Raw genomic sequence first — 281,873 nt, 5'->3', positions numbered from 1 at the left:
TAAAAATAAAAAATAAAACCCTAACCAGTCCATCATCTCCATGGAGCAAAGCCTCTTATCTCTCTCTTTAAAAAATCCTTCCATCTCCCATGGTTGCCATTCTACACCCTCATCTATTCCTTTGTGGTCATCCAAACCTTTTCCTCTTCCTTTTCTTCATCATTTGACATTTCTAAATTTCTAGAGCACTAATTAGCTTAATAATTGGTATGTGTTCAATCGATTGGTTCAATTTTTACGTATTGATTCCTTTTTCTTTTCAATTAAATAAGCTTCTAGTTAAAATGTTTATGAGTTTGGTAGGTTTCAATTAAATGAGAATCTTCTAGACTCTATATTCCTATCTGTGGTAGAAAAATTGGTACGTCCATGAGATAGATCAATGAATATTTTTAACTGTGGATATTTTTTTTTGTCAAAACTGTGGATATTTATTACATACAAAAGTTGCGGACAACAATTCACATTACATTGAACTGTGGCTAAAAAGTATATCGCATTTGCACATTTTAAAGGCAAACTCATAGTTAAGCAGTTTTTATTGTGGAGCAAAACTTGGGGAATTGATCTAACCTGGATGTGTAATTGAGTTTATGTATTTTAATGATTAAACTGATAAATATTTCAACCACATATGGATTTAATATCGTAGTATCTTTTAGCCTCTATATGCCACAAAAGTTGCAGACAAAAATTCACAATACATAGAATAGTGGTAAAATAGTATATCGTATTTGCCCATTTTATAGGTGAACTCATCGGTAAACGGTTTTTATTGTTGATCAAAACTTCGGAAATTGATCTAACTTGAATGTATAATTGAGCTTATGCATTTTAATGATTAAATTCATAAATATCTTGACCGCATATGAATTTTGTTTGTACCATACTTGACCAATCCCGAAACTACTGAGTATCGGTCAACGTTATACCGTCAAGGACCCAGAAGAGTTTCCCTCCAACCAGGAGGCCAATCACAATGTGACACGTGTTGACATCAGAAGCCAATCACAGCGCAACACGTGTCAACATCAGAAGCCAATCACAACACGACACGTGTCAATGTCAGAACAAAGCTAGAAACTCTTCTATAAAAGGAGATCATTCTCCCACAATATTTCTTAATGTCATTTGTACTAAATCATTCACTTGTACTCACTAAAGGAGAGCTTGAATCTATGTACTTGTGTAAACCCTTCACAATTAATGAGAACTCCTCTACTCTGTGGACGTAGCCAATCTGGGTGAACCACGTACATCTTGTGTTTGATTCCCTGTCCCTATCGATTTACATACTTATCCACACTACTGACCGGAGCAATCTAGCGAAGGTCACAAACTTAACACTTTTTGTTGTACCAAAGTCATCACTGATTTTGTGCATCAACAAATTTAATATCGTAGTGTTTGTTAGCCTCTATATTGGTATATGTGGCAAAAAAATGGGTACCTCCATGAGAAAATTTTGTAGATCGATGAATATTTTCAATCTGAATATTTATTAGATACCAAAAATTATAAGTCTATTCGCGAAAGTCTAAGTCAATGTCACGTATAATATTTGTTAAGATATATTTAGGGAACTGTTATTAGCACTCCAAAAATCTCATTCTACACTTTGCACAAGTATATTTTTCTTTCTAATTATAGAAAGTTTAGAGTGCCAAATGAGATTTTTTGAGTGCTAATAACAATTTTTTATATTTATATACATTTTATTTTAGTTTGGAAGTCGACTTCCTTTTCTTTTTTCTTTCTTTATCAAATTGGGAGTATCACTGACTGTGACCCTGTGCAACTTGTTGTTGATTCGTTTTGAATAATCAACATTATTTCTTACAATGTCTTGGGTGTATGAATAACAGAAAGAAAACGATCATGATACAAGCTGAATAAGAATAGTACTAATTAGTTAACAACTGGTGCATGATGTTTGTTTATAACCAAGTGGCATGAAGGGACAAATGTGTATGTTTCATGCATGACTTGGAATAGTATTAATAAAGTCACACAGGCCAATCAACTTGTTAGAAAGTGACAATTTACCACAGTGGTGAAAAAGTGTTGTGCTCTTGTATGACGGCGTGAGTTCGAATTCTGTCGGTGACTATTCTAACATCTAACTTACTCATGCTATCGCTTGACTATAAAAAATAAAAAAATTCGAAATGTATTTAGTGGATGAACACAATCTCAAAATTTAATTAAACTCACATAACAACGATAAATAAAGGCATTATCACAACTTAGGGATGGTGAGCAATCCCATTAAATAGAACTTAATATATACATATTAAAAACGAAAACAAATTGATGCAAAATCTCCCAATGACTAATACTATTCCAAGTCATGCATGAAACATACAAATTTGTCCCTTCATGCAAACATCATGCATTTACTAAATAGTATTCCAAGTCATGCATGAAACCTACACAGATAAATAAAGGCATTATCACAACTTAGGGGTGGTGAGCAATCCCATTAAAATAGAACTTAATATATACATATTAAAAACAAAAACAAATTGATGCAAAATCTCCTGATGACTAATACTATTCCAAGTTATGCATGAAACATACACATTTGTCCCTTCATGCAAACATCATGCATTTACTAAATACTATTCCAAGTCATGCATGAAACCTACACATTTGTCCCTTCATGCCACTTGGTTATAAACAAACATCATGAGCCCAAGACATTGTAAGAAATAATGTTGATTATTCAAAACAAAACAACAATTAGTTCCACAGGGTCACAGTAAGTGATACTCCCAACTTGATAAAGAAAGAAAAAAAAAAGGAAGTCGACTCCCAAACTAAAATAAAATGTATATAAATATAGAAAATTGTTATTAGCACTCAAAAAATCTCATTTGGCACTCCAAACTTTCTAATTAGAAAGAAAAATACACTTGTGCGGAGTGTAGAATGAGATTTTTGGAGTGCTAATAACAGTTTCCTAAATATGTCTTAACAAATATTGTACGTGGCATTGACTTAGACTTTCACGAATAGACTTATAATTTCTGGTATCTAATAAATATCTATATTGAAAATATTCATCGATCTACAAAATTTTCTCATGGAGGTACCTATTTTTTTGCCACATATACCAATATAGAGGCTAAAAGATGATACGATATTAAATTCATATGTGGTCGATATCTTTATGAATTTAATCATTAAAATGCATAAGCTCAATTATACATTCAAGTTAGATCAATTCCCGAAGTTTTGGTCAACAATAAAAACTGCTTACCTATGCGTTCATCTATAAAACGTGCAAATGCGATATACTTTTTAACCACTGTTTTATGTATTGTGAATTTTTATTCGCAACTTTTGTGGCATATAGAGGCTAAAAAATACTACGATATTAAATTCATATATGGTTGAAATATCTATCAGTTTAATCATTAAAATGCATAAATTCAATTACACATCCAGATTAGATCAATTCCCGAAGTTTTGCTCGACAATAAAAACTGCTTAACTATGAGTTCACCTATAAAATGTGCAAAGACGATATACATTTTAGCCACATTTCAATGTAATGTGAATTGTTGTCCGCTACTTTGGTATCTAATAAATATTCACGGTTAAAAATATTCATTGATCTACCAAAAGTTATCATGGACGTACCCATTTTTCTACCACATATAGGAATATAGAGGCTAGAAGATTCTCATTTGATTGAAACATACCAAACTCATTAAACACTCTAACCAGAAGCTCATACCGATTATTAAGCTAATTAGTGCCCTAGAAATTTAGAGATGTCAAATGATGAAGAAAAGGAAGAGGAAGAGGTTTGGATGGATTTTTTTAAAGAGAGAGAAGGGGATTTGCTCCATGGAGATGATGGACTGGTTAGGGTTTTATTTTTTATATTTAAGTAGATTGAGTTGGGTGTAAAAAGAAGTTTAATTGAGTTGAGTTTTGATAAGTAAGGGCGGTTTCAGAAATAATGTTGGGTGTAAATAGATAACGATAGATAAATCAAATACAATGTAGATACAAAAAGTAAGCTTGATGTTGATATACAAAATATGAGTTCAAATAAAATTTCTCATTCATAATTGAGAAAAAGACTTGTCTCTTAGGTGGATCTTCATAAATACAACCAAAAAAATCCTCTGGCTAATTGGTCCATGCAACACAATAATTTGCATTATACTTCGAATTATTTTATACTGATTTTTTTATCTTTACATCTTATATCGTTGTATCAAAAAAAAAAATTTATACAGTATATAATGTTTCGGAGCATTGCTAAATTTTTTTCACATTTTCCAATTCAATGTCCGATCCATGGGACTACATAAATGAGTCATTTTCATTTTTTTTTAGGAAAACTAATGAAAAATGCTTGAAACCTTTGAGTTTTAACGATAAGGACAAAATAAAGTGTAAAGTGAATAGTACCATGATTGACTTTTTAGTGTAAAAATGTGGTTTTTCGTTAAAGTGAATAGTACCATGAGTTTTTCGTTAAATTTCTTTTTTTTTTCGTTTGTTATTTTCTCTGAGATTCGATTGCCATGATGATATCTTGAAATAGAAGAACGGGTGTTGAACGTTTTGAAATTATCAATCTGCTTTGTTTTCTGTACTGGACAGAGGATATTGAATCTTCTTTTTTATATCTGAATACAATAAAAAACTTGGTCATAAAGTATCTGACCACGTCATCTATAAGGCATCTGTGATAAAAACAGAAAAACTTTGTAGTTCCAACTCTTTTGACCTCACGTTCGTCTCACTAGAGAGCTAACCTAATCAGGCAGCCCTACCGAGTAACGAAATTTTCTTGTACGTATTTTGACTTTTGAGAGAGAGAGAGAGAGAGAGAGAGAGAGATCAAAATAGTGATGTTCCATTTCGATGGAGTTTATTCATTTGAGCAAAATCCAACCAAAAAAATGGAAAACTTAAAGGATCAAAGAAAAATCTGAGAGTTACAAGCAATCTCCATACAAAAGATGTTCTCTGATTGGGGTCACAGAACCCTTTGAGTTACCTAAAAGCCATTTCTTCCTTCTGTGTTGCATTCCCATAACAACAATCTGTAAAATGTAATTTCCTTACTTTTCTTGACTATTCACAAGAGAACTAATTTTTTCGAGTCGCCTCGAAATCTTATGCTGTACCTAAAAAATTGGCCATCATTTTCCCGCTTCTTGTTGGTCTCTCTCTTTACTAGCGCGCTGGTATTCTTCGAAGAAGAGAATGATTTCGTAGTGTTTCTGCAGCAGCCGCGTTAAGAGTTGGGAACGAATGTCCCAACATACCCGAAACCAATGATAAAGAAGGCAGTTGCTTGGATGTAAAGGAACAGGTAGAAGTAGTTCTTCCCAAAGATGAAATCGTAACAGCCACAGAAGAAGAGGTACAATCCAACAGCTAGCTCTAACAAATGAAGCCTGTTAACAAGTAAAAAAAAACACACACAAATGGCAAAACCACAATCAGGTATTCTGATTTCAGCAAGTGATACATGACTAATTGAAAAGAGGAGTCCTATCGCGAGAATGCTTACCTTTCTCCGATCCTGAATCTAGGTTTTCGGGGTAATTTTGTGGCCACTTTCAAAGTCTTGAGCGCATCTCCAAGTTTCTCAGTGACGATCCATTCATTCACTCGACTAGCCTCTAGCAGACCAATAATTGTAGCCTTCGTACGGTGTAGTGACATGATGTTCTCAAATAGGATCCAGAACACCAACAAGTGGATTGACCTGCGAAATCGTAGAACATGAATTCCTAATTTAAAGGCCAACTGAATACAAGAGAAATACAAATCGAAATGGCAAAAAAAGCAGAAGTTCAAAAGGAAATCAGACCTTGGAGTGCCAACTGCATTGAGAAGGGTAATCAAGGAAGGAATATAAATTCCTCCCCACTTTGGCACCACAACCTCAGGAACCAGGACAGTTGCGGGCAAGACAATGCAGTAAAATACAAACGCGTTGATATGCGCTATGATCTTCCTGACGAAGAAGAAGCTGTAAATCACATGTACCTTCTTCCAGAATGTTACTTTCTGCAGTAAACATACGAAGGTATGTAGAGGGTTAGTTATTTACTCATTTACACTTCATCTCCTCCCGTTGGTTAAACTTGATACCAATTACGAAAACCGCTCACCTTGTTCCTTATAATTTCCATGACCATTTTCCTGAAAAGATTAGCTGGACCGCAAGACCACCTGTGCTGTTGGTAGCGGTAGGCTTTGAAAGTGCTTGGCAATTCACTCTTCACCTATGGAGCAAACAAATAAGGATAAGATATTTCACTCAAAATGTGTCATGTATCTGAAGTTTACGGTACATTTGAAGTCCAAATCTACTAATTTGGGAACAAAGTGCAGGCATACTCAAAAGTTGATGAAATGGAACTTCAAAATGCATTAAAACAATGCTATATAGAATCGAAAGACAACTAGATCATCAACACTAGTACACAAGCAAATGCTAAAAGATCTCTCACTCTCTACAAGTTTGGTTTCACGTCCAAATGTCTTTGTCAAAAGAACTAACTTTTTCCGGCTTTCCTAAACCCTAAACCCTAATCCTTACCACAGAGCAAAACACAACATTTGGATCGATCGGTTAAACACTACAAAATACGTTAATGCAGAAAAAGATACAAGCATAGGACAGCAATGGTACCTGTATACTACCAAGATATACAAATTTCCAGCCTTGGAGACTCGCTCGAACAGCCAGATCCATATCTTCCACTGTCGTCCGGTCCTTCCATCCTCCGGCTTCATTGATCGCAGCAATTCTCCATACACCAGCAGTCCCTATATCATCATACCAACAAAACTCAGCAAATACATACTAAAAGTATTACCTCAACCCCTTTTAGCTTATAGTAAATACCATTTTCTTCCATTTTATAAACAAACAACTGTTAAAAATACATATATGAAGACGAGTAAGGGTAATTAGACGCACTCTCTAATATAAATAGGTCTTGCATACAGTGATAGGTCCCACCATTGTTAGCGAGCGTGTCAGTTTTCTCCCTAAGTGTTAAAAGTACTTATAGTTTGAAGAGCATGCTACTTAGACAGACAAAAATGACACATTTGTTGACATAACCTTGTCTAATACAGGTATATCACGCATACAAAGGTAGTATAGCATGGCCACTTTTATCAGACAATGTATCAATTTTAAGTATCTAAGTAAAATTATTATATTTCGAAACAGAATTAGCCCTCATTCTAAGCACTTGACTGCTCAAAATATGCAGAAATTACCATTGAATCCAAAGAAGGCATGAGTGGAGGAGCCCACTTCTTGTTCAACAGTAAAATGATAATCCAGTGACATTTCTTGCATTCTTGTCATCAAGCACTCGTTTGAATTCACTGCAAAACAAGTAAAATTAATTAATTTTTTTTTTAAAAAAAGAAAAAAAGAAGAAGAAGAAGATCATAAAACACAGCTGCTGCAAATTCTGCATGAGTTTTCAAATAATAATGAGATAGCAGAGGATTAGGTCAAGTGTGTATAAAAGTATAGAGAGTAGAGTGTGACCAGGTCTATAGGGAATTGAGGTCTACCATTAAAGATGGCCACATGCTATTGCCTGGTTATCGAGAGATTTTTCAGTGTAGTTGATTACACTTTGACAAAGAAAGTGTAGTCACTATATTTGGCAGAGTTAAATTAAATGAAAGTGTAGTCGACTATATTTGACAGAGAAAATTAAAGGTACTCATGGGTCATAAAATGTGTTATGAAGAAGTTCCTACAAAATACTTTTCAAAAAGCACTTTCAAGTGTTTTTTCAAAAAAAAAAAATCAGATTTTATATAAAACTTTCGATGTGTTTCTAGTAAAAACACTTCTAGCCAAGATGATTTATAAGCAAAAATAGTTCTTATGTAAGCAATTTTAAACGAGCTCTAAAATTAGTAAAATCCCAAATGCTTTTTAAAGAAGCATTAAAACGTTTGTCAAATCCAGAAGCACTTTTATTTATTACTTTCAACCTATCAACATCTAATTAATTTGCACCTAATTGTGTCAAATAATTTGATAAAATTTAAAATCTTCGGGATTGTGTATCAAGCCAGCTAGAGCTTTGCCATTTCTCCATCTGTGACCACTGATGCCCACAATCCACCAACAAAAATAAATAAATTATTAATAGCAATAGAAAATGCATGAGACAGATTAAAACAGACAAAGTGCTGAAAATAACGTCTGGGGTTTCTGGTCCTCAAAATTGCATCCATTAATGGAAATAGCACCAATTTCATGTGCTTTGCTTTGGACTCTGGGTCCCAAGGAAAAAATTTGGACAATTAGCAACGTATTGGTGCGATTCACACATCTATTTTTACTTTTCACATGCTTGTATTAATTTCTAGCTGTTATATCGAATAAATTGAATAAGATTAGTAAACAAAAATTAACAATGTTGTATGGGAAGTAGAAATAGATATGTGAATAACAATATCCTTAGCTAAAATGATTCACTTTTGGATGTTTAATTGTTGAGATGATCGAAATCAAATATCGATGACATATCATGTAGATGAAACAACCATGATATGACAACGAAATGCTAAAAAGGCATTGTTTTAGCACCCAATGGTCAACAGAAACACCCTGCTATAAAATGTTCGTGTTATAATTTAAGTGTTATAATTTGATCACATTGAACTCCAAGCAAAGAGAACAGAGAGAAAGGAGAGACACGTGGCAAGCAAAACCAGGCAACCCAAGGAGGGGCCCACGTACTTCCTAGAAATCTTCTCAAACAAGCACAGACTCACCGACAGTTTTAAAGTAAAGGCCGTCCTGTTTTTAGAAGTTTGACCAAAAAACTTAAAACTGCTAAAGGTTGTAAAAGTGCTTGTCGGAAAAGCACTTCCAAATGTTATTCTGCGACACAGTCGAAATTTATAAATTTCAACGCGTCTCTATATGAACACTCACAATAAAAGCGCTGAGTAAAAGTGCTTTGTACAGAAAGCAGTTCCAAACAGTCACTAAAACTAATCAAAGAAGTGTGATTAATGGGGATTAAGCAACTAACCGAACTTCCAGCGAGTCTGGACGAGTGCGAGCTCAGGGTTGTGGAGGAGGAAGGGGATCGTCCGCCACAGAAAGTCGGGCTCCGGCTGGAAATCCGCGTCAAAAATGGCCACAAAATCGCAGCTTTTGACGTAGCTGCGCTTCATGCCTTCTTTGAGAGCCCCAGCTTTGTAGCCATTTCTGTTGTCTCTTATTTCGTACTTAATGTTTATCCCCTTGCTTGCCCACCTTTGGCACTCCAACTCCACCATGTCCTGCATTCCCATTTAACAATTAGCCCAAAACATACCAAAATTTAATATGGTAATTAAAATTTTGAGCATTTGGGTTGTTTTATATTAAGGAAGTTGATTGACAACAATCATTTTGCGAATTCCGATTGATGAAGTGATCAAAATCAAATAAAGATGACATATCGTCAAATATTTACAACATATTGAAAAATAATAGTTTTAGGAATTGAGATTTGTAAATTAATCATTTAGCTAATTTTTTTTTTTGTATGAACAATATTCTAAACTATTCTTAACGGCTCTAATTTATGAAAAAGGAGATACAAATGGACCGTCACACTGACTTAGCCAACTAATTTTTTTTATTTTTAGAATTATCCCAAATTATATGAATACCCTTTCAAATATTTAGGTAATTTAGACACATAAAAGAAAAGATTTTTGCTAGTGACCTTGATGGTTGGGTCAGTTGAATCATCAAGGACTTGGATGATGATCCTATCGGAGGGCCATGAAAGCCCACATGCAGCTCCAATTGAAAGCTGATAAACCTGCAACGATAATGAAATCACCAAAACACAAAATCAACGGTGTGAATTTAACAAATTAAGAAATAAATAAAGCCGTTTCGTTTAAAAAATAATTAAGGGGTATTAAGGATGAGGACCTCTCTTTCATTGTACATTGGGATTTGAACCAGAACCATTGGATAAGCCGAGTTTCCGAGCTCCACGTCATCTTTCATGGGCTCCCATTTGTACCTTTTCTCCGGCTTCCGCCCGAACAACTTGATCAGAACGATGACGACCGCCATGTACAGCCGCTCGACGAAGAGCATCACCGACATGATCAGACACAGAACGACGGCGAGCCGCAGCAAAGGAACGATCAGTGGGGCTTTGATCTGGCTCCAAATCAACCCCATTTGCATGGAAATGTCGTCTCTGCCGCCAAAAAATGAATCCGGGAGCTTCGCCGCCGTCGACAGCCGCTCCATTTGGGATTTTTTCTGTGATTTTTCGTCGCAGAAAACAGAGGAGCAAACGGGAGAAGAAAGAAGTGTAAAGATTGAAACTTTTTGGATTCTGAGAGAAACCCAGATGATAAAAGTGGGGGTTTTTATGAAAAAATAAGAAACATGAAAGGATGGAAATGGAAGAAGAGCTGAAGTTTCAGTGGCTCAACCTCCACCACATTTGAGATTTCAAGCTCAGATGCACAGAAAAACACAGAAACAATTGACCGCCTGAATATTTATTTGCATGGAAAAAAAAAAGACTCCTTTTATTTTCTTTTATTTTTTCTGGAAATATACAGACCTTTCTGCTTCAGAAAACAAGGAAAAAACAGAGGAAGAACAGCGCATATATATGTGTACATACACACACAGTGTGGAAACGGAAAAAACCAGAAACAGAAAGATGTATAAGTTGAGAGAAATCTCGCAAACCAAAGAGAGAAGAACTCCAAACTGCTAGTTGTAAAATGCAACGGAAACAGAAGCTCTCTAATTTCTTTTGAGTTTTTACCCCCCCCCTCTCTCTCTATCTCTCTCTCTTTTATAAGCTTCCAGTCCCAACTGTCCACCAAGTGCAGTGTTGTTGCGGGTTTTTGGTTATAAAGCTAACAACCATAAAAGGTTCAAGTGATAAATTTTGGGATGTGCCATCCACACACCCTATTTTACTTCTCACACACCCTTGATAATTTTTATCCATTGAACTTCTTCAATTCATCCGATCCGACGGTCGAAAATTAAAAATGTATATGAGAAGTAAAACGGGTTGTGTGGATATCACATCTCTAAAATTTTCTATTATATTAAGAAGAGAGGGCTTGTCAACTTTTTGTCCCATTTTCTTCTAATTTTGCCCTCACTTTTGAATACATAATGTAGACATGATGAGGGGAAAATAATAATTTTGTATCTTTTGAACTTTTTTCTTTTTTTCCTATTTTGCCCTCATTTTTTATACACAATATTTACATAAGGAAGGCAAAATAGTAATTTTGTATCGAAATATTTACATAAGATAAAAAATATGTACTTATTAAGAGAAATTGTTCTACTATCATTTTTTCATACGGGTAAGTGAAATTATAATATTTTTTGGATAATTTGAATTAACTGAAGCCATTGCGCTGGAAGAGAACGTAGGAGGAGATAAGCAGTTGTTCACACACACAAAGTGTGTGCTCATCTTCTAGTGTGTTCTAAAAAAAGAATAGGAAAATTGCAAATGTGTCGGCGGTGGGATTTACCGGCGGCTGATGTCGTATCACGGCAATAACCTTTTACCAATTTTGTCACCTACCACCACTAATAATCATTCGATTTTTTTGGAGAAATTCCTATCCATCAAAGGTAAGGATTAATCTCTGAGGTATCTTACACTCAAATTACACACATTCTCTCAACATTTTGCCGACTTCGTGCTTCAAACCCAAAGCCATGAAGCAAGACTTGAAATTTACTACATTTTAATTGAACCACTTGTCGTGGCTAGTAAAAGAAAAAATTATTTTGAGTAATATGTTAACACAGGGTCATTTGAGACCCATTAAGAGCACTATCGCAACACTGAAGAAGACGATCACTATCCAACTACCGCTTTTTATCTTTGATTGTCTACTGACAAGAAGGAACGAGCATAGAACCTAAAGTACTTTCCGACCACTCAAGACAATTGGCAAGTCTGGTAACTTTTTGGCACGGAATTCCAAGGACAAATCTACCCAAACATCAATTATAGGTCACACCTTGGCCATCAACGAGAATCTATGAAGAAACGTAAATATTGGCAAGCCTAACTAAAGTATTTTCCAACCACTTACGAACAAGTGTAGTGCTTGGTACATGTCGACCCGATAAACCATGTAAATACCCTATCCATATGTCAAATGGATATTGGAGAAAGGAACCGGATCCCCTCCTAAGCTTAGGAGGTTGAGCCTCCTGAGCAAAGGATCTGGGCGATTGAAATTTGATCCAACGGCTAAAAACAGGGGCCCCTCTAAAAGTTATAATAATTGTAGCCGTTTGATCAAATTTCAACTGCCCGTGTGATTTGCTCAGGAGGCTGAGCCTCCTAAGCTCAGGAAGGGATCCAGTTTCTTTGAGAAATAGCTTATAGGTCGTTTTTACGTGTTTGTTCCATTAAATAATAAGTTCGTGAGAGAATGAAGGGCATATGACTTTGCTGGGGGGATGGGGTGCACTGAGCAACTATATAAACAGCCTGAATACCCTTTACAAGCGGTCGGATCCACGAGAAAAATATTGCATTACATTCCTTAAAGCTCTCTTGTAGTCCACGTCAAGTATTTACTAGATCATTACAATAGACGTGACCGATTTTCAGGGTGAACCACTTAAATCCTTTTGTTCACAATCTAGCTTTATATTACGAGTCCACCAAGGGTTGACTGTATTGAGTTTTGTTGACCTCCTAATTTTAAAGCTCTATGTAATCCACGTCTAATATATGTCAGATCATTACAGTTTGCGCAACCCATTTTTAGGGTTGGAACTACTCAAATCCTTTTGTTCAAAATTTAACTTTCTATCCCGAATCCACGAAGGATTAACCATACTGATTTTTGGTGAAGGTGGGATGTTTCCAACTATATTTCCATATTTCCTAATTAAGATCGATGGGTTTTTTTTTTTGTTTTGAGATAAACATATGGCTAAACACAATGTAATTAATGTAATTGAGTTTTAAGTTTTTTTGGACAACTAGGGAGAGCCATAGACGCAATGTTGTTACGTAATATATAGAGCAATTTCAGGGGTCGGTGGATCTTGCTCTTTGCTCGGGTGCTCTATTTTTGGGAAAGAGCTAAATAAGCCGCTTACGAGTTCCCAAAATTGCATCATGTCCTCCCTAAAGTGCGTGCAAGTATATAGGGTAGTCGTTGTCATACTCCCATTCATCTAGTTACACTTATTTTCTTTTTTCGTCGAGGTATGTGGTATTTTACACTCCGAAAAATAGGACTAATCTCTAGAGGAGTTCGAAAATACTAAAAGTATTTCAGCCTACTTTTGGACACAGTCAAATAACACACGTTCTCTCAAAACTTTTAACCAAAAAATCATTCGCGCATTTGCTAACTTCGTTCGTCGAACCCAAGAACAATGAGCATACCTGTCTCGAAGTTTTATCACCAATTTTACTGGACAACTTATGTTTGTCACACTCATTTTTCTAAATTTTATGTTTTGAGAGATAAATAAGTAAATCATAATAATAAGTAAAACACTGTAAATAAATAAAACGAAAATGTGAAATCACTGGATATACAAAACTCAGAAGAGAGGACAAGTGTAATTCTCTTTATACTATTTGTTCCCTTTTTATCTTTTTCCTTCTTAAATAGTATTGAGGCATTTACAAAAAGGCAAATAAAAAGTAAAAAGAAGAAAAAAAAGGGCAGAAATGTAGTAGGTCCAAAAATCACGTAAAAGCATTGGTGTCGGTGTAGTCCATGTCGATGGAACAGCTCAGATGGTTGAAGGTTCTCGTGTGGCACTACTACTACTTTAAGGAAAAGGATCCGGCGCAGGTCTTTTTCTTTAGATAGTAAGTATTTCGTAATCGTCATCATTCATTGTATATTGTCCGGTCAAAAACTATTTCAAAATTTAAAATTTAAAATTAAAATATAAATAGTATATAATGAAAACTGACCGTATAATGTACGATGAACTGTTACGATCATGGAATCCCTAGGATTCCTAGAAAAAGAATCTGACGAAAATCATTTTCCCTACTTTATGGTGTAAAATCAACCATGTCTAAGAGTACGTACGGTCTTTCATTTGTTTTATCGATGTCAAAACCTTACTTCTAAGCTTAAATATTGTGTATAAAGTATTATATTATTGGATGTGTGCGTGTCATGTGTAATTTGAGACAACTATGTTAAAACTCAAAATTAAGAGGTTAACCCTAGATGGGTGTGGGTTGACGCTCATCAATATAAAGTTTGGGGGACACAATTAGGATTAATAGCATAATTAATAAACATAAAGATGTAAAGTGGTTCACTCGTAAACTGGGTTACATTCATTGTAGTCTCTATATATATTGACTGCAGTGGCAGATCCATGATATAATATTAGGGGGTCAGTAAAAATAGCGCGTGGAGCGTGCAATTTTTTTATACCAAAAATAGCATGCATATCGTCATTTCATCGAGTCTTGGTAGGCCTGAAGTCATTTGAAAATGCATACTACAAATATGTTAATGTATGCAAGAGGCAGCACCTAAGGTATCCATGGACATTCATCAGGTTTTGGTAGGCCTGAAGTCGGTTGGAGGGGAAGTATGAAGCCAACTATAATCTTCAAAAGAGCAACACTCAAGGTATCCATGGACATTCACCGAAATTGGAAGGGTCAGCACCTAAGGTATCTATGGACGTTCATCGAAGTTCCGGAGGGGGGGGTCAGGACCCCCCTTGCCCCTTAATGGATCCGCCAGTGATTGACTCGGAGCAATCTAGTCTATTTTTCTCCTTTTTGCCAACCCGTTCTAAGAGGCACTCATCCTTCTTATATAAGTACTTAGTGAGCCCCAAGTCTTATGAGCTCAAGTTTTCCAAGCATCGGTTTTGCATTTAATGCACCGAATATGTAGACATGACCTGCTAGTTGTCTCTCTGTTCTTTAGTCGACACGTGTTGGCAAAATGACATTCGTTCAGGTCCACTTGCTTGACTAACATAGAGTAAAATTAACGAGTTGGTCAGTCGTCTTCACTCGCCCTGCAACATGGATCCCCCATTGATACCACTCGTTATAGTATAATGAATAGAAAGCTTGAAGGCAAGCTTGCTTGACTAACATAGAGTATAAGCCTGCCTAACTGTGAGACCTACTAGTCGAATAGATATGAAAGTCTGCAAAAAACAAAAAAAAAAAAGGAAGAAGAAAGAAATGCCGCTTAAAGGAGAAATGCTGCCAAAAGAAGAGGAAATAAGACTTGAGTGTGCAGTGTTCAGTTTCAAAATAGCAGTTTTATCGTTTATACATCTAGAAACTTGAACATAATTAATCATATGGTTCAAAATAACATTAATTTATAGAATAGAACAAATCTAATTTTATATTGCATACTTAAACATAAAAGTTACAAAAGATTATTGCAAGTAGCATCATTCCTTTGGTATCATGTCTCACGTGTACCCAAAAAAAAAAAAAACAACATTTTACAGAATGTGTCACCAACTATTATGGGCCCAGCTGCCATTGTTGTGTTGAATCATCATATACTAGTTTCAATTTCTACCTTTTTTTTTGTCTGCTATTTTGATATCACATTTTAGTGTGCTCAGCCATACTTGAAGGGGCACTTGAAATTTTTTTTTATCTACTTATATAATGACATATAGCATATCGTCTTGTGTTTCGATCATATTGAAAAATTTCTTCATTTTTTAAACACATGTTCTTTTTCTTCATTAGGATCGGGTAGCATTATTAGCACATCGAATGAAAAAATTAACCCTGCTGAAACACAATTTTTGTCTCACATTATCCTTTATCGTCAAAGAATGTTAACAAATTCGTTAAAATTGTCTACTTGGCACAAATAAGACTTACTATTGATGAAATGTTTGTCACACGTTCCCAAAATGTTGTAGTTAGAGTTTTGTTTTTCTTTTTGGAAAATAAAATTTGTTTTAAATATCTTATTTTATTAATATTCAGCCATATGTGGCACACATTTGAGCAACAATTGGTCATATTTTTTGTCACATAAACAATTTTGATGGATTTATCAATGGATTTTGAGAGCAGAAGCAATGTGATAAACGAGTTGAGTTTCAAAGAGTTAAGTCGCTAAATTGAATTTTAAGAAGTTAAGCAAGATTAAGTTGAGTTTTTAAGTGTGTAAATGTTATTAGAACTAAAATACAAAAGAATCGATCTCAACTAAAATCATGAAATCTTTATATTTACATAATGTTACAAATTCATGTATAATTTTTTGAAAGTCGTTCGATCTTCACCAATGACAATATGTATCACACTGAGCTTCAGTTTTAGTCGGCAGGGGCCTTTACTTCTTTTATTTCACAACTAAACGCTCATTATTTTACAAATATTACAAAATCGTCCATTTGTTTGTCTCTTTGAAAAAAAAGTCTCAATTAATAGTCACATGTCTATCTTTTTCATCACCTAAAACCATATGTTATTTAAAGCATATCTATTCTGCAATCAATGCCTTTAGCATCTTAGTAGAACCATTGGACTTAACTTTCAATTTTGAAATGATCTCCCTTCACATTACAATATTATGTATTAGAGTTTAGGGTACGTTTGGTGGGCTGATATGAATATGACTTGTAGTACTAAACTAGATTGGATGGGACTTTACTGGATTCATGTTCATGGTTTGCTACTCGCTAGGCCAACAGAAATAGAATGGCTTTGGTTGTTTTTTAATAATTAAACTTTTTAAAAAATGGACAAGATATTGCCGGAATTTTCTTAGAAGAAGTGAGAAGACGCCGTAATTTGAAGCAGAGCCGAACTTGAGATTTCAGGAGCCATGTGCGAAAGTGAATTGGAGGCCCTAAAAAGTATTAAGAATTTTATTTTTTTATTTTTTTGTTCAAAATAATAATTTTAATTTTCAATTGAGCTTCTATAAATTCTAATAGCACAAACAAATTTAACAAATAAACAAATGGAAAGGTGGTGTATTGTTTTTCCTTAATTATTTAGAGGGTCAGGGTTCGAATTTTTATGTTATTGTGGGGAATTTTTATATTATTTTCTGGAAGCTTATGCATTTAATAAAAATATAAACTGGAAAAACAAATGAAGGAGATGAGTTTCGAACTGATCCCCTAAGCTAATGTAAAGAAGCAATAATTCTACTTGCGCTAAAACTCAAGTTTGTAATATTATACACATACTACTATATATATGTAAATGCATGCAAAATTGAAAAATCAGGGGCCTTCTGATTTGGGGATTTTGTACGGTAGCACCACTTGCACCCCCTCAGCGCCGGCCTTGATTTGAAGAGTTTCAGGTTTTTGAGACAGAGAGAGACAAGTTGGACTTTGTGACTGGCCTTTTCATAGGTCGGATGTTGAGAAGAAGCAGCAGCAACTTGCTTCAACAGAGAAGAAGCTCGCCATGTCGGTGGGATTCATAACCCGTTTGTCGAGTCGGGATTCAAATCAATTGGATTCTGGACTCTTGTCCAAGATGGGTAACCAATTCGAGGAACACTTTACATTAACCATACAAAGGTTGTGATTCCTATCCATTTTAATTGTCCATATCATATCCCCAATTGGCCCACCAAACGGGGGTGTATATCATATATGTGCTAAAGAATAAATTCAACGTGGTTATTTTCGTATGTCTAAATAATATTATTATTTTAAATTTGGAGGAGATGATACAAAAAACTAGTCAAGGTTTCTTTTAGTAATTGTTCTTATAGCAAAACCAATGAAGTATTCGATTTTGATACTTTAAATCTTTTCTTTTCAAAGAGATATCATATATTCTCTATTTTGTGGGTTTCACATTATTTATGACACACCCCGTCCCGAAGGAGGGCATGCTGGCCGTCACGTGAGAGTGACGTAACCATTTGCACAGTACGGAAGCTTTAAGATACAATTTATAAGTTGATACACCCGAAGGTGAGTCCTAATTTTGTCCAATCTGTCAGAACATCGTCGAATTCCTCGTAGCCACCACACCTCAGCTATTCTTTAACCTGGAGGGGCGCAAAACCAAAATTGAGTGGGTCAGTAAAACAATTCTTTTCCAAATCCAAACATTTCTCAAAACGTTGTAACCCCTCTCCGTAAAACCTGTATACTTTCCCAGAATGTAAAATATAAATATACATATATATTCTCAAAACTTCATTTTTTACTATCTCAACATTTTTCTTTATCAATCATGCCATGCCATGTCTAATTCAACAGTTAAATATGGATGCATCAACAATAATCATATCAGGTGCAAGAAAGTAATCAACCAGAGGCCCTCTAATAGCCTGTACGGTTGAACCTAGAGCTCAAAATCTATCACTATCACTCTACCGGAGTCACCTCTGTGACCCGTCCGGCCTTCTGCACACAAGTTACGCTCTAGTGCTTTCTCATTAATCATCTGTGCACATAATCTAAGGTCACCCACCAGTCGAAATCTCACTAACACTCTTCGACTGGCCCGTCGCACCCACTCCGCGTGGACTGTGCGACCAGCATCTACTTGGATCCAAGGCGAGCGTGCGATGCGGTGAATACTATAAGCACTAAACCAAGGTGCAGGATTTGAGCTCAATATACATCAACATCATCATAACAGTAATTAAATACTCACCTGATACTCACCTGTGCGTCCGCCGCAACATTCATTCATATGCATCATATATCTCAAATCATACTTTTCATATCATTTCATGCATGGCAATTCAATTTACATTTCCATATATATTTCATATACTTCTATGCATGATCTTTCAATTCACGTTTTCATATCATTCTATATACCTTTCATTTAAAACATAATTTCATTCTAATTCAATTTCTGGGAAAGCGTCAAGTATATATATATACGGAAAACAAAACTGCCCACTCACATATTACATCGACGTCTCGTAAGTCCCTGAGCATCCCTTGGCCATGCCCGATGCCCGCATAAACCTCACCTATACAAAAGTAACCATTTTGACGTTATTTAACGCCTAACCCAAATCTTAGTTAATAACTCCTCATAAATTGCTCAAATTGGGTATATGAATATACCATCGTGACCTACACAACCTCAGGATCATCCCCATATTTTTAAAATAATTTTTCGAGGTCTCACGCGCCCCCACGCGCCTGACGTGTCACGGACCTACGCGCCCCCACGCGCGGCCACGTGACATGCACACAGACGGCTACAGTGAACGGCGTTAGGGAATATTCCGTTAAATCCTAGCATTTTCCGTTAAATATCCAACGGTAACGGTAACGGCGTTGGCATATTCCGTCAGTTTTGACGGAATATTCCCTGTCTTCTCCGGCGAGTCGCCGGTCGCCGGCGACTGTTCGCCGGTTTCTGGAAAATTTTCAAATCCACTATTCTCCTTCGTTTTTCAACCAATTTCTTCGAATTTTATACCAAAATGAAGCATTTAACATGTACTATCACGTTGGAAAGGTTTTAGGGCCTAAAAACAACTAGATCATACCTTCCAAAATTCCTCAAATTCGGCCAAACTCGAACCCAACGATCCCGACGTCCATTTTGTTCAAACGAGGCACTCCAAGCCTCCTTGTGACCTCCTTAAGCTCACTGTGAGCTTTGTTTAACCTAAAACACGGCCAACTTAAAGTTTGTGAACAGTGCAAATCCACGGGGTGATTTGAAACTAGGGTTTTTGAAATAGAACTCACCTGAAACTTGTACCCCCGTGCTCGTGAAGTTCCCAAGATCACGATGGTGATCTTAGATTGGACGTTCGTGTAGAATTGTGGTTGTTCTTGGTGTTTGCCGTGAGTTCGAGAGTAAGAGAGAGAGTGAGAGAGTGTTTCTGAAATGAAGAAAGAGAGAGAGAGTGACTAGGGAGAGCTGAGGAAGAGAGAGACAACCTACGGGTTTTGGGGAAGAAATTCAGGAGGTGGGGATCCCACGTGATAAATTCCAAAACCAACATTAAAACTTTAGTATGTAATTGTAACCCTAAGTCTAAGTTTATGTTTCTGACACTAAATAATATTCCAATTAATATAGATTAGGGGATTTAGGTAAAAACCAATAGATAAATGACGCACCTTAATCCCGTTTAAGGGCGTTTCTGTAATTTCACGTCATCGGAATTAAAATTCCGGGACGGGCTGTGACAATTTAGGCATGTTTTATTTATTTATTCAATTTATTTATATTTTCTCTTTTTCGGGTCTGAAAATATTTATTTATTTAAAAAAAAAGTTTGTGAGCCTGGAAGCCCATATAAAATATTATAGAAGTGATATCCCATCTACCATGTCTAGCAAACTTGTTATGAAATTCACTTTGATGTTGTTCACTCTTATGTTATTATCCAATGTGAAATGTGTCTTTGTTGAACTAGACACCATACCATATTCCACTCATCTCACACCCTTTTTGAATTGGAGGCAGATTCTCTGCCCTCCCATTTCCTGTGTCCTTCCATACCCTCCTGTTTTGTGTGGTCACGGTTAAGCCACGTCAACATTTTATATTTTGTTATAGAGATAGTAAGACAAAAATGAATAGTAATATAAAATGTTGACGTGATTTAATCATGACCACACAAACAGGAGGGCACGGGAAGTGGGAGGGCAGAGAATCTGCCTCCTTTTGAATTTGACTATTAAGTATGTCTATAATTCCCTTTCACTATATGGTGTATATTTAGAAAGAAGAGAGAAAGAATGAACGAAAGGCGGAAAAAAAAAATCAGCATTTGGACATTTTAACCTAAAACGAAATTAAAAGATTTAGCCTAGGAGCCTACGTGTTAAGAAAGGATTAAGTTAGATGAATAATTCGATTTCTATTTTTCACCTTAATCACAACGAGGCTAGTGTTTATTCTTTTTCATGGCTAATTACTTATTTGGTATGAAGCTAATGAATTTGTTGAACTTTGAAATTAAGCAACCAAAATGTGTACATTTTACAAGCAAAATTCCCTCTTTTTATTATGAGCAATATTCTACACTAAGGAGAGGGGAAAAGTTTGAATTTTGTATTCTTCTTTGTACAAAACTTATTATTTAAGTTGCATTTTGAATTTTCGTTTCATTAAGAAATAATTTCAGCACACATTATATATATATATATATTACTTTTATCCTTTGATTTTAGTTTGATTGATTCAATTTAAACGTCAAAAATAAATATGGTTAACCAGAAAAAATTGGTCATGGTAGATAGTGGCTTAAATATTAAATTAGCGCATAACTTTTTGAGTTGATTAAATTTGAGATCTGCATTTTGGATCCCTTTAATAATTTTTTATGGCTAATCATTTCAAATATAATTTCTAAGCCAGCTGAGACTCCATGGACGAATGGAATGCATGCTAATCATTTCCGCCATAATAGGAGATTAAGGGACATATATCCCACTTGAGTAATAAATCATTTTTATAGTTCGACAAATTATGTTATTACATGAGGAGGAACATTATTTTTACACCATTTTTATCTCATGTTGTAATGGGGCCACTCGTATTTCAGCGATCCAAACTGTATATGTTTTAGGTCTTCTTCAAATATTATGCCTACGAAAAATCACCCATATGTGAAATATGGCTATTGGATTAAAGGTTTAGGGTTTCTTTGTAGAGATGTATCTGTTTATTTTCTTCATTACAAATGAATGTCTTAATAATTTTAGTCTTTTAGATGTGTCTAATTTTTTACAAAAATGCTCTATGAAGAATGTTCTAAAAGATAGATGAATCAAATTGTTAAAATACATTAGTGAATTTTGTAAAAACATGTATAAAAATTTGTGTAAAAAACATAATGTCATAAATTTGTCCCCATTTTATAATATTATATTTAAATTGATAGTTTGACCATATACATATTGTTTAATAAATAACAATACTTTATGTTTATGGTATGATTAAAAATTATATTGATGACTCGAGTTACATAACCCTAAGTAGTACGACATTAGACGAATACAAACACGTAATTAACACATCTAACCTAGTTTAGTTTGTCAATTGTCATTAAAAGAGATAATTGGACAAAGGTCCCTCAACTTTAGTTCAATTGGAGCTTTGGTCCCTTAACTAAAAATTTAATTCCTAAACTTGTAATAATGTAGAGCAATGATCATTTTGACTAACTTTATTAAAACTTCTATCTATCTTTTGCCCCTTTAAACTATTCATTTAGGATGGAAATCCTAACGGAGTAATGAAAAAGTCATTGTTCCACATTATAACAAGTTCAACAGTTAATACTCACGAATTTTTAATTTAAAGACCAAACCTGCAATTAAGCCAAAATTCAAACACAATTGCTCCAATTTTCTCTCAGTTAAAAGGTTGGAACTCCCCTTTTGCTAGCAGAATAAGCTTCATATATGCAGAGCATAATTCTTTTTATCAAAGGCATGATTCGTTTCGGCAATCAGCCATCAAATCATTCTTTCTTTAACCTAAGTTTGTGCTGTCATCCATTTTGTTCTTGTGTGGAACAAAACCTTGCTTCTGGCTTTCCTAATCTTCAATAATAAGTTCCAAAAATTGTACATTTTTGGTGAGACATCCACAACGTCTCTAACACGTGTCAGTTAACGAGTAATTAAAATATCATTATACTACTTGAATCATTTTAAACTTTTTTAGAAGATCGAAAATTCAAGAGCACAACAATGTAAAGTACGTTACTAAATGTTTGCCAAAGAATTCTAGAAAAGTCAACAAGTGAATTCGAACAACATAAAAGGTAATGTATACTATGCATCACTCTTTAACAATTTGTTTGGATGAAGAAATTTAAGATTACTAAAGAATTTCAAAATGACGTAAATTGAAATGACGGGATTTTAGTTTCTATAATTTGTGATTTTTTTTGTTTGGTTAACCTAAAAGAATAATGGAATTGAATACATAATTTGTTATTTTCAAACTCTCAATAATAGAAATTGGGAAATGACACATATTTACATAGAATTTAAACTTGGGAATTGGAAGTCCCAAATTTCAAGTTTTTTTTTTCACGCGGAAATTCTAAATTTCTATGTTTATGAATCCAAACAAGGGAATTCGTGCTTGTCAATTTATAAATTCTGACTTTTATCCAAATTCAAGTTTATTTCTCTCATCCAAATATAGTGTAACTTTCATGTCAGACAAGTTAACGCTACACAACCAATGAACTCTTTATGAACTTTCTGCCAGCACATGTTTTTGGTACAATATTTTATAATATTGACACAGAAATTGGCGTCAAAATGTGAGGTGGAAGTAGGTCTATGAAGAGTCATACTCTCTTGAGAGTCTCCTTAGCATTTCTCTTAAGAATGTTAGGATAATCCAACGTGCATGGGAGTGATGCGATGAGTTGGGTTACCATTTGGGGCAGGTAGTTAATTTAATCAATTAATAACTAAACCTAATTAATTAGAGTTTTCATATTTTGCTAGTTAATCTGCTTCATGTCATCATGTGTCATAAGGATTAAGGCCTCGGCTATTGACCATGACCTGTGTTAATAAAAAATTTGGGCTCAACATAGGATTTGCAGGAGTTTAATAATGATAGTAGACTTGGGTTGGGCTAAAATTGGACTCTTATTCTGAGTTCATATTCATAGGGTAGGGATGGTTTGATCCGATGCAGTTTCGATTGAAGCCAAAATTGAAATCATTTTTTTTTTAGTGCAGGTCAGTAGGGTTTTCAAGCTTGAACCGAAATGGAACCAAACCATTTGGTTGCGGATTGGTTCGGTTTTCAATCGGTTTTGGTTTCAGTTTCAAACCATTTGCAAACTAAATGCTTTATGTCTTTAATACAACCCAATTGAAAAAAGAATTCATCATCACCACACTAAAATTCAACTTGAAATAAAGTTGAACGTCAGAATCCCTTATGACATTACTTTAATACAACCCAATTAAAATAGTTACGTTTACCATACTAAAAATGAAGTTCAAACAAACTTCAACATCAAAGGTTTTGGACATGCCATTCAACAAAAAGGTTTTTCGCTTCAGTCTTCAAATTACTTACTATTTTGCATCATTTAACACTTTGTCTTTCCTTTTCCTTTTGGACACTTACTCTTCGAAGGTTTAGAAGGCCTTTGAGTTTGTAGATGAGCTTGAGAAGACGATACTTGGTAAGACCTTAAACCTTGTGAAAGTGAAACCGATGGATGAGAAGCTGTTGAATCTTGTAAATTAGAAGCTTGAGGTTGATTTGGACAATTTTACACAATACAAATACATAAATAATATAATTACACTTGTTGTTATAAACTTTAAAAAACCTACAAAATGTAACAAAACAAACTTACGAGCAAATTCAGGGGTCAGTAGATCTTGCTCTTTGCTCGGGTGCTCTATTTTTTGGAAAGAGCTAAATAAGCCACTTACGAGTTCTCAAAATTGCATCATGTCTTCCCTAAAGTGCGTGCATGTATATAGGGTGGTGGTTGTCATAGTTCCATTCATCTAGTTACACTTACTTTCATTTTTAGCCGAGGTACATGGCATTTCACACTCCAAAATCAAGAGGTCAACCCTAAATGGGGGCGGGTTTCGCATTTAGTGTGCTAAATACGTAGACATGACCTGCTAGCTATCCCTCCGTTCTTTAGTCAACACATGATGGCAAAATGACATCCATTTAGGTCCACTTGCTTGACTAACATAGAGTAAAATTAACGAGTTGAACAGTAGCCTTCACTCGCCTTGCAGCATGGATCCCCCATTGATACCACTCATTAGTATAATGAATAAATAGCTTGAAGGCAAGCTTGCTTGACTAACATAGAGTATAAGTCTACCTAACTGTGAGACCTACTAGTTAAATAGAGATGAAAGTCGGCCAAAAAAAGGAGAAAATGCCACTCAAAGGAGAAATACTGCTGGAAGAAGACGTAATAAGACTTGAGTGTGCAGTGTTCAATTTCAGATTAGCAGTTTTATAGTTTATACATCTAGAAACTTGAACATAATTAATCATATGGTTCAAAATAACATTTATAAAAAGAACAAATCTAATTTTATATTGCATGCTCAAACATAAAAGTTACAAAAGATTATTGTAAGTAGCCTCATTCCTTTGGTATCATGCCTCACATGTTCAAAAAATAAAAAATAAAAATAAAAATTCCAGAATGTGTCACCAACTAGTATGGGCCTAGGCTGCCATTGTTGTGTTGAATCATTATGTACCAATTTAAATTTCTGCCTTATCTTATTGTCCGTCTATTTTGATATTACTTTTAGTGTGCTCAGAATATTAGTATATATGTTATATATTATATAATTTGAGGAACATTTGAAAAAAAAAATTCTCCATTTATATAATTACATATGGCGTACCACCTTGTATTTCGGTCACATTGAAAAACCTCTTCACTTTTTAAACATATGTTCTTTTTCTTCATTAGGGTTTAGTAGCAATTTTAGCACACCGAACGAAAAAATTAACCCTACTGAAACACAATTTTTATCTCACTTTATTGTTTATCATCAAAGTTTATTAACAAATTTGTTAAAATTGTCTACGTGGCACAAATAAGACTTACTATTGGTGAAATGTGTCACACGTTTCCAACAAATTTTTGTTAGAGTTTTATTTTTCTTATTTGGAAAATAAATTATGTTTTGAATATCTTATTTTATTAATTTTAAGCCATATGACACTTATGTCTCACACATTTGAGCAACAATTGGTCATATTTTAAACAATTTTGACGGATTTATCAATGAATTTTGAAAACAGGAGCAATGTGATAAATGAATTGAGTTTCAAAGAATTAAGTCGTTAAATTTGAATTTTAAGAAGTTAAGTGAAACTCGAGTTGAGTTTTTAAGTGTGTAAATATTGTTTGTTAGGACTAAAATTTATAAAAATTAAACTAAAATACAAAAGCATCGATCGTAGCTAAAATCATGAAATCTTTCCAAAGAAAAAACCTAAATCATGGATTAAATAATACTTACATAATGTTATAAATTGATGTATAATTTTGTGAAAGTCGTTGCCGTCCGATTCTCACCCATGACAGTTTGTATCACACTGAGCTTCAGTTTGAGTTGGCAGGGGCCTTTTACTTCTCTTATTTCATAACTAAACGCTCATTATTTTACAAATATTACAAAATCATCCATTTTGTTTATATCACTTTGAAAAGAAAGTCTCAATTAATTGTCACATGTCTCTCTTTTTCATCACCTAAAACTATATGTTATTTAAAGCATATCTGTTCTGCAATCAATGTCCTCCCTTCACATTACAATCAAAGTATTATATATTAGAGTTTATGGTACGTTTGATGGGTTGCTATGAATATGACTTGTAGTATTGGACCAGATTGGATGAGACTTGACTGGGAGTCATGTTCGTTGTTTTGTACTCACTCAGGCAGCAGTGCTGGATTGAATGTGGGTTTTTTTTTAATAATTAAACTTAAAAAAAAATTGGACAAGAGATCATCAGAATTTTCTCAGAAAAGGTAAGAAAATGCCATAATTTGAAGAGTTCCAAATTTTTTAAAGAAAGACGAGTTGGATTTTGTGATTGGCCTTTTCATAGGTCGGATGTTGAGAATAAGCAGCAGCAGCTTGCTTCAACAAATAAGAAGCTCGCCGAGTTGGTGGGATTCATAACCCGTTTGTTAAGTCGGGATTCAAATCCCATTGGATTCTGGACTCATGTCCAAGATGGGTAACCAATTCGAAATACACTATACACTAACCAAACAAGGGTTGGGATTCATATCCATTTTAATTGTCCATATCCTATCCCCAACCGAACCACCAACCGGGGCCTATATATGCAGAAGAATAAATTATCAACGTGATTATTTTTGTGTCTAAATAATATTATTGTCTTGTCATTGAAAATCATAAATTTTCTTAATTTGGAGGAGATGATACTAAAAACTAGTCAAGGTTTCTTTTAGGAATTGTTCTTAGAGCAAAACCATTCAAGTGAAGTATTCGATTTTGGAATATTTTATACATCTTGTGGTTAGTGCACTTTAAATCTTTTCTTTTCAAAGAGATATATTCTCTATTTTGTGGGTTTCATATTATTTAGGCACCTTTTATTTTATTTTTTAAATTTATTTATACTCTCTTTTTGGGTCTAAATTTTTTTTAGAGAGGTTGGTAGGCTTGGATGTAACATCCCACATCTCTCAGGGGATTGGATCCTCTAAGCCTTATATGTATATTCTCATCTCTACTTAGCACGAAGCCTTTTGGGAGCTCACTGGCTTCGGGTTCCATCAGAACTCTGAAGTTAAGCAAGTTCGCGCGAGAGCAATCCTAGGATGGGTGAGTCACTGGGAAGTTCTCGTATGAGTTCCTAGAAACAAAACCGTGAGGGCGTGGTCGGGGCACAAAGCGGACAATATCGTGCTACGGCGGAGTCGAGCTCGGGATGTGGTGGGGGTCTGGGCAGGGATGTGACATTGGAAGTCCATAGGAAATATAATAGAAATGATATCCCATCTACCATGTCCTAGCAAACTTGTTATAAAATTCTCTTTGATGTTGTTCACTCTATGTTCGTGGCAGGAATTTCTGTCGGGGATGCTTCCTGGCCGACGAGCACACAGCTCCCCGAGATGTCGGCACCGGTTGATGCTTTCTGTCGGGCTTTTGCTTTACTGGCGGGTTTGTCGGGCAAAGCCTGTCGGGCAAGGCTGAAAGAGAATGACAGAGTTAACTTTGAAAGGTGTCTTTGTGGGGCCTTAGGTGTAGGCTTTGAGGCTCACAATCAAGATTAACTTTTAAGTGCTCAGGTGTGCCACTGCCATCTTCAACATGGTAGATGTAAAACGGATGTTGAGTTTTAATTATATATATTCAAGAGACTATGTTAGTTATTGACAGGTGCCTTTGTGGGGCCTTAGGTGTAGGCCTTGAGTTTTCCCGTTAATAACTAACTTAGTACTCGAATACATAAGGTTCATTTTCTTGGTTATATGAGTCTTATAACCATTATACTTCTGATTACCTGAGCCCGAAGAGCAGAATGAATCCAAATAGGTGCCTTTGTAGGGCCTTAGATAGGCCTTGAGGCTTCCCATCAGAACTCATTCTATACTCAATGTTTTAGCCCGAGAAACATGATGAATCCAAATAGGTGCCTTTGTAGGGCCTTGAATAGGCCTTGAGGCTTCCTATCAGAATTCATTCAGTACTTGAACGTTCTATGGTAATCATAATATAATAGAAATAAAACTAAGTGACAGGTCGATTACTTGCGCCTCAAGTAACTTCGGACTTCTTGTTATCAAAGCTTGTTGTGGATGGGTTAAGTCCACATCAGGTTCTTTTTTATGCCTTGAGGCCAAGGACTTTTAGAGTGATCAAATCTTATATGCCCGAGGGCTTAGAACTTAGATCTGGCTTGAACTGTGAAGACATATTCAAATCAGATTCAAGCGCTGAGAGAGTCTTTTAATAGCCATATTACTAGAAATAACTTGGATACAACTTGTAGTATACAACATATTGCTAGGCTAATGAATGAAAAGACAAAAACAAAGAGGGTCGGGCAAGGTTTAACCTTGTCGGGCAAGGCTGATCGTCTTACAACTTCCTATCTTTGTGGTTTATCAGGAGGTTTGAAAGCTTAGAAAAGGGGTTGGGAAGTGAGTTTACAGAAAGAAATCAATACTACAGCAAGAGTTGAACAGGGTAGCAGAGCTATTACAAAGGGTTTATCCCGAAATGGATGAATGCTTGGGCTGACTACAGCTTCGTTTTGAAGGCAAATCTGGCTTTGAGCAGAGTTTGTGCTTGTATTTGTTGGTTTGTTTGAGTGTCCTCGACTTTGATTTCTCTTTCTCCTTTTATAGACACTTTGGCTTGGCCTCCTGTAGCAATAATCTTGCCCGAATGCAGTTTGAAGGATAGTGACTCATCAGCTATTTACTTGTATTGCCACCATAAAGTACTTTTGGGCTGATTAGCTGGCTGGTCTATACCACTTGGCCCTTGGGTAGGTGAGCAAGTGGTGCAAATGATCTGCACCTAGTCGGAAAAGGCATTTTCTGCCTTCTGGGCTTGGGTTGTGCTTCGGGCTTTTCTCCTCTTTTTGGGCCAACTCCCTTCTAAGCCCAAAGTTTAAGTTTTGACCCAAACACTCTATATGTTATTATCCAATGTGAAATGTGTCTTTGTTGAACTAGACACCATACCATATTCCACTCATCTCACACCCTTTTTGAATTCGACTCCTAATTAGTATGTCCATGATTCCCCTTCAATATAGTACGCATATTAGACAGAAGAGAGAAAGAATGAACCAATGGCGGAAAAAAAAAAAAAATTCAGCATTATGACATTTAAAAACTATATGTTGGCCTAAAATGAAATTAAAAATTTTCGCCTTGGAGTTACCTACGTGTTGAGAAAGGATAGGTTTAGGTCAATAATTTGATTCCTTATTTTTCACCTTAATCACAACAAACTCGGTGAAAAACTTGAAGCTAGTGTTCACAAAATGTAGCAATCTCAACAAGCTAAATTTTATTCTTTTTCGTGGCTAATTACTTGTTCGGTAAAGCTAATAAAGTGGATGAATTTTGAAATTAAGCAATCAAAATGTGTACATTTTACAAGCAAAATTCTCTCTTTTTTTTTATTTGTATTATAAGCAATATTATACACTAAGGAGCAGAGGAAAGTTTGAACCTAATAAGCAATGAGTCGAAGAGGAAGACCCTAACCATCAGGGCTATCCATCACTTGTAGCAAACATCGTATTCTTCTTGTACAAAACTTGTTATTTAAGTTTCATTTTGAATTTTTGTTTTATTAAGAAGTAATTTTAGTAGACATTTTTTATATCATTAATTATTTTTATCTTTCGATTTTAGTTAAATTAATTCAATCCAAACTTAAAAAACAATAACAGACAAGAAGATCGTGGCTTAAATATTAAACTAAAAGATGAGCGCACACACTTTGTGTGTGAACAATTTCATTTTCTTTTTTGTCTTTGATTAATGAGTGTGATTAGCTTTTAAAATTTTTAAAAAGAGTATGAAACAATGATGATGAGATCTCTTAATAAGGGCATATTTTTCTTAATATTACATAATTACCATTTTGCCATCTTTATGTAAATATTGTATATTAAAAGTGAGGGAAAAATAGGAAAAATGAGGATATGATTGTCATTTTCTCAACAGATACAAAATTATTATTTTACCCTCCTTATGTATATCAAAAGTAAGAATAAAATTGGAAAAAAAAGTGACAAAAAGTTGACAAGGAGGAGGGTTCTAGAATAGATTAGTGCATAACCTTTTTGAGTTGATTAAATTTGAGATCTGCACTTTGGATCCCTTTAGCAGCTTTTTTTTATTTATTTTTTTCATTTTTTACGTCTAATAATTTCAAATATCATTTTCAAGCCAGCTGATATTCCATTGACAAATGGAAGCATGCTAATCATTTCTGCCATAACAGGAGATTAAGGGACATAGAGACTAAATTTCTATGTAAATTTTGTAAACTAAATAATATAGATGTTGTTGATGATTGAATTATTACTTCAGTGTAAATTAACGTGCTTATTTTTTATTGGTGACACATTATTTGGAGTATGATTCTCTCTCATTCTATTATCATCCCCATCCATTCCCTCCTCTGTCCTCTCACTTTTCTTTTTGTCTTATTCTCTATATAAAAAATTCAAAACAAGATGTATACGTGGCGTAATCGCAACCGTTTAAATAGGAGGGGATGAAAGGGGAGAGAGATTAGGAGGGGAGAGAATTCTACTTCATATTATTTAGTTTGCAAATTTAGTTTAGAAATTTAGTCTCTCTATCATTACCCAAGTAATAAATCATATTTCTAGTTCGACAAATTATATTTTATGTAAGGAGCGAATCCTTGACACTACTTTTTTCACACAATTTTTAGCACATGTTTTAATGGAGCTCATTCTATAATGTATTTAACGATTTGAACCGTTTATCTTTGAAAACATTATTTATGGATCATCCTTGCAAAAAAATTGGATAGATCCAAAATCATTGATACATTCATTTATAGTGAAGAAAATAGACGAATATGATTTTACAAAGAAAATCTAAACCCTTAATCCAACGGTCATATTATTATAGATTTGAGTGATTTTTGGTAAACATAATCTTTGATGAAAAACCTAAAAAATAGATGGTTCAGATAATTAAATTAATTACGAAGTGATCCTTACAAAAACATATGTAAGAAAAATGATACCACAAATCTGTCACCATTATATAATATTATATTTAAATTGCTAGTTTGACAACCTATCATACTTATGGTATGATTAAAAATTATGTTGGCGACTCATCATGAATAAACCCAAGTAGTACGACATTAGACGAATACAAACACATAATTAACACATCTAACCTAATTGTTAGTTTGTCAATTATCTTTTAAAATGTAAGCACTATGTGGTTCAATGGTTGGGGAATAATTTCAAACCCATATTCTGCAAGGTCTATTTTAGGTTCGATTCATAACGCTGATGAAGCATACGATGATGATAAGATAAAAGCTAAAATGTTTCTGTGAGACTTTCCGATCTCCAGAAGAGGAACAACGTGTCAAAGTCACCGACGGAAAAAATTATCATTAAAAAGGTTGGAACTCCCCTTTTGCTAGCAGAATAAGCTTCATATATACAGAGAATAAATCATTTAACCAAATACGTGATTCGTTTGAGCAACCAGCCATAAAATCATTCTCTTTAAACTTGATTCCTGTGCCGTCATCCATTTCTTGTGTGGAACAAAACCTAGCATCTGTCTTTCTTAATCTTCAATAATAATAAGTTCAAATGATTGTACATTTTTTGTGAGACAGCCACAACGTCTCTAACACGTGTTAGCTCATGAGTGGTCGAAAAATCATTATACTACTTCAATCATTTAAAATTTTTCTAGAATATTGAAAATTCATGAAAACAACTACGTACCATACATTGTTGAATGTTTACAGAAGAATTCTAGAAAAATCAACAAGTGAATTCGAACATCACAAAAGGTTATGCATGCTATACATTGATTGATTTCTTGTAGGAATCCTGTATTTGTGTAGCAAAGTTGGTTTGCTAGTGTTTAATTGAGATAATAAAAAATAAAATAAAAAATTATTTCCGGATTAGAACTTTCAGATTAATGTGCAAGAAATTTGGCTTTTTAATGAGATCTGGTGTTTGAACAAGAAGGCCAGTGACTATTCACTAAGTTTGGCATCATTTAGTCTCCATTTTATTGAAGGATTATGAGTTCAATTATCACAAAAACAAAATGCCGAGACGATGATGTGTGAAAACACTTAATCCATAAGTTTAGTAGATGGAAAATAATGTATAAAAAGAATATAATAGTGTGACATCACTCTTTAACTTTCATGTTGAACAAGTTAATGTTACACCAACAACCTACTAAATTAATCCATAAGTTGATGGTGACAAGTTAATCCCTGAGTTCATGGGGAGTGAATCGGACTGGTAATTTCTTGCATAATTTGTTAACCTGACATGAATATAATAGATTTCAAATTAACCTGTTAACGAGTCAGGTCGTTATTGGATCACTCATTAAGAACCTGATATGATATCATTTGCTAGATCTAAATGTTAGGCCTACCAATTTCTTACATAAAAGAAGGGAACCATGTTCGTGGACAGACCAATTAACTTGACACGAAATGACACCATAGGTTAACCAATTAGGTCTTGAGTTACTTGTTAAGAATCTATTAAGATAATAGGTTTGACATGACACGATATGACCTGTTAAGATAACAGGTATAACACGAAAACGACACAAATATGACAAATACTACCAAATTCCTAGGCCTTGGAATGACGTGATGATCTATGTCACCATTTGGGTAGGTAGTTAATATAATCAATTAATAAGTTAAACTAATTAATTGGAGTATTCAAGTTTTGCTAGGTAGTTTGCCTCATGTGATTGTTGGTGCACTTGGCTTATAATAATATTACTCATCAAACTTTAGCTTCATATATTACTTATTAGAAATTAGTTTGCTTCACATCATGTTGCATGACTGATCAGGATAAAGGCCTCAGCTATTTTAAATGATCTATGTTGATCATCAATTTGGGCTCAACGATAGGATTTGTACGAGTTCAATTATGATATTAGCCTTGGGTTGGGCTCAAATTGGACTGTTCCTCCCACTTTGATAAAAAAAAAAAAAAAGAGTTTTAACGAAAAAGTCCGATGTACTATTCATTTTAACGAAAAATCACATTTTTACACTAAAAAGTCAAACATAGTACCATTTACTTTACTCTTTATTTTGTCCTTATCGTTAAAACTCAAAATTTTCAAACCATTTTCATTAATTTTCCTAAAAAAAAAATCGTTTTTGTTCGTATTTTTTATTATTTAATTTTGTGAAAATTTCCGTCAAAATTAAGACGCATAGTTGAAAGGGTTGAAGAGCAGCTAGACAAGTCACAACATTACGTTACAAAGCCACAACCAAATAATTACACACAAGTCACAACATTTTAATTTTAGTAAGCTCTCTAGTACAACGTTAGGTTACAAAGATCAACAACTTAAGTTTTGAGGTGACGAGGATTAACCACCTCAACTCTACTAAACCCCTCCTTGTCCTCCGCCGCCTTCGCCACCTCCACCTCCCCCACAACCAGCCCCGCCACGTCATCATCCTCCCCCTTCACGATCATTTCCTCCTTCTCCTCATCCACGTAGTTCGGATCCCTCTCGTCGATCGCCACCGGGACCGGGTCCGTCACATCATCCGCCACGCCACCAGGCCCCTCCCACGTGTACTTGCCACCATGGCCAGACTTGGGCGGAGGCCTCCCGATCCCAGTCCCGTCTTTCGGGTGGCGGTCCAGTCGCTGCACGCCTTTGTCTATGAGCTTCTTCTCGACGTACTTGACGGTGTCGATGTTGTGGGTGTGGAGCTTCATCTTCTCCACCCTCTTCCGGCCATCCTCGTCGTGGCTCACCGCCCGGATCGTCACCGTGTCCTTCTTGCCGTCGATGGGCTTCATTTTTTTATGCACTCTCCCGAGTCTCTTTGTCTCGACTCTTGGGTGTATATAAGGAGAGAGAGAGAGAGGACTAGAAGGTGCTGGGAAGAAGGTAGCATTGTACAAGCTGTTGCTGCAACCTTCTGCCGTGTGGTGGCCTAACAGATTCCCACGTTTTGTTGTATGAATGTTTATCCTTTTTCTGGTAACTCTGAGAAGCTTCTGCACAGAATTTAAGGGAGTAAATTTTGGATCAGAGTGCATGAATCATATCTTTACAAGCCCCGTCATTCGATAGTTCAAAGCTTTGATGGAACCTCTCTTTGATAAGTTTGTTCATTTTATTTTTAATTCAGCAATGTATGTATATATTATTTGGTTTTCAACAAAATTGATATTTGTTTTTCATTTTTGATTTTAGAATAATGAGACAGAGAAACAATAATTTAGGTAAGGTGTGAATTCTCTCTTGTAAATTTATTAAAAAAGAGAGTTGTTATTAGCAAAAACTTTCGTATTACAAATTTTCGATATTTAAAAAGAAATATACACTTTTGAGAACTGCACAATGAAATTCTTAAAATGTATATAATAATTCTCAAAAAAATTGAGAAATTACAATGAAATTTTTTAATAGAATGACCTGTGAAAATAGAGGCGTCGTCCACAAAATTAGCTTGCCTGAAAATGAGCCTGAAGAATATATTCAATAATTGGGGAGCAACTTCTTCAATGAACAGCCCTTCAACCTGCAGTGGGAGACCTTCTATGTGATAGCCCGTCCCGAAATATATTTTATCGATGGTGAAATGACTAAAGTGCTCTTGAACGTTTTGTGGTGTTGTGGGGTCTAAGCTTAGGATTTGGACCCATTTCTTTTATTCCTAAGTGTTTGAACTTAAGTTATTTTCTTGTTTTTGGTTGGGGACCAATCCGGACCACACATACACCCACACACACATGTTGACTATCTCTCTCTCTTTCTCTCTCGACTTCTATCCATTTTCCGTACAACCGTACGGACCACTTCGAACCTAGCTCACTAATCGTGGATCGAGGCTTTGAAGGTTGGTTTTGTGTTCTTTGCCAGCTCCAGAGTTCATTCATGTTCCTAGTTCAACGTGAATACCTCGTTTTCCCGAGAACTAGAGAACCTAGTTTTGGAGCACTGTTCATTCAATCGTAATCGTGGACCTTTCAGTGAGTTTTAAGACCCTAGGAAGCTTTAGAACATCTTCACGAAGCTCGGGGAAGAAATTTGAAGTGATTTAGACGTCGAGAAGCCCTGTTTTGGTGAGTTGCAGAGGTGGCCGGATTATCGTGTCTTTTCCGGCGAAATTTCATGGATTTTAGGACCTAAAAATGGTAAGGTTTTGTTCATCTCATCCTAAGCTTCATTTTGGTGAATAATTCATGAATTTTGGTTGAGAATCGAAGAAGATATGAACTTTTAAAGATTTTTCCAATTTCCAACGATAACAGCGGCATCGGTGCCGAACTCCGGCTAACCAAGGTTGAAGGAGGAGAACATTCTGTCAAAATTGATGGAATATGCTAACACCGTCAGGTAATTATAACAGTATATGCTGATTTTTAACGGAATATTCCCTAATGCCGTTAGGGAATCCGTTTGGTGTGCCAGGCACGTGCTTGAACGTGGGCCGCACGTCTGGCCGTGCCTTGGCCATCACATAAGGGTGCATAGGTGCTCGGAAATTTTTTCTAAAAATATGGGGGTGTTCATGAGGTTGAGTAGGTCTTGGTTGTAAGATCCTACATTGCTTAGGGGTGAGGATCATCTAAGCCTTACATGTACATGCCCACCTCTATATAGCACGAGGCATTTTGGAAGCTCAATAGCTTCAGATTCTGTAGGAACTTCGAAGTTAAGCGAGAAAAGGGCCAGAGCATTCCCAGGATAGGTGACCCATTAGGAAGTTCTGCTTGCGGGAGCTCCCAGAAACAAAACTGTGAGGGCGTGGTCGGGGCCCAAAGCGGACAATATCGTGTTACGGTGGAGTCGAGCATGGGATGTGGTGGGGGCCCAGGCCGGGATGTGACAATTTGGTATCAGAGCCAATCCATGGCTGGAAGTGTGCCGACGAGGACGTCGGGCCCCTAAGAGGGGTGGATTGTAAGATCCACATCGCCCAGGGGTGAGGATCCTCTAAGCCTTATATGTACATGCCTACCTCTATATAGCACGAGGCATTTTGGGAGCTCACTAGCTTCGGGCTCCATCGGAATTCGAAGTTAAGCGATTTTGCGCGAGAGCAATCCCATGATGGGTGACCCATTGGGAAGTTCTCGTATGAGTTCCCAGAAACAAAACCGTAAGGGCGTGGTCGAGGCCCAAAGCGGACAATATCGTGCTACGGTGGAGTCGAGCCCGGGATATGGTGGAGGCCCGGGCCGGGATGTGACATTGGTGGTATATTCAAATACCCCATTTGAGCAATGTGTGAGAATTTCCTAATTTTGTGTATGTGCTTTAAATAACGTTTATATAGTTGTTTCGCATATATGTGAGACCTATCCTGAGGACGAGCGCAGTCAAGCAAGGTTCGGGGGTTACGACCCTTCCACATATCAGTGAGTGGGTTTTTGGTTTTCAGTATATACTTATATAATTGGTATTTTTCCCAGAAAATGTGTTTAAATGAAATTATGTTTTGAATTGCCATGCCTATTGAATTATGCTTATAGTATGAATTAGTATAGTATGCATAAATGTGGTTTGACGTTGTGGACACTCAGGTACCAGGTATGTTGTTGGCTATTTATATGTGATTTGATGATGATGTGAGATATGTTGAGAATTTATAACATGCACCCCAGTGTTAGTGCTCCCGCCCGTGGCCAGGGCACAGGCCTTCACGTGATGTTCACCTCCCGCACTATACGCTCACCTTGGATCCAAGTTAGGTGCACAGTCCTGTCGTACAAACCACTATAGGTGGTTCCGACTCGTAGGTGACCCGCGATTATTCGCACAGTCTTCACGTGATCGTAGCACTAGATCGTATTTATTTATTTACACCCAGTCCTGCCGTACAGACCACTTTAAGTGTTTCCGACTCGTGTGCAGACATACTTGTTGAGCTATAGATTCAATTGTACATTTGTGGATCCGGTTGATATGTTTTTCACCTGAGTTACTTATTCTGTTATTTTGAGATATTTGACGTGGCATACTTATGAATATCGTTTCTGAGCATGGTTTTGAGATATGTATATGTATATATGTATTCTATTTTCTGGGAAATTATACAGGTTTTACGGCGAGGGGTTAGAACTTTTGTTAAATGAAATAGTTTTGAAAAGCTTTGTTTTTGCCCACTTACACTTTCTGTTTTGCGCCCCTCCAGGTTCTAGTTAGGAGTGCTTGCTGGTAGCTTATAAGGAATTCACGGCAGCTCTGACAGATTATCACCAATGTAAGATTATCATTGATGTTGTATGTTTGTACCATACTTAACCAATCCCGAAACTACTGAGCACCGATCAACGTTATACTGTCAAGGACCCAGAAGAGTTTCCCTCCAACAAGAGGCCAATCACAGCACGACATGTGTCGACATCAGAAACCAATCATAGCACGACACGTGTCAACATCAGAAGCCAATCATAACACGACACGTGTCAATGTCAGAATGAAACTAGAAACTCTTTTCTATAAATAGAGATCATTCTCTCACAATATTTCCTAATGTCATTTGTACTCAATCATTCACTTGTACTCACTAAAGGAGAGCTTGAACCTATGTACTTGTTTAAACCTTTCACAATTAATGAGAACTCCTATACTCCGTAGATGTAGCCAATCTGGGTAAACCATGTACATCTTGTGTTTGCTTCCCTATCTCTATCCATTTACATACTTATCCATACTAGTGACCAAAGAAATCTAGCGAAGGTCACAAACTTAACACTTTCTGTTGTACCAAAGTCTTCACTGATTTTGTGTATCAATATTTGGCGCCGTCTGTGGGAACGACACTTATTCCCACTTTCTTTAGCTTTGCCAAGCTGGTTTCCACCATTCGTACACTCTCTTTTGACCAGGCATCCCTCTCCAACATGGGGAGCAAAGGAAGTCACATCACACAAAATGACACACTTCTTGATCCTAGTACGAAGCAACGAAAGAATGAAGGAAAAATTGTTGCTCTTCAAGCTAAAGTCGATGAGTTAGAAGCTCAAAACAACAAGATAGCAATGAAGAATGAGGTCCTCCAGGAGCAGTATGAGAAGCTTTTTGAGACGTTCCACGAAACTAGACGTACTCAAACATGCGAGCTCGTTGCCTATGTGGACATCAACCATCATCTGGGTACCTCCCAACACGGAGGGTCATCTCCCTTTGACATGGGTATCCCTGATGAAGAGCGAGCTAATCATCAAAACATTGATCAACATGAGACTTCTCCCAATCCAGATGCTTCGACCTGATGCAGGAGAAGTGGAGGAAGACACCTCATTGCAGAAGGGTTGGAAGGATCGAAAGCTGTTTATCGTGACTGCCGAGACTTCCTAAAGCAACGTCGAGGGAATCCCCTCCACATATGCTCGAAGATCAATGACCCAAGGGTTTCTGAAAGACTCAGTCCCCTTCCACGATCTAGGCCTGCTGCCAATCTAGGGAAGGAACAACAAGTCCCAGATGAACATGAAGGTATAGGGGACTCTGAGGTATTCCGACAGACTCGCCCTAGAAGTTAGTACGACAAGTCAAAGAAAAAACCACACGCCCTTGCTTAAACTTTCCTATTTCCAAGAGGCGATGGAGACTTACGAAAGAAAATTCCAGTAGTACACGGCTCCACTCAGGACCCCCTTGTCCTACAGCTCCTTGAAGAAGTAAACAAGTTGAAGGCCAAACTGCAGGCTGAGATACATGATTGGAACCAACCCAGGCCTGTCCCTCTCACAAGGAGGATCCTCGACACCCTCTTCAAGCGAAGACAAAACGAAAGCTTGGTTTACAACTATATACTAGAAGGGAGGATCCAATTGAACACCTTAACCTCTTTGAGTCCACCATGACATATCGGATGTACACCAACGAAGAACGATGTCTTCTCTTCCCCTCCACCTTATCTGGCGGAGCTCTAAACTGGTATTGCCGTCTTCCACCTGAGACAGTAGACTCATTTGAGGAGCTGAGGAAACTGTTTGTTTCTCAACACATCTTCCAAACTGATCGCTTACATTCTACAGATGACTTGTACACTATTCGCCAGAAGCCGGATGAGTCATTACGAGAGTATGCCGATCGCTTCAGCCATGAGTATTCTCGTTGCGCTAAGGCAGATGACAAGACCGCCCTCAAGGCCTTCAAGGCAGGCCTACGTGATTGTTTTTTCAAGTACATGATCAATGCCAACACTTGGAAGACTTACTCTGAGGTGATGGCACATGCTTACAACCATGCATCGGCCAAAGCAAGGATATACCAAGGGAACCCCCATATGGTTAACCCCTATCAACAAGTGGGAAATGGAAGTCAAGTTCTACCAAGTGAGGAGATCTTGGCCATTCAGACACCCATTGCATCATCTCCTACCTCATTTAGTTACTCGCTAAGTCACCAAACGTATTTGTCTCTTGGTAAGAGGAAGGATTTTTACTCTCAGCAAGCCCATTACAACAAGAGGGATAAAAGTTCGTATCAAGGCAACCAGGGGTGAACGTACCGTCGACTATTATGACTACAGGGCCAAGCCTCACTCTTTCAAAGTGGAATACTAGGTACTGAAGGAAATGCTATTATAAAAAGGCATACACATTACAAATGTTTTAACTCTCAACCGCTTGAGATCTTTTGTCACACAAGCCATTCGGCAAATATTTAAAGAAGAGGGAATTCAGACAACTTCTTCTTAGTCTTTTGCATTCCTAGCACTAGAACACTTGGTCTACGTTGACCTACCCTTATACTCCAACTCAGAGCTTCAACATGCATACTTTGACACAAAGTATGTGATACTAAGTGTTACAACCAACATGGTTCACATATCAAAAGCATGGATCCCTTTATGCATAGCAAAACATTCATAAGTATCACTCATATCAATCAACATAAACATCATACATTCCAACACATTCATACATAAACATCATACATTCCAACACATCCATACATAAGCCAACTGTGCTTCGAAAGGGTTTAACATACTTTGTGTCTTCGACACTTGCTACAATATGCCTCGACACCTTACCCTTATTCTCACCAACCAGGTGATGAAATGTGAAGAAGGAACTCATCTTCATGCCACCAATCAGGTGATGAAATGTACAACCCATACTCTCCTTCATGCCACCAACCAGGTGATAAAATGTAAAACCCGTACTCTAATATCATTTGGCAACTTGCCATTCATGCCACCAACTAGGTGAAGAAGGAACTTATCTTCATGCCACCAACCAGGTGATGAAATGTACAACCCGTACTCTCCTTCATGCCACCAACCAGGTGATGAAATGTACAACCCGTACTCTAATATCATTTGGCAACTTACCACTCATGCCACCAACCAGGTGAAGAAGGAACTCATCTTCGTGCCACCAACCAGGTGATTAAATGTACAACCCATACTCTAATATCATTTGGTAACTTGCCACTCATGCCACCAACCAGGTGAAAAAGGAGATCATCTTCATGCCACCAACCAGGTGATGAAATGTACAACCCGTACTCTAATATCATTTGGAAACTTACCACTCATGCCACCAACCAGGTGAAGAAGGAACTCATCTTCGTGCCATTAACCAGGTGATAAAATGTACAACCCGTACTCTCCTTCATGCCACCAATCAGGTGATGAAATGTACAACCCGTACTCTAATATCATTTGGCAACTTGCCACTTATGCCACCAACCAGGTGAAGAAGGAACTCATCTTTGTACCACCAACCAAGTGATGAAATCAACTCACCATTCATTCCATCTACCAGAAGACAAGTGGTACAACTTGTACATGTGAACTCCTAGCATTCACAAATAATCAAAAACCCTCAAGCTTGACAACTCAACTAGGGGAGCACTTATGCCCAACAAGAGTTATAGTCACCAACAAAGTCTTATTGCAAGCCAACACAACTTCAGTGCATGGCATACAAAGATCAAGCTATTCAACCCTCTTGCATTTGCTTCAGACATTTCCCCTCTGTAACAATGCAAACACTACAACTCGTAGAAAGCTTCACACACTATTGATCAAGATAATGTGAAACAAAACCAATTTATGGTGCCAACAAGAGCTTCATCAAATGAGTTCAACCACAATTCTCAAAAGCTTCACACACTCTTGATCAAGACAGTGTGAAGCAAAACCAATTTATGGTGCCAACAAAAGCTTCATCAATGGAGGACAACTACAATTCTCAAACCTTCGAAGCAAATTCAATTTATATGGTTCATCCAAACCTTTGACTACTACAAGGTGTGGCTTGCATCACAATCTCTTGCTCAACAGTGTGGAAGCAAAATTTGTATATGTTGTCTCTCCCACATTTTCAAATTTCTAGTTTCCCAAAAAAAAAAAAAAAAAAAAAAAAGGAAATTCAACAAAGCTTCATCAATGGAGGACAACTACAAATTCTCAAAAGCTTCACACTATCTTGATCAAGATAGTGTGAAGCAAATCAATTCATGGTACCCAACAAAAGCTTCAACTCCAAAGCTTCACCTACAAAGCTTCAACACAAAAGCTTCACCAACAAAAGCTTCATCAATGGAGGACAACTACAAATTCTCAAAAGCTTCACACTATCTTGATCAAGATAGTGTGAAGCAAAATCAATTCATGGTACCCAACAAAAACTTCAACTCCAAAGCTTTACCTACAAAGCTTCACCTACAAAGCTTCAACTCCAAAGCTTCACCTACAAAAGCTTCAACACAAAAGCTTCACCCACAAAAGCTTTAACACAAAAGTTTCACCCACAAAAGCTTCATCCACAAAAGCTTGACCCACAAAAGCTTGATGCACAAAAGCTTCACCCACAAAAGCTTCACCCACAAAAACTTGACCCACAAGCTTGACCCACACCTACAAAAGCTTCACCCACAAAAACTTGACCCACAAAAACTTGACCCACAAAAACTTGACCCACAAAAGCTTCACCTACAAAAACTTCACCCACAAAAACTTCACCCACAAAAGCTTGACCCACAAAAGCTTCACTTACAAAGTTTCAACATAAAAGCTTCACCTACAAAAGCTTCACGCTATCTTGATCAAGATAATGTGAAGCAAAATCAATTCATGGTGCCCAACAAAGCTTCAACATTAAAGCTTCACCTACAAAGTTTCAACACCAAAGTTGATATATATATATATATATATTTTTTTTGTTTTTTTTCTTCTGAAATTCGAAAATTCAAAAATTCAAAAATTCAAAAATTCAAAAATTCAAAAATTCAAAAATTCAAAAATTCAAAAATTCAAAAATTCGAAAAAAAATAAAATCGAAAAAAAAAATTTTGAAAAAAAAAAAACCTTGGCCTCCTATTCTTTGGGCCTAACAACTTTCATAACAAATACATATGAATAATGAGTTTTGGGCTACCACTTAGAAAGTAAATGCCTCATTCGTCAACTCCCTCGACCGGAGACTTGGGGGACTCCTACCATATGCTACTGCACCTTGATACTCGAAAATCTCACGGCCACTCAGTGACTTGGATTTTTCAAGTCTCCAAACGAGAAGTTTTCCTCAATCGGGAAATTAAGGGAGCACTACCTCAACCTACATGCTTCACTCACAAAGCTTCAACATAAAAGCTTCAACAAAAGGAAAAATTTAAAGAACTTAGTCAAGAAGGCCTTGGTCTATTTAACACAATACGTTGAAATGAAGCAAAGCTTGTTTATTGATATCTCCGATAAGTTACAAATATGGACATGTACATGAATCAAAATAAACAAACAAGAGGGAGCCTTCACAAAGGTTGCTCAGAAGAAGTCTCAGCAGTCGGCAAAGCCCCACAAAGAGCAGGAACCAGAGGGTGATTATTTGGAGCCTCAGTACTAGGTAGAACCTCAGAAGGAGGAGGCACCGAAGGTTAATTATTTGGAGCTTCATTACGCGGTACAACCCCAGAAGATGAAGGCAATAAATGCCTTTGGAACAAACCCACAAACCTCTGATGATCAAGTAAAATCTGACCATCAGATTCTTGCAGCTGGTCAAGCTTCCTCTTCATGTTTGTAGCATAGTTATGTGCGAGCATGTGCAACTGTTTATTTTCATGCTTGAGCCCTCTGATCTCCTGTTGAGACTTATCACTTCAGCCGCCAATGATTCAACTTGGCGGGTTCGAGCAAATAGGCGTTGGGCCATATTAGACACAGAACATGCACACTGAAAATAACACTACTACTTGTTAGGAAGACTCCTATATATGTCGACTTCCATCCTCCACAGCCAGGCAAACCTGAAAATAAAAAAAAATGCTCAATTTTTCTTCACATCCGAGAGGGCACTCTCAGCAGAGTCTCTCGAAATACTCAGCTTCTTTTCCTCCCGATAATACCTCTGCAAACAAGCCACACCAGAGCAAGAGTATCTCATATCATCAGGGTTAAAAGCAAGAGTATCTCATATCATGCTTTTTCCCTATCTTTTCCTTTGGCCTTGTTCTTACCTACAAGACAAAGAGAATGAGAGCAATCAGTCAGCACTTGGAATCAAGCTTCCAGTTAGAAACTGACTACCTGGAACCCCTTGCCTGATTACTTACCTGGCATTACTCTCGAGTACTCATCTTCAACATCTTATGGTTCCAGAGAAGATACCATATCTGCCTGAGGAACAGATAGGGCAAGTGAGAATGATACAAGGAAGCATGTGGAGACAAGCGTAACAGAACACGTGCCGATACATCCACTACTTTGTCAACAGCAAAAGTAACAGAACACGTGCCGATACATCCACTACTTTGACCCTCAAATTCTTGAGTCGGCCTTATACTTTGGAGGAAACCAGAAAACCCTCCAGCCCAGTTCAAGAATAAGTCTGTGGAAAGTTACTTCTTCAAAAGCAAAAGTATCTCATATCATATCTTCTCCATTTTCTTCTCTTTATCCTTGTTGCTGTTTACAACACAATGAGAATGAGAACAATCAACCGAAAACCGAAGTCGAACATCCGATCCAGGTTGCTTGCTTGGAAGTTTGATTGCTTACCTTGTCTATTACCTCTTTTGGCAAATCTCCTAGCTCAGCGACTTGGGGGACTCCTACTATAGGGTTTTGTATCGCACTGGACCAAGCCCGAAACTACAAATAAGCTTCAAGTGAAATTGATACATTACCTTGTGCATCTTCATCGGTTAAAAATATCACCCCTGGATGGAGGAAAAGTACTTCCAGAGAAGATGTCATATCTACATATGAGACAGATAAGGCAAGTTAAAATGATACCACACTTCGGTACTTAGAAGTTTCATGATTACTCAATGGCTTGGATCTTGCAAGTCCCCAACCGAAGAGTTTCCCTCACTCGGGAACTTAGGGGAGCACTGTTTGTACCATACTTGACTAATCCCGAAACTACTGAGCATCAGTCAACGTTATACCGTCAAGGACCCAGAAAAGTTTCCCTCCAACCAGGAAGCCAATCACAGCGCGACACGTGTCGATATAAAAAACCAATCATAGCGCGACACATGTCAACATCAGAAGCCAATCATAACACGACACGTGTCAATGTCAAAATGAAACTAGAAACTCTCTTCTATAAATAGATATCATTCTCTCACAATATTTCCTAATGTCATTTGTACTAAATCATTCACTTGTACTCACTAAAGGAGAGCTTGAACCTATGTACTTGTGTAAACCCTTCACAATTAATGAGAGCTCCTCTACTCCGTGGACGTAGCCAATCTGGGTGAACCACGTACATCTTGTATTTGCTTCCCTATCTCTATCCATTTACATACTTATTCATACTAGTGACCAGAGCAATCTAGCGAATGTCACAAACTTAACATTTTCTGTTATACCAAAGTCCTCACTGATTTTGTGCATCAACATTGTATAATTAGTATTCGTCATGCTGGACTGCACTTAGGCTATTTATGCTCTGATTGTGAACTCACACTTATTCTCGTCTTGCACCTTACCTTATCTAGTGCTCTAGTTAGTTGGTTTTTATTTATTCGCATTTCCTTATCTTTATTGCTTCCGCACTATGCACATGGCTACGTCACCCTCACGTGACGGCCAGCATGCCTCGATTTAGGTCGGGGTGTGTCATTCTATCCCAGCTAGAAAAGGCAAAGGGCCGGGCCGACTAAATAATAGAATTTTAAAATAGAAATTTTAACAAAAAATCATATTTTTGTATTAGGTTATTCTTTATTTTTTTAATTTTTAAAATTAGGTTATTCTTGATATAAAAAAAAGCTGGAGTTTCACTGTAAATTTGATTAATATATAAAAGGGTTTTTATTCTGATTGGTACTTGACTTGACATTGGATATTTCAATTAAAATGATCTTTATAATAGAAAATTGCTCGATTTGGTCCATTAAAATGAGTCTCGCAAGTCAACTTGGTTTTTTAGTTAGCTTTCTATTAAATTTTATGTTAGTGTGATGATGTGGACACACTCATCCAATCATATAGCGTCACGTGAATCAGTCTTAAAACTATTTCTTTAAGATTTTGAAATTAAAATTGACAAACTAAATCAATAAAAAAACTAAAACAAAAAAGAATAATTGCAAAAGTTAGGAAATGAATGAGGGTGAGAGAGAGACCAAATTAGGCAATAACGTCGACAGCGATGGACGATGGGCTGGCGATGGCTGTTGTGGATGGGGATGCTCTCAAGATTTAAGATCTGGGCAATGATGGTTGTCGATCGCCTTCAGACGCGTCCACAATTGCTATGATGGTGATTGACGAGGAATTTTTTTTCCCTGTTTTATTTGTTTATAGTTTTTTTTTTCAATTTTAGTTTTTTAATTCTTAAAAAGCTTTTTCTAATTCACATGGTGCTACAGATTGGATAAGTGGCACCTACTCGTGCGTCACATTAGCACATTAACAATAATTTAATAGAATAATTAAATTGATTTATGAGACTCATTTTCGAAGACCAAGTCGAGGGTTTAGGACCATTTTGATTAGAATGTCCAATTTCAGGAACCAACCATGATAAAATTCCTATAAAGAGCAGTTCAACATTTTCAAAGAAAGTTGATAATATACAAAGTAGCCAAATTACTTATCAACAACAAGTGGCCCTTTATCAGAATTGTGGAAATGTGTTGAGCCTTTGCATAACGGCTTGAGTTCAAATTTCTTCGATGACTGATCTAATATACATATATATATATATATTTATAAATTACTTATGAGCATATACAAGGTCGTGTAACTTTTTCGTGTACAATATTCTCACCGGATTTTTGTTTCAATCCCTGCCGTAGCCGGGCGATATGAAAATAAAATCGAAAAATATAAAAATATTCTTCTCCAACCCGTTAAAACGGCAAAATTAAAAATAAAATAAAATAAAATAAAATACATGTATATGGTGCGGGCCCGGAGGGTTCGAATAATCGGAGACTCGGCTCGGCCGGCGAAAAGAAGACATTCTCCAAACTAAAAAAAAATCCCAAAAAGCAAACCCCTTATATTCGGATACCCGATAAAAAAATAAAACCAAAAAATAAAGAAAATAACAGAGAAAATTACCGCAGCGTGCGATTGATCGGCGGAGGTGTAGAAGGAGTAGGTGGAGGCGCAGACATGGTTGATGAATGAGCTGTTGCGTTGGACCGGACTGCGTTGGACGGGTTTGCGTTGGATTGGACTGTTAGCCCAAACCGCAATGGAAGGTCAGCCTTTCATCTCCCCCACTTTCTCTCTGTACTCGTCAAATTTGACTGTTTCGTTGCCTCTTTGTCAACTCTAGGTTTTGTGTGTTAGATTTTCTTATTAATTCAGTGTTTTTTGTGCTCAATTTTGAATTTTGATTAAATTCAAGAGCTCAAGTTTGTATTTTTAAAGTGAATTCAAGAGCTTGTTCCCCTAAAGGAAGTAAAATTAATGTGCCCAGCTGAGTGTTTGGTGGATAAGTTATGGGTTTCATTGCACAATGACCCTAATTCTGTGACTGTAAAATTTATGATATAAATTGAATGCCTAAAGGCATTGGGTGATGGGTTCACATTGTCATTGTTGCAACTGCACTGCTCTAGAAGTTGGTGGAATTACGACGGCGCTGCCAGTAGGGACTAGTATGGTTTCCATTTCAAGATTGTATTTTTCTAAAATTTTCCGTATCTCTAATTTTTTTGTGGAGTATATTGGATGGGTGAAGGGGCACAAATGGGTGATGAGAATTTTTTTCATGTGAAATGTTTAGATTAATGAATTCGCATGTTTGATCATTTGATTGGTGTCTTCTAATCTGAATTAGTGGTGATCATGTTTATGATTCTCTTGTTTAAACAATTGGTTCATATTGTATCTAATTTGTTATGGAAAAAAATGATCCAAATGAATACGTGGATGGGATGTACGTGGCACCTTATTGTCGCCGCAATTGGTTGCAAAAGAGCCAATAGCTTAGATGCATAATAGAGAGACAATTATTTGTTTGGCAGATTTGGAACCATGCAAGTATGATGTTGGAGGAGGAGGACATGGCTAAGTGAGGAAAGGTATTGCTTTTGGTGGAACTTGGGGATTGAATAGTGGAAGAAGATTAAATGTAAAACTAGGTGGAAAATGAAATACAGCATACTCGATAAAGGAAGCAAGGATAAAAATTAGGAGAGTGGTGTGAGAGTAGGGCCCAAGGAATCACAACCATGAGGGAATGCATTACGTATATCATATAAGGATGACCAAGAATGAAAAACTGAAACAAAGAATAATATATATAAGGTACAGCATTTGACCAGAAAAAGCTATGGAGTGCAAACACGGATTTTAATAGTCTACAAAAACTCTTATTAGTTTTTTATTTGTTGGATTTATGTTCAATTTTATTTCTATTGTTCTCCGCTCATCATTAATAAAGCTTTTGTGATTCTTATAAAAGTGATAGAAAAAGGTAGAGAAGCACGGATTGCCAAATTTTGATAACTGCACAGCTTTTCTATCATTTTTTAAAGTCGATCAGTAACAATTGTGTCAGTTTATTGGTATATATCAACTGTGTGGATGCCCTTGTGAAGAAATAGTACACAAACACACATGTAGATTCATGTGCATATTCTTGTTTGGAATCCCATTTAGCTGATCAACATTATTATACTTTATTTGGCAGGTGTGTCCCCAGACCAGGAATCCGTTGGGTCTGGGACAAAGAGGTCTAGTGCATCATCTGGCAGTAGGTCTCGTAACTGCAAGGAGTTTCTTCATAGATTTGTAGACAGTGGCATGCTTACTGCACAACTGGAAGACTGGTTTGAATCTATATCCAGTGAATCAGAACCAAAGAAACCGGCCTTTGATGTGCCTTTTGAGATGATAGAACTTCAAAAGTTTGACTATGCATTGGAAGGGATTTCATTTCAGCAGGTGATTAGGATGCCCAATTCCGTTTATGCTTCAACATCTGATGCTGTTGAAGCAACTGCTTATCTTGCCATTGAAGATTTTTTACATGCTGGTGCGAAGGGATTGTGGGAAGCATTCTGGAATCAGGATGGACCCATGCCTTTTTCTGTTGCTTGTCTATACAATGAAAACTTAAAATTCTACCAGGCTGAGAAGGCAGTTGCGGATGGTAAGCTTGGAGGTCTTTGCGCTACTGGTTTATTGCTTACAAACCCTAGACATCCCCGTGGGAGGTGGGATCATATTCTTGAACTGTCTCTTTTAAGGCCTGATATCAGAAACTTTTCCATGGATAGTGACGGGCAGCTTTCTCTATCTGTTTTAGGCGAGGCCCTTTTCTATGCTATTCGTGTACTATTATCAAGAAGCTTGAGCAGAATGAACTACTCTCAGAGTTCAAACTCTGTGTTTATTCTTCTTGTTGATTCTCAGTATGGCGGAGTAGTAAAGGTTGAAGGAGATGTAAATAAGATGGTGTTTGATGCCAATAATGTTTACGAATGTGCTGCTGAATGGATTACAAATCATTCTAGGATTGCAGTCTCGTCAATTGATAGGATCTGGAACAAGGTTGGAAATGCCAACTGGGGAGACGTTGGTGCCTTACAGGTACTTTTTGCTACCTTCCATTGTATCGTGCAATTTGCTGGATTTCCCAAGCACTCGGTAGAGGATTTAGCTGCTGATCATGGTCCTCGCCTCCAAGCAAGAAGGACTGAGAGGCAGTTGGGGAATTCCCGGGCGAATGGAAATGGTCTTTATCGGTTCCAGCAGCGTAGTGTGTCCCCTGAAATTGTTGAAGTTCAGGATGATTCTGCAAAAATTGAGACCGAACAGTTAATGAAGCTAGAAGTAGGATCTGTATTATGGTTGGAGGATTCTAACTGGCAAAAGGGTTACCATATCAGTCAAGTCTTGAATAATAATGAACATCCATATTACATTGCATCTCCCGTTGAAGAACCTCAGAAAAGTTTCTTTCTATATGTTGGTTCTCATCCTTCCCAGCTGGAGCCTGCATGGGAGGATATGAATCTGTGGTATCAAGTTCAGAGGCAGACGAAAATATTGACTATTATGAAACAGAAAGGTCTATCTAGCAAGTATCTACCTCAGTTAAGTGCTTCTGGCAGGATTATTCACCCTGGTCAGTGTCAGAAACCCAGCTCGGGTGGAAACTGTGATCACCCCTGGTGTGGCACCCCGATTCTTGTGACCAGCCCAGTTGGCGAAACAGTGGCTCATATGATAAGCGAGGCCAGATTTGGTATGGAGGACGCGATCAGGTGTTGCCATGATTGCTTATCTGCACTTTCAACTGCTACTTCTGCAGGAATTCGCCATGGAGACATCAGGCCTGAGAATGTGATTTGTGTCAGGTCTGCCGAGAAGCAACCTTATTTTGTTCTTATTGGTTGGGGACGTGCTATTCTTGATGATAGGGACCGCCCTTCAATGAACCTTCATTTCTCTTCAACTTATGCTCTCCAGGAGGGAAAGCTATGCTCAGCTTCAGATGCAGAGAGCCTTGTTTACATGCTTTATATTTCCTGTGGTGGGGTTTTACCTGATCTTGATTCGGTTGAGGGGGCACTGCAGTGGAGAGAGACTTATTGGTCCAGGAGATTAATTCAGCAGAAGTTAGGTGAGGCCTCAACCGTTTTGAAAGCGTTTGCCGATTATGTTGATAGTCTATGTGGGACACCATATCCCATGGACTATGATATATGGCTAAGAAGGTTGAGGAGAAACATAAATGAGGATGATTCTGGGAAGGAAATTGATACATCGGGGTAAGACATTTTTTCAAGGGCCACTGCATTAGGAGTGATACCTTGTCATCTGGATCATAAACCGTTCCTGGCTGCAATGACATGAAATTTTGTAAGAAGTTTTTTTATACATGATGTCGATTGTCCAATGTGATAATCATCTGGAGTCTATTGCTTGGAAGTTGGAACAGAATATTCGTGTAAAAGGACGGAGATATACGTTGGAACAGAATGTGATGTTTGCACTGTTCCTTGCTCTGGAAACTATTTTGGGACTGCTTCACGGATTCTGCGCAGGTGAGCATCGTTTTTCACAAAATTTCTGAGCTTTTAGGGTTAAGTCTGTTGGTGGCGGACCTCAGGATTTAAAAATTATATGGATATGTTTGCATACAGCTCCCTAGTAACAGTAGGGGATCGAAAAAATCATTGATTTCTCGACTCCTGACGAATTTTTGTTAAAGAATATTTTGCTGTATTTATTACCATTCCTTTGTAAAGAGATAGATTCAAGGTTGCCTGGAATATTTTCGAATGCTAAGGTGCCAGTGGACTGAAGTATTCCATTGTGTCCAGAGCATCACCCTTTTGTGTAAATGTATTAGTCTTTTTAAGTGTGTATTGAAAAGTCATTTTAATGCAATTATCTGGTCTTTTGGTCTTCCTCTAGTTTCCACCATTGGCTTCGGTCCAGGGCATCAAAATTATTGGTCTAGCGGTACTTCTTTTTTCAATGTTGGAAGATGTCTCAAGTTCGAATTGACCCATCCGCTGATAAAAAAAATGGTGGATGGGTGGAGATTCAAGGGAGCTTGTGATCCCAAACACGAGATGAAGGTAAAGAGAGGCCAAAGCGTCGGGTGTGAAGTTTGTTTCTCAATAAATATGGTGGATGTCTCATATAATTGTGCGGGTTCACTTGGGTAGTTGAAAACATGCCGGAAGTGATAAAGGGTGTTCGACAACATGTTGCTGAAATTTACACCAAGCGTTAAACCCTGATGCTCGGACCAAGTTGACTACAACAATGTGCCTCTCCTCTGCGCTTAATAAGCGTTAAATCCTGATTTACAAAGTACGAAAATTTTGTAGTTTATTTTTTTTTTTAAAGAAAAAAAGATGTTCTTTGTTGTCAATTCCCAGTAAGGCAAAACTGGAAAATTGAAAAATAACACTGTCAACAGCTATAGCTGGGGGCGAAGTAAGGATAAGTAGCAACAAAAACAATTCTGAATGTAACAGCTGAAAATTGCAGACACCGATCTCGTCTGCCAATGTAAGGATGCAGAATCGACGAAACTGGACGGGATCAGATCGGATTGGAAGAAATCCCGAAAAGGTAGCGACGAAGATTCATTCACGTACATGGCTCCCTGGAAAATTCTGAATCCTGATTCAGAGAAAGTGAAGTAAATTAGATTATAGCATTAGAGAATGTCAGGTTCAAGATTTTATGAATCTCAGGTTCAAATCTGTGTCTGCTACTACAAGAACTATGTAGCACAACAGAATGATTTGGAGAACATCAAAGTTGACAGCTAATGACCGATGTTTCGAGAGGAAAATAAAATCTTCATTTTACGGTTTTTACCATTCTCTACACATCACGAACCCAACAAAGTTTAAGCGAAATGATGCAACTCGAAACTGACAATACCATATGCCACGACAGAACATCTTAAAGCCAAGAAGCCACGCCAACATGACGAAAGAGAGAGCGAGAGAGATGCATACCTTGAAGTTTTTTATGTGATTCCTTCACTAGGCTGCATTGGAGTGTCTATCCTTACCCCCTACATTTCTGTGTCTCCAGTATTGGAAGAATTGAAGTAGTATCTAAACTACATTAAGGTACAAGAATTTCAGATTGTTCAAGATATTGCTTGTTCTGCAAGAAAAAAGTTCAATGTTCGAAGGAAACTACAATAACAAATCTTTCCAGTATGTGAATGCGCTTGTACTATTTAACAAAGTAACCAAGTATGCTATGTTTGAAGAAACATATGAAATAGTGACGATATAAAAAGGATACAAAAATATCCAGAAGCATGCATCCTCCAGCATCCACCAGCCACGCAAGATTCGGACTGATTTTCGACCACTCCATGCTGTTCACCAAAATGCTAGACAACAAAGAACCACGACCATTGGTGAAACAGATAAAATTAACACTCGAAACATCCCACATCGTGGTAAGAAAATACGCCATTTACTTTCAAACATACGCTAAAGTAAATGGCTGTAAATCAAAAGGCCAAACAGTAGTAAAAGAACCATGAAAGTTTAAGCAATATTCACCTTGCGACGTAAGCTGCATTTCCAACAACAGCAAAGATGAACATAAAAGGATTAAGCCCCTGCATATTATACAGAAAAATTCTCTCTCAATGATACTCATTTCAACAATAAGGTTATATTTGGTATTAAATATATATTTGTCGACAAAGAGGGTCCTCTTGCTAGAGTATAATTAGACCTTAAAGTATATTAGTTTTACAAAATTCACATAACAAATTAACCCACAAAGTCCTAATTCTGATAAAAACTAAAACAAAATACAAATAACCCCTAAACTTGAGCTTATGCCTAACATAAACATAGATTAACTCTCTTTTTCCATCCATTATTAACTACAACAATGAAGGTGAAAATGCTTACGTCAACATTCCCCTTGCGGATCTGCAAAAAAATTGATCAAGAATCAGAAGTTAACATTGCTCAGACAACTGAGACAGAAGGTGAATGCCCATATTCTATAATAAAGGGTACTACTCACGAAAGAAGTTGACTACTTCGAAGGGTACTACTCACATTTAAGTAAATTTGGGGAAACCGTCCACCAATGTAAATAACTGCCATTCCCCAACCAAGGAAACTTCCTATCCCACTGCTATGTTTAGTACCCATTTCTCGCAACAGCCCACTATTTACCTGAAATTCAAATAGCGTTTCACCAGAAAAGAACAAACTCAAAAGTTGAGAACAATAATGATGATGATAATCGGATAATGATGATAAAAGATATTCCAACTCTTTTACCCAACATTTCAACTAATAGGCCACTTATCCAATAGCTTAAAAGTTAAGAGGCAACTGAAAGCGAAAACTGGTTAACGGTAAACACTACTGGTCTGTGCAACAATAATACTGCTGCCTAACCAGTTTTATATATAAAATCTTAAGAGTAATAAAAGTGAAGTAAACTAATACTTTGGAATGTCAACTACCTGCAACAGCCTTCTTCCTACTTGCATCACTACTCCTCGATTTGGATTGTCAACAATTAAATCAACTGATCGTTGATTAAAAGTGCAAAAGAGGGTCATCAGCGAGACCTAAAGTAGAAGAGACAAAAGTTTACATCGGAAGATCAAATGCTAGAACAACAGAATATAATTATACAATCAGCAATGTAGAGCTCACCACACACAGCGTAGTCTTGACATTATTAGATGGTGCAGACTGTGTAGATGCAAGTGCACCAAGCAAGGGCTCTTCATTTGGATTTCGATTACGATTAAATGGAAGAATTTTTCTTTGTGCTGCATGAAATCCTTCTGAAGGGGTGTGACTCCTTGATAAAGATCTTGCCGATCTGATGAATTTCCAAGAAAACAGATATCCAATTACATGATCACGATTGTCAACAATGAAAATTAGATAGATCACTGCACTGTGCAGATTAAAATTCTGTCAGAAACCATCTGATTATAGTTTCAGACGTTCTGTAAAAATGTTACCAACTATTTCAGCTAGCAACATTTTGTTTCACAATTTCAAGCTTACATATGTAGCAAGGGTGAGCAACTGATCAAAAGCTCTATGATAAAAATCAGAGAGGCTTGAATATCTCCAAGTCTCGAGCACAAGCAGTCAAAAGGCATACACGAGTTATTGAATGCGCAAATTAAAATAGCCTAGATGACCCAATCAGAGAAACTTATTAGATCTGTGACAATCCACAACAGTAATTTTTCTGTCAACGGCTGGTATCTGCATTTTTAGGCAGAACCATGTTTTGGCTGAAATTTAACAAATTACACACTTGAGAAAATGCATATAGAACTTTGGTGATCCAATCGAATTCTTCATCAGTTAAATTATAAAAAGCAAGACTGTAAGAGAATAATTGATAATAATTTGTCAATGTGAATGGAAAAATCAATTACATGTAGTATGATTCTCGTCCAGGAGAAATATTGGGACAAAGAATGGGTGAAGTCCATTCATTTCCTGCAGAGGGGGTGTCAATCACATTAACCCTGCCACTAGCTTTTCCTGGAACCTCAGCCGGATTAGTCTTGGAACCCTAAATTACAGATAAGTGCATTAGCAGTATTCACTTGCTTTTTGATATAAGCATTACGCATACTCTATGTATGACTGTAAAAAGGAAAAAAGAAACCTAAAGCAGAAAGTAGTTCAATAAGCAAATGTAACGGTTATAAGTAAATTAAGTGCTCCAGTTATATGATACTGTTTTATACTTCAGGGACTAGGAGATATTCAAGTCTCTCTGAGACGAACTTGAATATCTCTCTAATCCCTAAGTTATAAACTTGAAAGAAAACATGCATGAGTGTCAAAAGAGTAAAGAGCATGCACATTATATAAGAGGAGACGAGGACATAGAATCTAACCTTTTTCTGTCTCAAATTATTAAGACGAGGATATACGTAACCATAGTATATGGTCTGTACAGAAAGAACCAATGTGGTTGTTAAATACAACTGCATACCAAGAAAACAGAGAAAGATTGCATCAACTTATTTGTTAATGACATGAAGTAAATTTAAATAAAAAAACCTATGTTGTTTAGATATCAAAGTGCAGCTTGATTCAACATTCTTACAATTGCTGTGTAGTACTGTGTTGGAAGCTGCATAAGAACGTATACAAAGGCAGTTAGTCACCAATAATTTTTCAAATAAGCGTGCATTACACAACGCCACAAGTAATCTATACTATAAGCATACTTCCTACACAAATGACAACAATGGGAAGGAAAACAAAATGTCGTCTTCTTTGAAGCCATGTCACAAGTATTGGTCTTCCCATCAGCAATTAACGAAACTAACACTCTTACATTAGGGGTTAACTTAGCTTTCTATATTACGATGATTTGAACTGAGAGACTAAAGGAGACATGTCTGACGCAAAGTACTAACAAATACTGGAGACATGTCTCCTCTGCAAATGCACTTTGGTCATAAAGTTGACACAAAATCATTGCGAATCATACATCATACATTTACTCGCAAACAATAAATAAAAGCTAAAAACTTTAAACAAAGTTTCGAAAGCTATGAAAACAATGAAACAGTAAACGACACTCACAGTAGCTGGTTCTAACAGGCAGCCAAAAAGGTTAAACAGGTCCCTGCAAAATAATTTGATATAAAATTAGTTACAGGTCCAAATCACAAATTGAAATTCCGGTTTGATAACAAAAAGAATGATCCAACACATTTCAAAAATTCAAAAAAGTACACAAAATCATCAAGAACAAATGGATTGGTGAGAGTGAGATACTCTTTGGACTATTCCAAAGCAATTAATCTTACATCAATATCAAAAGCGCAAGGACGTACGAAGGCGAAAATTGTAGAAAAACACATTGAACGTTTGTCATTTGGCCAAAGAAATAAACTTCAAGAACTTCAAGATTGCATTGGATAGTATAGTTTGGCAAAAGCGCTTATAACTCAAGTGGTCAAGAATATTTATGCATGCAACCGAGTTTTCATGTTCGAAATATATGAATGACATTGACGTAACTATTAAACAGATGTGCGTTACGCTAGTTGGTTAGGGCACTGTACTCCCACTCTTAAATCCTACACCATAAACCCATTTTCCGTAAATTAGAGTAGATTATTAGAATATTACCCGATAATCCAAGTGATCAAGAAAGCAAGAGAGAGGCCTTGACTGGATTTGGCCTTGTAGTTGGTGATGATTTGGGGAACCTCAGCGACACCCCAACTGAGTACGCTGATTACACCCAGCGCCAACGACATGCCGTCCTTCACGCTGCAGAGTTCGTACTTCAAGTACTTTCTCCCCCATTCCCAGCAATGCTCGCCCACTACTCCTCCCATTCCCACTCCCAATGGGATTGTTGAGCTCCCCAGCAATCCCATTCCCATTCCCATTCCCTCTCTCTCTCCTCTTCGCTTCTCTCTCTCTCTCTCTCTCTCTCTCACTTCCCTCTCTGTGTGTATGAGTTGTTCTATATTGAGTGGGAGAGAGAGATTATATATTAGGAGAGAAATTATATATTAGAACTTTAGAAGTTAAAATTTTAATTTAGAAAAAAAAAAAAAAAAGTTAAACATTGATCCCTGAACTTTGATCTTATTCCACTTTACTCTCGAAATTTTAAATTTGGTTTTGATACCCGATAAATTTTTTTAATTTGTGTCAATGTCTTCCTAACCGTCAATATGTATCATCACAACCAATTTTTAAGGGCCTTATACGTCAACGAAATACTCTATTAACAAAGAAAATTGGTAAACATTTGGAGTTTTTGATACTTGATTTACAAGAAAGGGCACATTTGAACCAAACTGAAAGACTCGTACCCTACAATATTGACAAAAATAACCCTAAATTTGATGACAAATAACTTCATACAAAATAGCGAGAGAACACTGACAGGGGTTAAAAGTTTAGAGGTGAAATTGAAATGTGTATAATTATTTTTTTTGGAAAATTTGAAATGTGTATAATTTGGTGGCATTCATAAAGTTTACTTTTCGAATTCTAAGGATATTCTTGAATAATCACACACACAAAAAAGGTTCTTATTAATTGGCAGGCAAAAACCAAAATCCAAAAGTTTATGACAATCTTTATTTGCCTTTTTCTTTCGCGGATATCTTCTACCAAGATCATCAGATCAAATGCTCTAGATCTTTAAAATTTCATCCAACGGTTTATTTGTTTTGATCTCTTAAAAGTTATAATAATTTTTTATTATTAGATGAAATTTTAAAGATCCGGATCACTTGATCCGATGATCTTGATGGAAGAGATCCGGATATGATCTCTTTTCTTCCATATATAGGATATCAGAGCCTTTATCCAAATAGATTATCATTTTTTGCTAAAAAAATGAGACTAGTTGTGAGGCATATTATACGTCGAACTTTAATGATCCAAACAGTTATTTTTAAGTCTTCATTCATAGATTATTCTTACAAAAAATAATTTAATCTGAAACCATTTACTCATTTGATTGTCATAATAAAATTTCAATGTTTCTTATATTATAGTGGTTGTCAATTTCTTTGAACTCAATTAGATGTCTCAAAAATTTTCGATTTGACTAATATTTTGCAAAGATGACCTACAAAGTGCAACTTGAAAAAATAAACTGTTTGGATCGTTGAAGCTCAATCTGGAGATTCCATTGAATATAGGGCTTGTATATAATGAGTACAGATCCTCTACGGATCTAAAAAGGGAAGCATAAGGATTAAATAATCCGGACCATTAAAATTTGATCCAACGGTTACAATTATTAAAACTTTTAGAGAGGTCTCCTGTTTGTAACCGTTGAATCAAATTTCAACGATTCAGATTATTTGATCCTTAGGCCCCCTTTTTTTAGATTCAAAGAGGATCTGTACTCATATATTATAAACCTTTCTCTTCGATATAATTGAGCCTGCCACTTATGGAAAGTACACAGATAGTATACTCCTTTCTTTAACATAATTGAGTCAGTTTTGGAAAGAAATGAAAGTTTAATCACTCTGAAAGTAAAGGGAAGAATCAAGTGGCTTTATGCGGGTCATATTCTTTGGACAAGGATTGTGTGCCCTCCCACTTCTAGTGCCCTCCTGTGTTCTTCTGTTTTGTGTAATCACGGTTAAGCCATGTCAACATTTTATATTGTTTTTTTTATAGAGATAATAAGATAAAAATGAATAGTAATATAAAATGTTAACATGACTTAATCGTGACCACACAAACAAGAGGGCACGGGAAGGCACCGGAATTGAGGGGGCAGACAATCTTGTCCATATTCTTTTCTCGCTTAACTATTAAAATTGATTTGTTTATATTTGAAGATATAAATGGTTTTTGAATCAAATGATTTTTTGTATGAATGATCCTCAGATGAAAATTAAATAATTACACAACTTCGATTATAAAATTTAAATGGTTAAAATAAATTGATTCGTAAAAATTGAGATGTATGCGGTGTTTATAATATTGGTATCGGAGGAACTATCTATGTGCACATTTGTGGAAATATCGATAAATATATTGATATTGATTGTCTTCGATGAAAATGATGGAAATTTTCTCATATGGCAATTTTGTCGATATTTAAACCGATAAGTCGACAAAATCTATCGATTTTATTCGAAATTTAAGATTTTCTTCGATATGAGTCATATTTTTTTATAATTTTTTTGATTTTTCAAACATTGGATATATGTGCATTTTATGGTAAAGGCCGTTTAACCCGGAAAATGTGGAACAAATTTGATAACTTAAACTTTTTTTTATCATGTAAAAAGTTTTTTTTTTTTTTTTTTCCAAAAAGCGATAGTTTTTCATCACTAAGAACAATCAAGTACAAGGGCTTGCCATATGGGAGGGCTGGAAATAAATATCAAAAATTCCAAAGCAAAACCATCCCGAAATTTGGTAATCCCGTCCTGAAAAATACCGAAGCATTCGATATGGGATTGATTTTTCAACTATCATTTTTTCGGTATTCCTGAAATCCCGAAATATTTTGGCTTTCGGTCCGTTCCTCTATCCAATAGATATCTTTCTTCTTCACCTTTTTCTTTTTTTATTCTCCCCTTGTCTGCCATCTTCACTTACCATTCATTTCTTCTTCTTTTTTTATTTCTTGATAGCATCATTGTCTGCCATCTTCCCACTCCCACTGACAGCCATCCTCTATCCCTTCTCTCCCTCCACCGACTCCCTCAAATGCACAGAAGGAAGCAAGCCCAACTCTGTAGCTTCTCTCTTTTTTGTTTTTTGTTTTTTGTTTTTTTCTTGTTTCAGATCCAGAAAGCTTCACGAATTTAGGATTTGGAAACAACCACACATCGATGTCATGGCATCAGAATTCTACGAAGCGGCGCCATCGCTGCAAAGCAGAGTAGCCCTCCGATGGCGATTTCGTTCGGCAAAACATGGAAAAGCTCACACATCGACGAGGATGGGTACCTGATTACGTTCGATGCACGTCGCAAAGCTCTCCGACTCCCGAAGGCAGCAAAGACAAACCCAGGAATGAGAGGGATGGAGATGGGCGTGGGGAGGTCGACGAATCTGGGACGAGGTGTGGCCGTGTGGGCTGGCAGGGGAGTGGGAGGTCCATGAATCTTTGATTTCAAATTGGGATGTTAAATTTTGATGCAGGTTCGGTTTGGTTTCGGAAAATCTCGAAATACCGAAAATATTTAGGAATCCCGAACTTCGGAATATCGAAATTTTAGTTTGGGATCGGTTATCAGATTTTCATTCCGAAAATAAACGGTTTGGGACTCAATATGCCGTTTTTGGTACGGTATCTCATACCGAACCAGCCCTACATGGTACATCAGTGCCTCACATAAAATCATCGCAAACGGCGAGGCCACACAAATCGTTATTGCGACACAAACAAATTGTCGAAGCAACACATAAAATCTACTAAATACTTGAAAACTAAACCGATGACGTGTTCACGTAGGAGATGGGGTACATAGGTGTGGGTAGCAAGGCAAAAGAATGAAGTGTCCTTGCTAAAGCCGCGAATCACCGACCACGTCAAAAGTTGGAAGCTAAAAGCATAGCAGATAGTGTAATGGGCAGAAAGTGGATTCTCCGAAGCCACTACGCGTTTCGGCCACTTCAAATTTGTCTACAGAATCATACAGATACATGAGGTGTGTTACACTACGTTGCTTATGCGTGCGTGGAAGATTTCTCACTGTTACGAGGAGCACACACGGTTCAATTCGAATCAAATTTAACCTCAAACTACGATCAAACCAATCAACCGTTCAGCTGTGTAATTTAGTTCGGTTTGAGTTAAAATGAGAGAAGAAACTGAATTACTATCGGGTGGTTTGGTTCAAGGGGTTCGATGATCTAGGTCCAAAACTAGGAGACAGATCTCCAATCACATCTGTTCATCGTACATCGTGTGATCAGTTTTTGTCAGATATTGTTTATATTCAATTTTAAATATAAAAATTTACAGTGATTTCTGACCACACGATGTACGATGTACGATGAACGGATGTGATTAAAGAAAGGATCTCCAAGATCCTCACAAAAAGGATCCGGTGAGAATCCTCCAGGACAAAACTAGTCCAGTCCAAGAAGGTAATAAAAGCAGCACCAGTGCAAAGCAAAACGAAAACGAAAGAACACATCCAATCAGACTGATGCGTGGGACAAAAAGATTGAAAGCAAAATGGCAATGATAGGAGGATGGGGATGGGATGGCAGGATTGAAACGACACAGAGTTGATCCCAAATTTGAAACCCTATTCCGAACCCGAACACGAAGCCAACCGAAACTTCCCACTCAAGGAAAGTGAAGTAAACCGCAAATGCGGCAAAATACAAGCCATCGGTTGTTGCTCGTAATCTCTCCAACTGAAGCTAAGTTGAGGAAGGAAACCTCACACGGGAATCCTCGGAGAACAACAAAGAGGTATGAAAGCAGCAGACAAAGATGGTGTAAGTTGTAACCTGGCAGTACGGTTCAAAGTTTAGCTGTGTTCCAATCCACAGTGACACTCGAGCAAAGAATTAGACAACGAAAAACGAATGGAGATATAGCACTTTACAGGATCGATATAAAGAAGTAATACCTGTAGCAACCGCATCCACGAGAGAGCCCGCAGTGATCACTTCAAACTTGGAAGCAACTAACCTTTCTGGAGTCAACCAACAGAATGATGCAAATGCTATCATGCTCATAAATGAGGTAGAAGAGGGCCATTTTCACATATAAAAGAAGGAAGAAAAGTACATCGTGCGGATAACATAATAAAATCAACCCTGGTAGAGACCAAAGAACTTAAGTAAAAATAAAAACAAACCGTGGAAGGCTTCGATAATATTATCCATTTAAGGGCAGGAAGAAGGTTGTATAACCTAAACCAAATGCTGATCCTACAGGAGTACTAAAACAGTGGTTTACATTTGGAGACCTGGTTCCATTGTCTGGACTGATGGGGCTGTAACTACAGCCAGACTCAGGTCAGGAGGGCCGGAGTCAGACTTTTCACGGATCTCCCGGTACTCTTGACAAATGGCACACAGATGGCAGAAAAAATGAGTGACAAAGTCTCCACATGGCGCTTCCTACAAAATTCATGGACAAGAATTATTTCTCCACAGCATGACATTCCAACTATTCTGACAGAAACCCTTAGATTATCTGATAAGCCCTAGTGGAGTAACAAAATAAACTTAAGCAGTTGTCACACAAAAAGTTTCAGAGTAGTTCATGACCTTCCCGAAGCATATTATATCAAATTACTCAAAATTATGTTCCGCCATGGAGCCCTATATAAAGTCGCATTCCCTTACCACACAAATGATAATTACATCTTTCCTTTGATGATAATATAATCCCGCATCAGCAACTCGAAGCCTTGCATGACAAATGAAATGAAGAACCATTTATTTTATTTTTTTATCCTGTAGTGGTAAGTGCCTTCGCCCATGAGCGGTAGGTCTCGGGTTTAAGATCAAACAGTAATATATTGTCCGATAAAACGAGACTCGAACAAAGAATCAGAGGTCGCACTTGGTGCGATGGCAAGTGCCTTCGCCCATGAGCAGTAGGTCTCGGGTTCGAGACTTGGGAGCAGCCTCTCTATATATGGGGGTAAGGCTAGCCGACATTCACCTCTCTCAGACCCTGCGTAAAGCGGGAGCCTTGTGCACTGGGTACGACCTTTATCCTGTAGTGGTAAGCCTTACATATTGTGCTGCACAGGCATGAATTGCCACTTGGTTTTGTGTTGAATACTCGAATTTTAACATGGTATCAAAGCACTTAACCAATATGTCAGGCCCAACGGCTACAATAATCAACCATATTTTTAGTAACCATTTCTATTTCTCAAACCGTCAAAAGCATATTGAAACTCAGATAAAAAGTAAAACAAAAATCAAGTAGGAACCGAGAGAATAAAAACACAAAATTAAAACTTTTCTACTCTTAACAGTTAACAGACTTTAAGAATGGAAAATTGATAATCAATGTTATACCTGAAGATTATACTTTGTTCTTAGGGCACTGCGGTAGCCACAAGCATAACATGCAACAAAGCATCCCGGTATGCCCAAAAACAGACCCTCAGTCAATAAGCAGCAGACAGTATTAACCAGTGCCCACAAAATAAAATGAGTCATGCATGATCCTAATAATGTCCCAGAACCCAGAAATTCTGCATTCTTTCCGAACAGAAAGCAAGGACAAAACAAACCTACACAACCTGTAAAACAAAAATCAGCAATTAGATGGTCGTTATTGTTTTGAAAGTCATAATTTGGAGACATGATGGATGAGACTCCTCCTACTGTTACGAACATATATAGCAACGGTTGGTACCTAACGACCAAATGTTGCGACTTATCATGATAAAGGTCGTACCCAGTGCACAAGGCTCCCGCTTTACGCAGAGTCTGGGAGAGGTGAATGTCGGCTAGCCTTACCCCCATTTATGGAGAGGCTGCTCCCAAGTCTCGAACCCGAGACCTACCGCTCATGGGCGAAGGCACTTGCGACTTATCATGATAAACAAAAATAAAACAAGTCAGATTATCCTCTGCCCATGTACCTCCTCTAACGTCTTAAGAACATTATCATCTATTTATTCACCACTAACAACAAAGAGTATATACCAGCAGCCAATGCTTTACCTCACACCAGACTGGATATTACGTCTTTAAAATGAGATTTAAAGTACTTAGTAATATATCGATCTTATTGATAATCTTATCCAAATTTTGTCCATGAAAAATTCAAGGGGGCATTCTATTAATGTACACTTCATAACTTGAAGTCATTCTAATCCTATAATGATTCCTACAGTTCTTGTCAAGTTTTATCGGACAATATATTACTGTTTGATCTTAAAACATATCTCGGCACGGTTACCTGCTGAAAATTCAGATATTGCAATGGCTTCTAACTACACAAAATGAATACCAGTCACGAATTCAGACTAAAAAGAGGTCCTCCACATAATGAAGAGGTACTCAGAGTACATTAACGCATAAAAACTAAGAGCTGAGCATATGGTATTGTATGGGGTTAGTTGAGAACGAGCTACTTTTTGTTTTCCCTACTCAAGATGCACCTTCTTAATTTTTCCTCCTGATAAATCAAGGTCACAAGGCAAAAAATAGCGTACAGCTCTGCATATCGTCACAGCATGCGCAGATTCCAGAAGACCATTGTTTGGGCCCATCACCGCTGCTTTGCTGCATGGGAGGGTCTTCACTGCACAACACAATCGCTGATTCAGAATCCGACATTCCCAACGGAACGTAGGCAGGTGGAGCATAGCTGCTTTGGCCCTTCATCTTTTTCTCCGGTGACACAAATGATCTGTACCCAGTACCCGTAAGTATTAGAACCAAAAAAAGAGAATATCTGAGTCAAGGAATGTGCTAAACAGACCACATTTGCAATCCCATATATATGTCAACAAGTCACAAAAACTCTTCTATTAAGAAGTATCCAACAAACACAGTGTGAGGGAGATAAATGTTCTGGGGGGCAACGCTGCTCACAATATTTATGAGGTAAGTGATTTCCGCACACCCTTTTCCTCAGTGCACGCACAATCAAGTTCATTTCTGGCCTTTGTATGGAGTAAAATGGGCGACGCCAAGCCAACAAGGCTCCTGCTTTGGGAGGGTCGGGGAGGGGAGACATCTGTCGTACGCAGCCTTACCTTGCTTTGCAAAAGGCTGTTTCCACGACTTGAACCCGTTACATTTCGGTCACAAAGGAACAACATTTCCGTTGCGCCAAATCTCGTGAAAATCATTTCCCTTTGTACAATTAGCAACTACTATTCAAATGCTAAAATTGAAACTAAGAGTAACAAACTCGACGAATTCGACACATAAATCAATCATCACAGAGAATAATCGGATTTCGAGCACAAAATTTGAGATTCAGGCCTCGGTTTCAGAGATGAAATCAACAAATATAACACCCACAAAAACTAAAGAAGTAAGATTTTACCGTAAAAATCTGGTAAATGGAAATCGAAAGGGAGACAATTTATGAAAAAAATAAACACAAATCGGAAAACAAGATTCATACCGGGTACGCCGGTTCGTCGGTGGTGGAGGAGATGAACAATCCGACTCTTCGGTTCTGTTCCGTCGCTGGGAAAGTGAAAAATGACGAGAGCTAACCGGGTCCGAGTCGATTGGGGGAGAAGAGGGACCTGCACTTTTGCGTTGATTAGATTACCTTTTGACCTTTTGATCAAAAGAAAGATTACCTTTTGACCTTTGAATAAATTTTAATTACAGTTTGCACCCTCGTAGTTCGAGGCTTGTAACTCTTTGGCCCCTATGTTCTAAACTTTGGCAAAAGTTACTTTCATGGTTACAGCTTGATACATTGGTCCCTTTGTTTGTCGGTAAATCTTGAAATGTTAGGTTTTGCTTTTTAGAGGAAATTATAGCAATCATCTCTTAACTTGAATTCAATTAGATAAATAGTTCATTAACTAAAAACTCGTGACCATTAGTCTCTTAAACTCATCAAAACATATAGTTATTGTTCTTTTTGTCAACTCCGTTATAACTTTAGTCAAAGTGAGTCACGGTGGAAAGATCATTGTTACAATTGAGTTAAAGTTGAGAGACCATTATTCTAATTGGATTAAAATTGAAGGACTACTGCTCTAATTGGATTGAAGTTAAATGATTATTGCTACAATTTTCTCGTTTGGTTTTCTATATTTTCCCATTATCTAGCCTCACATATGAGATAAGTGATTCATTTTGACGAAAGTTTTGATGGAATTGACAAAAAAGATCAACTTCGTTCTTCGTTCTTCGTTCATCGTTCATCCTAAGATCAAGCCCCAACGGCCCTTTGGATCAACAATCATCCACCAATTCAAGATCAAGCCCTGACGGCCCTTGGATCAAATCCACCTTCAAGATCAAGCCCAAAAGCCATTGAAGATCCATTCATCACTGTTCTTCAAGATGAAGCCCAAAAGCCCTTGAAGATTCGCTCATCACCGTTATTCAAGATCAAGCCTCAACGGCCCTTGAAGAAACACTCATCCTCAAGATCAAGCCCACGGCCCTTGAAGAAACTTCTAACAGTTCATCCAAAATCAAGCCTCAACGGCCCTTGGATCAGACAAACATCCACAAATCAACACCTTACAGAGATCGAATCAGAGGATCAAAATAGAGAGATTGTAACCCAAAATCATCAAATACAAATATTATTTTGTGCACGTTGTTCTTGTCTCTTTCGTTTCAGGAAAATTTCGTGTTCACAAAGTCATTGCTACAATTTCCTCTTACTTTTAATATAAAAATTTCACAATACATTATCATTATGAATTCGATAACTTGTTAAGCATAAGCTGAAATCCATTGATAAAAAAATAAACTCGATAAATTCTAAAGCAGTTATCATCAATAATTTGATGAATGCAGAGAAATATGGTATTAACAATTTGTCACTTTAGAAAAAAAAAAAAAGGGGGGAAAAGATATGGATTGATGTGTTACAACACCAGTCCATGGGAGTGCAAAGCATAATAACTCACTTTCTTCACCAAATCATGTTTTAAAATTTTGGAAAGAGATCCTCTCCGGATCCTTTTCCACCTAATTCACCTAGTATGGAATCCGAACAGTTGAGATTTGATCAAACGGCTACAGTTATTATCACTTTTAAAAAGACCCCTTATTTGTAGTTGTTAAATCAAATTTCAACAGCTCGGATTCCGGACTAGGTGGATTAGGAAGGATCTTTCCTAAAATTTTAACTACTTGGTGTATTTAATTGATATTGCTACTTGATATAGACAAGGAAATGTGAAATATGAATACAATAACCACGAGCCAGTGGTCTAATAGTAAATGACGGATTGCGAGGCTTCTTTCAAATTAAAAATTGGATGTCTTGGGTTCGAAACCGTTGGTGTGGAAGCCAAACTTATGACCAGGGAATGATGAAATGCTTCTTTGAGTATTTTCCAGCTTTTAAAATGTGTAAATAACCGTAACTTGCCACCGGTTGTTCTCTTAAAAAAAAAAAAACTGAATACAATTTTGGGGGTCACATGAGTAATTCAACCTTTATCTAAGTTCGGCAGGGTATAATGGGGAAAGTAGTATTTTCAGCTGAAATATCAATTGCGAACTGCAAAACTTTGAAGAAAGGGAAGCGGCTATGGCGATGCCACGACGTTGAATAACCCAACCCTTCATTCTCCAAGACAAAAACGCATTGATAAACCCTAACTCCTCAATTCCTAATTCCCAATTCCCAATTCCCAATTCCAATCAAAAAATTGAAACCCTAATTACGAAATAGACGATCGTTCGATCGAGATAATCTATCAAATAACGAAATTATGGATCACTACAAGGTATTGGGGCTGACGAGGAACGCGAGCAAAGCCGAAATCAAGGAAGCGTTCAGGAAGCTGGCGGTGAAGCTGCACCCAGACAAGCATTCCGCTTCCCCCAAGGCGGAGAGAGACAGCGCCACCGTCCGATTCAAGCAGGTATCCGAGGCCTACCAGGTCCTCACCGACGATCGCAAGCGCGCCGACTACAATTTCCAGAGCTCTCGCCGCCCCCACAGCAATTACAATACCTACACTCGCAGTTACGGTTATGGATACAGTAGAAGTAATACTTACAGTTACAGAAGAGGAGGTGGCGGTTCTGGGGCCGCCAACAGAGCTTCCTCCGCCTTTGAGAATTTACTCCGATATGTCACGACCCGCGCTTTCCTTCTCAATGTCTCCGTAGCAGGGTAAGATAAACTTTCTCTCATCTCACTTGTCTGTAAATTTCCTTGGTTGATTTTTACATTCATTTGGAATTGGGTTTGCTTTCCAGTTACTGTTAATTGCTTAATTGCTGAACATGTTGCAATTACCTGACTTGTTATGGAAGTTAGGGTTAGCTGCATTTTTCCGATTCCGTTCATGTTCACGGATTAAGCTCAATGTTAGATGTTGGCTCACTTGGCCTGCTGTTTTCGATTCTAGTTAATTCGATGTTGTAAAAAACATACATTTTACCTGATGATGCGAACATGGAATTACATTTAGCGTGCCCCTTTCGGAATTTGGATAATCAATGTAGGATGTTGGGTAAATTCTCTCCTTGGAAATGGTTCATTGGTATATGAATTTTATGCAGGGCTTTCTTAGGTGGCATGGCAGTTGTTAATTTGGGCTGGGATGCCTTCTGGAAGATGCATAATAATGAGGTACATTGCTCTTTAGTTTCCCTCTTCACACTGTACTTTTGTTTCTCAGTTCACGCTTTCACTAATTTTTGCTTATATAATCCTGTGGGTGGATCTGTCGTTTGTATGTTTATAGAAATTGAGCCTAAAATTATCTTAAGGCTGTAAATATTTGGAATTATTAGATGATTTCTTTGGGCAAAGCTATGTGATTCCTTCCTAGAAACTGAAGAAAGTTTGATTATTGTCATTTAGAGTGCTTTTTATGTACTGTTGTGTAATGTAAAATACAAATGCCAAAAGTAAAACTAGAGATACGCACGAATATAATTTTCTAATATGAGCTCCAGTCAAGCATCGAAGGACTCCTTTTTTAGTGACATGTTTGAGCTACTTTAGGCTGATTTGATTTTAGACCTCGTCTTGGTGAGACCAGAGATGTCTGTGGGAAGGTTTTTTTTCTTTTCTATCCTGAATTCTAAATCCCTTCTTTCTTCCTTGAGGAATGTCCTGTGATGGTCGTATAACTTCGAATGAATCTTTCCAACATTGTGTCACTGACGTGCTTTTCCTTTTCATTCAGAAATCATTTGAAGAAGCCATGAGATCCATTCGAAAAGCCAAAGTACATACAGAGAAGCAGTCGGAGCCAGCCACCAAAGTCCCTAGCTAACCTTTTGCTAATTGTACTTACATGTCCTCTTGCTCAAATCACCACAGTTACGTGCAAATAAAATCAAAGTTCTTACCGGTTTTTGAGGACAAAGTATGTCTGATTCAAAGTATTTGTATAATCTATCTATGCTTGATTCATTATTGTTTGTTCCTCTCAACTATTACGTACTTTGTTCGTGTAGATAGATTACAATTATTGGAACGCTTCAATGGCGGTTCTGTATCGTATATAGAAATTTTTTACTGATGTATCTTTGTATGCATAAACCAAAGTGCTTTTCTACTAGTACAGATAAAACCAAAGTTCTTGTTAGTTTCTGATGATCAAGTGTGTAACTTTTAAGGTGGTTGTGTGATCTATCTATGCTTGATATGTTGTCTCCTATTTTCATTTTTACTCTTCGCTGTTGAATTGCTTCCTGTTTTATCTTTAGCTCGTACCCATTTTTATTTGGTTGTAGCTTGTTAAGTTATTACAATTGTGTGAGGATTGGTGGATCAGTGATATAGATAGAGAGGGGAAACTCTGTACGCTTGGGAATTTTAGCCGAAGTTGAAAGATGGCGGAGGTGGATGATAATTGTAGTTTATTGAGTGAAGGCGGAAAACTGTCAAATGCGGAGACAAATTAAATTGATAGAGCATATGACCAACAGTTGAAGTGATTCTTAGTTTAGATAAATTCTATCTGTGATAGTTCTGGAATTGCAGGAATTGTGGAGTTTACATGCACAAGCCAACAGGGCCCAGGGAATTGCCATCAGATTCTTCTACTGCAGTGCCTTCGTTCAACAATTGATGCCTGAACAATACTGGAAGTGAAGTTAGTCAGCGGAATGAGCCAAAGTTTGACGGACATAACCAGTAATATTTTGACGTCTATATAGGCAATGGGTGCTATCAGGTACATGTCTTCTACCTTACGTTTATTCGTTTGGCTTGATTAACGTGAAAGTTCCATGTCTTGTGTTTGTACAAAAGAAAGCGTCCATTATGTTGTCTTTTATTTGGAGGCAAGGCCTCAATACTTTCTGTTAAACTCCATATTTCATAAACTAAACCCTAACTTGATTGCCGGAAACATCATGGCAACTATAACCGCTAACATGAATTTCCACTGTAAACATCTACTACAATAATTTCTCGGTGACATTTTGCTGCATCGGATAACTAACAAGTGATACATATACTATGCACATACAGGATTAGGAAAAGAAGGAAACCCTAGCAATCCATCATCCCAATGTTGGGGATTCAACGGGACATAATCCAACAAGTATCAACGACCACTGCATAAGGTTGGTTCTGTTGTGCCTGTCCATTTGCCTCCGGTTGAGCTTCATCTCCACCGTCCTCGGTTTACTCATCAGAATTCATCCTCAGCTCTGTTACAAGCCGCCCGACCTTGTCATATTTTTCGATGAACTTCTCTTCCCAGTCCTGTAATATGCCAAGTTCATCAGGGCCGAGACCTTCGAGGTTGCCGTTTATGTCTTGGGGTTTAAAAGACAGAAGAGCCAGCGCTCTGCTAACTTCCCTTCCAGCAAACATGGCGTACGGTCCACCTGGTCCGTAGAAGTTCCTGCATTGCATGTTGTATTGTAAGATGCATCAAATTATGATTTTAATTTGCACCGAAATTTGGGCAACCAATTTGGCCGCTAAATTTTGAACAAATTGTAGTTTTAGAAACTCAAATTTGAAGTCCATAAAATTTGTCCGAGTTTGACAAAGGAAAGTGATTTTCACGTTTCGTTTTATCCTTGTGCACTCCTTCCCTTTCCTTCGTCATAGAATTCGAGTCAATCAAAGCAGAATCAATATAAACAAAATGAGGAGCGCAGAGGACATCAAGCGAGTATACAAATTGAGAAATCCTTCGATGAGTCGGGAATATGGTCCGATATAATAAGTGTCATAAAATAATTAATTGGATTATACAACAAGTGTCGTAAAACAATTAATTGGACATCAAGCAAGTATACCAATTGCATTATTATACTTAGTATACCAAGTCGTGCTGCCGACACTAAAAAATCTCTCTTAAAAATCACTTTCTGTTGACAACATGCATAGCATTGGTCATTGACTTTAATTCTGTTAAGAAATTTCATCAAAATTAAGCACATGTTTTCACCAGCATAATAGTAACATATGTATAGTTGCATACTTTACTAAAAAAAGGTTCGATAACTATTTTGTTTTTATTTTTTTTGAGTGATGTTATGTACACACTCAATTTTTTTTTCTCAAGTCTCAATTTTCAATCGCCAAATTGAATGAGTTGAAGAACATTAAAGCATCTCTAAATGATATGTCAAGAGATAAATGTCAAATGTTAATTTGATAGTTAACGTAACAATGTCAGATGTTTTTCTTTTTTTCAACCGATACGTTTTTTTTGTTTTAAATAATATTTGTATGATCCATTTTAAAAGAAATCAATTAAAATAAAATTTTAAGATTTATAATTAATGCATTAATAAAACTCACATAAAAAATAATTAAAGGATGTAATATTCACATCTCTCATTTTACTTTTCACGTATCTTTTTAATTTTTGACTGTTAGATTGAATAAATTGAAGAAGATCAATCGATATAAATTATCAAGAGGTGTGGAAAAAGTAAAATGAAGTGTATAGATAACATATCCCAAAATTAAAATTTATTAGACAACATTTTTTCTTATATGTAAAATTTGACATATAAAAACTCATATATCAATTCACATATAATTGACATATCGATTAAAGCTTGCTCTTATCTTTAAATTTAATTACATGGTTTAACATCTCCAACTCATAATGGACAAAAATTAACAAAAAAAAGTGAAAAAAAAAGTAAAAATCGGTTTTGAATAGCAATGTTTTTTTTCTTGAAAATTTCAATTATGGGAAAATCAAAGAAGGGAAAAGAAGCAGGAAAAGTACCTGGAGGAAGAGACGTCGTAGATCTGAGCTCTGATGGCAATAAGCAGCGGCTTGTTGGGGTCAGACCCGCCGTACTCTCTCAGCTGCTCCTCCGTCATGTCTCCCATTTGTACCGACGAGCCTCTCGCCGCCCCCGTGGAATTGAAGTATTTATTCACAAAATTGGATTTGGAAATAGGATCGACGGTGTTGATGGTGGCCGCCACCGGAGGCTGGTTGAAGTCTTCGGGATCCACAAACATGCCAGTAACTATTCTGTAAACCACGACCATCATCCCGGCGATTGTGAAGAAGGCCGTCGGTGACAGCCCTGTGTACCGCCATATCTCCTCCATCACTGCTCCGTATATTCCTTCCATTTCTCTCTCCCTACTCTCTCTCTCTCTCCTTCTCCTTCTTCTACTTTTAATTTGTGAGTTATTCCTGCTCCAACTTTTCTTTTGGGGTCAATTTACTACACTTCACCTACCAATTTCTGTCTCACCTACCTACTCCTGTATTTTTTTTCTCTCGTTTCATTTTTTTCAGGAATTCTGGTATTCTTTGCGATGATTACGGAGATCCATGGATTGTGTCCGTTTATCATCTGATTATAAATTATTTTAAATTTTTTATAGTGCCTAACAAAATTTGATCACGACAGTTATAATTCACGAATTCTTAAAATCCTCACTAACAAAAATTTCGAAGAAAATGTTGAATTTTTTAGTAGAGTGAACCTTATTTTAACGAAAAAGTTGATTTTTTTATAATAAAAAAATCATGATTCAGAGTCGTAAAACAACGGCTTTGTAATTCTCTCAAAAAAAAAAACGGCCGGCGGCTTTTTAAAATTAAGGGGGTTTTCAATTGAGAATTTAAAGAATTTTAATAGATTTATAAATTCGTAAATTTTTATAGAGTTTAATTGATTTGTAAAGATTTCATAATTCCCTTCAAATCTCTTGTGGAGATATAAAATTTATGGATACTTAAAATATATTATAAAATCTCTCTAATTCCCTAACTTTATTAAATTCTTTAAAATCAATTTCTAATTGAATACACCTGAAATGTTATAAACTTCTTTAAAATCCTAATTGAATACACCGGATTTCTAAGGATTTTAATAAATTATCTTAAAATTTTAATTGAATATACATTGAATTTCATAGAATCACTTAAAATCATGATTGAATACCCCTATATTCATTAAAAGAATTAAAATCCCTCAAAATCCCTATTGAATACACCCTTAAGTCTGCGTGCAATCATCCAAATTGAAAAGGGATCATTTTCGGATTTCTTTCACCAAATTCACCCAATTAATTAATTTAGACTCTTAAAATTTAATCTAACGGTTACAAATAAGAAGTTTCTTTAAAAATTATAATAACTTTAATCGTTGGATTAAATTTTAAAAATCCAGATTAAGTGATTAAATAAATTTGGTGGAAGGGGTTAGGAAATTTCCCTCAAATTGACTAAAAAATTCCATCAATTTGACTACAAAACTCCAAATTTCCAAATGTCTGCGTACTATCATCCAAATTTCCATCAAATTGACTAAAAAGTTCCATCAAATTGACTAAAAAATGATTTTTCCAAAAGAAAAGTTAAAAGCGAAACATCAAAAGTCAAAGTACATATGCAGGGTGTTTGGCCTGTTTACTCTAAATTGAATGAAATGCGAGTAAATGTAACTGCGGGTAAATAAATTCTTAATTTTAACCATCCAGCCCTCAGTTTTTCCAAAAGTAAAATTTTGCCTACAAGTGATTTGCCTACAGCTTCCTTGCTGCCGCGTTGGGGCGACGATCTGAAGTGAAAGGCCTCAAATTTTACCTACTTACCATTTTTTCTAGGGTTTATGAAATGGGTTTGATGGAAGGGAATCCGATTGCTGTGCAATTGGTTGCGCCTCTGATTGTTTGCATTCTGCTGGGTGCATGCGATTCACATAGGGTAAGTACGAAAGTATGATGCTCAATGTACTTTAATTTTCTTTCAATTTTGTAAATTTTTTTTTCTATTTAATTTGATCGGTTAAGATGTTTTGAATTGTGGATTCACTTATTGAAGCTACACTCTCATTGTTTAGGTGTATAAGGAGTCGATTCGCAGGCATTTGGTTGCTTCTGGAACTGAAGAAAGTAAAGGTGTGAGTAACCCTTTTCAGCTCAAGTTCTAAATTTTACTTTTGAAATCCTAATTGTTTATAGAAATTCTTTTTTTCGCTTTGCGGAAATGGGTATTTTGAGTAGATTGTAGACAAGAGTTGACCAAAAAGCCTTCCTTTTAGTGTATATTGTGGTACCTTTGGAAGGATGGTATGAAGTGTTTTTTGTTGGAAAAATTAGGGTCTAATTGCTATAATAAATCACATAGAAAATCAAGATATAATTCATGCAATTATATATCACAATAATAATGCATGCACATGAGTAACCAATATTAAATGAACATGATATAATGGATTAGAAAAACCTAGAAAATACGATCGAGGCAAGTGTTGGACACTTTGTCCTTAAGACAAGTTTACGCCCCACTACGGAGCTCATGGTTGATCGGCGCATGTCTTACAAGATACAACGATCCCGTCCTTGTAATAGTAGCACTCCAAATCACAAGGCGCCATGAATCATGATTGTGTTGAAAACTCTCTCATATGAACTCAATGAGACTCTCTAATATTTAGTGCACTATATTTATGATTATGTAAAACAATGAAAAGTTATTTTGTGATTATAGCGTGCTTCCCTATTTATACAATGTGAGATACCTCTTTGGAAAGCATGTGACTATTCATGAAGAGTCAAAGGTTGCAACTCTTCGTATGAGTAGAAACATCTTTCTACCAAAAAGCTCCACTTCTAATTTCCATTCAATTAATAAATTTAATATAATAAAATTATTATTAAATTTTCCAACAGTTTTTTCACCGTTGAAAGTAAAAATGCTTCTCTCAAACCTCTGACGATGCATTTAGGTGATGGAGTTTAAGAGTTATAACAAGGCATTCAATTTTTTGTTACGTATGTAGAACAATTGGAACTGTGACTGCTGAGGTCTGAGATGCATAAAATATGCTATTCTTGATTGATTGGTTACATATGATGGAAAAAAATGAGCCGAGCTATGCAAGGCACAAGAAGATGCATGTAATTTGTCTCTAGAAACAAATAATCTTAATGCTCCTAAAATCATCAGTGTACTGTTATACCACTGAAATTAAAGGTGTTGAATATGTTGTTCGCTTATAAGCTGCATTAGTGTGCATTCTATTCGACAGTATGCTGGTAAAGAGCATGTTGATAATGTTCCGTTGTGTCAAATGCGGAAGGGTGTTCTTGTTAATTTTGATTGCATTATAGTCTATATCGCTTTATAATCTATATTGCTTTATAAGCGAGCTATGATGTTCAATAGTTTTAATCTTTTGGAAACAGAACCATGCCCTACTGGTTGGATTCTTGGACCTAATAGGAGGAAGTGCTTTGGTTATATGAGAAGCGCCCAACCATGGAACGAGTCAGAAACCCATTGTAAAAGTTATAATGGCAACTTAGCAGCATTCAAAACATCTCAAGAACTTACGTTTGCTCAAATTCTGTGTGCTGAAACCAGTGGCTGCTGGGTTGGAGGAAGAGGTGTCAACTCTACCATTGGTCTTGGTTGGAAATGGTTTGATAATACTTCGTATTGGAATGGGTCTTTCTTTCCTGGGGAACCTCTTCAATCCATTTGCAGTAACATCTCTTGCCACACCAATAGTTCTGTCGATGTATGCATATTGGTGGCTAATAGATCCACATCTCTCTCGGCTGAAAGATGCAATACGTCTCGTGCTTTTATATGCATGGTTGATTTAGGTATATATTGTAATTTTTGGTCAAATACAAGTCATTACGAACTCCAATCTTGCATTTTCTCTCCAGCTAATTTAATTTCGCTCCTGTTTCTTTCAGGGAACAGATGTTACCACATGCATTGCCACAGAGAATATCTTATTATCCTTGGAGTAGTAAGTGGGTTGATTCTCTTCACAACATTAGCTGTAGTGATTTGGCTTCTTGCATACAAGCGGAGCAAGAAGCGCAGACGTTCCCGCAAACTATCTAATCCAGCAGAAACTGCATTAGTCCCTCCGTCATGGAAAGTCTTCATGAAAGAGGAACTAAGGTCAATTACAAAGAACTTTAGTGAAGGAAACCGTCTTCTGGGAGATGCCAAGACAGGTGGCACGTATAGTGGACTTCTTCCTGATGGCTCAAGGGTTGCTGTTAAGAGGTTGAAGAGATCTAGTTTTCAAAGGAAAAAGGAGTTCTACTCTGAAATTGGAAGGGTTTCAAGGCTTCACCACCCAAATTTGGTGGCTGTGAAAGGCTGCTGTTATGATCATGGTGATCGCTACATAGTTTATGAGTTCATAGTTAATGGACCTTTGGATAAATGGCTGCACCACATACCTAGGGGTGGTCGGAGCTTAGATTGGGCCATGAGAATGAAAATTGCCACAACTCTTGCTCAAGGAATTGCGTAAGTTAAACATCACTTTTCCTCTTAGTCTTAGGTCAAACAAAGATCTAAAATCTGAGACTGGTTGTTCACTTAGATCTTTTCTCTGTTTGCATCTATTTCACGGCATTCTTCTGATCATGATAGTTATCATGTCTCCGAGATCTCACTATCATGTCTCCGAGATCACACTATCATGGTTTCTGATATGGCTTTCCCATGACTGCTATCAGTAACATACATTAGTCTTGGCTTAGACGTTTTCCATGCATTTATTTCTGATATGGCTTTCCCTTGCTTGCTTAATTGTTGGCCCTTAGTGTTGTTGGTCATGCCATCATTGTCAATCTTCATTTTTGTTTCTTGTTTCGGTGAAAAGTGTCAACCCTTATTTCATCTTTCTACCTTCGACTGCAATGCGAAGGATTTGAATGTTGCAGAATGAATCATGTTTAATTGGTGGTTCACCTGTTCATATGTCAAAACAGGTTCTTGCATGACAAGGTGAAGCCACATGTCGTGCATCGTGATATCCGTGCCAGTAATGTACTGCTTGATGAAGATTTCGGAGCACATCTAATGGGGGTTGGTCTGTCAAAGTTTGTCCCATATGAAGTGATCCATGAGAGGACCGTGATGGCTGGTGGCACATACGGATACCTTGCTCCAGAATTTGTCTACAGAAATGAACTTACGACAAAGAGTGATGTTTATAGTTTTGGTGTGCTGCTGCTTGAAATTGTCAGTGGACGTAGACCTGCACAGGCCGTTGATTCTGTGGGTTGGCAGAGCATTTTTGAGTGGGCAACACCTCTGGTTCAGGCTCATCGCTACCCGGACCTCCTGGATCCTCATATAACCGCTTCTTCTTCTGGGATTCCGGAGGCTGGTGTGATTCAAAAGGTGGTGGACCTCGTTTATGCTTGTACACAGCATGTCCCATCAATGCGCCCGAGGATGTCACACATTGTTCATCAGCTTCAACAGTTAGCCCAGGCTCCCGTTCCAAAATAGTTTAATTTAGCTCCGGGTTAGTATCTATGCGTACAAGTAATGAGAATTTGTGATTTATTTGCTTGGTTGATTAGAAGCCATATGATCAACTAGAGTTTAGCAGCTAGCCTGGATGCAGGGTTTCGGTTTCAGTTTCGGTTTTAGGGTTTAGGGTTTAGGGTTTAGGGTTTAGCACCACTAATCGACAAACTTCTTTGTAATCAGTATTTTATCGATCATATCCGTCTCTTGCAACAAAACAAGAATTAGCTTATTCTGGCTTCATGTATTGTAGTAGCAAAATACCCCTAAACTGCCCCTAGGCCCCCTACCCACCCACCAGACAACCGTCCAACACCATCGCCATCAACACTCAGGTCAGCTCACGGCGGCGACCCACCTTTCGCCAGCCACAGGAGAGTACTTGTATGGCACGGGGTGTTGGTGTGTTGGTGCTAGGGATGGGCAAATACCCATCGGTTGACATCCCGGCGAAGAGAGTCATTATTTGTGTCACATCTTCGAATTCGAGAGAAGGCTTTCCTCTTATCTCTCAAATTATAGGCATTGAAGCGATCGAGCGAGAGAAAGAAAGAAAACTATTGCACACGCCCCTCATTCGCCCTAATAGAAGGTAAGGCAAAAGCAGCTTAAGCCCTTCTGATCCCCCGAGAAGCCCCCGATGAACTTTTATACTTTTCTATTATATAAAAAAAAAATTAAAAGTATGACAAATCCGAGGAAGAATCGTAGTTACTGCACTCATCAGAGATTGTTCGGAGACACTTCTTTCTACAGGGGAAAGATTTTTTGCCACGGCTTCGGAATCTGCATCGCCAGTTAACATCATCGGTTTCAGCTTCAACTTCGGCAGTCGGCATTCCCCTCGAAGACTTAGACTACGTCAGAACGATTAGACCTTGGCAGAACAAAAATTCGAAGCGTCCCAATAGGATGCATAGCGGCAGGAGGTTACCCATCCATTTAAATTTCACGGTTACGGTTATGGGTAACCATTTAGATAAATAAACGGTTATGGGTATAACCATTTACCTGCAAAATTTAAATTGGCGGTTATGGGTATTAACCGCGGTTATAAACGGGTAACCATTTACCCATTTATTTTATATATGTAAAATTACTCCAAATCATGTTCCCTATCGGATAAAACTTAGATCAATGCTATTGACTATAGTGCATGATTTCTATAGCTAATATAATATAACTTTCATTAACCACTTTAAATTTTATATTACCTTCATTGCTAACAGTTAAAAATATCGTCTGTAAAATATTATTTCAATTATTGGAATGGTATAAGGACTTAAAAAATTAAAATGCGGAAATGTATGATGAATGTACCCTATAACGGTGTTTAATTGTTAGAAAAAGAAAATTATGACAATTTTTTTTTTTTAATTTTCAAGTTGTTAAAAAAACACGTAGGAGTAAATGGTAAAAAAGAAAGGATAAACGGGTTTAAAAATGATAAATGGGTATTAAACGGTTACGATTAAATGGGTAGACGGTTATCAGTATGGTTAACCATTTATAAACGGTTATGGGTACGAGTATAACCGTTTAGACAATTAACCAACGGATAAACGGTTATGCGGGTATGAGAATAAACGGTTATAGATAAATAACTGCGGTTACCCGCCCACCATAACCGTTGCACATCCCTAGTTGGTGTATCCATGCCATACAAGTTGCTCTCTAGCCATAGCCCACATCCTATTATGTGAATTCACCTGGCATTTTCAGTTGTGTCGGAGAATTTTTAAACCCTACATCGGAAACTTAATAGATCAAAATAAATATATAAATGATTGATCCAATATTAATAACACCGACTTTTAGCAAAAAATTCACACGTTTATTGGGCTATACAAGCAATTCAGTTAGGAACAATGTCAGTTGTTGGACCATTAGTAGTTAGCTGCTGGATAGCCTACGTGAATTGACTGTATTCCAAGTTTGACATTCATTTTGACATTTCATTCCAGTTGCATATAAGTTCTTTATGTAAATATGAGGTCGATGCTGACATCAACTCACAGCAGAGATCCACCTTTCGCCAACCATATCAGAGGACTTGTACACAAGATGTTATTGTGCCGGTATATCCATGCCCTACAAATTGCTCTCCAACCCAACCCACATCCTATTATGTGCATTCACTTACCATTTTCAGTTCTGTTGAGAATTTTTAAACCCCTTACGCGAAACTTTATAGATCAAAATAAATATATAAATCATAAATGAATGACTCACTGCTAATAACTCCAAGGCCTTTAGCATAAAATTCACACCTACCGGGCTGTACAAACAATATTGGGTTTGGGCCAAGTAGTAGTTGGCTGATGGATAACCTAGGTGAATATAACTGTATTTCAAATCTATACCGTCACATGTTTTAACTTATCCACGTAACATTGCAAAACTGACATTCAATTTGAAATTTCGTTACGTATAAGTTATTTCTGTAATTATGAGGTCATTCACAGAGTCTTGGGTTATCAAAATGTGGCCACTTGTTCCCGTAAAAAGCTCCAAAGCTTGGCCAGACGGTCCTAAACCTCTGCTCTCCTTCCACCACCATCAATCCCAAACGGTCGCCTCCAATTCTTCCACGCACTCACCTCTCCTCTCACCTGCCGGTCAATTTATAATAATTCAGGCCAAAATAATTCCTTAGAAATATAAACAGAAAAAAAAATTTGATAAAAAATAAAATTGGAAAGTAAGGAATGCCAATTCAAAGCTACAACACGAAACGATTTTTTAATTTGACAGAAACACGATTCAATCTGGTACATAAGTTTTACAATATAATTAGTTGAAAATTTGAAAAAAAAAATATTTACAATTAATTGTATTATGAAATTTAAGGTACGGAATCATGTTTCCAGCACACTAATAAATTTCTTCCACAACCGTTGCTAATGCTGTTACATTGTTATTGGTTTTTCTTTCCTTATTTATCGAATCTGAAATCTGTTACTTTTCCATCATTCTATAAATAATAATATTATTATTAATTTAAACAAGAAAAAAAAAGGGTGATAGGAATTTTCAGATGTGGGAAATTTTAAATGGATATTGGTTTCGATATTTGTAATGAGCTACGAAGCTCTGGCTCTGCATTTGCATGGAAAAACAGGTATTAATTTTTTTTTTCTGTTTCAATTTATATATAGATTTACTTACAATATTGTAGATTAATTTATCCTCCTCATTGCTTTTCTTTTTTCTTTAAAATTTTATATAATTTTTCTTATTTTCTTTTGAATTTTGCAGTTGATTTTTGGTGATCGATTGTGTTAAAAAAATTTAGTTTCATTGCATTTTTTTAAAAGATGTCATTCAAAAAGCGGGAAAGCACAACAGATAAAGCATTGTCCCATGAAGAGCAGCTGGCCAAGGTATAGATGAAGTTATAAGATTTTGTTTAGTAAGAATTGATTTTCGCACTCCTGTTTATGTATGATATTTTGACTGAAACGAGAATTAAAGGAATATCAAGAGGTAGAAATAAACAAGGGTGTGCAGAAAGAAAAAAATGTGCGTAAAGCATTTTCTTTTTGTTTCGTTGTAATGGTGTAGGGTTTAGGACAAGCCTTGGTGCAACAAAAATGTTGCTCCTTTGTGATCCAAAGGTCACATGTTTGAGTCGTGAAAACAGTCTCTTTGCAAAGCAAGAGTAAAGCTGTGTACGAAAGACTTTTAGCTTAGAAATTATGCATGGCTGCAGATTAATGATGAGACAATTAAGGAGGTGTGAATTGAATCAAATTTACGGGCAAGAATTTGTCCTTATGATCTCTTAGTACGCCACCAGCCCCAATTCGACTAGAATTGGTATATTTGGAAATGGAGAAACAAGCAGATTTTTTATATGATCCAAAAGCAATCATTGTGAAAGTGCTTTTGATGAGCAACGGATTCAATTGGTCCACAACAAGTCATACTAGAAGAATCAGAAGTTATTTGTCTTCTAACTCGCTGCTCATTAGAAAGCAATCTCCCTTTACTCATCAACCAAATGGGATTATAAGCTGACTTAACGGTGAATTTGAGTCGTCCTTTCGTTGTAGCAGTGAATGGGAACTTTTATGCAGTAAAGTTCTATATATTTTTTTGTTTATTTTGGAACCTTTTTTCATAGGAAATAATTTGGCCCTTGTGCTCTTCAGATTTATGAGGTGAGGAAGATGATGGGTCCTATTGCGGATAGGCTGCCAGCCATTTGTTCAGAAGATTCAATATCAAGGTACCTACGAGCGCGGAACTGGAATACGAAGAAGGCAGGCAAGATGCTGAAAGAAACCATAAAATGGAGGTCGGAGTTCAAGCCCGAGAAGATCCAATGGGTAAGCAATGCGCCTGTATGTTTCAAAGATCTAAACCGTCTATTTTTTAAAGCTTTGACGCATAAACCATTCTTGCCAACAACAAAAAATATCCAAATTAATAGACGAATGTAGTGTTTCCTTTAGAAAATAGACCGTTCGGATCTTAGAAAAATTATGGTTCCCTCTCCTTAAGCTGCATGTTATTTGTAGTTCAAAGAGCTAAACCGTCTATTTTTCAAAGCTTCATGATCCGATCGAGTTATGAAGTCGTTTATGCTTCTGGAATACTCCCATTTGAAAGTGGTTTATTTTTATCTTATGTAGGAAGACATTGCTCAAGAAGCGGAGACAGGAAAAATGTACAGAGCCAATTACTATGACAAGTTTGGAAGGACAGTTCTTATCCTGAGGCCTGGTTTTCAGGTAGTTAAATCGCACGAAAAGCGTCAACGTTAATGTTAGAAGTTGTTACCATTTTTTCTGCTTGATTGTGAAATTCTTTCGTCGTGTCAGAACACGAATGCAGTAAACAAGCAGATCATGTATTTGGTATACTGCATGGAGAATGCCATTCTGAATATGAGTTCAGATCAGGAACAGATGGCGTGGCTAATCGATTTTCAACAGTGGAACACATCAAGCATATCGTTGAAGGCGACTAGGGAAACAGCAAAGATCCTGCAAAATCATTACCCTGAGAGATTGGGAATTGGCATCCTCTATAATCCACCAAAAGTATTTGAGTCCTTTTGGACGGTATGTTATTACGCATCTATCTGCATTTGTTCTTGTTTTCTTGTCTAAACCTAATTATTCTTCAATTTTTATGATATTACTCTTTGCATTTGATATTAGGGTTAGTGTATTGAGCTATGTTGGAAACTTGGAATGTAGGCAAGACCTTTACGATTAACGTTTTGGAATGATCGAAATATGGTATGAAGACTAATAGGTCAGGGTTTCGTTATGGATTTTCTGGGACTAGGGAGTAGATACGGGGGGTCATAAGATGGCGAAGAACAAGAACGGAAAGATAGAAAACTATAGAGAAAAACCTGGGCGACGATAATCTGGCCACGGAACTAGTTTCTGTAACCAGATTTACCTGCCGGCAGACTCTAAAGTTTTCAAGGTTTTGTATGTGAAAAACTCTAAATTAAACGTATAAATCTTCTACAAAAATAAACAACTCAAACAAGTTTTTAAAAACGAAAATCTTGCTCACTGTTTTAGGGCATGTAAGGCTTCTCTTGGCTTCACAGAAGCTACCATTGGTTTGTTAGAATTATCTGTCGTTAGTCACCAGTTTAGCGGTTTAAGCAGTTCGCGTCGATTCTAAATACTCATATACTTCCCCTTGTGTTGTTCGCGTAAAAACTGACGACAATGCTCGTCTGAAAAATCTGGTGAAACTTTCTTTGAATTGCAGATGGTAAAACCATTTCTTGAGCCGAAAACACACAAGAAGGTGAAGTTTGTGTACTCGGACAACCCGCAGAGCAAGAAGGTAATGGAAGATCTTTTCAACATGGACAAGTTGGAATCTGCATTTGGTGGAAGAAGTTCAGGTGGTTTTGACTATGAAGCTTACGGACAAAGAATGCGAGAAGATGACAAGAAAATGTCTAGTTTCGTTGACTCTGGCTGTTCGTCAGCTTACTCACCATCAATCATGTCTGAGTTGCAGCGGTCGGAGTTGTCTTCTGACCAATGTTCCGAGGCCTCTGATGAAGGCGGTTGCTCGTCGTGCGACAAAACAGCTTCGTCGAACTTGGAGGTTGCCAATGAGAAGGTACAAGGACAACCGCACGACAGCAAAGATGTTGCAAATGGCAACACAAAAGTAGCTGTATGATGAGCAGTAGATTTTAGGATTTGGTTTTACAGCTCCTTTTCTACACTCTTGGTTAAAAAGGGAATATAGCCTTCAACGAAGCACCATTTAATGATCAATACTGACACTGAGATTGGAATTTTGGGAATGTGATGCCTTGAAACCCACATCAGCAATGTACTAATAAGATATTTATACAAATACTGACTTGAGCGTCGGGGTACCTTTCGTAAGTTCTCTCATTTTATTGATCTTTGGGGAAGTGATGTTTGGAGTTTTGCAACAACCTATGTTTTGTTATCAAACAATCTCATGAGATTTGCAACCACTTTTTATTTATTTATTTATTTTTTAAATTTTGGCTAACATGACAATGCATTATTGGATCATGACGTTATGAGGAAACTAATTCCATGCAAGTCCTTATCAACATGGAAAATCTAATCGAGTGTGGACTGAGTGCATCACCTTATTTGGGAATTTGTGTTCAGTTCCACTATAAGTCAATATTTACATTACGAAGTGGAGAATTTGAATTAAGTACAATAATCAATTAGAATAATTTAGAATCTAACTCATCAAAAATTGAATTTGCATCCTCTCACTAACGCGTAAAGATAAATATCACATCAGCAGTTAAGAAACGAGTGCCACTAGCCACCCGGGTTGTATGTAGAACTTCTCGAGGAGAGAGAAAGAGAAGAGAGAGGACAGAGAATCGGAGGAGATGAGAGAGGATCACATCATGAGAGGAGAGAGAAAGAGCAGAGAATCGGATGACCTATTTTTATAACCTGGATGGCAAGTCAGATCCATTTGCTGGTGATTTCCCAGCACCAAGTTAATGTTTGTTTCAGCGTTAATATTTTTTGTTTTTCATTTTAGAGTAATTGTATTTCCTATTTCAGGCTTGGCCTTTTTTTTGACGTAGATCAAGTGGTCGAGTGGAAGACAAAGGAATGCAGTGGGAATTTGCAGATTTAATTTTGACCCGTAATACCTTTCCGAAAAGAGAACAACGCTATAGTTCAAACTCACCGTTTTGCTGCGACATACTATGGATGCAGGCACCCTTTGTCAATTAGATTCCGGATTGTGCTTGTTAGCGATAGTGATCAACAAAACTACTGCGAATTGTCCCAGTAAAATCATCCCCCACCTCTGTGTATAAAGTCCTTGAAAAAGATTATGCTGGGAAGAGTCCCATGCCATTGGTCACCACTAGTGACATGGTCTCCCCATCTTTGTATTTGATAAAACATTTTAAGAGTAATGCTAGAAAAATTAAATTTGAAAACTAAAATTACAAACTAAATGATGTGTCACCAATACAAATAAGCACGTCTATCAATACTTAACTAATAAACCAATAATCAATTTGCATGTTCTTTAATTTCCAAAATTTAGTGTCCAAATTGAGTTTCCCTAGCATTACTCACATTCTAATACATTTAGATTTAGTTACAGAGGAGCATTTCCCTCGTTTAAGAACAGTCATTCCCGCACTACAAGAGAATTGATAATCTCGATAACCAAAACAAAAATGTAGAAGTGAGCAGTTGAGGTTAAAACAATAAAAACACATTTATTTATGAATGTCCGACCACACATTCTTTGATCACTTGGTGACTAAGAAAACATTTTTTATGCTGAAAAAAGAAAAAAGAATTCTCTTATACAATCACCAATAACCTGAACTATGAGCTCTAAACCTAATACGTATTATGCTTTGAGCGGATTTACAATTGCAAATCTAATGTTGTGTGGCTTTACACTTTTATTTTAGCATAGATTATTAGTCATTGATGCATTTTTACTCACTGCTCTCGCGTTATAAATCGATGACACAAAAGCATATCGTTGTTGTAGCAAGTTGTCATGTTGGAAAATTCATGGACAACATGTAATTATTTTATGTAAGCTTGCAAGAAAAGGAAAGTGAATATTAAAAGTCCTCTGCCCGAGGTTGTTATGATCATCCATCCACACACACGCATTACCATCGATCATTCTTACTTTTAATAATTGGTAGAGATTATGAGCTCCCACCCACCGCACGCGACGCGAATATCATAAAGAGATGAACGGTCAAGATGTATGCATATGTAGCTACAGTGGGACTGTGGGTACATAAACATAACTTATAAAACAGAAGCACCACGAATGAGAATATAATAATAGGGAGAATTATTTCTTGTTATTTGAGGAATGTTCTAATGTAATTTAGAATAGTACATGGCCATTTAAATAATGGACACAAGTACTTATTCAAAATTGTTCGTTATTGATTTATAAAATTTCGTGTTGAGATGATCAGAATTGTTCATATTATAAATTACTATCTAAAGATTGCATCTGCAAAAATCTCAATTAAAATTAAGATCATTTAATCATTGAATTGTTTAAAAACAAATCACAAAATTAGTAAAAGTATTATGAACAGTTTATGGATGCGGTATAATAGATTGACTAAACAATCTTAGTTTTAATTCATTTTCGTAAAGATGATATTTACAAAGTGATCCATAATATGAACAGTTCTGATTATAAGCACGAAGTTCTGTAATTCGGCCACAAAGAGTTTTAAGTACGAGTTCTTGCTCATCTACTAGTAGCCAATCATTATTTTATAATCCAAACTATAGATGAAAAAAAAATTAGTGCATAGAAGAAAATTTGTGTATAGTAGTCTAATCAGCTTCAAAGAAAGAGTTTTAAGAATGGATCGCTTGATTCCTTCTTTCCTTTATCAGGTGATTGTTTATGAATCATAGTTTACGATCTACATAAATGGGGAAAAATTTGAGTATGTTAGCCTAACTAACGAACTAGTCAGATCCACCCTTACAACAAATTAGATATGTACATTGGGAGTTGTACCTACATGAAGTTAAATGTTACTACCCAAAGTGAAATCTATTTCTTTGTGAGAATGACGAATGGTACAACAACAAAAATGGGATCTATTCCTTTGTGGGACTGTGAAGCGTGCCCGACTATCTAACTAGTCAAAATTCCTTACCAAAATTTCCTTAATGACTAAGAAGAATATATTTGATGACACGAATACACCGACACATTAACCATTTCATGAACAAAGATGTTGGAGTCGTGACTTTTTGACGGAGTAGCTTCTTTTTTTTCTTTTCTTTCTGTGCCGCCCCATTTTCCTCTGTCAACTCTAAAAAATCAAATCAAATATATACCAAAAACCACTGACATACATTCATGGTGATATAAAATTATAGATACATACATACAGCTTTCCTTAGCTGTTTTCCCTCAAAAGAAAAAGCTGAGGAGATTCCCGTTGCCCTTTACTTTCCATGGTTTTTCATCTGCCCTCTCAGTCTCCATTTTTCTTTCCCTTCCAAAAAATCTCAACTTTTCCCATTTTTTCTCGTCAATTTCTGCTTTCAGGTTTTTGATTGATCTTCATCTGATCGATTTGGACTCCCATCTGGTTCTTCACTGAGGTGGGTTTTTCTTTTCTCCGATTGTTTCCTACTTGTTTTTCAAGCTTTTAGCATGTTGATTGATTGGTTAATTTTCTGTTCATACAGATTGGAACTGCAATCAGTATTTATATCCATAATCCACTGAGAAGTTAAAAAAATGGGGTTGGTGTTAGAAAGCGGAGTTAAACTCCGGAAAATTGTGTTGATCTCATACAGAATATGTTACAGATCAGTTTGCAATCATCCATTTCTTGCTGGGATGCTGCTTTTTCTGCTATTTCTGTACAGATCGTTTCCTTTTTTGTTTGCCCTTTTGGTTTCGACGTCCCCGGTTTTAGTCTGCACTGCTGTTCTTCTAGGAACCCTTCTGAGTTTTGGCCAAACCAACATACCCGAAATCGAAAGGGAAGAGAAGGTTAACTGTGATGTCGTTGCTTCTCTTAGAACTATGGGTTTAGGGGATGACACTGTTGTGCTTGAGAGAGGTGGGAGCTTTACCGCGGAGAGGTTTGTGGGAGAGACTAGGGATTTTGTTGATGCATCCATAGAGAAAGCAAGTAGTGAGGTTGAGGATCGTGATGGTTTGGGTGTTTATGTGCCACTTATCAGTGAGGATTTGCAAAACACTGATAGTGTGAAGAGAGTGAATGAGGATTGCGATGGTTCGGTTGTTTATGTGCCACTTATTGATCAGGGTTTGCAAAACATTGGTGGTGAGAAGAGAGAGATTGAGGATGTGGAGAGAGAATTAGACAGTTCGGAGTTGGGAGAGCGGAGAAAGATTGATAATGATCACTTGGGGATTGAAGGCATTGACTGGGATGTGGCAGCTGTTGATCAGCAGTACACTTTCTTTCAAAAGGTTCAAAATGAGATTCGTCGAGTGGAAGACGATGATTTATCTCCTCGAGGGTCAGGTTATGCTCATGAGGGCGATCACTTGTACTCTTCACTGCTTGGGAATGGTGGTGGTGATGATGAGGCTGTTGGGCAGCAGTATACTTCTTTTCAAAAGGTGCGAAATGAGATTCGTCGAGTGGAAGACAATGATATATCTCCTCGAGGCTCAGGCTATGCTCACGATGGTGATCACTTGTATTCTTCACTGCTTCGCAGTGGGGGTGATGACGAGGCTGGTGAAGATGTGGATGATGAAGCTTCAGATTCTGAGTCGGATCGAGCAGAGAGTTCCTCGCCAGATGCTTCAATGGCTGACATTCTTCCGATGCTTGATGAGCTGCACCCTCTTTTAGACTCAGAAGCTCCACAGCCAGCTCATGTGTCCCATGGTCATGAGTCCGATGCTGCTTCAGACCAGTCCAATAGGAGCAATGCTGGCAGTGTTGAGTCTGATGTGGAAACTGAAAACCAAGGTGGAGAAGTAGGAGAGGACGGGAATGATTATAATGATGGTGACAAGGAAGAAGCACCAGATGGGAAGGATGATGAAAGCAAATCTGCGATCAAGTGGACCGATGATGACCAAAAGAATCTCATGGATTTGGGGAATCTGGAGCTCGAAAGGAACCGACGGTTGGAGAACCTTATTGCAAGGAGAAGAGCAAGGAAAAGCTTCAAAATAACGGCAGAGAAGAATCTAATAGATTTTGATAGTGTTGATTTTCCGTTTAATGTTGCACCAATTTCAACAGCAAGACACAACCCATTTGATCTGCCATATGATTCCTTTGACAACTTGGGGTTACCACCCATTCCTGGGTCTGCTCCGTCTGTAATGTTGCCAAGGCGAAACCCCTTTGATCTTCCTTACGAGTCAAATGAAGAAAAACCCGATCTAAAGGGAGACCCTTTTGAGCAAGAGTTTATGCCGATTCACGCCAAGGATGCAATCTTCCGAAGGCATGAAAGCTTCAGTTTGGGACCATCAACCTTAGGGCAGCCGAGGCAAGAGAGGCAAGAGAGGCAAGATTTTAAGTGGAGACCTGTTTTTGTACCAGAAAGGTTGGCTTCAGAAGGAACAAGCAGCTCCTTATTTCAAAGACAATTAAGCGAAATTAGCGAATCAAAGTTGAGTTCTGTTCCTGATACCGAATCAGTGAGTTCTGCTGCAGATCTGGATGAAAGGAACTTCAGTGAGCAAGACTTTACTAAAGAAGTAGAAGTGATATCCAACATTTACCATGCTACTGATGATCTTGTTGAGCATGGAAGTCAATCCTCTGAAGATGTAGATTCTCTGGAAATTGAACAGGCCGGAAAAAGAGATGTTCAACATAATGAGCTTGAAATAAAATTGGTTGAATCGCAAGACCTGGAACCGAGCTTGTCTGGTGCAACTGGTTTAGCTACTCATGTGGAACATGTTAACGAAGATCATTTCAAACCAGAACCGATTGAAGAGAACAACAGCAGTTCGTCAAGCTTGTCATCTTTGACAGAAGAGGATGAAAAGATTGCAGATGTAGTGGAAGGTGGATCAACCAGTTGGGAGGCAAGAGGTGATATCGCCAAGGAGTTTGTAATTTCGCCGCAACCTTCACTGAAGGAGTCAGAAGTCCAGTTTATGAGCAGGACGCTGAATGAAGATGAACACGATGAGCCAGTCTATGACTCAACCCCCCTACCAACTGAAAAGATCCTTTCCTTTAACTCTATTTCTTCTGATATACAGGCAGATGTATCCGAAATGGTTACACCTCCAGCATTAGCTGAAGTGCAAGTTCCGTTCGTAGACCGGGGTTGTGAAGTGTATGGTGAGAGCACAGACAAAGATACTTCAGGTTTTGTAGAGACAAGCGGTGCCACCTCAAAAGTACATGCATCAGATGAAATTGAAAGAAGCTTGGGGACTGGCAACCAAGTTGGCTTAGCGGTTTCACATTCAGAGGATGATATCTCTCTCCCTAAGATTTTTGACATGAAGACAGCCGATTGTAGTTATCAATCTGTTCTTTCTGAAGAACAGCCGTCATCAGAGCTGGATAAAGTCCTTTCCTGGTCCGATAAATCCATGGTTGAACCATATCTTGATGATCATGTGGAAGCACTTATTATTAAAGAAGAAGTAGATGACATAAAGGAGATTGATGCAGGGTTGCTGTTGGAATTGGATGCAGTTGGGGACTTCAGTGCGAATGAAGTTGTTGGTGAGGCACTCCATACAGAGGAGATGATTCCAGAGGAAGCAAATGTTTTAAGCACTGAATTTGGTGATTTAAACCTGTCAGAATTGAACCAGGAGCTACCAGTTGTTGAAGCAAGATCAATTGAAAATATTGACACGGATTTTAAGCTAATTCATAAGGGACTAGCTGTTGAGGAAGTCGTTCTTCCCAGTGTGGTTGACGATCAGCTAGTGGTGGAAGCGTCCAAAAATACTGTCCAGACCAGTTCGGAGTTGCCAATTGTTGAAGAAAGATACTTGGAAGATTCAGAGTTGCCAACTGTTGAAGAGAGATACTTGGAAGCATCCAAAAATACTGTCCAAACCAGTTCAGAGTTGCCAATTGTTGAAGCAAGCTACTTGGAAGATAATGTCACCGATTTAAAGCAAGATTCAGAAGGTAATGTTAATGAGCTGCCGCAAGTCTCCGAAGATAATAATGTTGGTGAGCTTTCAAATGGGTCGGAAGAAGTAGGAACTACCACCGTGGATTCTACAGAGGTGGTTGCATCGAGCAATACGGTATCAAGTGTTCAAGAAGATATCAATGCAGATACTGCTTTGGAGCAAGTCTTAGAAAGTCATGTTGATGAGTTGCCAAAGGCGACAACAATTTCAAATGATGGGTCTGAAGAAGTACAATGTAATGCGATGGGTTCTTTGGATGAGATGGCATCAAGCAACATACCATCGGGCTTTCAACAAGAAAATATCTCTACTCCGAAGCAAGTCTCAGACAGTCATGTTAATGATGGATCGGAAGTAGGAACTGGTGCAATAGGTTCTACGGAAGATATTGCATCAAGCAATACAGTATCAAGTGTTCAAGAAGATACCAATGCAGATACTGCTTTGGAGCAAGTCTCAGAAAGTCATGTTGATGAGTTGCCAGGAACGACCTCAATTTCAGATGATGCATCGGAAGAAGTAGGAATTGGTGCAATAAGTTCTACGGAGGAGGTTGGCAATAGTGTTCAAGAAGATACCAACGCAGATACTGCTTTAGAGAAAGTCTCAGAAAGTCATGTTACTGAGTTGCCAAAAGTGATGTCAATTTCAAATGATGGGTTTGAAGGAGGAACTGGAGCAGTGGGTCATGCGGAGGAGATTGCATCAAGCAATATGTTATTGAGTGTTCATGAAGATATCACTACTCCGAAGCACATCTCAGAAAGTCATGTTAATGATGGAGCGGAAGAAATAGGAACTAATTCAATGGGTTCTACGGAGGAGATTGCATCAAGTGATATACTATCAAGTGTTCAAGAGAATAGTACTCTGGAGCAAGTCTTGGAAAGTCATGTCGACGAGCTTTTAAAACCAACATCACATTTGAACGAGCGATTGTCAGAACAAGGAATTAATGCAATGGCGTCGACTGAGGAGATTGCATCAAGCACCACAAAACATGGTGTTCAAGAAACTATAACTAGTCCTATTGCTTTCGAGCAAGTCTCGGGAAGTAATGTTGATGGTGAGCCACCAAAACCATTTACACAGAACGTATTGGCAGAGGTAGTACCTCATGCAACGGATCTTCCAGTTGAGAATATAAAACACGAAAACTGAAGAACATGTTTGGTGGTTTGCAACTTCAAGCTCTTTGTTTTCTCCGGTGTGGTGTGGTTATAATCATATTTGGGTAAGTGGTAGTTTCGTTGGCTGATCTTTTGGTTGATTGGTTTCTTCAAGAATGAGGATTTGGTTTGGTTTCTTGACGTGTGAAATTTTCATGTTTTATCCTACATTTTGTAAGTAGCCGACCTCATTTAGTGGTAAAAGGCTTTGTTGTCGTTGTTGTTGTATCCTACATTTTGTAAGAATCGGGTGAAAGATTGGCTTTGATCATCTGTATTGTACATTATGTTTTGGATGTAAAAGTTTTGGGGTTCTCATATTGTAGTTATGAATCCGAGGAGTTTCTTCTGTCTCATTTTCTTTATATTTCTTATCAAATCCCGCCATTGAATCTTTAATTTTCAACTTAGTTGGCTGCCTCAAGCATTTTGCAAGTATCTAAAAGGGAGCCGTTTTGACATTTGTTACTCTAAAAAAATCATCATGCACTTCTTTCTAGCGAAACAAAACAAGAGGTTAGAAGTGTGAAGACTATTTGTGACGCATGAACAATTGTCAATTGTAAATGTGTGTGTGTGGGATTCACACGCATGAACAATTTCATAGTTGACATTTTTGTGCACGAATGATTATCAATTGTAGATGTGTGTGAGAATTACACGCATCAACAAAATTTATTTAATAGTTTACAATTGAATCTGAAAAAACTATTGTCCTCAAAACAGGAGGTCGCACTTGGTGCGATGGCAAGTGCCTTCGCCCATGAGCGGTAGATCTCGGGTTCGAGACTTGGAAGCAGCCTCTCCATAAATGGAGGTAAGGCTAGCCGACATTCACCTCTCCCAGACCCTGCGTAAAGCGGGAGCCTTGTGCACTGGGTACGACCTTTTATGCTAATCCGTAACTCTCACTTAACATCGTGTGTGTGTGTATATATATTTGTATATACATACATACAAACATACATACATACATACATACATATATCTCTATAAATTTGTATTACAAAATATCCAGTAAGTGTACTGCAATTCCTAGTCACAATGGAGAAAAAAAAATCTACTTCTTTGGGTATCCCAAACATGTCGGGATGCTAGAAGTGCTAGCTATAATTTTAAAGAGATCAAACTAAAGATATCAAACATATTGGGATGCTAGACATGTTAGCTATACATTCGATTATCAAACTAGTTTTTATTTTTCATTAAAAGTGAAAAAGAAAATAAAAATAAAACAAATGTCAAACAAAACCTAAGTATTTCTACAAAACATACTCAAAAGTCAAAAACGCATTTGCAATTTGATAGAAACACACTTTGGGTTTCAATTTTTGGTGTCAATTCAATTTTTATGTACTTATTCGTAAAATATTAAAAGGTGGTGGTTAAAAACAAAAAATGGGTAGAGCTTTGGGGCTATCCCATAATTTTGCTCTCGGACAATAGTATTTTTGTTTAATTGGATGAGATGTTTTATTAAATATCACTAAATACTACATAATGATAGAAAATTTATTCAAAACTCAAACGTGTTTTGCGTCTCAACTAAAAGACATGATGCCTGATTAATGAACCCAGTTCCTCTTCGGATCTAATGATTATGAGCCTAAGGATCAAATGATCCGAACTGTTGAAATTTGATCAAATAGTTACAATTATTACAACTTTAGAATGATCTTTATTTGTGGCCGTTGAATCAAATTTCAACAACCCAGATCATTTAATCTTTAAGCTCAATATCTTTAGTTCCATAGAGGACCTAGGTCCCTGATTAATAACTTCACGGTACTTTAAACAAAATGTTGTAAAAGTATGAGAACAAAACAATTATAAACTAAGAAAACAAAATTAAATCGCTTAGTATTACGGTATAATAATATTCCTCTTCAGTTGTAACTGAGAAACCTTATATTCAATTCTTGCCAAATAAGAATTTGAATTACATTATTGTTAGCATGTGAGACTAAGTCCACTCCACCTCTATAAATAGTATCGTTTGTTAAAAAAAAAAAAAATTGAAACAAAACAAAATAAAGCAGAAAATAAAATTTGCAAAACAAAAAGGAGTATAGCAAATATCGAATAGCCCGGCGTCGTTTCAGACTCCAGAGGAAGGAGGAAGGAGAGGGACCGAGAGCACTTGGGCCTCAGCAAAAGTTGCCGGAAGAAGAGAGAGAAAGAGAGCGACGTCCATCCGCTGCTGCTCCGGTAAGTCTCCGAACCATGTCGTTCCTCCTTCTTCTTCATTTCCGTCCTTCTCCCTGATTCGATTCCTCAACGGCGTTTCGGTTCGAAAACTGTGCGTGACCACGCAAGTCTGTCTAAACCCTAGAATTTGGTTTTGTCAATATTCGTTTTTGTGTGGAAAATAAAGCTTCTTTTTTCATCGGGAATTAGTGAGTAAAGTCGAGAAGTATGTGTTCCAATACAATTATAGATAAAGAGTAAGAGTCGAATTGATTGATGAAATGGAAGCACAGTCGTATGAGATTGGTGGGTTTTGAGAGTAATGAAGGCCATGAAGTGCCTATTTAGCTAATTTCAAATTTTAATTTAGGAAACGGGTTAATTTTTTTTATAATTTTTTTAGCTGTGATTGCACTGAAATATGTAGCAGGATTAGTGTAAATAATTGTTTATTCTGTTGATTGAATCCCGCACTTGAATGGGTCTAAGAAGTTATAAACTTTACAAATTGTACTTACATTTTTTACTTTATTTACTGAATTTCAAATTTTAGTTCAGGAACTGGGGGCATTTTTATAATTTATGTGTTTATTTCACTGGGATTGCATGTAAATATGTAGCAAGACGGGACGGTATTGAGTACCAGGATTAGTGTAAAGAATTGTTTATTCTGTTGATGCAATCTTGTACTTGAATGGGTGAAACAAAAGTTAAAAACTTTACAAGTTCTAAATACATTTTTCGTATTACTTTTAAATTTTTAGTATAACAATACAGTTTTTATGGCAGCAGGGGATGTAAAAAACTGGGCAACAGCATAATGAGTAACGTTGAACCTTTTGACGGACAGATATTGGCTGACAAGCTTTCAAAACTCAACAGTTCACAACAATGCATTGAATGTATCCTCTTAAGAAATCCCCTGTGTATAGTACTTCATGGTTTAGCTAATTTATGTTTTGGTAATGATGTTTACAAGGAGGGAATAGCATTTGTTTCAGTGTAGCTGTATTACGCATCTACTCGTTAACATACTCTTTTATAAGAATTTTTGGTAAGAATAAAATACTAATACATGTTTTATATTACTAGGATCTTGCTGAATCTAATTCAATACAGCTTTATCCTTTTCCCTAATTTTAGATTTGTGAAGAAACTCCTAATTTTAAAGTTTTTACCTTTTCTGTATGCTCTTGTTTTTGGCTGCGTTAAAATTGTATTAGTGGGTGAAGTTTCAACTGTATCTATGTTTTCTCTTTGTGCTATAGTTTACAAGCAACTATCACACATATATTGCATGTTAGAATGACTGTTACTGTAGGAGGAGAAAGAGAGAGTGATGATAGTTATTGTAGAGGAAGAGAGAGTGCTGAAAAGATTGTGTAGAGATTTTTATATTTTTATTTTATTGAAATGAATTTTAGTTACTAGTTATCCAAATTATATATTTTATTTTCTTTTATTAAGGGTAAAATATTTGTTGGAGATTCTTTTTATATTGTAAGTGCCTATATATATATATTTTTTGTTGCAAATGTTGGTCCTTTATATATCTATACTTCCCTTAATAATAGTATAGATTATGTAAATAACTTTTGCCATTCACTTCTCAATAGATACTATTTTGATGTCATAGAATGTGATTTTTATTAAGTTTATTGACTGTACTACGATTTATGTTCTAGGGTGGATATCTTGTCCACTTTGTTTGCATTTTGTTGAGTAGTAGTAACATTTCTTTCTTATAAAAGAAAATGTAACTATTCAATTTATATGGAGGATCATTCTTGTGCATATATATGCCTCCCACTCTTTCCTCCCCTTAACAATATATTGTTTCTCGTTCTAACACTGTAATATTTTGTTTATAAAACTTAAGTGATGCATTGATGATGGCAGTATCTGCTATCTTGAAGTTATATCCATCGTGAAGTTATATTTTTAAAAAATGTTTTCCCATCATGACTTCTTTGAGCCAAAAAACTGAACGCTCCTAAACAACTTCCTTCTTTCTTTTCCTTTTCCCGCCTGCTGGTAATTAAGGCTCACAGACCTGGGGCATAAACTTAACATGAGCTCTTGGAGGCAAGTGGCTGTAGCACTTAAGTTCTCCATAGAGATTGCTGCTAAATGCCTTAGCAGTTGTGCTGTTTTATTGGATAAATAGTGAACAGTGATTTAAATTTGTCATGGGAACGTCTTAGCATGGCTTATCTCTTGCGTCTTGTACATCATGTTACTTTATTTTAGATGACATCAATATTAAGAGTTCTAGGCCCCTGTTGTTACGCTTGACTAGCTCGGACTAGATTAGCTTCAAGGACTAAGTTGGATTGGCTTGGCTTGGAAAAAGCAGTATAAGAATAGCAAAGTTTGGTGCAGTGCCGAACTAAGCTACATACTAAAATAATAGACCCAAATTTTTATTTTGCCATATTCTAATTCTCTTTTATACTTAAAAAAAACAAAAAAGCTATTATTTTATTACTTTTTCACCCAACTATTTTTCTGCCATTACTATTTAGAAGAGAACCCTTTTTTTTGGGTCAATCTCTCTCTCTCTCTCTCTCTCTTCACTCCCTCTCAGAACTTCATAATTGACTGCAAATCTTCAAAATAAAACCACAAAGCAAGAAAGAGATTGAAAATTTAGGAATTGGGCTTAGTGCAGAAGTTGCGGTACAACATGTATATATAAGATGGAGAGAGAGATTAAATTGAAGCAAAAAGGGGCGGGGGCCCGGGGGGGGGGGTTGGGTTAACAGTGCAGGATGGTTGGGCGAAGGGTGCATGTGTGATTGCCTCGAAGCTGGGAGATGGGGAAGGGTCTGGACTGGGTTTGATTTGGGCTCGCGTGCCCTTTTCTTTCTAGGACGGCTTAATACTGAGCTTTTACTCGGGATTGCTTATTGTGATTTAGTGAGGCGTGGAGTCTAGGTGAGTCCAGTTTAGTCTCATTTAAGTTAGTCCTTGGTCATACCAAGCATGGGATTAGTAACCCTAGCTAGTGCACTCCCACCTAAGATGGTGAAATAAACGGGGCCCTATAATTTGCAACTGTACAACAATTTCATCCAGATCTGTAACCCTATACAGTCTTTTATACTGTATCCTTTAGAATGATATTTCTTCGGTAAATTTTCTGGTAAACATATTTGATAATATAGGTACATATATTGATTTCTGGATGTATTAATGATACCTTAGTTCTTATTTTATGAGATTTGTACATAGATGTAATGTACTACCTGATCACTTAGCTCCAACTTTGATGTTTATATTATGTGCTTCCTTAATCATTTAAATAGCTTTATCTCGTTGGTGTATTTCTCACCGAAAGAAAGCAAGGCAGATTGTTGAAACGTGGGATAAATGCTTTAATTCTGCCCAGAAAGATCAGCGCGTGGCTTGTCTATATTTGGCTAATGACATATTGCAAAACAGTAGGCGAAAGGGCAGTGAATTTGTGAATGAATTCTGGAAGTTCCTTCCTGCAGCTCTTAAGCATGTTTATGAAAATGGTGATCAACATGGAAAGAAAGCTGCCACAAGACTGGTGAGCATTTATGAATGTTCTCTTTTGTTTTACAAATAACAGTATTGAATAGCTGTATGATTATGCTACCATAGATAGATATTTGGATGTGTGCATGCATGCATGCAATTGCATGACCTGATACTACAATGTTAAGTGACTTAAGTCTATAGTAGTGGGCCTGAGAAACTTTGACGATTCTGTAGTGTTTGTATTTTCGTCGAATTGGAAACTGAACCTAAGTCCTTTTTAGATGCTCCAGAGGATTTCACTACCTAGCCAACTGAGTTTGCACCATCTATCAACCCAAAAAAATTCGTAGTTTGCTCCTACTCTCCGGAAGACAAGCTCCTTCCATTCCATGTATTGGACTAGAGTGAACCAGTTTAGTGTCCACTCTTATTTACGTTTCCTTTTGATCATTTGTGCCTAGCAATCTAGTCTCATTACTTCCTCTGTAAGTAAGCTATGTCGTTTGTTCAGGTTGACATATGGGAAGAAAGAAAGGTTTTTGGGTCTCGAGGGCATAGTCTTAAAGATGATATGATGGGAAGGAATCCTCCTGCTCCACCTGCTCCACCTGCAAGCAATGGAAAGAGTTCAAATCCTATCAAGATAGTGAAGAGGGATGCACACTCAGTTAGACTTGTAAGCACTTTGGGCAGTCTTTAATGTTGGTTTATATTCAATGCCTATAATTGTATTCTTATTTATTGTGAGCTTGTACATGCCTTAATATTCGTCTAAACCTCAGAAATTGGCTGTTGGAGGTCTGCCAGAAAAAATACTTACTGCATTTCAACCTGTTCTTGATGAACATCTTACGGAAGAAGCTGCTTTACACAAGTGTAATGCTGCTGTACTTTATGTGGGTAAAATTGATGAAGATGTTGAAAACACCTTGATTCATGGTAAGAGTTGGGACATGTGGTTAAGTTCATAAATGTTGATTATATGTGACTTTGTTCGATGATAGTCATAGAACTAGATGACAAAACAGAAGACTCTTATGGGGTGAAAACTAGGTTCTGTTAATTTTGACTTTAATTGTTGTGTGTTTATAATGCTAATTCTACAAATCAATTGATTACCAAAAGCATATTTATTGCATTTGAATGGTGGGGAGTGGAAGTTATCTTCAATGCCCTAGAAAATATGTCTCTCAGGGCTATTTCTATTCTCCTAGTTCAAAACTTCTTGTTTGTAATGGAACTAGAATCCAATTCTGGAAGATACTAGGGTAGGTGATTCATCCCTTCAATTTCATCATCGTGGACAAGACCTTGGTACAAGATGTTGTAGATGTCAAGAGGGTAGGAGATAGAATCATGGCAATCAAGATTGTAATAGGACAAGAACTTATCAATGTGATTAGTGCGTACGCACCTCAAGTAGGGTTGGATACGAGTTCGAAGGAGAAATTTTGGGAAGATCTTGGAGACTTGGTGCAAGGAATTGCTCAGACGGAGAAGTTATTTATAGGAGGAGATTTAAATGGACACGTGGGCAGGGAGACAGACAACTATGGAGGTTTTCATAGTGGCCATGGTTTTGGGGAGAGAAACGAGGATGGGGAAGCTATCTTGGATTTTGCAATGGCATATGATCTCTTCTTAGCCAACACCTTCTTTAAGAAGAGAGAAGAACATGTGATCACCTACAAGAGTGGGTCGTCAAAAACACAAATAGATTTTCTTCTAATGAGGAAAGGGGATCGTATAACTTGTAAGGATTGCAAAGTTATACCAGGAGAGAGCGTGGCTTATCAACATCGCTTGTTGGTGATGGATGTACATATCAAAAGAGTAAGACAAAAGAACAAGACTTGGAAGTGCCTAAGGACTAGATGGTGGAATCTAAAAGAAGAAAAACAAGCCATTTTTAAAGAGAAGGTAATCACCCAATGTGTGTGGGATAGAGAGGGGGAAGCTAGCCAAATGTGGGATTCCATGGCTAGTTGTATCCGAAGAGTAGCAAAAGAGGTATTAGGAGAGTCCAAGGGCTTTGCCCCACACCAAAAGGAATCTTGGTGGTGGAATGAGGAGGTACAAACAAAGGTGAAGGCTAAGAAGGAATGTTGTAAAGCCTTATACAAGGAGAGGACCGATGAAAATGGTGAAAGGTATAGAAAAGCGAAGCAAGAGGCGAAGAAAGCTGTCAGAGAAGCTAAGTTAGCGGCTTACGACGATATGTATAAACGACTAGATACCAAAGAAGGAGAGTTGGATATCTATAAACTATCTAGAGCAAGGGAAAAGAAGACAAGGGACCTAAACCAAGTGAGGTGCATCAAGGATGAGGATGGAAATGTTCTTGCTACAGAGAACGCGGTTAAAGACAGATGGAGAGGTTATTTTCATAATCTTTTCAATGAAGGACATGAAATGAGTGCTTCTTTAGGGGAGTTGAGTAACTCAGAAGAGTGTAGAAACTACTCTTTTTATCGTCGAATCCGGAAGGAAGAAGTGGTTGTAGCTTTGAAGAAGATGAAGCATAAAAAAGCAATAGGCCCAGACGATATACCAATCGAAGTGTGGAAACTTTTGGGAGAGACAGGTATAACATGGCTCACTGACCTTTTCAATAGGATTTTGAAAACGAAGAAGATGCCAAATGAGTGGCGAACGAGCACTTTGGTGCCTATCTACAAGAATAAGGGCGACGTACAAAATTGCATGAACTATAGGGGTATTAAGCTAATGAGTCATACAATGAAGCTCTGGGAGAGAGTCATTGAGCATAGATTGAGGCAAGAGACACGGGTTTCGGACAACCAATTCGGGTTCATGCCAGGGCGCTCAACCATGGAGGCAATCTATCTCTTACGAAGATTGATGGAAAGATATAGAGATGGGAAAAAGGATTTACACATGGTCTTTATAGATTTGGAAAAAGCGTATGATAGGGTCCCAAGAGATATGCTTTGGAGGATTTTAGAGAAGAAAGGAGTACGAGTAGCATATATCCAAGCTATAAAGGATATGTATGAAGGAGCAAAGACTGCCGTAAGAACTCATGAAGGACAAACCGAAAGCTTTCCCATAACTGTAGGATTACATCAAGGCTCATCCTTAAGTCCTTACCTTTTTGCGTTGGTAATGGATGAGTTAACAGGACATATTCAAGATGATATTCCTTGGTGTATGCTTTTCGCAGACGATATAGTGTTGATAGATGAAACTCAGGAAGGGGTAAATGCAAAGCTTAACCTTTGGAGAGAAGTGTTGGAATCTAAAGGTCTTCGCCTAAGCCGATCAAAGACAGAATATATGGAGTGCAAGTTCAGTGCAAATGGAGGCCAAAACGTGTTAGGGGTGAGGATCGGAGATCAAGAAATACCAAAGAGCGACCGTTTTCGTTACCTAGGATCTATCTTGCAAAAGAACGGAGAATTAGATGGAGATCTCAACCATAGAATACAAGCTGGATGGATGAAGTGGAAGAGTGCATCCGGCGTGTTGTGTGACCGCCGTATGCCACTGAAGCTCAAGGGAAAATTTTATAGGACGGCAATAAGGCCGGCGATGCTGTATGGCACAGAATGTTGGGCGGTGAAACATCAACACGTACACAAAATGGGTGTAGCGGAGATGAGGATGCTTCGTTGGATGTGTGGGCACACGAGAAAGGATAAGATTAGGAATGAGGATATCCGGGGTAAAGTAGGAGTAGCCGAAATTGAAGGAAAGATGAGAGAAAATCGGTTACGGTGGTTTGGACATGTGCAAAGAAGGCCTACTGACGCTCCGATTAGAAGATGCGACTATGGGACAGAGGTTCAGGGCCGAAGGGGTAGAGGAAGACCTAGGAAAACTTTGGAAGAGACTCTAAGAAAGGACTTAGAGTACTTGGATCTAACGAAGGACATGACACAGGATCGAGCACAATGGCGTTCTAAGATTCATATAGCCGATCCCACTCAGTGACTTGGATTTTCCAAGTCTCCAACCGAGAAGTTTTCCTCACTCGGGAAATTAAGGGAACACTACCCCAACCTACATGCTCCACTCAGAAAGCTTCAACATACAAGCTTCAACAAAAGAAAATTCAAAGAACTTAGCGAAGAAGGCTTTGGTGTATTTAACACAATACGTTGAAATGAAGGAAAGCTTATTTATTGATATCCTCGATAAGCTACAAATATGTACATATACATGAGTCAAAATAAACACACAAGAGGGAGCCTTCACAAAGGTTGCTTAGGAGAAGTCTCAGCAGTCGGTAGAGCCCCAGAAAGAGAAGGCACCGGAGGGGGATCATTTGGAGCCTCAGTACTGGACAGAACCCTAGAAGGAGGAGGCATCAAAGGTTGATCATTTGGAGCTTCATTACGCGGTACAACCCCAGAAGACGAAGGCAATAAATGCCTTTGGAACAAACCCACAAATCTCTGATGATCAAGTAAAACCTGACCATCAGTTTCCTTCATCTGGTCAAGCTTCCTCTTCATGTTTGTAGCATAGTCATGTGCGAGCCGGTGCAACTGTTTATTCTCATGCTTGAGCCCTCTAATCTCCTGTTTGAGACTCATCACTTCAGCCGCCAATGATTCAACTTGGCGGGTTCGAGCAAATAGGCGTTGGGCCATATTAGACACAGAACCTGCACACTGAACACTGAGAGCCAGCGAATCCTTAACAGCTAACTCATCAGACCGTTTGGAAAGTAGTCTGTTATCTTTGGGAGTGAGAAGGTTCCTGGCCACCACCGCAGCGGTCATATCATTCTTCATCACGGAATCCCCAACGGTAAGAGGACCAGTAGGGGAGACGAAGGATGGGCGCCATATGTTGTCTGGAGAAGGCGGGGCTGCCTCTTCAACAAGGTTCAAGTCAAAACGACGGTCGGAGGGGCCAGACATTTTCAAAGGTGTTGAAGAGAGAAGAGGTCGGACAAATCAAGATCTTAGAAGTGCAAGAATGAAGCTTCTACTGGTGGAGATTCAAGTGTGCTTTGGAACTTAATGCCAGCCCCTATAAAAATCTGCACTCGACGGAGCTTCAGAAATCGAAGAGGCGCCTGCTCAGAAATCGAAGAGGCGTTTGCTTTCTCAAAAGCTGGGCTGCTTAGAGATCACGAGGGTTGATCTCAGAAATTGAAAAGGCGTTTGCTTTCTCAAAAGTTGGGCTGCTCAAAGACCACGAAGGCCGATCTCAGAAATCGAAGAGGCGCTCGCTTTCTCAAAAGCTGGGCTCCCCAGAGACCACGAGGGCCGATCTCAGAAATCGAAGAGGCACCTACTTTTCCAGCCTTGTCAGCACCTGTCACACGCACACTCAGCTTTGCGGAAATTATGGGCATTCTGTCAAAGACTTCTGGGGAGGTAGAAAACACATGAATCTTACTGTTCAATCACCCACTTCCCACACGCAACAATAGCTCATGGGTACCACAGATAACTATGCCAAAGTTCTCTGCCAAAGTTGAGCACGTGAAGCTTGCAGCTCCCACTACATCGCTCTTGACCAAAAAGGGTAAAAGAATAGCAAAGAAACAGCACTAACAAAGTTTAGACCCATAAATTTTGAAGGTCTAGCTACCATATTATTACCCACAAGGGTAAAGGAACAGTACCACTGCTGGATAATTGGAAAGTCCCTGTGTGTCAACCTCTGTGCTTCGTGGCAAGGTAGACTAGCAAACATGCCCAACCTTTACTCACATTCGAGAAACACTCCCAATAAGATTGCTTGCTCCAAAATCGAAGAGGCACCGTCCTCCGAATCTCGAGAGCCAGACTCCCAACATGACTACTTTCTTAAAAATCGAAGAGAGGGTAAAGGAACAGTACCATTGCTGGATAATTGGAAAGTCCCTGTGTGTCAACCTCTGTGCTTCGTGGCAAGGTAGACTAGCAAACATGCCCAACCTTTACTCACATTCGAGAAAACACTCCCAACAAGATTGCTTGCTCCAAAATCGAAGAGGCACCGCCCTCCGAATCTCGAGAGCCAGACTCCCAACATGATTACTTTCTCAAAAATCGAAGAGACACTGCTCCCCGAATCTCGAGAGCCAAACCCCCAGCATGATTGCTTTCTCAAAAATCGATGAGGCATCGTTCTCCGAATCAATCGAAGAGGCGCTCGCTTTCTCAAAAGCTGGGCTGCTCAGAGACCACGAGGGCCGATCTCAGAAACCGAAGAGGCACCTACTTTTCCAACCTTGTCAGCACCTGTCACACGCACACTCAGCTTTGCAGAAATTATGGGCATTCTGTCGAAGACTTCTGGCGAAGTAGAAAGCACATGAATCTTACTGTTCAATCACCCACTTCCCACACGCAACAATAGCTCATGGGTACCATAGATAACTTTGCCAAAGTTCTCTGCCAAAGTTGAGCACGTGAAGCTTGCAGCTCCCACTACATCGCTCTGACCAAGAAAGGTAAAAGAATAGCAAAGAAACAGCACTAACAAAGTTTAGACACATAAATTTTGAAGGTCTAGCTACCATATTATTACCCACAAGGGTAAAGGAACAGTACCACTGCTGGATAATTGGAAAGTCCCTGTGTGTCAACCTCTATGCTTCGTGGCAAGGTAGACTAGCAAACATGCCCAACCTTTACTCACATTCGAGAAAACACTCCCAACAAGATTGCTTGCTCCAAAATCGAAGAGGCACCGTCCTCCGAGTCTCGAGAGCCAGACTCCCAACATGACTACTTTTTCAAAATCGAAGAGAGGGTAAAGGAACAGTACCATTGCTGGATAATTGGAAAGTCCCTGTGTGGCAACCTTTGTGCTTTGTGGCAAGGTAGACTAGCAAACATGCCCAACCTTTACTCACATTCGAGACAACACTCCCAACAAGATTGCTTGCTCCAAAATCGAAGTGGCACCGCCCTCCGAATCTCGAGAGCCAGACTCTCAACATGATTACTTCCTCAAAAATCGAAGAGACACTGCTCTCCGAATCTCGAGAGTCAGACCCCCAGCATGATTGCTTTCTCAAAAATCGAAGAGGCATCGTTCTCCGAATCTCGAAAGCCAGATACCACAGACCACTTTTTCAAAGTGCTCTGACAGAGTTAAAACATGTGAAACTGGCAGCTCCCACTACCGTGCTATGACCAAGCTGGGTAAAGGAATAGCATTACTACTTGTTGTTAGGGAGACTCCTATATATGTCGACCTCCATCCCCAACGGACAGGCAGACCTGCAAAAATGCTCAACCCTTCATCATATCTGAGAGGGCACTCCCAACGAAGCCTTTCGAAATATTCAGCTTTCTTTCCCCCCGATAATACCTCTGCAAACAAGCTATACTAGAGCAAGAATATCTCATATCATCAGGGTTAAAAGCAAGAGTATCCCATATCATGCTTTTTCCCTGTCTTTTCTTTTGGCCTTGTTTTTACCTGCAAGACAAGAAGAAAGAGAGCAATCAGTCAGCACTTGGAATCAAGCTTCCAACCAAGAACTGACTGCCTGGAACCCCTTACCTGATTACTTACCTGGCATTGCTCTTGAGTACTCATCTTCAACATCTTATGTTTCCAGGGAAGATTCCGCATCTGCTTAAGGAACAGATAGGGCAAGTGCGACGGATACAAGGAAGCATGTGGAGACAAGCGTAACAGCACACGTGCCGATACATCCATTACTCTGTCAAAAGCAAAAGTATCCCATATCAGCAGGGTGGAACGTACTCTAGATTTGATGGACTTGTTTTGACCCTCAAATTCTTCAGTCGGCCTTATACTCTGGAGGAAACCAGAAAACCCTCCAGCTCAGTTCAAGAATAAGCCTGTGGAAAGTTACTTCTTCAAAAGCAAAAGTATCTCATATCATCTCTTCTCATTTTTCTTCTCTTTATCCTTCATGCTGCTGCAAGATGGGGAGAAGGTGAACAATCAGTCGGAGCTCTGATTGCTTACCTTGTCTGTCACCTCTTTCAGCAGACCCCCTAGCTCGGCGACTTGGGGGACTCCTACTACATGGTTTGTATCGCGCTTGACCAAGCCTGAAACTACAAGTAAGGTTCAAGTGAAATTGATACATTACCTTGTGCATCTCCACCAGTTAAAGATACCACCCCTGGATGGAGGAAGAGTACTTCCAGAGAAGATGCCACATCTACCTATGAGACAGATAAGGCAAGTCAAGACGACACCACACTCCGATACTTAGAAGTTTCGTGATTACGAGATCATTTTCTCCCACAATATTTCCTAATGTCATTTGTACTAAATCATTCACTTGTACTCACTAAAGGAGAGCTTGAACCTATGTACTTGTGTAAACCCTTCACAATTAATGAGAACTCTTCTATTCCGTGGACGTAGCCAATCTGGGTGAACCACGTACATCTTGTGTTTGCTTTCCTCTCTCTATCCATTTATATACTTATCCACACTAATGACCGGAGCAATCTAGCGAAGATCACAAAAAACGACCGTTTTCGCTACCTAGGATCTATCTTGCAAGAGAACGGAGAATTAGATGGAGATTTCAACCATAGAATACGAGCTGGATGGAAAGAGTGCATCCGGCGTGTTGTGTGACCGTCGTAGGCCACTGAAGCTCAAGGGAAAATTTTATAGGACGGCAATAAGGCCAACGATGTTGTATGGCACAGAATGTTGGGTGGTGAAGCATCAACACGTACACAAAATGGGTGTAGCGGAGATGAGGATGCTTCGTGGGATGTGTGGGCACACGAGAAAGGATAAGATTGGGAATGAGGATATCCGAGGTAAAGTAGGAGTAGCCGAAATTGTAGGTAAGATGATAGAAAATCGGCTCCGGTGATTTGGACATGTGCAAAGAAGGCCGACTGACGCTCCGGTTCGAAGATGTGACTACGGGACAGAGGTTCAAGGCCGAAGGGGTAGAGGAAGACCTAGGAAAACTTTGGAAGAGACTCTAAGAAAAGACTTAGAGTACTTGGATCTAACGGAGGACATGACACAAAACCGAGCGCAATGGCGTTCTAGGATTCATATAGCCGACCCCACTTAGTGGGAAAAGGCTTTGTTGTTGTTGTTGTTGTTTGTTGTCTCCAGTTTATATTAGCTGGTGAATCAACTGAGCACATCTTTTTACATTGTTCCTGCAGTTCACAAATCTGGTGTAACTTGTTGCTTGATTTTTCTAAGAAATAGCTATGCACTGTTGACATAGGTCTTTCTGAGCCAATAAGAGAGCCTTTAAACTCTGGCCAATAGGAGAGCCTTTAAACTCTGTCCACTAAGAGAGGTTTTAAACTCTGGCTAATAGGAGAGCCTATCTACATGGTTGTAAAGGAAGAGAAGAATTTTTTAAGATAGAGAGGAGTTCACTTTAATGCCGGACAAATTAAATTTCTTGCTTCCTCTTTGTTGCATTTTATGGATGCTGGATTTAGCGTAACCCATCTGGATTGGTTGCATTTATAGTTGGTGTGGTCTAGGTGGAATGTATTGTGTGTGATTTTGTGTGTTTCTTAACAGACAGAAAAAAATAGTATATTTTTAATTAAGGGGTGGCTGTTGTTGGTCCACAAGTAGCAATAGGGCAAACCATTTATTCTTGGACAAGCAGTGGTTACAAAAGAATTAAGACCTGGAGAGAATTATCTTGTAATGTTAATGTTCAACGACCTTTGAATATTGGTGGATTTGTGATTTCTGGTTGATGGCACTCTTGAAGGAGAGCCATGTGTTTTGGGGGTTTTCTTGTAACAATTGTATGCACGGAGATTTGATTGACAACCCATTTCTTCTTTCAACCCATCTTCTATGGTTTTGAAGGCTATGGTACCACTTAAGGTACTAGTAATAGCTTCAAGTGCTTAATGGGAATGACATCTTTGATTCTGTTTGCCTTTATTCCTGTCATCGTATCATGCGTAGAGAAGAAGCTGAAAGTGCATGACATGATTCTTTGTTTCCCAATTGCTTTATATTATGGCTAAGGTTGTTTAAGGAAAATATTGGGTTGGGCAATTCCAACATCTTGTCCTAGTTTATTTTGTCAAGGGGACGAGTTTTTTGGCTGAGGACATATGAGAGAAGTTTCTGGGAGAGGTAGAGTGACGGCTCTGTTTTGGGTAGTTGGGTTCCAACTGGAGGACCTTTGCCAAATTTAGGGGAAAGGGGGTGGAGATTTTGTGACATAAAGTTCTCTATTGGGATATTATGGGCGATTGGACCTTTGGTTTCTTCAGAATTTCAGGGAACACCTATTTATACTGTTTTTGTAGATCAGAGTGCTCCTCTTACTTGACAGAAAAATTATATTTTATACAATTTCATTCTAGGATAATTAAAATACAGGTTATTTGTACAGTGGATATCGTGTCCTCTGATTTGCACATTTTCAATTTAAGTTGGAATATTTGTTTGTGTCAAAACAGAAAAAAGGTTAGGATGGACTTGTTTGGAGACAGTATGATCAGTTTGAATGAACTCTCATGTGGTTTATTAAGATGGTCATTTTATTTTGATAATTTGAGAGTGAAATATTTCTCTTTCTGTTTTCTTTTGATAGTTTAGGAAAAAGATGTTTTGACCCTTTTCCTCTTTGTATAGCTGTATTATGTGGTGCTTGTGAGGGAGAGGAATGCTAGAAGTTTAGAACCTTTGAGGATACTTTGCAGCAGTTTTTGGCCATTTTTGTTTTGTCTGTTTTTCAAATGGATGTCAGTACATACTTTAGAGTTGTACGGTATAAGTGCATAGACTTGCGTATAGAATTTAGATCTTACTTTGCCCCCTCTTCACCTTCTCCCTTCCTCCTTCTTAATGCTCACCTCTTTCCTATACCTTTCTTTCTCTGACCTGTTTGTCCATTCAGCTAATTACTAGATAAATTCAAAGTAGCAACTTATCTTGTTTCCTAGTCTTAAGGAGGTTTAATTAATCTCTGCCAAGTGATTGAAAAAGTCTCACATCAGTATGACAAGCTCTCCTCTCTTTTTTTTTTTGGTCACACTATTGGTTCATTGTCTTGGGAGCAGCCTCTCCATAAATGGGGGTAAGGCTAGCTGACATTCACCTCTCCCAGACCCTGTGTAAAGCGGGAGCCTTGTGCACTGGGTACGACCTTTTTTACTATTGGTTCATTGTCCAAGCTATTTTGTGTGCATTACTGCATTTTCATTTTTTTTTCATGAGTTGTATTTCCAAAAGGCTCTATGACTCTGTTCTTTTACTCGGATGTAAATTATGCAGCATCGATAGACTGCTAGGGGGAAATTGAATTGGTTTATTTGATTAATCAAGCTAGTACACTTGCTGCTATAACTATTTATAGGTTGGCCTGATATAATCTCATCTTAGTCTTTTACCATGTCCGTCTCGAGCGTAGTTCTAGGAGTAACAATTGTAAGTTTCAAACTTCATAAATAAAAAAAAATCCTAAAACAAGTATCATTTAAAATGAGTATCCCTTTCTGGGTATTACTATTTAGGAATGACCGTGTAAGTAGAATAGGAAGTTTCTAGGCATTGAATCTACATCTATCCTTGTGTATGTTTTGTTTCCCTTCGCTGATTTAAGTTATTTGAGGAACTCTAAAACAGTTAAGTTGCTATATGATATCATTTATGATTGCGATATCTAAAAGGTATTATTTGAAAAAATTAAATTGCTGAATTCTGAAAATAAAATGATGGATTTGAAAATATAAATATTCCATCCAGACCCTTAAGATCAAATAAATCCCTTTATTTGATATGTATGCTGATATTTACACTGTTTAGATTTTCATGCATGTAATGTAATGTAGATAGTTGAACTCTTTGATGCTTTCAGTAAACATAATACTGGTTTTGTGTTAATTTTGTTGAACGTCTCCTGATGTATATTAGTGCCATGTAGAATAGTTTTATTGATTTTCCCATTATAAACTGTGTAATCAGGAACTCAGCAGGGATCCACATTGTTGGATGATTTGAAAGAGCAAGAAGATGCACTTAATCAATCTGTTGGGCAACTTGAGAGCTCGGAGGCAACAAGATCTGCCTTGGTTTCACAACTTAAAGAAGCACTTCAGGATCAAGTACAATTTTTTTTTCTTTTCTATTCCACTTATGTTATCACTTGTGCGGCTTTGTTTAAGATTTCAGATATTGATGGCTACTTGCTAATATTTACAGGAAGCAAAGCTGGAAGTTGTTCGCACTCAATTGCAGGTAAAAGTAGCTAACTAAACTTCATTTGCCCCTCTTAAAATTAAGAAGTCTTTCTTTCTCTTGGAAATGGTGGGCATATATCTAGTCTTTATAATTTGATTTACAAGGGGTTTTATCACTGAATGTTATCAAGATCAACTAGTCGTCAACGTCACTTCCTCATAATCTTTATAGCTAATAGAAATTGTGGTATTATCAACTCAGCGCCTTGATTCTGTTGATAATGAAGTCTTGAGTTTGATTCCTGCATTCCTCAAATGTTGAGATCTATTGATTGAAATGGCTAGATGATGTTTGTCATTAGAATAAGAATTGATTTGGTGGTGTTTTGCAGGAAAATGTTTGCTTGACAGTAAACTAAACTGTAGGAAAACTGAATCTTGATGTTACTCCTATATGCATGTATATTGTAGCAGAGAATGGAATATGATACATTTGTATCAACTTTAGGTCTTAATTAACATATGCATTTAAATGTGCACATATCCAACACAATTAACTATGATGGCTGTCAAGAGTGTAGGCGGTTAGTTATACTAGCTTGTTTTTTGATGCATATGCTCTTTCTCTTGTTTCTTTTGTTTGCTTCAACTCTTTCCCATGTCAATTCTAATCTTAACCCAAGTCAGTTTGGTTCAAATCTGTCCTGTATCAGTTCTAGGTCTCTAAGCGAGGCAACTAATATTTTAAGCGGCTTTGTTTTAGCTCGTGTATTGTCTTTGGTCCTTTTGCATAAACAAGTTCTAGTTATCATAATCTTGAGAAGAGTTGAGAAACAAACTTGTATAGAAGCATGTTAAATTCCCAGAACAGAAGTAATACTGAATTGAAAGAAAATTTTAATTTTGATTAAAAAGTACAACGATTTTAAATTTCTGGAGAAAATTTTAACAGAATTTGTATCTGTCATAATGTCATTAACATGCATCATTTTTTGGCTTACTCTCAGATGACTTTTTAAAAGAACATAAATAAGTAAAATGTTGAAGGCTTTAGAAAGTTTAAATTTCTAAGATCTTTGATTAATAATCTTTTCCCGTCCAACTGTATGTTCATTTTTTAGGACCTTAAATAGAAATATTATTTCGTTGAGTTTGTAGGTTGATAAAATAAAATGATCTTTAAACTCGTTTTTTAAATGTACATAAAATATTGGCAATACCGTTCCTCATAATTTAGATTTTTTTCTTTCTTATGGCCTTTACATCAGGCTTTGGCAATGATAAAGATCAAAGAGTTTTCCACTCGAAGTTGGGAGAAATTTTTCAGTTTACCTGGAATATAAGGCGGCACACCACATGTCATAATATAAGTGAATGGACATGAGAAATATACCCTAAAAGTGGGACATATCAACCATGTCGTTCACTTATATTATGACATGTGTACTGCTGTGTTCCAGGTACACAAAAATTTATCCTAAGTTGGGACTTAGCTAGGGTTGGGGGAGGTTATTTTGCTGGAGTTTTTATTAAATGTATTTGTTTTTGTTTGGGAGGGGAGGGGGTAAGTTTCCCTTGGCTCCTTTTTCTGCATATCTCTGAGAAGCAAATTCAATCTTTTATTTTTATTTTTTGGAAACCATCACCCATGGATATAGACATTCTGCACAAATTACATTAAATAATGTGAAGAAATAATCAGTGTAGGTTGTAAACACCCTAGTGTTTACTGTTTAGGGATGATTGAGTTAATTTTACTGATTTCTGGAAATTTTTTGGCATCACGCCGGCCTTCAGCCTCACATCAAAGGTGCCTTGGAGTCACTCCAAGTCCAAGGTTGTTGTGCCTCACAAACAAGCAGGAAACCCTAAGTTTCTTTCCACTAACACTTATTTTTTTCAAAGATTAGGGCAACTCCAGTGCAAAGATGTAAAACCGAGGATGTAAATAGGCCTTTTACATCTCCGGTGTCATATTCATTAGAATATTCCAAGATGCAAAACTATTTTGCACCAGTGGTAAAATGTATTTGGGATGTTAAATTTGCATTTTCATCTTGGAACTTATATTCTTCCACTGGACAGGCAGATAGTTAAAAATGCATCCAGTTTTATTTAAACAACTTAAAAAAAAAACATTTTTTAATTTATTAAACTACAATTTCAAATTATTATTTTATTATTTGAATTATTATCTCTACTAATTAATAAAACACTCATTGTCAACCAAAACCATATGAAATTACTAGTTTAGTTTAACCCTCTAATTAAAACAAAACATGAATAAGAAATATAGGGTAGAAATGTAATTTCACACAATCAAATTTTGCTCTTTTTTTTCAAAGCCTCACATGTAATCCTAACATATCTCTAATTTAAAAAAAAAAAATAATAATAATAAAAAACCTTCCCACTCCCACATTCTCTATCACTCTCTTCCTCTCTCCTATTTCAAAAACAAAAATAAAAAAATTTTCTCACACACACTGTGTGTGCCCATATGCTATTTGAATTATGGCAGTACAAATATTTTCTAGCAATTGCCTGCCATTTTCCAATTATTCATTGCCTTTGATTGAACATTGTTTAAATTTAATTGATTAAAAAGAAATATATATCCCAGGGATTGATGATCATAGAGGAGTTGACAATTAGTGACGTGCCAAGATCACAGTTTTGTATTTTTTGAATTAGTTTTATGCATCAAGTACTTGGCTTGGAAGAGCTTAAATGTTGGCGAGTAAATGCGAAATTGCATGTATATGACGCGTTGCCTTGAATGCTGGCTATCCAAACTCCAGCAGCTTATTCTATGTTTGTGGGTCCCATCTGGCTAGATGGAAAAAATGTATATGTAGGAACTTTTTTTTTCTTCTTCTTTTTTTTCAGGTGGGTTGGATAATTTACATGCCAAATTTGCAGTCCACTGAACTTCAAAATTAGTTTAGAGTTGTAAATTGGCCATTTCAAGATTAGGAGACGCAAACTAATTTTCTGTGTATAAAGTTGGTTCGGAGTAGAGCATATCAAACCACATCTTATAATGCAATTCCCTTTGTACTGGCTATTCTTTGCGATTAACAGGCGTGTTTTGTTTCCATGCAGGTTGCTCGACATCAGATTGAGAGAGTAAGTAATATTAAAAGGAGACTGAGTTTGTCCCCGGTTCTGAACCCCGAAAGCAATGTTGTTAACATGACACCTGAATCTACCAGGGGGTTAGAACCAAATTTACCGTTAGTCCAACAAACTGGCCTCCTACCACAGCCTCCAACGCAGCCTATGGCTTCTTTTGCCCCTGTAAAAACTACCGATGAAGAGAACAAGAAAGCAGCAGCAGCAGCTGTGGCTGCTAAGCTTGCTGCATCTACATCTTCTGCACAGATGTTAACGTCTGTTCTTTCATCTCTTGTTGCTGAAGAAGCTGCCTCTATGACTGGTAGCCTGAAATCAGCTGGTTTTACATCAGGAATATCCATGTTTCCTCCAGAAAAATGGCCCAAGCTTGAGAAACAAATGTCTGATGTTAACAATCCTGATGGTGGCAATGCAGCCTTTTTTACGCCTCTCCAACAGCAGGCAATGACCAGTGTTCCAATTGCGTCATCAGCAGCCATGCAGCCTATGTCCCACAGTAACCAGATGCAAAGTCCTTTTAGTCCGCTGCCACCACCTCCGGCACCATCACCACCTACTGCAACTACACCAGCGAATCAGTATGTCCAATCTTCTGGTCTTATGGTGGGTGGAATTCCTTACGGATATGGATCAAATACCTTGCCGCCTCCACCCCCTATACCTCCACATATCTCAATGAGTATGTCAAGGCCCAGTCAGCCGCAACAGCAGTCGCAGCCTCGGCAGCAGCAGCAGTTGCAGCCGGCTGCTGGGGGTTATTATCGGCCACTGGGTATGGGGTTCTACGGGCAAAGTAATCAGTCAAATACGCAGCCAGTAGTACCTCGACAGTAAGTTCTGTTTACTTTACCTAGTCAGAATCTCCTATCCTGGATCGTGGGCAAAACCAGCAAAGGTACCCACAACTGTTGGTGACAATATAGTCTTGGAAATCTATGGAGCCGGTGTAACTTCTCAGAGGCATCGTGTTGTTATGTAAATTAGTAGAGAATAGCGTCTGTCCTCCAACACCTAGGTCCATCTCCCCCTTGCCAATTTATGCAGAGTCCTTTGATGTGTCGTAGAACGTAAATTTCGCGGTAGCTATGTTTCAATTTGACATGAAGTGCCTAACTTGAATGTACCTGTGCAAACTTCTCTGGCGTTGTAAACAGCGTGTGGGGCATATTACTAAATTTGTACTTTAAATGTTTGATGTGCTTTCCCTTGTTAGTGTCTCTTCAGCTGCCTCCGAGAGGCTGCGTCCCGGTCGACGTTCAGACGAGGAGTATTCTCGGATGCAGAGCTGTTGGAAGATCGTTTCGTCGACTCGCCTCACTAGTGGGATGATGCTTTGTTGGTTAGAATTGTGCTTTAAATAGTAGTTATAAATTATAGTGATAGTCAAACTATATGATTATATGCGTTAAGCAGTAGCTCGGTTTTGTGCCATGTCTTCCATGAGCTGCAAGTGCTTTATATCTCTTTTTGAAGTCTCTTTTTTGAGTCTTTCTAGGTCTTTTTCTACCTTCTTTGCCGTGAGCCTCCATCTCATAGTTACACCTTCTAATTGGAGCATTTATAGGTCTTTGGTTCATGTGTTCAAACCATCTTAATTGATTATCTCATCTTATCTTCAATTGTGGGCATTCTTACTTTACCTCGGATATTCTCTTTCTTAAACCTATCTTTTCTTGTGTGCTCACATATCCAACGAAACATTTTCATTTCTGATACACATATATTTCTTCCAATTTTACAAAATACCACCTTATTTGTTATATTCTCGGTAATATATTTTGGAAAATGAGAGAATTCGTGAGGAGCAAACAAAGAAAAGTTGGGAGATTTGTTTATTATTACAATATAAGAAAGCTTTAGCATCTACTTTTTTATTGGAGCAAGCAAACCATTGCCGAAGGTATATAGCGTATGTTACAAATAAAATTAAGGAGAAAAATATACTTGGTTAGGAAGTTGCAGCCGTTGAGTAAGCTGTCTCTTTTAAATTCTAAATTACAATTACAACAAAAAGGCGACGCTTTATTGACACTCTAAACAAGCCGTTATTTACTATTATAAATATATAAATAAACTTACTTTTCCTCTCTTGCAACCCATTTTGTTGGGGAAGTCAGTGAACTTGATTGTTGTGTAACTAAAACCAAATGCAGGAAATGTGAAGTTCCGAGAAATTTTTTGGTTCTACATCAGTCGACCTAACGATTTTCTTGAACAACTTAAAAGAACGGAGTAACATGGGAAGAAAATGATTTTTTGCCCTATTTGAAAAATATTATATGTACTGAGAACACTTAACCACATGGTGTACTAATCCATGTGCTATAGTATATGTAGGAGAAATAGTTATACGCCCCACTTCTAGATACACGTATGTTATAATATGAGTAAAATAATAACACTTATTCTACTTCGTGTATAGCGAAAAATTATCATAGTGCATGGGCATGTAAACAAGGATAAAATTTAAAATTGGTCTATAACTTTCCCATAACTTTCACCTAGCTTTAACGAAAAATAAATAACAGGTCTATAACACGTGTGACTGTAGATCATTAGGCTATCTTCAATGGAGAGGGTTAAAGGTTCAAAAGCAAAAAAATAACCTGATTTGTCCAAATACTAATATCCAACCGATAACTGAGCCAGTGGCGGATCTACAGAGGGACCTGGGAGGTCCCAGGACCCCTCGGCGATCCTAAATTGCTGCTAGAAATTTTCCGGAGGACCCCTCGTACTCGACACGAGGTCTGTGCTACGGGTTGGAGTTGCAGGTTCTAATGGAGAAGAAGACAGCTGGGAGGGGAAGAAGAAAGAAAACAGGGCCTTTTAACAATTGGTCCACAACGGCATAGTTTTGGCCAATTGTTTTAATTTAATAAAAAAAATCAATGAGACAAACTCTGCTGTTTGTCCATGATGTTCCATATTCTTTTAAAGCCCCACATGGGCCGCATCCTTCCCGAGAGTCCCTCCCGTCTCCTTTCCCCACTCCTCTGCTTTTCCCCCTAATCCCCATCTTTCTTATATTCACCCAAAACCCAATTTCTAATCCCACCCAATTCCTAATCCCACCCAATTTCATATTATAATTACATTACTCCAATATCATACCTCCACTTGTTTCAATTCTCCAAGCCACCACTATTTAGTTCAAATTTCAAGTATGTTTTTTGGTATTCTAATCTAATCTCAATTAAATTATATTAGATATTGGTGGAGATTTTTAGTCTATTATTGATATGGTTGTTGATATGTTTTATGTTTGTATACTCATTTTATCATTGCAATTTAGATGGAATTTTTGTTTATTGGTTGATTGGTATATATTTTGTGTTTTTGGTTAAATGTGTAATTTAGAAATGAGAAATATGGAAAGATTTTTCAAGCCAAAGCCAATAGCACCATCTAATTTTTTAATGAAGTGTATTATATTTAACTTTTCAATGTTATTTTTATCTATAAATTTTTTTACCTTTATTATTGGGACCCTCCGAATTTAAAATCCTGGATCCGCCACTGAACTGAGCTATAATATTATAGAGACTGTCAAGCCATTATTTGGCTAAAGGGGCATCAGACTGGCCAAATGTAGCCCCCTCTTATCCCATTTTTTGAGGCCCAAATACTTGGTTGCAATAATTGATTCAAATTCAACGGCTAAATTTTAAAACATCCAAGGTAATTTAATTAAACTAACCAATAAATTTAAAGTATAAACTTACTAATAAATTATTAAAACGACCATATTTAATTCATTCGATTGTAGATGGTATATAAATATGACATGATATTGTTTATTTAAAAATAATTTTTTGCATGACGAAGCTAAATTAGCTATTTTGGGGGCAAAGTAAAAAAGGTGCAAGCTTTAAAACGTTATAGGCACGTTACGTCGGCGGTGCTCGCATTGAATTGGCGTCGAACTCCGGATTCAGAAAGTCGTCTTCACCAATACAAATACTCTGAATAAACACATACACATGCATACACAGAATCGATAGATATACAATTTTTGATTTTTTCAGAGTTCTGGCTAAAGAATAGTCACATACAGAAGAGCAAGCTATTCGTTTTGATATTCAGCACAGAAATCACAGAAGAGCGAAAGGCTATTCAGTTTTGTTGGGATCGTCTGCGGAAGCCATTGGTAACGTAAGGTGAGGAGCCAACATATCTCTGTCTTCTCCTTCTTCAATTTTTGATTTGTTGATATTTCTTCGTTTTTGCTATTGTAAACTTGGTTTTTGGCTTTGAATTGGAAGATGGTACAAACCCATTTGATATTCCGAACTGAATCCGAGTTTTGTCATTGTTAGGGTTTATGAATTTGAAGTTTGTGGGTGTAACTCAGTAGCTTTGGGACTGTATGCAGTAGTGGATTAGTGTGAAATTGCACTTGTTTAATGGTTGAATGTTAAGTAATGTGCTTGGTCTTCGATTTGATGGAAAGTTGTTGCTTTAATGGAAACTTGGAGAGAATCTGGTATTGGGTTGTTTGCCATTGTGTGAAAGATTCGGCGGTTGGCTTGTAACAACGCGATTGATGAAATGATTTGTTTGGAAATGCAGTCTGATTATATAGGAAGCGCCATGACATCACGAACTTTGAGGAAAAGGCTTCGTCATGCGGATGTTGATGGGAAAAAGGTAGAACATTTGGAGACGTCGGAGTCAGATGATCTTAATGTGCCTCTATTGGGGAATTATTCAGATAGGCATGCAGAGGTGAGGCTTTTATTTGTTCATTTACATGGAGGGTGGGATTTTTTTTTTTCTTTCCGGTAATAGTTATTTTTGGCCTTATTGTGATTGATATCTTTCTGAGATGCGCCATAGGAAACGACACTTGAAGAGATCTGGGATGATGAGCGGAGAAAGGAACACCTCCATTGGACCCTTCTGTTTTCTCAGTTGATTGCACAGTGGGCACGGTGGTTAGGTATTCATTATTTTTGTTGTCAATAAGACCTTACCGTTTTACTGGAAAATCTTTCCTCAACTTTGCTCATAAGGGATGGGGCATTATACAGCTAAATTTTTAGAACATGATGTAACCAAATAAACAGCAACTTTGAAGTTTCTGCCATTCTTGACCTTACTATGGAATCATTCTTAGAATGTTAACCACTTGATAAGCAACCTATAATTAAGTGAAATATCCTAAAGAGTGGCAATTTATTCATTGGACGAGTTAAAAGTACCCTGAGGATCATTCAACATTCTTTTGAGGAGTTATATAGTTAAAATTAATAAGACATAGCTCATTCCACATATTTTGGATCCTGATCATTTTACTGTTTATACCATGTGAATTTTGCTTTGTAGTTTAGACAGTGGGAATATACATTTAGTTTTGGAACTTAATTCTTTATGGTTTTCTCTTTGTAGCAAGTATTGTTCTTGGATCTGGATCGCTTATTGGACGACTTTTGACCTTCTTTTCAAGTACACAAAATGGAGAAAGCGCTAAGTTGTTTGCTCCTCCCCTTAGTCCTTTGCAAGTATGTGATCTGATCTATATATCCTTCTGAGAATGAAATGTCTTTATCTTTATGATGTATTTTTTTGCTCTTGGGGTATACCCAAGGGGTGTGGGCTCATTTATAAGCTCTCTATCTTCTTACATTTTCAGGAGTGTGGGCTGGTTTAAAATTTAAATATATTGTCACATCCCAGTCCGCATAGTAAGATATTGTCCGCTTTGGGCCACGCCCTCACGGATTTATTCTTGGGTTTCCGCCCAAAATGCGTCTTACTATAGGGAGGTGGGCGTGTACATATAAGGCACATCACCTCCCCTCCCCCGGGCGATGTGGGATCTTACAATCCACCCCCCTTAGGGGCCCGATGCCCTTGTCGGCACACTTCCGGCTAGGGAGTGGCTCTGATACCAAATTGTCACATCCCAGTCTGCATAGTAAGATATTGTCCGCTTTGGACCACGCTCTCACGGATTTGTTCTTGGGTTTCCACCCAAAACGCGTCTACTATAGGGAGGTGGGCATGTACATATAAGGCACATCACCTCCCCTCCCCCCGGGTGATGTGGGATCTTACATATATGAATTTGAAACTTAGATGATTTTGGCTTGCTAACTGTTGGGGATCAAAATGAACTATTGAATACTTCATCACTTTTGGGTTGATATGTGATGAAAATTCGATCTGTTATTGGAAGCTGGTAGTTTCTCATTTTTCTTTTGGCTTTGGGCTTTGAGGATGGTGTAATTCCTTATAGTAGATCTCTTCATTGCTCTTGACCCTCAATTTGATTTTTAGTTGTTAGGAGAACTTGTCTTCTATATTGATGTTTGGAACAATGGGATGACAACTATTATACTGTTTATTCATCATTGACCTGTATAGATTACATAATATAACTTTTTTTTAATATGGTGTTCACTTGCATGGGTATTTGTGTCCTCTAGGAAGCAAGACTCAGATATCTACGACAAAGGCTTCAAGTACCCTTTGATGGTTCTCGCATGGAGCATCAAGTAGGTCTTTTTCCCATTTGACAGCAATTTGATCATTTTTCTGTTGGTGTTACAAGTACTACTGTATACTCTGGTTTGTTATTATCATTATTTTCTTTGATTATTTTGGCTGGCCTTTCATGCCTAAAATGTCGAAACTTATGCTCTCTGTTCAGAGAAATTTAAGTATTTGCAGTTAGATTGTTTGTTTAACTTTAGTCCAAGATGTGCACCCCTGGTATTCTTCTCATACAAATTCTGGATTCAGTCTCCATGAAGAAATTGGGAAAATATTGAACATTGTTTTTGTAATTAAAGAAGAATACCTTTTATATATATGTGTGAGTGAGTGTGTACATATACATACATACATATATATATATATATATATACATATATTGTAATCAATAGTTTTTAAAAATACAAGGGTTGTCTGTACTATTACTGGACATTGAAGTAATTAATTTAATTTTTTTTTTATTTCAATATTAAACACAAATTGAGCTTGTTGATTGCAGGACGCGCTCTTAGAGTTATGGAGGTTGGCTTATCCGGATACGGAGCTCCCACCTCTTCAATCAGACCTTTGGGAACAGATGGGCTGGCAAGGTTCAGACCCTTCAACAGATTTTAGGTGCGTAGTTTAAACAAGATAAAAGTATCGTGAAGTGAGTCGCATATATTTTTGTTTTGTCATATGCTCTTTGTGAAAAAAAAATGATAACGATAAATTTCCAACCTTAATTGTAGAGGTGGGGGATTTATATCATTGGAGAATCTTATCTTTTTTGCCCGACAGTATCCGGTTTGTCTCCTTCTAACTTTTTTTTTTTTTTCAATTGTATATTTTCCTGTTACTTCAAGATTTATCCTAGTGTTTTCTTTTGTAACCTTTAATTCATTAATTTGACAAAGAAAAACCTTTAACTCATTCAGCTTGAAATTCTTTGGCCCTTTTACTGTTCTGATAATTAACGTGATTTTATTTTTCTAGTCCAAGATTGGTCTTATGACTTTCAAATGAACACTGATTGCTACATAACTAAACTTTTCATTCCAAGGCTGAGTGGAGAATCATCTCAGCATTTGAAATTTTGGGTTTCACAGATATTAATGATTCTGAAGTTGGAAATTTTCCTCAGTTGCTTTCAATTTTAGAGTAGTCTCTGTGGGAAGGATGAAAATATCGGCCTTGTCTGAGATATCAGTAGATTCAGTGCTCAGAGTTATAGAAATGTCAATGAATATTGTGGCAGGGGTAGATTTTCAGCATCCTACTTTTTTAGCGGTGGTATCAAGGCTCTGTTTTGGATGCCATCGCTGTGGTAAACTCGAAGTCTCGCTCTTTTTTATGATTTGGTGAATTAGTAGTCCCCATTATTACCTTCACATCTAAGAAAAGAAGGGTTTGAGTTCATTGTATTACATGGGAGAAATGCTTTTGGTTTTGGATGCTGGGACTGTTTTCTCTTGGGTTAAGTGCTGGAAGGAGATGCTGATTTTTCTTTTCGTTCTAACTAGAATAATACAACTTCCATCAAATTGACTCTTTCTTATTATGGCTGTTTTATCTTCTGTGTTTCCAAGCATCTGTCTTACAGTTCTATTGATATTCAAACCTTCTAGCTTATTGCATACATAACATGACAAGAAGCGCTGGCGTTAATTTTGTTAGGCTTTGATGTATGTGCATCTGCATACAAAGAGTTCCTTTCAATGCTTCAATGCGTATGGGTGTCAAAATATTGCTTTCTTTTGGAAATAGCGTGCAAGATTTTGTATTGTAATTAAGTATTCATTTTGTTCCGTGTTTCTGCAGAAGTCATGAAAGGGTTAATGAATTTCTGATTTGATCCTCTTACAGGAATCATTCCAGAGATTGTTGCACAAGCAAGATGGAACTAGAGCTGAGTGGGAATATCCCTTTGCTGTTGCTGGCATCAATATTTCTTTTGTCTTGGCACAAATGTTGGATCTTCAATCAGGTACCGATAAATTTTTAAGTGAGAGGATGGACGATCCTGTAGTGTCAGATAACTATTCGATGAGAAAGCATCATCTTAGCATGTTTATCTGAAGAGTTCTTTTATTCCTCCACCAAATTCTGAATGCTGATGCTGTGTTTATAAAGAAATAATCAGATATATTTTTCTTGCAGCAAAGCCAACAACTTTGGCTGGAATCCGTTTTCTGGAACTGCTTAAAGAAGATGAGATGGCATTTGACAACCTTTATTGTGTAGCCTTCCAGATGATGGATGCTCAATGGCTCGTAAAGCGTGCTTCTTATATGGACTTCAATGTAAATGATTTTGTTGCTCCGCCTGCAAATTTAAGATACAAAGCGCTGCATTCTTCTGATTCTGATTCTGTTTTAATTTTTTCCAGGATGTCATGAAGTCTACGACAAGTCAGTTAGAACGCGAGCTTGCACTCGAAGATGTCTCCAGTGTAAAAGATTTACCAGCATACAATCTGTTGAGAAGATGATCCTTTCTCTGTTGTAAAGCAATTCTTTACTTTAGTGTTCTCACCATCTGTAATATCATAGATGAAATTCTATCTGGAAATTCCAGTAAGGTTACCAATGCAAAGTACTTTCCTTATCCCGTGATGGTCTACCCTGTCCTCCACGCAACTAGATCGGGGGTCGGGCGATTTTCTCTTCCCCTCCTGCTTTTGTTATCCACTTTTGGATATGGAGGAGCTTCGAGCTATCAGGGACGATTACCCCCCTTTGCTTCTGTCGAAGTTTCACTTGTTTTCTTTTTAGTGAAAGTTTGATAAAAAAAGAAAAAACAAATGGCAATAGCCATTTCATTTACTTCCAACCTAGACTACTCAGAACACGGTAACGCACTTCAAATTTCATAAACGATACGCATTTCAAATTTCAAATTTCATAAATGACGGTTGTTGAATTGAAGAAAATTGATAGGACAATGCAAAGTAATGTGAACTCTCCAAAACATCCTCCGCCTGTTGGCTATACCTCTTCTACGGGTATTTTCTCGTGGCAGTAACATAACAACTGAAGAACGAAAAAAATTAGACATTTCACGTGTCGGTGTTCGATTCTCTGTTATTTGTTCGATCCCACCTGTTAACGCGATTGCGAGCTATTTCTACCTGTCGATGTTGATAGAAGTTTTAGTTTCTTGGGTGTGAAGAAAGGTTCTTCTGTACGTCATGTTAATTTTAGTGAAGAATGCAAAGAAAACAATCAAATATTCATTCTACCTGTTTATCCCAATCAGTCTTGTAGGTGAGTATGATTAGCACAATAGTTTGGACCAATGTTCCAAACAACATTCCAATCCAAACACCCTGCAGAAGAGGATTCATAAAATAAGTTAATCCAAAAAGCAAATCGAGGAGAAAACGCGACGACTACTGAAGTAATTTAGTAGGCCGTTCGATAACCATTTCGTTTTCAGTTTTCATTCACTTTTTATGAAAACTGAAAACGAAATTTGGTAACCAATTTCAGTTTTGATCTCCTTTCTAGTCAATCATTTCAACGTCACAAAACATGCATCGAACTCTAGTCTCAAAATCCGGTATCGAGGACCCCTCAAACGGACCCTAACAAAAATTAGATTAAGTGAGAAGAAGATAGACAGAGTAGCTTACTTCGACTTGCATTTTTAGAGGATAACCAAGCACAACTCCAACAGGAATCCCTACGATGTAATAGCAGGCTAGGTTCACATATGCTACATATTTCTGCCATCCAGCTCCCAGAGCAACTCCTGTAGGTGAAAGATTCGCTACGTTAGAAACTCTTCAAGATTTATAATACGTTCCTTTGGAAGCAAGAAATGTTCTTGATAACTGCAATGTACTTATTTAACCAGTCGTGATTTCTTTCATGTTTTCCCTTCGTGCCGTCAAATGCTGGTAATGGTTACCTCAACCGGTACTTGAAGACACAAAGGGGAACTGCTTTCTTTGAGGTATCTATTTAGCTATGCTTGCGTATTTCAGGGAAATGGCGATGTTACCAGAGAGCACGGGTTGAACGCTGTTCAACAGTATGGAGAAGGCCAACAAAGGAGACAACTCAGCCACCATTTCAGCTACTGCCTCATCGTCGGTGAAAATGTATGCAAGTTGTTCCCTCAAGAACAAGAAAAGCACGAAAAGCACCAATCCAATGCCTACTGAGATCGACACAATAACTACAATCGAGAACTTTGCCGCCTTTGAGCTACCCCTTCCAAGCTCATTCGACACCCGTACACTAGTGAAGGATTTCAAGCACGCTTCAGTACAACATTACATTACATGCAAACATATGAAGTTCTAAGAATATGTCGAAGAAACAAGGCGTAGATTCAAAAGTGAGGCATTGCTACGGTGAAGATCTTAAATGATTATTATCGTGGTTGCAGAGAACAATTTTCTGAAGAACAAGAAAAATAATAGTACCTTGCTGCAGCGAGGAAACCGAGAGATATCATCATTTCCCACCCGACGATGTTAAGGCTGCCGTTATGCCGGAAACATTTAGCATTGGAAACAGTTGGATGATCAGAGATTAGGATCACAAGGAAGAGGAAGGCTCTAAAACATACCAAATAGATAGGGCATCGATAGAAACTTCAGCATTTTCCATGTTTCCCGTTAAAAGGACCAAGATTGTGTTGTACCAAAGCTCGAGACTGTAAATGAAAAATCCGTTAGAAGCACCTATATGTGATTTGTGTCTATGTGAAAGCTCTAGTTCATGATGCCTCTATGCAGATATTCTCAATGACCAAAATCAGTAAAATTATAACAATTTATACGCGCGTAATTAAAGAAACCTAAGGAATAAGGTACAAAATAAAAGCTGAAACAAATAGAAATTCTTACCAAAGCATAACGCCAGATGACAGAGAAAGCTTGAGGACATCCCAGAGATCAGTAAAAGCTAACATAGAGAAGCCTGTCCATGTTTCGGGGCATCCTCCACATAGAACAAACAAAAGCTGACCCAGGTTGGGTAACCAATATGCTATAAGCGTTGACACCATTACACCGGGAACCCCAAACTTAAATTTCACACTCAAAAGCCAGCAAAGAAAGATGTGGATTCCAATTGAAATCGCTGACACATATGCAATGATCATATTTTTGCTTTGCGCTTGTAAGTACATTTGGCAAGTAAATGATACCACAAATGCAAAAAGCACAGGGATTACCCATAGAGAAATATGTCCTGCAATTTCTGAAATGTTTTCTGCTTGGCCTAAAGCCTCAAAGATCGGGGTTGTAAAGACGAAAAGAGGAATAAGCAAGCATGTGCTTACAAACAGTACTATCCATGACCTCTGAAGATGTATCCCAAGCATGTTGTACTGTTTTGCACCATACGATTGACCACAGAGAGTTTCCAGCGCACTTGCCATGCCAAGCTGTAGAGTAATAGATTCAGAAACATCGATCAGTCAGATCACACGGATAAGCCTAGATGTTATCGTTAAGTTTTCGTTAAGCAGATAACTTCATGAACTAAATGGTATGGTAGCCACTAGAAGATAATTCTTATCTCACATTGCATCTACAATTCGGAAAACAAATGATAAACCAGAATGTGGTTGGGGGTAATACATTTTTCGGTTACAAGTTGGGATACATAGATCACATGACAAGTCGTAAAGTAAAGAAAACTTGACGAATAAGCAATGGCTGATCTTCGAAGAACTAGTATTTGATACAAACACAAAACACTACAACTTTAACTGCTTATAAACTGAAGATTTTAGCACTAAACAAAGCTTTATCTGCTTTAAATGCAACTTCTTTCGAACTAATTCACCGTGAAGTTCAAAAACTGCGAAAAGAAATCGAGAGTAGTATGAGGATTGCAATTGTCCCCAAGAACATGTGCAAAACAAGATCAAATAACAGAAATAGTAAAGGCCGCCAAAATAAACATACCAAGATGCCATTTGCGAACCTGACAAGTACGGTGAACACGAGTGAAAAAGCCGCTAGCTGCGCAGAACCAATGTGACCGATAAACGCTTGACTGATAACATTTGTTCCGAAACTCGCAACTCTGGTGAATATAGCAGGGCCAGCCACCACCCACATCTTCTTGGTTTCAATCCATACTCTTCTTTTCAGTGACAATTCTTCATCGCCATCAATAATTCTAGCCTCTTCTTCTCCAACACCAGTCTCTTTTACCAAGAGACTCCCTTTAATCTCTTCTCCCATTTGACGTGGCCAAGATAGTCTAGTTACTTGATCTGCAAGGCAAGTGCCAAATACAAATACAATTGCCATTAGAAAAAGAAAAAAGAGGAAATTATTCTCATGGAAATTCAAAAATGTTATTCTTACCATCTATTTATACAATTTTTCTAATAGAGATGGACTCACATGTGTTGGTAGGCCCTACCTCTACTAGAGAGATGATACAAATAGATGATAAATGTAGCGCAACTCATGGAAATGATTTTTAATTCATTCTTGCACTACAAGTAGAAAATTTTGGAGACTTGATTTCTAGTGTCTGAAATCAGGTCCCCGAATTTGGAGGCTCACAGCCGGTCAATAATGGTGAAAATGTCAATCCAACATTGGAAAATTACAAAAGTTTAAAGGTCATATAAGAAGTTGGTTTACTCCCTCATTGCTTAGAGTGAAATTTCAACTTTCTTATCAAAGGATGTTAACTATGTGTTGTGCTTAATAATCCACATGCTTCTGCGTCATTTTTTCTAGAAAGAGAAGCACACTACTTTAATTAAATGGACTAAACTCGAATTTGGGCTCCCACAGTTTACAGAATAAAAAAATTATAACAATTATAAAAGTAATATTCTTATTCTCTTATAAATGAGAGGATTTAAAATTCTTTTAGAAATATTCGATACAAATTAAAACGATACCGAAAAGATATCAAACAAAAGTCGCGAATCTAAATATGCCACATACCCAAGCAAGAACGACCGTTCGTTTGTTATCAAGGTTTTTTTTTCCTTTTTTTTTTTTTTTTTTTTGCTAATTCAGTCGTTATCAAGTTTGAACACACCTAACTAATGACATGATTCTTTTTGTCAAGGATAAACTTGCAAGGGTGATGCTAGAGAAATTTATTTTTTAGCCATATTTTATAGAGCTAAAAAGGAGTACGAGTATGATGGAGCAAGGAGTACGACTATGAGTAGCATATATTCAAGTTATAAAGGATATGTATGATTGAGTAAGGACTGCCGTTAGACTCATGAGGACAAACTGAAAGTTTTCCCATAATTGTAGGGATACACCAAGGCTCATCTTTAAGTCCTTACCTTTTTGCATTGGTAGTGAATGAGTTAAGGAGACATATTCAACATGATATTCCTTGGTGTATGCTTTTCACAGACGATATGGTGTTGATAGATGAAACATAGGAGAGAGTAAATGCTAAGCTTAAACTTTGACGGGAAGTGTTGGAATCTAAAGGTATTCACATAAGTAGGTCAAAGACAGAGGTTCAAATTCAGGGGAAACAGAGGTTCAAATGAGTTAGGGATGAGGATTGAAGATCAAGAAGTACCAAGGAGCGAACGCTTTCGATATCTTGGATCTATCTTCCAAAAAAGCAGAGAATTGGATGGATGAAGTGGAAGAGTGCATAGGGTGTGTTGCATGACCGTCATATGCCACTAAAGTTCAATGAAAATTTTTAAATAGGAGGTTACCTTATGTTGGTAGGATAGACAATTAATCACACATCATAGTTACAATGCAACTTAATTAAATCAAAACATGGCTTTGATAGATGAGAAGACATCAACATGCATATTTAATATAGGGACCATACTTATTGTAGTGCCTACATCAACATGTGAAATGAAGACCTACAGACGCTCCGATTAGAATATGCGATGATGAGACAGAGGCTTATGACCAAAGGGGTAGAGGAAGACCTAGAAAGACTTGGAAAGAGACTCTAAGAAAAGACTTGGAGTACTTGAACATAACTAAAGACTTGGCACAAAACCAAGCACAGTGGCATCCTAAGATACATACAGCCCACTTAGTGGGTAAGGCTTTGTTGTTGTTGTAGCAATATTTTATATAGCTCATGATGTTACATGTGATAGTTGGATTATTTCTTTAAATCATTAAAAAATAAGTCTAACCATCAATCGCCACATTATGTGATTTACAAATATGATCTAAAAAGATGATCTCCTAGTATTTTCCAACTTGCAATTATAGTTACCCTTCTCAAATAAAATTAGGAAAATGTTAGAATATTGTAGACCCTATTTTGTAGACCACATAATGTAGTGGGTGATGGTTATAGATCCCTTTTTAATAATGTGGTTCATATTTTGACATTTTGCCACTTAGTATTACGGTCTAATGGTATTTCACTTGTAAGTGAGAGATTTTAAGTTCGATTCTCCCTAAAGAAGAATTTGAACCATATTATTGCTAGTTCATTGTGAGGCTAAGCCCACCCCCTCTCCCTTAGTATAGATAATATTGGTTGTTCAAAAAAAAAAAAGTTTAGCCATCAACCATCACATTATGTAGCCTACAAAATATGATCTGTCTAGCATCACTCATAAATCTAATTTATCTTTAGAGACAAAAAATTAAAATAACTTAGTGACACAAAATAAACTATATGTACACATACTGTTGAATTTTTTATGTGTATTTCATATCAAAACAATTACAAGATGAAACATTATATAGGAAAAGAAAGAGAACATAAGCCTAACTTGCCTAACTTGCCTAACTTGCCTAATTTCCTAACTTGCCTAACTTGCCTAATTTACACAAAGAAGGTTGACTAGCCTAACTTCACTAGTCATCCAACATGTTTATTTCATGCATGCATTTTAACAAAAGATATGACTTGCATGCATTCCAACACTCCCCCTCAAGCTGGATCGAGGGGATTCCTTGAGCCAAGCTTGGACAGAATGCGCATGAACTGAACCGTAGGAAGAGGTTTAGTAAAAATAACGCTTTGCTTCTTGCTGCGCCATGTTACCAAATTCCCACTTGAAATGGCTTCGTGCCGCAAACAAACAGTAATGGCTTCGTACCGCAAACAAACAGTAATGGCTTCGTGCCACAAACTTGAACAACGTTAGGTAGAGCTAAAGCATCCATCGAGCTCTCAGCTTCATAATGTTCTCCAGCCATCTTGGCTTAGAGTAAATGTTCTCCAGCCATCTTGGCTTAGAGTAAATGTTCTCTAGCCATCTTGGCTTAGAGTAAAAGTTCTCCAGCCATCTTGGCTTAGAGTAAAAGAAACTTAGCGGAAACGATCAACAGAGCATCCATCGAGCACTCAGCTTCATAATGTTCTCCAGCCATCTTGGCTTAGAGTAAATGTTCTCCAGCCATCTTGGCTTAGAGTAAAAGTTCTCCAGCCATCTTGGCTTAGAGTAAATGTTCTCCAGCCATCTTGGCTTAGAGTAAAAGAAACTTAGCGGAAACGATCAACAGAGCATCCATCGAGCACTCAGCTTCATAATGTTCTCCAGCCATCTTGGCTTAGAGTAAAAGAAACTTAGCGGAAACGATCAACAGAGCCAGGAATTTCGAGTTCCTGCTCTGATACCATGTTGAATTTTTGATGTGTATTTCATATCAAAACAATTACAAGATGAAACATTATATAGGAAAAGAAAGAGAACATAAGCCTAACTTGCCTAACTTGCCTAACTTGCCTAATTTCCTAACTTGCCTAACTTGCCTAATTTACACAAAGAAGGTTGACTAGCCTAACTTCACTAGTCATCCAACATGTTTATTTCATGCATGCATTTTAACAAAAGATATGACTTGCATGCATTCCAACACATACATATCGTTTTAGGGTTTTAAGTTTTGGTTTAAAAAAAATGATATATGTTTACTAGAAAATGCTAGTGAGACAATATTTGGTCAAGCGTATGTGAATTCACACTTTAATAGAAATAAGGTCTGGTAATACAATTGGATTCCACCTCTTTATGATCTCCTTAGCGTGCGTTTTACTTACGGCAAACACTAATGATTAGGATTTAGAGAGAGAGGGTAGAAAGATCAATTTACGTCTGTTTAATACAGGGACCAAAATGCAAATTATCGTACGTGAAGCTAAATATGCCTCGTAACTACTCGTAGACAGTAACGACAGCCGTACATGAGTTATCAAGTTTGAACCCACCCAACTCCTTCATGGACAATTTGACAGCAATGTTCCTCGAGTTAGTTGACTTAGTTATTAGTTACGTACCTTCTCAAATAGTAAAAACTAACTTAAATCACCATACAAACCAGTTGCTTAAGTAAGCTGGCCACCCAGAATCTGGGCATTTCCTTAAGCTCTGATAAACTCTTAACAAATCATATTGACAGAAACCGTTTATATATGTATATTTATACATACCGAGAAGCTGACTTAAAGCACTAACTAATTAATAAAATAATATGACGTTATATTACTCGTCAATTCACAGGTACGAATCATTTATATATCCCTCGTATTATCCAACCAACCAATTACATTTAGAAAATCATACCTAGTGGCTGAGGTTGAATCTTACCTCAAGGGAGGTCTTTTACAAATATAAAACTTTATTTTTTGACACCTAAGATACGGTATAGATTGATTGTATTTCTATTTATTTATCTCAACTTAGATGGAGAAACATCTTAGGAAGATAGAGGTAGATTATGATTTTCATACCGCATCAATCATATAGTCACTTAATCCAAGTAATATTTAAGAGCAGATAAATTAGAAGTTCAAGCCAACTAGCTTAAAAACAGTAAGTGATAAATCATGACAATTAGATTCAGCTATCGCGCTCAAAAACTTCGTCCTGGATTAATCTCCTCCGCCCAAAGATGAACGTGAAGTAATAACAAGTAGAAGAAGCTACATCATTATAACTAGAATAAGAGAATCCCAAATCCATGAACTTTAAGATTGCAACAAAACTTACGAGGTTATGCTATATCTTATACATAAAAAAAAATAAAAAATAAAAAAGTTGCTGGATAGGCCATGACTATCCTTGTCCTTTAGTGGCTCTGCCACTGATCATAACCAAAAACGTTTTGAAATAATAAAAAATCCTTTGCAGAGGGAGAGAGAAAGACTCACATGCTGGGGTTATACGCTGCAAATTAACCCAATGAGACTCCTCTGGCGACGGATGAATTGGAAGAGTAACACTGATCAGAGAGAGAACTAGAAGAGAGGGGTAGAGAGAGAGAGAGAGAGAGAGAGAGAGAGCTGGAGAATGTGGACGAGATGTTTACAGAGGAGTCTGAAGTTGACGAATGATTAAATTGTTGGCTGTCATTAATATGGTTTTTGTTTTTTTGGGAAGTCGAAAAATAAAAGGAAAAAATGAGTATAAAAACAAGGGGAAAAATGAAAAAGATTGAATGACGTCGTCGATGGGTGGGTGGGAGTTCTGCTTTACACACATCCTGCCAAAAACTTCATGGGCATTCACTTTTCCATTATGTATATAAAATAAAGAAACTAATGAAAAATGTTTGAAAATTTTAAGTTTGACTGATAAGGATAAAATAAAATAAAGAATAAAATAAATAATATCATGGTTGACTTTTTAATGTAAAAATGTGATTTTTTGGTAAAGTGAACAATATTATTAACTTTTTGTTAAAATTCTCTATAAAATATATGTAAGATATATAAAGCAATTATGCTTTTCAACAACACGAATTTTGGACAGTTTAGAGTATAAATACTGGTTCACCAATTTTGGAAGAATGGTTGTTAGCAACGAGAGATTTTTTCAGTGCGTTTGCAATATAAGATGATATATCATATGTCATTATATAAATTGTGAAATATTAACAAATAATTTTTTTCTCTACTTACATAATGACATGTGAAATATCACCTCATATTCAAGTACATTATCACTATCAACATCTTTTCAAAAGGGACCTGGCTTCTCTGCCGTCTCACTTCCCATACACTCTCATCCTCTCTTATTTGTGCGGTCACAGTTAAGCCACGTTAATATTTTATATTATTATTGCTTTTTTGTCTTATTATCTTTATAAAAAATCAATATAAAATGTTGATGTGACTTAACCATGATCATACAAAATAGAATGAAATGAAAATGTATGGAAAGTAGGAGGGCAAAGAAGCCGGATCCCGGATCCCGGATCCCTTAAAGAATCATGAAAGTCAGACGTTTCATGTGTCGGGGGTCGATTCTCAAACATCTGTTACATTACAGACCACTTGTTTACACGGTCACGAGCTATAGCCACTGCTACCATTAAATACAAAGAGAGACAAATTTTATTAATTTCTTGGTGTGAATTCGAAGAAGGTAGGTACTTAAGAATTTCTCATTTAATTTAATTTATTGTAAAGGAGGCATAGATATTAGACAGTCAAATATTAATTCTACCTGTTTATCTCAATCATTTGCAGAGGAGGGTTGATAAAAAGAGAGAGGAGAGAATGCCGAAAGACCCGAACCATTCAATTTCAATCATACTATCCTCATTAGCCCATTTCAATCCTACTGAGTGGAGAATCCTCTCTGCATTTGAAATTTTGGGTTTCACAGATATTAATGATTCTGAAGTTGGAAATTTTCCTCAGTGCTTTCGATTTTAGAGAAGTATCTGTGAGAAGGATGAAAATATCAGCCTAGTCTAATTCAGTGCTCAAAGTTGTTGAAATGTCGACAAATATTGTGGCAGGGATAGAGTATCAGCGTCCCACTTTTTAAGCGGTGATATCAAGGCAGATAGTGGTGCTAATTTGGATGCCAGCCCTGTAATAAACTGGAAGTCTCGCTCTTACTTATGATTTGGTGAATTATATAGTACTTGTAACCTTGTAGTTTATTGCATGCATTACCTGACGAGAAGCGCTGGCGTTAATTTCGTTAGGCTTTGATGCATGTGCATATGCATACAGAGATTTCATTTCAATGCTTTAACGCGAATGAGTGTCAAAATATCCCTTTGCTGTAGCTGGCATCAATATTTCTATTGTCTGAGCACAAATGTTGGATCTTCAATTAGGTACAGATAAATTTTTGAAGTGAGAGGATGGACGATATTATATTGTCAGAAAACTATTCGATGAGAATGCATCATCTTAGCATGTTTATCTGAAGAGTTTTTTTTTTTTTTCTTCCATCAAAATATGAATGCTGACGCTGTGTTTATAAAGAAATAATCGCATACATTTTTTCATGCAGCAAAGGCAACTACTTTGGCTGGAATCCGTTCTCTCGAACTGCTTAAAGAAGATGAGATGGCGTTTGATAACCCTTATTGTGTAGCCTTCCAGATGATGGGAGATTTTTTAATGTAACCGGTACACCACGTGTCATTATACAAATGGTGAGATATGTATGCTAAAAAGTTAATAACTTAAAAAATAAGGGCCTGTTTGGTATCATATTTGAAATTTTTTATAATTTCTCAAAACATATCTTAAGAATATTTCTTGAAAACAATTCTCTTTAAGACTCAAAAACCTGATTGGTTTGCGATTTAAAATTTTTAAATCTTATGACTTAAATTAAACAAAGAGATCTAAAAAGAGGAGAGGGAGACAGATGAGAGATGATGAAAGAAAATAAGAGATGATTGAAGGAAAGAGAAAGAAAAGAGAGGATCGGACAAAATAGAGAGGAAGATGAGTGAGAGAAAATCAAGATAATGAAGAGAGCAGATTGATAGAGAGACGAAAAAGATAAAAAAAAAAAAGAGGAGAGAGAAAGAAGAAAAGAGAAAGAGATAGTTTTGGAGTGAGAGAGAATGAAGGAGAGAAAAGAAATTAGTGAGATTAAATTTAAAAAATTTAAAAACTCATTTTTTATGTTTTTAAATAATAGATTATATTTTTAAGTTAGTCTTAAGTTCATTTTTTTTTAAAATAGTCCTACCAAACAAGTTTTTAAGGCTTAAAATTTGAAAATTATTTTTAAGTTTAAAAAGTTGAATTCAAGTAAAGTACCAAACATGTTCTAAAATTTCCCACTACTCCTATTAAAATACGTGGTGTACCACTTTGTTTTCATCCTAACTAAAAATTTCTCCCAAATGATGGATGCTCAATGGCTCGTAAAGCGTTCTTCTTATATGGACTTCAATGTAAATGACTTTGTCGCTCCGCTTGCGAATTTAAGATACAAAGCGCTGCATTCTTCTTCTCCTGACTCTGTTTTAATTTTTTCCAGGATGTTATGAAGTCTACGACAAGTCAGTTAGAACTCGAGCTTGCACTCGAAGATGTCGGCTGTGTAAAAGATTTACCGGCATACAATTTGTTGAGAAAATAATCCCTCTCTCTTTTGTAAACCTTTTATTTTTTATTTTTTTGTAAGTTTTCATTCCTGCAATTCTTTACTCTAATGTTCTCACCATCGGTAAGATCATAGATGAAATTCTATCTGGAAAATCTAGTAAAGTTACCAATGTAAAATATTTTCCTTCTCATTGACGAAGAGATCAGAAACTTCGGGTTCCCCCTCCCCTATTTGGTTCAGGTCTTATCTCGTGATGGTCTACGCTATCCTCCACACAACTAGCTCGGAGGTTTGGGTTCCCCCTCCCAGTTTGGTTCACGTCTTGTCTCGTGATGGTCTACCTTGTCCTCCACGCAACTAGATTGGAGGTCTGGCCATTTTCTCTCCCCCTCCTGCTTTTGTTAGCACGTTTGGCTATAGTGGAGCTTCGAGCTATCTGGGACGATTATCCCCCTTTGTTTCTGTCGAAGTTTCACTTGTTTTCTTCAGTGAAAGTTTGATAGAAAAACAAATGCCAATAGCCATTTCATTTACTTCCAAAAAATGCCAGTGACTATTTGGCCTAGCGGTACCTAGACTCTACTTTGTTTATAACTCTGTAACACACTTCAAATTTCATAAATTACTGTTGTTAAATTGAAGAAAATTGATAGGACCAAATTATGTATACTCTCCAAATGATCCTTCGTGTGCTGGGTATACTTCTTCTACGCGTCTTTCTCGTGGCGGAAAGAGAACAATTGAAGAACGATAAAAATTAGATATTTCAAGTGTGTTTGATTCTCTGTTGTTTGGTCGATTCCACCTACTAACGCGGTTACGAGCTATTTCTACCTATAAATGTTGATACGAGTTTTAGTTTCTTGGGTGTGAAGAAAGGTTCTTCAGTATGTCATATTAATACTAGTGAAGGATGCAAAGAAAACAATCAAATATTAATTCTACCTGTTTATCCCAATCAGTCTGGTAGGTGAGTATCATTATAGCACACTAGTTTGGACTAATGTTCCAAACAACATTCCAATCCAAACACCCTGCAGAAATCCATAAAATGAGTTATTCAGAAAGTAAATGGAGGAGAGAACACGACTATTGAAGTGATTTAGTAGGGGGCTCGCTTGATAACCATTTCGTTTTCAAATTTCATTTGTTTTGCTCTCTTTTCTTGTCAGTCATTTCAACGTTACACAACATGCATCGGACTCCAGTCTCAAAACCCATTATCGAGGACCCTGAAACAAACCCTAAATAAAAATAGATTGAGTGACAAGAAGATAGAGAGCGAGTAACTTACTTTGACTTGCATTTTTCGAGGATAACCAAGCACAACTCCAACAGGAATTCCTATGATGTAATAGCAGCCTAGGTTCACATATGCTACATATTTCTGCCATCCAGCTCCCAGAGCAACTCCTGTAGATGAAAGATTCGTTACGTTATAAGCTTTTCAAGAGTACGAGTATGATGGAGCAATGAGTACGAGTATGAACAGTATATATCTAAGCAATAAAGGATATGTATGATGGAGTAAGGACTACCGTAAGAATTTATGAAGTACAAATCAAAAGCTTTTTCATAACTGAATCAATGCTATCTTTAAGTCCTTACCTTTTTACATAGGTAATAGATAAGTTAAGGGGACATATTCATGATAATATTTCTTGGTGTATGATTTTCGCAAACGATATAATGTTGATAGATAAAACTCAAGAAAGAGTAAATGCTAAGCTTAACCTTTGGCGGGAAATGTTGGAATCTAAAGGTATTCGCATAAGTAGGTCAAAGACAGTATATGAAGTGCAAGTATAGTAGGAACGAAGGTTCAAATAAGTTAGGGGTGAGACTTGGAGATAAGAAAATACCAAAGAGTGAACGCTTTCAATATCATAGATCTATTTTGCAAAAAAAAAAAAAAAAAAAAAAAAAAAAAAACAGAGAATTGGATGGAGACCAAACCACTTAATATAATCTGGATGGATGAAGTGGGAGAGTGCACATCGGGTGTGTTATGAGACTATCGTATGCCACTAAAGCTCAAAGGGGAAATTTTTTATAGGACGGCAATAAGGCCATCAATGGTTTATGGCACGGAATGTTGGCGGTCAAGTATCAACACGTACACAAAATGAGTGTAGCGGAGATGAGAATGCTTCGTTGGATCTATGGGCACACGAGAAATGATAGGATTAGGAGAGGATATCCGAGATAGAGTAGAAGTAACCGAAATTAAAGATAAGATGAGAGAAAATCGGTTAAGATGGTTTGAACATGTGAAACGAAGACCTACAGACACTCCGGTTAGAAGATGCAATTACGAGACACAGATTCAAAGCCAAAGGGGTAAAGGAAGACCTAAGAAGACTTGGAAAGAGATTTGAAAAAAAGACTTGGAGTACTTGGACTTAACAAAAGACTTGGATCAAAACCGAATGCAGTGACGTTCTAGGATTCATATGGCCAACACCACTTAGTGGGATAAGACTTCATTGTTGTTGTTGTAGCAGCCATATTTTATAGAGCACATGATGTTACAGGTGATAGTTGGATTCTTTCTTTAAATAATTAAAAAAGAAGTTCAACCATTAACCATCACATTCTGTGATTTACAAAATATGGTAAAAAAAGATGGTCACCTAGTATTTTCCAATTTGCAACTATAGTTACCCTTCTCAAATAAATTAGGAACATGCTAGAAAGACTATATTTTCAGACCATATTTTGTAGACCACATAATGTGGTGGGTGATGGTTGGATTCTTTTTTAATGAATTTAAGGAGTCCAACCATCACCCGTCTCATTATGTGGTCTACAAATTTTTTTTAATGAATTTAAGAAATTCAATCATCAACCGTCACATTATGTGACCTACTAAATATTGTATCTGTAGCATCACTCATAAAATTAATTTATCTTTAGAGACAAAAAAATTAAAATAACTTAAGTGACACAAAAAAACCATACATACGTATCGTTTTAGGGTTTAAGTTTTGGTTTAGAAAAATGATATATGTTTACCAAGAAATGCTTGTGAGACAATATTTGATAGAGCATATGTGACTTAACAATTTAATAGAAGTAAGATTTAGTTAGGCTTGTAGGTCCCACCTCTATTATATAGGTGATTCACATATCGTCTACAAATGTAATTTTCAAAATATAATCTCTGTAACATTTTAATTAAGGCAAACACAAACGATTATAAAATAATATTAATTATGGCAAACACAGCAATGAAAGCCGTACAGTGGTTATCAAGTTTGAACCACCCAACTCCTTCATTGACAGCAATGTTCCTCGAGTTAGTTGACTTATTTATTAGTTTCCCTTCTCAAATGGTACCATAACCAGTTGGTATTACCTTAAGCTCTGATCAACTCTAACAAATCATATTGACAGAAACCGTTTATATATGTATATTTATATGTACCGAGAAGCTGACTAAAGCGCTAACTAATTAATAACATAACATGGCGTTATATCATTCGTTAGTTTACAGCTATGAATCATTTTCTATATCCATCGTCTTATCTCGTGATGGTTTGCCCTGTCCTCCGCACAACTAGATCGGAGGTTCGGGTTCCTCCTCCCTATTTGGTTCAAGTCTTATCTCGTGAAGGTCTATCCTGTCATCCACGCAACTAGAGTGGAGGTTCGGGTTCCCCTCCCTATTTGGTTCAAGTTTATGTCGTGATGGTCTACTCTGTCCTCCATACAACTAGATCTGCTTTTGTTAGCCACTTTTGGCTATGGTGGAGCTTCGAGCTATTTGGGACGATTATCCCTCTTTGTTTCTGTCGAAGTTTCACTTGTTTTCTTTTTAATGAAATCCAGTTTGATATCAAATAAAATAAAATGCCAATACCCATTTTATTTACTTCCCAAAAATGCCTATGAATATTTGACCTAGAGGCACATAAACTCTACTTTCTTTGGAACGCTCACAGTTGTTGAATTGAAAAGAAAAAAAAATTGATAGGACAATGGAAAATAATGCGGGCTGGGTATACTTCTACGCGTCTTTCTTGTGAAGGAAACAAAACAACTGAAGAATGACAAAAACCAGACATTTCATGTGTTAGCGTTCGATTCTTTGTTATTTGTTCGATCCCACCTGCTAACGCGGCTACGAGCTATTTGTACCTGTAGATGTGGATACAAGTTTTAGTTTCTTGGGTGTGAAGAAGGTTCTTCACTATGTGTCGTGTTAGTTTTAGTGAAGGTTGCAAAGAAAACAATCAAATATTAATTCTACCTGTTTATCCCAATCAGTCTTGTAACTGAGTATGATTAGCACAATAGTTTGGACTAATGTTCTAAACAACATTCCAATCCAAACACCCTGCAGAAGATGATTGATAAAATGAGTTATTCAAAAAGAAAATCAAAGAGAAAACAAGACTATGGATGTTATTTAGTATGGGCTCGTTCGATAGCCATCTCGTTTTCAGTTTTCATTCACTTTTTTGAAAACTAAAAACGAAATTCGGTAACCACTTTCAGTTTTCGTTTGTTTGTCTCTCCTTTCTCATCAATCAATTCAACGTCACAAAACATGCATCGAACTCCAGTCTCAAAAGCTAGTATCGAGGACCACTCAAACGAACCCTAACAAAAATTAGATTGAGTGAGAAGGAGATACAGAGAGTAGCTTACTTTGACTTGCATTTTTAGAGGATAACCAAGCACAACTCCAACAGGAATCCCTATGATGTAATAGCAGCCCAGGTTCACATATGCTACATATTTCTGCCATCCAGCTCCCATAGCAACTCCTGTCGATGAAAGATTCGTTACGTTATAAACTCTTCAAGATTTATAATACGTTCCTTCGGAAGTAAGAATTCGGCAGTAAGAAATGTTCTTGATCCGGTACTTGAAGGCACAAAAGGATATTGTTTTCTTCAAGGTATCTGTTTAGCTATGACTGCGTATTCAGAGAAATGGCTACCAGAGAGCACGGGTTGAACGCTGTTCAATAGTATGGAGAAGGCCAACAAAGGAGACAACTCAGCAACCATTTTAGCCACAGCCTCATCGTTGGTGAAAATGTATGCAAGTTGTTCCCTTAGGAATAAGAAAAGCACGAAAAGCGCCAATCCAATGACGACTGATATCGACACAATAACTACAATCGAGAACTTTGCCGCCTTTGAGCTACCTCTTCCAAGCTCATTTGACACTCGTACACTAGTGAAAGATTTCAAGCACACTTCAGTACAACGTTACATTACAAACAAACATATGAAGTTCCAAGAATCTGTTGAAGAAACAAAGCATAGATTCAAAAGTGAGGCATTGCTACGATGAAGAGATCTTAAATGATTCTCATCGCGTTTGCAGAGAACAGTTTTATGAAGAACGAGAATAATAATTAGTACCTTGCAGAAGCCATGAAACCGAGAGATATATCATCATTTCCCACCCGGCGATGTTAAACATTTAGCACTGGAAACAGTTGGATGATCAGAGATTAAGATCACAGGGAAGAGAAAGGTTCTAAAACTTACCAAATAGATAGGGCATCGATAGAAACTTCAGCGTTTTCCATGTTTCCCGTTAAAAGGACCAAGATAGTGTTGTACCAAAGTGTTGGATCGATGCTAAACACTTCCAGGTGGATCGAGAAGGGATGCAGCAGCAACATCAAATGAAGCTAACGGCTAGTTTTTTAATTTGTAACGGCTAGTTAGTTTTTTAGTGATAGTTTTTGACAAGTGTAAAGCTTAGATTAAAAGCTCCAATGAAGGGCTTAGATTAGCTTTGTACTATCAGGTTGTTGTGGTTTTTGTCAGCTAGCTCCAATGGAGATAAGGGCTGACTGTACACACCAAAACCCTACTGACACCATATATATATGAGTGCTATGTGCTGCTGCAATGTAAGACTGCATATAGCCGAAATTCCCCTTTCATATTTCTGTGAAGAACATTACCATTCTCCATAACACAAACCTTTCAAAACAATCATACAAAACATAAACCTTATAAAACACTAACATGGCCTCATAGCCTAGTTCCTGATCTCAGAAATCTGGGCGTTGTGGAATCTGTATTTGGGGTTGTTCAGGTAGAGGCTGAAACCCTAGGTGTCAATACAAGTCGAAGATGAAAGGATCTGTGGGTGGCGATCTTAAAGCTCCAATCTTTGATGGAGAAAACTACGACTATTGGAGGATCCGGATGACAACCATCTTCAAGTCGTATGATCTCTGGGAAATGGTTCAACATGGATATGAACTACCAGAAATGGAGATTGATGCTCTAGAAGAGGATTTTACAGAGAAGCAGATAGCTACACTAAAGGAGAATAGGATGAATGATGCTAGAGCATTGGGAATCATTCAAGGGGCTGTCTCAGACTTCATATTTCCCAGGATAGCAAATGAAGAAACTGCTAAAGCTGCTTGGGATACTCTGCAACAAGAATACAGAGGAGATGTGAAGGTACGGAAAGTAAAAACTCCAGTCTCTTAGACGTGATTTTGAATATACACGCATGAGAGAAGATGAGCCACTTAAAGACTATTTTTCTAGGTTGTTTGATGTTGTGACTCAAATGAAAACTTATGGAGAAGAACTGCCTAATGAAAGAATAGTGCAAAAGCTTCTAATTAGTTTGACTAAGCCTTATGACTCTATTATGAGTGTGATAGAAGAAATTAAGGATACTGATACACTCAGTGTGCAAGATGTGATGGCTTCCTTGAGAGCTTTTGACCAAAGGCTCAAAAGACATGTTGATGGGACAACTGAGAAGGCTTTCCAGTCACTTAACATAGGGGCTTCTAGTCATTCTAATCAACATCAAAACAGACCGAGGAAAGATTGGAAAGGAAAAAATAAGAAATGGGAAGGAAAACCAAGTGGGGAGAATAGACACAACAGTGGAAACAACAGTGGTGGTAAAATTAAACCATTGTGCAAATACTGTGATAAAGCACACTTTGGTGAATGTTAGTTCAAGGGAAAACTAAAATGTCACAAATGCAATAGATTTGGTCACCTGCAGAAAGATTGCAGATCAAATACTACTCAACAAGTGAACATTGCAAATCAAGTACAAGATGAAACAAATGTTTTTTGTGCTTTTCCAGTGTTGTAAAAGATAGTGAAGTTTGGTATATAGACAGTGGGTGCAGTAATCATATGACTGCCCACGAGTCTCTATTGACAGACACTGACACTACATATACTGGAAAAGTAAAAATGGGAAATGGAAATATTGTGGAAGCAACTGGCAGGGGCACTCTCATCATAGAAACCAAGAGAGGAAGAAGACACATTAAGGAAGTCATGTTGGTACCTGGTATGGAGGAAAACCTTTTAAGTGTTGGACAGATGATGGAACATGGTTATTTCTTGCTGTTTGGAGATACTATGGTTGAAATATATGATGATAGAACTCTGTCGAATCTGGTTGTGAAAGTTCAAATGAAAAACAGAAGCTTCCCATTATTGCTAAAGTGCTTGGAAGAAGTGGCAAGAAAGGCAAGCACAATTGACTCAGAGAGATTATGGCACAAAAATTTGGACACTTGAATGTGTAGAGTCTGAAAAACCTGCAGAAACATGAAATGGTGCAAGGTTTGCCCCAACTGGATGAAATGAATGAAGTTTGTGAAGGCTGTGCATTTGGAAAACAACACAGGGACAATTTCGAAATTGGAAAGGCTTGGAGAGCTGCAAAACCACTAGAACTAATTCACACTGATGTGTGTGGTCCAATGAAGAATGCATCCATCAGTGGGAACAAGTATTTTTTGACTTTCATAGATGACTACTCAAGAATGTGTTGGGTATATTTTATGAGATTCAAATCAGAAGTCTTTAATATTTTCAAGAAGTTTAAAGCAATGGTGGAGCTGCAAAGTGGGTATCAAATCAAGAAGATAAGGAGTGATAGGGGAGGTGAGTATACCTCACTGGAATTCAATGCTTTCTATGAGGAATTGGGTCTAGAAAGGCAACTCACAGTAGCATACACTCCTCAACAAAATGGCACTGCAGAGAGAAAGAACAGAACTAAAGTGGAGATTGCAAAGTCCATGCTGCATGAAAAGAAAATGCCCTATTCATTTTGGGGAGAAGCTGTGAACACTGCTGTGTATATCTTGAATAGATGTCCCACCAAGGCTTTGGAGAAACAAACACCATTTCAAGTGTTCAGTGGAAGAAAGCCTGGAGTCAAGCATTTGAAAGTCTTTGGCTCTATGTGTTATGCACTTGTGCCATCACAACTCAGACATAAATTACAAGAATCCAGCAACAAGTGCATCTTTGTTGGATATGGTACAAATGAGAAAGGCTATAGATTGTACAACTTGAAAACTCAGAAAATCAATCTCTCAAGAGATGTGATTTTTGATGAAGAAACATTGTGGAATTGGGAAACAAAAGCAGTGGAAGAAGACAAAGTATCATTGCAAATTGGTGTTACTGAACAAAGAACTGCACAAAATGGAAGTGGTGCAACTCATGAATCTGAAGAAGGAAGCATACAAAGCTCTCAGATTTCACCATTTCAAACTCCTCAAAGTTCACAGAACTCAAGTGCAAGTTCAATGTCTCAACAGGAAGAGCAACAAAGCTCAAGCTCTAGCTCGGGATCAACACCAATTAAGATGAGAAGCTTGGATGAAATCTATGCTGCTTGCAATTTTTGTGTTACTGAACCAGAAACTTTTGAAGAAGCTGAAAGTGACAAGGCATGGCAGATAGCAATGGAAGATGAAATCTCAATGATAGAGAAAAATGGAACTTGGACTCTAGTTGATAGACCAAGTGATAAACCTGTGATTGGTGTGAGATGGGTCTATAAAACCAAGCTGAACTTGGATGGATCTGTGCAAAAGAACAAGGCTAGATTGGTGGCTAAAGGATACTCCCAAAAGCCTGGAATTGATTTTAATGAGACATTTGCACCTATGGCTAGACTAGATACAATTAGAACTCTAATTGCATTAGCTGCATAGAAAGGTTGGCAGCTATATCAGTTAGATGTTAAGTCTGCATTCCTAAATGGTGTGTTAGAGGAAGAGGTCTATGTGGACCAGCCACAAGGTTTTGAAGTCAAAGGGTCCGAGAGCAAGGTGTATAGACTAAAGAAGGCACTCTATGGCCTGAAACAGGCACCAAGAACCTGGTACAGTGAGATTGATGCACATTTCACTAAGTGTGGGTTCAAGAAAAGCCTCAGTGAAGCAACACTTTACATCAAGGTTGAAAACAAGTCAGAAATTCTCATAGTATCTATCTATGTGGATGATGTGGTCTTCACTGGAAACAGTAAGAAAATGATGGATGAATTCAGAAATGAAATGATGGGAAAATATGAGATGACAGATTTGGGGCTACTTCATCACTTTCTTGGAATGGGGGTGATTCAAAAGTCGGATTGCATTTTCATTCATCAGATGAAATATGCACAAACACTTCTAGATAGATTTGGTCTTAAGGGATGCAAACCAGTAAGCACTCCCTTAATTGCAAATGAAAAACTCAAAAGTGAAGATGGAAGTGAACCAGTAGATGCAAATCTCTACAGGAAAATTATTGGCAGCCTGTTATATCTCACAGCAACAAGACCGGACATCATGTATGCTGCAAGCCTACTATCAAGATTCATGCACAATCCTACCAAAACACATTTGGGAACTGCTAAAAGGGTTCTCAGGTATGTGCAAGGGACAATTGAGTTTGGAATCAAGTATGAGAAATGACAGACAGCTATATTAGTCGGTTTCTGTGATAGTGACTGAGGAGGCAGTGAAGATGACATGAGGAGCACATCGGGGTATGCATTTACATTTGGCTCTGGTGTATTCTCGTGGGCCTCAGTTAAGCAACAAAGTGTTGCACTATCAATAGCCGAAGCTGAATATGTGAGTGCTGCAGAAGCAACATCTCAAGCAATCTGGCTGAGATTTGTTCTCAAAGATTTTGGGGAACTGCAGGTTGAACCAACTAAGCTAATGTGTGATAATACCTCAGCAATAGCAATGACAAGGAATCCAGTATTTCATCAGAAAACACGACACATCAAAAGGAAGTATCATTTTATCAGAGATGCAATACAAGAGAATGTCATTGAACTAATGTACTGCAAAACTGAAGATCAGGTAGCAGACATCTTTACAAAAGCACTACCAAAAGAAAGGTTCACTTACCTCAGAAGCCTACTTGGAGTCAACACCAGGAAGAGTTTAGAGGGGAGTGTTGGATGCTAAACACTTCCAGGTGGATCGAGAAGGGATGCAACAGCAACATCAAATGAAGCTAACGGCTAGTTTTTTAATTTGTAACGGCTAGTTAGTTTTTTAGTGATAGTTTTTGACAAGTGTAAAGCTTAGATTAAAAGCTCCAATGAAGGGCTTAGATTAGCTTTGTACTATCAGGTTGTTGTGGTTTTTGTCAGCTAGCTCAAATGGAGATAAGGGCTGACTGTACACACCAAAACCCTACTGACACCATATATATATGAGTGCTATGTGCTGCTGCAATGTAAGACTGCATATAGCCGAAATTCCCCTTTCATATTTCTGTGAAGAACATTACCATTCTCCATAACACAAACCTTTCAAAACAATCATACAAAACATAAACCTTATAAAACACTAACACAAAGCTCAAGACTAAATGAATATCAGTTAGAAGCGATTTATGTCTATGTGAAAGCTCCTAGTTTACAATGTCTCCATGCAGATATTCTCAATGACCGAAATCAGTAAATTTATAACAACTTATACACGTGCACTTAAAGAAACCTAAGGAATAAGGGACAAAATAAAGCCGAAACAAATAGAAATTCTTACCAAAGCATAACGCCGGATGACAGAGAAAGCTTGAGGACATCCCAGAGATCAGTAAAAGCTAACATCGAGAAGCCTGTCCATGTTTCGGGGCATCCTGTTGGATTTGTGACCAAGTGGACAACAAGCCAAAATACCTTTCGGCTAATAAAATAGAATAAGGAAAAGGGGGACATCATTATGATGTCTAGCCCTTGATTTGTGGCTTTTACAAAGGCAAAGAATATGTGGCCTTTTGTTTATATTAAGACATTTGATTATGCCTTTAAAAAGGAGAGAGTTGGGAACGGCAGATTTGAGAGAAGAAAGAGAAGGGTTGCTGTTATCTATCCTTCCCATTTGTTTGTAATCCCCTTTTGTTAGTAATCACTCAATCAAAGATATTTATGCTACATTTTGTGGCTTTTGGGAGAGAAGGAATTTGGTATATGTTTCCATCTTCTCCATTTGTTCTTTGTGAGAGTGAGAGCTATTGGGTGTATGTGGGATTTGGGTTTGAGAGTTAAAACTCTATTTGTAATCTCCATTTTGATATTAGTGGAATTTCCTCGCCGTCTCGGAACTGGACGTAGGCTTATGCCGAACCAGTATAAATCCTTGTGTCATTTGGATTATTTGTCTTATCATATTTTGCCGTTGTTGCTTATTGGTTTCATATTTGACGCTTCCGCACAACAAGTGGTATCAGAGCTCTGGGTTTCGACTTGGGGCTTTGTACTAATATGTCTATGAAACCTTCGAATATGTCGGTGAAATATGATATTGAAAAATTCAATGGGAGGAATGATTTTAGCCTGTGGCGGGTTAAGATGCGAGCTGTGCTAGTTCAACAAGGGTTGCTTAAGGCGCTACAGGGTGTGGAGGCCTTGCCACAGGATTGGTCTGCTGAAGAAAAAGAAGACACTTTGAATCGAGCACATAGTGCAATTATGTTATCACTATCTGATGAAGTTCTTCGTGAGATGGAAAATGAAACTATTGCAGCTGGTTTGTGGCTTAAGTTGGAGAGTATATACATGACCAAATCCCTCACCAATCGTTTGTATTTGAAGCAACGTTTGTACACTCTCCGTATGACTGAAGGTACACCTATTCAAAACCATCTTGATGAGTTTAATAAGGTTATTATGGATTTGAAAAGTATGGATAATAAAATTGATGATGAGGATCAATCTTTGATTTTGTTGTGTTCTTTACCTCCTTCGTATGCGAATTTTGTTGAAACTTTGTTATATGGGAGAGATTCTATTTGTATGGAGAATGTAAAAGCCGCTTTGAATTCAAGAGAGTTAAAGAACAAAGTATTTGGAAATTTGAATGATTCTCATTCTGAAGCTTTTATAGCAAGAGGCAGAGATAGTAAATATGGTTCAGGTAGTAATAAAGGAAATTTGAGATCGAAGTCTAAGACCAGAAACAACACATGCAACTATTGTCGCAAGGAAAGGCATTGGAAATTTGATTGCCCAAAACTGAAAGATAATGCTGGTGCGAGTGCGAATGTCGTCGATGACGACTTCGACTTTGTTCTATAATGACAGTTGGCTATACCAGATTTGAAATTTAAAAAAAAAAAAAAAAAAAAGGGAATATGGTGTTGTGGGTACTCTTAAATCTCTTTGCTACATATGGAGATTTAAGAGTTTGTAAGGATTCTTTGTTATGATTTGAGAAAGTTGCTTAGTAGCCTCTATGTATGTTTGTGTTATGTCAGTTGCTCTTCATCGGTGTTTTTATTGTTTTGGATATTGGTATGGTTTTGCTTTTTTTTTGGTAAAGTTGAATTCAGTGAGGGCCAATTTGTTAAGTTCTGCAAGTTTGGATAGTGAGACACCACACTATTTTGGAGACACCTAATGCGGAACATTTGTGTGGAACCCTCTTGTAGAAGGCAAGTTATATGCTTTCTAACTTTGGTCTATGGACATTTGGTTGGATTTGTTTGCCACTGCTATTTGGTCTGTTGGTCTCCATCATTTGCAATTAGTTTTCTTGAAGACTCTAGTTGAGGTATGGTTTTGGATCTCCTGCTGATTATTTGAATTTGAAATTTTGGTTGTCCTGTTGGTGTTCATGTGATGATGGTAAACTTGAGTGAATGGCATATTTTTGTATGTGGTATGTGAGACCTTGTTGCCAAATTTGTAATCAGTTTTGACTTGGAGAATGTGCCATGCTATGTGAATGAGTCTATTGGTGCAGTTTAAGACCATGGTGTTTGTGAGTAGGTGGAGTTCGTTGTGTGTCCAACTTTGGTATGGTGTGCTTGATCTTTTGTTGGCGATATTGAAGAATTTCAGTTCTTCGTTTGAATCACCTTTTGTTTTGATCAAGGCACTTATGGTTTGCAAATTTGGAGAAGACGGTAAAGAAATGGTCTACTTTTGTTGGCTTTGGTACAATTTGAGTCGAGGTGGAAATTGTTATGAGCACTGGTAAGTTTGGGGAATTTGATTTAGTTTCCGTTGTCTTTAGTTTGTACTTTGGGTGCTTATGGTGATTGTTGATTCGATTCTCTGTGATGCTTTCGGAACTTGGTCAAGGTGGAGATTGTTGGATTTGTGACCAAATGGACAACAAGCCAAAATACCTTTCAGCTAATAAAATAGAATAAGGAAAAGGGGGACATCATTATGATGTCTAACCCTTGATTTGTGGCTTTTACAAAGGCAAAGAATATGTGGCCTTTTGTTTATATTAAGACATTTGGTTATGCCTTTAAAAAGGAGAGAGTTGGGAACGGCAGATTTGAGAGAAGAAAGAGAAGGGTTGCTGTTATCTATCCTTCCCATTTGTTTGTAATCCCCTTTTGTTAGTAATCACTTAATCAAAGATATTTGTGCTACATTTTGTGGCTTTTGGGAGAGAGGGAATTTGGTATATGTTTCCATCTTCTCCATTTGTTCTTTGTGAGAGTGAGAGCTATTGGGTGTATGTGGGATTTGGGTTTGAGAGTTAAAACTCTATTTGTAATCTCCATTTTGATATTAGTGGAATTTCCTCGCCGTCTCGGAACTGGACGTAGGCTTATGCCGAACCAGTATAAATCCTTGTGTCATTTGGATTATTTGTCTTATCATATTTTGCCGTTGTTGCTTATTGGTTTCATATTTGACGCTTCCGCACAACACATCCTCCACGTAGAATAAACAAAAGCTGACCCAGGTTGGGTAACCAATATGATATAAGCGTTGATACCATTACACCGGGAACCCCAAACTTAAATTTCACACTCAAAACCCAGCAAAGAAAGATGTGGATTCCAATTGAAATCGCTGACACATATGCAACGATTATAGTTTTGCTTTGCGTTTGTAAGTACATTTGGCAGGTAAATGAGACCACAAATGCAAAAAGCACAGGGATTACCCATAGAGAAATATATCCTGCAAATTTTGAAATATTTTCTTCTTGGCCTAAAGCCTCTAAAATGGGGGTTGTAAAAACGTAAAGAGGAATGAGGAATAATGTGCCTACAAACACTACTATCCATGACCTTTGAAGATGTATCCCGAGCATGTGGTACTGTTTTGCACCATACGATTGACCGCAGAGAGTTCCCAGCGCACTTGCCATGCCAAGCTGTAGAGTAACAGATTCAGAAACATCGATCAGTCAGATCACAAAGATAAGTCTAGAAGTTATGGTTAAGTTTCCGTAGAGCAGATAACTTCGTGAACTAAATGGTACAGTAGCCATTAGAAAATAATGCTTATCTCGCATTGCATCTACAATTAGGAAAACAAATGATAAACCATAATGTGGTTGGGGTAATACGTTTTTCATTTACAAGTTGGGATACATAGATCACAAGACAAGTCGTAAAGTCAAGAAAACTTGACGAATAAGCAATGGCTGATCTTCGAAGAACTAGTATCCGATACAAACACAACATTAAAGCTTTGACTGCTTATAAACTGAAGGTTTTAGCAGTAAACAAAACTTTATCTGCTTTAAACGCAACTTCTTTCGAACTATTTTATCGTGGAGTTCAAAAACTGTGAAAAGAAATAGTAAAGGGAGCCAAAATAAACATACCAAGATGCCGTTTGCGAACCTGACAAGTACGGTGAACAAGAGTGAAAAAGCCGCCAACTGCGTAGAGCCAATGTGGCCGATAAACGCTTGACTGAGGACATTTGTCCCAAAAGTCGCAACTCTGGTGAATGTTGCAGGGCCAGCCACCACCCATATCTTCTTGGTTTCAATCCATACCTTTCTTTTCAATGACAATTCCTCATTGCCATCAATAACTCTAGTCTTTTCTTCTCCAACACTAGTCTCTTTTGCCAAGAGACTCTTTTTAATCTCTTCTCTCATGTGATGTGGCCAAGTGAGTCTAGTTACTTGATCTGCAAGGTAAGCGCCAAATATAAATACAATTGCCTTTAGAGTGAAGTCTCAACTTTCTTATCAAAGGATGTTAACTTACATTTCCACTTTTTTTTGTTTTTGTTTTTTTGACAAACAATAATTTCATTTTAATTACGAAGAGAGGTTCAAACTTTGGGTGCAGAGAATGAGCACACTACTTTAGTTACATGGACTTATTAATTCAAATCTGCGCTCCCACAATTGATGAAACAGAAGACTTGTCTGCGCTCCCACATTTTATGAAATGGCAGACTATATCAATTATAAAAATAATATTCATTTTCTCTTGTAAACGAGAGGTTTTAAAATTCTTTTTGAGAATATTTGATTCGATATAATTAAAACGATACCAAAAGATATAAATCGAGGAAATAATATCGGAACTCTTTTGCAAAGAAGACTTTGAAAAGTCGTGAATCTAAATATGCCACATTCCCAATCAAGAACGACCGTTCGGAAAATTCATTCATTTATTAAGTTTGAACACACCTAACAGGAGATGTTGACTTTTTTTAGTGAGTAAATTGTAGTAATGGTCCATCAACTTTAACGAATTGGAGCAATGATCCCTCAATTAAAAATCCATTATCATTGGTCCCTCAACTCATCAAAACATGTAGCTATGATTTTTTTCGTCAACTCCGTCAGAATTCTGTCAAAATGAGTTATGTTGGAATTAATTGGGTTAAGGTTGAGGGACCATTTTCGAGTTGGATTAAAGTTGAGGGACCATTGATACAATTTTTCTTATTTGATTTTTATATTTGCCATTTGATTCAACCTCACGTGACTAATTTTGACGAAAGTTCTAACGGAATTGACGAAAATGATCATAGCTGCATGTTTTGATGAGTTGAGGGACTAATGGTAATGAATTTTTAGTTAAGGGACCATTGATACAATTTACTCTTTTTTAGTTGAGGAAAAACTTGCTAGAGAGATAGTTTAGATCATATTTTATAGATCCTATGATGTAGCGGATGATAATTAGATTATTCTTTAAATTATTAAAAAAGAAGTTCAAATATTAAGCGGCAGCATGTGGTTTAAAATGGTCTAAAAAGACAAAAAGGACAAAAATGTGTTGTAAGTAAATAGTACTATGATTGACTTTTTAGAGTAAAAATGTAGTTTTTCGTTAAAGTGAACAGTACCGAGAGTTTTTCGTTAAAGCTCTCTTAAAATATAGTCTAAAAAGACGATATTCCTAGCATTTTCTTACTTACAATTATAGTTACCCTTCTCAAATAAAATCAGGAAAATGCTAGGAAGGGTATTTTAGATCATCTTTTGTTGATCGCATAATATAACAGTTGATGGTCATTATTATTATTATTAATTTAAAGGAGTCTAACCATTAACCGGCACATTACGTGGTCTACTAAAAATGGTCTCTCTAGCATCAATAAAATGAATACCTCTACAGAAAGAAAAAAAGTAAAAATAACTTAAGTGACAAAACATAAACTATATGTGTATATATACATATCGATTAAGGGTTTAGGTTTAGAATATCGATATATGTTTACTAGAAAATGGTAGTAACGTAATATTTGGTAGACTATACGTGAATCAATACTCTAAGGGTGCGTTTGTTGCGCCGGACTGTCTCGGACTGGACTAGCTGCCGGGACTAAGCTGGACTAGCTTAGACTGGACTAAGCTGGACTAACTTAGTGAAGCGTTTGGTGCAGTCGCGGACTAAGAAGCAGGATAAGAAAAACAGTACTGTTCACCAGATTTGTGTTTGCTTAAACTAGGACTACAAATTTTTGCCATTGTGTAATAGAGTAATGCTACAAATCTCATGATATGGGTTAATTGGAGCATATTTTTGCCACGTATATTATGAATCTTAAAAAAAATTGACAATTGTTTTGTTTCTATTACCTGCTAATAGAATTGGGTTTAATTTGCAAATGTAGCTTGATTTAAACTCTATCACCGAACAGAAGAAATATTTTGCCTTAACTGAATTGCTAGCTCTCAGTGGGTTTGAGTGGAATGAAGAGAAAATGATGTTGGCTTGTGAGAAAAGTGCGTATGACGAGGCTACGAAGGTTTGCGTATATCTGATTGTATTTTTTGTTTTATCTGATTGTGTTTTGTTTTTAGAATCTCAGTTCCTTGATTAATTACACTGAGTTCAAAATCTCAGAGTTAATATCATCATCTTCTTAATTACGAATCAGGATAATGCACTAACAACATACATAGAAAAAGAAAAACCTCCATGGGAGGTAATTCCAAGTTCTTTACTGACACCATCACCATACACTCAGAAACCACTTGAAGCTAGATATTAGAAGGATTACAGTGCACATAAACAAAAACTGAGACTTGTATGAAAGACATAGCTTTTTAAATACCAGCTCTTTCATACTGTAAAGAAAAAAGAGTTATGACAAACTTATAGATGATCTGTTGATCTGCCAGCTTGTGTGGCAACATAAAAGAGTATATATATATATATATGTATATCTTTTCGGAAAGGTTCACCCATCATCCCTCTGAAAAAAGGAAAAACTTAACATTGTTTTTTTGTTTTCCATAGCTAGCACACGTCAAAACATCCTGCCCTGTCCATTATTAATTGTTCTGCCTCTTGTCCTTTCTTCAAAGATCGATTTTTCACTTCTTCCTCTTTACGCTGCCCTCTTCATCTTGTAATAGACCAAGAATTAATATATTGTATTACACGCCTTGTGTTTTGTGTTTTTTTTTTTGTAGGGTAAAAAGGATGCAAGTGGATTGTACGATAAGCCTTTTCCGCACTACCACAGTTTGGGAGAGATTTATGCAAAAGATCGTGCTATGGGTGCAAATGCTGGTAACGCTGATGACGATGAAGAAGAAGTTAGACTTAAAGATGCCAATGTCAATCAACATGAAGGTGAGGATGAAAGTGGAAATGACTTTGATACTTCTTTCTCAGTACCAAATACCCAACAACAAAGGAATGCAGAAAGTAACACATCAAACATTAGTCGCAAAAGGACAAGAGTAGCGGATGAAATGGCCAAGCAATTCTCTATTATGGCTAAAGCTATAGCCGATGTGGGACCTAAGATTGATGGTCTAGTTCATGCACTGTCAACCGATATAAATCTGACCGAAATGCAACAAAAACTTGACAGTGAGTTGACCAAAATGGAGTTTTTGTCTCCCATGGATTTATTTAAAGTCACTAACTTCTTGGCCAAAGAAAATGACCTTTTGAGGGTGTTTTTCAACATGTCTGATGAAAGGAAGAGTGCATATGTGACTACTTTGTTGCAGACTTGGATGCATAACGACATCTAAGTGATGGTCCAAATAATGTGAATGCTAGTTTTTTGCTATGACGTGCTTACTGCCATAATGACATATCAGGGAAAATTGTGAATGTTTTGTAAATCTAATGACTTATTAGATGACACCATAATGGTGAAGAACTACTTTTTGTTGATATTATGATGTTTAGGCAGGTTAAGAATATTTTGTTGACAATCTGATGTGTAGGCAGGTTATGAATATTTGATAATATGATGCATACGCAGGGTATGACAAGTTTGCTTAGGTTGGTTATGGTGGTTAGATAGATGTACTTTAATGTAAAATATTAACTTTAATGAAGTTATTTCCTACTCTTTGTTTGTTACTAATATTTTTTTCTTCATTTATTTACTATTATACAAAATCCACCTCTTGAAGATCACTTTAGTTCAAGGGGAATCAAGTTTTTTGATTTGAAATGGTAAAACAAAATTTCTTCTACTCGTTGACATTATGTAGCAAAATATATTCTTGAAGAGTTAAGACTGAAAATGCTCCTAACAATTTCTTTCCATGTCCTTCTTGCTCATTAAGCATAATTCTATGCTCATTCACATTATGCACAACCAGTGGCGGAGCCAGGAATCTTACCACAAGGGGTCGTAGTGTAAAAGTCCAGAAAAAAAATTTAGGATGGAAATGTTAAAGTTAATGCTTTACTTAAACTGATTATGTGTAAAAGGGCTGACTGTTGCCTTTATTAGTCGACCCATTCTATTTATCAGTCGACCCAATTACTTCAGTCGGCTTATGTATTGAACTAATTCTGTGTAAAAGGGCTGACTGTTGCCTTTATCAGTCGACCCATTCTATTTATCAGTCGACCCAATTACTTCAGTCGACTTATGTATTGAACTAATTCTGTGTAAAAGGGCTGACTGTTGCCTTTATCAGTCGACCCATTCTATTTATCAGTCGACCCAATTACTTCAGTCGGCTTATGTATTGAACTAATTCTGTGTAAAAGGGCTGACTGTTGCCTTTATCAGTCGACCCATTCTATTTATCAGTCGACCCATTCTATTTATCAGTCGACCCAATTACTTCAGTCGGCTTATGTATTGAACTAATTCTGTGTAAAAGGGCTGACTGTTGCCTTTATCAGTCGACCCATTCTATTTATCAGTCGACCCATTCTATTTATCGACCCATTCTATTTATCAGTCGACCCATTTTATTTATCAGTCGACCTAGAGTAAATTCAATCGATCTAAAGTAACTCCTAAATACATGCAGAATCATTTTGTTACTCAATGCATAATCAGTTTGTTACTTCATGCAGAATCAGTTTGTTACTCAATGCAGAATCAATTTGTTACTTCATGCAGAATCAGTTTGTTACTCAATGCAAAATCAGTTTGTTACTATTATATACTATATCAAATTTTATTAAAAAAAGTATATAAAATATTTGATTTGGGACAAGGGCATTTTAGTAATCATACTGGTTTATATTCCGATTCTGCTGAATTAGTAAACAGCTTTATGGAATTGTATTCCGATTCCAGACAGTTTTAGTAAACAATTTCAACAAGAATCTGATTCTGATTCCACCTCATTTCAATTCCTCCTCAATCAAATTCCTCCTCAATCCGATTCCTCTCAATTTGATTACGGATTAGTAAACGCGCCATAATAGTGGCCAATACATGCAACTTCAACAAATACAAGTACATAAGATCTCCATAATTTAGAAAATCCTAGTTAACATTAGTTAACATTAGCCAAAATAGATCTCTATAATTTACAAAATGGCTAGTTAACATAAGCCAAAATACTAGTGCAAAGCTAAGTTATAAGTCATAACATAAGATTGTATGATTAATAAAATACATCCATGTTAACGTTAATAAAATACATCCATGTTAACATTAGCCAAAATCCTCATCCGCTTGCGTTGTCGCTTAAAAGCCTTTGGACGAACACTTTCTTGAGTTCCGGTTTGATTGCCCTGAACACTCCCACATTTTTTGGTTTATCCAAAATAAGAGACAATGCATCAATTTGATCCATAGGAGAGAGACCCATTGCTTCAAGTTCATTAGCTATGTCAGTATGATCTGCAGTACCTTGAACTAAAGCTTCAGTTACCATTTGCATCCTCTTCCCACTTTCAACATAAAAATCTTTCAGTCCACTGATAATTGCCTCGGTTCCATCATTTGAACTTCCCACAGCTCTTTTCCTCTTTCTTTGGCTATTTTCAGATGGGGTGCTTTGTTGGCTTTGTTGGTTCATTGAAGAAACAAAATTTTCACCTCCAATATCACTTTCACCAACATGATCATGACTTTGTTCCTCCATCATTTGAGCAGGGGTTTCGGCTACATTACCCGTAGCCCGATCTTTTCCAAATATATATGCAAATCTATCAAACAGTGGAAAAGGTTTGCTTCTCCATCCATCGGCTTCTTTATTTCTCTAAGATTATATCAACATAGCAAAACTAAAATTTAGCATGCGTAACAAATATAGCAGCAAGAATATAACTAATGCATAAATAAAATAGGATATGAACCTGCACATAAGTTTGCCATGCGTCATCACTGTCAACTTCAACGCACTTTTTGACATCATTCCATGCAAATCCACTTGTGTTTATCATGTCAACGACCATACTATATGTTTTTTTCCATTTCTTCAACTTGGATTCAATATGTGGATTTGCCTTTATATTTGAATGAGGACATAAAACATTGACAGCTTTTGCTATTTCAACCAAAGTACCTTGTTTGAAAGCACCGGTGTCACACCGTTGCTTCCGAGCAACAAAATCCTCAAGAACTCCTAGTAATACTTCTTCCTCAAATGCTTCCCATTTACGCCTTCTTCCTTTTGGCTCTTGAGTAGCATTCAAAAAATTTTCGTTATCCATACCTAAACAAAAAATATTTTAATGAAGGAAAATACCATACAAATAATCAATTTGCTTAATATCCAATCAACTTGCATAATATCCAATCAACTTGCATAACATCCAATTAATTTGCATACCATCCAATCATTGTGCTAATATCTAACAAATGCATGATAAAAAAGGAATACTAAAATAAAATGTTATCATTAACACATATAACTAGTTCGGTTGCTGGTTCCTAATTGCTCTCCACTCATTATACATTTCCTGAGCCATATCATTCCTCATTGCAGTCCACTGGTCCGATGTTTGAACACTACCAACATATTCACCTTCTTCTGTATTTTGTCCATCTTCTATTATTGGCAAATTCTCCATTGGATCTACAGACATCTCTTGCCTAATAAGATTGTGTAGTAGGCAACAAGCGGTAATTATTCGACCTTGTGTCCTTATCGGATAGAAAGATGGACTCCTTAGTATCGACCACCTTCCTTTTAGCAGGCCAAAACAGCGTTCAATTACATTCCTTGCCTTAGAATGCTTCATGTTAAAATATTCTTCCTTATTAGAAGGTGTTCGTCCCTCCCATTCAGATAAATGATAAGGTATTCCTCTATAGGGTGCAAGGAATCCTTCACCATTTGTATAACCACCATCTACAAGGTAATAACAACCTAATGAAAAAAAAAATAGACCTTATTAGTGTTTTGTAGTTGACAAACAGAACTAAACCTAACTTACAAAGTTGAGACTAAGTAATAGTCTTACCCGCTGGTACCTTAAAACCATTAGGCCTACTAATTGCATCATGTAGCACTCTAGAGTCTGATGCGGAACCCTCCCACCCCGGAAACACATATATGAACTGCATATCTCCTGAACACACACCTAACACATTAGTTGCGACTCGACCCTTTCTTGTTCGGTATCTTGGTTTGTCAATTTCAGGTATATGCACATCAATGTGTGTTCCATCCAATGCTCCCAAGCAATTCTTAAAAATAAAAAATAAAAAAGTTTTTGTTAATTTATACAAAGGGAATGAAGAGTTAAAGCTTAGGGAAAATGAAAAAAATTTCTCATCATACCTTAAAACATCGCCACCTAGGATCTGTAGAATCAATAGGCACAGGCTGGGGGACTTTTAGTAGGATACCTTGTAATCGCAAAATTCCTTGCAATACGCTATTGAAATACCTACTTATAGTCTCTCCCGACCTATAAAATCTACCGCCAACACTACGATTCTTAGTATGATGTGCTAATATTTGTAAAGTCATACACACCTGTTCCTCTACAGACACCAAACCATCAGTTTTTACCCTCCCATCTTGACGAAGTAAGTCGCATAATATGCCAAAAGTCCTTCTATCCATTCTCAATTCGTTGACACATTCAGTATCAGTATTCCCTATTATACCATTCAGATAACACAAACTAATCTCTCGTCTAATAAGTGAACGGTTAGTCAATGTGGGTCGTTCAACATGTCTCTGTTTGCCACGTAGCATCATCACCACAAGAATCGTACAAATACAAATTGTCTCCAAATAAGACATCTCTAACAATAAGATCAATAAAAGCTTCCTTCGATCCATATCTATCCAAACAAAACAAAAAACAAAAAACAAATTAACTAGATCATTAACCCGAGGCAACAAATATACAGGTGGCGTTGAAAAAAAAAAAAGTTTTCATTAACCCGAGGCAACAAATATACAGGTGGCGTTGAAAAAAAAAAAAGTTTTCATTAACCCGAGGCAACAAATATACAGGTGGCGTTGAAAAAAAAAAAGTTTTCATTAACCCGAGGCAACAAATATACAGGTGGCGTTGAAAAAAAAAAAGTTTTCATTAACCCGAGGCAACAAATATACAGGTGGCGTTGAAAAAAAAAAGTTTTCATTAACCCGAGCCATCATATTCAAAATGTTCTACTCTTATACATCTATAAACATGTGTCTAAGAACACTAGTATGAGGATTGCTATCATTGCTAGGCATTGCATGTGAAAAGGGAAATTAAAGGACACCTGTAATGCAGTAGCCTTAGCCTTCCGTTTATGCTCCTCTTCTCTGCAACCAACAACCACAAAAAATTGCAATTCAGCATCAACCCCACACAATACAAAACATTCACTTTGTAATATCATGGTTATAAACCAAGTACACACACACACACTGCATACATACATACACACACTGCATACAGTGCATACACACACTACATACACTACACACACACACTGCATACACTACACACACACCCTGCAAGTACACACACACTGCACACACACTGCATACATACACACTGCAAACATACACTACACACACACCCTGCAAGTACACACACACTGCATACACCCTGCACACACACACTGCAAACACACTACACACACACACTGCATACATACACACTGCAAACACTACACATATACACACACTACATACACTACACACACACACTGCATACATACACACTGCATACACCCTGCACACACACACTGCAAACACACTACACACACACACTGCATACATACACACTGCAAACATACACTGCAAACACACTACACACACACACTGCATACATACACACTGCAAACACTACACATATACACACACTACATACACTACACACACTACATACACTACACACACACAATGCATACATACACACTGCATACACCCTGCACACACACACTGCAAACACACTACACACACACACTGCATACATACACACTGCAAACATACACTGCAAACACACTACACACACACTGCATACATACACACTGCAAACATACACTACACACACACCCTGCAAGTACACACACACTGCATACACCCTGCACACACACACTGCAAACACACTACACACACACACTGCATACATACACACTGCAAACATACACTGCAAACACACTACACACACACACTGCATACATACACACTGCAAACATACACTACACACACACCCTGCAAGTACACACACACTGCATACACCCTGCACACACACACTGCAAACACACTACACACACACACTGCATACATACACACTGCAAACACTACACATATACACACACTACATACACTACACACACTACATACACTACACACACACTGCATACATACACACTGCATACACCCTGCACACACACACTGCAAACACACTACACACACACACTGCATATATACACACTGCAAACACAGTACATACATACACACACTACATACACTACACACACACACTACATACACTACACACACACACTGCATACATACACACTGGCAGTGTAACAACTTCTCAGGACCATGACAAAATAAAATGATATAACTACACTACACACACACACTGCATACATACACTCTAGTCAATTTGTTTATGCATAACGCATAGCAAAATGATATAACTACACTTCATCACAAAAAATCAGATAAGCTTCGAACTGCATCAGCAAGCAGATTGATTGAAAACTAAAATCAAATTCATTGAAGGCCCGTGAATTACTTGTTCAAAGAGTCCTTTCGGCAAAAATGTAATGAAGTTGTACTTTGTAGTCGATATAGAATTCCCCTGGAACAATTGAACGCATAATAATTAAAACCGAATACAAACAAAATGAAGTAAGATTTAAAGTGGCAGATAACAGAACATAGATTACATATCCTACACGTTTATACTAATAAACTTGTTGATGGCACATGGTGGAGGTAAAACAAAATCCTGAAAACATCCACTGTGCTAGAAACATATTCTAGATTCTGAGAAGGCCATATCCTAATATTCTGTTCTACGATCCAGATGAAAGAAAGGCAGGGCACTCAAGAACTAAAGAGAAATTATTCATTATTTAAGTTGGGTTAGTTCTAAACATTGAAAGGCAGCCAATATTTGAAGAACCTAATAACTTGTACCAATTTATATATACAAAATCGGGGTATATATAAAAATCACTCACAGAATCCAAAGAGTAGTAACATAATTCAATGTAATTCCTCTTGCAAAGACACCAACTTTTCGCAACAATGAGATTAAAAACCAAATCAACCAACTATCAAAATCCAATGAGTGGTAAACAAGCTATACATTATGCAAAATAGGCAATCAAACGGCCAAAAAACAGCCACAAAATCCAACCTTTTTGCACAGCTTGAGACGTTTCCGCCGCAATGCCTCTCCTTGCTTCTGCTCAGCTTCCCTTCTCCTCTTCTTCTTCCTCTTGTGAAACCCAGACACGAAATTGCTTCACAAAATCCAAACAAGCAAAGCATCAAAACCCGAAAAATCAAAAAACCCAATTCAGAAAACGCGAAAAGAAACAAAATTTCAGGGCTTAGATTTCATCACTGAGCAAATTTTGTGATGGCGGTTTTTACTACCTGAGGATTTGAAAGAAAAGTTGAAATATGAAAACCCCAAATTCTAATCTTAATTTGACCTAAAAATCAAAACCCTAATTTGTTCAAGTGCGAGGTCTATCATTGAAAATTTCTCAAACCCAAAACAACAAAATCAAATGAAGCTCAGTAATACCACGATCTGCAAAACAAATTGACGAAATAAAGCGAAGATGCGAAGTTTACCAGACAAGTCGGAGCAGATGATGGCGAGCAGATGCAGATGAGGGAAGGCGCAGAGATCAGAATGAGGAAGATGACGATGAGGGAGCAGGGCAAGGACGACGATGAGGGAAGACGCAGCGATGAGGACGAGCGACGTAGGTTCTTGGATGAGTGACTCTCTCGCGGCTTTCTCTCAGGGCTTACGAGTCCTCCCGAAACTGGGGTTCCTCGTTAAGAACGCGTAAGGAGGTGAATAATCCGAGCGAGTCCGACCTAAGGTCATTAAAACTAATCCTGCTACAAACCAAACAAGGGACTATAGTCTAGTCCAGTCCAGTCCTCCCTAGTCCTGTCAAACAAACGACCCAGAAATAGGGTCCACTTAGAGGTTATTCACATGCCGTCTACAAATATAATCTTCAAAATGTGGTCTCCATATCATTTGTAGCATGATATACAAAACAAGACACAGATCTAGAGAGAGGGTAGAAAGATCCATTTACGTCTGTTTAATACAGGGACCAAAATGCAAATTATCGTGAAGCTAGATATGCCACTCAACTACTATTACACAGCAATGACATTGACAGCAATGTTCCTCAAGTTAGTTAACTTAGTTATTAGTTACCCTTCTCAAATAGTAAAAACTAACTTAAATCTCCATACAAAACAGTTGCTAAAGTAAGCTGGCCACCCAGAATTTGGGCATTACCCTCAAGCTCTGATAAACTCTTAACAAAATCCATATTGACAGAAAACCAATTATATATCTATGTATATTTATATATAAAGAAAACTTAAGCGCTAACTAATTAATAACATAACACGACATTATATCACTCGTCAGTTCAGAGCTATAAATCATTTAGAAAATCATACCCAAAAACGCTTAGAAATAATAATAAACTTTGCAGCATGCTATGAGAGAGAGAGAGACTCACATGCTGGAGTTTAGACGTTGCAAATTAATCCCAGTGACACTTCTCTGGCGACGGATGAGTTGGAAGAGTAACAAAGAGAGAGGAGTAGAGAGAGACAGCTAGCTGGAGAGTGTGGAAGAGATATTCTACATGGAAGTCTGAAGCTGACTAATGAATAAATTATTGGCTATCATTAATATGGTGTAACTTTTTTTGGGAAGTTGAAAATTAGAAGGAAAAAATGAGTATAAAAAGAAGGAAAAAAAAAGATTGAGTTCTTTCCCAAAAAAAAAAAAAAAAAAATTGAGTGACGTCGTCGACGATGGGTGAATAGGAGTAGAATGGTAGGGAGGTGAATTATCTCTCTTCCTAATTTTTTTTTCTTTCATCTATTTAAATGGTTACGATTAAGTCAAGTTAAGATTTTATATTAATTTTTTATAAGGTAATAAGATAAAAAATAAAATATAAGACAAAAAAAGAAAAAATGAGATTAAAAAAAAAAAAAGAGAATCCTATTTCAAACAGTAGAAGGTGTTTGCATGGCCTGAAAGTTGAAACTTTCCAACTGATTAAAACCAGTCGCTGTCAAAACTGGCCGGAGAAAAAGAAACCTCACTGCTTTTCCAGCCGATTACAAGTAGTGGCTGTCAAAACTGGCCAAAGAAAAAGAAGAATATGGATTGAGTACCCTCTCCATTCTATACCCTTATCATGTTAAGTCAAGCCACATCAATATTTTATATTCTAATTACTTTTTATCTTATTATTTTTATGAAAAAAATTAATATAAAATATTAACGTGGTTTAATTGTGATCACATAATATAGAAGGACATAAGAAAAGTATGAAATAGAGATGTCAGACAATTCAAGTCCGAAAAAAGAAACCTTACCGCTTTTCACACATCCTGCAAAAAAACTTCCTGGGCATCCACTTTTCCAAAATATATATATATAAAGCAATTATACTATTCAACAACACGATATTTTGGACGGTTTGGAGTTTGAATACGGGTTCACCAATTTTGGAAGAATGGTTGTTAGCAACGATAGATTTTTAAATGTGTCCAAATTATAGGCTAATACATTACATATTATTATAATGACACTTAATAAAAAATTTCTTTATTTATATAATAACATATTTCGAGCACGTTAAAAAATTTCTCATTAATAACATCTTAAATGTTTTGGTCAGAGGCCTACCAACACAATGACAAAGTTTTGGTGAGCTCTTTAGTATTGAGGTCCACTATAATTAATTAGAGTACCATTATGTATTTCAAGCACCTTAAAAAATTTCTCATTAATCGTTTGGCAGCCCGTATAAGGAACCGGATAGGATAAGTAATACGGATCCGGGTGTTTGGTGCAATTATGTACTAAATAGTACCCGTATTACTTAAACTGGGCCCACATCTTTTATCCGGTGTCTGCCCGGTTATTTATCCTTCCAGAAATCTCCGTATTATTTAGTCGGGTCCGCGTCCTCGCTCCATCGGTCTGGCACATCGTTCTCTTCTCACTTCCGTTGCCATCGTTCTTCTTCCTTCTTCTCCTTTCTTCTTCTCTCTCTCCTCAAACCCACTCACCAAATCGCTCAGTCGTCAATCTCAGGTTCTTCTTCCTCCTCCTTTCTTCTTCCCTTTCTCCTTTCTTCTTCTCTGCCTCTCTCCCTCCTCTTCAGTTCCTCGTCGCGGGACCCGCACGGGTTCACGTGCCATCGATCCTGGATTTGAACTAGATTCGACTGAAACCCACGTCGTCGGAGCACAAGAATTGCCTGCATTCACCTACTGCCCAACATCGCTGCAACACCGTTCAACAATATCGACAATCCAATACAACCTCTCGATAAATTGAAAATCAAATTATGGATTAAATTTGGGAAATCAGGTATCATATAGTCACTGGGAATCTCCAGTTCATATCATTACTTCAGGTAAATGTCGTTCTCACTGGGAATCTCCAGTACATTAAATTTGGGAAGTGTTGATAATCTGCAGTTTGCTATGGGTAACTGCCGTTCTCACTGGCCATTGATGCCAGCACTGACAATCCGCTTCTTCTGTATAGAGGGGGAAGATTTGCTTGAACTGGTAAGGAGAACTGGAGAAGGGAGTGAGTGAGGGTGTCTGGTGTCTGGGGGCTATGCGGTGGAGAAGATCTGGGGAGATTTTTTATTTTTACTTGTTAAAATTTGGTTTAAATAAAGGACAAATAGAAAATAGAAAATACTATCAAAGTTCAAAATCACAAACAAGATATTTTTATTTTATTTTTTATTTTGATGCATTCGGTTGTTGTGAATTTTTTTTTTTTTTTCATTAGTCATCAAATATTTTTAGTAAAAATAATATAATCCGATCTCTTATCCAGTACAGTATCAAACACATTATAAATAATACGGTTATTAATACGATACTACACCAAACGCCCGACTAATTTAGTCAGTACAGTCCGATGACAGATTATCCTATCCGACTGAAATAGTCAGTACACTCCGAGCTGCCAAACGAAGCCTAATGTTTTGGCTAGGAGGCCTACCAACATAATGACAAAGTTTTAGGTGAGCTCTTTAGTATTGAGGTCCACTATAATTAATTAGAAAACTTTATTATAATTCTTCGAAAATATTACTTTTTTATTTTAACAAACGATATTATCTACAATAAGAGAGAGAGTAGTCTCAGTCTTACAATAGGTAAGTAATAATGTGGTTCAAACTCACATTTAGCAAGAATCGAACCTTAGACTTCTCACTTACTTTTAGATTAATAACTTAATAGTAATCAACTTAATTCTACGGTCTAGTGGTATTCCGCTTCTTTTGTAAGTAAAAGGTCTTAGGTTCGATTCTCGCCAAAGGCAAATTTGAACCGCATAAATGCTAGCTCATTGTGAGATTTAGCCACTCTCCCATCCCCTAGTATAGATAATATCGTTTGGTTTAAAAAAAAAACAAAACTTAATAGCAATGCTAGGTAGACTTAATTTGCAAAATAAATAATGGGTCACCTATAAAAAAAAATAAGCATATTAATCAACACTTAGTAATAATTCAATTGTCAATTTTCATGTCATTTAGTTTAAAAAATTTAGTCTTCCGTAACATTACTCATAACTTAAATAAGATTAAAAATTACATTTAATCCCTTAACCTCATGTTTTATTTGTTTTTATAAGGTTTATCGTCATTCAGTACTACGGTCTGGTGATATTCCTCTTTACTTAGAAGTGAGAAGTCTTAGGTTCGAATCTCGTGGATGACGAATTCGATACCAAATTAGGTTGTCCATTGTGTGACTTAGCTAAACTTCTCATCTCCTTAATGTAAAAATATCGATGTACTGGAAAAAAGTAACGTCTATCATATGCATTGATTTCTTTGTTTTGATTTCATAAGGGTTTTGCATTGATTTCTTTGTTTTGATTTCATAAGGGTTACAAAACTGAAAAGTTAAACATTAAAACGAATTTTCTTTCAATGATATGCTTTGCAATTAGGAGTCATGAAGCCATATCCATGTTTCTCCATGTATTCATGCCAATCTCCGTATGCACTATTTGCGATATCTTTTCTCCTCCTAGTTGTCTCTTAATTTTTCACATCGTAGAGTAAGGTTTGTGTATCTATATATAATAATATGATTGCGTATGAATTATGTTTCTTTATGTTTTGACCTTTTGATTATGTATTGATATATCGGTACTTTTGTACCTATGCTTTTATATCCGTACTTCCTACCTATGCTCTCATACCGATATTTTTGTATAGATAGTTGCATACTTATGCTTCCATTAGGATACTTCCGTACCTATGCCTTCAGAGTGGATACAGTGATCATTTTTCTTTGCAATCAAGGTTGTTGATAAAATATGCTTAGTTTATATGATTTCATATATGTACAACTACCTTCTCACTTACCCTTTTTTTTATTAGTCTACCAATGCAAGCCTTTTTCTAAATTCCATATTAAAAAAACATCAAGTTTTATAAATAAATAAAAAGCAAACTGGCAAAAAAAAGCCGAACCGAAATGTACCAAAAGAAATCAGTTTGATTTGAGATTTGCAAAAAACCGAACTAAATAAACCCAAGCCCGCCTATGTCGGCATGTCGAAGATACTTCAGGATTTTGGAGTGTCCGTGCAACTTATGGTCAGGAAAAGCACCAACAGTATCAACTTAAAACAAAAAAAGAAACAGAACTCCAACTGATACTTTGATAATATGGTAGGAACTTAAACATTCAATGACGTCCAAATCAGTACACAAAAGTTATCATGCGCTCGCATTCAAAACACACAAATATATGACATCGGTACGTGATGGTTCGCTCAGTAGAAAAGAAAACCAACAGTAATATGCCACCAGAAACCGCCACGCCCACCAAAAATTACTACCCTACTGATTGAAGTACAAATGAAGTTACTATTTCTGTTCCAAAACTGAACTAGACTCAATACGTGGTCTTTAAGCTGACTCGGTTCCCTTCTCGGCGGTTTCCCTTGCTTCCTGTTCCTCAGATGGAGGTACTTCCTGCTCTACCTTGGCAGGCCCTGGACCAGCCGATACCTTTACCATTGACGGACGCAAAAGCCTGTCACCAAGCTTAAACCCCTTGCGAAATTCATCGATTATAACACCTTCTTCGTATTCTGAAGAGTCCTCACGCATAATCGCTTCATGCAACTGTTTGGGAAAATTGAAAGTTTCAAGGTTAGAAATTGCATAAATTCTTTGTCTTAAAAAATTTAAAGACTGCATACTGAGTGTGACGTCAAACAATCACAAGATGTAACCATTCAGTAACTTTAACATTATGTGTTCATCCGACTAATACAAAATAGGTCACATGTAGTTTTCACTCTCATGAACTCACCAAATTGGCTCGATTCAATCATGATTTGGTCTGACTTAAAACCGTACCCAGGTCTTCATCAAACCTGAACAAAATCGACTAACTACTTGATAATAATCATCTAGTAACTGATTGAATTTCGAGCCAACTTGGTATCTTACCTGCATAAAGCCAACCATAAGACACATGTCATGTTGTCAACCAACAAAACGGGACAATTCCACTCATGATTCATGAACTTATTGATCACCAAGACATAGTGTTCGTCAGGAAGAATCATATGCCTTACTGTAATTGGTGCATCCCTCCCGTAAAAGGATAAAAAGTGGGTTTATGGTTATTGAGAATCCAATTCAATGTCTTTCTCTTGTACAGATACTTATATTACTAAAGTGGATTCTTTGTTATAGACTGATCAAACAAAGAAAAAAGTTCAACGCTGAATGTCAGAATTGCTAATAAGTGTTTCACCTTTCAATACCATAAAAGGTTGAATGACTTACCAATGGATCAAAGGGCTTCCCCACCGTCTCAACAGGAACAACACCAAGAGAGTTTAAAATCTCTCCGAACTGTTTATAAATGCTCTGATAGCTATTGTTGATCTTCTCCTCTCCCTCTGTCTCCACCTTAATCTGGGTTTTAGCCCTCTCAAAATTATCCACTACAGGCAACAAACTCTCCACAACTTCCCCCTGAGCATTTGTTACCAGAGAAATGCGTTCCCTTTCTGTCCTTTTCCGGAAATTGTCAAAATCCGCACTTATTCTCAGAATACGAACCTTCTCTGCTGACAGTTCTTCGGACAAAGAAGCCACTTTCATTTCAAGTCCTATTTTCTCATCTTCAAAAGATTTTAGGAAAGATTCTATTTCAGCAACTTTTGATTCATCATTACTGGCTAAAGCTTCTTTGTATTGTTGGAGTGACGCTGTGATGGCTGAAACAGATTTTTCCTCAGCATCACCTTCACCATCATCACTCGTACCACTTTCTTCACCGTCGCTGGTACTATCTTCCACAGGAATTGCACCATCCAAAGAGTCCTGTTCCATAAATCTATTAGAAAAAGAAAGAAAACTAGGGAACTGAAAACAAATATGTCTTGAGATTTTTGGTGTGGATCACAAAGAAGTCATAATTATACAAGAATTGCAATACTTGATGCACATATAATCTTTCGTCTTTTACACTCTGTAAGTAATCTGCCAATAACCTCAGGATGAATGCTTCTTCTTTTAAAAGAAATACATTATATATATATATATATATAGAGCGAGAGAGAGAGAGAGAGAGAGAGAGAGAGAGAGAGAGAGAGAGAGAGAGAGAGAGAGAGTAGCCACTCACCACTCAACAAGTTAAATGTTTTTTGAGATGTCAATCAAAATGAGATGGTAGCAGAATCTTTGTGTTAACACGACTCACTACCCATAGAGAATCACAACCCTCATCATAATCCTAGGATCATGTGGATGACGAGCTATGATGCCCAAGAATACATGGAAAAATTAAGTGAAAAAAGAAAGTAAATTCCTTTTAGTCTTCAAAGTTCATGAGTATAAGGCCTCATTTGGTACACATGATTTGATTGGATTGGAATAGATAAGACACCATTTTAAAGGTATGTTGAAAGAAGAAATGAAAAAAGTGACCAACTTAGAGGTAGGAGAAGGATTGCTCAATAAGAAAAGTTATCCATTCCAATCCTCCCCAAAATGGGAGGATTAGATGGGAGAAGTTTTCTTCATGTCTAATCCTCTCTAATCCCCTCACACTGAAAAATCATTCTCATCTACGGTCAATATGCCTTGAATTTAGAGGGTTATCCCTCCCAATCCAATCCTTTCTACCAAACGAGAAGAGTCCAAGTTGACTGTGCAATCTTACAAACTGATTTGAAACATGAAAAACATCACTGAAAAGAGTCTCCATGTGAATTACGAATTGAAATAAGGAAAGCATCAGCCAATAGGCCCTGAAAAATTGAGTATGAACCATTCTAGGATTGACTCTGTGCTTGAATGCTAACTAATACTTTTCCCACTAGGCCAAAAAAAGTGATAATTTTCCAACTAGTTCTATACGTTTCTTATCATAAAAATCCGGGCCCAAAGTAGCCTTGTCACACCTTGTCACACATGGAATGCCTTGCGCTATGTGTTTGTTGTTACAAAGATTGATTCTATTTTACGTTAATATTAAAACATTCATCAAACTACTCACTAAACAAAGAGAAGCACTGTTTTGGTGCTGCCCGGCAAACTATAATAAAAAGCACCATAATTTCCAGCTAAAATAACACAATAAGAAGACATGATCAACACTCTCCCCAAACTATTACACAAATACACAAATGTGGACACAAAAGGGATCCTAGCCTCCCCTTTGGAGTAAATCAAGTTGAGAGGTAAGTGAGATGGGTTAGCATTAGTTAGATCAATGGCTCGATTCCATTCCGTTATAAACATCAGAAATCCTAGTGTAATTTGTTCAAAAACATTAGCTTTTTGGTTGTAGAATGCATACATTATCCAATTAACTTAGATAGTGCTATTTATACACCCATTTTACCTCTCACACACCCTTGTTAATTTTTGACAATTGATCTTCTTGAGTTCACCTGATCCGACAGCCAGCAATTAAGAGAGATGTGAGAAGTAAAAATGAACATGTGGAAAGCACTACCCTTAATTTATCATGAAATAAGCCAAGCCTTCCCCTTCCATCACTTGTTCATAAAACATGAGAAATGGTTTTCGCACACCGTCTTGCTTCTCTTCATTCTCTTTTGATTTATTCAATCCAACAATGTGCGGAAATCACTTCTCTAAAACATTATCCAATTGGTCCATAAATAAATATAATAACCAAGCCTTATCTCACTAGGCTAGATTTTGCTCCATATATAAATAAATAAATAAAATCTAATCTCATGTTAGTTTGCTTTTTGCTTTTTCGACATTGCTAATAAACCAATTTCTCAATCCATAAGTCAAAAAGATTCTGAAATTTAACAAAAAGAGATATTCTAAAAATTTCAGGAACAAAAAAATAAAATAAGTAAACAATACCTCGACTTCTTCGGCCTCCTGAACCTCCTCCTCCACCGTCCCAGCCGTCTCGGCCTCACCCTGTGAAGCCAAAGGCGCGAACTTGACGAGCCGGAGGGACGGCAAGTGAGAGAACCGGAGGGAGCTTATAGTGAGATAAGGCGTGCTGCTGCTGCTGGTTTGACTTCGCCGAAGCGAAACGTACGACGGTTTTCTAGAGTTGGGCGATGCGGCGGATGGCGGCGGTGCAAATGGCGCCGAGAAAGGTGAAGTTCGGAGGACATTGGCCATTGGAGAGGTTGCGAGAGGGGGAGAGGGATAAGGGGTGGCGATATTGAAAGGGGGAGTGGAATTAAGGATGCTTGAGTGAGAGTGGGTGAAGGGTAATGAAAAAGTTCGAATTCGATTTCTAACCGTCCGATGGGTTTTTGGTTGGCTGATCCTACGCTTTGTATCTTTTGGTATTTTTTTTGTAGATGAAGCGCCTGGACTCTCCTGGATTCAGTTTCTATTCTCTTTTCTTCTTTTTCTTTACACCAGAAGGATCCTCGCCGGATCAGGATCTAAATCCTCCAATCGCATCCGTTAATTATAATTAAAAATTATTGTAAATTTTTTTAATTTAAAATTAAATATAAATAGTATTTAGTAAAAACGGACAGCACAATATAAAATGGACGGATATGATTGGAGGCTTTCCGAAATCCTCCTCTCTCTTCTCAACAATCATTTCTCTCGTACTTTTTTACCAAATGGTAATTTAAATGTTTATGTATTTACTTAATACTACGATACATTGATATTTTTATTAGTAAGTAAATATTTTAGGTTTGATTTTTGTCAAATACAAATTTAAACTATATTACTGTTAGTTTGGGAGTCTAAACTCACTCCCTCTCTTTTAGTAAAAATAATATTATTTGTTAAAAAATATATTTACTTGTATAATAAGAGTTTATATATAGACTTTCTGCTTAAAGATTGCACGGATGAATTTTCGATTTTAAGAACTATTTATGATAAAAAGAATGTATGAAATTCATTTATACGTTACATTAGTACATAACATAATTTTGATAAAACTTATTTGCAAAAAACTATAGATTTTTAATCTTAAAGACCATCTGAATATGTCGGTCAAATTCAGCAAATAAAATCCAAAAAATATGATTTAATGAAGGAAAGGCAGAGAGCGCTTTTGCTGTCCAATTATCGTCGAAGCAGCTGATTCAGATTCGGGAGTGTCGTTCCCCTCTCTCCCAAATTCAAAACCCCAACTGAACCAACCAACCCTAAAGCCTCCTCCTTCCTTCTAGTTCTAGAGAGAGAAAGAAGAGAGGGAGGAGAGAGAGAGAGAGAGGAGCGTAGTGCATTTCCAAATCCACCCTCCGATTCCGTTCTTCCTTTTCTTCTGGTTCTAGGGTTTTGATTTTGTTTCAGAAATGGGAAGCAGAAAAGAGGAAGAGCGAAACGAGAAGATCATTCGGGGCCTTATGAAGCTCCCTCCTAATCGGCGATGTATCAACTGTAATGGCCTGGTATTCTTCTCTCTCTGTCTCTCTCTTTCTCTAGTTTTCTCGGAAATTTTCGTTTTCGTTTCGATTCTCGCAGCTGGAGGATTTTGTTTAATGCAATATGGTTTGTATATGCAGGGTCCTCAGTACGTCTGCACGAATTTTTGGACTTTCGTTTGCATGACTTGCAGTGGCATACAGTGAGTTTCTTCATAATCATTTGATCCAGTTTCTTGTTTTTAGTGCATATGTTTGCCTCCTAGTAAATGCATTCATCCTTCTAATTTTGCGGTCTTGAGATTGCACGCCGGAGTTAGTTTCTGCGTGGAAATAGAAAACCGAAAAATTTCCTAATTTCGCCTGAGGCCCTTTTGGTTATAGTATCTAAAATTTGCAACTACTTTACTGAGCTCAAATTATTAGTTAGAAATTTGAGTGGATATCAAAGAACTTCTGTGCTTGCTGCCATCTGTGCAACAATCCCACTAAAATGGATATTGAAGATTGAGGAAAAATATGGAATATTTATTGATTGTATATGTGTACAAGTTTAGTCGACTACAAAAGTTTCAATTTTTAGACCCACAGACAGAGAGTGGAGGGGAAATTTTTGCAAGATAGGATTTTCGGTGTTTATAAATCATAATGATCTGGTCAACTGTGTAATGTTTGCAACCCGTTCTGGTTACTGTGCTTCTTGTTACAAATCGATGTATAAACTTCATTATCAGCCTCAGCAATTATACATTTCTTTTTTTTTTCCTTTTTAAGTGTGTAGAACAAGTTTTACAGTTTTGTGAATGAGGAGAAGTTTTCATGAAAAAAACAATGAAAGTTTTAGGCTACTTATTGAGAAAGAAAGCAATGGCCTCTTGAAAGTTTAGCTTATCCTACAAGTAAAAAAAAAATTCAACTCTGGGAGATGATTTACAGTGTTAAATAAGGAAGACATCTGTAAGACCAGCTTAGTACTCTAATTATAGAACATCTTATACCAACTTAATACTTGGCCATATAAATATTGTTCTCATCAAGATCACTTTAGGAAACTTTTTGGCATCAAGTTCCATGCCTAACATGACATCCATAAACTAAACCCTATGTCATTTAAACAGCTATCTCTCTTTCTTGCCCTCCATCCTCTTTTATTGCTGAACATACACAAGGCTGTTCCCTTTGGAATGTATTGAAAATAACCGAATGACTGAAGGTTTATGCTCGCAACAAAAATACAATAATACAATTAATTGTTTATGAAGTGGGCCAATTTCTTTTTTGGGGGGTTACCTTAACTATAGGAGATGCATGGTACTCATGCAAGTGCCAAAGCTGTCCGTCTGCCTCCATTATAACCACTTTGGGCTTGGGAATGTGCTGGATTGTTGAGTTCCCTCTTAGGCCATTCACTAAGTGCTTTTGGGCTGTCTAAATGCTCTATAATAAGGATGCTGGCCCAACTAAACAAGTGTCAAGGATTTTGTACTTAGGTTTAAATCATGCTTTTAGTGGATTTGGTGTGAAAACATTACCCAGTTGCGGAAGCCCAATATATGGTACATAGTGTAGTCCCCCAAGTCTTCAATCAATAGAGGCAGTTGGCTGGAGACTTCAAATTCAATCCATGTATGGGCCGAAGTGGCCAAAGTGGCGGTTGTTCGGAGGCGGTCTTTGTATACCATGCATTGAAGCTTTGTAGGTGAAGCTTTGAAAGTGAAGCTTTGAAGCTGGAGCTTTTGTAAATGAAACTTTCGAAGCTGGAGTTCTGTAAATGAAGCTTTCGAAGCTGGAACTCTCGAAGTTGGAGTTCTGTAAATGAAGCTTTCGAAACTGATTGACATGAGTGATGCTCATGAATGTTTATGTTGATTAACATGAGTGATGCTCATGGATGTTGACATAGGTGATGCTCATGAATGTTGACATGAGTGATGCTCATGAATGTTACTTTTGATCACCTAGTTGGTGATAATAGCGGCAGGTTGCCGAATGATTTTAGAGTACTAAATGTACTTTTGATCACCTGGTTGGTGATAATAGCGGCAGACTGCCGAATAATTTTGAGTACTCAACGTACTTTTGATCATCTGGTTGGTGATAATAGCGGCAGGCTGCCGAATAATTTTAGAGTACTAGATGTACTTTTGATCACCTAGTTGGTGATAATAGAGGGTGAACCTTAAGTGGAGGGATGGAGGTTGGAGTTTGAAGCCATAAGGCCTGACTCTTTTGGGCATATGGGTCTTCGCTCTCCACATAACATTCCAGCCCACTATTATGGGCTTACCGACATTTTTTTTTTTTTTATGATTATCCTTTGGTGGGGTTATACAGATGTCTCCAAAATATAAGAAAAGTAAATCACATTATTAAAAAAAAAACTGTTGGGACTTGGCAACAGCGAGATTTCTCCTTTCACATCAACCTCAGCGGTCCAGCTGTTGGAGGAAAACTTCATGTGGAGGCAGGTTTGGTCAGCAGGCATGGTCTCTCCGTGTCGACAAAAGCCATCATCAAGTATACCAACTTGACTCTTTGTTTGAAAAGCATATCTTGGTTGTTTTATTTTTTCCTGATCTCCTTTTTTCTACTTTTTCTTTCTGCTTTGGCTTTACTGGTGGTCGATGCCCATGGAATATGAGGAGACTGCATTGGATGCTTGCAATGATCTCCCACACTTGCATTTCCAACTCATTGGCTCTCTACTTTTGCTTTCTCAGAAAAGTGGGTTTCTTCATAATTGTGCTGGGAGTGGAGCTGAGTTGGTTGATGATTATCCCGCTGTTTACCTGAGAGCGCTCCGAGTCCTGAAGTTGAGCCGACACAAGCTGAGCTAACCAAGGCAACATAAGCCACATCAACTCTAGCCCATCATTTATGTATTGAGGAGCGAACCCTTATTCTATAAAAAGGACTCACTCACCTTCAATGCCACAAGCCGAGCCAACCAAGGCAACATAAGCCACAAGGCGAGCAGCCTCGCAACATGTGCTACTTCTAGTTGAGCATCATTTCACATTGAGCACCGCTTCATATCGAGTATCAGTTTTAGACATCTAGTTACTTCGGCCCACATATGGACTGAATATCAAGTCCTTAGCCAAAAGACTCTCTTGACTGAAGACTTGGGGGACTATTGTTGATACCATATTATATTGGGCCTCATTACTTGGGCTTCCAGGCATTGAGCCCATGATTTATGTAAAAAGGGAGGAGCCTTTAGTCTATAAAAGGGACTCCTCACCCTCACAATCCTCAGGCCTCACATCTGGCAACTCTCTCACAAATAGAGAAACACTCTCAAACTCTCTCTTTCTCTGGGGGGACTCCCCCTCACACTTGTAATCCATACATTCATACAGAGAAATACAATCAACATCAGTGTGGACGTAGCCCAAACATTGGGGTGAACCACGATACATCTTGTGTTCTTTACTTTCTTACAGATTCACGGTCGGATTTATGTTGTTCCAAAACCCCTCCGGTTTTGTGCATCAACATTTGGCGTCGTCTGTGGGAATCGACACGAAAAGCTATGTCGGTTCTCTTTCATTTTTTTATCTCACCATCGTGAGACCTCACCACACTCCACCGTGAATCTGGACCACCCAAGACGACAGGATCTCTCTCACTCATCCCCCAACCGACAGCTACAGAAGAGGAGAGAGAGAGTCGTGGCAGGAAGCACATGAGGTCCTCAGGAGGGTCGAATTTACCATGATACCCATCTCCCTAGCTGTTCCTGTCATCCTCCTTGTAGATTCTCCCCCAACCAACATGTCCCTCCGGAGTCAACCCACCGCCTCTCCTCCTTCAGACACAACACGTTCCTCGTCGCCTTTGAATCCAAGCAAATCGTAAATATCCCAGAAAAGAAGGATACCCCAGAGGAAGCAAAGAAGAGTAATCATGTTGCCAGGAAACTTGAGAAATGTCAGCAAGGTCGCACTCTAAACCCCCATATTGAAGAGCAGTTTGGAGGTGGGAGATTGCTGGCTTGCATATCTTCTCGTCCAGGCCAATGTGGTAGATGTGATGGTACATCTTGGAGGATCGAGCTCACTCTCTCGATCACGATAACAACCATGGAGAATAAGTGATGGAGGACAGGTCTGCAACTCTTATCCTCTAAGTAATCCTTATCATATCATCTCTTGATCAAGTGATGGATAACAGGTCATTCGACCACATGCTGGGGTGGACGAAGAAGATCAACCTTTGAAATCAACAACGTGGATGGCTCCGAGGCCAACCCTCTCTCCCCCCACCTGACAACTCGATGATTTGAAGTTTCTGATTCCCACCGACCCGACTTTTCCATCTCCGAAACCGCCTAGCGATCCCGCGAGTTCGCCGTCGAGGCGTCCAAGAAAGTCGACGAGATTAAGACGGCCGCGCTCAAGCAGGCTGATCGGATCAAGTCCCTCTCCGTCTTCGAGAGCATCCCTTCCCTGCTCTTTCTCCCTCTCTCTCCTCTTTTCTAATATGCGTTGGAGTTTGGACCAATGAGCCACAGACATGTTTTGCTCCGCCTTCGACCCCGTCGTGGCCTTCGTTAACGGCGGTGATTGCCTCTGCGCAAGCCGAAGATTCACTCCAAGCAGCAAAAGCAACCTGGGGAAGATATTCAGAACAATTAATGTCAACGAGTCGGCTATGGTGAAGAAGAGTGGATCCGCAGTAGATCAAGCTCTTGTACGAGTTGCAGTTAAGAATGGTGTGCCCTTGTTCACATTTGCGGTTGACAATGACATTGCCATTCTTGCAGCCGCAATGAAGAAGTTAAATACCTCAAAAAATGATGACTACAGCTGCATCTGCATATTCTTCAGCGTCCGGGAAATCAAGGAAAAAGCTACAACTTGGATGCATCAAGGCAGCAAAAGTAAGAGTCATGACTAGGTCGGTAAGTGACGTGGCCGAGTTGAGACCTCGGTTCAGGTCTGTGTCGGCTCAGCTTCAGGACTCGGAGCGCTCTCAGGTGAACAGGGGGATAATCATCAACTAGCTCAACTCCACCCCCAGCACAACTGTGAAGAAACCCACTTTTCTGAGAAAGCAAAAGTAGAAAGCCAATGAGCTGGAAATGCAAGTGGGAGATCATTGCAAGCATCCAATGCAGTCTCCTTAGATTCCATGGGCATCGACCACCAGTAAGGCCAAAGCAGAAAGCAAAAGTAGAAAAAAGGAGATCAGGAAAAAATAAGAAAGCCGAGATATGCTTTTCAAACAAAGAGTCAAGTTGGTATACTTGATGGCTTTTGTCGACACGGAGAGACCATGCCTGCTGACCAAACCTGCCTCCACGTGAAGTTTTCCTCCAATAGCTGGACTTCTGAGGTTGATGTGAAGAGAGAAATCTCGTTGTTGCCAAGTCCCAGCAGTTTTTTTTTAATGATGTGATTTACTTTTCTTATCTTTTGGAGACATATGTATAACCTCACCGGAGGGTAATGATAAAAAAAAAATGTCGATAAGCCCATAATAGTGGGCTAGAATGTTATGTGGATAGCGAAGACCCATATGCTCAAAAAAGCCAGACCCTATGGCTTCAAACTCCAACCTCCATCCCTCCACTTAAGGTTCACCCTCTATTATCACCAACCAGGTGATCAAAAATACGTCCAGTACTCTAAAATTATTCTTCAGTCTGCCGCTATTATCACCAACCAGGTGATCAAAAGTACGTCCAGTACTCCAAAATTATTCTGCAGCTTGCCGTTATTATCACCAACTAGGTGATCAAAAGTACATCTAGTACTCCAAAATTATACATGAGCATTACTCATGTCAATCATACATAAACATTCATGAGCATCACTCATGTCAACATTCATGAGCATTACCCATGTCAACATCCATGAGCATCACTCATGTCAATCAGCTTTGAAAGTTTCATTTACAGAGCTCCAACTTTGAGAGCTCTAGTTTCGAAAGCTTTATTTACAAAGCTCTAGCTTCGAAAGCTTCATTTACAAAACTCCGACTTCAAAAGCTTCATGTACAAAAGCTCCAGCTTCAAAGCTTCACTTTCAAAGCTTCACCTACAAAACTTCAGTGCATGGTATACAAAGACCGTCTCCGAACAACCGCCACTTCGGCCCATACATGGATTGAATTTGAAGTCTCCAGCCAACAACCTTTATTGACTGAAGAGTTGGGGAACTACACTATGTACCATATATTGGGCTTCCGCAACTAGGCCTCATGAAAAATACTTGGGACTTAGCTCATTATTTATGTACTGAGGAGCGCACCCTTATTCTATAAAAGGGACTCCCTCACTTTCATTAGAGAGCACCCATTATTCATGTATTGAGGAGCGAACCTTTATTTTATAAAAGGGACTCCCTCACCTTCATTAGAGAGACTCTTAACCCATCACTTATGTATTGAGGAACGAACCCTTATTTTATAAAAGGGACTCCCTCACCTTCATTAGAGAGCATCACCACCAGCTGAGCAACCGTCTCGCCGCGAGCATCATTCCTAACCCATCACTTATGTATTAAGGAGCGAACCCTTATTCTATAAAAGAGACTCCCTCACCTTCATTAGAGAGCATCGCCGCCAGCTGATCAACCGCCTCGCCGCGAGCATCACTCCTAACCCATCACTTATGTATTGAGGAGCGAGCCCTTATTCTATAAAAGGGATTCTCTCACCATCATTAGGGAGCATCGCCGCCTACTGAGTAATCGCCTCGCAGCGAGCATCAACTCTAGCCCGTTATTTATGTATTGAGGAGCGAGTCCTTATTCTATAAAAGGGACTCACTCACTCACCATCAACGTCACAAGCCGAGCCAACCAAGGCAACATAAGCCACAAGCCGAGCAGCCTCACAGCATGTGCTACTTCTAGTTGAGCATCATTTCACATTGAGCACCGCCTCATATCGAGTATCAGTTTTAGACGACATCTAGTTACTTCAGCCCACACATGGACTGAATCTCAAGTCTCCAGCCAAAAGACTCTTGACTGAGGACTTGGGGGACTACTGTTGGTACCATATTATATCGGGCCTCGTTTCTTGGGCTTCCAAACATTGAGCCCATGATTTATGTAAAATGAAAGAAGCCCTTAGTCTATAAAAGGGACTCCTCACCCCCACAATCCTCAGGCCTCACATCCGGCAACCCTCTCACAAACAGAGAAACACTCTCAAACTCTCTCTTTCTCTGGGGGACGCCCCATCACACTTGTAATCCATACATTCATACAGAGAAATACAATCAACATCAGTGTGGACATAGCCCAAACATTGGGGTGAACCACGATACATCTTGTGTTCTTTACTTTGTTGCAGATTCACGGTCGGATTTATGTTGTTCCAAGACCCCTCCGGTTTTGTGCATCAACAAAGCTCTTACCTAGCCAAAACATAGCAAACTTCAAAGCCCTTTAAGTATTTAAGAGTAAACTAGGTTTCTTAGGTTGAATTCTTTTGGTTAGTTGCATAGAATATGTGATAGGTTCTAAACCGTCAGATATCATAACTGAGCAGGGATTTTTTAATTTTTCTTTTATCAGTGTCTTTCAGCTATGCATGGCGGGTGAAAATCGCCTCTTCATTTCACTCTTTCTATTGTAATTGAAGATAAATGTATTGAAAGTCCTTTTAGAGATAGATCAACTATAAATTACCTAAGGTGGTATTGTGCACAGGCCAGCTGTGTGCTTCATTATGAAATCATGATTGTTAAATTGCCATACTTTTAATTCTGAGTTATTGCTCCTTAGGTCGAGATTTTGAATGGAAATATATTTATGTATGCCTGGATGATTAATTCTTAGAGTTTGACACTGATCTCTACCCTTTTTCCAACCTTCAGTACCATTCATGGTAAAGTGAGTCTTCGAACCTTAAGCATGTTGACGCATAAAATTCTGTTTAGATGCAGGATTTAGGCTAAATTAGTTAGAAATGCACAACAAAACATTAGATAAAGGGATTGAAAATGCAATACATGAGCATTACAAAGCCACTAAACAAAGGATTTTCAAATTACTCCTTGGAAGTAGTCATTTGTAAATCCCTATCAGTGCAGTGCATCTAGCCATTTCAAATCCATCTATGTAATGTATAGTAGCGCATTTCTTATTTATGTAGCCTAAATGCATCATCCATACGCAACATAAATGTAGTTTCCTTCATGTAAGTACCGTGTGTCTTCACATGTTTTAATGATGCGGTTCTTTTCCTGTTTGGCATGTTGTACTTATGCTCTGTCCACTTTTCCTTTTGTTCCCCTAATCGAATCATACATATTATTTTGTGCTGTAGTCGGGAGTTTACCCATCGTGTGAAGTCGGTATCCATGTCCAAGTTTACTTCACAAGAAGTTGAAGCACTTCAAAATGGTGGTAACCAGGTACATGCTGAATTCTCTTTTTCTTTGGAGAAAATGTTTGCTTGTTTTTATTCTAATGGGCATTCACTCTTATCAGCGTGCAAGGGAAATTTATTTGAAGGATTGGGACCTTCAAAGGCAACGATTGCCAGACAACAGGTAATAGTTATATGATTTATTGCTACAATTTTCAGCATGTGCATTTGTGGGGGTGTACACTTATGTCATGTTTTCTTCTTGCAGTAAGGCTGATAAAATCCGTGAGTTCATAAGAAGTGTATATGTAGATAAGAAATATGCTGGAGGAAGGACCTCTGACAAGCCTCCAAGAGATATGCAGGTAATGGTATGGATTAAAATGGTGATATTGGCAGATATATTGATAGTTTGGATTTGCGCAAAATATCATGGTAACATTGATGTTTCTGAAAATGAAAAAGTGAGATTTTTTTGAGAACTGTTATTGGCACTCCAATAATCTAATTGTGCACTCCTCACAAGAGTATTTTCTTTGTAAGTATAGAAAGTTTGGAGTGCACAATTAGATTTTTGGAGTGCCAATAACACATAAGAGTATGTCATTTTGTATCTGTGCTAAATTGGGGTACATAATTGAGAGTGAAAATGCATTGGGACGGCCCATGATAGTATTTAATATACTACTATTTCACTGAACTAAGGAATATTTATTTATAACTGTGGAAAAATTGACTATAACTGAAAAGCGTTTTTGTAATTGTCCAGTTAATTCGTTTCTTGGGGCATAACAGCGGCCTCCTCCTGTTCTTATTTGGTTCCAATGAAGAAATTACAAAACAACTAATTGTTTTTGTCTCTTTAAGATTCAGATACATCATGCACATCATCAAAAGAACTGAATAAATTGGCTGTAACTGTATACACCAATAATCTCCTTTTGTTACACTTTGACTTATGTTGTTCTGCAAAGATTATGGGCCTCATTTGTGCTATTCCTTGCAGACCCATAGAATCCGTGAAGATGAGATGAGACGTGCTAGTTCTTATCATTCCTATTCTCAAAGTCCACCTTATGACTATCAGTATGAAGATCGACGGTATGGAAAACAAGCTGGTGCACTTACCAGGAAGCCTGGTTCTGATCGAGGTCGATATGAAGGAAAGATGTCGAGTTTTGTTTACAGTGCTGGCCGTTTAAGTGAGCAAATGTATGAAGACAGGTTTGCAAATGAGGGCTCTGGTTCAAGAGCTTCAGATTTCTCTGTGTCAAGTGGAGGTGATGTGTCTAGATCTGGAGTACAGTCTCCTAATTTTCAGAAGGACACTGGATCCAGTAGCCCCACTTTTGTGCCTTCATGGGATAATCTAAATGAAGTAAGACACCAAGCAAAATATTCACATCCAGAGGCAAATGTCAAGAGAGATGCAGCAGGGATATCCTGTCCGCAGGTCGTTTTCTTGTAGACTTGCTTATAGCATTAAAAAAGATTAGCAGTATCCAAGGTTCCTATTAAAACTACAGCTGTGTACCTTTTAATATTCTCATAGGACAGACACACTACCCTATTTGTTTGTGTTTGTATATATATTTCTGTAGCATTAAATTTAACTGGTTTTGGGACTTACAGGGGAAACTTTAAAATTGGATCGTAAGTTAATGTAATCAATGATTTGGGTCATGTTTTCTTTGGATAGGCATTTGTCACTCTATTAGTTAAGTGGAGTCATTTCTCCATTTTTTTAGTGCTATGTTAATTGGTGTGCGTACCTTAATTTTCTGCTTTTGTTGGTATGTATATGTGCATTATCCTATCTAATTAACATCATTTCTATTTGATACTCAGATTATGCTGCCCCTAGTTTTTCCATCACCTGACATTAGTTGCTTGTTTGCTTGTTTGCTTGTTCAGAGAACTGCATCCTTAGGAAATTTTGTCTCGGTGGATAGCTATTCCATGTCTCCCAAGTCATTTCATTCAGGCAGTTTAACAAATGCTGTCGAACCTGAACAAGCTACTGGAATCTTCCCAGATAAATCCACCTCTTTAACGGGATCATCTCATCTTGGAAGTAGTGATAGCTTGGACCTTTTCAAGGCCCCAGTTAAACCAGAAGTCTCTTCTGCAGCCTTTTCCATTGATTTGTTCCAGTTACCAGCAGCATCTTCGTCTCCATCCATAGATTTGTTTCAACCGTCTTTATCGTCTTCCAACTCATGTATGAATATGGACCAGCCTCAAGTTTTCCGACCTTCGTTGGAGTTATTTGCTGACTTTCCTCAGCAGCAGTCAACTCCAACCTTGGATAAACAAGTAGCCGAGGCTGCCCCAAAAAGTGAAGGATGGGCAACGTTTGATACGCCTCAGCCCTCAGCTTCCATTCCATCCACCGAAAATATGACCCTTGAAAATATAGCTTCCAATGGTGGAGGTTCTATTGGAAATTTTGAAGCATTCTCGTCATCAAACACAAGCATGCAATGGCCATCTTTTGAGTACTCTAGTAGTCATAGACCTTTTTCAGAAGTTTCTAGTCCATGGAGTGACAGTTTGCACAATGTCACAGATCCCAATACTGGAGGCACGCAGGTAAGCATCTTATGATCAAACTACCCCTGCACCAATTACTTATTTGGCTTTTCAGAAGAATGGTTTTTAATGGGTGGCTGGTTTCATAACTTCTAAGGCTGGGCTCCATGGAGAATGTAGACCTGATTTCTTTATTATAATGAATCAATATAAAGTTTACTTAACATAGTGGCATGCCTGAATATGAAGGAATGTAATCAGGTTGATATGTTATTTTTGAGTAGTCGTGGAATGCTTTTGAAGATTCTATTGGACACCTTCCATCAGAGGTGGCTGAAAAGGGCAGTGAACCAGGAGCAACTGACAAGCTTTCGTCAGCTGGTGACCGTGATTTTGGATTAAGAATTTTCGAGGTTTCTGCATCAACCTTATATTTCTTTCAAATTGTTTATTTTCTTCCACTGATGGAATTCGCTTGCAGGAATCTAGGAAAGATGGGATTCAGGGAGCTGTTTCTCAAGGTGAACCCCATGATCCAAGTCTGCCACTACATGCTGTGTTGGGGCAATCATATACTCCACAAGTGCTTCCTCAAATGGTTTTTACTCTTCTATTTCCTTCAGCATCTTTCCTGTGATTTGTTTAATGGAATCTGCTTAGTTGCATACTAATCTCTTTTGTCCCACGCCTAAAATTACAGGGAGAAATTAAGTCACATGCCACCGACCACAAATCAAATAACCCATTTGATCTTCCTTATGATACAGATCTGGATCAGAACAGTATGGTATGTTTTTGTTAGTTATTGCATCAGGATTGCCGTTTTTCCTTTGTTCTTATAGTGAAATTGTGTTTCTATTATAGTGCATTGTTCCCTATTTCTATTAGCTTTATGTGAGTGTTTGTGTGTTTGCATGAGAATTTTGAATGTGGAAGCTGATTAAGGGCATGCGTGGAGTGATGCTATTATTTGTTTACCATATCTGTCAACTTTCAGGGAAAACCGAGTCAAGGATAACCATAGCATGATGCTTGGTTGCTAGCGGAAATGAATTGTACTTCCTGTAAAAGTTGTGAATTGATAACTAAAGTCAATATTTGACATCAAAACTGTATTTTCTGTGAAAGAAGAGTTCTATTAGTGTAATAAATGCTGCAGACTACATATGCCTAAGATCCAGTCTCTGAAAATTAAATATGATACCATTCTAGTTAGTTGACCGCGTTCAGTTTTATTTAGACTAATTCATGGCTTAAAAGTGTGGTGGGATAAGACACTTGTTGCATTTTTTATTCTCCCAGTAATGTAATGAATTTAAATCTCATGGGGAAGTCACAGTGGAAGTGGTGTGATTGATAGACTGGAATAAGTTGGTACTAATCAGTGTCTACCATATTATTCTTAGACTGTATCATGTTTCAATTAAATTAAAGGATTTGGAATGGAGTTTTCTAGCGGACATACAATTCTTAGATTTCTCGGTTCTAATTTTGTCTTGTGTTCTTTTTCAGTTTTTGGACATGAACTCCTTACAAGCCTCTCTCCCAAATGGTCATTTGCAATCCTCTTTCTTCGATGAGTCTCAGGCATGGTTTCCGCAAAATCCAGTGTCTGGGATGCCGTATGTTCCAGCTGCAGCAGAAGGTAGGCTTTTCAGTGCCAGCAAAGCTACATTCTTTTCTCCTTTTTGTTTTGTTCCTGCAACTATTGCCAACCAGGGTTGATATTTTTTAATCCAGTGGCTGTTGGACGCATCATATTGGTTGCCACAGGAAACTGCAGGACCACTGAAATTTTTGGCCATAACAATCTTATCTTTTTCATTCGTTTCAATTTTGATTTGATGTAGGTGGCTTGACATATATGCCAGGGCAGGCACATAGTTCTCAGATTCCGTAAGTTTATGTTCTACTCTCTATTTTTTTAGCCTCTCCATTATCTTTTAAGACAAAGGTTTAATGTTGTAGACCCATGATAATTTCTCATATTTTTGTGTGGTTATCAACTTCATATGGTTAGAGGGTCATCAATCTATATCCAAAGCCGGATAATAACAAGGTTGACATCTTAAAGGAAAGCGGGTAATAACTAGGTGAGGAAGGACGAATTGATATTGATGAAAATGGACCTCTTAACACACGAGAAACTTAGGTAGGGCTGCCTACTACAACTAGGGCAGCTCACAGTGTGGGGTCATTGTGGAGTCGAGTGGAACCAACCTACAAGGGTCCCGTGCTTTTGTGAGAGGTCCATTATGGGCTACAGATGACGGTATCTGATTGAGTCGCAAAGGAATGCGCAAACGAGAATCATTTCTGTTTCATCTTTACATATAACCAGTTCTGACGGCTTTAAGGAACATGTTCGAACGGAGTTACTGAGTTCTAATTAAAACACCATGTTTTAGAAATATATTGGATGAATACCCGATGTAAGCGTGTCACCACTTAGAGTTAGAGATTGCCTTACCAGATAAGTTGAATGTCCAGAGGCTACAGTATGACGATGCCTTGTAGAGTTTAGAAACTCAACTTGGCTGGCGTTGGGGAAGAGCTTGATGCTCGACATTGTTGCCATATTGGATTAACGTGAAGTTGCTTGTTTTTGCAGGAATGTCCCAACACAGGAACCCGTCGCGTCCATCGGAGGAAATCCTTTTGCATAGGATCATAGAGGCCAGAATAGTCTATGGAATAGTCTATGGAAATCATTCAGTTGGTAATGTAACTTTGTCATTGAATCCATACGCCTTCGTTTTAATCGGTAGGACGGACAGTTCTCATGGTATTTATTTGTTGAAATAAAAGTTTGCCATGAACAAATACTTTTCAGCCTGTTTGATATACCGTTTCAATTTCCAGTATGTGTTTGTATTGACGGGTACGTACAATGTGCGCATATATTTCTCTGTATTTCTTTTACATGTTCTTTATTTTTCGTTTCGGTACAGTTCGTTTACGTGTTCATGTGTGTGTTTCTGTTTCCCCACACTCTGTTGAATCATGTCCGTTGTTTCTGCTTAATTTATTCTCTTGCGAGAATCATGTGTATTTCTACGGCGGAACGAAAACCAAATGACTGCATAAATTAAACATTACTCCAAAAATCCAGTGGTGTTAAAAGTGTAATAGAAGAAAGAACATCAAAATTCAAATGGATCAATCATTCCATGAATTAATTAGTATGCAAATGAAAGATGAGACTATTCGTTTAGAAGTGTTTTTAAAATGACTGAAAGCATTTTTTATGAAAATATTATTGAAATTAATCTTTAATAAAAATGCAAATGAATCAAGGAAAAACATGGTGTACACATAATTAGTACTTCTTGTAGTAAACACTTCAAGTGCTTTTGGAATTTAAAAGTATATGTTTTCTAAAATCGCTTTCAGCCATTTTGAAAACTCTCAAATGGTAAACTTGATTCTTTAACTATCATTTAAGTAAACTTATGGGTTCTTTTGATGTGTTTTTAAAACGAGTGAAAGCACTTTTAGAGACATTTTTTTGAACCAACCCTTGGTAGAAACGTTATCAGAAAGTTTTGAAACCTAAAAATATTTTCTCTAAAAGATTATATGCTGCTTCCAAAAAACATTTAAGTACTTCCGAAACCTAAAATTATCATTTTAAAAACACTTCTAAACGATTTAAGTGAATAAGATTCCTACTTAATTAAATAAAACATTCCCTTTTTCTATATTTTCCAACACTGTGTCAACGGTGTAGGAGGACCGATTGACAAAATAGTTAAATAAATAATGATCAAGTGAGTCGGTTGGGGAGGTTCGAATGATAACAGTCGGCGGGGACCTGAAAATAAACACCACCGTGGACGACGGCTTGTTCAGCTACGCAACCACCAGACACCGTTAAGTTCTATGTCAACTCTCCCGGATGAGCTGTGGAGGCGAATTCTAGAAATTGGCGTTCAAAGCGGCAGTTTCAGCTACAAGGACCTCTGCCGTATATCAATCTCCTCCGCGCGCCTCCGCCGCTTATCCGACGAAGACTCTCTATGGTCCCACCTCCTCTCCTCCGATTTACCTACTTCTTCCTCGATTACCTCCCCAAATCCATCAACCTCTAAATCCCTCTACAAAATCAGGTAGACATTTAATATGTTGTTTTTTAAATTCAGCTACTTGAAAATGTAAATTTGAAAATTGTGTGTTTTTGTTTTCGTTTTTTAGGTTTGAGAGAGAGAGGGATAAGAAAATGGCGGCGCATCGGAGGGCGGTTTTGAGGAAGGAGAGTCAGGTTGTAGAACGGTCTATGAAGCTCCGAGAGATGGAGGCTCGATTGGCCGAAGAGACTCAGAAAATGCAAGCAACACTTACCGAGCTCTCAAGTTTGAGCAGGATTAGGTAATTAGTTTACTGTTTTTTCTTTTTCTTTTGGTAATCTGTGAATTAATTTGAGTTTGATAGAGAATTAGAAATACATGTATATATACAGAAACTTTGAAATCTGTTTGGCTTTTCAGAAATTTTCATATGGTTAATTTGTTTTCATAATTTGTATTATTCCAAAAATTGATGCATAAGAAGTTAATTGTAATCTGATATGATTTGATCTGCGTATACATTTCGAAAACTAGTACTTGGCAAGAGTTGTAGCTATTATACCGAAAAATTCAGAGAGTATGGAACACGTCGATTATCGTTTACATATTCAGAGCCTATGCACATTAGGAGAACAACGGAGTACCCGTACCATCACCATGAGACCATTGATTTCAATTCTTGCCCTCCCCTAGTGGAGAACACAGGAGTACCGTGATACGGTTAGGGAGCTTGGTCAAGAACAACTTGAGGCGAGAGCTTGTAGCTCTAGTGAAAAAGTATTTACCATAGAATCGAGACAGGAATTCAATTCTTGCCCTCCCCTACTCAAGTTTCCAGCCTCTGTTATACCGAAAAGAATAAAAAGGAACAGCACACGAGACTGAGAGTCATATCATGCTCCCGAACCTTTGTCCATGGAAGCACATCATTCCTTTTTATTTTAATGCAGTTTTTATAATTTTTTTTATGGAACTTTTCTTTTCTTTTCCCTTTTTTATCATTTTTTATGAGTATGTTTTTGTCAGTGTGTTTATTGCCCGATTGCTTGTTTCAGGCAAGCTTCAGTTGCATTGAATGTGTGGCAGCCAGAGATCGTCCGGGGTAGACAAAAGCAAATAGTGGAGCAATGTGTAGTACCTGTTGAGTCTCGGTTCCATTCCCTTGAAATGGAGCTCAAGCTCTGCAAGCAGCACATTTTAGGGTTGGAAAAAGCCCATGTAAGTCTGACAATGTTGCTTCACCTCGAACCTATGGTAATAAATTGTTGTATTCAATTACTATCTCATGAGGCAAAATGTTAGATCGTGGGAAATTTTTAGAGTAATCTTAAGTGTTTCACATATTGACACACTTATCAAACTATTACTGTCATAATCAATCCGTTCGAATAAATTATCTCATTCAAACCTTAAGAACTAACTAATGAAATTTATTGATACCTTAATAGCTTAACTATTTTATCAGGCACTTATACAATGTATGTGGAATGTAAATGTGTAAAATTTAATAAGATGCCATCTTATAATCATGCCACATTGCCTCGTGTTTTTTCAAGGATTATAGAAGTATGTTTTTGATGTTTTTGAATTTTCTCACTTCAGAAAGATGAGAAACGAAGGCTTGCTTTGGTGGAAGAAGAGCTGCAGTCAATGAGATATCACCCTTTAAGAAATCATGAGCAAATCGATTGCGGGGACATTGAATATAACATCAAGAGAAAAAAGTTAAAAAGATGTAAGGGTCAAAGTTTTGCTTTTGGCTGTTTCATATCTCTTTCCTTGCCGTCAGCCTTTTAAGCTTCTTTTTAGTTCTTGAAACGTACGATTCTTCACATCTTGGCCTTTTAAGCTTCTTTTTGGTAAAGGCATGCATGACTACAAACTAAGCATATCGTAGAGGGTCTTTACTCCCAAGGTGCTTTGGCTGTCAAATTTTTAGGTGTTGATGTATTTTTTAGGACTCTGGGTGTTTTTACCAGGCATTCGTGATGTTATCTTTTGCTTTCGTACATATCCACTTGGCTAGATCTCCACAATATAGTAAATTACCAGTCAACGTCACCTAGATCTAGTGGAGCAATTTTTTTCAAATACGCGAGTTATTTTTGTTTTATGTTGTCCATTTCATTCATTTTGATCTAATGGTTATGGTTTTCTGCTTCTGTTATTGACGGTAACCAGTATCAGAAGATTAGGATTTATCTTAGGAGTATATGAAATCTAATGTTCTGAGTACTTTGGAGATGTGCCAATGGCCTTCAGGCTTAAAATTTGTAATTTTCCTTAGTCACGGGATTACCAAATAATATAACTGCATGTAAAACGATTGAGTGCACAGTGCCTGTAGGGCGCTAGGATTTGTGACAAAAACAATGTCTGAATTGTAGCATTCTCTCTTGTTCCTGGGTCGTAATTTTGTTGTCTGCATAGAACATTTGCTTTGAAATGGTATGGAAGTGTAGTATTATCTGAAATATTGTCGTCGTGTTTAAGTACTTAGTTTCCAAATCAGACCTCCTCAAGGATGTCTGAACCTATATTGGACACTTTCCAACATAAGCTGTGTCATTGTGTGCACCTTCTGATGGAAAGCAAAATACTAACGCCCGACGTTGTTCAGGTCATGGTCAGGGGAGAAAACCTTAGATGGGGGGAGGTTTCTTTCATCAACAACACCACAGCATGTCAACTGGCATCAGGGACGCCAGGTTTCTTTCGATGACTCCATTGCGTACTGCTTGGCAGGCGACTGAACCACTTGACATCAGGGCCAACTGGTTCATGGCTAAGTCATCGAAAGAAACCTGGCGTCCCTGATACCAATTGGCAGTTGGCAGTTGGCAGTTGGCAATAATATTGCAATTGGTTCATGGCTAAGTTATCTCGATTCGTATTCAAACAAGTTACCTGTGATCACTGTTCTAAAAAGCAGCCTGGGCGGGTGCTCAGGCGATAGGCGGAGATCGGGCGTCCCAATCAGGTCTTAGGCGTTTTGATGAAAGCTTCGGTTAAAGATTTGATGATAATTTTTTTTGTAAAATAATTTTGGACCTTCTTATAAAATAACTTTGAATACATATTTCATTTTTTGTACTTAATCAATTGTAGCCACTTATTTATATGTTTTTATTGTTATATGATATATTTAGAGAACTGTTATTGGTACTCTAAAATCTCATTTTACACTCTTTACATTATTTTTCTTTCTAATTGTAGGAAGTTTGGAGTGTGTAATTAGATTAGTGCCAATAACAATTCCCTAAATTTAAATAAAACTAAAAACCTGCTTAAGATCCTAGGCGCTGGACACCTGCTCGCCGTTCGACTAGTGCCTAACACTTTTTAGAACCTTGCATATGATTCTACGACCCCTTTATGTATAATCGGATGACCAACACTAGAAAATTCATGCTAAAACTTGGAGCATGTTTAGAAGTGTTTTTTTTAATAATTAAAAGCGCTTTCAAATCACCAAAAATGTTTTTGACCATATTTGACATAAAAAGTTAAAAGTGTGCTCCAAAAAACACTTGAAGTGCTTTTTCAGAAAACACTTGAAGTGCTTCTTCAGAAAGCACTTGCATTTTTATTTAAAAGTTTCATAGTGTTTCTAATAGAAGAGATGTTACTAGAAACGTTTAAGAGCATAAGTAATTTTCAAAGAAGCATTTCCAAACGGGCTTAAGCTACTTTGTGGTGATAATCATGCTAATAATGTTATCATTCCTAACATACCAAGCGTTACTAACCCACAAGAAATGAAAATGTGAGTGAGTCTCACGTTAAAATTAGTTTAGGATTTAGGGTTTAGGTGTATTAAGAAATCATTCTTAAGGACTTCATTTAATAGTCTCGTGTGTTTTTTTTCATATATAGAGCAAAAGATAATCAGCCACCGAATTATATGTTAACCAAAAGTAGGACCATAGGAGGTTCACGAGGAGAGAAATAAAGGGTAGGAGGAGAGTGTGAACTTGCCATTTCTGGTGATCTGCATGTGCATGGCACGTGACGATGCAAAAAAGACAGAAAATACAAAGTTCGAACAGATCCTCTCCAAATCTCATTTGCCTAATCATCAGGCAATCTGAACCACTTAATTGAATTTGACGGTCCCTATTAACTCATTACGTTGACTCACCTCACACAACTAAGAGCTTTTGAGCTCTCTTTCACACAAATCAAGAGCTCGCTTTTTTTTGTCCTTTGACTCCGGACAGTAAGGTCCGCGGAGAATCGAATGCCTATATAGATATTTGATCGACTTCCTGGTTTCTACAGATTTGACTATATTAAAGTTAATGTTAATGAAAAGGGCAGATGACTCGGCGAGGTAGATGAACAGTAAGTGTGCAAATACTTCCTTCCCCTTTAAGTGAGCTATACACATACACATGCATACATAAATATATATATATATATATATATATGCTCAACATAAGAGCACTGTATGAAATATTCAGGTTTATTTTTTAGGTCCTTGGGAGAGAAGGCAGAGAGAGAGAGAAAGAGAGAGAGATGGGAAGGCCTCCTTGCTGTGAGAAGGTAGGAATCAAGAAAGGTCCATGGACTCCTGAGGAGGACATCGTCCTTGTTTCTTACATCCAAGAACATGGTCCTGGTAATTGGAGATCAGTTCCCACCAACACTGGTAATTTGACAGTAAAATTCAGCATTTATTTTTGAACTCGAGATCCCAAGTCCGATTTCTCCCTTCCCTAATTTAGCTTGAGTCAAAAAAAAAAAAAAAAGTTTAAGCAATTATTAATTTCCATGCGAATTAGTTATTGAATATTATGTGTTATGATTTTGTCTTATTTAATCTCTTTGTGGATTGATGTTTTGTACATATTATTCAATTCTTCCTGATTTTTGGCTGCAAAAAGGGCTCTTGAGGTGCAGCAAAAGTTGCAGACTCAGATGGACTAACTACCTCAGACCGGGAATCAAGCGCGGTAACTTTACACCTCATGAAGAAGGGATGATCATTCACTTGCAAGCTTTATTGGGTAACAAGTAATTCATCTTCAAACTTCTTCATTCATTACCATTTTCTATCAATGATTGTGAATACAACACTAATTGTTATTAGCGAGAGCCAGATGTTGTTGGAAAAAGTTGTGTATGTGTGTGTGTGTGTTTATTCTTATAGGTATGTATTTTAATACATGAAAATAATTAATATTGGTTTGATCGAGCAGATGGGCAGCAATAGCTTCCTACCTGCCACAGAGAACCGATAACGACATAAAGAACTACTGGAACACCCACTTGAAGAAGAAGCTGAAGCCATTTCAATCAGCTCTTGATCCTCATACGACGTCGAATGATCCGTTTAATGTAAATGTATCAAGGAGGAGTTTGAGTGAAGGGAGCTTAGATAATATGACAAGCCATGCCTCCTCAATTATTCTGAGGAACAACCAATCCTCCTCCTCCACATATGCCTCAAGCACCGAGAACATTTCGCGGCTCCTAGAAGGTTGGATGAGATCCTCCCCAACTCCGAAGACCTCTAGCCTCAAATATAATGCTGCATCTGATGATGATCAAGAAAAACCTAGCGGTACTAGCACAGGAAACCTAGTATCTAACGAGGAGTTTGAATCGATTTTGTCCTATGAGAACTTGAACAATGTTGCTTCTTGGGACATGTATACTTGTGATTCATCTACTTATTCTAACAAGGTGTCACAACTCAGTATTAAAGTTCCAAATGGGGCGGAAATAATTCATGATCATCATCTTCTGCGCGACGAGGATCAGAAGAATAAGCAAATTATTCGATGCGAAAGCAGTAGTACTAATTGTAACAATCCTCCATTGACATATCTTGAGAAGTGGCTGTTAGATGAAAGTGCTGGACATGTAGAAGCCGATCAGATGGTGGAATTGTCTCCAATGTCCTTGGTTTGAGCTTAATTAGCTAGCCAGCCATGCTAAAAAGGTTAAGCCAGCTTGCTTAAATATAAACCTAATAGGAAAAAGCAGCAACAAATTATGAAGGGTTTTAATTTGTTTATCTCTTTTCTAATGAGGTTTCAAAAGTCGGAATCTCTTTGTTGATTGTAACCTGTTTATTTCTTTTCTTTGTTTTTTGTTTTTTGCTTTTGTTTTATTTATTTTCTTTTCTTTATGAACGGATGGAAAATTTCAAGGAAGATGATCATCATTTCTCTTTGGTGTGTTAAAGTCTTATCATTCAAATGACAAGGGTCTTTTCGAAGTTCTGAGTTCGATTGCAATCAAAGTTCTTAGTTCGATTGTCCTCACCTCAATGATTTCCGGCAAACCAATTATCAACTGAATTAATAGGATGTGGTGTGGTTGAACGCAGTCCAACAGTAACAAAATTGAGTTTTAAACCCTACATTAAAATGGGAAAATAAATTGACTTATAATATTTCATTTATTGGGTGACCCTTGATGCTAGCTGGTGGCAAGAGCTAATTGGCCTAAGTACAGTATATGTATAAATGTAATCAATATTGAGTAAATATATTGAAATGTAGGTAGGCATATTGACATGTTATTCAAGTTTACAAGTAATTGCTCCATGGTAATTAACCACTCCTACACTTTGAGAAATATTTCAGTGTGTTGAGAACATGATCTAGTACACCAAATGTCATAACAATTGGTTGAATTTTATTTTTTTTCATGTTTCCAACCAATTGTATTATGATATTTAGTATACTGTTTATATTTCCGGCACACTAAAAAATTTCTTCTATACTTCAAATAAATAGAGAGAGAAAAGTTAAGTTTTTAATCATTCATTTGTCAGATGTGTGTATATTTACTTGGAAAAGGATGAAAAAGTTAGCCAAAAGCAGGGAAAGGAAGGAAAGGAATAAAGGCTAAAAATGAGACAGTGGGATTTGCGTGACGAAAGTCTCATGCATGCAAAAGAGGTAATTTGCTGCCTCAAAAGTCCCTATTTTTAGGGCAAATGATGAGAGCAAATTACATGTGAGCCTATTCACCTTTCGGTGTGAGAAGCAAACAAAAGCTGTGATGTTCTATCTCTCTCTCATTGCAGCTTTCGAGAACAATTTATATGATATGAGTATACTGTCATTATAGCCTCTTGTATCAATAACATAATGTTATATACAATGGTAAATTTAGGATTTGAACATCAGGAGGTGCTAATGTTAAAGGTTTAAGGTTTTTAATAGAAAAGAGCGGAAATGCATTTGGTGGACTTATTGTCATCAACAGAACCATATATGTCAACAAAAATCGACATATACTAAAGCAATCTGATGAGTACTCTTGAGAGAATTTATCGTGTGCTCTCGACGCAATATATCGAGTGCTATCAAAATATGTCTAGCATATTTTATAGACACAAAAGAGGCCAATACCAAACATTTGAATGATTTCCAAAAACCCTAAGATGTATATTTTCCAAACTCTGAATGATCCTAAGACCACCTTGATCCCGATATACCTCTCTCAGTTGTGATATAGAGACAAACTTACATAATCATTATACTGTTATATAATTTAAACGAGTTAATGTTACAGTTGTAATGTAATTGTGCCATCATGCGAATATAAGTCCTCTTCCCCACCTCCTATGTACGTGACTACGTATACCATGCAAATGAAACAGTTGTAATTTACTTGTACCATCATGCGAATATAAGTCCTCTTCCCCACCTCCTATGTACGTGACTACGTATACCATGCAAATGAATCAAAAGCTATAAAGCTTTCACAGGACCTATGAAATAAAAGGTTTTGACTCTCAAATGTCTGTGCATGCCTTTACAGACACCAACAACCAATCACAAAACGCCATCTTCATGTTGTGGTCCATAACTCATCAGTTTCACAACAATAGTGATTGACAATAAGTACATTAAATAGTAACTCAGCAAATGAAAATAAATGTTTTTAATCAAATAAGTGTACAAGACACATGAATTTCAACTGACAAAAGAAACAACCTCCCGAGCTAAACGGAAAGGGATCCTTTGCGGATTCCTTTCACTAAATTTACAAATTCGGGTCCTTAAAACTTGATCTAACGGTTAAAAATATGAGCCTCTTTTAAAAATTATAATAACTTTAACCGTTGGATCAAATTTTAAGGGTTCGGATTTGTGGATTTGGTGAATTTGGTGGAAGGAATCCGGAGATGATCCATTTCCGAGCTAAATTAAAGCTCACAAAATTCACAAAACTATAAATCCTAGCAAAAGTTTGGCATAATCAACATACATTGCTTATGCAACCTATTGACGTACAAAATCGAGTAGGCTCTGAAACAACATAAAGTGTCAAGGTAAGAACTTTGCAAGATTGCTCCAGAGTGTGGGTAATATGTAAAGAGAGAGATAGGAAAGCAAATACAAAATGTACGTGATTCACTCTAAGTTGGACTACGTCAACGAGAATAGGGAAGTTCTCATTAATAATGTACTCCAACAATACAACTGCGTATAACAACATATAAGAGACATATAAGAGTCATGATTTGGCAAAGCACATGGACAAATGGCAGCAAAGTCTGTCATATCAACGGTATTGAGAATGAATTTCACATTAATAGGAGAAGAGACCTTGCATGAGTTTATAGTAAGTTAAGCTACTCCCCATATTGCCAATTAGTTTTATGGTAGACCCCCAACGTTTTTCATGGTATTAGAGCAGGTTATCCCATGTGTAAAGCCAAACATCCACTCGCGCACACGTCATTCTGTTGTGTGTCTACATGTTAGCTTGAAAATTCGCCACACATGAGAGCATATTGAGAATGAATTTTACATTGCTGGGAGGAATGACTTTGCATGGGCTTATAAATAAGTTGAACTATTCTTCATATTGCCAATTAATTTTACGGTAAAATCCCTACTCTCTTCAAATGGTAAATCTAAAGTTAGAGAAAAATAGAAAAATTTAGAAAAATATTTAAGGAACAATTAAAATGAGGAATGAGCATAAAAGAGGTAATTAGTTACTAAGTTTGAGCATATCAGCACAAATAAATTGTTTTTTTGAGGCCAAGTTAGTAAAGAATGCACGACAAAATATTAAAGGAGAAAATGCACTTCATAAGCTTTGTAAAAATATGTATGAGCAAATGATAAATGACACCTTTAAATAGTTATTTGTTAATTTGTAACGCCCCGATCCGTGAATAAAGATTATCCACGAGTTAGGGTGTGAGACATATCTTAGCTATAGAAATAAATTCTACAACCAAGATATGGTGGAAAATAAAATGAAATAATTAAAATTTATTGAATACGCAGTGGAATAACAATAATGCGCAAATTAATTCACAACAAAAACTACTAACAAAATAATAATTAAATTGTAACAAATATTAGTACACAAAATTAATTCATAACCAAAATACCAACTAAAATAATAATTGAAATGAGTAGCTCTTGAAAATACATAAAATGTATGCAATGAAATGTATGAATGTACTCACTCCCTTCAAATCCCATCAACACATACCTAAGGCACCCAAGCCTGCACGTCCCATACCATGCTTATACCACTTGGCTCCGAGTACGTTAGAATATGAGTTAACTCCCGTTCATCCCTTAACCCAATTTTTATAATTAAACTCTCAGTTTCCACTTTATTAAACAGACACTTCCCCCGACGCCCAAATATATACTCAAGTCATGCACCATACGCCTGATATATACAAGATTTCATTATTTTATAATCAACCAATTGTATACTCAAGCCCTGCACCCTACGCCTGACATATACACGGTTCATTATTTTATATTCAAGGCAAACTTTAGCCCTTGAATATCCTCATAGCTTAAACACTTTACACAAGTGAGCACTTGACACAACACAACTCTTTTTCTTGCTTTGCAATGCATATGTATATGTCATGTTCACATAGATATCAATACTCACACTTTATCTAACAAGCCTACGACTTCAACATAAATCAAATTGATTAGTAACAAGAGTAATATAATCATAATATTAACAAAATAATAATCTATAATCCATCATATAAACTGTTGCTCGTTGACCACTTCATATATATTGTTCATCGTCTCGTCCATCTTGGTCGGGCAAACTGTTTTTATTAGAAAAGAATAGACATCCATGTTAGAGAAAATAATCGTTAGAGTGAAATATATGTCTTAAATGCCACAAGGCATGAAATTATGTCTCTAGCTTTTCCCTTTCCAAACATCATCTTTTATTTTTATTTTAGCCCACCACTTCTACTTCTTTAATATAGCTGAAACTATCAGCTGTTCGAACAGGGATATAAGTCAGCACATATATTCGATTGTCATGGTTTTTGGATATGTTATAGATGAGATGATAAGGAACAACTTTTGTGAATGAAGTGTTTCGATTCGAGTTACAAAAAATGGGGTTTTGGTGCTCATAACATGGCTGTCCAGTTTTCTGTGGGATTAGAGACATGAGTTGGTATTTCAGACATAATGGACGATCACAGTTGGATGTTTCTGAAATTTTGATATATCATGGTTGAGAGACAGACGAACAACTCTCATGAAGGAAGTATTATAATAAAATATATGGATGATGGTGTTTTGATCTGTTAAATAGGCTGGACGAATTTCTAGTCTTGAATATCTTTCTTTTGATAGATGAAAATGATAGTAGTTTGATGGGAGAGATTTGTTGGGTAAGGCTCATGTATTTTTCTGGGATTTGTCTCACACTTTTTGTACATCATCCTCAAGAGAGATTAATAGAGATTGTCGATAGTTTGGTGGAAGTGCTTCTCATGGAAAAGATCTCAAAATGTAAATGCATAAATACACAAGATTTAAGTGGTTCGCCAAATTGACTACATCCACTGCGGTTTGCTTTCATTGTATTTCACTATATATGAGGGACTTACAAATACAATGAAAGATGGCTTAAAGCCTTAACAATATGTAAAAGAAAGGTAATTGGATAATATGAAAGGGAGGATGGCTTTTTATTGGAGTTGTTCTTTTTTTTTTTTTTTTTCTTCTTCTTCTTCCTCTCTTTTCTTCTTCCTCTTTCCTCTATGTCCTTCCGTTGTTTCTTTTCTCCTTCCTTTATGTAGATTGCATGACATCTTCTCCAAAGAATCTCCACAAGCGTGCCAATGGAAAGAAAGCAAGTGTTGTGCTAATCATTAAACATGAAATGTGTTCCAATAGAAACACACCAAATTTTAACCTAATCATCACCATGAAATGTGTTCCAATCACAAGGCAACAAATGTTATTCTCATCATTAACAATGAAATGTGGTCCAATAGACAAAGAACAAATGTTAAGCGAAACCTTAGCTCTAATATGTGTTCAAATGGCAAAGAGACATGTGTGAAGTTAATCAATATTATGCAAGGTCAATACAAGCATCCAAGGCCACGTTCATCTCTAAGGAATATGAATCCCACCTCTTCAAACTTTGGAGGGATGAATCATCACCAAACATTTAGCTCTTAGATTCCTAATGATTACAAACTTGCTAACTCACCTTTAAGTAGACTTCCACCTTCACATTTAGAGTGATGAGTAATCACCAAATCATTAACTCCTAATGCTACAAACTCTCCACCTCAACCTATTTAGAGTAGTGACTAACCCCTCCCCTTTATTCTCTAATGGTTGCCAAAACACCACTTAGCCTTTGTGAGAAAAATCTAGTCAAACTCATCATAATCCCCTTCTCCAATTCAAACAAAAAAGATCCCTAATTACATATGAACATGAAATAGCTAGTTTTTGAAATAATTTGTAGGAAAAAAGAATTTTACATTGAAATTATTTTACATACCGAGAATAGGTTCTTGCATAAAAATAAATCAAATAAAATCACTACGTAAAAATAATTACCCAACATACACCCATATATATATATATATATATATATATATATATAATCATTTTTTTAAAAATAGGGGTATTACATAATCCCTTGCAAATATACTTTTGTGATGCTCACGAAGTACATTCATATGTAATTCCCATTTTGTAATCTACTTTTATCAAATTCTCTCAAATCTCTTGACATTTAGAAATTCATCACCCAAACATAAACATAAATAACTTAAGTTTCTTCTTTGCTAGGCTACAATAACGACAACAACCAACCTTAATCCACTAAATAGGATTGGCTGTATAAATTCTAGACCGTCATTGCACTCGATTTCCTCTTTGGTATGCTAATCAATTTTATTTATTTCCATAAAATAAATATAGCCTACTAATTGTAAAAGTGGTCCCCAAAACCAAACATGAGGTGAACCATTAATTATGGACTCCGAATAAAAGAAATTGTGACAAGTCTTTATTATTACATCCAATTGGATTATAGGACCAATTATTTCCCTCATACTAAATAACTCCTCTTTGTGAGGATTATGGGGGTACTCAAATCATGTTCGTTCATTATACATCATGTGGTCATAAATCATTTTAAATACTTTTATTTTAAATTAAATATGAATGGTAACTGACGAAAACTGTTATTGTACAATATACGATGAATGGACACGATTTGAGGATTCCCAAGATCCTCATAAAGAGGATCCGGAGAGAATCCTCCTGGTAAATAACCCACTTACCCTAAATGTTGTCTTAAAACCTTGGATTACTCAAGGCCTTTAATCTTTCAATAATTTCACATACTTGGCTTGGGATTAGGGATAAGAGGTTGTTTAGCTACTTTTCAGAGGTCGATTTTTTATACAACAATATTTTACACTAAAAAAGTAAGGATGACAGAGGGGAGGGAGGTGGACTTCAGCTAGAACACACAATGAGTCAGTTATAGTTCAGTAGCAAACTCAACACAAATGTCAACATACATTTGAGTTGAACAGGAGACCATCTTGCTTACAAATGGAGATAAAATACCGCTAAATTGTAGTGCATACTGAAAATTAAATTTGATACTAAAAAAGTATATGGAAGTTTAGGATTGAGGTTACTATCGAATACCATGACCCAAAGAGGAAAAACGAAATCATGTAGAACTCTACCTTGAAGGACAAGAACCTTATACACAAAATTCCCAAATCTTCCCTAAATGGGTGCATATCCGCGAGAAGCGGATTTTACCAGTAAGATTGCCATCCATAGATATTACAACTGAGGCAAATACAGTTTATCTTTCAATTACTATGATGAATGTGAATTCATGAGCTTCAAGTTTTAATTGAAAAGAAACAAAAGTGACATTGAAGTGGTTCTTGTGGATTCAAGCACGAAAGTGACAGAGTTGTGGACTCGACGGATGCAACAACCATACCAGTAACGTGGGACTCAGGATTACGATGAGTTGGTCTGTGCAACAAGGCATTTCATCTCGTTGTCTCAGTACCTATTTATGTTCATAGATGATCAATTGTGTGTAAGATCCCTAGGTTTTTTTCTCTAACTTTGGTTTCGATCGATGTATGTTAACAGATATATTTGTATTACATCTGAATCAAAATATGTATCCCACATGTGAATCAAAACATGCATTAAAACTGCCTCTGCAAGAAGTAAATGGACAAGGCGAGGCAAAACATCCTATCTAAAAACGAACCTCAATTTTTCCAATTTTTCATTGATCAACTACTCTCTGCATTCCTTTAAAACCTAACCTGGATTAGCCTGCCACCAGTGAATCACAACAGCATTCATATGACACAGATGTAACAGGTCAAATCTATTACCTTCTCGGAAACATGTTTGGTTCTGTTTGATTGATTTGTAAGGTAGTCAATCTTTACGATGACATGTTTATGTCATCCAGAATAATATGATTACTTTCCCCGCATCTTCTGAACCTCTTCGTAAATTGATTGGAAAAGTACAGTGGGAATATACCTCTCACCAAAGCTTGGAAATATAACCTATAATATGAAACACAAATAAAATAAATCAACACAATACTATTTAGAACGGCGTAAAGTGTAATCAACTGTAATTGTCACTAGCAGGTAAAGAATTGTTTAGCTCACCTCGTGTTTAAGATAGCACACTCGGTTTCAATATATTTTTTAATGAAGTACATTTTCAGTCAGAGTAATAATTCAGTCTCGCTCTGTCTCAATTATATAATGAATGAAGTATTGTTTTCAATCATAGTAATAGTTCAATCTCGCTTCATTTTATTCTGCAGTAAAAAAGAATTCTATGAGGAATATCGCTACCTCATAAGATTGGACTACAACATCTAATCTTAATCTGCCCACGATTGTGTAAAAGAAGAAGCATTACATGCTTCAGCTTAGTTTTGTTAAGCCTCAAATGCATTTCAGAATGAAATTAGCTTGATCAAAATACATCATAGCCTTTCAAGACAATTTTGAACCATTCAAATTATGCATTAGTTTCATACTCTACAAGTTACTTATAATTTAAGAAACACTTTGAACCGTCCAAGGCCAGGTACAAAGCTTTAGCAATGAACCTTTCTGCAGCTTTTACTACAACTTGCTCATGTCGCAAACTAATGACATTAATAGTACCCAGTACAGCTAGCCCAATTGTATAAGTAACAAGGAAAGGGGAGAATAAGAAAACAAATATAACCAAAAAAGAAAACCTCACCGCAATAAGTTTTCCAGTGTTCTCAGGTCTTCTTGCTAAACTTATTGCAGCAGCCGCAGCAGCACCTGATGAGATACCAACCTAGGGACATGTATTGCATATCGGAATTATCAAAATCACCTTAAATTAGGATAGAATTACAGAAAAATGGGGTGGCTTTCTAAGTTAACAAATGATAACATTGATAAGTTCCAGCAGAAGTTGGAATTTGTCGCTTATAAAATGCTCCATGTCAAAGAGTAGTTGCAAATTACCAGTAAGCCTTCCTCCAATGCTAGCCTCCTTGCCATTTCAACAGCTTCATCGTTGGTAACCTACATTTTCATAAAAAATGATTAAAGAAATTTATCACATATATTTCCAACTGACAAGTGAGAAGCAAGATTACCCCGAGAAACAAAATTCAAAAAATAAAAAAAAAGGTTGTCGACAAGCCGATAAATTGCAGGATAGAATGCCCACAGGCTGATTCACATAGCAAAATCAATACCAAAGTGACCCAAAATACTTATCCCAGTAGAATGGCTTTATGATGCACTCAGTGCCAGTTGAGAGGAAAGAGAGAAGAAAAAAAAAAGAGCAGAATAGACAAGATCAAGGGAGGAAGAGTGGAGAAAGAAAGGAAAGGGGCGAGGAAGAGAAACAAGAGGGAGACTAGAGTTTTATTCAATATATCTAAAGGCAAAAAACGATAACAACAATAGTACTACTAATAACTAAGAGACAACACAAATCAATTTACCTTGATGACCTCATCAAGTAAATTAACATCTAAAATGCTTGGTACATAACCTGCATGAATTACTCACATAATTATTCAGTCAAGCATACCATATTATTGAATAAGAAATTGCAACAGAAAATTGATATAATTAAAACCGAAGAGCAACAGTGCTTTCACCTGGATTTTCTCCAGATATTACACTCCTCTCTGCAGGTTCCACACCTACTACCTGGATAATCAAAATTACAAAAGCATGCAATCCAGAATTACAAACACATTAACCATAAAGCTGCAGTCCCACTAATTTCCACTGATCAAAGCCAAATAAGAGCAAGCAGGCACTCATTCATAATCTAGAGGTGCTAAGTTGTTCCACCTTCAATGTCTGCTAATACCTCTTTCCTCTCAAATCCAGTGTCAATGATAGTATAGTATAAAATACGACTAACAGTATCCAGAATGTGCATTTAAGATAGTTTTTTTCCTATAACTCAAGTGACTATGTTCCATAACTTATAAAATCATTTGTTGCTACGAATTCAGATCCTCTCCGGATCTCTATGTCCGGAGCCAACGTACCAGAGAATCTGGGTCATTCAAGGGCTGGTTTTGTGTAAGGCTACTGGGATGGGCTAATGAGGGCGCATGATTTAAATTGAGCGATCCGGATTCTCTAGTCCGTTGGCTCCGGACACAGAGATCTGGAGAGGATCTGTTCGTTAATGAAACAAATTATACATTATGAACTAGCCTCACCTTTATCTCCTTGTTCATCATTTTCAGGTAACGGCCAGTGCCTGTAACAGTACCACCAGTTCCAATAGCAGCAACAAATATGTCAACATTACCAATGGTATCCTCCCATATTTCTGGCCCAGTAGTATCGAAATGGATCTGTAGTTCATGCATGTGAATGCTAATTAGAATATTATATATTACGATATACATGTGTATATTCATATATATATATATATAGATTCAGTTTAGGATAACCAATAGCATTATTGAAGTGCCTCCAGAGAAAACAGAAATTACCTCTGCATTCGCAGCATTATCAAACTGTTGAAGCATATATGAATTTGGTGTGCTGAGAACAATTTCCCCAGCTTTATCTAACGCTCCTTTCAAACCCTTTTCTGGATCCGTCAAAACAACCTCTGCCCCAAATGCCCGTAAAAGAATCCTCCTTTCAATATTTATGGACGCTGGCATGGTGACTATAAGTTTATACCCTTTAGTTGCAGCAACAAAAGCAATACCAAGTCCTGTATTTCCACTAGTTGGTTCAACTAATACAGTCTGCATAGTAACACAAAAAGTATAATTCTTATGTATAACAGAAAGAAACACGAAAAAAAACCACCCAAAAGAAATATGGCTTTTCGCAAAAGCTAAAACATCTTCCTCCACGTAACTTGCACGGTCATCTCAGATGACAAAGTAATATATTGATCTATCAGTAAATTTTTTCGTATAATAACTTATCAGCTTACCTTCCCAGGAGATATTAACCCACTTTTCTCAGCATTAGATATCATGCTACAGCCAATTCTGAAATGTTAATCAGCATAGATAACATGAGTTCATCTGGAATGTATCTCCATTCAGCAAGCAAATATTAATGATGCGGAAACTGTAGTTACATGGCAATTATAATTGACCCGCTAAGATACTTGTTTCATAAAAAATTGATTACTACTACTAGTCTACCAAATGCGGCAGTTACATCCTAAAGTTTCATCAACAGGATGGTTCCATATACCTTAAACCGTATCAATCTTCTACAATCAGGATGGCAAACAAGATTAAAAAACAATCTGGCAAATAACGGTAAAAGTATATAGTAAGATTTCAGAGCAAAATGACAACTTATTCAGCAGGTTACCTATCCTTGACACTTCGGCACGGTTCCATAGATTCAAGCTTTGCTGCAATATTTGCCACACAACCTTCGCTAACTTTGTTGAGGTATACCATGGGTGTGCTCCCGATCAACTATAATAATTTATCAGCATAATTCAAGTCAACAAAAATGATGAGAATGTAAACCATAATGTACATAAAATTCACTGATTATGACAATGTCGTATATTGTTGTCAAATGTGAAAACTGAAAATGGTCAGCAACTACAACGAGAAATCTATTGCCAAAACACTTGACAACCTCACCTAATAAAGTAATAAATTCCATATCGTACAAGCGGGGACTTTGAACGTTGAATCCAACACTTAAACAGTTCACAGTTATATTTCCATAATCTAACTTGCTATAGTCCAGAGTGTGAAAATTGTTATCACTTGATTTCGAGTACTGTACATAGCAATTAATCAACAGGAACCAACAGTTAAAAGAAAAACACTTCAAGTCCAATACTTTATAAAAACACCATTCTTACTTTGCAATGGGAGAAGGTCACCAAAAGAATTTCACAACTATAAAGGAATTAATAATGACAAGTAGATAGTTAAAGTGTTTTCTTTCTCCAAGTGAGTTCTTGAAGTGTTTTTTTTATATAAAACATAAAAGTTTTCACGGTGTTTTGTCTAAAAGGTCGTACCCAGTGCACAAGGCTCCCGCTTTATGCAGGGTCTGGGAGAGGTGAATGTCGGCTAGCCTTACCCCCCATTTTTGTCTAATTCACTAAATTTCTCATCCCAGTTTTCGAGAAGGGTAATGCTAGAGACACCATCTATTTAAACCACACGACGTGTTATTCATGATTGCATTATCAAAGTGTTGATTAACGGGCTTATTTTCCACTGGCGACATATCACATGGTTTACAAATTTGGTTTAAAAAGTTGGTCTACCTATCATTACTCTTCCGGAAATCCAACCAAATACCAATACAGTGCCCAAAATTGCAGAAATACCCAGTTAAATTCTTAGCATTTAGAGAGATTATTCTGATAAAAAATTAAAAATTGAGCAAAAGCGAGTTAAAAAAAATGCTAAAAAGAAAGAACAAAATGAGAGCAGAACCTGCGTGACGTCCTCTGCGATATTGACAGTGTCGAGCTCTTCTCTGATGGCGTAGACAGAGGAGGCGGCTTTGGCAAACACGAGACGGTGCCGTTTTGCGAGCTGTACTCCGAGAAGAGCTCCATTGGTGGAATTGCCGGCGAGCTTGAAGGACGCGAAACGGTTGGGTTTTGGGGGAGATGAGAGGGGAAGCGGAAGAAGCAGAGGAGGTGATAATATAGCCATTCGTTCAGAAAAAGGTTTTTGAGGGGTTTTAGATTTGGGGATTTCGTGGGTGCACTCACAACATATGTTGGGGTGAGTTTGACGATTTTAGCGCCACCTGATATCATCAAGTGGTGTTCCTGATCTTAGGATATAGTGTTTATTGTTTTGCAAAACTTCTTTCATGCTCTAGTGTTGCGGGTGTTTTAACGGTTAGTTTTTTAATTCTATAATTTTTAATAAATATTTAACTGGTTAAAACATTTGAAATACCCAAGAAAGTTTCAAAATCTCTTTGTGTGTCTCACTTTACATGTGTGTTCTTCATATAAACGAGTTTGATTTCTCAAGTGTGCTCTTATTTACATATGTCATGTTACGGGGATGCAGCTAGAAGAGGAAATGAATTATAAGTATGTTCTAGAAAAAGAAATCAAACGGAGCTTGCAAATGTTAGACGATTGACTTTTCAAACTTTTGCGGTCAGTTCATTGTTTTAATTATATGCGACTTACAATTTTTATTTTATTTTCAAAATTTTTATTTGCCAAGTTACTTTTTTGCAAATTTTTTTTTATTTACCATTTTACTTTTGACATGCACAAAGTTGAAATACCAATAAAACATAAATATGCAAGTCGCTTTGTTCATCTCTTCTCTTCATAATTCTCCCTCTTCCAAAATAACCCAACCCCCAACCCCGCCCGAGCAGGCCCAAACAAGATTTGTAAATTGTGTAAACACCTCCCAAACCACCCACGGCTAGGGATGGGCAAATACCCATCGGTTATGGGTAATTGCGGTTACCCGTCCATTTAAATTTCACGGTTGCTGTTATGGGTAACCATTTAGATAAATAAACGGTTATGGGTATAACCGTTTACCTGCGAAATTTAAATTGGTGGTTATGGGTATTAACCGCCATTATAAACGGGTAACCATTTACCCATTTATTTTATATATGTAAAATTAACCCAAACCATGTTCCCTATCGGACAAAACTTAAATCAATGCTATTGACTATAGTGCATGATTTCTATAGCTAATATAATATAACTTTCCTTAACCACTTTAAATTTTATATTACCTTCATTGCTAACTGTTAAAAATATCGTCTATAAAATATTATTTCAATTATTGGAATGATATAAGGATTTAAAAAATTAAAATGCAGAAATGTATGATGGATGTACCCTATAACGGTGTTTAATTGTTAGAAAAAGAAAATTATAACAAATTTTTCTTTTTTAATTTTCAAGTTGTTAAAAAAACACGTAGACGGGTGAAAAATGAGTAAATGGTAAAAAAGAAAGGATAAACGGGTTTAAAAATGATAAATGGGTAAACGGGTATTAAACGGTTACGGTTAAATAGATACACGGTTATCGATATGGTTAACCATTTATAAACGGTTATGGATATGGGTATAACCGTTTAGACAATTACCCAACGGGTAAACGGTTATGCAGGTACGAGAATAAACGGTTATAGATAAATAACCGCGGTTACCCGCCTGTCATAACCGTTGCCTATCCCTACCCACGGCTCCAGCAACCAGCATCCTCAAAGGCAGCATTCGATTTTAATCCAATCTGAAGGAGATGGAGACCATCGAGATAATTGTAACTTGTAATGTTTTATATTTCAAAATTATGAGTGAAGTCATTTGTCTCTAAAATGTTTACGAATTTTTACACATGACCCTCCAATAAAATTTTCCTAGATCCACCATCGATAGACACAACTGGTGCAGTTACAGTCTTAGGTTACTTTGTTACTTGTTAGAGTGAGAAGAAAGAAATGGGAGTCGGTGACTATAGAAACTGGTTGATTGCTTAACAAGGAAGCTCCGTCAACTTCATTATTAATATGTACTTTTTAAAAAAAAAAAAAAAAAGAGACCAGCTGGTGGCTATTGCTGCAGCAGTCCACCTTTTCGATGGTCGAAAATACTCATAAAGGCATTTCAGCCTTCCCTTGACCACTATCGTGCAATTCACCAACAGTAGGTATCGAGCCTAGGACGTGTCGTGTGATTCATCAGTGGCAGGTATCGAACCCAGGACGTCGTATGAAGTACCGACCTGAAATTCATCAACAACCACTGGACCACCCCGTGGTGGTTCATTGTTAATCTTTACTTGACTTACTAAGAGTTACCATCACAATGAGAAAAAACCTACAAATCGAGAACGAACGATGTGGATTCACAATTCATTGCCCTGATCAACTTGGTTACATGGGGACAAGGATTGTCTACCCTCCCACTTCTGGTGCCCTCCTGTGCCCTCCTGTTTTGTGTGGTCAAGATTAAGCCACGTCAACATTTTATATTGTTTTTTTTATAGAGATAATAAGAAAAAAATGAACAGTAATATAAAATGTTAACGTGGCTTAACCGTAACCACACAAATAGAAGGGCACGGAAGGACATCGGAAGTGGGAAGGCAGACAATCCTTCCGTTACATGGAACCCGCGTAGGGTTTAATTTTCAAGTCTATCTACGACCGGATACTTTTCCCCGGCTCTCATTTGAATTTTCTGCCCAGATAAGAGCTAGATCTTAAAAAGTCCAAGACACGAGCTAGGGCTTGAAAAGTACAGCATAAACCACTACGAAAGAAAAGATAGAAACAGGTTCAGTTGACCAGAAAGTGGGGTTTCTTTGAAACTTGTCATTACACTAGGAATCAACTGACCAGAAACAGGTTTATTGTTCGACAAATTTCTTAACCGTTAGACGATTAACTTCTCAAACTTTTGCGGCTAAGTAGTACTAAATAGTTAAAATTCAAAATTAAAATTAGCATGCAAAATAAGGCATGGTCTAATTAAATGCACTCAAATTCAAATTCGCTCTTAATTTTTTTTTAAGAGAAAGAGTAACACAACAAGTAAGCACCCAATCTACCAAAAAAAAAACATTACGACATGTTTATTTACAAAAAGTATGAATCAAAATAATTATAATTCTTGAGTTTCGGCCATTTACTGAAATATCGAAATAAAAATTATATCATTTCGTAACTTTATCCATTGTATTTTTTTCTTAAAATATATAATCAAATACCAAAAAATAAAGAAAATGAAAACTAATGAAAATAGTTTGAAAACTTTGAGTTTTAACGATAAGGATAAAATAAAGAATAAAATGAATAATATCAGAATTAATATTTTATTGTAAAAATAAAGTTAGCTGTACGGAAACTTTTCGTTAACGTTGAGTGAAGAAATCCGATTCTCTTCATTCATGCCGGTTTGGACTTTTTCTTGTTCTGTACATGTTTGAGTCCCGAGGTACACATACCGGGCAGCGCAGGCAACAAAATTTTCTTCTTTCTTAGGGTTTTTGAGAAAACCAAAAAACCTACGACGGCGTCCGCCACGACGGAGCTGCGGAGAAGCATGACAATAATGGAAGAGATAGCTTCGAAGTTGAAGCTGTCGGAGACGAAGCAGCGGAGCATTGGCAAAGCCCACGAGACCCTGCGCGCCCAGGCGGATTCCATGCTCGCATTCACCCTCAACTGGAAGGACCTCGACGACCACTTCGACTCTGTCAGGAACTCGCTATACGCCGCATTCGTAGGGCTCCTGGAGCGGGAGAAGGAGATTGGGTCCCGATTCGCGGACTTGGAAGTGAAAGAGAAGGAATTTGACTCGGCGATGGCGGTGAAAGGCAGGGAATTGCAGGCCATTGTGCGGGAGGTTGAAGAAGGTAAGTTACAGTTGCAATCTATTAAGTTATCTTTCGAAAAGTATTCGGTTGAAGAAGGTAGATTAGGAAAAGTACAGAAATTGGTTAAGGGGAAGGAGATGGAGTATTATAATATGCAGCAACGGATGAAAGAATTGTCGAAAGAGATCGAGGCGAAGGAGAAGCAGTTGAATGTGGTTAGGGGTAAGGTTGTGGAGCAATGGAAAGAGTTTGATTCGAGAGACGACGAAATTAGAGCTCAGCAAGCATTGATTGAGGAATACGACAGAGAGGTGCAGTCGAAAGAGCAGAAACTCGGTTTGATTGAGAAGGATTTGTGTGAGCTTGAGAAGTCAGTGGGGGAGTGGGACTGTAAAGTTGAATTGAAACAGTTGGAACTTAAAAGAAGTGTTCAGAAGGCCGAAAAACAATTTGAATCAAAATCTGAGGAGCTTAATTTGATTGGGAGGAGGGTCAATGATTGCCTCAATGATCTTCAGTTGAAAGAAAAGAAGTTGGATTCCCGTGAAAAGCATTTGGATTCGCTTGACAAGTCGATACAGGAATATGGGAGGCGGCTTGAACAAAAAGCCAAAGAGCTTGAATTAAAGCAACAAGAATTTGAGTCAAAAGCTGAGGAACTTGATTTGATTGATATGAGGGTTAATGATTGCCTCAAGGATGTTCAGTTGAAAGAAAAGAATTTGGATTCCCGGGAAAAGCATTTGGATTCGCTCGACAACTCGATACAGGAATGTGGGAGGCGGCTTGAACAAAAGGCCAAAGAGCTTGAACTGAAGCAACAAGAATTTGAAAAGTCTAAAGAAGAACATATCCGAACAAATAACTCGAAGGAGAAGACTGATATACTTCATACTCAAGTGAAGGTTGAACAATCGGGACGTTTCCCTGATAACATTTCCGTCCCTCCTTTTTGTGCAACCAATCATTCAACAATCATTAGGGATGGTAGGAGCTTGCAGTTTTTCATGAATGAGTATTTTAGAAGAACAGATTCAGTCTCTGTTGAAGTTTCAGCCTGTCTTCAATTGTCATCAGACCCAGCAAAATTAGTTCTTGATGCAATGCAAGGGTTTTACCCTTCAAGTTCGACTGTGGAAAACAGGGAATTTGATTTTGATTTGAGTGTAATTAGAAGGAGCTGTATTCATTTGTTAAAGGAGGTAAAGAGAGTCTCGCCAAAAATTAGTGATCAGGTGAGAGCAGAAGCGAATAAGTTGGCGGGTGAATGGAGAGCTAGGATGACTGTGGCAGCCGAGAATTGGTTGGAGGTTTTGGGCTTTTTGTGGCTTGTTACTGCATATGACTTGACCTCTATTTCTGATAGGGAGGAGCTTCAATCTCTTCTCAGTATAGCTGCTAATCACGAAAAACAGTCAGATGAATTGTATGGGATCCTTGACACGGAAGATAACACACCTGGTAATCACTTTTCCTGGTTTATTAATGTTTCTAACTTATTCATATTTCTATCCAAATGTCTTTTCTCGTATGATACTCTCTCTGTATTTTGGATGCCTTGTAAAAATAAAAATTTAAAGTTTTATTCTGATACTCTACGCTTGAAGATTGATGAAGGGTTTTTTCTATTATATTCCTATCCTTGTTAAGTTAATAAGTAGAAATCTTTATCAGCAACAATTGATGCAATTGCGGGACAGGATAGGGTCGTATGCCTGTAAATCGTTGTCATATTATAAGATTGATGACCCATAGATGTCATAAAGGAACATTCTGAACCGGTGATGCAGTGCCTTGCGGAAATAGATAAAATAGAAAACTTCTAGTTCTTGCATTGTGGAGTAGCGTTGGTTGCACTCCATATTGGACGTGCTTCATTTTCATTCTAGAGCAGCTTTCTAAAGTAGTCATGTACTTTAAGATGTCATTGCAAGCAATGATAAAAATATTTAAATTGTTGAAAGTTTCTCTTTTTATGCTCTCTATTTTTAAGTAGACATACCTTAATAAGTAGTTAGAAGCAATGATAGGCCTTGTTGTTGTATATTTATATTACAAACAGTTTTTTCTTCATAGTTTTAAGAAGTGAATACTTTCTTCTTGTTGCTGGGCTGAAAGTAGTTAACAGTTTGTTCGACCCTTCGTTATAACAACTGCCCATAAGGCTATATTTTCATATGTTAAATTCAGAATTATTCACTCACTAACCTCTAATTCATTTTCCTTATCTTTTACAATTGAATAGCGAGCATCAACATTTGTTCCTCTATCAAAACTGAGAAACCAGAAACTTCACTGGGAAAGAATGCCGCAACTTGTTCTTCTCCAAATCTTCAACTAACTGCCACCTCAGATGCTAGGAATTCGCAGGGGTTTCCAACTTGTTCTTCTCCAAATATTCAACTAGCCACGACAGATGCTAGGAATTTACAGCAGTCATCAAATGAGCAGTTTAGTGGGAATCGCTCAATACAGAATGAATTTTTACAGATTGCTAAGTTGTTTTCTGCGTTAGATGGAGATGTGTTAGTAGATTCTCTTGTGTCTATTTCTCAGAATAAACAGGCCCTAGAATATATTCGGAGTTCTGGTTTTGGAGATAAGATCCCTGGTAAGTTTCTTGAAAATTAGCTCGCATAGTGGTTAGTGTTGTTACCATTGCTCTTACTTATTTTCGGAGTTTTGGTTTTGGGATGCTTTTCTTAGAAAAAGGTATTAAGCTCTTATTCATGTTCTTGCCGCGCTGGTAAAATGTATTTTCCTTCCGTAATTGTTATGTTCTAGCTAGTTTATTCTATTATATGCTTTCTTTTGTTGATGCATTTGCTAACATTACGTTATATTTGTGTTTGGGTACGATTCTAGCAATTCTCCTTTCGAAGCTTATCTGGAGCAGCTTGATGAAAATCTTTCAATTTTTCTTTGCGTGTTGCAGATGCTATTCCGACTCTTATTGAAAGGAGGCAACGGATTGAGGCCGTTAGAGCAATTTGCACCTTCAACTTAATTGACAAGTTTCCCCCAGTACCCCTCTTAAAAGAACACGTGGATACTGGGATGAACTCTTTCCAGTCACTTTCCTCGAAAACGAAACTAGTTGGTGAAAAGGTAATTTAGCTCTTCTCTGGACATACAATATCTGCTTTGTAAATAGATAAATGTAGCTGGGACCATCATCTTATTGTAAATATGCATCCATCTATAAGGCTAAATAACTCTTAATCGCAGATTAAGTTTGCAGACTACTATATGGCTGATCTAAGAGCCGTGTTTCAATGCATTAAAGATTACAACCTAGAGTCAGAATACCCGCCCTCGGTCATTGAAACAAAACTAGCTAAGATGCAGAACCACAAGGATAAGTTGAAACACACGGAGAACTGGAGAAGTTTGGCGCCATGTTGCAAGGTTGAACAAAAGCAGAAAGGAGGGAGGAAACGCTCCGCCAAGTTTCAAGCACAACAGCTTAAATTTAAACGTCAGCGGGCAGCAGTATCAGCTCCCGCACCACATCCAATACCAAATCCCACCCCTGGATATGCACTGCCAAATCCGTCATATGTGATGTCTCAAAATGGTGGACACCCTTGGCAATTCGGTATGGCTGGCAGCAACGTAGACATTTCGAAAGGCATTTGTTACCATTGCAACGGGTTAGGGCATTGGAAACGCAATTGTCCCAAGTATTTATCCGAAAAGAGGAACGGAGATGTGATCAAATCACAGATGCATGAAGCCCCTTGTGAATAAAGGTTAGTTATTTTGGTTATGGGCTCGCTTGAAAGTACTTTTAAAATGACTAAAAGTGTTTTTGGTGAAAAAGATCCAAGTAAAGCACTTTAAGTACTTATTGCAAGAAGTACTTAATTGGTGCTGCTTCCAAAAAGCTCTTAAACTGCTTTTGGAACCCAAAATCAATTCCACCAAAAGCGCTTTTAGTCACTTTAAAACACTTCCAAACGAGCCTACGTATTGGAGCAACCAATCAGTAACATTTTGTAATTTTTTAGATGCTAAGTGATTGGGAGATCTGCTCCACAATTTGTACATGTAGTATGACGTGTATCCTTTCAGTAGAATGCTTGATAAATGTTTGGCATTTCTGTGAAGTTAATGTTCCTATCATTTGTTCTGGGGATATTTCTAGTATCACTCGTGGTATCTTCTATACGAGGGTTTTCGGCTGTTAGATTCTTGGTCAAATATCCAATGACCATGATCTTTAGGCCCAAACGCATGGTGTATATGATACTTCGGAGCAGACTATGATTTTTGTAGTTGTGGATGCAAGCTAATACTTCATACGGTGGTAGTTCTCAGGTTCAACTACGTATTCAATGGCAAATTATGGATAATTCATTGTCTGGTTTAGCACAACTCCCTACCTTCCAATAAATGTCGGCCGCAAACAGGTTTACACCATCCAATTATCAAATAAGGTTAGCTGAGTTATTATTAAGTTGGTGTTTTGAGTCATCTATTGCATGTCATAAATTGTCACTTCCAGGAGAATGACTTGTATTGACTATGTTTACCGTCATATATTGTCTCGATCCAATAATACATTGCAATACAGAAGTTTTTTTTTTTCATATAAAACATGTATTATTAGATTAAGACGTGATGATGGCGATAAACTGTTTTATGTAGTTACTCTTCACCCGTAGCCTAAGATTTGAGTATAGTTAGGTATGGCTTGATATTGAGGTGATTTTGAAAAAAGCTGGTATAAAAAAAAGTTAGGAGCATTTTTGTGTTTGGCAAAACTTCCAACTTCAATTTTTTTTTCAGAGTTTTGGGTGAAAAAAAGCTAAAAAATAAAAGCAGCAAAAGGCAGTTTTGAAAAACTGGCTTTTCAGCTTATGCCAAAACTCTTTTCTAAGAGGCACTAAGGGCTTTAATGAAACTTTTATGTACCCAAAATGACCTTAAGCAATTAAAACTTCACACAGAAGTTCAGAGATTTACCCAGTCGTCAATTAGGAATGCATTGGTCTTTGATTAGTTGTACCGGTGATGCTTCGTTGATTTCTGGGCAGAACATACAGAGCATGCATTAGCTCTAGTCCTTCGAATTTAACCTCAAACTTCACTGATAAAGTCAAGAGAGTTACCCAAAGTTGAGATTTGGCAATTGGTGTAGATTCAGTCTCGAGTTCGCTGGAAAAATGACCAAGAAGGTCACCAGATTTCTGGGCATGAACATAGAGAGGGCATTTGGGGTTAAATTCCAAGAATTTCATGCCAAAATTCGATATGCAGGATACAAAAGTTGTACTTGAGATTAAATGAATGTTGAATTGAGTTTGAAGCACTCCAATTTCGTCGAGCCTCAGGTCAACTCGTCAAAGAGTTTTTCATCGAGAAGGAAGGGTTGGCTTTCTTCATTTTTGAGTACTTGATCTTCACATGCAACGCCACCATTCGAATCCATAGGTCAAATTACACCTAAACTAGGGAATATCGGTATGGATTTCACTCGAAAATTGACGTTGGTGTGGGTGATTCTCTCTATAAATAGAGAGAGTGAGAGTTAGAGAAAGAGTTGGAGAGAAAGAAGAGTCTTACGGAAAAAAGGAAGAACGAGAGAAGAAGACGGAGATCAAATAAAAGGAGTGGGCCCCTCAAGGCACACTAAATAAGACCAAACCCTTTTTGATTATTTCACACAGTCATAGCTATTGTACATAAAAGTTTACCAAACACTATAATATTGCTTTTTTTTTTCTTCCTAAATCACTTTTACAAAAAAGTTTACCAAACACTCTGCTGCTTTATTTCACAGCTGCTTATTCTCACAGCATAGAAGAAGCAATTTTTTTTTTAAGCACAGCAATACCAAACCAGCCCTAAGCAGTAGTTTAGGGTGTCGTGCCCCATAATCTTGCCAGTATCCTAACCGTCAGATCAGACCACAAAAAGGAACCCACATCCAACGGTCCAAAAACACCCTTTATTTATGGAAAGAAATTAAAAATCTTTGTCAGTTTTCATTATCCACAACAATTAGCCACTCTCAGTACTATCATTAATTCCGCTCCCGTTTTCAATATCGCCACTCTTATCTCTCCCAGCTCTGAGCTCCTCCAATGGCCACCGTCCTCCGAAATCCACCTTTACGAGCACCGTTCGCACCGCTTCCCGCCACCGTTTCGCCGAACCCTCCGAAAACTTCATACGTTTCGTGCAGACAAGGCTCGATCAGCACGCCGCCGTTTCTCACTCTCGTCTCTCTACGGTCATCTCGCTCGCCGTCCGTACGGTTCCTCAATTTCGCGCCTTTAGCTTCCCGCCATGAGACCCTAAGTGCGGAGACGGCGGAGGAGCTTCGAGAGCTCAATGAGGTCGAGGTACTATTTACTTTTTTCTTAACAATTTTCAGAATTTGTTTTTTGTTTACTTGAATTGAAGTTCATTAGGTCTGCTTGTTTGATTGTTGATGAGGAATTGATTTCGCAACAATGTTTCGAACGAAAAATGCGATCAATTTGTTGCAAAAGCTGATGTATTTATCACTTTTGATCAAAATTTGGGAGGATTAACGGGAATTGATCACTAAAAAATTTGAAAAAAAACTAGTTTTAGTTATGGCGAAATTCGAACATTGGGATTGATTGATGATCTTAAATGATGCCTAAAACTACTTTTAGTTTTAGTTGTGGCGAAATTCAAACTTTGAAGCATTGATGCTGCCCCTTCACATTAAAACAGATGTATGCAGAGGTCAGATTTTTATCTGTTAGGAAGCATTATTCACTAATATGACTATCATATTGCGTTTCAATCGTATGTCTTCTCCTTTGTGTTTTGATTCTTCTAAAAAAATCTAAGGAGATGGTAGTCTAGACTTTTTTTTTATGACAGTGGCTCTTTACAACGCCTGATTAGAAACATCTATAAGATATTTTTATGGCTTTCTTAGTCAAAATTTCGTTAACAGTTGTTTTTATTAATATGTTGTTCAATCGTGGATGAAGGCAGATACTCGGTGGAGAACTAGCAGTGGAAACTCCTGCCTCAACAGTTTTGGAGAGTAATTTCCTATTCACCACAAATATTGATCTTCACATAGACATGATACAAATTGTCAAATTTTATGGACCGCTCGAAATTTCTTCAACATGATATCATTATATACCCTAAATGTTTCATTGTGTGGATCACGAACGTTGAGTAAAACTATAAATAATTAGTGACTGCTGTCGCTGCCTATCTGTTTTCATTGTTATGGCAGTTTACATTACACAACACATGTATAATTGTGTCTTTATAAAATTATGAATTCAAGTTCTGTGCACAATACTCAATTTTTAATATTTTTATTTTCTCTGGTTTTATTTTATTTTTTTATTAAATACTTTTTACTTGGTCGTTGGGAATGATCTTTGTGATATCATCATTTTATTGCAGAAATTTGTGGGATCCTTTTGGTTACCAAGGATATTAAATTCATGAAGTGGCCATTTGCATGGGTATCTGCATTCTTAGTTGGACAAAGCTTATGGCTGATTTCTACTCCAATGGCACAATCACGTGATATTATCAAACCAAACGCGATTTATGAGACAGCGGAGTTATTTGAATTAGGAATCCAGCTATCATACTTGCTACTATTGCTAGGTTTTCTTGGGGTTGGAACTTTCTTTGTGATTCGTCAAGTGCTTGTACGTAGAGAACTTGATCTTTCTGCCAAAGAATTGCAGGTATGAGCCTGCATTTTCCATTATACACTGTTGATTAACATCGTACCTGACACTTTGCTCCAACCTTGACACTTAGTACACATCCTACCTGAATTACAAGGACCACATAAAGACATTAATTCTTTAATGTTTGCCTGCTGTAATAGACATTTGACAGAGGCTGTCAACAACTGGTTACTCAACACTATAATTTTTTTCTATCTAAATACCAGGAGCAAGTAAGAAGCGGCGATGCTGATGCAACTGAGCTTTTTGAACTTGGAGCAGTAATGCTGAGGAGGAAAATTTATCCAGCTGCTATTAAGTACTTGGTTCAGGCAATTGAGAAATGGGATGGGGACGACCAAGATCTTGCTCAGGTATGATGAATTCTCAGATATATTTGCACTTCTATTGTCTAAGGCACATCATACTGAATCCAACAAATAGATGGCTTTAGAATTGTGTTATAAAAATAGTTGTGACTATTTGATTGTTATATTCCAATTTAAACATTTTTGGCATTGGAAATCCTTGCTACTTGGTTCCATTGTACGTGTTAATCCCTTTGAAATACCGGAAACTTGTAGTTGTGGATCATACGTACTCAGAATTGCATGCCTTGAAAGGGCACTAATTGGCATTCTGAGTCATGCATTTTCAGTGTTGTTGTATGTGTTGGTGAATGTTAAGGGTGTTGCCACATCCCGACTTACGCATGATTTTGTAGTCTATGTAGCCTTGACATGGTTTTGAAATTTAATCTGTATCCACCTTGTCTAAAAGGTAACCACATATAAATAGCTGGGGAAACGAGAATGAAAATTAAGACCATTTGAATCGTATATATATATATATATATATATATATATTTTTTTTTTTTTTTGGCATCATCTTTTCGTGCTTGGCTTATGAATTTCTGATGTGGCTTTTGACTTTTTATATATTTGAATAGGTTTACAATGCCCTTGGTGTCAGTTACGTCCGTGAGGGTAAACTTGCTAAGGGAATTACGCAGTTTGAAACTGCCGTGAAGCTTCAGCCAGGCTACGTCACAGCTTGGAACAACCTAGGTGATGCCTATGAAAAGAGGAAAGACTTTAAGGCTGCACTGAAGGCATTTGAGGAAGTACTTCTGTTTGATCCAAATAACAAGGTAGCAATACCACGGCGGGAAACTTTGATGGAACAAGTGAAAATGTACAGAGATGTTCCGGTAAAAACAAAGGAGAAGTCATCTGACAGTATGCGTTGACAGGGATTTTATCAGCCACAGCTTATGTAAGTTTTGCTTGCCTGACTTCTGTAGTCACATTTTGTATTGTCTAGCATCTAAGTCTGTAATTTGATTCCGGAAACTTGATTCGTAAGTAGGCGAGTAACGTTCTTTGTATTGTAAGTGTTACAAATATATTTTACACAAACGGTTGTGCAGTTCATAACATCGTGTTTACTTATTAGCTAAATAAATTCGATGAGGATTACGGAATGTTCAAGTCCTAAAGCTACCTATCTCGATGTTGCATTTTTCTGTTTGAGACTCAAGTATTTGCATTTTCGTTAGCAAAATATTGAGGCAAATTCCATTCATGTTTGGAGATAAAAGAGTCGCAACCTTTGAAGATTGAACAAAGACCCTTATTTCTATGTAAATAAAATTTAGAAATTTAAACCCTCTATTTTTCTCACTTTTTACATCATACTCAAGTGACCAAGGAACGACAAATGGAATGGTAGTCTCAAAACAAAGACATGGTTCGTTTGGAATTGCTTTTTAAATGACTGAAAGTATTTTTAAAGAAAATGTTTTTGAGTTCTAAAAGCACTTGAAGTTCATTTCCAGGATTTACTTGCATTTTTACAATTGATTGGTTCCAAAAGCATTTTTATCAAAAGCGCTTTCAGTCATTTTAAAAGCATTTTCAAGCAAACTCTCAAGTTTTTTAATTACAAATGATATTATTATACTAAACTACACTAAAGAAAGGGAAGCGTTTGAACCCAAAACGCAGTTGGCTAAAGAAGACGACGCTATCAACCATAGTGATCAACCACTTGAAGAATCAGTCGTATTCACAGGCCAAGAGATGTTGTGTGGTTGCATTAAGGGTGGGAAGCTTGACCTTTAGTGGCTCACCCCCATAAGAGGTGTGAGGGGAGAAGACAATATTGTACATAAATCGATTAGAATTAGGGTCCCTTTGGAGGGTATATAGTAGCTGACCTGCACCATACCGGCCTAGAAGTTGGTATGATCTCTCTGATTGATCCATTGTAACACAAACTTCATCCGTACCTAACCAAATCAAAATAAGTAAAAGTTATGTAAAAATATTTTTCTTAAAGATGATCTTCAAATGATTAAAATCTTTATGTTGATTGATGAGTTGTTGATCTGATTGATATGTATGAATGACTTAAACGTTCTCAAGTTGGTTGATTTTTGCAAAGAGGATCATTAAATGACAATTGAGATTTGGGTAGTACTATTCGCACACCCCATCTTAGCTTTCACACACCCTTGTTAAATTTTTGTCCATTGATCTTCTTCAATTCATTCGATCTGACGGTCGGAAATTGAGAAGGGTGTGTGAGAGGTAAAAATGGGTGTGTAGATAGCACCACCCTTGAGATTTTCATGTTGATTAATGAACTATTCATCTGTTTGATACATACAAATGAAACAATCAATTTGGTTGTGTTTTTTTTCAAAGTTAATTAGTAAATGATAGGTAAAGAAATGAACAGTTCTGATTATGACATTTATAGGATGAAAATAGGTTAATAACAACTAGATGGACTAGGCGGTGCATGGACCAAAATAATCATTTTTTTTTCTTAATTTACTAGGTGGGTTTGGGGTTGCTTAATTTTTTTTTAAATAGCTTTTTTGAGAAAAAGTTGGGCTTAAAATTATGTTTGGTAAGTGAGAAATTTTTTTTTTCTTTTCAAAATCATGGATGTAAAACATTGCAGCTCTAAGAATGCTTATCAAAAAAGTGTTTTTATTTTTATTTTTATAGAAGGTTGATGAATGATATCAACTAATGAAACTTTCATATTGACAATCCTACTCCCATTTCTTTTTTTTTTTTTAGCTAAAAACACTTTTCACATCACAGTTTACCATTAACTGCTTCTTTCCACATGTTTGTTCTCACAGCACAACAAAAAAAATTTGAAAAAAAAAAAACACAGCACTTCCAAACTAGCTCACCATGTAAAATTAAATAAATTAAATTGGATTTGATATGAATAATTGGGAGAAGAAAGCAACTCACAGGCAGCTAACTCTATCTGCGTTTGGTAAATAAAATCCAGGGCTGCAGAGATTTCTTGCTCAAACTCATGAAATGGTGATCCACTTTTAAAATTCATCTTTCTTAGCTTACAAAGTCCTTCTCCCAACTCCATCATCGCTCCTTTATGGTTCTATTTCATCACAACAAAACCCGAGTGTAACTAATCAATTTGTAAGTATATATATATAGAGGATTGACTTGACGATATGATATGATAACTCTCTAAATTCAACGCATATTGAAAAAATAAATGGGAGTTTTAAATTTTGTAATATGTAGGATGAACCTGAACAAAAAGTTAGCGCAATATTAACTTACTAACTGTTTAGCGATATATAAAAACACAACAGTAGGCACACTCAATCAGTTGTGAGAATTATCAACCTGATTGAATAGGTGATGGAATCCCACTGCGCATTGTAGAATGCCATGAATAAGAGTTCTGGACGGTTCTTCGGCATTGTTCCAAAGCGATTCGAGAAAGTCATGGCACTTGTAGTATTCCCTTGTGTTGAACAGCACAACTGCTTCATCAAAGCTACACTCCTCTTCGTCGTCCTCCTCCTCACCTTCACCGGCACCGGAAAATCTATATGAAACCCCGAAACAACAGTAGTACCGGCTGCTGGTGGGTACTAGGATTGATCTTGTGTTGCTGCATGGGGAGGGAGAAGAGAAGCTGCAGGTGATAGTTATTGGATTGGTTTGGGAAGGGAAGAGATGAGAGTGTCGAATCGGACGGCTTGAGATTGACGAGGGAGATAAAACAGTGGGAGTGGCAGCAGATGGTAACGCCATGGATGGATTATAACTTCTGGAGAAGGTTTTTCAGAGGTCTAAGACTTTACAACCATATTTTTTGGCCACATTTGTGTGGTGGAGGCTCGGAGTAAACCACCCAAATACAGGACAAAACTGTCACTCCTTTCTTTTTTTAGTCTATTTGTTTTGATATAAAAAAAAAAATTGAAATGGTAAATTCATAGAAAACAATTCAGGCCTGATTATCGGACAGATCGGATAGGAAGCAAGGGTTCTAATTTCAATCTAAAATTTTACGAAATAGAAAATGTCTTATAGGGGTTAAGTACATATAATTATCTAACTTTTACTGTTATTAAGTAATGACTTTATAAACATTAAGTGATAATATTTCTAGCGTTAAATAATGACATAGACAAATACTAAAGTTGGTATTTACTAATCGTCATTTTTTGAGCACTTATTCCTCAAATTGACTCGTTTTAGTCTAATCAAGCTGTAAATTTATTTAGATGAACTACGATGATTTGGAGATTCAAAGCTCCGTAGATGACTCAAGAGTAAAAACTTGCTTTAATAGTTGTCCACATCATCATTTAACACTAGTAGAACAACAACAAAGCCTTATCCTATAAATTAGAGTCAACTATATGAATCATAAAATGCCATTGCGCTAGGTTTTATGACATGTCTTCCATTAGATCCAAGTAGTCCAAGTCTTTTCTTAGAGTCTCTTTCGAAGTCTTCCTAGGTTTTCCTCTACCCCTTTAGCCCTGAGCCTCTGTTTCGTAATCACATCTTCTAATCGGAGCGTCTGTAGGTCTTCCTTTCACATGTCAAAATTGCCTTAATCAATTTTCTCTCATCTTATCTTCAATTTTGACTACTTTTAATTTACCTCGGATATCCTTGTTCCTAATTTTGTCCTTTCTCTTGTGTCACACATCCAACGAAGCATTCTCATCTCCGCTACAATCACTTTGTGTACGTGTTGATACTTCATCGTTTGTGTACGTGTTGATACTTCACCGCCCAACATTCCGTGCCATAAAGCATTGCTCGCCTTATTGTCATCCTATAAAATTTTCCCTTGAGCTTTTAGTGGCATACGACAGTCGCACAACACACCCGATGCACTATTTACTTCATCCATCCAGTTTGTATTATATAACTGAGGTCTCCATCCAATTATCCGTCATTTAACAATAGTAAACCTAACATATTTTGGACCAAACGTATTTCAATTTTTTTTTAAATATATTTCAATTTCGTTCTAATTCTTTTTAAATTTTGGGCATTGGATTCGATTCAGGTGTTACAAATTCGAAAAATATTGGATTGGAAAGTCAAAATCAAAATTTTCAATTCAAGTTGCACCATAGACGATTTTTTTAGTGCTTTCAAACTGAAAAATAGCATATGGTGCTCCAATTTGACGGTAATGTGAGATTCAAACCATTAAATGTATGTAAATTTGACCACCAACTTTTATTTCTTAACACACTCTCGTCTTTTCATGCAAATTGGAAAAACAGACCATAGTCCCTCTCTTAGTTTGGCCCAAAAAAACCCAGAAAAATCATACAAATTGGCAAGAAATGCAAACCTTTTCACTGGTACGATCATCTAAACGATCATTTTGCCAGTCGTTGCTACGAAACGAAATAACGGGACTACGACATGTGTATTATATTGTGGAATGCAAGTGAGCAGATGAATAGATGAAGAGTTTACAGATGACCATTTCTGTTCGAACCAATTATTCGACAAGAAAGGTTTCAGCTTACAACGTTTTCTTTAGAAACGAAACATGACTACAACTGAATTCTATCCTGAGTACAACAAGCGAAGAACGTATTGATTTCGGAGGGGTAGAACTAAATTTATCCAATTTAATTTCCTAATATTAGAACAAATGAAGATATTTTGACAACGATGCTTCGTGTAGTTGATCAAGAATGTAATTGATAATTCTAGTCCTGTGTGGTGTTAAGAGTCAGAAATGCTGCAGAGCCACAGAGTGTGTTAATTCCGCTTTCTTACCAGAAGTTACTTGGTGATGGTATCCTGCTTACCCCCTTCCCCTCGCGAGAAATTGAATGGGAGAATCGTCTAGACTTGTGTAACTTCATTCTTATAGCCGGAACCCTGCGAGCAACTGCTTGCCATATCATCTGGACAGCATCGCCCTCCTTTGATGGGAACTGAAACTCATAAAATTTCTGAACCTCCTGCAACCTCTTCCACATTCGCGTCCACTCGTCCCTCCCAATGTTCCTGGTGAGGTTTACGAGAAAATTCTTCTTAAGAGCATCCCTTGTTCGAACAAATATGCAGAACTCAGAGTAGTCAAGCACATCCTCGTATGGGAGTTCGATCTCATCACTGATGATGACAGGGACGCAGTGGCTAGCAATAGCGTCAAAGAGGCGATTTGATGATGGGGTGTCACCGGCTATGTTGAGGCAGAATTTGGAGGTGTGCATCCCCTGGGAAGCCTTGTTAACTCCATCTTTTTTAACACTCCCAAATGTAAAATGTACATCTTTTTCGCCTTGTAGAAGATAGAATAACTCTTGCCGAACAAAGCCACCCTGAAAATGTAGAACCGGAAAGTCAAGAGCCATGAATTTAGGAATGAACAAACAGCCTAGATCAAAACAGAAAATCAAAGACAGAGAAGGAAACAAGGCAAAAGCTGACAAGATAAACAGAATCAATGAACAAAATAAAGGTAGAGGTGAAAGATCATGTTTTGATTGGCCAACACTCAGAAGAAAGAACATGTCAGATTCGCAAATTAATTTGTCGGTATTACTTTGCCCTCTAACCAACAAAGGTACATGTTCTTTCTTCTGTGCACAAGTGTGTCCCATAGCAAACCTTAACCGGTAGAAATTAGGGATCCACTGAGGAACACCCAGCCTAACAATATGCAAAAAAAAAACAGAAAAGGAAGAAAACCGCAGAAGCAAATTGTGAGCTGAAATTAACAATAGAAGATGAATATCGGCAAATCTTTACCAAGTATTGTTTCAAATTTCATAACGAAATGAAAATCATACTGAGAAAGAATACTAACTGACACAAGGGGCTAAATTTCATGTATAATTCTCCCATTACAGTAATTTGGAAGTGATGCAGAACATAGATGTCTGTATTTCTCTAAGATAACAAAATTTCAAACATTTTAAACAAACAAAACCACAAAGAACTCTCCTTTTCACAACTCACCATCTCAAAATACGATGAAGTTATGAACTTTGAAAAATCAAACACATTTTCATGTGCCGAATAAAAGACAAACATAGTTGTCAGGAATTTTATAGAGAAACTTCCCAAGAAAGGAAGCTTAAAAGAATGAGCAAACTATTTAAAATAAGAAAACGTTCAGACGTTTTACGTTGCATTCTGCATCAATGCACCTCCTTTTCCATAGCAAACTATATAAACAAGTTCACATGTAAATCTCAAATCTTGAATCACCTCCGCTGTGTATGCCCTATCTAGGGCCCAAGTACAAAGTAAAAATACGGAATTTATACGCAAATCTATCAACTAATATTGATTTCTTGACCACTGCAACACAAGCAGATATAGAACTAGATATTATTGATTTTACATCGAAAAAGCATGTATGTAAAAGGAAATTCCTTTAGAGAGTATCTAGATTTAACCGTGATCTGTTCAGATTTGATAGTCAGCATTAACACAATTGTGAGGCACAGAAAAGGAAATAAAGAAGAAAAAAACATTAGCTAAAGGAGAGAGAATACGTACATCTTTTCGATATATTGCACCTTGGAAGTACAGCAAGGTTGGCCGACTATCAAAAGTAGAGGAGTCATTCACATAGGATTTGATTACATGCTTGTAGGGGGCAATGACATCTTTCTCCACATTTGCTAAGTTTGGAGGATACCTCCCAAAGTCCGAAAGTATGAATGTTGCAGGCCATAGCTTCATCCTCGCGTCTAAAAGGCTATTTGGATGGTGAGCCACAATTAAGTGGTCTCTTCCCCCTGATCTCTTCCATTCCTTTTGAGCCGTCACATACTTAACCAATTTATCTTGCAGAACCTTATTTTTGCTCTTCTTCTCGTGCGGGTTTATCTTGGAGAATCGGTTATAGCTTAAGGAAGAAAAGAACGGTATAAAAACAATGTCAGCTTCGCTAGCATTGCGCACTCTTATTGCAGCACGAGCATTTGGGGGGTTGGGAAGTTCAGAAGCAAGGAGATCCAATGTCAGCCAGTATTCTATGCTGTGTTGCAGATTCAACGCGCCGGGATAAGCAGGTATTTTAGTTTGAAGATCTGGCCAAACGCTACTGCTTTCGGGTTTCCAATTCAAGAGTCCGAAATGAAATTCGGGGGGTAAATCATACATGAACACCTTGAGAAGAACTACCTTCTCATTGGTGTTACATTTTACTCCATTGTTAGCTTGGGACGCTTCTTTTTCTTGGGAAAAAGATGATGGCTTTTCTTCTTCCTCATTGTCCACAAGGATTGCTCGATTCCCAAATGAGGGTTCGACATCCTTTTGATTCTCACTTCCACCAGAACTCCCGCTGTCAATCACGGCATTAAGTTTGGAATTGGGTAACAGTTTATGGTCAATGAAGCGAGGCATGCTCGTCGAACGCAACACAAAGAACCAAGAAAATATGAAGAGTGTTGATGTAACTATAAATAAGAAGAACAAAGATTTCCGAGCAATGACAGCGAGGGAAGAAGCATTCCTTTCGGCCATTGTCATTCCAATCCCAAAGGATTCAATGAATCAAGAAATTCAATGCTCGAAAAATCGAAAACCATGAAAACTAGAGAGAATTACAACGACACCGCGGCATTAAGCCGAAAGAATCTAACAATGATCGGAACAGATTTCCATCACAAAAATGCAGAAACTTTCGACACTCAGAAGAGAGAAGAAACTCTAAAATTGGTAATCCAAAGAAAGATACAGATTGAAGATAGTGAAACTAACCCATGAAAACAGATCTCATTACGCTCTCATACCATTGTTTTCTCTCCCCATTTCGCTACACTGACTACCATGGAAGAACAAGAAAAATATAGAGAGAGAATCAGCTCAGAAAAAGAAAACCCAGATGAGAAAATAGAGAAAACCCAGATGAAATCCAATCAAATCTGATCAAACCCACCAAAAGAAAGCAACCCAAAAACCCAGCTGAAGCAGAAGAACAGAAAACAGACAGAAATTCAATGTGGGTGTGTTGATTTGGTGAGCAAGAAAATGGTGAGGATTTCGTGCCGTGGAGCATAACCAATTGCTACGGTTGGTGTGTTTGTTGACAAATTTGCGAGCTGAGAAATGGAGATTTTCTCTCAGAAGCAAAGGAGTAGGAGGAAGGAAGCGTTGGAATAGGGGGTCATCTGTTGAAGCGGGCTCGTCTGTTGTCGGAATTTCAATGGACTTTCCATAATTTCTATTTATTTATTTATTTTTGTATTTATTAATTTTATTTTATAAAACTATTTTTATTGCTACTTAAGTTTAACTCAACCATGATTATGCTAATTATGGTAAACAAACAAATAATCTATTTTTCAAGGCACGTTATTTTGGTTCTCCTTTCGACTCTTCTATGTTTGATATTTTAATTCGAGAAAGACTTTATTTTCAGCATAGTTTTTCTTTTCAATACAGCACATAGATAAACAAAACAAACTTATTAACGTGACTCAAAATAATAGTAGTGTCACATTATGAATGATTATACCGTCAAAGTTAAGCTTAATGGAGGATAAGTTTTGTTTAAAAGTTGAAAATAAAATAAAAACAAAAAGAGATTCTCTAAAATTGGGATGTTGCTTTGTTGTACTATCTTGTTTGTTAAAATCAGAAATTCTTTATAAATATGCCTTAAATCACATTGATCAAACCGAAAAATGCAGCCATGTCAAGTACCAAACCATCAACCACCATATTCCTTTCCTTATCTTTTTGTTTTGATATAAACCAAAATAATTTATAGTTACTAGTTTTTGTTATGATTTTTATTTTTATTTTGTCTAGGCATGGAGAGACTTTGTCAAAGTGATAATGTTGTCTCTCACCTTCCTTGCCACAAATAATATGATGATAAAACTTGCTTTGCTTGCCTTTGAGCCTAGGAGAGGTGGACAAGAATCAACATCTTAATAAATGAGAAAACATCATTATTAACAGTATGATCTAGTGGTATTCTTCTTTATGTATAGCATTATAAGAGGCCGGTATGATTCAACTGATATGAATGACAAGTTCAAAACCTAATTATGACTGACTTATTGTGTAATTTAACCACTGACGTTGTACCTTTACATTGCATCACGAGCTCAGGGTGTAAATTGATTAGCATAGTATCGTGGTTAGAAGGCCAAACTTCATTGGAACTAGGTTTAAAAACTTGGAAGGCCAAATGTGAAAAATTGTTACTTGTAGTTTACTCAAAAATTGTTAATGGTTTTCATCAATTCGTATAACTAGGCGTTCTAAGGCTTCTTAATCTTGCATTCTTCCAACTTATTGAGATTGGAAGCAAAAGAATTGTAATACTCTTGCACGTCAAGCTCGCGTCAACACTAAGTTGTACAAACTGATGAAAATTGAACATTCGACCGCAGTTTATTTCTGATACCAATTTTATTTAGATTGGTATCAGAAGTAAATGACAAGGGTAAAATTGACAATTGAAACCAAAATAACAATTACCGCAAACCACAGTGACCCCATTTATGAATTTTAGCAAAAATTAAAGCAGTTCCGAGAAGATTTGGAGTTGTTAGGTAGTCTTTCCAGGTGTATTCAATCGAGATTTTTAAGGATTTTAAAAAAGATTAAAGCAGGGTGCTTAAGAGTTGTTTATAATTTGTAGTAAAGTGAATTTATTCCCAGGATTAATCCAAAATTCCGATCCCAAACCATCAGAAACAAGATCCAACATCCGTTCTTGAACCTAAGAAATCCACTTAACAAGTACATTTGCCGTGTAAAAAGTTCCATTCCACTTTAAAGCAAAGAATGTGCTAAATTCACTTGTTCCAACGACTGGAACTCCTTTGCTCAACCCGCGAAAGCTCTGATTACATCGTTTGTAGAAGACCATACGGAAGGATCAGAACTGGAACTGCATCTCCGGTTCATATCCGAGTGCTTCAAGGTGAGCAGCCATGGCCTTGTTCATCGGGGGTGGACCACATCTCAGAATCTGCAGATTTCAAGAACAAAGTCAGCACTTCGCTTATAACAGTATGCTAGCGACTTTTCATATCTAACAATGCAGCAATGGAAACGCGTGTTTGCAAGCTTTTGAATTCACTTGCCTGAATATCATGCGCTGGGGCAGGCAAGTGCTCTTGAATCATTTCCTTTGAGACAAAGCCAACACCACCATCCCATACTTCCGGAGGCTGAAAAGTAACAGTTTACAGAGGCAGTAAAAAAAATAATGGTCGTCAGTCATGGCATATAACATAAGGATTAGGAGTCCACAGAAACAAAAAGAGACGGAATATCATTCACATTAACGAAACAATAGCGCAGAAGCAGAAGATGGTAACTTCATGCTCCATGAGGAGACCTTTGTAGTAGTATTTGGGTGGATTATCTAATTCTATTATTATAAATCTCAAACCAGTAAAAGTTGGAATATCATTCACATTAATGCTGAAGACCATCCTTCTCAAAACACACATAACAGTAAAAATCAAAACGGAATTCATGGCATTTTAATTTACTTTGGCTTGATATAGCGCTCTGGTAGCAAACTAAAAGATAATAAGTTTTTTCAAAAACACCAGGAGAAAGCAAAGGGAAGAAAAATAGTTCGAAAATATATTGCATGAGAAAGGCACTAACCTGATTCAAGACGTAGTAAATCTTGAAGCGATCAGGGTAGTTACTAGCAAGGCCATCCAACTCTTCCTGCAAACAAATAGAAGGAATTTGATCCAATTACATAACTGCAATTCGCAAATACTACAATTCCAACTTCTCAGTTCAATGTCAGGGCCGGAAACAAATAACATCTTTCTAGACTATATACAGACCGAGCATGTAATTCGCTACTTATTCAACAAGGGCAGGTTATCTAAGTGGGAATTGCATAGTCAACTAAGAACTATCAAATTAAAGTGCATTAGTAGACCCATCCTGCTAGCATTTTATAAAGACCCAATATGTTGGTTCCTTAGTGAAAGAATGGGCCAAACCAGTGGTAGTATAAGTTATCAAATAAACATAACAAGTAGACAATGCAAAGATAATATGAAACATGATACAACGGGGAATGCAGGATACCTTTACAAGAATGTCTTCATATGTCACATTGGCATAGATCAAGTGCACCTTCGTTTTGTCTTTTGGGTTTTCTAATATTGCCCTTGCAACCTACAGTGGATGCAGAGAAGATGAAAATATTCTCCAAAATGAGAGCAATGAAAGAACATATTGTACTCTTTTGTGGTAATAAATACATACCTGGAACATTGGAGTGATTCCAGACCCTCCAGCAAGCATCCCAAATGCTCTAACTTGGCCAGGTTGATACTTGAAACGCCCCTGGTAACAGTAAAATTCCAGGGATCAACTTGGTGGGAAAAAAAATTAATAGTGCATGTAGGAAATATATGATTTAAGTGCCAAAAACATTTGAATAGCAAAAAAAATGTGTACCTTCGGTCCCTTGACAGCAAGATGATCTCCAACGCGCATCTCCCGGAAATGATGTGACATTCTTCCTTGAGGATACATCTGATGCAAATAAATGTCCAATACATGATACCTTTTTTAAAATAACTTCATGTATAATTTTCTCTATTTCCATGTTTCAATAAAGTGAAGGTACAAGTGAATCTCCCTACAACTGTTGATAGATAATTACCTTTATAACCAATTCAAAATATCCAACATCAGAATCCAAGGTAGTTGGGGTATATGGTTTGATAATCTCTTCTCCTTGCCCATCCTTGCCCCTATTCGACAAAGTATATCACATAAGAAGCTACAACGATACAATCAAGACAAAAATCATCCAAACTTCCTCTTTATATATTAGAATTTCCAACAAACATTTAGTGAATCAACCATCATTTATCAAATTATCAACAGCTAAAAGTCTCAGAAAAGGATGACCATTTAGTAAACAAAGTAAACCAAAAAAGCCAATCCGAATCAATCGTACCTGCAACTTATGTGCTGTCCAATTGGAAGGCCTAAAACTGCAGTAGGTGTTGGAAGTTCAAATTTAAACTTTGCCACATTGTGGCTCAGCTGTGTGCGCTTGACAAGTTTGAAGTCCTTGAAATTCTCCGGATCTAAGCAAACTATAAAGATACACCACGATGTGAGGCATTTTTACAGATTCTATTGGGTCAATTTTTAGCATAAACCACACAGACAATGAGTCCACCCAGTTTTGTATACCTTACTTTGTTAACACACAAAGTACTGAAGGAAACTTGAATAGCTGAAATTTGACTACCGAGAAGGAAAAAAAAAAACAAAACAATTCAAAAACCGAACCCAAATCTGTCTCGAATCAATATTCAAAGCTGAATTAGAAGGACTAGAAGCAAAATGGTCAAATCCAGGATTTCTTCAAACAAAACAAAACAGAAATTAAAGATAAAACATTTTCAAACTCTTCAAACAGATATTTTCGATGTTTGATTTGTATATGAACAAAAGGATGAAGAAAGGGAAAAAGAAGAATTTGAAGATTAAGGCTCTGGTCCACCATTGTCTTCCAGAAAAAAGTGATCCTCTTACCTTATAAACCATGCTACTGGATAACATAAATCTCTGCTCTCCAAGTATGTTACCATGCAAGGAACAGAGAACCCTTTTCCTTAAAACTAAGCATCAAACTTTTTTCGATACAACAATATTCTACTCTAGGCGGAAATTTTGTCTAAGCCACACAGGATGAGCATGTAGCAATAATTAGGTATCGAACTTGTCATTTATGTGAGTCGAACTTTAAACCACCACTTAAGCGGGGAGAAATACCACTACACTGTAGTGCTAGTGACAGTGGCAACGTCAAGCATCAATCTTAATCGAAATATGATTACCCAATTGATCATTACAACTAAAACAAATATCACAAAAGAGGACATCACAAAACACCAAACTTTTTCTACTCCCCCAAATCCAATCCAGATAAAAATCACAGAAAAAGCATACATATTCATAACCCAACATCAACACTCGAATGATCAACCATAACTATGATCAAAACCATGTAAACCCATCACTGATTGAAAGTTGAAACCAACTAATCACAAAAAAATTGAAAGAAAACAAAAAAAGGGCAATTAAAAAAAAAGTTCAAACCTTTGGGCTTCTTGGAGGAGAAGAGATAAGCAGCAGCCGCAATAACAACAACAGCCACAGCCGCACCCACAAGGATCTGGGGATCCAGTGACTCTAAGAAATCCATATTCTTCGTGGGTTCTGGGCAAAAAAAAAAAGACCTTGCTTCTTGGTTTTATCAGAAGATATCAATCAAGAAATGGGAATGGTGGGAAAATGGGTAGCAGAGAGTGTGGGTAGGTGGACGATTTGCCTATCTATATAAATTGGAGTGGGTGTCTGTCGCTGACTAGCTGATAAGGTAGGTGAAATCGTTGATGGTGGGCTGATGGATCTCTTCTTGGTATACCAAACGATGCTGACTCCCAGACGCCGGGCGCCCATGGAAACCATTCTTAAAACCTACATTTCTTAAAAAACAAATAATGGCATAGTGGTCATTTAGTACTACGGATATGATAGTATTCTTCTTAGTAAGTGAGATAATTTAGGTTTAAATCTCGTTAATGATGAATTCGATACCAAATTAGGTTGTTCATTGTGTGGTTTAGCCGAACTTCCCGCTCCTCTTAGTGTAAAATATATTTTTGAATTAAAAAAAAAAGGCCTAGTAGTATTCTCTTTATTTGTAAATGAAATGTTTTAGATTCGATTTTCGCCAAAGGTGAATTTTACGGCCTAATAATATTCTCTTTGTTTGTAAATGAAAGATCTTAAATTCGATTCTCACTAAAAATAAATTTGAATCACATTATTGCCACTCCATTGTGAGGCTAAGTCCATCTCTTCTTCATAATGTAGATAATATCGTTTGTTTATAATAAAAGAAATATTATTTCTCAAATTAACATTTCTCGTTGTCTTTTCCTAGTGAAATTTTGCCTTGTTTTTTATGTAGCATTACGCGTAGTGGTATTTTTCTTCGTTATGTTTGAAAATCTTTGATTTAAATGAATGGCGTCATTAAATTTCACTATTTAAATTTTGTATTACGGGATGCGGAAAATACTAACAAAACAGAAAGTACTGATAGTGACATTCAAAATAAAGTAAAGTTGGTGGGTCATTCCTACAAATATGAATAAGGATCCTCTCCGAATCTTCTTTACGAGGATTTCGAGAATCTTTAAATCATATTTGTTCATTAGACATTTTGCGATTAATTTTCGTCAGATATTATTTATATTTAATTTTAAATAAAATAATTTTTAACCGTACGTGTACGATGAACCAACATAATTTAAAAATCTTTAACTTCCTCACAAAAAGAATCGGGAGAAGATGTACAACAAAATCAACTACCTTCACCAGGTGACATTCACGAAAAGGTTAAACAGACAAAAGAGTAACCTAATCCGCTCCAAGACCATGCCCGGATTCAAACCCGCTCCAAGCCCATACCCGGATTCCGCGCACACGCAAAGCCATATGGGTCCTCTTCTTCTCGATGCAACTGCAAAAGCATTCGCTCCAGTTCCGATTTCATTTCACTCTGTCACCCTCTCACTAAACCAGGCGAGGTTAGCTTCTCTCTCCTCTCTCTCTCTCTCTCTCTCTCTCTCTCTCTCTCTGATTCAGTGGTTCTTCGTCGTTAGCTGATTGAGCTGTTTATCATTCTCCCAATTATTATTTTGTTTGGTTTATAATGAAAGTCGTAATTTTGTCTGAATTGTGCCTTCAATAGTCTTGATTTTTAGGGTTTATCAAGAAAATTATTCCCAATTTAGAATTTAATTTGATTGTGGCATCCTTAAGTTATTTATTTATTTATTTATTTTTCTAGTTTTTTGAGTTGGGTTAATTTTAGATTGCCAGGTTAATCGGTGCATTCAATTCTACGTTGTTATCATGGAAATTTTGGTATTGAAGTTTGTAGTTTTGTTGTAATTTTCTGCTTTTCCAAGCCTCATTGTTAGTTTTTGTCCAGAATTGATATTATGTTGTAGAATGAGAATAATATTACCAACCCAAATTCATTGGAGAAATAGTTAAACTGAGCACTTGAATTGGGAAACGTCCGGAAAGATTATTGTTTGAAAGAGGGCTGCTTTGAGGTTGGTGAACTCGCGGGCGACTGGTGGTGGTTGTGCCGGCATAGCTATAATAAAGGTTGAAGAAGCTATGCCAGCATAACCACCACCAGTCGCTGGCGAGTTCATCAACCTCAAAATGGCGCTCCTTGAATTTAGTGGTCGTCATCCTTGCCACTGGTAGTGGCTGTGCAGCGACATTTTTCATAATCTTCATCTCTCTCTCTTGCTGAAACACCATGGCTGGCCCCCATCCACCAAATCAAAGGTAACCTGTAGGTAGATTAGGGGCTGATCCCCAGAGGGACTGGGGTGATCCTGGGACCACCCGAGGTGTGGAAAAAAGGCCTATGGAGGTCCTTTGAGAATCGTTCTTTGCCTAGGGCTGTATAGGCTACAAATTGAGAAGGGTGGTGCAAAGAAACAAGGTGTCCAGAGACGATTATAAACATAATTTTCCGTGTGCAAAAAGAAAGAATAGCCCAACAATAATAATGGACCACGACAGATACAATGCTAATAAGCCAAAACCAATGGGTTCAATTTGACCAAAAAAAAAAAAAAAAAAAGAATGGGATCCTGAGACAACCTTGTCCTGACCACCACTCTCCCTCTTCTTCTGCTTCAGATCTCTCATATTCTCCAACCACAGCACACAGTCGAATCGACCCAACAATTAAAGCAGATTACTTTTGGCAGAAGCAGCTTATTTCAAAAAGCAGCAAATGAAGCAGAAGAAGAACAAAGAGATGGCCGCTAAACCCTCCTCGAAAGCAATATCCAAGGCGGAGGCACTGGTGGTCCACTGGATTTCTGGCTTCGGATTGGCGGTAGCTTTCTGGGTGGCCCACAATGTCCACTCCATCAGCCTCACCTCCCATCCTTCTCTTACTCTCCGTTTGATCTGGGTGGGTACCTTCTTCTATACTCTGACTTTTCGATTTAATCTCGAAAATATTGATTTTTTTTTTCTTTCAATTCTTTATGATTATATTGTTCTTCTGTTTTATTTGTTCTGGGATTTTGTTTTTCTCTTGAAGGTTTTCGAATGCCCAGCTGTGATTCTTCTTTACAGCCGGTATAGGAAGGACCATGAACGATGCTCTGTAAGTTGTTATGCTTTTGTTATTCTATTTGGTAGCTGAGAAACGGATGTGAAATGTGGGGAAGCATAGGAAAATGAGATGTCTTCTGTTTCCTCAGCAACCCAACAAGCCTTCCATGAATTTATTTCTTTCCTTTTGACTTTTGGTCTGTTGTAGTTTCTCTTATAGTCTTCGATGTGATTTTACAGTACTTCAAAGCGGTAGGGCGTGGCCTGCTAGGACTTCCTGCTGGTTAGTCCGTAATCCAACTTTTCACTTGTGCTCTGGTGTATATTTTTCACTGATTCTGCTCTGTTCTAAAAGCATTGTCGTATATAACGTTTAAATACGCTAGCTATTTGGTTCTAATGGATTCAGATTAAATTCTGACAAAAGAAATGCAAGTTCATTGCTGCGACTAGTGATCTCTAGTCCTGCTTCAGTCACCCAAGAAGCTCCATTTCAGGAATTTTCATTATTATGTTGCACAAAAATGGCCACCACTCTGTTTTAATTATTCTAGGGTTTAGTTTAAACTGTTTAACTAATTTGTGATACTATTCATCAAGAAACTATAACAATTAATTATGTCTTACCCGTTCTGTAGGGGCTCTGATAAATGCTTTAGGAGCAATAGTGTTGGGCGCACCTGCTGGCATCCAGTATGTGAACTAAGTGCTCAATAGCCAATTTCATTAATTACCGTAATTCTGAAACTAGAAGTCACAAGTTGAGGTTGGAAGGGGATAGATTTGCACCCTTTCTTCCTATGAACAAAACTAGAATTCCGTCACTTCATCATTGTATAAGGTACACTATCCACCTTCCTTTTTGGAACTCAAATCACTTCTTTGCATGTGCTCTTTTTTTTTGGTTGACAAAAGAATGTCAAACTAGTCATGGTGGATAGGTTTATGTTTGACTTCTCGAGGATTTGGTAACTATTCAACCTCAACTGTGGATTCATGTTTTTCAGAATTACTGAAATAGATGTGTTATTAACTGTTCCAATGATCTGATTCACCTTTTAATAGATTGAGTTATAGTACAATCAGTCGTAATTTTTTCCTGTTTCCTTTTTGACACAGGTATCTACCAAAGACCATTAACTGGTCTCTTGTAATGTCATTGTTCACTGTAAGTTTCCTCTACATTGCATTTCCAAGTTTTAGAAAATTTTTACTTCTACTTTCATAGTATCTTGGATGCAATTCTTCAACTTTCTTTAAGCTTCATTCCAGTATTCTATATTACTTGTTAATATCTGACACTCATTCTTGAAATAACCTTTAATGACATTTTTTCTTTAAGAAATGCAGTTCTTACTTGTACATGAATTAAATAGTTTAATTCTCTTTCTTATAAAACTCGATTTGTGTGTTTTGGGCAGATTGCGCCTGCAGCATCTGTATTTGGCTCATCATGGACAGATTGGCAACGTATATTTGCATTTACAAAGCAAGTTTCCTATCCTCATTTGCTTCTTTCCTCTCATTTTTAGCCATGTTCATATCATTTGAATCTTTGATTGGGTAGAGTACATATATACTGAAATTTGATTCCATCAGGGAATGTAGGTGTTCTAAACTTATACTAGCTATCGGTTCTACCTTGTACTTGCAGGCTTATTGAACCTGTGGATTATATGATTTGTCTACCAGCACATGGAGCTGTTATTGGTGCTTGGTTTGGGGCTTTTCCAATGCCGCTTGACTGGGAACGTCCATGGCAGGTAATATCTTTATCCTTTTTCTTGTTTCCACTATATTACTGTGCTTTTAGTTCTTTTGCAAGATTGGTTTTCTTTCTTTATTCGCTTCTTGTGGAAACTTTCTCTTTAAATTGTATATCTTCTTCTTCTGTGCTTTCTATCGCACTTATTTGGAAATTGAACTGTTCAATAATCAATATCGATATGTACTTTTCTGTTCTGTCAGAAAACATTTTAATTCACCATAGGTTAGGTGATGATGTAATGTATGCCATTAGCTATTATTGCAAAATTTGGCAGTCTTCTGAGAACCGTCCAAATTGTCCAATCTTGAGAGCCAATAATGTTGGGCTGACAGTGTGTCGAACCAGTTTTCTTTTCTTGACTAGTGTTCTTGGGGTATAAGAGTCGCATAACTCATGATAGCTGATTAATGAAGAATGTGATGCACAAACAATGGGTTGGAATCAATAGATTGGGTGTTATGTGTCTGCATCCTACTTTTTGGAGATTTATTGTATAACCATGTCAACTTATCATATCCCATATTATGCAACATAGGTTGGTGGCCCATGTTTCAGCAGTGTTCGCATATTGTATAAACTTCTATAAAGTTGTTCCATCTTGGAATCCTTCTGTTTCTCAGAAAATTGAAAGACTGCCGTGTATTGAGTTCAATCTGTTCTGGGGAGTACTCAAAAGTAGCACCTTTGCCATATTTATTTCTCTCTAGTTTCTTCAGAAAAATGAAGATGATTTGTTATGTTGTTGAATGTCCGAGTAACCTGTACGATCATTCGGATCATCCACTTTATTGGCTTGTTCTCCTTTTCTGTTGAGGTCTGAAGATATGGTATTCTCTTCTGCAGGAATGGCCTATTTGTGTGAGTTATGGAGCAATTGTTGGGTATCTGGTTGGCATCGTTGCATCATTCGGCTTTATGCTTGTGCGGCAGCATGTCAAAGGAGACTAAACAAGTGAGATGTCCAAATATTCTTCTGGGCAATTAATTTTTTCACGGTTTCGTTTTCTTTTGGTTTTTTATTTTATATTTTGTAGAAACAAAACCGAGTGCAGTGACGTTCTAGGAGTCATATAGCTGAGCCCATTTAGTGAGATAAGATTTTGTTGTTGTTGTTGTAGTATAAACAACTTTTTATTTTCCTCGGTTGAGTAGAATTGATATTACAGAAATGGAATGAAAGGGTTTGAACCATTGCTCTTTTTGAAATACTATACAAGCTTTTTGAGTTTAGAATTGGACAATCTAGTTAGTATGACTCGAGCGTCTAATAGATCTAGCTCTTAGTTCAGTGATATTTTCGTTTTAGAATAAAATTTAGTTTCGTCTCTGAACTTTCACCTCAGTTTAGGTTTGATTCTTAAACTGAAAATCCATTGATTTGTCTTTGAATTTTACAAAATGATTGACAGTGGACAAACTCAGGGACCGCTTCTATCTGTTTTAAATTTCAGAGGCCAAAATGAAGAGATATCAATCTCAAATACCACTTTATCTAAAAAACCAATAAAATCTTCCAAATATTGCCTTCTGGATGTAGCCAACTAGGGAACTGCATATAAATTCCAAATGGTTCAAATGGTACTTGGCTTTCCAAAATATGAAGCCAACGCCCGTCACAAACTGACCCTGAACAAACCACAATTTTCTTTACACATGAAAACGCCTCATTACCTCTGAGATAACGTCACAATTTCATTATCAAGTGCGTGTAAATCCTCTCTTGAGGCTCCAGCGTGATCTCGGGTGCATGCAAGTCTCTCTTTACTTTTTGGAGGATCTGAGCCTATCTCCATCTAAAAATACAAAGTTCAAAGTCTAGATTATGCTTGACTTTGGTACTTAGTATTACAGTTTAGTAATTTTTCTTTTTACTTATAAATGGGAGGTCTTATATTAAACTCCGTGAACAACGAGTTCGATATCAAATTATCATGCCAAGTTGCCAACCTCATCGGCTAACGCCTGTCACAAACTGACCATGAAGAAAACACATGGTTAACATTTTTCTGTTTATTTGATGAAGTTCGGTGTGAGTTAAATACATTAACAAATTTAGTTCTTCATGTTAAGTACTTACAGAAACCATTCCACTTTAACAACATGATGACGGGGAGAAAGATGCTCATTCGCAACAAGCAAGACCAAAGACGACCAAGAAAAATCTTTGTGAACATTGAACCAATGGGCAGTGGCAACTTTCCGATAACTATGGACATATGTATATAAATCTCATGGCATTTCTGAGCAGTTGAACGCTGTCATTCTTTTTTTTTTTTTTTGGAAATAACGTTGTTATTCTTTTGATAACTATGAATATGTATTTCCAAAACATGTTAAACACACGTAACATCGTGCCAACACTTTTACTAGTTTATTTAATAGGAAAACTAATGAAAATAGCTTGAAAACTTTGAGTTTTAACGATAAGGACAAAATAATGGGTAAAGTGAATAGTACCAGGATTAACGTTTTAGTGTAAAAATATGATTTTTCGTTAAAATGAACAGTAGCAGAAACTTTTCATTAAAGTTCATTTATTTAATACCATATGAAATGTTGCACATGTTACAAGTGGTGGCAAAATATGGACCATGTGGTGCCATGAGTGGAACATGTTTTCCGCTAGTATCAAGCACAAACTGACAGCAAAAATGTGGGAACACATGTTTCTTAGTTTTTCATTGTGATTTAAATTCATTCAAATCACAATGAGATGTGATTGTTCAAATTTATATTGACATGAGTCAAATGACGCAATTTTTTGTCTTTTTAACCTAAATAAATTTAAACATTTTACTTCTCACACATCCTTCTTAATTTTTGGCCGTTGAATGAAATAAATTAAAGAAGATTAATCACAAAACATTAACAAGTGTGTGAGAGGTAAAAATGAATGTGTGAATAGCATTATCCTTGATTTATTGGTTAATGAATTAAAGTGACTTACTCTACAAAGACCTGAATTAAAGACTTCAATACAATTGTGACTCGCTAAAACTTTATGCTTTGAGGCGTTACTATTATAAAGATATGGTAATGGGTCTTAAATTGTCTTGAACAAAATGTCTACAATTTGCCTTGATTAGTTCCAAGTTTTTATAACCAATGTTTTATGTTCAATCTATCATTGCCTCTCCATAAATGGGGGTAAGGCTAGCCGACATTCACCTCTCCCAGACCCTGCGTAAAGCGGGAGCCTTGTGCACTGGGTACGACCTTTTTTTATCATTGCTCATGCTTGTGATGCAATAGATTATGAATTTGATTTGCATAAATTATTTCTGAATATTCTAAGTGATATAAATATAGCAATTAAATCCTGATTTTTTATTAACGTGTAAACACCGTGAAGGTAAGAAGCACGCGCGAACAACCTTTTAAAGAACGAAACGACATCGTTCACATGATCCTTCTAGAAGAAATAACTCTCCCTTCTAAACTAAGAAGAAGAAAGAAATCTACATAAGAAAGCTACATTTTCAAACTTCGGTTCACTTTTGAATTTTTATGTAGTTTATTCTTTTTTGCAAATTCAAAAGAACTAATTCATGCTTCATACTTAAGAGCATTTATCATACATTCAACGTCCTGAGTTCGATTCCCAAATATGTTCTACATGCCGAGTAAAATCCCGCTCTCTACCAAAGATCACAGAATTGTGATTAGTATTTTTGACAATGTCAACCTCTGCGTCAGGAGCCGCCATCTGAATGTTGTTGATGCACTCCATAGGAACAACATTGTCTCTATCACCATGGATAACACAAATTTTAACCCCAGCTTTGCTCAAAACTTGCAAGTAACCTTCCATTAACTTTGCTCCCCCACATATCACATTGTGCATGGTGTGCCAAGCTGAATGGTGGGTGTGCCTAGTGAAGTCCACAGCCATAAAATGAAGATCCCTGTCAAGGAAATGTCACGGGTTAGGAGGTTAACGACAATTAATAGTGGAACCACTTAACATTCTTCAATGTGCAACATAACACAAGCTTACTATGACATGTTTTTTTCAAATGAAGAAGGAACTAAGAAAATTGTGCGTTTTGCGGTATTTTTTTCTTCTTTTCTAGGGTTTAGGGTTCAAGGTTCAGGGTTTAGTTACCTTCTCCGGGTAAGTAGCTTTGTGATCGTCTCCCAAGTCCTGTGGTGTCGGCATACAAGAAAACAGACGCATCGACCCAGGTGTTCATACCATGACATAAATGACGTTCCAAACACGAACGGTGGCCATAGTTTCCTTGCAGCAAGTTTTTCAAGCACTCTTAAGCTATCTCCATCTTTAGAAGGGAAGTAAGGCTACAAATCATAAATCCACATAACAATTCAATCAAACATGCATGTCTAAAAGTCTGTCTGGGACTCCTTCCAGAAAGGCTAAAAAAAAGTTTCTAGCATTAGCCCTTATGAGAAGAAGTGCTTCTCGAAAAACAATTCCAAACAAGCCCTAAAGATGACAAAGAAAATAGACGAAATGTATGTATACTAAAGGATTCATGAACTTACAGGTGCTACAAGAGTGACTGATTTTACTAATTCGGGGTGCTTAGCAGCTAAAGCAATTGCTATTAAACAACCCATGGAGTGTGCAACCAAATGGAAGGAGTTCAACTGGAATGGACAAATCACAGATTTCTCAATCATTTCTAAATGATCCTTCAAAGTATAGAAACAGTCCCTTGGCTTTGGGCTTCTTCCAAATCCCAACAGGTCTACGGCGAACAATCTGTAATTACGTTTCCCATGTTCTGAAAGATTTGGGAAGACGGTTTCTGTCCAAAACGATGAAGAACAAAGAAACCCGTGCAGGAATATCACATTCTCCGGTGGCTTTCCTCTGCAATCCTCATCAGTGAGGGCTGTCAAATATCAAATGGCAACAATATGAGCAATTATCTTATGCCATAATTCTGTTTCTCGACTTTTCCGTGATTTATTCAATCTAAAGGCCGAAAAAAGGAAGGAGTTCAGACGGAGAAAGCGGATCATTCAATATCAAAACTAGTTTTGAAACCCGAGTTTATCAATCTAAATGGCCTTATAGTAGTGATTGAACATTCATCCTAATAATTTGTCACTAACTTGATCTGAAAATGTTGTCCTTTAGGATTAATCTCAACATGCACACAACCAACTTATTACCCTAAATTATTTAACTTTCTGGTGCTAAGAAAATGAAATTCCATTGGAGCACGATTCTCTCCCCTCCCCTCCCATCTCTCACCTTCCTCCTTTTCTCTCTCTCTATATAAAATCAACTCAAGATGTTAACGCGACTTACTTTCACCGTTCAAATAGGAGAGGATTGGAGGGGAAGGAGGAGAATTTGGAGGGATCAATCCTACTCCGATTCCATCCAATCGAATACAGGTACTTTCGACAACAAGAAGAAAAGAAATCGTAAAGTCAATAATTCTGTTCCTCCAAATGTAAGAGAAGTACCTAACTGAAAGTCTAAAAACACATTATTACATAAATTTCAACATGATTGACTTTCTGGAGACAACCAAAAAAATACGACATTCCCATCCAATTGAACAGTTAACACAAGTTACTACCAAAACTGACAAAAAAGCAAAGCATAAATATTTCTTAATTTTCCTTTATACGCAAGCTATAAAATTAGCAAGTCTTTAGAAAGCCACAAAGTTCTGAAATTAAAAAAAAAGAAAAAGAAAGAAATGATTTCCGCACTCGCTTTGCACAACATTGTTTATTCTAGCATTTGGATTGAACAAGTCAAAGAAAAATCAAGACGGAAATAGTTAGAAAAAAAAAAGTGCGGAAATCATTTCCCGTCATGAAACTGTAGCTGGAAAAAAAAATGAAAATACCTTGTGAAGAAGGCACAGGCTCCCCAATGACAAGGTGAAGCTTCTGGGCAGCATCATTGGTCCATGAAACACAAGACTGACATCCACAGTCCGACCACCTATTTTTCTGGTTTTTTACCTTTCCTGGATTTTCACTTTTACTTTTCCTCCATTTTTTCGCAAATCCAAGAAACCCCATTTTCCTAAAAACGTTTTTCCTCTCGTACAATGTCTCTGAAAGCGAAAGTTCCTCACCTTCTTCTCCATCGCCATTCCTCCTCGCCTCCTGTTCTTCCTTGTCTGTGCAGTAACAGCTGGAGGCCTCCTGCCCTTCGAACAACTCGTCAATGTATCTGTAAACGACGCAGAGAAAGGTGTCGAGAAAGTCAAAGACGAGGAAGACGATGAAGTTCAAGGCAGATACGAGGGTTGTCGTCGGATTTCTCCATTTTGCTGAGAAAATTTGAGGCGGCATGTGGAGAAGAAATCGGGAGCTGAGTTGGATGTGGAAGAAAAGACATGGTTGTTGTTAAAAGTACATGTTCCAAATTTTAACATGCAAGTAATGTTCCACTTCAAGTATGGTAAATGATTGGCCACGTCTTTTTTGATTAAAAAGGCAATTAGATTAGTAGTTCGGGTATGGCCGGCCGAAAAGCCATAAGGATAATACAAATAGGAGATATTTTTTCCCATCATTTTTTATTTTTGTAGGCCTTTGTTTTGTTTTTAGTTATTGGATAGACAAATCAAAAGAGAATTAAAGGTTATAGCTAGAAGAGGTGTGAAGAAGTAAAAAAGCATGTGCATAGATTACTCCCTTACAAAAACAAGAAAAGGTAAATGACGAGAAATTCCTGTCATTTGATCGTTTTACTATATTTTTTCTGTTGTTCTCTTATTACATAACCAGAGAAATGATACGGTTATGCTCAATATTTTGCCTTATTGGAGGCTAAACAGACTTACAAATGATCTCAGACTTCTTTTTTAGCCCCACATATTATAAAAGAAATTATTATCAGTACTTTAAAAGTTAATAAACAGATCTACAAGTGGCTTTTAGTTTTTTTTTCGGAATATAATCACCTAAACTTTATTTTTGCCACTAAATTTACGATCCTGTCATATTATTTTTCGTTAATAAGTGACATGTCTCATTTTCAACTCACTTAATTATAAAATAAATACCTTGTTGGTTCATTATGTAATTTGGCTTCTTTAAATTGTATAAAAAAATGCATATAAACTTTTAAAACCTAACCAACCATCCAATTTGCCAAATTACCCTCACCTAGCGTTAGTCCCATGACTCAACATGAAAAATGTATTTAGCTCCAATCCAGGCAACTGCATAACCAGAAGAAATGTATATCTTTATACACTGTTTGGAAGGCAACCCAAAAAATACAATTATTAAAAATTAATATGAGAAAAAAAACAATAATCTCATCTTCCAAAAACAACTAAGTGTAAGTCTTTTTTGTGATACTCAGTCACTATCTCTTTCCTTTGCTGGATCAGAGCTTACAACAGGAAGATTTTTTCTGTATTGTGGAGATGTCAACCTCCTCTCCAACGGCGTTTTCCGCTTGCTGACAACAAACCTATTCACCCCTTTACGCATTGGCATTATTGACGGGAAATCTTCATCGGGAATCTGACTCAGCTCTGAGATGTCCTTTATCTGCGCAACGCGCTTGAACCATCTCTCTGCCTTCGCCTCCTCTGACATGTCTAAAGGATCGGGTTCCTTCACTGCTGACCCCTCCAAGCTTTTCCCACTCCAGCCCTGTCTAATGTTCTGATCATTGGATTGCTGCGGTGAATTTCCTGTTGAACTTGCTGTCTGGTTAGACTTCTCTTTCCCAGAAGATCCAATGTTCAATCCATCCATGCCGTATGAGCTAGAATTAGCAAAACTTGGGGCAGAATCCCCGAACTGATTTTGTCCCGAATTTTCTGAATACCAGCTTGGCACATTGCTTTGCTGATTTTTCACCAGTTGCACGTGAGGTCTAGCATCAACCAAACTGTCTGAAGAGTTATCTGGCATCGTAGTTGAAGTTGATTCATCAGCAATCTTGTTAGTCAAATCTGTCTGCTGGTTCTTTTTTTTAGCAAAGTAGTCGGGTGGGAATGGGACGAAGGGAACATAATTGCCATTGTTAGGTTGTTCAGTAGCTGTACGTCTCTTGGATGCCGGAGTAGTCAAAGACCGATCTTTCTTTTTGCTGACAACAAATCGATTCTCTCCTTTTCGCATCGGCATAATTTCAGGAAAGTCCTCATCTGAAATTGCGCTTGCAAGATCGGTAACATCGTGCAACTCTGCAACCCTCTTAAACCATCTCTCAGATTTTTCAGCTTGGTCTCTTTCTTCATCCTTGCTCCCAGCCTGTTCCGGAGGCTTCTCAGACAGCTGCATACTCTCCTCCACACTAGAATTCTCAGGTTTCTTGGCAAACGAATCAGCGGGTAATGGCACAAATTGGGGATAATTGGAATTCCCCCCTCTAGGTTGTCCATATTCCGAGGAAACTGAGCTTGATATAGAAGAGGGAGTATCAGTTCCAACATTTTGTCTGGGATTCGTACTTGTATTAACACGGCCGAGAATTTCATCTAAAGTCCTGTTGGGTGTACGACCAAGTGACCTATTCACACTCCCAGGTTGAAGATCCTTGCCTTGGTAATTACCCTCATTATCCACGTTTCTTTGGTATTGAGCATTGGCCAGCCTCCTCTCTAATGGAGTCTTCCTTGTGCTCACAACAAATCTGTTTACTCCTTTTCTCAATGGCATTATTTCAGGAAAATCTTCATCAGATACAGCGCTGCTCATGTCTGAAGTACTGTCTAGCTGAGAAATCTTACTGAACCACCGCTGTGCCTTCTCTTCATTAGCGGCCAGCCTGCTATCAATATTAGCCTGACTTTTATCACCCATATTTACATATCCCATATCTAAACCATCATTAGTGGAACCATGTGAGACCTCTCCAGGGCGCTTGCAATCACACCTCAAACATACCATGTTTCTCCCATAGTTAAAAAAATCACATCTGAGAAAGAAGTTATTTCATCATCAATTAATCAGTAAAAGAAAAAAAATTATCAGAAAACCCAAAAAAGAGATGAAATAAAAATGCAAAACTCACTGAGGACACTCCCACTCCTTGCCAGTCAGCTCCCTTTTTGGCCGTGCCTCCTCGCACTCAAGGCATTTCATATTTCTTGCAAAGTTCATGAAATTACACCTGCTCATGAACAGAACGCCATATAAACATGGAACAAAAGAAAAGAAGACAGATGGAAATTGACGAATAAGCCAATAGGACTCTACCTCTGGCAAATCCAATCACCTCTTTTCATTTCAATAGTTTTTTCAAAAGGCCTAGCAGATTCTCCAAAGTTATCAGAGGATCGACTCTGCATTGACCCAATAGAGTTCGAATCTGGAACACTATAACAGAGCTTGGCCAGTTCACTCAACAGAGTACGAACAGATGATTCAACAATTTCTCTATTATAGAGATTGTTTCTCTCTGAAGAAAAAACAGGATTGCTAGCATAACTCAATATAAATCTCATCAAATCAATCGTTTGTGCTTTATCAATGTCCAAGGCCTATTATGCGAAATAAAAATCGATTGGTTAGTAGAACGTAACTTAAATGTACCTAAGAAAGTGTATCTCATATAAAACCGATGAATTAGAAGATATCTAAATCATGCAGAAGTCATCAACAACAACAAAGCCTTTTCCCACTAAGTGGGGTCGGCTATATGAATCCTAGAACGCCATTGCAGAAGTCATAAAAACAAAATTTGAGATAAACCCATAAAGGTCTTTAGTATATTTACATCAAAATTAACATAAATGTTAAAATCAATTGGGCTTCCAAATGGAAAGTTTTCAAGATCACCAATATAACCTTTCTTTTTTCTCTTTCTTTCAGTCCACCAAAAATTTTCAGCTCAACAGTATATTAGCATATACGTATAGCACAGGTACTCTTCAAAGAACAAAATAAAAAAGATTTTTCCCAAAGAACATTAGCTTTTGTACTTTTGCAGAACACATTCCTATTTCCGGTGGTTTTGGCATAGTGCTTGACTCAGGGAAATCTATATATGCTGAGGAATCCAATTGACACAGTATTGAAATTTTGCTTGAAAAAGTTACAGAAAACTATAATTTAAGTTTGATTTCTGTAGGAGTAATGTTTGTTTGACTACACTGGACTACAGATTTTGTATGTTGTATATCTGATTAAAGGCCTGTTTGGGATTGCTATTGGAGGGGATAAATTTGTTTCCCAACATCCAAAAGCGCTTCTAACAATGTTTCACAGAAAAACTTAAAAAAGCGCTTCTAGGTCATAGAAGTGGCTTCTAGAGAAGCACCTGCTCAGTGCTGCTTCAAGCACTTGGATTATTGAATTTTGACATGTTTATAACAAAAGAACTTCAAGCATAATTGCTTACGAGCAGAAATGCTTTCTAGAGAAGCAATCTCAAACGAGACCGAAAACAGTGAACAAACCATTTCACTTAAACAAAAATTAAAGAGCATTCACAGAGTTAAAGAAAGCTCACATTGGTACTGCCTTGGCCGAGAAACAATCTCATTCGCCTCGCCGAAACATCGCCATTCTGGAACAGAAATGGCGTCCCATTCTCCACCACAACCTCTAAATCTCGCCTCGAAAGCAACCTGCATCGAAAACCACACGCAATTCCTGGCAGAGTTAAAGAAAGCTCACATTGGTAAAAATTTCAAGACTTTTACTGATTGAAAGAGAAGCATATAAAACATTACCTCAAAAGGCCAGCTCTTTGCCTAGCAAACCCCAAGCAAACACTGGCGGCACGCATAAAGTCCTCGGGCAAATCCCGAACCGCAGCTGTGAACTCATCTTGGCCGTTGCCTCCGTTGTATCCGGCGGCGGAGAGAGAGTTAACGAGGTGGGACCACTCGGGCCAGGGGTGCGAGGCTGGGAAAGTGGCGGAGTCGGTGGAAGAAGAAGGGTAGGCGGAGGAAACGGGGGAGTGGGAATGGAAATGGTGAGAGGAACCGGGAGGGAAAGATGAGGCGGAGGAGGAGGGGCGGGAAGGGAGGGAGTGACGGTGGGAAAGGAAAGAGAGGGAGGAGGGGAAGAGTGGGGGTTTGTATTGGCGGGAGAGGCGGAGAAGAGAAGGTAAGCGGTGGAAAGGGTGGCTGGTGGTGGTGGTGGAGAGGATGGTGAAGAAACGATTGCTGGCGCCACCCATTTGGACGTGGAGGAGCATGGGAGTTTCGCGGTGGAGCGGTTGGGGATGGAAATGCGGTTGCAGGAATAAAATGGCTTTTCTGAGGTTTCTGATTTTTTTTTTCATAATACGCCCATAGGCCCAAATAAACAACAAAAATAAGCCCAAGATAATTCTCCAATTAAGATAGGGGTGTAACTTGGGTTTGATCAACTCGAACTCAATCGAAACTCAACTGATTAGATGAGTTAGAATTAAGGTAAAAACTTGCTCGAATTCACGACCTCAAATCCAATAATTTTTTTTGTTAGAGTTGAGTTCTTCTCCACCATATCCCAACAAGATTTCTAACTCGAATGCTTATTACGCACATATTCAGCAAGTGTAAAGGGTACGATGACACTACATTATCGGTAAAGTTGGTGAGTAAAAGGTATGATGACACAAAATTAATTAGTTATCTAACTCGTCATTAACATATTTTAAACCTAAGACATTCTGAAAAACTAATTTCACTCAACCCTAGTGCTATTGAAAATTAATACCAGTAGTTAATAAAACAAAAAAATAAAAATAAAAGATAACTCAGCCAAGATCCAGCATAAGCCCATAATTTCTATGAAGGCTAGTAATTGGGCCTTGGTGTCCTTCAAACCCAGATCAAAAGGAGCCCAAAATACACAATTTCCGACGTATACAGGTGATCCAATCCGGCTCGTTTGAAATGAAAATTAGCAGCCAAACAAAAGATGCAAAACAAATTGAAGTTGATATTTTATTTTTATTTTTATTTTTTACAAAATATTATCTATATTAAAAAAAGTAAACTTAGCCTAACAATGAGCTAGTAATAATGTAATTCCGAATTCGTCTTTAGCAAAAATCGAGCTTAATATCTCTTACTTACAAGTAAAAAAAAAAAATCATTAAACTGTAATATTAAGTAGCAATTAAAGTTAACATCTTAACATATTCCTTACACTGTTGACTGAGTTCTTTTCAAAAAAATCTGCGAACACAAGTACTTGTTAGGTAAACTTGTCGGCAAATGTATCATTCACATATAGGCCACCAAGTCATGTCGAATTTAAATAATATTAGAGCTTCGTTCTGTCGGTACCAGATGACTGAAAGTTTATGGTCATACAATATTGAACTTGACATCAAATGTTAGAGATTAAAAACAAACGCTCATCCATTAATTCTTCATTGTCAATATCAAATTCCCGACGAGTCATTATGCATTTTTTTGATCATCTGGTCATTCAAAATATATTTCAGATGAATATTGGTATGGTATGGAAGTTTTTTATTTTTATTTTTATTTTAATTTAAGGGGAATATTGGTAGTGAAGTCACGGTAATTCACATTTTTAAAGACTGAAAAGACTTACAGAAGCATTTCAGCTTCCACCTAGTCATCATCATGTGATTCACCAATGCTAAAAATTGAATCCAAAATCAATTAAGTAAAATACGAGTTCTGAAATTCGCCTCAATTACTGAAGCACTCTATGATGGTTGTTATGGTATGGAAGTTGAGTTCATAGTGGTTTTGGGGGTTTGTCACACATTTTTTGTATGTATTAATTCCTTTGCAAAAAGGGCAATAGTAAAAAAAAAAAAAAAAAAAAAAAAAAAGCAGCATTGTAGTAAATGGAGATGCCCCAAAGCCTTTCATTTTATTCAACAAAGGCTGAACTTGGTGCCCCCATTTGGCTACAAAAGTGGCAAACCCCCACCTAGTCTCAAAAGGTGTCACTTACACACAAATACCACTGTCTTGTAAGTTGCGACTCTACCTGGTTCCAAATGGGTGCATGGTGCTGCCCATGACGGTCATCTGGTTTTCTGAGTTGGGTTGATTTCTGGTGTTTTTTTTGTATGTTGGTGTGATGCGTAATTGAAATTCTTAATCGTTAGGTTTTTGATTATTTTAATTCAGTCTCTTATATTCAGCTAACGATTCTTTTAATGATTGTCATGTATGGAAGTATAGTAAAATTTTCATGATTTATTATCGTACTATGTAATTGTGAAGACAACTTTTACATAACTAAATAATATTGCGTTTTTATTTATTAAAAGCAATATTTTCTATTAACCTACACTAAAGGAAGGGAGTTAATTTAAATTTAAAATACAGTGAATTGAAGAGGAAGATCCTAACCACCAAACTAATCCACAACTGCAAGAAATATTGCACCTTAAAACCTCTATGAACACCCAAAATTAAAAATAGGGGTGTGATATCCACACACCCCATTTTACTTCTCACACACCTTTTAAATTTTCGGCCGTCGAATTGGATGAATTGAAGAAGATATAAATTATTAAGGTGTGTGTGAGAAGTAAAATGGGGTATGTAGATAGCACACCCCTTAAAAATATCATTTCAATTTAAAAGAAGCGGTTTGTGTATATGTAGTGGCTTGTTTGCTAACAAACCTATGAGGACAATGTAGCCTTAATTAAGATCATGACTATTGACATTTCAAAAGTTTTGTTAAAACATTTTTACCCCATTCATGCTCTAAAAAAGAATTTTGACTTTAATGTTCTATTGTCCAATAATACAACAAATTAATTGTCGCCTATTAAATTTAAATGTATGATCTCATTTGATGAAGTGAAAACCGAATGTCATTAGTTAATGATTATTTGCAAACTTTTTGAGAAACCATGCAGATTAGCCTTTGTGTACACTTAGGCTCAATCAAATCAAGTATATTACTTTGTTACCCATAATTATTTGGGAGTATGAAAGTCTCCACTTTATTGGAGAAAATCTCGAGTTTAAATTTTGTAAACAACAATTGTTGATAAACAAAAATAAAAAGGTACATTAATTTGGTCATGTTAATCCAATCTTGACTTGTATTAAATTAACTAACTTTCCTTAGGCTGGCTAATATCAACATGCAACCGATATTTAGACCAAGAAGTCAAATTAAATCATACACATAGTACTCTCAAAATTCCAAAATATTTCTTTTCTTTAGTCACACTTAACTACTTCAAAGCAAAGGACTTTAAATAGGGCAATGCTAGAGAGTCGTCAATTTTAACTATATTTTGTAAACCATATGACATGGCAATTGAAGATTAAATTATTATTTAAATATTGATTAATGTGCTTATTTTTTACTGATAACACATTGTTTGTAAATTTTGTTTAAAAATTGGTAATCTTTTAAATATTTCATGACAAATGAAAAGAATTATGAAATTTACAAGAAAGAAATGGGAATGTTTGTTGATTGATTGATGATATCACCTCGACACCTCAGAAGGTCATCAAATTTTATTTAGTTATCGTTTTAGCTAGGCAACTATCTATCAATTAACAACCACGAAAACGACTGCAGTTTCGGTATATAACGTACAAACACATATTATGTATGAAATGGAATACAATTATCCTACATTATTGAGACAAGAGAGATTATAAAATTATAGTTTGAAGTAAATGACAAAGGTATTAGTTTTGTAACTATAAACTTTTGAATAATAATATAAAACAAAACACTTAGTTTAGTTCTATAGGTATCTACGCACACCTCGTGGTAAGAGAAGTGCCATGGCTTGTGGCAAGTGTACAAACATTTGAGCACTTCCTTGTCAACGTCTTCTACCCAAATTTGGAATTTCTTGTGCATATATTGTTTTATTTTTATTTTTATGAACATTGTTTATTTTTTATTAATTCAAAGGCTATATATAAATTTTTTAGATTCTTGGAAGGGAGATTTTGGATGCGGTCCCTAACTATGAATATTCTTTGATTGAAACCTTGTTGGTTTTCAATTTTTGATCGAAGTTCCTAAAATTAATGTGATAATTTATTTCTATGAACGTTACTATATTTTTTAAATTAAAAATTAAAAAATTTAGTTGTTTTTATAAATGAGATTTTAAATAAAAAAACCATAATTTGTGGGATTAAAAATATTAAAATATAAATATACTATTGTGTGTGTGTGTGTGTAAACATGGGTACATTCATCAAAATTAACCAAAAAATTATTGTATCAAAACATGGGTACATTCTTCAAAATCACAAAAAAAAAAAGATATTAGGCTTAATAACATTAGTAAATTTCTTTGATTAAACTTGACATGGATACATTTTAAAATCAAAGAAAAAAGAATGTACCCATATAAGTTTAAAAATTGAATAGATTTTATATAAAAAAAAATTGGTACATTTTACATATAACAAATTGGTATATTAAAGAATGATTACATTTTAAGATTAAAAATTTGAAAAAAATAAATGAATGGGTACATATAATTAGCAGGGGTACATTTGGCAAAATAAAAATGGGTACAAATAAATTTAAAAAAAAATGGGAACAAAAAAAAAATTAATATATGGGTACAAATTAAAACTGAAAAGAAAATTGGTACAAATTAAAAAAGGGTTGCAAATTAAAAATGGGTACAAACTAAAACTAAAAATATATGATAAAAAAAATTAGTCATAAATATAAATATACTAATTGTAACATTTTTAACATTAAATGAATATATTTAGAAATAAAAAATATTCTATTATTGAAATAATTAATGATGTTATTAATACCCAAGGACCTTGATCAAAAAATGAAAGGGAATATGATTTTAATCAATGAAGTAGTAAAATGAAGGATTAGAACCTAATTTCTCCTTCTTGGAAATACAATTAGGGATATGATGTGAAGAACAATAGTCAAGAAGTTGACATATTGGTCTTTAGCTTGGCCCATAGTTTACATTTATATAAGATCTGAAATAATATAACTCTAATTAAACTAAAAAATGTTCTTATAAAAAATTGATGACGATTTAACTAACACTAGCCTTCATGAGCACATGTAGAATGTATTTTTTGAATAACGGCGTGCTACGTGCGACTTACAAGTTTTAAATATATTTATATGCGTGAATTGACAAAAGAAAGTCAAATATTTGAAGTGAATGAATAATCTTAGATCATGCTAGAAAAAAAACCCCTCACAAACCAATCAAAGTAGCTGAATTCACATAATAAAATCGATCTTTCAATTTCCATCTACATTATATTGAATTTACATTAAGAATAGATAAATGGGAACTGTTATTAACACTCCAATAATCTCATTCTACACTTCTCACAAATATTTCTTTCTAATTATAGAAAGTTCGGAGTGCAAAATGAGATTTTTGAAGTGCCAATAATAATTCCCTAGAGAAAATAATATTTAATAAATTGAATCACATTATTGCTAGCCCATTGTGAGGCTAAGTCCACCCTCATCCCCCCTAATGTAGATAATATCGTTGGTTAAAAAAAAACAATCATTTGACAACTAATTTAATCACATTATTATGCGCGTGCAAAATACTTTTTTTATAACCGGTATTACATGCCTCTTAAGATGTTTTGAACGTGTTTAAAAATAGAGAAAATAATACGTAATTAACAATTAATTGAATCACATTATTGCTAGCCTATTATGAGGTACCAATTAAAAAAAATGTACAAAAAAAATTAATTATTAAAAAACATTGTTAAAATGACGAAAATACTCTTGCATTATTTTAGATTGCTTTTGAAATTTTTTGTTTTGGGGGCATTTTTGTCCAATTTTTTTTTTTATGAAGATTGTAACCCCAAAAGTGGTTGTTGGCTTTATACATAAAGATATACAGTTTTGCGGGCAAAACAAAAAGCTAACATGCATGGTTTTATTTCTCACTTAGCACAACAATTTAAGTGATTTTAAGTTGGATTTTTTAAATGACGAGTAAATACCAAATTATTGTGGCTGATCTCTTATGTGACTTCCCATATTTCTTGCTTTATCATTGTGAAGAACCATGCATAGTTTTATCTTTTATATATGCAGACAACAATTTCGTTGGAAATGGGATCGATTCAAGGACATCTGAAAGGTTGGGAATATCGAACATATGCATATTTTATCAAGAAAGGTGTACGCTCTTGTTAATTAACCATCTAGATCTGTTAACCTGTAGACGTCTTAGTGAGTATATTGAATCCTAAGTTTTTATCTTGTTTTATCGGCGAGTATCAAACACTAGTGACAATGTCAAGAAAAATAGCCTACACTTGGAAAGTGAGTTTCTAAATTAAAGTTTTATATCCGAGAGTTTTAAGTAGGGAGGTGCATTTTTTTTATGTTACGAATGTTTTACTATATTTACCTTCGTCTTTAATACATATAAATACAAGATAGAGTAATGATGGGGAAATCACATATTTTTACTGTTAGAGTATGAGAATGATTTCACTGGCAAATGATGCACATTACATGCATCCAACGAGATAAACTCATTAATTGATATGATGTATACACATCACTTATCGCATCGTGTGATATACACATGATAAAAAAAAATGTATTCTCACTACCATTTTTATAAAAGGTATAGATGTATAATATTTGAGCTCCTCCTACCTAAATTTGAATTTCTTATTAATTCAAAGGCTTTGTTTAATATATTAATTCTATTAGAATTATTGGAAATAGAATGAAGGATAGGGAATCTGGGATGTGAAGAGAACAATTAAGAGCCAAAGAAATTGACCTTTCCATGGTGCTTGATTTAGCCCAAATATATACATAAATATATAGCTAATATGTTATCACTAAAAAAAATATTTGCTGTATACACTGATGCTTTAACTGCATGATTTTGTTTTCTAGAATGGATCCAGTTGAGGACATATTTCATGTGTTCTGTTATGAACGCTTGAGACTATATATCGATATTTGCTATGCATAATATTTGTTCGCATGGACACTCTTAACTGCTTTGTTACATGTTGGTCATACGTTCTTGTTAAGTAACCACCTTGATCTGTTAACCTCTCTAGACATCTTAGTCTATTGAATCCAAGTATTTATTTGGTTGTATCGGCAGGTATCACACTGGTGATGACAATTTCAAGAAACATGGCCTACAATTGGATGCCCAATCCTAAATATATCAAACAGCATTATTAAATAAGAATTTACAAAACAATCGGTACATTACATGCATGCGTTGACCATCACATATATGAAGGTGATGCACCTTGTTAAATATTTAGAGCAAGAGGCCAAAGACAAAATATATACTTCTACGGTTGGCTTTAAATTATAACCTTCATAAAGTCAAAAAAGAATTTTGACATTAATGTTCTCGTTGCAATAAATTGTCGTCTATTAAGTTTAAATGCCTGATCTTATCTGATGAAGTGAAAACTGAATGTCATTATAATAATTATTTGTCAACATTTTAAGCAACCATGCAGATTAAGCCTTATGTATGCTTAGGCTCAACCAAATCAAGTATATTACTTTGTTAAACATAATTATATGGGAGTATGATAGTCTCTACTTTGTTGGAGAAAATATCGAGTTTAAGTTTCATAAACAACAATGGTTGATAATAAGAATACAAAAGTATGTTAATTTGGTCCTGTTAACCCAATCTTCATTTGTACTTAATTAACTAACTTTCCTGAGGCTATAACTTGACAACAATGAAGAATCAATAAACCAGAAATTTAGAGAGATAAAGCTTCAAAATAAATATCTGAAATACTTCACTTTCTTATTACTTTCTTCACACCGTCATAAATACATCCTTATGGTATTTATAGCTTATAACATCCTTTACATTGTAACTAACACTCTACCTTAACTAATCATAACATGACACTTGTCATAATCCTAACCATTCTGTTTTACACTAAGCACATGTTACAACCTATCATCCCCCCTCAATCCCATGCTTGAAGCAACCAGGCATGAGATTGGAACAAAAATAGTTAAACTGAGGAGAACACAAGCATTTGGTTAATATATCTGCATACTAATCAGCAGAAACAACAAACTGTAGTTGAATGGTGCCTTGTTGAACTCTTTCACGAACAAAATGACAATCGATTTCAATGTGCTTAGCTTTAGAATGAAGAACTGGATTAGTGGCAAGAGCCATGGCTAAGATGTTATCGCAGTATAGCAAGGGAGCATCAGAACATGGCACATGTAAATCTGGAAGAAGCTGTTGTATCCACACTATACTTCAGTTGTTGTAATGGTCATTGCTCTATACTTAGCCTCAGTAGAGGATCTACTAACAGTATGCTGCTTTTTATAACTCTAAGATATTGGATTAGACCCCAGAAAAATGACAAAGCTAGTGGTAGACCTCATATCATTAGGATCACCTACCCAATTAGCATCTATATAACCTTTCAAAGACATAGAACCTAGTCTAAAACACAAACATAAACCAGAAGTACCTTTGAGGTACCTCATGATTCTCTTAACTGCAGCAAAGTGAGATTCAAGAGGTTGATGCATAAATTGGCATACCTGATTAACATAAAATGTTATATCAAGTCGGGTGAAGGTTAAGTACTGCAATGCTCCAACTAAACTTCGGTAATAACTTGGATCTGTTACTGAATGACTGCCAGGATTCAAGAGTTTCTGATTGGGATGGCAGGGGGTTATGACAAGGCTTACAGTTAACCATATGTGATTTCTGTATGAGGTCCTGAATATACTTTGTTTGATGAACAAACAATCCTTGAGTGTCATATTAAATCTGTAACCCGAGAAAAAAAATGCAGAATTCCCAAATCCTTCATATCAAATTCTTAAGTTGGTTAATATATCACAGTTTGTACCATACCATCATTACTCACAGTGAGTATGATATCATCAACATAAAGTAAGAGCACAATGACATCACTACCAATTTGTTTCACAAAAATAAAAGAATCTGCATAAGATGACTTGAATCCCAAGGAAAATAAGAACTTGGTAAATCTCTCATTCCAAACTCGAGGAGCTTGTTTAAGACCATAGAGTGATCTCTATAGTTTGCAAACATAATCAGGGTGGTTAACATCCACAAAACCCTGAGGTTGCGACATGTATACTTCTTCTTCAAGAAAGTCATGTAAAAAGTCATTCTTGACATCCAATTGTTTAAGTTTCCAACCATTAGTAGTAGCTAAAGACAGAACTAGTCTAACAGTGGTTGGTTTAACCACTGGACTAAATGTCTCATAGTTGTCAAGACCAGCCTCTTGAGAAAACCCCTTAGCTACCAATCTAGCTTTATACCTTGCCACATACCCATCAAAGTTATTTTTAATCTTATAAATCCACTTACACCTAACTAGATTCTTATTTGGAGGAAGAGGAACAAGTGTCCATGTGTGATGTTAAATCAAGGCTAACATTTCCTCTTGCATTGCATGCTGCCATTGAGGAGACTTAGATGCAGAAGAAAAAGTATGTGGTTCCTGAAGAGAATGCGATTCAGTATGAACTTGAACTGTGAAGGCTGTCTTTTCTTGACAATACCAGACTTGGATCTGGTTTGCATTGGATGACAGTTGAGATTAGAAACATGAACTAATTGAAGATTGTCAACCAGAGATGTGCTTGTATCTGGACAAGGTCATAGGGAAAACGTTATACCACGGACTGAGTAATAATGTTGTTTACCCAATTCCAGTTTTCAAGTCTTCTAGATCACATGTGTCCCCACCAGCTGCTTTTCTTGGTCAAAAGGTGTCCTCTGAACTATGGCACTGTAGACTAGGGCATCTTGCCAATCATATTACTACTGCAGCACTTAGGAATTCATCTATTTATGTTTCATGTAATAAGGATTCAACAACTTGTATTGCTTGCTTGCAAGGCAAGTTTTTCAAATTACCATTCCCTAGTGTTGCTTCAAAATCTGTTATTCATTTTGAAGTAATACATTCAGACGTATGGGGTTCTACTCCTGTTAGTTCCTTAGAAGGGTTTAGGTATTATGTGTCATTTGTTGATGAGTGTACAAGGTATACTTGGATATTTCCAATCATGAATAAAGCTGCAATTTTAAATATCTTTGCTCAGTTTCTTGCTTATGTTAACACTCAGTTTGCCACTTCTATTAAAACTCTCCAAAGTGATGGTGGGGGAGAATATGTCAGTATAGCTTTCACAAACTTTCTAAGGGATAGATGTATTGTTCATCAAATCTCCTTCAAACCAAATATCTGAAATACTTCACTTTCTTATTACTTTCTTCACACCATCATAAATACATCTTTATGGTATTTATAGCTTATACCATCCTTTACATTTGTAACTAACACTCTACCTCAACTAATCATAATATGACACTTGTCATAATCCTAACCATTCTGTTTTACACTAAGCACATGTTACAACCTATCATAACTAACTTTCCTAAGGCTGGCTAATATCAATATGCAACCCAATACTTAGACCAAGAAATCAAATTAAATCATCCACATACGATGGAAATTTTCCAAAATATTTATTTCTGTAGTCACATTTAACTACTCCAAAGCAAACAATATAAATATTTCATGACAAAAGTTAAAAGGTTCTCAAATTTACAAGAGAGAAATGGGAATGTTTGTTGATTGATTGATGATACAGTTGAATATCAGAGTGCGCAACGAACAAGACTAACAAGAATAAGAATATTATTAAACAAATGAGAATGTCGAAATGGTAACAAAACCCTAGAGGCTACATTGTGACTAACTTGTTATTCATGCTAAACTATAAGCTATATTTATAGAGAGCAAAACCTAAGAAACTCTAACTCGGATGGGCTAGGCCCAATTCCTTAACTAACAAGCAAAACCCAAATATTAAAATAAACCTAAATACTAATATTTTCCAACAGATAGCACCTCGACACCTCAGGAGGTCATCGATTTTCATTTAGTTATCGTTTTAGCTAGGGCAACTATCTATCAAGTAACAACCATGAAAACGACTGCAGTTTTGGTATATAGTATATGGAATATAATTATTCCACAAAGGTATTAGTTTTGTAACGATAAACTTTTGAATAATACTAAATATAAAACAAAACACAGTTAATTCTATGTAGGTATCTACACAGACGTCGTGCTAAAGGTCGTTGTGCCCTGACTAAATATTTGAGCAATTTCCCTTCTACCTAAATTTGGAATTTCTTGTGCATAGGTTGTTTTTTTTTATGAATAATTTATTTATTTATTATTATTTCAAAGGCTATATTTTAATGTTTTTAGATTCTTGGAAATACAATCAGGGATATGATGTGAAGAACAAGAGCCAAAATAAGCTGACATTTTGGTCGTTAACTTGGCCCATAGTTTACATTAAGATCTGAGATAATAATTCTAATTAAACTAACAATGGGAAGAAAATTGAGGTTCCAACATAAAACAAATAGCTCAACACCATATAAGTCTTTGTTTGGTTTGGTTCCTTGTCGATGTGGAACTTTGTCCTCACATTCTCACACAATGTTCTTACAAAAATATGATGACGATTTAACTAATATATATAGTTTTGCAGGCAAAACAAAAAGCTAACATGCATGGTTTCATTTCTCACTTAGCACAACAGTTTAAGTAGTTTTAGGTTCGATTTTTTGAATGACAAGTTAAATACTAAATCATTTTGACTGATCTCTTATGTGAATTGCCCGAATTTCTTACTTCTTTAATGTAACTATATCGTTGTGAAGAACCATGCGTAGTTTTATTTTTTATATATACAGCCGACAATTTCGTTAGAAAACGGATCGATTGAAGGAATCTGAAAGGTTGAGAATATCGAAGATATGCATATTTTATCAAGAAAGGTGTAGGCTTTTGTTATGTAACCACCTAAATCTGTTAACCTGTAGACATCTTACTGAGTATGTTGAATCCAAGTTTTTATCTTGTATGTCTGTGTGTGTGTGTATCTAGTTAAGATTATATCTCTAAAAAAAAAAAGTTTTTTGTACAGGTTGATGTTTTAACTGCATGGTATTGTTTTTTGGAATGGATCCACTTGAGGACATATTTCATGTGTCCTGTTATGAACGCTTGAGACTATCGATATTTGCTATGCATAATATTTGTTCGCATGGACGCTCCAATTGCTTAGTTACATGCTGGTACGTTCTTGTTAAGTAACCACCTTGATCTGCTAACCTATCTAGTCATCTTAGTCTATTGAACCCTGGTTGTATCGGCAAGTATCACGCTAGGTAGTGATGACAATTTCAAGAAACATGGCCTACAATTGGAAGCCCGTTCCTAAATACATATGAAACAGCATTATTAAATAGGAAGCTACAAAGCAATGTGCACATGCATGCCTTGATCATCACATATATGACGTTTGATGCACCTTGTGAAATATTTAGAGCAAGATGCCAAAGTACTTTTAGGTAGGCTTTAAATTATGATCTTCATGAAGTGTGGAATGACTATGAGCTAAATACATACAATATATATTGAGTGACGTCAAAATACGTATAATCGTTAAATTTAACATGTATAATTTGTTATAATATTATGATAAAATAAGATAATTTAAAATTTTCTGTTTTTTTTTTTTGGCTAAAAAGAAAATGCATTAAAGCGAGAAACCTCGCGAACAACCATATCCGTTATAATCAAATAAAAGAGCCGTAGAGGCCTTATCAGAAAGCTCTCGATCCCAGATAAACATATTCGAAAGAGTAAGACCTAAAGTAGTTACAGCATTAGCAACAAAATTTGCCTCTCGATAGACATGCTTCTAAGTTAAGTAGTGGAAAGAAGAAACCAACCATTCAATATCCGCAATTGTATCACTAATTCTCAGTGTACATTGCATCTTTCTTCAATCGCATCAATAACCAGTTTTGAGTCTTTCACTAAGATTTTTGTGAAGCCTTTCTGCTGTGCAAATCTTAGAGCATCACGAAGAGCGAACGCTTCAGCTACTGTAATGGTACACATGCCTAAAGAACGAGCACCAACCACTAATGGGCAACCATTTTCATCCCGAACTTCAAAACCAGCCACTGAATTCTTCCTAGCCACAGAGCCATCAAAATTAATCTTTGCAAAGCCTGGATCAGGCGGATGCCATTTGTTTATCTCCGTCACAACCTTCCTGGGATTCCCTCCTATCTTCGAACCAACCTGAAAAAGTCCATCCCAACTGCAACAGCTAGTAAAGGAACCTTAGTAGGGTGAGGCTTCGTCTTCCTAAAGATTACATTGTTCTTATCATTCCATATTTGCCAGCATATCAATAAGACTTTACTTAACAAAGAAAGATTCTCAGATTCGTCATATGGCAACGAATCAAGCGAACTTGATAAATTGAAACTACTTGTGTGGAGATTTGCCATGTCAACATTAGGGATTGGTTTCCAAACGTTAGTAGCAAAATTGCCCTTAGCAAAAACATGATCTTGATTCTCAATATCATTTCCACACAGGACATAAGATTTGTCAATATTAGTTATGAATCTACTCAGCCTGCTCCTTGTTTGGAGCTTGTTTTGAATTAGCAATTAGCTGAACAACTTAACTTTTAGTAGAATAATTAACTTCCATATTTTTGTAAGGATTTTCTGCCTATGTATCTAAGATGGTATCACTTTAAAATATTTGTTGTTTATGTTGATGTTTTAACTGCATGGTTTTATTTTTTTGGAATGGATCTACTTGAGGACATATTTCATATGTGTCCTGCTATGAACGCTTGAGAATATCGATATTTGCTATGCAAAACATTTGTTCGCATGGGCACTTTGTTTGCTTAGTTACATGTCGGTCGTACGTTCTTGTTAAGTAACCACCTTGATCTCTTAACCTCTCTAGACATCTTAGTTTATTGAATCCAAGCTTTTATTTGGTTGTATCAGCAAGTATATATCATGCACACACTGGTGATGACAATTTCAAGAAACATGGCCTACAATTGGAAGCCCGTTCCTAAATATATGAAACGGCATAGTAAATAAGAATTTACTAAGTATTGGGTGCATGTATGCATTGATCATCACATGTATGAAGTTTGATGCAACTTGTGAAATATTTAGAGCAAGAGGCCAAAGACAATGCATATACTTCTATGATAGGCTTTAAATTATGACCTTCATGAAGTGTCGAATAATTCGGCTTGAGCTAAATACATACAATGTGTATGTTGAGTGACGTGAAAATACGTGCCATTAAATTTAACATAAGATAATCTACTATAATATTCTAATAAAATAAGATAATTGAAAATAAGATTAATAAGCAATGGATGGAGAATTTCATGATATTATATAAATTAATACATTGGGTTCCGAGTTCAAACCCCATTCTCTTAGTATAGATTAGTACATAATATCACATGTAAAATTAGAAACATGTGAAAGTTAATTACTTTCTTGAAAAAGGTTTCCACGCAAGAAAACAAAGCTTAATTATATATTGTGAGACCTATATGATTATAACTAATAAAACACACAAATAGAACATATATGGAGCAGCCATTCTCGAGAGCTCTGGTTACTTGAACCACAAGGAAAACTTCAACCCACTATAGCCCTAATGCACTCAACTAAATGGGGAGTTTGTAAGCTTTAATGCGTTTACTATATGTGCAGGGATCCCTTGGATTTATAGTGCTCGAATCATAGAGTTCCATCTCACCTAATAGCCAATTACTTGATCCTTACGTCAACATAAAGTTATAGACTCTTTGAACTCCCTTTAGCGGACCAGGATCCTCGCCGGATCCATTCCCTAGGGATCCTAGGGATCCCGCAATCCTATCCGTTCATCGTATATCGTGCGGTCAGAAATCATTTAAATTTTAAATTTTAAAATTCAAAAGTAAATAGTAACTAACGAAAACTGACCGCACGATACACAATGAACGGATAGGATTGCGGGATCCCTAGGATCCTTAGGGAATGGATCCGGCGAGGATCCTGGTCCCCCTTTAGCCTCTGAATATACTATCCAAAACAACTGGTGAGACTACCAATGCTAGTCTAATCAAATCCCTAAATACTAGTTAAATATTGTACTCACAATAACTATGAGACCAAACCCTAGATGGAAACATGTATCGAGATAACCTCTAATGCTACTAGCTCCCACATGATTAGCAGAAGTACGTAGCGGATGTATTCTGGTCGCGTGGTAACTGGGTAGGGTTTCCATTAATTTCGTCGGTAGGAGGGGACACCCTAACCCTAATACTATAAAAGCATGCATGACGACTGAGAGATTGAGAATAACGACCCATCTTTGTGATGAAGACCCAATAGATATATTACACACATATATTTATAATCACAGGATGACATGTGTAAATGTAACAACAAAGAAGAAGAATTGTATTCTTGCAGAAGAAGAAATAGTATTTGAAGAAAGAGAAAGAGAGAAAGTTTAGACAGAGAAGTGGTTTTTCATTAATAGTTTTTCTTAACAGATTATAATGGAAGTTATCAAATGTATATATCTAACAAGGTTGCTTACTCTTTAAGTTATTACAAGGATTACAAGATGCTCACACCTGTCATAATTACAACCACAGGATCACAAGCTGTTAAGCTTGGTGTACTGTTATCATCCCCCCTCAATTGTAGGATGAGGTTTGCTCAACCTGAGATTGGAACAGTGTCTCTGGAACAAAGGAGTAGACAAACCCTTAGTAAATATATCAGCAAATTGTTCATTAGAAGAAACAAAATGCACTTGAAGTAACTTCTTGGCAACTCTCTCTCGAACAAAGTGAATATCAACTTCAATGTGCTTTGTCATTTGGTGCATGACTGGATTGTAAGCTAATGCTATGGCAGAGAGGTTGTCATAGAATAGAGTAGTTGGACATGGCACATCAACTTTGAGAAATTACAGAAGTTGCTTAATCCAGTCAATCTCTGCAGCTGTGGAGGAGAGAGCTCGATATTCAGCTTCAATTGAAGATTTAGAGACTGTGATTTGTTTCTTAGAGGACCAAGAGATAAGACTGGAACCCAAGTAGACCACCAAACCTGTAGTAGAATTTCTGTCATTTGGATCCCCAGCCCAGTCAGCATCACTGAATGCATGTAAATCTAAATCTCCTTTGCTGAATTGAATACCATAGTCCACTGTACCTTTCAAATATCTGAGAATTCTCTTCCTAGCTATAAAATGAGATTCCATTAGACAATGCATAAACTGACAAACCTGATATACTGATAAAGCAATATCAGGTCTTATAAAAGTAAGATATTGCAAAACACCCACCACACTTCTATACAGTGCTAGATTATGAAAAGGTTTGCCATCATCCTTAAGTAACCTTTTATAAGGTAGACAAGGTGTGTGACATGATTTGGAGAGGGCTATATCAGTCTTGTTTATCAAATCTGTTACATACTTGAACTGTGAGAGAAATAAACCAGTGGCACTGTGAGTGATTTGGATCCTTAAAAAATAATGTAAGGGCCCCAAATCTTTAATATCAAATTCATGAGCTAAAAACTGGATGACATCTTGAATAGCTGCAATAGCATTGTCTGTGATTATCATCTACATACAACAAGAGAATCACCACAGAATTCCCAACATGCTTCACAAATAATGAGGAATCAGAATAAGTAGTTAGAAATCCCTGAGAATGTAAGAAATTGGTGAACCTCTCGTTCTAAGCCCTTGGGGCTTGTTTTAAACCATATAGAGATTTAGGCAACTTGCAGACATGAAAAGACTGTTGAGAGTTTATAAACCCTGGGGGTTAAGACATGTAGACCTCTTCTTGTAAAATGTCATGAAGGAAGACATTCTTCACATCAAGCTGCCTTAAAAACCAACAAAAATGTGCAGTTAAAGCCAAGAGTAATCTAACAATTGTAGGTTTAACAACTGGACTAAAAGTCTCCTCATAGTCAATCCCTTCTTCTTGATTGAAACCCTTAGCAACAAGTCTGACTTTTTACCTTGATATAGTACCATCTACATTTCTTTTAATTGTGAAGACCCACTTACACCCTACCAAGTTCTTATTTGCAGGAAGAAGAACCAAAGACCAAGTGCCTTGAGAATGCAACGCTAAGAGTTCTTCTTCCATAGCTGCACACCACATTGAAGATTTAAGAGCTGACTTATATGTGGATGGTTCCACTTGAGTTAAATCAACTGATTTCTCATCTGCAACTGTTGAGAGAAATACTTTGGGCTTGAAGATACCACTCTTGGATCTTGTTTGCATAACATGTGTATTCATAGGTAGTATAGAGAGAATAATTTGTAAGCTCTCAAGTTGAAACTCAGTGGATATCTTAGTGCTATCATGAGAGTTGGATCCAGAGGACAAATCTGTAGCCACATGAAAAGTAGGAGGAACATATTGTGTTAAAGTTGCAGTAATGGATTTAAGAACTGGGTTTATAAGTCCATGTGGAGATGATGGTATAGTATGTGGCACAAGGACAGGCATAATAGATGCAGTTGATATGGGAGCAACATGATTGTCATGTGTAACAGATAGCATGAGAGCATAAGAAGACATATTGGAAGAAATAGAAAAGGACTAATATAAGTGTTTGGAAGACAACATGGCATAGGGAAATTCACTCTCATAAAAAATGACATGCCTAGAGATAAAAACCTTCTGTTGATTCACCTCATAGCATATGTAGCCTTTGTATCTGGAAGCATAGCCTAAAAAGACACATTTTGTGGTTTTAGGTTGTAACTTGGTACTATTATAGGGTTTCAACAGTGGGAAACAAGAACAGCCAAAGATCCTAAGATGATTGATGTCTGGAATGTGTTTAAATAACAATTCAAATGGTGATTTGTTATTTAGTGTTGGAGTTGGCATTCTGTTTATGAGGTAAACAACAACTTGACAAGCAAAATACCATGATTTGGGGGGGGGCAATGAGGCAGTTTGTAAAAGGGTTATAACTGTTTCAACAATATGTCTATGCTTCCTCTCAGCTAGGCCATTTTGTTCAGGGGTATATGGGCATGAAAGTTGGTGTTTAATACTTTATTCATAAGAAACTGTTGAAATGGCTTGCTAATATATTCACCTCCTCCATCACTTTGTAATGTTTTAACAAAAATGGCAAAGTGACTCAACACAAAGTTGTAAAAGGCAATGAAAGATGAACAAACATTACTTTTATTGATTATAGGAAAAAATCAACGATATCTAGTGCATTCATCAATGAATGTCACATAGTATTTAAAATCCTCTACAAAATTACATGGAGAATAACCCCAGACATCACTGTGAACAATATCAAAATGATGTAGGGACTTAGAGGTAGAAGGAACAAATGGCAATTTACAAAACTTTCCCTCTAGACATGTATGACACATCACAGACTTGTCATCAGGTATAACATAGACATTGCACTTTCTTAACATTGTAGAAACTATATAATTGGATGGGCAACCTAATCTACTATGCCATAGACTAGAAGATACTTGTTGTCTAAGAAAAGCACTTGTACTTTGGGTTGTGAAGAATGGTGTGAGGCTGGGAGAGGAATATGATATAATCCATTACTGCAAAGTCCCTTGAATAGAATCTTCCTTGTGGCTTTGTCTTGGATCCAAAAACAGACAACATCATATATTAACTACAGTTATTATCCAAGCACAGTCTATGCATAGATAACAGATTCTGAGTTAATCTAGGGACATATAGAACTGAATTAAGGTGCAGTGGTTTAAGATGTGTATGGAGCATGGAAGAACCAATGTGGGAGATTGATAAACCTGCACCACCAACAACTGTTTAGATTGTTTCATTGGAAGGAAATTGAGAAGCCAATGACAAGATATTGAGATCCGCAGTCATATGAGATGTTGCCGAGAATCAGCAAGCCACATTTGTTGAGGGGGAACGCTTGGAATAGTTGATGGAGCAACAACATGCATAGCTGACACTTGCTAAGATTGAATGTTTGCAATTCTGAAGTGACAAAATGGAGCACTGTGATTCCTCTTCCCACATATTTGACATCTTTTTGTAATAGGATTCTTAGTATTTCTGAATTTGCAAGTAAAAGCTAGATGTCCATATTTATCACATATTTGACATGGAGTCTAGGAAAACCCTTGTGATCTTGGTGGAGAAGTACCAAGAAGACCAGGAGCATTGTTATTGAAGTTACCATACTTTGCATTGCCAAATCGAGACTTAGAATTATAGTAATGCTTGCCTTTACCCTTGTTTCTGTCGTAATTTGACTTATAGCCAAAACCATTTGACTTATAGCCAAAACCATTTGACTGATAAAAACCTCTTTGAGAACCATATAAACCTCCATTTGAGGAATTACCATTTTTAAAGGAACTCTCATAATGCTCATTATCTTCAAAGTTAGAAGACTTAGATGAACCAGAGAGATTGCTAGCCACCATTGCATAAAGGAAATTAGTGACAGAAACATTAGCAATCATTGCTTTTTCAGCAAGCAACTATGAGCGAAGATCCTTCATAAAAATAACATTCTCCCTACCCTTAATAATAGTTCTCAGTGTACTATATTCAGAAGACAGACCATTAAGAGTCAAGATCACAATGTCATCAACATCAAATAGAACTCCAGCAGCAGCCAAGTAATCACGGGCTTCTTTAATGCGTTGAAGATACAAAGAAATGGAATATGTACTTTTCTTGATGTTATGCAACTCAGATTTCATTTGAAAGATTGTAGCGCAAGTGACAATGGAGAACTGTTCCTTAAGACGAACCTATAAATCTCGAGCACTGGTGCTACCTATAGCGCAAGAAATTGCAGAAGGAGACAATGGCAGTAATGAGTTGCATGAGAGCTCGATCATGCATCTTCCAAATCTTGTAATCATCACTAAAAGACACAGTGGAATCACTCGAAAACTGAGTATCAAATCTTGGAGGTCAAGGGTTTATACCATCCACAAAACCCATAATACCATGGCCTTCCAAAATAAGCTCCATCTGAAAATGCCATGTGATGTAGTTGGATTCATCAAGTTTCATAGAGACAGAGGACGAAACTAATGAAATTAAAGAAGTAATCAGGGATTGAAGAATCTGCAGTTGCATTGCAATCCCCATGATCGAATAACAAGCAAGATTCTAAAGAAAAATTCTTTGAGGTGTAAGATCAAACACCTTATGTGCAAGATTACAGGCACCAAGAAACAAAGAAGAAGAGGGTAATTAGAAACCCTAAATTGAGTAGCAGAGCGGAAGTAGAAGAACCAAGATCAATAAACCGTCAAGCATGAAGCTCTTCCGACGAATGATACCATGTAAATGTAATAGCAAAGAAGAAGAATTGAATTCTTGCAGAAGAAGAAAGAGTATTCAAAGAGAGAGAGAGAGAGAGAGAGAGAGAAAGTTTAGACAAAGAAGTGATTTTTCATTAACAGTTTTTCTTAACAGATTACTATGGCAGTTATCAAAGGTACATATCTAACAAGGTTGCTTACTCCGTAAGCTATTACAAAAATTACAAGATGCTTACACCTGTCACAATTACAACCACAGGATCACAAGCTATTAAGCTTGGTATACTGTTATCAACATGCACCGCAACCACATCTAAAATTTTTAAATTTTGCAATTTATTTTAATAGCATGTAACATCGAATGATATGAAAAATGAATGATTAAAACTGAAAATAGACAATTATTAGTGAATATAAAATTTAACGATAAAGCATCTATTACACTCAGTGCAGTAACATTAAGGCCACACCTTAATTAGTCTCTTGCTCAAAAAACTTTTTTCACAACAAAATAAAGAGAGAGAATTCCTTTAAGTTGGTCACTTAGTTGGTTAACCTCCCGATTCCATCAATTATTATTCCAAGTGAAACAAAAAGGCTTTTGTAGCTCGTGGTCTTTTGGGGTCAAAAAGTACGGTAGGATTCATGCATGCAACAAATTAAGGGTCATCAATCAGCAAGAAAAAGGCAAAAGAAAACAGACAAAAGAACATTGGGTGGGACATTCTATATATGCAATATGATTGTGACTAACGAAAAACTTGACTAACGGCATGATATATGTGATATGTGTACACAAGAAATAAATTAACAAGAACAGTATTATATAAATAACTAATCATTTGCTTTAATCTTGTTAGTTTCTCATAATTTCCCTTTGTTTTCCTCGACTGCTATAAGCAATTAGGCATTATTGTTAAGGAAAAAATAACTCATCGCACAGTATTTTAATCATTATACACCTATTTGTTTATATCTGTTCATCAGAATTAAAAAAAAAACAAAACTACTCTTAAGTCAACAAAGTTTTTTGCTTGCGAGTCTCAAGAGGAATGTGTGTTGTACACAGTCTTACCTTTCTTTTGCAAATAGACTATTTCCCTTACTCGAACTTGTGACCAACCTTTCTATTGGGTCAAGTGTCGCCCTCAATAGAAATAAATAAAAACACGAATAAATCAAATAAAAACTCATGACATTTACTTTCGGTCACAAAAGATCATCATACTGACTAAATCAAATAAAAAATGAATAAAATTAAGTAGGTATTATGCAAGTAGAGAATTAGATTCTGTGATTATCATTTCTTATTGTTATACAAGATGTAATCAATTAATACGTATTTTTCATGTTGACGCATCCAAATTAATCTTTACTAAGAACTAACCAACATGGTGCATCACGAAGTTGTTAACGAGATGTCGATATCTTATATTAAGACGTTACGTAAACAATTGAAAATGTTGATGTGATCCTCCAATTTGGATTCCTTAATTACTGATTATAGTTAATCACGTGCATGGTAATTACCACCAATACACATTCACACAACCGTTTGTATTTGGAAATAGTACAATATAAAGTAAATAGTTTTATGATTCTTTCTATGGTACGTACTTTTTAAATATAGTACTCCATAACGTGAAAACCCTCCTAGTAAATTATGTTTCTAATTATCTTTCTCAACCACCACGGGATGGTTCATTGTGTGGGACAAATTCCAACCTCGTATTTCAGAAAATTTATTATACGTTTAATTTCTGATGTTGGTAAATCACACTATAATCAAAGGAGGCTAAAATGTCTATGTGAATCTTCCTCACCAGTTAAAAAGTGAATTACCGTAACTTGGCAATCAGCTGGTCCCTTTTTTTCTTTTTTAGAAAAAAAAAAAAATCTTTCTTAGTCTTCATTTTGCTCGATGTTTGTTTAATATATGTTAAAGTTTCTTTGTTATATGTCACCATAGAGAAAAGTTTTTGTTGTTATTAGGAAAAGTCTATGGACCAATCACTTTATTAAAAAGGGTCGGTCAAATGGAGTTGTAATTGCTGCTTGTGATTCTTTTTCAACAAAGGCCGCTCTTTATGTTCTTTTTGTCTATAAAGGAAACAAACTTAACTAATAATTCCACATATTTATATCATTGCTATGCATACTAAAACGATTTTATAAAAACTACATAATTAGTTCTAAACTAAAATTAAAATTCAAGTCACATTTCCTAAGTCATTGTTTGAAGAAATGACTTTAACTCCATGAACTATATAGGCTTTGTTGCAGTGCACTTGGAAAATTAATAGATAAGAGTTACCTAGTTTTCCACAAGTGAACACATTTCAAAAGCAATTATATGAGGTGCCAATTGAATGTGTATATTTGTGATCATTACGATGTTGTAACTGGGACGCTGAAAATGTTGATCTCATACTAATTGTCCAACTCTGTGAAAGTAGGTCACGTAAGTGGCCACTAGATTCAAGTTATACAGAATAAATTAGAATGAATGTCATTTTCTAAATCTTGTTTACATTGCTAATTAGTACTATGGTTTAGTGGTATTCCTCTTCATTTGTAAGTCAGAGGTCTTAGGGTCGATTCTCGCCAATTGCGAATTTGAACCACATTATTACTAGCCCATTGTGAGGCTAAGCCCATCTCCTCTACCTTAGTGTAGATAATATCATTTGTTCAAAAAATAGAAATCTTGTTTTTGCTAATCGAACTAGATGAACCGTTATAAGGTTTATATCCAATCTGAGGTTCTTACTTAAAAATGCCTTGAATTCATGTCTTCTACTTTTAATTTTTAACAATTTTGGAAGCCAGTTTCCATTTCTTCCTTAAAAATGTCTTGGATTTGCAAACTTTATTGCAGCACGGAAGATATTTTTATTTTTATGAATTAAGAAGATAACATTATCCTGATGTTTTTATGGGATTCCTACTACAAAGAGGCAAATGCGCATGATATATATTTACCATCTCCTTTCTTGTGCACGCAAACTCTATATGGCTTCTTTATAATTTATTTATTTGAGTTACACGTGTTCTTTTGATATAATTTTTTTTTAATTTTTATTTATTATAAAAAAAATTCAAAAGTTAATACTATTAAGTATGATTTCAATAAACGGTCAAATGTCAACACTCCAAAGGGTATATGAGCTTAAGAAAGGAACCGGATCCCCTCCATATCCTAATAATTTGAGCCTAAAGATCAAGTGATATGGGCTGTTAAAATTTGATCCAACGGCTACAAACAGGGGGCTGTGATAGCCTGTCCTGAAATATTTATTTTCGATGGCATGAAATTACTTATATACCCTTGGACGTTAAAGTGTGTTGTGTGTTTTGTGTACTTAGGTTTTGGATCCATCCATTATTTTCCTAAGTTTTTAGAACTAAAGGAACTAAAAAGGACTTAGTTTTGTTTGGTTTGTGACCAACTAGGATCACACACACAAACACCCATACCTTTTTTTTCTCTCTCTCTCCCGTTGACTCTCTCTCTTCCCTCTTGGATTTCTTCTATCTTCCGTACAAGTCGTACGGACAACCTTGAGGGTTCACTTCCCGTCACAGATCGAGCTCGTAGTTACCATCATCATCTTCATCTCATCGTCACAAGCTCAACCATACCCTTTTCTGGTCATGAAACCTTCGAAACCCGAGAACCCGAGATACTCAATTTTGGTGCACTGTTCATGCACACGTAAATGTGAAGGTTTCAGTGGTTTTTGAGCTTCTAGGAAGCTTTAGGACTTCTCCACGAAGCTTGGAGAAGAAAAACGAGGTGAATTGGACGTCGGGAAGTCGAGATTGACGAGTTCAAAGTTTGGCTGGATTATCGAAGGATCTCCAGCAAATTTCCACGGATTTTAGGTCCCAAACCAGATATGGTTGTGTTCTACTCGTCCTAAGCTTCAAATTGGTGCAAGTTTTACTGATTTTGGTTAAGAATTGGACGAGATATGAAGGTTTTTGTGTTTTCCCAGTTCCCGGTGAACGCAGTGGCGACCGGTGCCGGCTCCGGCAACCCAAGGTCAGAGATGAAGAATATTCCGTCAAGTTGACGGAATATTCCTAACGGAGGGTAATGGCGTCAGGTAATTTGGACGGAATATTCCTTTATTTTGACAGAATATTCCTAACGGTGGTTAGGGATTCCGTTAGGATTCCCTGCGTGTGGTAGCGCGTGTTGCCTTACCCTTGCCGCCGTGTGGGACGTCGGAAAAATTTTCTAAAAATGTGGGGATGTTCGTGAGGTTGTGTAGATCACGTTGGTATATTTAAACATCCCATTTGAGCAATGTATGAGAAGTTATTAACTAGTTTTGTTTAGGTGCTTTAAATAACGTTTATTCAATTATTTCGCATATAGGTGAGACTTATCCCGAGGACGAACGCAGTCAAGGCTGACTCGAGGGCTACGACCCTTCGACATATCAGTGAGTGGGCTTTTGGTTTTCAGTATATATTTATATACTTGATATTTTCCCAGAAATTGTGCTTAAATGAAAGTATGCTTTGAAATGCCATGCATATAAATTTATATTCAGCATATGAATTAGTATATGATGCATAACATGAATTGGTGCTGTGGACGCTCAGGTAAGTACCAGGTGAGTTATGTTTTGTTGTATGAGATATTGATACTGTGAGACGTGATTGCGAGCTCATAAACTTGCACCCTGGGTGATTGTGATTTAGCCATAGATATGGTACATGCCTGTTTATAATGCCACCTCCCGCACCATATGTTCACATTGGATCCAATTTAGGTGCACAATCTTATCATACAGACCATTATAGGTGATTCCGACTCATAGGTGACTAGCGATTTATCGCACATCTATCATGAGAGCGTAACATTGAGTATAACTATATTACACCCAATCTTGTAGTATAGACCTTTACAGTGGTTCCGACTCGTGTGCAGTGTAGTGCCGTATAGGTCACTTGCGGTGACTCCGGCTAGATTGACTAATGAGCTATGAATTCAGTCGTACAGACCTCTGCAAGGGTTCCGGCTAATATGTTATTTTCCATGAATTTATTTTCACCTGAGTTACTTATTCTATTTTATATTTTGGCATGGCATACTTATGAATATGGATATGTGAAGCATGAATTGAAATATATATTTATTCCTTTTTTGGGGAAGTTATACATGTTTTACGGTGAGGGGTTAGAGCATTTGATAAATGAAATGGTTTTGAAAAGCTTTGTTTTTGCCCACTTACACTTTCTGTTTTGCGCCCCTCCAGGTTTTGGATAAGCTTGTTCATTGGTGGCTCATGAGGATTGATTAGCGATTTTGACAGACTATCACAAATGTAGGGCATCTTTGGGCGTCGTTTAATTAGTACTTGTTTTCTGGACTAAACTTAGGCTACTTATGCTCTGATTGTGTATTCACACATATTCTAGCACTTGTCTTAACTATTACTATTATGAGTTGGTGTACTATTATGAGTTGGTTTTCATTTATTCGTATTCTCTATTATCATTATTGCTCTGCATTGTGCTCATGGCTACATCACCCTCACGTGATGACCGGCATGCCCTGATTCGGGTCGGGGTGTGTCAGGGCCCTTCTAAAAGTTATAATAATTGTAATCGTTTGATCAAATTTCAACGGTCCAGATCAAATGATATTTGGCAAATTATTGGGATCCAATTCCCTTAGGCCATCTCCAACCGAAGGGTCTAGAGGGCCAGATGGACGAAAATAGCCTGAAAACCATCTCCAACCAAGGGCTAAGCCAAAGGGCTCGTGGGTCCCACTGGACAAAAAAGGGCCAAAGGGTCAACCGGCTAGCCTAAATGAGCCAGCTAGCTAGCTCCGAGCGAGGCCATAAATTTGAAACCAACGACTAGCTGATGTTAGTTACCGTTATTTAAAATAATTTTTTTGGGCCAAAATTTAAAAAAAAAATTTAATTATAGGCCCATAAAGTATGTTTAGTTGAATGCTTGAGTGTTCGTTTTATAAGCTTTGGAGCTTGCTCAAATCCCTCCCACAGCCGATGTCCCACCCACTTCCATTTTTTTTATACTTCCCTCTCCCACAGCCGATGTGGGACTCCCACTTCCTTTTTTTTTTTTCTACTTCCTCTCCCACAGTCGATGTGGGACTCTCCCACCCACTTCTTTTTTTCTTTTTCTTTTTTTAATTTTTATACTCTAAATAAAACCTCTCACATTTGACTTGAAATATATAAGTTTTATTTTTTTAATTTTAGTTGTAGTTTTTAAATTTAAGTTGTTGTAGTTTTTAAATTTAAATAATAAATCATGTTTGGCTCTTTGGCCTTCGGTTGAAGATGATTTTTAGTGACAGGGCTAAAACGAGCCCTATGGCCCTTTGGCCCTTGGTTGTAGTGGTGAAGCTAGAAATTGACAAGGGGAGGGGTGAAGTTAAAAAATTGCAAGGTTCAAAAAAATAGCAACAACCAAATCCTTTTATATAGTAATATCTTCCATAATTTAAGCATTGTTTCTCATAGTATCGGTTCATTACGTAACTATAAAATGGAGAGGAAAAAAAAATTCTTACACTCTTAATTCTAGAGTAGACTATATTAATATGCATAATAATTAATGTCACATCCCGACCCGGGTCCACCATATCCCGGGCCCGTTCCACCACCGTAGCACGATATTGTCCTCTTTGGGCTTACCATTCCCTCACGGTTTTGTTTTTGGGAACTCACGAGCAACTTTCCAATGAGTCACCCATCATGAGATTGCTCTCGTGCAAACTCGCTTAACTTCAGAGCTCCGATGGAACCTGAAGCTAGTGAGCTCCCAAAAGGCCTCGTGCTAGGTAGGGATGAGAATATACATTTAAGGATCACTCCCTTAGGCGATGTGGGATGTTGCAATCCACCCCCCTTAGGGGCCCGACGTCCTCGTCGGCACATTTCCGGCCAGGGATTGGCTCTGATACCAATCTGTCACATCCCGACCCAGGGGTCCACCACATCCCAGACCCGCTCCACCACCGTGGCACGATATTGTCCGCTTTGGGCCCTGACCACGCCCTCACGGTTTTGTTTCTGGGAACTCACACGAGAACTTCCCAGTAGGTCACCCATCATGGGAGTGTGATAGGAGCATATTTATGCGACTGAGTTAGCTTGTTCTCATGCATTTATGTTGTTATTTCTTAGTTAATTATGCATTTTAAGCTATTTTCGTGTGTTTGTATGTCCATAGGCCTTATAAAGCAATAAGATGCATGTTGGTGCATTTTGGAGCAGTTTTGGGCTTGGAATGGATAGCACATGCATGGAGCAAGGTGGATGGACGAAATTGAAGACTAAAGAGGCTAGGAATGTGTTAAAGAAAAAGAAGAATTAGTGTAAAAAGGATAAAGAGCTCAACCACCAATGGGTGTCACTCCACCATTCACCTTTCCATCATTGCCGTGCACCACCATTGCACTCCCTTTGGATTCCTATGCCGTGCATCATCATCCATGTTCCCTTCATTGACTCATTTGTTGCATCATTCCACTTCCTTTCCTTTGTCTACCATGTGCACAATATCCTTTCACCTCTTTGCACTCATTGATTCACCACTTACTCACCTTTTCACCCATGCCATGCATCATCACCCTTGTCCCCTTCATTATTTCAGATTTCATGCATCAATACATTGAATCATTGCACTCAATTACTACACCATTCCTTATTCCCTCCATCATTTCAAATTCATGCATCATTACATTGAATCATTGCATTCAATTGCTACACCATTCCTTGCTCCCTTCATCATTTCAGATTTCATGCATCATTGCACTCAATTGCTACACCACTCTATGTTCCCCTCCATTGCCATGCACTTCCTCTATAAAAGGAAGTGTGTGTAACATAAATTGGGTTCATACTTGGTTAGATCATTCACTCCCATTTCAACACAACCTTCATCCAAACACATCCAAACACATCCATTCATCTTCACATCCATTCCTCTATACAAACAAACCTTCAAACACCCACCAACACCTTGTGCTGTAGCAAAGGAAGGGAAATAAAATGCTTGGACGTGCTTGCTGTCCAACTTGGATCGTTGGAGCGTTTAGGTGTTTTCTTTCTTTTGTTTCTAATGTTTAAATTCATTTCCTTTCATTTTGTTGTAAATATGAGTGGCTAAACCCCTCTTGGCTAGGGGTGATTTCAAAGCCATGATTATGTGTGCAATATAATTTGATAAATTCTAGTTATGAACTCTTGAATCGTGAATGCAATTGGCTTAACTCTTTGATTGATAACTTATTTGTATTTGTTAATTAAGGGTCGACACTTAATTGGCATGCATAAATCCGTTGCTAGAATATAAGGAAGTTTCACATAATCGTTACAAACTTATATTCACATGTAGTGAAGGTCGTTTATAAACGATCACATTAAGTTCAATTCCTAGCATGAGTGACATGATGTCATAGTTGCAAGTGCTTTGTCAATGCTTATGATTTTCATTAAACGTAATGATCTTTTATTGTATCTCTATTATGATGTCATGTAGAGAACTTTAGAAGAATGTTTTGAGTTGTTGAATGATGTCATCTAATCCAATAAAGCAAGGAAAATCTGAGAGTTAACTAGTGATGTCACGGTTAATTTGGAGCATTGTCGTTCATAATTCAATGAAGTAGTAACTGAAAATCGAGTTATTTGCATACATGTCATGTGTGGAGAAAAAACCTCTAGCTATCTCATCCATCATCTTATTTCTCAAATTTGTTTTACAATCTGTCTAGTTTTTCATACTTGTTTGTTTGTTTCAACTTCGTCCAAAACTCACTCCCCCTTTACTTTAGTGTGTCTAATTAGTTAGAATTTGTTTTAATTTGTGTTTTTAAATGTTTTGATTCAAGTAAAAGTCAATTTTCGTCCAAAGTCATTCCTAGTGTCTAGTTTAAGTTTATTTGGTTGTTTTAAGCTGTTTTGAGTATTTTAAGTTTGCTTTGAGTCTTGTGAGTCTTGTTAAGTGTTTTTAAGTTTAGTTTTATGTTTTTGAGTCAGTTTAGAGGTTATTAGCAAGCCCTCCAAATCCACGGTCCAGAACGATCCCTACTTATACTTATACTACAATTGTCAAAAGAGGGTTAAATTTGTGTGTTAAGTTAATTTTCGCATCAGAGTGCTCTCGTGCGCTACTCACTTAACTTCAGAATTTTGATGAACTCCGAAGCCAGTGAGCTCCTAAAAGACCTCGTGCTAGGTAGGGATGGAAATATACATATTAGGATCACTCTCCTAGGCGATGTAGGATTTTACAATCAATCCAACCAACAATTCAATTAAGCAATACCAATAAGCATACAAATTATTCAATAAATAAATATTCAATTCAACTAATCATATGAATAGTTGTATACATTATGTAATAATTCAATTAATTAATCAACAATCAAGAATTCAAATTTTAATTTTCACCCTAAAAAATAATTTTAATTTCATATCAATAATCATAGAATCAGATCAATAATCAATAACCATATTAGTACATTACCGTAAAACTCTATACCAATCAAACAAAATTTGTATTAAATAATTAATTAGGGTTAGGAATTGTAAAATTAGGAATTAAAAAATTCACCTTTGAAGGCTGAAGCTAGTGGCTGAAGAAGTGGAGAGTGGCTAAAAGGTTGACAATTCAATTCGAATTAAAAAAAAAATTTCTTCTGTTGCGGGGGACAGCTTTGTTGTGCTCTCTGGCAGAAAGGTTGAAAAACAAAAGGGGGAAGGACATGGGACTGAGAGTCTGAGAGGGATTGAGAGTGAAAGGGGGACACGCAGTTCCCCCCTAATATATATATTTTTTATTTCAAATCATACAAAACGGTGTCGTTTCAATTATTTTTAAAAATTGTTTTTATCAGGACCAAAACGACGTTGTTTTGGCCTGGATGATTTAAAAAAAAAAAAAGGCGGTATGCTGCTGCACGCAGCAGAACCCAGACATCACCGGACCGTAGGGAGCTCTGAACCATTGAACCAATGGGTTTTCTAGCGAGTGGAGGGGTGGACCCAGAAATCCAGTCTTGTTTTCCGGCTAGGGGAGTGGCGGCCGCCACTCCTCGCCCTCACGTGGCTTCGTCACTGCTCGGTTGGAGATGGTAAGAAATAGGGGTGGGCACTTGGAACCGAAAACCGAAACCGAAACACGAATCGAATCAAACCGCACCAAACGGTTTGGTTTTGCGGTTTTGAAACGGTTTCGGTTTCAAAACCGAACCGCGGCACACAAAACGGTTTGGTTTCGGTTTTGGGTTTTCAAAACCGCACCGAAACCGAAATCGCACCATATAATAAATAAATGTTATATAACTTATATTTTAAACTTTTCAACTAGGTTATAACTTATAAGTTTGTATTATGGCAAACTTAACCTTTCAATTGGATTGTAAAGTATTGTGATTGGTGATCAAGTTCAATTTTAATAGATGTGATGCATAAAGATTTAAAGTTTAAATCCTTTGATACATTGGATGTTGTCTCAATTTTAGTAGTTGTCATTTGTTGCAGTTTTGGTACAAGTTAGCTGCACTTTTGGTGCAGATTTTTGGTTCTGTTTTGTGCAGTTTTTTGGTGCAGTTTTGGGGCTGTTTTGGTGCAGTTTTGGTGCTGTTTTTAATGCAGTTTTGCTGCATTATTTTTTTGGTGCAGTTTTGTGCAGTTTTGGTGCAGTTTTGGTGCAGTTTTGTGCAGTTTTTGCTGCTGTTTTTTATGCAGTTTTGTTGCAATTTTACTGCATATTCATTAATTAATATACGAGAAAAATAAGACCGTCTTATGCATAAATAGGTGTATATTTTAAATTGTATATTTTTTTTCTCAAAAACCAAACCGAAACCGTTTGAAACCGCACCGCACCGAACCGAACGGTTTGGTTTCATTTCGGTTTTGGCTTCAAAACCGCACCGCACCGCATCGCAAAATGTTTCGGTTTCGGTTCTGGTTTCATTCGAAACCGCACCAAACCGCACCGCGCTCACCCCTAGTAAGAAATATGATCATATACTGTTCATTAAAATATTAATTTCTTGAATAACTAAATGACTAAAATGAGCCATCATACCAACCTTCAATTGGAGATAGCCTTAAGAAACTCCCCCCTCACCTTCTCCACCCAACCACGCGCCATGGGGGCACTTTCGTCCATCCACACTCCCCAAACACTTTCTCAACCACTCTTCCAAGTGCGGGAACCACACCCAATATCCTCATAGATTTCGTTACCCCAAATTGTCAGGTCCCGATAACACCGTTCACGTGTACGACAACGATTCACCCGCACGTGTAACCCGAAGCCCCAAACAAAAATGCAAAACGGTTTCGGAAAACAGACAAAACGGCAGTGCATGGGAGAAGCAGTGGAGAAAGCATGAACCGCAAAAAGTAAAAATAACAATAATGCTGATGCCAAAACTGTAAACAAAAATAATTAATCAAACGCCCACTATACTATTTTTTAAATTATTAAAATATTGGGTTTACTACGTTACCGCGAAACCGGTGGAAACCGTTGTCTGTCGCAGCAGCGTCTTTACACTCTTTCTCTCTCTTAGTTCACACGTGCGCGTATCAGAAAACTCAGACGCAACGTACTACTGAAAGTCTGAAACGATTCTTTTGCTTTTTTCTTTTCTTTTCTTTTTCTTTTTTAGGGTTTCTGGTTTGCATGGTGGGTTCTTTTTTGAAAAATATTTTTACTCACCAACCTTATGCGGTGTGGTGTTCATTATTTTATGGGTTATCGTTGTTTGTGTCATACTTTATTAATTTTAAACTATCAGATATCGGTCCACTCTATAACTTTAAGAGTCTCACTAAAGTGTTCATACTGAGGCATCCTGTCGAACCATACGAATTCATCTTCAGTTAAGAGATCAATCAAAACATGACATCTGTCAACATCGAAAGTCGAAGACTCATCTCAATTATAAAATGAGATCATTTTTCTACAATTAATTCTTAATGTTATTATAGTACTTAAACTCATCAATAGAACTCGCTACATGATGCTTGAACTTATGTATCATGTAAATTCTTCACTATTAATGATAACTCATCTACTTTCGTGGACATAACCTAACTTAGGGTGAATGATGCGTATCTTGTGTTTGCTTTCTTATTTCTATCTCTCTACATATTCACATACACTTAGTAACCAGACCAATCTTGTAAGGGCCAAAAATTTAACTTTATTTAATATTTTACGTTGTTTGAAAATCTCACTCATTTTGTACATTAACACTTATTACTAATTTTAAGTTTTAAAATTTGTGTAATAAGCTGATGAGGAACATCGCCACCTAACGGCAGTGAGCAAAACTACACTCCTAAGTGCTTTTCTTACTACTCACTTTCATCTCTCTGTTGCGCAGATTCGGGGCAACAACAACGAGATCTTTCATTCACTCTCTTTTTTGATGTGATATTTTCTTTGTGAGATGGGATTAACTTTTATCTTTCTTTTCTTTTTGTTACCAATTCTTTTGGTTTTTCAATGCCAAATGGAATGATGAGTGTTCTTGGGGTAAATAAAATGTAATGATGGGTATGGCTACGTTCGTTGTGCAAAGTTCAAAGCCAAGCACTTGCATGCATTGCATTGTCAAACAAGTTTCCTTGGTTTTACTTTAGGGGAAATAGAAAAGAGAAGAAAGAAAGTTTTCACCCATTTTTTATTTTTTATTATTTTTGTTATTCAAAAGACGAAATTGTTGTACAATCAGATCCAATACAATCGAATAAAAGAGCATTTTATTTGTTTTCGGTGTAAATAATGTTAGTTTTTTAATAAACATGTAAAATTGATCATCTTTTTAATGCTAGCGAGTCCCACATTTAATGACGAAGTCCTCTTCTATATGAAAATGATTAGCAATGTGATTATTTTTTGTGTTTGAATAGCATTTTTTGCCGAAATACAAAATAGGGCCAAAACCTTTAATCGAATAAATATAATATTTATATGGTTGGAAATTATTGTGATCTCGGAATGAACGGCTCAATGGCAAACTCACTTTTTTTTTTTTTTTTTTGTCTAAGAAGATAATTTAATTAATCCGATGGAAGATTACAAACCTAACACAAAGGAAGGTAAAATAACCAAGGGAAGACAATTCAGTAGGCATGAGTTTGGCCGCTCAACACTTCAATCGAGGGACAGTCTATCAACTCCAGGCTTGTGGCCTAGGTGTTGGTATCTGGAGTCTTTGTGCCTTATAGGGATTCTTATTAGGGAACTTTAACGAAAAGTTCCTGGTACTGTTCACTTTAACGAAAAATAACATTTTTACACTAAAAAGTCAATTATGGTACTATTCACTTTACCATTTATTTTGTCCTTATAATTAAAACTCAAAGTTTTCAAGCCATTTTCATTAGTTTTCTTTTCTTATTAGCCCTCTAACCTTTCGCATTTATAGGCATTTATGGATGTAAATTCCGTTCATGGTTGGATTGATGAAATCGCACATGCAAAATAAATAACACTGTTAATCTAATTGGTAAACAACCGAGAAAAGGGGGAGAGTATCCGTCAATGAGCCTTTGATTCCTAAGTCAGAAATAGCTTGAGATAAACTAGAATATAGAGAATTCTGAGTAGCAAGTGGCAACTACCAATCTCCTTGTTCAAATTGGATATTTATAGAAGAGACTCCTCGCTGGCAGTTGGCAAGTGAGGCCGTAACCCATGTTACGTAGACCACTATGTTCTACTAGCGTGGTGCAGACCACACTCCTCATGCAGCTAGGGGAAGTCTCTGGTGGTAAGCCTATGGAAGGTAGATGCCTGGAGCGCAAATCACTCAAGGGAGACTCTGAAGGGCCGATCCCTGTCTCCTTAAGTCAGGGCACGGTGGTAGGATTGGCATATCATGGGCCTGAAGGACACCTTGATATGTATATGAGCTCGAAAACCCAAGACTTGTTGGGCAGGCAGATGCTCAACCACTCAAGGTCCGGTTTGGTTTGCTCACGAGTCAAAGTTAAATGCATCATATTGAACTAAAAGTCTATGTGTCTTTTTCGCATTTGTTGCAGTTAATTTATGTCTTCACAACATTGGCTCTTTTTCTAGTGCGTTTATTGACCCATTGGCTATCTTCCAACTCTTTCTAAGCTAGTTGTGGCATGGTCTGTCAAATACCTTATGTGGGTAACATAAATTGCACGGACCTAACATTCGTGAACAAATTTTTCCTCCAACAAAAGACCTTCTCAAAACCTGACAGGCTAAGTTCGGGCTCCTCAGGCTCAGAGCTCTTGTAACTCGTCTGAAAGACCTTAAACAAGCATGGCAAGGCCAAGAGCCACCTCAACTAGCTCCGTGCCTCGATTTGAGCCACAAGGAAGAAATTTGGCTCAGAATTTCATGCGTATCCAGATATCCTATTAACTTCATGTTTGATGCCTGATTTTATTTAGTTTTGGATTCCAGTGCAAGCATGTGGTTCTAGATAAGATTACAATCCTTTTAAATATTCCCTAGAAACTAAGATACACCTACAATTTAGGTTCACTTCTCATTCAAAAGGTAAACCTGCACACTATATAGGGATGCTCCCTTTTTTTTTTTTTTTTTCCTCTGAAAAAATGATATTATCTACACTAATAGGGAGGGGATGGGCTAACAATAATGTAATTAAAATTCGCATTTGACTAGAATCGAAATTAAGACCTCTTACTTATAAGTAAAGAGGAATACCATTAGACTGTGATATTAAGTGGCATAAGAATGCTCTCCTTAAACTCGAATGGTAACTGAGAAAAGAACATAAGGACTCCAAACATAGTGGTGATGTGAGCCAAAGAGACTCAGATGCTTAAATTATTGCTTTCACATTTAATTATATAGATTTGTTTAGTAATTACGATGGTTTTCAACTCTAGACCATCCAAAAAAATTTACATGATTTGTTCGACAAAAAAATAATTACATGATTTGGCAAGCCATTTTCCCATTTATATATTCTCTATGGATTTTGAATAAGTTGACATTAACATAGACTATGACAAAATACCCAACCTTTGGGTAATATCCCCTAAGCATAATTCCACTTAAAGTTTAGTTTTGGTTTCATTTCATTGCGAGCACAGAGCTGTTGCAAATTTATCTTTGGAAAACTTTGTCGACTAGCCAATTCTAGTTGGTCCTCGATACTTATAAGAGAAGAAAACCATTCATACATATTTAAGAGATGTACTAATCAGAGAAGGCTTAGATGGGCAACCAATTACAATTGAATGTAACCTTAAAGGGAAGAGATGTGCTTAGCCTCACAATGGTTAGTAATAATGTGGTGGAAGTGTTTTTAAAATCACAGGAAATGTTTTTAGAGAATGTATTTGATTATTTGTATTTTTACTAAGAATTAGTTCCAAAAACACTTTCACCAAAAACATTTTCAATCATTTTAAAGCTCTTTCAAATGAGCTCAGGTACTTTAGATGGCTGAATATATGAAAATATGTTTATGTGAGGAAAATTCTTCTAGGGATATTTGCATAGCGGTTGTTATGAGTTATTAGAAATGATATGTCCGATGGTATTTAGGAATCGTTGAACAAGTACAATTGTCCCGCATGGAAGAAGGGGTTGTTTGTAGAAATGTACATTAAAGTGATAGCTCTTGTTAAATTGCACCAAGATTATTTTGAGATAAAACTCAACATCTAGAGGTCTATAAGGTTCAAGACATGAGATCCGATAAAATTGTGATTTTCTCTTTTTATCGCATCTCAGTATTAGAAAAGTATTGTTTTATGTTTATGATTAAACAAGAAGGATGAATAATTCTTTTTCGATGAGAAAAAGAAAATTCCAGAATTCTTTTATTTGCATCTAACCTGTCATTTTTTAATAGGTCATATACATTTAATCTGCCGTTGTGGCCAGAAAAACTTTTGAGACAACTCAGATTCTAAAAGTTCACAAAATTTTGAAATTTTTGGAATTGAAATTGACAAATTTATTTCCAATCCGACTCGTTCGGAATTCACCTTGAATTTCAATGTTGAGATTCGTAAAAGAGTAATGTTAGGTAGACTAATTTTTTAAACCAAATTTACAAACATGTGATCTATCACCAATAAAAAATAAACACGTTAATCAACACTTAAGTAGTAATCTTATAATCATATCATATAATTTACAAAATTTAGTCTAAATAATTAATTTTTTTAGCTTTGCCTTTTGTAAAATAATCATTTCTACTAATTAATCCTTTTGTTTTCACAAATCATAGACATCTAAAACCTGCTATAGCTACTCAACTCTTAATTTGGTCAAATGAAAAACGTTTGCTTGCAGAAGAACACGAAAAAGGCACTTTGCTTAGGCTGGTACAATTTGCCAAGCTAGATCCTGCAACAAGGACATGCATGCACTTAAAAAAATGGAACAATACAAAGAAAAAAAGGCAGAAAAAGAAAGAAATCTGTTCAAATATATTCCCTTAAGCTAAAAGGTTTAAATGGAAGCAGAAGTAAAATAATAAAAGGAAATAAACTTTAGACAAATAGAAAGTACTTAAATATTATTGGATAAGTACATTTAGAAGTTTTGGTGTTAGTTTGAAAATCAATCCTGAGTTTTACCCTATGTTATTTTAAAATTTTTTCAATTTACATCTTTCGTTAAATTATAGTCCTATTGTCAAAAGAGACACAACAAAATGTGTAAATTTGAGAAGAATTGTACTAAATTTTGTTATGGAAATTTAGTTGGTCTCAGATTCTCAATTCCATAATAAAGATTACAATTTTACGGTTAGTGTAAATTGAACGAATTTCAAAATATCAATGTAATATGAAAAATTTAAAACTTCGTATTCCGATTTAAAATTGACATCAATTTTCGTTGGTGTGAAATGTATTTAGTTTGAATATTATATACGGAAAAAAGAAGAAGGAAAATAATCCTCGTTGAATTTTTTTTTTGAGGATCCTAGGGATTCCGTGATCATGATTGTTTATCGTACATCGCGCGGTCAGTTTTCATTAGGTACTATTTATATTTAATTTTAAAATTTAAATTTTGAAATAATTTTTAATCGTACAATATACGATGAACGTTCACAATCATGAAATTCTTAAAATTCATAAAAAAAGGATCCGACGTAAAAAAAATATATATAATGAGGATAGTATTTTCAGTTATGGGAAATGAGAGAACACAGAAGGGCAATGACAGGTTGTTGGGATGAAGCTCAAGTCTACGGTCCCTGAAAATTTCCGTTATTTGAAAAAAAAAAATGGCAAAAGAAACGTTTCGGAAACAGACAAACAGATTCTGGTTTCCCCAAAAACCAATGCCAACACACAAGAAAAAAAATATAAAAAAAAGAAGGATGAGACAAAACCGAAGCAATGCAGCACTACGACTACAAGTAGGAGTACTTCTACGACTACATAGATAAACCCCCCCAACCCAACCCTCTCACGAATATCTCAAACTCAAAAGCATCAGTCTTGAG

At 36.9% G+C, this 281,873-nt stretch overlaps 30 protein-coding genes and 1 pseudogene across 51 annotated transcripts in view; 15 read left to right on the top strand and 16 right to left on the bottom strand.

Annotated features, from left to right (window-relative positions):
• Window positions 1–4,861: 4,861 nt before the first annotated feature.
• Window positions 4,862–10,924, bottom strand: LOC103423170 (glucomannan 4-beta-mannosyltransferase 9-like). Of its 2 annotated transcripts, XM_008361244.4 has the most exons (9): window positions 9,962–10,924; window positions 9,747–9,845; window positions 9,063–9,315; window positions 7,273–7,383; window positions 6,674–6,810; window positions 6,150–6,263; window positions 5,846–6,045; window positions 5,543–5,740; window positions 4,862–5,426 (listed from the first exon to the last, which is right to left on the bottom strand). In XM_008361244.4, exons 1-9 carry the CDS (start codon window positions 10,289–10,291, stop codon window positions 5,264–5,266), a joined length of 1,605 nt encoding a protein of 534 aa, XP_008359466.3. In that variant the 5' UTR covers window positions 10,292–10,924; the 3' UTR covers window positions 4,862–5,263. The 2 variants fall into 2 exon arrangements, with proteins under 2 accessions (XP_008359466.3, XP_028946215.2); XM_029090382.2 differs by having other exon boundaries at window positions 5,543–6,045; window positions 9,962–10,882.
• A 22,572-nt stretch (window positions 10,925–33,496) lies between these two features.
• Window positions 33,497–34,559, bottom strand: LOC103449381 (uncharacterized). The gene has a single exon (XM_008388702.4). The coding sequence runs from the start codon at window positions 34,317–34,319 to the stop codon at window positions 33,612–33,614; it is 708 nt and encodes a 235-aa protein (XP_008386924.1). The 5' UTR covers window positions 34,320–34,559; the 3' UTR covers window positions 33,497–33,611.
• Window positions 34,560–46,623: 12,064 nt separating this feature from the next.
• On the top strand, window positions 46,624–52,004 carry LOC103449380 (uncharacterized). 3 transcript variants are annotated; one of them, XR_011573983.1, is made up of 3 exons: window positions 46,699–46,914; window positions 48,354–50,715; window positions 51,089–52,004. XR_011573983.1 is itself a non-coding variant. In XM_008388701.4 (2 exons), the coding sequence occupies exons 1-2, from the start codon at window positions 46,833–46,835 to the stop codon at window positions 50,441–50,443; spliced, it is 2,172 nt and encodes a 723-aa protein (XP_008386923.3). In that variant the 5' UTR covers window positions 46,624–46,832; the 3' UTR covers window positions 50,444–51,061. The 3 variants fall into 3 exon arrangements, 2 of the variants coding, with proteins under 2 accessions (XP_008386923.3, XP_070665741.1); XM_008388701.4 differs by lacking the exon at window positions 51,089–52,004 and having other exon boundaries at window positions 46,624–46,914; window positions 48,354–51,061; XM_070809640.1 differs by lacking the exons at window positions 46,699–46,914; window positions 51,089–52,004 and adding an exon at window positions 47,718–47,742 and having other exon boundaries at window positions 48,354–51,061.
• LOC103449379 (vacuolar histidine transporter YPQ3-like) lies at window positions 51,486–56,644 on the bottom strand. Of its 2 annotated transcripts, none has more exons than XM_008388700.3 (13): window positions 56,308–56,644; window positions 55,756–55,798; window positions 55,271–55,297; window positions 55,059–55,148; window positions 54,588–54,727; window positions 53,842–54,013; window positions 53,646–53,753; window positions 53,230–53,349; window positions 53,077–53,097; window positions 52,717–52,775; window positions 52,451–52,541; window positions 52,153–52,254; window positions 51,486–51,808 (listed from the first exon to the last, which is right to left on the bottom strand). In XM_008388700.3, exons 1-12 carry the CDS (start codon window positions 56,571–56,573, stop codon window positions 52,180–52,182), a joined length of 1,212 nt encoding a protein of 403 aa, XP_008386922.2. In that variant the 5' UTR covers window positions 56,574–56,644; the 3' UTR covers window positions 51,486–51,808; window positions 52,153–52,179. The 2 variants fall into 2 exon arrangements, with proteins under 2 accessions (XP_008386922.2, XP_070665742.1); XM_070809641.1 differs by having other exon boundaries at window positions 55,059–55,112; window positions 56,308–56,611.
• Window positions 56,645–61,374: 4,730 nt separating this feature from the next.
• On the bottom strand, window positions 61,375–64,957 carry LOC103449378 (protein PLANT CADMIUM RESISTANCE 10). Its single transcript, XM_070809321.1, has 4 exons — window positions 64,745–64,957; window positions 63,822–64,018; window positions 62,674–62,900; window positions 61,375–61,758 (listed from the first exon to the last, which is right to left on the bottom strand). The coding sequence occupies exons 2-4, from the start codon at window positions 63,991–63,993 to the stop codon at window positions 61,591–61,593; spliced, it is 567 nt and encodes a 188-aa protein (XP_070665422.1). The 5' UTR covers window positions 63,994–64,018; window positions 64,745–64,957; the 3' UTR covers window positions 61,375–61,590.
• Window positions 64,958–66,797: 1,840 nt separating this feature from the next.
• LOC103449377 (chaperone protein dnaJ 72-like) lies at window positions 66,798–70,320 on the top strand. 2 transcript variants are annotated; one of them, XR_003767463.2, is made up of 5 exons: window positions 66,798–67,444; window positions 67,837–67,906; window positions 68,469–68,651; window positions 69,272–69,464; window positions 69,764–70,320. XR_003767463.2 is itself a non-coding variant. In XM_070809345.1 (3 exons), the coding sequence occupies exons 1-3, from the start codon at window positions 67,038–67,040 to the stop codon at window positions 68,556–68,558; spliced, it is 567 nt and encodes a 188-aa protein (XP_070665446.1). In that variant the 5' UTR covers window positions 66,798–67,037; the 3' UTR covers window positions 68,559–68,873. The 2 variants fall into 2 exon arrangements, 1 of the variants encoding a protein (XP_070665446.1); XM_070809345.1 differs by lacking the exons at window positions 69,272–69,464; window positions 69,764–70,320 and having other exon boundaries at window positions 68,469–68,873.
• LOC103449376 (probable steroid-binding protein 3) lies at window positions 69,548–72,305 on the bottom strand. Its single transcript, XM_008388696.4, has 2 exons — window positions 71,493–72,305; window positions 69,548–70,142 (listed from the first exon to the last, which is right to left on the bottom strand). Exons 1-2 carry the CDS (start codon window positions 71,849–71,851, stop codon window positions 69,920–69,922), a joined length of 582 nt encoding a protein of 193 aa, XP_008386918.2. The 5' UTR covers window positions 71,852–72,305; the 3' UTR covers window positions 69,548–69,919.
• Window positions 72,306–73,124: 819 nt separating this feature from the next.
• On the top strand, window positions 73,125–77,256 carry LOC103449374 (C-type lectin receptor-like tyrosine-protein kinase At1g52310). Its single transcript, XM_029090602.2, has 5 exons — window positions 73,125–73,436; window positions 73,573–73,630; window positions 74,921–75,343; window positions 75,440–76,010; window positions 76,478–77,256. Exons 1-5 carry the CDS (start codon window positions 73,347–73,349, stop codon window positions 77,001–77,003), a joined length of 1,668 nt encoding a protein of 555 aa, XP_028946435.2. The 5' UTR covers window positions 73,125–73,346; the 3' UTR covers window positions 77,004–77,256.
• A 2,420-nt stretch (window positions 77,257–79,676) lies between these two features.
• Window positions 79,677–83,404, top strand: LOC108174862 (uncharacterized). 3 transcript variants are annotated; one of them, XM_029089557.2, is made up of 6 exons: window positions 79,677–80,145; window positions 80,342–80,407; window positions 81,179–81,370; window positions 81,662–81,760; window positions 81,851–82,093; window positions 82,767–83,404. In XM_029089557.2, the coding sequence occupies exons 1-6, from the start codon at window positions 80,134–80,136 to the stop codon at window positions 83,190–83,192; spliced, it is 1,038 nt and encodes a 345-aa protein (XP_028945390.2). In that variant the 5' UTR covers window positions 79,677–80,133; the 3' UTR covers window positions 83,193–83,404. The 3 variants fall into 3 exon arrangements, with proteins under 3 accessions (XP_028945390.2, XP_017191883.3, XP_028945391.2); XM_017336394.3 differs by having other exon boundaries at window positions 79,679–80,145; window positions 80,283–80,407; XM_029089558.2 differs by having other exon boundaries at window positions 79,682–80,145; window positions 81,179–81,355.
• A 2,884-nt stretch (window positions 83,405–86,288) lies between these two features.
• On the top strand, window positions 86,289–91,686 carry LOC103449373 (uncharacterized). 2 transcript variants are annotated; one of them, XM_029090288.2, is made up of 3 exons: window positions 86,346–86,500; window positions 86,592–86,647; window positions 86,735–91,686. In XM_029090288.2, exon 3 carries the CDS (start codon window positions 86,787–86,789, stop codon window positions 91,320–91,322), a length of 4,536 nt encoding a protein of 1,511 aa, XP_028946121.2. In that variant the 5' UTR covers window positions 86,346–86,500; window positions 86,592–86,647; window positions 86,735–86,786; the 3' UTR covers window positions 91,323–91,686. The 2 variants fall into 2 exon arrangements, with proteins under 2 accessions (XP_070665517.1, XP_028946121.2); XM_070809416.1 differs by having other exon boundaries at window positions 86,289–86,647.
• Window positions 91,687–93,402: 1,716 nt separating this feature from the next.
• LOC103449440 (uncharacterized) lies at window positions 93,403–113,685 on the top strand. The gene is made up of 8 exons (XM_070809320.1): window positions 93,403–93,629; window positions 94,310–94,419; window positions 96,826–97,073; window positions 97,536–97,700; window positions 97,807–97,963; window positions 108,902–109,041; window positions 109,139–109,174; window positions 112,222–113,685. Exons 2-8 carry the CDS (start codon window positions 94,338–94,340, stop codon window positions 113,086–113,088), a joined length of 1,695 nt encoding a protein of 564 aa, XP_070665421.1. The 5' UTR covers window positions 93,403–93,629; window positions 94,310–94,337; the 3' UTR covers window positions 113,089–113,685.
• A 2,391-nt stretch (window positions 113,686–116,076) lies between these two features.
• Window positions 116,077–121,338, top strand: LOC103449372 (uncharacterized). 2 transcript variants are annotated; one of them, XM_008388689.4, is made up of 10 exons: window positions 116,077–116,414; window positions 116,827–116,982; window positions 117,094–117,196; window positions 117,646–117,758; window positions 118,686–118,754; window positions 119,252–119,367; window positions 119,484–119,538; window positions 120,598–120,718; window positions 120,892–121,034; window positions 121,121–121,338. In XM_008388689.4, the coding sequence occupies exons 2-10, from the start codon at window positions 116,848–116,850 to the stop codon at window positions 121,220–121,222; spliced, it is 957 nt and encodes a 318-aa protein (XP_008386911.1). In that variant the 5' UTR covers window positions 116,077–116,414; window positions 116,827–116,847; the 3' UTR covers window positions 121,223–121,338. The 2 variants fall into 2 exon arrangements, with proteins under 2 accessions (XP_008386911.1, XP_070665783.1); XM_070809682.1 differs by lacking the exon at window positions 116,077–116,414 and adding an exon at window positions 116,598–116,740.
• Window positions 121,339–121,598: 260 nt separating this feature from the next.
• On the bottom strand, window positions 121,599–130,111 carry LOC103413455 (protein DETOXIFICATION 21-like). Of its 2 annotated transcripts, none has more exons than XM_029090588.2 (9): window positions 129,831–130,111; window positions 124,658–124,971; window positions 123,590–124,131; window positions 123,310–123,396; window positions 123,164–123,220; window positions 122,737–122,975; window positions 122,366–122,484; window positions 121,973–122,059; window positions 121,599–121,861 (listed from the first exon to the last, which is right to left on the bottom strand). In XM_029090588.2, the coding sequence occupies exons 2-9, from the start codon at window positions 124,937–124,939 to the stop codon at window positions 121,790–121,792; spliced, it is 1,485 nt and encodes a 494-aa protein (XP_028946421.2). In that variant the 5' UTR covers window positions 124,940–124,971; window positions 129,831–130,111; the 3' UTR covers window positions 121,599–121,789. The 2 variants fall into 2 exon arrangements, with proteins under 2 accessions (XP_028946421.2, XP_028946423.2); XM_029090590.2 differs by having other exon boundaries at window positions 124,677–124,971; window positions 129,831–129,941.
• Window positions 130,112–136,932: 6,821 nt separating this feature from the next.
• On the bottom strand, window positions 136,933–160,041 carry LOC103423186 (protein DETOXIFICATION 22-like; annotated as a pseudogene).
• Window positions 149,430–151,471, top strand: LOC139190097 (uncharacterized). The gene is made up of 3 exons (XM_070809844.1): window positions 149,430–149,441; window positions 150,094–150,228; window positions 150,899–151,471. Exons 1-3 carry the CDS (start codon window positions 149,430–149,432, stop codon window positions 151,469–151,471), a joined length of 720 nt encoding a protein of 239 aa, XP_070665945.1.
• Window positions 153,227–158,673, bottom strand: LOC139190028 (uncharacterized). Its single transcript, XM_070809680.1, has 5 exons — window positions 158,478–158,673; window positions 157,848–157,913; window positions 156,376–156,418; window positions 154,002–154,360; window positions 153,227–153,904 (listed from the first exon to the last, which is right to left on the bottom strand). Exons 4-5 carry the CDS (start codon window positions 154,356–154,358, stop codon window positions 153,368–153,370), a joined length of 894 nt encoding a protein of 297 aa, XP_070665781.1. The 5' UTR covers window positions 154,359–154,360; window positions 156,376–156,418; window positions 157,848–157,913; window positions 158,478–158,673; the 3' UTR covers window positions 153,227–153,367.
• LOC139190027 (protein ANTAGONIST OF LIKE HETEROCHROMATIN PROTEIN 1-like) lies at window positions 154,512–156,071 on the bottom strand. The gene is made up of 3 exons (XM_070809679.1): window positions 155,432–156,071; window positions 155,112–155,337; window positions 154,512–155,017 (listed from the first exon to the last, which is right to left on the bottom strand). Exons 1-3 carry the CDS (start codon window positions 155,939–155,941, stop codon window positions 154,560–154,562), a joined length of 1,194 nt encoding a protein of 397 aa, XP_070665780.1. The 5' UTR covers window positions 155,942–156,071; the 3' UTR covers window positions 154,512–154,559.
• Window positions 160,042–164,033: 3,992 nt separating the features above from the next.
• On the bottom strand, window positions 164,034–168,299 carry LOC103414852 (uncharacterized). 2 transcript variants are annotated; one of them, XM_070809678.1, is made up of 4 exons: window positions 167,761–168,220; window positions 165,193–165,735; window positions 164,711–164,850; window positions 164,034–164,520 (listed from the first exon to the last, which is right to left on the bottom strand). In XM_070809678.1, the coding sequence occupies exons 1-3, from the start codon at window positions 168,028–168,030 to the stop codon at window positions 164,746–164,748; spliced, it is 918 nt and encodes a 305-aa protein (XP_070665779.1). In that variant the 5' UTR covers window positions 168,031–168,220; the 3' UTR covers window positions 164,034–164,520; window positions 164,711–164,745. The 2 variants fall into 2 exon arrangements, with proteins under 2 accessions (XP_070665779.1, XP_028946196.2); XM_029090363.2 differs by lacking the exon at window positions 164,711–164,850 and having other exon boundaries at window positions 167,761–168,299.
• A 568-nt stretch (window positions 168,300–168,867) lies between these two features.
• On the top strand, window positions 168,868–183,032 carry LOC103449435 (probable ADP-ribosylation factor GTPase-activating protein AGD14). Its single transcript, XM_029090284.2, has 13 exons — window positions 168,868–169,277; window positions 169,392–169,453; window positions 177,537–177,624; window positions 177,701–177,762; window positions 177,847–177,943; window positions 178,585–179,031; window positions 179,493–180,170; window positions 180,395–180,523; window positions 180,592–180,708; window positions 180,811–180,897; window positions 181,623–181,755; window positions 181,961–182,006; window positions 182,722–183,032. The coding sequence occupies exons 1-13, from the start codon at window positions 169,182–169,184 to the stop codon at window positions 182,774–182,776; spliced, it is 2,097 nt and encodes a 698-aa protein (XP_028946117.2). The 5' UTR covers window positions 168,868–169,181; the 3' UTR covers window positions 182,777–183,032.
• A 787-nt stretch (window positions 183,033–183,819) lies between these two features.
• On the top strand, window positions 183,820–187,275 carry LOC103449369 (F-box protein SKIP24). Of its 2 annotated transcripts, none has more exons than XM_008388684.4 (5): window positions 183,820–184,219; window positions 184,305–184,478; window positions 185,233–185,395; window positions 185,780–185,912; window positions 186,798–187,275. In XM_008388684.4, the coding sequence occupies exons 1-5, from the start codon at window positions 183,993–183,995 to the stop codon at window positions 186,821–186,823; spliced, it is 723 nt and encodes a 240-aa protein (XP_008386906.3). In that variant the 5' UTR covers window positions 183,820–183,992; the 3' UTR covers window positions 186,824–187,275. The 2 variants fall into 2 exon arrangements, with proteins under 2 accessions (XP_008386906.3, XP_008386905.3); XM_008388683.4 differs by having other exon boundaries at window positions 183,842–184,219; window positions 185,233–185,431.
• Window positions 187,276–188,456: 1,181 nt separating this feature from the next.
• LOC103449370 (transcription factor MYB60) lies at window positions 188,457–190,403 on the top strand. Of its 2 annotated transcripts, XM_070809677.1 has the most exons (4): window positions 188,457–188,521; window positions 188,654–188,828; window positions 189,064–189,193; window positions 189,379–190,403. In XM_070809677.1, exons 2-4 carry the CDS (start codon window positions 188,696–188,698, stop codon window positions 190,091–190,093), a joined length of 978 nt encoding a protein of 325 aa, XP_070665778.1. In that variant the 5' UTR covers window positions 188,457–188,521; window positions 188,654–188,695; the 3' UTR covers window positions 190,094–190,403. The 2 variants fall into 2 exon arrangements, with proteins under 2 accessions (XP_070665778.1, XP_028946118.1); XM_029090285.2 differs by lacking the exon at window positions 188,457–188,521 and having other exon boundaries at window positions 188,626–188,828.
• A 4,535-nt stretch (window positions 190,404–194,938) lies between these two features.
• LOC103413454 (S-sulfo-L-cysteine synthase (O-acetyl-L-serine-dependent), chloroplastic) lies at window positions 194,939–202,816 on the bottom strand. Of its 7 annotated transcripts, none has more exons than XR_011573996.1 (12): window positions 202,433–202,816; window positions 201,336–201,445; window positions 200,944–201,001; window positions 200,486–200,749; window positions 200,207–200,344; window positions 199,628–199,679; window positions 199,469–199,518; window positions 198,981–199,040; window positions 198,727–198,807; window positions 197,847–198,026; window positions 197,717–197,774; window positions 194,939–195,265 (listed from the first exon to the last, which is right to left on the bottom strand). XR_011573996.1 is itself a non-coding variant. In XM_029090630.2 (10 exons), exons 1-10 carry the CDS (start codon window positions 202,655–202,657, stop codon window positions 197,937–197,939), a joined length of 1,128 nt encoding a protein of 375 aa, XP_028946463.2. In that variant the 5' UTR covers window positions 202,658–202,788; the 3' UTR covers window positions 197,582–197,936. The 7 variants fall into 7 exon arrangements, 1 of the variants encoding a protein (XP_028946463.2); XR_003767587.2 differs by having other exon boundaries at window positions 194,939–195,355; window positions 197,717–197,769; window positions 202,433–202,793; XR_003767586.2 differs by having other exon boundaries at window positions 194,939–195,355; window positions 202,433–202,788.
• Window positions 202,817–205,845: 3,029 nt separating this feature from the next.
• Window positions 205,846–210,441, top strand: LOC103430234 (nuclear matrix constituent protein 1-like). Its single transcript, XM_008368369.4, has 4 exons — window positions 205,846–207,777; window positions 208,562–208,927; window positions 209,252–209,424; window positions 209,545–210,441. Exons 1-4 carry the CDS (start codon window positions 206,043–206,045, stop codon window positions 210,064–210,066), a joined length of 2,796 nt encoding a protein of 931 aa, XP_008366591.3. The 5' UTR covers window positions 205,846–206,042; the 3' UTR covers window positions 210,067–210,441.
• Window positions 210,442–212,261: 1,820 nt separating this feature from the next.
• On the top strand, window positions 212,262–215,487 carry LOC103449362 (tetratricopeptide repeat domain-containing protein PYG7, chloroplastic). Of its 2 annotated transcripts, none has more exons than XM_029090430.2 (5): window positions 212,262–212,666; window positions 213,298–213,349; window positions 213,727–214,019; window positions 214,232–214,378; window positions 214,954–215,487. In XM_029090430.2, exons 1-5 carry the CDS (start codon window positions 212,406–212,408, stop codon window positions 215,251–215,253), a joined length of 1,053 nt encoding a protein of 350 aa, XP_028946263.1. In that variant the 5' UTR covers window positions 212,262–212,405; the 3' UTR covers window positions 215,254–215,487. The 2 variants fall into 2 exon arrangements, with proteins under 2 accessions (XP_028946263.1, XP_008386896.1); XM_008388674.4 differs by having other exon boundaries at window positions 212,314–212,666; window positions 213,294–213,349.
• A 127-nt stretch (window positions 215,488–215,614) lies between these two features.
• LOC103413453 (uncharacterized) lies at window positions 215,615–218,201 on the bottom strand. Its single transcript, XM_008351915.4, has 3 exons — window positions 217,685–218,201; window positions 217,280–217,430; window positions 215,615–216,294 (listed from the first exon to the last, which is right to left on the bottom strand). The coding sequence occupies exons 1-3, from the start codon at window positions 218,096–218,098 to the stop codon at window positions 216,062–216,064; spliced, it is 798 nt and encodes a 265-aa protein (XP_008350137.3). The 5' UTR covers window positions 218,099–218,201; the 3' UTR covers window positions 215,615–216,061.
• A 1,705-nt stretch (window positions 218,202–219,906) lies between these two features.
• LOC103449364 (probable arabinosyltransferase ARAD1) lies at window positions 219,907–223,491 on the bottom strand. The gene is made up of 2 exons (XM_008388676.4): window positions 221,843–223,491; window positions 219,907–220,656 (listed from the first exon to the last, which is right to left on the bottom strand). Exons 1-2 carry the CDS (start codon window positions 222,821–222,823, stop codon window positions 220,102–220,104), a joined length of 1,536 nt encoding a protein of 511 aa, XP_008386898.2. The 5' UTR covers window positions 222,824–223,491; the 3' UTR covers window positions 219,907–220,101.
• A 1,440-nt stretch (window positions 223,492–224,931) lies between these two features.
• On the bottom strand, window positions 224,932–228,818 carry LOC103449365 (NADH--cytochrome b5 reductase 1). The gene is made up of 9 exons (XM_008388677.4): window positions 228,410–228,818; window positions 227,256–227,397; window positions 226,956–227,046; window positions 226,748–226,825; window positions 226,553–226,633; window positions 226,373–226,462; window positions 225,932–225,997; window positions 225,397–225,483; window positions 224,932–225,281 (listed from the first exon to the last, which is right to left on the bottom strand). Exons 1-9 carry the CDS (start codon window positions 228,513–228,515, stop codon window positions 225,189–225,191), a joined length of 834 nt encoding a protein of 277 aa, XP_008386899.3. The 5' UTR covers window positions 228,516–228,818; the 3' UTR covers window positions 224,932–225,188.
• Window positions 228,819–229,766: 948 nt separating this feature from the next.
• Window positions 229,767–234,431, top strand: LOC103449366 (glycosylphosphatidylinositol anchor biosynthesis protein 11). Of its 2 annotated transcripts, none has more exons than XM_008388679.4 (9): window positions 229,767–229,908; window positions 231,047–231,326; window positions 231,459–231,524; window positions 231,713–231,755; window positions 232,111–232,165; window positions 232,592–232,640; window positions 232,894–232,961; window positions 233,127–233,235; window positions 234,084–234,431. In XM_008388679.4, the coding sequence occupies exons 2-9, from the start codon at window positions 231,144–231,146 to the stop codon at window positions 234,186–234,188; spliced, it is 678 nt and encodes a 225-aa protein (XP_008386901.3). In that variant the 5' UTR covers window positions 229,767–229,908; window positions 231,047–231,143; the 3' UTR covers window positions 234,189–234,431. The 2 variants fall into 2 exon arrangements, with proteins under 2 accessions (XP_008386901.3, XP_008386902.3); XM_008388680.4 differs by having other exon boundaries at window positions 229,825–229,908; window positions 231,118–231,326.
• A 2,299-nt stretch (window positions 234,432–236,730) lies between these two features.
• LOC103449367 (probable lysophospholipase BODYGUARD 4) lies at window positions 236,731–239,765 on the bottom strand. The gene is made up of 4 exons (XM_008388681.4): window positions 239,075–239,765; window positions 237,747–238,099; window positions 237,346–237,539; window positions 236,731–237,145 (listed from the first exon to the last, which is right to left on the bottom strand). The coding sequence occupies exons 1-4, from the start codon at window positions 239,526–239,528 to the stop codon at window positions 236,821–236,823; spliced, it is 1,326 nt and encodes a 441-aa protein (XP_008386903.1). The 5' UTR covers window positions 239,529–239,765; the 3' UTR covers window positions 236,731–236,820.
• A 618-nt stretch (window positions 239,766–240,383) lies between these two features.
• Window positions 240,384–244,420, bottom strand: LOC103449368 (zinc finger protein VAR3, chloroplastic). The gene is made up of 5 exons (XM_017336594.3): window positions 243,878–244,420; window positions 243,655–243,772; window positions 242,400–242,683; window positions 242,215–242,313; window positions 240,384–242,118 (listed from the first exon to the last, which is right to left on the bottom strand). The coding sequence occupies exons 1-5, from the start codon at window positions 244,345–244,347 to the stop codon at window positions 240,546–240,548; spliced, it is 2,544 nt and encodes an 847-aa protein (XP_017192083.2). The 5' UTR covers window positions 244,348–244,420; the 3' UTR covers window positions 240,384–240,545.
• Window positions 244,421–281,560: 37,140 nt separating this feature from the next.
• The window catches only part of LOC103449360 (transcription factor MYB56), a 2,946-nt gene continuing 2,633 nt past the window's right edge, over window positions 281,561–281,873 (top strand). Inside the window, exon 1 of the mRNA XM_008388669.4 lies at window positions 281,561–281,873. This exon is cut by the window's right edge and continues 1,053 nt beyond it. The gene's annotated coding sequence lies outside the window, so the exon portion shown is untranslated.

Source organism: Malus domestica, chromosome 12 (genome assembly GCF_042453785.1).
Source record: "Malus domestica chromosome 12, GDT2T_hap1".
NCBI classification, from domain to species: Eukaryota; Viridiplantae; Streptophyta; class Magnoliopsida; order Rosales; family Rosaceae; genus Malus; species Malus domestica.
The sequence above is the reverse complement of the archived record's forward strand: the minus strand, read 5'-3'. Positions and strand labels throughout refer to the sequence as shown.

Excerpts from the sequence above, each read along its gene's own strand:
- LOC103423170 (XM_029090382.2), bottom strand. The coding sequence starts at position 10,291 with ATGGAGCGGCTGTCGACGGCGGCGAAGCTCCCGGATTCATTTTTTGGC. Across the intron at positions 9,846-9,961 it reads CAATGTACAATGAAAGAGAG|GTTTATCAGCTTTCAATTGG; the intron begins GTCCTCATCCTT and ends TTATCGTTGCAG. Across the intron at positions 6,811-7,272 it reads TGCCTTCTTTGGATTCAATG|GGACTGCTGGTGTATGGAGA; the intron begins GTAATTTCTGCA and ends ATGATGATATAG.
- LOC103449381 (XM_008388702.4), bottom strand. The coding sequence starts at position 34,319 with ATGCACTCTGATCCAAAATTTACTCCCTTAAATTCTGTGCAGAAGCTT.
- LOC103449380 (XM_008388701.4), top strand. The coding sequence starts at position 46,833 with ATGAATGAGCTGTTGCGTTGGACCGGACTGCGTTGGACGGGTTTGCGT. Across the intron at positions 46,915-48,353 it reads AGCCCAAACCGCAATGGAAG|GTGTGTCCCCAGACCAGGAA; the intron begins GTCAGCCTTTCA and ends TTTATTTGGCAG.
- LOC103449379 (XM_008388700.3), bottom strand. The coding sequence starts at position 56,573 with ATGGGAATGGGAATGGGATTGCTGGGGAGCTCAACAATCCCATTGGGA. Across the intron at positions 53,350-53,645 it reads TAGGAAGAAGGCTGTTGCAG|GTAAATAGTGGGCTGTTGCG; the intron begins GTAGTTGACATT and ends TTTGAATTTCAG. Across the intron at positions 52,776-53,076 it reads TCCGCAAGGGGAATGTTGAC|GGGCTTAATCCTTTTATGTT; the intron begins GTAAGCATTTTC and ends TATAATATGCAG.
- LOC103449378 (XM_070809321.1), bottom strand. The coding sequence starts at position 63,993 with ATGAAGGGCCAAAGCAGCTATGCTCCACCTGCCTACGTTCCGTTGGGA. Across the intron at positions 62,901-63,821 it reads CTGTGACGATATGCAGAGCT|GTTGTGTAGGTTTGTTTTGT; the intron begins GTACGCTATTTT and ends TTTGTTTTACAG. Across the intron at positions 61,759-62,673 it reads GAACAAAGTATAATCTTCAG|GAAGCGCCATGTGGAGACTT; the intron begins GTATAACATTGA and ends TGAATTTTGTAG.
- LOC103449377 (XM_070809345.1), top strand. The coding sequence starts at position 67,038 with ATGGATCACTACAAGGTATTGGGGCTGACGAGGAACGCGAGCAAAGCC. Across the intron at positions 67,445-67,836 it reads CTCAATGTCTCCGTAGCAGG|GGCTTTCTTAGGTGGCATGG; the intron begins GTAAGATAAACT and ends AATTTTATGCAG. Across the intron at positions 67,907-68,468 it reads GGAAGATGCATAATAATGAG|AAATCATTTGAAGAAGCCAT; the intron begins GTACATTGCTCT and ends CTTTTCATTCAG.
- LOC103449376 (XM_008388696.4), bottom strand. The coding sequence starts at position 71,851 with ATGGAAGGAATATACGGAGCAGTGATGGAGGAGATATGGCGGTACACA. Across the intron at positions 70,143-71,492 it reads TACGACGTCTCTTCCTCCAG|GAACTTCTACGGACCAGGTG; the intron begins GTACTTTTCCTG and ends CATGCAATGCAG.
- LOC103449374 (XM_029090602.2), top strand. The coding sequence starts at position 73,347 with ATGGGTTTGATGGAAGGGAATCCGATTGCTGTGCAATTGGTTGCGCCT. Across the intron at positions 73,631-74,920 it reads TGGAACTGAAGAAAGTAAAG|AACCATGCCCTACTGGTTGG; the intron begins GTGTGAGTAACC and ends TTTTGGAAACAG. Across the intron at positions 75,344-75,439 it reads TATATGCATGGTTGATTTAG|GGAACAGATGTTACCACATG; the intron begins GTATATATTGTA and ends TGTTTCTTTCAG.
- LOC108174862 (XM_029089557.2), top strand. Across the intron at positions 80,408-81,178 it reads ATGAAGAGCAGCTGGCCAAG|ATTTATGAGGTGAGGAAGAT; the intron begins GTATAGATGAAG and ends TGTGCTCTTCAG. Across the intron at positions 81,761-81,850 it reads TCCTGAGGCCTGGTTTTCAG|AACACGAATGCAGTAAACAA; the intron begins GTAGTTAAATCG and ends TCGTCGTGTCAG.
- LOC103449373 (XM_070809416.1), top strand. The coding sequence starts at position 86,787 with ATGGGGTTGGTGTTAGAAAGCGGAGTTAAACTCCGGAAAATTGTGTTG.
- LOC103449440 (XM_070809320.1), top strand. The coding sequence starts at position 94,338 with ATGAGTAACGTTGAACCTTTTGACGGACAGATATTGGCTGACAAGCTT. Across the intron at positions 97,701-97,806 it reads ATGCACACTCAGTTAGACTT|AAATTGGCTGTTGGAGGTCT; the intron begins GTAAGCACTTTG and ends TCTAAACCTCAG. Across the intron at positions 109,042-109,138 it reads AAGAAGCACTTCAGGATCAA|GAAGCAAAGCTGGAAGTTGT; the intron begins GTACAATTTTTT and ends TAATATTTACAG.
- LOC103449372 (XM_008388689.4), top strand. The coding sequence starts at position 116,848 with ATGACATCACGAACTTTGAGGAAAAGGCTTCGTCATGCGGATGTTGAT. Across the intron at positions 117,197-117,645 it reads ACAGTGGGCACGGTGGTTAG|CAAGTATTGTTCTTGGATCT; the intron begins GTATTCATTATT and ends TTCTCTTTGTAG. Across the intron at positions 119,539-120,597 it reads TTTTTGCCCGACAGTATCCG|GAATCATTCCAGAGATTGTT; the intron begins GTTTGTCTCCTT and ends ATCCTCTTACAG.
- LOC103413455 (XM_029090588.2), bottom strand. The coding sequence starts at position 124,939 with ATGGGAGAAGAGATTAAAGGGAGTCTCTTGGTAAAAGAGACTGGTGTT. Across the intron at positions 124,132-124,657 it reads GGTTCGCAAATGGCATCTTG|CTTGGCATGGCAAGTGCGCT; the intron begins GTATGTTTATTT and ends ATTACTCTACAG. Across the intron at positions 123,397-123,589 it reads TCATCTGGCGTTATGCTTTG|TCTCGAGCTTTGGTACAACA; the intron begins GTAAGAATTTCT and ends TTTCATTTACAG.
- LOC139190097 (XM_070809844.1), top strand. Across the intron at positions 150,229-150,898 it reads CGTATGACGAGGCTACGAAG|GGTAAAAAGGATGCAAGTGG; the intron begins GTTTGCGTATAT and ends TTTTTTTTGTAG.
- LOC139190028 (XM_070809680.1), bottom strand. The coding sequence starts at position 154,358 with ATGGATAACGAAAATTTTTTGAATGCTACTCAAGAGCCAAAAGGAAGA. Across the intron at positions 153,905-154,001 it reads CATGGCAAACTTATGTGCAG|AGAAATAAAGAAGCCGATGG; the intron begins GTTCATATCCTA and ends ATATAATCTTAG.
- LOC139190027 (XM_070809679.1), bottom strand. The coding sequence starts at position 155,941 with ATGGATCGAAGGAAGCTTTTATTGATCTTATTGTTAGAGATGTCTTAT. Across the intron at positions 155,338-155,431 it reads CTAGGTGGCGATGTTTTAAG|AATTGCTTGGGAGCATTGGA; the intron begins GTATGATGAGAA and ends TTTATTTTTAAG. Across the intron at positions 155,018-155,111 it reads TGGTTTTAAGGTACCAGCGG|GTTGTTATTACCTTGTAGAT; the intron begins GTAAGACTATTA and ends TTTTTTCATTAG.
- LOC103414852 (XM_029090363.2), bottom strand. The coding sequence starts at position 168,030 with ATGGCCAATGTCCTCCGAACTTCACCTTTCTCGGCGCCATTTGCACCG. Across the intron at positions 165,736-167,760 it reads AGGAGGCCGAAGAAGTCGAG|GACTCTTTGGATGGTGCAAT; the intron begins GTATTGTTTACT and ends TTTATGGAACAG. Across the intron at positions 164,521-165,192 it reads GGAAGCCCTTTGATCCATTG|TTGCATGAAGCGATTATGCG; the intron begins GTAAGTCATTCA and ends TTTCCCAAACAG.
- LOC103449435 (XM_029090284.2), top strand. The coding sequence starts at position 169,182 with ATGGGAAGCAGAAAAGAGGAAGAGCGAAACGAGAAGATCATTCGGGGC. Across the intron at positions 177,625-177,700 it reads TTCAAAATGGTGGTAACCAG|CGTGCAAGGGAAATTTATTT; the intron begins GTACATGCTGAA and ends CACTCTTATCAG. Across the intron at positions 180,709-180,810 it reads CACAAGTGCTTCCTCAAATG|GGAGAAATTAAGTCACATGC; the intron begins GTTTTTACTCTT and ends CTAAAATTACAG.
- LOC103449369 (XM_008388683.4), top strand. The coding sequence starts at position 183,993 with ATGTCAACTCTCCCGGATGAGCTGTGGAGGCGAATTCTAGAAATTGGC. Across the intron at positions 184,479-185,232 it reads TCAAGTTTGAGCAGGATTAG|GCAAGCTTCAGTTGCATTGA; the intron begins GTAATTAGTTTA and ends TGCTTGTTTCAG. Across the intron at positions 185,432-185,779 it reads TGCTTCACCTCGAACCTATG|AAAGATGAGAAACGAAGGCT; the intron begins GTAATAAATTGT and ends TTCTCACTTCAG.
- LOC103449370 (XM_070809677.1), top strand. The coding sequence starts at position 188,696 with ATGGGAAGGCCTCCTTGCTGTGAGAAGGTAGGAATCAAGAAAGGTCCA. Across the intron at positions 188,829-189,063 it reads ATCAGTTCCCACCAACACTG|GGCTCTTGAGGTGCAGCAAA; the intron begins GTAATTTGACAG and ends GGCTGCAAAAAG. Across the intron at positions 189,194-189,378 it reads CAAGCTTTATTGGGTAACAA|ATGGGCAGCAATAGCTTCCT; the intron begins GTAATTCATCTT and ends TTGATCGAGCAG.
- LOC103413454 (XM_029090630.2), bottom strand. The coding sequence starts at position 202,657 with ATGGCTATATTATCACCTCCTCTGCTTCTTCCGCTTCCCCTCTCATCT. Across the intron at positions 199,519-199,627 it reads AATATCTGGAGAAAATCCAG|GTTATGTACCAAGCATTTTA; the intron begins GTGAAAGCACTG and ends TAATTCATGCAG. Across the intron at positions 199,041-199,468 it reads TACTTGATGAGGTCATCAAG|GTTACCAACGATGAAGCTGT; the intron begins GTAAATTGATTT and ends ATGAAAATGTAG.
- LOC103430234 (XM_008368369.4), top strand. The coding sequence starts at position 206,043 with ATGACAATAATGGAAGAGATAGCTTCGAAGTTGAAGCTGTCGGAGACG. Across the intron at positions 208,928-209,251 it reads TTTTGGAGATAAGATCCCTG|ATGCTATTCCGACTCTTATT; the intron begins GTAAGTTTCTTG and ends TGCGTGTTGCAG. Across the intron at positions 209,425-209,544 it reads CGAAACTAGTTGGTGAAAAG|ATTAAGTTTGCAGACTACTA; the intron begins GTAATTTAGCTC and ends TCTTAATCGCAG.
- LOC103449362 (XM_029090430.2), top strand. The coding sequence starts at position 212,406 with ATGGCCACCGTCCTCCGAAATCCACCTTTACGAGCACCGTTCGCACCG. Across the intron at positions 214,020-214,231 it reads TTTCTGCCAAAGAATTGCAG|GAGCAAGTAAGAAGCGGCGA; the intron begins GTATGAGCCTGC and ends TCTAAATACCAG. Across the intron at positions 214,379-214,953 it reads ACGACCAAGATCTTGCTCAG|GTTTACAATGCCCTTGGTGT; the intron begins GTATGATGAATT and ends ATATTTGAATAG.
- LOC103413453 (XM_008351915.4), bottom strand. The coding sequence starts at position 218,098 with ATGGCGTTACCATCTGCTGCCACTCCCACTGTTTTATCTCCCTCGTCA. Across the intron at positions 217,431-217,684 it reads TCCATCACCTATTCAATCAG|AACCATAAAGGAGCGATGAT; the intron begins GTTGATAATTCT and ends GTGATGAAATAG. Across the intron at positions 216,295-217,279 it reads GCAGATAGAGTTAGCTGCCT|GTACGGATGAAGTTTGTGTT; the intron begins GTGAGTTGCTTT and ends TGATTTGGTTAG.
- LOC103449364 (XM_008388676.4), bottom strand. The coding sequence starts at position 222,823 with ATGACAATGGCCGAAAGGAATGCTTCTTCCCTCGCTGTCATTGCTCGG. Across the intron at positions 220,657-221,842 it reads GTGCAATATATCGAAAAGAT|GGTGGCTTTGTTCGGCAAGA; the intron begins GTACGTATTCTC and ends CTACATTTTCAG.
- LOC103449365 (XM_008388677.4), bottom strand. The coding sequence starts at position 228,515 with ATGGATTTCTTAGAGTCACTGGATCCCCAGATCCTTGTGGGTGCGGCT. Across the intron at positions 227,398-228,409 it reads CTCCTCCAAGAAGCCCAAAG|TTTGCTTAGATCCGGAGAAT; the intron begins GTTTGAACTTTT and ends GTATCTTTATAG. Across the intron at positions 225,998-226,372 it reads ATGAAGACATTCTTGTAAAG|GAAGAGTTGGATGGCCTTGC; the intron begins GTATCCTGCATT and ends ATTTGTTTGCAG.
- LOC103449366 (XM_008388679.4), top strand. The coding sequence starts at position 231,144 with ATGAAGCAGAAGAAGAACAAAGAGATGGCCGCTAAACCCTCCTCGAAA. Across the intron at positions 231,327-231,458 it reads TTACTCTCCGTTTGATCTGG|GTTTTCGAATGCCCAGCTGT; the intron begins GTGGGTACCTTC and ends TTTCTCTTGAAG. Across the intron at positions 231,756-232,110 it reads CCTGCTAGGACTTCCTGCTG|GGGCTCTGATAAATGCTTTA; the intron begins GTTAGTCCGTAA and ends CCCGTTCTGTAG.
- LOC103449367 (XM_008388681.4), bottom strand. The coding sequence starts at position 239,528 with ATGCCGCCTCAAATTTTCTCAGCAAAATGGAGAAATCCGACGACAACC. Across the intron at positions 238,100-239,074 it reads GCCTGTGCCTTCTTCACAAG|CCCTCACTGATGAGGATTGC; the intron begins GTATTTTCATTT and ends GATATTTGACAG. Across the intron at positions 237,540-237,746 it reads CAGTCACTCTTGTAGCACCT|CCTTACTTCCCTTCTAAAGA; the intron begins GTAAGTTCATGA and ends TATGATTTGTAG.
- LOC103449368 (XM_017336594.3), bottom strand. The coding sequence starts at position 244,347 with ATGCTCCTCCACGTCCAAATGGGTGGCGCCAGCAATCGTTTCTTCACC. Across the intron at positions 243,773-243,877 it reads CAAAGAGCTGGCCTTTTGAG|GTTGCTTTCGAGGCGAGATT; the intron begins GTAATGTTTTAT and ends TTTTCGATGCAG. Across the intron at positions 242,684-243,654 it reads TCGGCCAAGGCAGTACCAAT|GCCTTGGACATTGATAAAGC; the intron begins GTGAGCTTTCTT and ends TTCGCATAATAG.